Genomic DNA, 243,044 nt, shown 5'->3' with positions numbered 1-243,044 from the left:
TACTTTAAAAAGAAGTACAGAGTACGTGGGAGGGGCTTCTGAAATACTAGAAATGTTCTATTTCTTGACCTGAGTGATGTTTTATGGATGTTTCACTTTATGACAGTCCATTGAATTGTACACTTATGACTTGTGCCCTTTTCTGTATAAATGTTGTACTTCAGTATAAAAGTTAACAATTAAAAACCGATCTTAGAAACACAATACATCATGTGATTCTGTGAACATACTCTTGCAGATGCATGCCAAAAGCTAACTACTCTAGTGTGATGCAAATGGGACTTGTGACTTGGGATAAAGTTTCCAATGACTGCATCATCTCTAGATTCAAACTCTGCTGTGTCCTCTCCCATATCCTTCACATAGACTGAAGAGAAAGTCATCTGACATGGGAAAAGGTATAAGATGGATGAAAAAGTGACCTACTGTTGAGAAAGACACTGCTTTTTAGGGTGTATTTTAAGAGTAATGTTACTAATATTGTTTAGTAACTTCTATTATTTCATATGATATATGAATTTAAACATATGAAACATATATGAAGGTAAACATATAAAATTTAACCCATGATTGCTTCATCTTCATCTTGTGTACATTTACAGGCTGGTCAAAATCTTTCTAGATTTTCTCATTGGGAAAATAAACAATCTCCTTGGGTTTGGGTTGCCTTATATGGTAAATGTGACATGATAAGGGAAACTAAGGGAGTGAATGAGATTGCTCAGGGAGAGCAAGCACATTAGAAAAAGAAGAGAGTCTAGGACAGACCCTGAGACGTTCCAACACTAAAAGGTTGGGAAGAGGAGAAACAGCTCTAAAAGGAAAGTGAGACAGCATTGCCTGGAAGAGAGAGAAAAGACAGGGAGGTGAGTGGTACCAGGGAAGAAAGGCCTAAAAGAACCATGATGTAGGGAGTAGTCATCAGGGTTGACTGACACAGAAGAAGCAGGAGAGGTGAGAACTAAAAAGTATCCTCTGAATTTGTTCAGGGGCTTTGGGGGGTGGGGGCGCTGATGACCTTGGTGACAACAGGGTAGATACAGTGGTAGGGATGAAAGCTGGCCAGCACTCAGTAATAAAGGAGTGGGTGGGAAGAAAGGAGGTAAAGATTTGGAGCAGAACTTGTTCTTTAAGGACTTGACTCCAGGGAAGGAGAGAGACTTGTTGGGTACAGGGGACAGGGGTTTTAGGCATAAAAGAGTGTTTTTAAATAGGATAACCTACACGTATTTATTTTCTTGCATCTTTCATTTGTTGAAGACACATTCAGGTACCTACTGAATGTGTAGCTTTATACAAAGGACACATAGGTAATTAAGACAGGACTAAGGAGTTCACAGTAAGCTGGAAAGACAGACTTGAAAACTGGCACCAGAAATACAATAGAGGAAGTCATGAGGTTGTCGACATAGAAGGAAATCGTAATGCGAACCAGGGATGGGACATCATCAAATAGCATCACAAAGATAGTAGTGGAACTGGCTCTTGAAGGATGAGTAGAAGCAAAACAGAAGGGAGAAGTTGGAGAAAAGACTTTCAGGTGGAATAAACAGCACCATGTTCAAAATCACAGGGGCTGAAAGGAAATAGTTCTGCACATGTAGGCTGGTATAGAAGTAACAGTGGTGGTGGTCCTGTAATACTGAGGATGAAAGGAGACCAGATAGAAATGAGTTTCAATTGCACTACTTATAATGGAAATATAAACTATAAGATGGTGGTAGTAGGGTTAGAAAAGAGGAGTAAGATATGAGAGAAATTGCAGAGATAAAACTATGATACTTGGTGGCTGACTAGTAGTGAGAGGTGTGGCAAGGGAGGAGGATCCTGATTTAGCTCCCACAACCTGGGTTAGATATTAGTGATGTTACTTAGGTTGAGGGAAAAAAAGGAAGAGGAGGTTTGCGGGAAGAGGTAAGGTGATGGATTTGGTGTTGGATATGATGAACTTAAGATGTAGGTGAGATAGAAAAATGAAGTTTGAGTGGTAAAGTATAAAATTAGGAACTTAGAAAAGAGCTGAGAATAGATATTTTGGAGCCATCAGTATATAGGTGGTTCCTGAGTATGGCAGCACATGCCTATAATCACAGTGACATGGGAGGCTGAGGGAAGAGGATGATAAGTTCAAGGACAGACATGGTCACTTAGTGAGAACCTGATTTAAAAAAACCAAAAATAAGTAAGGACTAGTTATGTGTGCCCTGAGTTCAATCCCCAGTACCAAAAAAAAAAAAAAGGTATATAGGTGGTAAGTGGGTAAATGGAGCCCTGAGACCCAATGAGGTCACCTATAGAGAGTGCACAGTTTCTGGAGGGGTGGGTAACAAAAGAGCCATGAAGGAAATTGAGGAGAAACAGTAAATGAAGTAGGAAGAAAACAAGACAAGACAGTAGAGTCCAATGTGTTATCATAGATGCCAAGGAAAGAAAAAGCTACTAGAATAAGAGTTGTCATTGAGTAAAATTACTGACAGGTCCTTGTTAGATTTTAGCATCAGATATAGCTGATGATCTCACTGATGAAGGAGAGAAGGGAAAAGATACTAGACCACAGGGAGATAAGGATAGGAGTGGAGGTAAACCAGTGGTGTTTGTGTGTAAGAGTGAAAACTTAACTACATGTACAAGAAACTCAATTTGAATTAGTTTAGGAGAGAAGTCAACCATACATGAATGGAAACAGAAACTGAAATACCATCAAGACTTTCTCTGTGTCTCCAGTTCATGTTTTTCTTTTCATTTCACTTTGCTTATTAGGTTCATTTTCTCCTGTTGATTTTCTTAGAAAATTTATTTCAGAGTAATTTTAGATTTATAGAATAGTTACCAAGATAATACAAAGAGAATTCCCATATACCCTTCATCCAGCTTTCTCTAATTAACACGGGCTAACATTGGTACATTATGGTTAAATTACAGGCTCTGTTCTGATTTTACCAGCTTTTCCACTAATGGCCTTTTTTCTATCCCAGGATTCAATTTAAGATACCACATTGCATTTAGTCATCAGGCTTAGCTAGTTTCCTCTGGTCTGTGACACTTTCTCCATCTTTCCCTGCTTTTTTTAAAAAACATTTTTTTTAGTTATTGATGGACCTTTATTTTATTCATTTATTTATATGTGGTGCTGAGAATCAAACCCAGTACCTCACACATGTGAGGCAGGTGCTCTACCACTGAGCCACAACCCTTGCCCTTTCCTTGCTTTTTATGACCTTAATAGCATTGAAGTGTACTGGCTAGGCAATTTTGTAGAATTTTCTTCCATTTGGATTTTTTTTTTTAATGTTTTTCTTATGGTTAGACTAGGGAGAAAGATTCCCAGTGAGATGAAGTGCATTTCTTACCATGTAATATCAGGGAGTGCATAATATCACCCCCTGATATAATTTCTACCAGGGAAGCTATCCTTGGTCACTGGGTTAAGGTTGTATCTGGCAGGTCTCTCCACTGTAAAGCTACTTCCTTTTTCCTTTCCATAGTTTTTTTTTTTTTTTTTTGAGTTATTCACAAATGATGATATTTATTTTTTAAAAAATACTGTAATTTTTTCATATTTTTATTGGTATTTGATAGTTGTACATAATGGTGGTATTCATTGTTACATGTTTTTTCATGTATACAATATAACAATATAATTTGGCCAATATCATTCCCCAGTGTTTTCCCTTTCCCTCTTCCGTATTCTGTTCTTTGGAAGTGAGTCACTAAGTCCCATACTCAGGAAGGGACAGACTCCACCTCCTAAAGAGGGCACATATGATACATATTATAACAGTTATGCCATTAAGAATTCTTCTGTATGGAACATTTGTCTCTTTTCATGATTTTTAAAATTAGTTTTCAAATCAGTACTATAAATATACTTAACTTGAAAAAATGGTTCCTAGAATAAGTTTATAAATCCTAGGGAAAGACTGGGTGGCCTGAATTGGCTGTCCTGCCCATCCAGATCAATCTTGGGAACAGGTGTGAGGGTCACTTATAAGATGGCAGCTCCCATTCAGACTAATTATTAAAAATGCTGTGGCATACACTTCCCTTTTTGTTAAGCTCTGGTTCCTTCTAAGGGACATTTCATTTAACCTTCAGTTCTCAGCTGAGGTATCACTTCTTCACCGATGTCTTCCCTGATCTGTCTGACTGGATTGAATCTCCATGTTGTGGGCTCTCAGTTCCTGGTAGTTCTCCCTTATGACAGTTATCACAATTGCGAGATTACAAACTTTCAGGTGTGGGGATATTTGACCAAATGTATATAGACTTTGTTAAACCGTAAACCTGGTGTGTGCACTGTGTTTGCATATAGGCAATGTTCAGTCAGTATTTGTTAACTGCATGACTGGCCTAAGGGGGTTGTTGTTCCAGAAGAAAGAAAGGATATTAATGAGACCACAGGATCAAAGGCTAATCAGTGAGTATAGAAAGAGAAAGATAAAGGGGTGAGTGGGAGAGAGAATATAGGCAATGGGGTTGAGAGGAAAAGTGGAGAGGGGAGGGGCTAAGGAACATTGTTTGGAGAAAAGCCATAGGGGCATGTTTAATACCACAGGTAAGGAGCTAATGGATAGGTTGTGGCTAGTGGAACCAGGACCCATAGGAGAGAAAAAGAACTGAGGAATCAGATATGACAATAAGGAGAGGTTGTTTGTTTGATTGTTTTAAACAAGAGAAGTACCTGCTTCTTCAAGGCTGAAAGGGAAATGGTAAGGATACAAATAAGACCATGCATGAAGCTATGTGGCAGTTGGGGAGGGAATGAAGTGGGAATCTGAGGCCATCACACCTGATGATATCATTCTCTTTGGAGAGGAGTTGGGATTTTGTGTTAAATGGCATACAAGGTAGGCACTATATTTGAAATCTTGAGAAAAGTTTTCAAGAAACACTTAAGGTTTAGATATGTGGTATCCCTCAAAAGCTTATGTGTGAGACAATGTTAGGTTTAATTTTGGAAAGTTTAATGATTCAAGCTGGAAAAGCTTTAAAATGTTGTGAGTGGACCTTCATAGGCAATTCTGGTGGGAGTTTAGAAGACCAGAATGCCAATAAGACTGTGGACAGCAAAGACTGGAGTCATGAGGTTTCAGAGGAGAAGGGGAACTCTATTGGAACTTAGACATTGTGGCTAAGAAGTTGTCTACATTTTGCCCATGTCCTGAGACTTTCTGTGAGGATGAATTTAAAGATGATGGACTTCTTGGGGCTGGGGATATGGCTCAAGTGGTAGCACGCTCGCCTGGCATGCATGCGGCCCGGGTTCGATCCTCAGCACCACATACAAACAAAGATGTTGTGTCTGCCGAAAACTAAAAAATAAATATTAAAAATTCTCTCTCTCTCTCTCTCTCTCTCTCTCTCTCTCTCTCTCTCTCTCTTTCAAAAAAAAAAAATAAAGATGATGGACTTCTTAATCTATTGGAAGAAATTTCTAGGCAGCATAGCATTTAGGCAGTGTCATTGATATTGCTGGAAGCTTTTAGCCAAATTTATTGTGATAATCAGGAGCAGAAAGCAACTCAGAAAGATTTGAAAAACTTGTAGTTTGACCAAAAAACTGAGTAAAACTGGGGCTAAAGAAGATGTGGTTGTTAAAGGCATTGCAACCACTAAAAAAAAAAAAAAAAAAATGCTAAAGACATTGACCAGAGACAATAGGAAAGATGACTTGCAGGCATCTCAGGAATTGGCAAGACCACACCCATCTCAGACTGAAGGGTGTAAAAGTAAAAATTCCTTTGAGAAGAGACCAGTGGGGCACCCTGCTTACACATGGGTCCTAGAAAGTTGTTTTACCATGCTCAGCTACTTAGGCATTCAGAGGCTGCTGCAGCAGAGATAGGATAGGCTATGGAAAGTAGGAAAGGGATAGTAAAGGACAAAAAGAGGGCAAGTATGAGAATAGCCATCTTACCATGCCCGGTCATATTATGAAGCAGTTACTTACTATTTCTCAGGAAAGTATAAATTTCCAGCTTTCAGAAAGCAATGCATAATCCATAATCCAGCCTGCACCCACTGAGGGACAATTGAAATATCCAAAACCAATCAAGAGGAGCTTATCAACTTCTCCTTACATGTTTTTTAAAGAAGGAACCCTGGGGGCAGAGGATGTGGTTCAAGTGGTAGGGTGCTTGCCTAGAATTCCTGAGGCACTGGGTTCGATTCTCAGCACCACATAAAAATAAAGATATGTGTCCACCTAAAACTAAAAAATAAATATTAAAAAAAAAGAAGGAACCCTGTAAGACTTAAAGGGAACCCTTGCACCTCCCAGGTGTGTTACGCCACGAGTTCTGAGCCTTTCTCTCACTTTCCTCTTTAATAAAATTCCTGCTTGTTTGCTTGCTTGCTTGCTTACCTGGGAGTTCGTGGTATTCATTTTTTGATTCCATGAAACCTGAACCTGATCCCAACTCCTGCCGTAACATGGCCATTGTCCATGGGGGTATGTCTACTGCTTTAGATGGTGGCAGACCACATGGTGCTTGTTTTGCGGGATTTCAGGATTGCATGGAGGTTTCCACCAAGATTTTAAAGGAAGGCCTGGGAGGCCAGGCAAAGTGCAGCAGGATCAGAGTCCTTGTAGGCAGGCCCTGAGAGGGCAATGTGTGTGGATGTGAGGAGGAAGCCAATGCTGCAGTGGAGACTCCCCAATATTAAGAAATGCCAGTATTATGGAATACCTTACAAGAAAAGCCGCAGGACTTGATCAGACATAAGCCAAGAGAGGTGCCATGTGCTGCAACCAGCAAAGCCATAGAGGTGGAGCTACACAAGCCCTTTGGAGAGCACATCACCAGTGCCATGTGCTTCAGATGCTGGAAATAGAGCTACAGGACTGTTTGACCAGCTAGGATTTGGTCTTGCTTTGGTCCCAACCTTTCTTTCTATTCCCCTGTTTCTACTTTTTGGAATGGAAATGTTTATTCTGTGCCTTTATATATTGGATGTATATAATTTGCTTTTGATCTTTTCAGGAGCTCACACTGAGAATTTGCTTTGAGTCTCAAAAAAGACTTTGGACTTGGACTCTGGAACTGTTGAGACTATGGGGACTCTTGGAAATTGATTGAATGTATTTCTCATGAGTTTTGGGGGTCCAGGAGCAGCATGTTATGGTTTAGATATGTGGTCTCCTCCAAAAGCCATGTGTGAGACAACGCAAGAAGGTTAGAGCTGAAATGAGAACCTTAATCCAATCCTGATAGGGATTGTGTAACCATGATAACTGAAAGCAGATGTGGCTAGAAGAGGTGGCTAGAAGAGTGTGGCTAGAAGAGGTGGGTCCTTGCGGTTTATATTTTGTTGTGGTGAGATCCCCTATGCTTCCTGTTCTGAGCCACTTTCCTCTGTCACACCCTTCCACCATGATGTTTTGCCTCACCTTGAACCCTGAGGAATGGAGCCAGATGTCTATGGACTGATACCTCTGAAATCATGAGCCCCCAAATAAACTTTTCATTGTCTGTTTGTCCTTGTCAGGTCTGTTGATCACAGCAGTGCAAAAGCAGACTAAAACAGACACTATTACATGAGATTGGCTAATGCTCTTACAGGCCTAAAGGACCAAGGGATTAGTGAGAAAACAAAGCTAGTGAAGCTAGTGAGAAAACAAAGGATATAGACACATCTACATCTATATTGAAGTCCTTGATGACAAAGAAGGGTCATTTTATCACCACACTGAGTAGGTAGAAGTTTGTGTAATATCTCAAAGTTTGGGGTATGCAGATGGAGAAGCTATTGTCTCTAGTTGGGCCTTGGAGAGCCCGAAGAGTATAATATCTCATCTGCAGATAAGTGGAAGGAGGTGTAAAAGTGAAGGTCAGATCTCTCCCTATGAAGTGGAGGCTCAGGGGTGTAGAGACCACTGAGAATTTAAGGTTTTTCCATGGTGATATGGCAATTTCAGAACAGGGAGAACTGAGGGTCAGGTACACAATGGGATGGGCTAAATGTTAGGGAAGCAATGAGAGGGAAAAATATCCCAAGGGTAAGGTGTCAGGGGCTAGAAGGAAGTTCTCCTTCTAAGAATAGCCTGACCTTTACAAGAAACAGCCTGCGGCCATCTATCTTCCTGAAACATCTTGCAGTTATCTCGCCTTTGGCAGTTTCACAACCTACTCCCAGCAACTGCCAATAGGAGAGCTTCCCTATCCCCAGCTTATAAATACCTCTGTGTGAACAATAAAAATTTGTAGCTTGATCAGAACTCCTGTCTTGCTGTCATCCCTCGTGTCTCTTGTCCCTTCATTCCTCCCCGCCTAGGTTTGCCGCCCTCATTGATGTCCTGCCGGTCGGGACAGTAAGGAAAGGCAGATCAGTGTGGGAAATTCAAGTGTTGAATGAAAGATGACAAAAAGGCCTGCCTTGTGAATGATGATCCCAACAGACAGGATGGCAGGCAGAAAATTTATGGTGGCTCCCTTATTCCTTTGTTCCTTCTTAGTAAAAAAGGGGACACTAGGTAGCATCAGGGCTTGGTTTTAGACTGCTCGAAGTGTTAACCTCTCTGTTCAAAGTAGTCATGAGAAGTCGCATGTCATTAGAGCTCCTTGGTAGAGTCCAACTCTGGAGGAACAAAGCAAAAGCATTAAAAAATGGCCTGGACTCAGCACTGTTACATTTGGGATCTTTTAAGAGTAAGAATGTTTTCTAGGATCTGAAGGACTTCAAATTCCTATAGAGACTCTAGGAAAGAAAGGAAACTTCTGATTCTTTCCCAAGAGCAGAGAAGAGTCTGAGAAAGCAGGAGGTGGAATCTAGAAAAAGGGTGGAGAGATTAAATGTGAAGAGGAAGGATGCCTATCTTCTGGGAGGAGAAATAAGGAAAGCCAGTTTTCTGAATTTCAATTTATACAGTGATCAGTTTTTTTGGAGTTTACCAATTTTGTTGATTTACCAAAATTTTTGTTTCTTTCAATTATGTGTAAAGCTTGTAACAATCTGCATTTTAACTACTTCTGAAGATTTCTACAAAGTATTAGTTTACCAGTTTAAAGTTTAGCTTAGCTTTGTTTTAGTTTTAATTTATTTGCAGCTGTTTCACTGGAGTCATTTTGCCATGGTTGGCCAATTTCAGTGTATTCTAAGTTTTTCCTTACTTTGAAATTATGACTTTTGGGAATGGGATTTTCTTGTGCATTTTACTCTAAGTGTTTTGCAATGACTCAAATGTCAAAAATTTTATAAACAATCCTGGGGAGGGGGAGATTCTCTCTTCCAATGTATTTTCAATCCAATAATTTGCCTTTTTCTTTAACTTTATTTGTACATTTGAAATTTTAATAGATGGGTAAGTGTGGGCTAAAATATGGGTATAATATATTTACATGCTGGTTGGAAAACTGTCTAATAGTTAACTTCAATAAAGTATAGAATTAATTATAATAAATCCTGCTATAAACTTATTACTTCAAGACAAATTTTCTAATATATAAAGATGGCTATTGCTTAATGGGTCTTCTGTCATAGTGACATCTGAGAAACATTTGAAGAATATTTCTGCCAGTTCCTTTTACACAACAATAGGAAGATTATAATTTAGGAAGATCCCTGCTTATCCTTATTGTATATTATGTAGTTTCTACTACTTCAAAATAGTTTTTACTTTGGCTTTATTTTTTTAAGCAATAGCTTTTTTTACACACAACATATGCATCTTAAAATTAATTATTTAAAAGTCTACAATTCACAATGGTTTTTAGTAGATTTTACAGAGTTGTGCATCCATCACTACAAATTCTAGGATGGTTCATCACCCAAAAAGAAACCAATGCCCTCAAACTCACACCCAAAATGTTATTCCCATCAGCAGTTGTTCCACTCCCTCTTCTCCCCCATCCCCCTGGCATCAATAGTCTCCTTTCTGACTCTATGGATTTGCCTCTTCCAGACATTTTACATAAATTGAATCCTACAACATAGCACTTTTTGCACCTGGCTTCTTTTATTTCATGTTTCCAGTACTCATACATGTTGTAGCATGTATCAGTATGTAATTTCTTTTGTATGACTAAATGATATTCCATTGTATGGATATAATACATTTTCTTTATATATTTATGGACATTTCAATTTCCACTTTGGGGCATGTCCTGTTAAGGATTTTTGTATATAAATTTTTGTGTGGCCATATCTTTACAATTTTCTTAGGTGCAGAATTACTGGTATACCTGTTATAACTTAATGCTTAACTTTTTGAAGAAATATTTGAAGAAATTTGTCAAACTGTTACTAAAGCAGCTCCATTGTTTCACATTCCCACTGAAGTGTATGAGGGTTCCAATTTCTCCGTATCCTTATCAACACTTATAATTGGTCATATTTTGATTATAGTTATCCTAGTGGGTGTAAAGTGGTATTTCACCATCATTTCAATTTGCATTTCTCTAATGATTAATAACATTGAACTTTTTATATGCTTATTGGTCATTTGTATATCTTTTCTAACCTCTTTCAGGATTTTCTCTTTGTTTTTGTTTTTCTGTAGTTTAAATATGATATGCCGAAACATAGATTTTTTTTCCCCCAATATTTATCATGTTTGACATTCTCCAAGCTGTGAGGATTGGTGGTTTGGTTACTGTTATTAATTTCAGAAAACTCTCAGCCATTATTACATCATTTTTTTTCTTTCTTCTGTTCTGGTACTTCATTATACATATACATGACACCTTTTGTTATTGCTTCTCAGTTCTTGGATATCCCACTCAATTTTTAATAATTTTTTTCTCTTTGATTTTCAGTTTCAAAAGTTTCTACTGACAAAAGTTCACTTTTTCTTCCCTCAGTCAAGTCCAGTCTACTGATAAGCCCATCAAAAGTGTTATTTTCATTATAGGGTTTTATTTTCTAACATTGCCTTTTGATTGTCTACTTTTCCTTTTCTCTGTTTACATTATCCATCTCTTCTTAAATGCTGTCCACTCTTTTATTTGGGCACTTAGCATAAAATCATAGTTATCTTAAATTTTCAGCCTGATAATTCCAAATCTCTGTCACATCTAAGTCTGGTTCTGGTACTTGCTTTGCCTTTTCAGATTATATTTTTTGCCTTTTAACGTGACTTATAATATATTGTTGAAAGTTGATGTGATGTATCATGTAAAAGGAACTGAGAGAGATGGGCTTTGTGTTTAGTGGGTTAAGAGTCAAGCTAGGTTTACTGTTGGTTTTAGCTGAGTTTAAAATCTTCACCTTTTTGTCTTATGTGTTGTCTTTGGGTTTTCCTTGAGACTCCGTAAATAGTGTGTGAGACTTGCAGTTATCTTAACTATAGCCTGTTATTTAGCTGGAGCCCCATTAATGTGGTGAAAAGGTGTGAAGGATAAGGGAAGAATGCTATAGTGTTTTGATTAGATCTGAGTCTTTAATGAGCCTGTGTCCTTGGGCTCTGATCTTCAAAAGTACTTTTCAGCCATCCCACCTCCACAGGCACATATTAAAGAGATAGGAATACTAAATGGAACTGAAGATGGGCATTTCTCTTTCTTAATTTTGTTTAGCCTTTGGTAAAACCCAAATCAGTTAGGTTTTAGTAAAATTTTTTCCACTGAGGGCAGGCCTTATAAGAACAGAAAGCTGCCAGGCAAATGCCTGTAATCCCAGTGACTCAGAAGACTGAGACTGGAGGATCAAAAGTTCAGAGCCAGCCTCCGCAATTTAGCAAGGCCCTAAGCAACTTAATGAGGCCCTGTCTCAAAACAAAAAATAAAAAGGGCTGGGGATGTGGCTCAGTGGTTAAGTGCTCTGGTTCAATCCCTGGTACCCAAAAACCAAGACAGAAAACCTTGGGTATATTTTGAATTTGTTATTTTTTGTCCCCCTGCTGGAAACATGTGGAAATTTTCTCTACTCTTCAATGGGAAAACCTGTTGGGGCTCCCAGTTCTTGTCAAACCAGAAATTGGTTGTACATCTTCTTTGGAGATACACATCTTCTTTGTCTATTCAAATCCTTTGCCCATTTAAAACCTGAGTTACTTTATATTGTTGAGTTGTAAGAACTCTTATATTCTGGATATTAGTTTCTTATCAGATATGTGATTTGCAATGATTTTTTTTCCAATTCTGTGAATTGTCTTTTCATTTCTTGTTAGTGTGCATTGAAACACAACATTTTTTTAATATTGATTTTTTAGTTATAGGTTGACACAATATATTTATTTTATTTTTATGTGGTGCTTAGGATCGAACCCAGGGCCTCACACATGCTAGGGGAGTGCTCTACCTCTGAGTCACAACCCCCGCCCAAAACACAACATTTCTAATTTTGATGAATTTCAGTTTATCTAATTTTTTTCATGCTCTTGGTGTCATGTTTAAGAAATAGTTGTCTAAAGCAAGATCAAGAAGTTTCACTTCTATGTATTTTCAAAGTTTTAATAACTTTAACTCTTACAGAGTTAGGTCAGTAATCCATTTGAGTTACTGTTGTATGTGGTGTGAGGTCAAGGTCTGCCATGGTTGTGGTGAGTGTTTACCTATGTAAAGTGTTGGCTCTTATGGAAGTGGTAATCAGAGGTTCTGTGGACCTCAAAGAGGTGGAGCCTTGTGGGATGCCTTAGGGCTTGGGACATGCTCTCAAAAGTGATTGCAAGATACTACCTGCATTCCTTCTGTCTCTCTGCTCCAGTTAGAGATGTGAACATTTTTCTCCAACAAGTGCTCCCCATCATTTCCATCTGTGGTTTGAGGGGATGCAGTCAAGGGCAGCCCTAGCCAAGTCTGTGTTTTGCCATTTGAACTTTGAACCTCCAAAACTGTGCGCTCAATAAAGCTTTTCTAACTGCCTCAGGTATTTTGTTGTAGTAACATGAATCTGACTAATACAAGGCCTAAATTTGCTCTTTTGCTTATGGCTATCTAGTTGCCCCAGCATCATTTGTTGAAAAACACTTCTCTTTCTCTGTTTAATTTTCTTGTCATACTTGTCAAAAATCAATTGACCATAAATGTAGGAGTTTATTTCTGGACTGTAAATTCTATTTCATTGATTTATGTCTACCCTTATGTTAGTACCACACAGTCTTGATTACTTTATGTAAGTTTTGAAATTGGGAAGCATGAGTCTTCCAACTTTATTCTTATTTTTCAAGTTTATTTATTTATTTACTTATTTAGGTACCACAGATTGAACCCAGGGGTGCTTAACCCCTGAGCCACATCCCCAGTCCTTTTTAATATTTTACTTAGAGACAGGGTCTCCCTGAGTTGCTTAGGGCCTCTCTAAGTTGCTGAGTCTGGCTTTGAACCCACAATCCTCCTGCCTCAGCTTCTCAAACCATTGGGATTATAGGCCTGTGCCAGTGTACCAGGCCTCAAGTTTAGTTTGGAAATTCTGAGTCCCTTGAATTTCCATATACATGTCATAACTGGTTTTGCAATTTTTGGAAAAAAGTTAACTGTGATTTTGATAGGGAGACTGTGTTGAATCTATAAATCAATTTGGAGAGTAGTAGCATTTTAATAATGTTAAGTTTTCCAATCTATGGATATATGATAACTTTTCATTTATTTAGGCCTTTAAAGATTTCTCTCCAAAATGCTTTGTAGCCAAATGTGGTGATGCATACCTGTAATCCCACAGACTTGGGAGGCTGAGGCAGGAGGATCACAAATTCAAGCACTTTAGCAAGGCCCTAAGAAACTTAGTGAGAGCCTATCTCAAAAAAAAAAAAAAAAAAAAAAAAAAGAAAAGAAAAGAAAAATGGCTGGGGGTGTGGTTCAGTGATAAAGTGAACCTGGGTTTAATCTCCAGTACCAAAAAAAAAAAAAAAAAAAATTATAGTTTTTAGTGCATACAGTTTGTAGTGTCTTGCTAATTTTTTCCCAAGCATTGTATTGTTTGATGCTATTATAAGTTGAATTGTTTTAGTTGTTCCTTGCTACTAGGTAGAGAAAAAATTGATTTTTATCTACAATTGATTTTAGTATACCAATCTTGTACTCTTTAACCTTGCTGAACTCATTTTTCTCGTTTATTCATTTTAATAGCTTTTGAGGGGTGGATTCATTAGGATTTTCTATATACAAGATCATGTCATTTGTGACTAGGGATAGTTCTATTCCTTTCTTTCCAATATAAATTTATTTTATTTGTGTTTCTTATCTAATTGTCCTGATGGAAACTCTATTACAATATTGAACAAAAGTAGCAATAGTGAACATCCTGTTTTGTTCCTGATTTTAGGAGGAAAGTATCCTGTCTTTTAACATTAAGTGTGATATTAGTTTTTTTTTTTTTATCATACATACCTTTTAATAGGTTGGAACATTTCCTTTTATTCCTATTTTATTGAGTATTTTATAATGAGAGGGTGTCAGATTTTGTCAATTTTTTTTATGTACTGAAATGATTACATGCTGTTTTTTTTAAAAAAATTTTTTATAGTTGTAGTTGGACATAATGCCTTTATTTTTATTATTTATGTTTCACATGGTACTGAGGATTGAACTCAGTGCCTCACATGTGTTAGAAAAGTGCTCTACCACTGAAAAGTGCTCTATCTAGACTGATCACATGGTTTTATTCTTTATTATTTTGATATGATATGGTGTATTATATTAATTGATTTTAGTATAGCAAACCAACCTTGAATTCCTAGGATAAATCCCACTTGCGGTGGTGTGTAATTCCTTTTATATGCCCTAATATTTGGTTTACTAGTGTTTTGTTGAAGAATTTTGCTTGATTATTTCTAGGAGATGTTTTTATTTCCTTATGATGTCTTCATCTGGTTTTACTGTCAGGGTGATACTTGCCTTATAGAATGAGTTGGAAAATGTTCATTTTAACTATTTTTAATTTATAGGTTTATCAATTGTATCAAATAAGTAGTAACTATTTATTTTAGACATCTGAATCTTAAGAGTTTGAAACATATAGCCCACACAATGGAGTTTGACTTAAATCGTCTATGTAACAGATCTAATGAAAACACTTTGATAAAACTAAAATTGAACTGAGTCAAATTGAAACTAACTGAAAATCTCAAAGAAGAGAATAAAAACCTAATAAACATTTCAATGAAACATAATTTCTACAAACTATACAAATCACTGATAGAAACAAATAACAAATTTTTGGTAAATCGATCATTTCACCAAATTGGATTTTAGTGTCCAAAAGCAATTTTTTTTTGGGGGGGGGGTGAGGAGGTACCGGGGATTGAACTCAGGGGCACTTGACCACTGAACCACATCCCTAGCTCTATTTTGTGTTTTATTTAGAGACAGGGTCTCACTGAGTTGCTTAGCACCTTGCTTTCGCTGAGGCTGGCTTTGAACTTGTGATTCTCTTGTCTCAGCCTCCCTTAGTGGGGTAAGCCACTAAGATTATAGGTGTGTGCCTCCATGTCTGGCCAAAAGCAAATTTTAAAAAGTTGATAATTTTGAAAAATTTAGTGAGTTGGCCTTTGTTTAACTTGATCAGTAGATGAATTGTTTTAATAAATACATTTTCAATTAATTGCCTATTTCCTAAGTGCAGATAGGAGTCCAGAGGATAGCAAATTGAAAAGACTATGCCTCAAGCTTCCCATTTTTTCCTACTCTGAGACATAGCTGGTGAGGATAAGTGGAGTGGTGATAGAAAGAAGTTAAGGTCATATAAAGAGTCTAAGAAAAGTGGAGAAAGATTGCAGGAGTCAGTGAGGTGACAGCATTGAGTAACCCAGTCTTGTGCTCAGTATCTAGTGCTGTTGGTACCAGTTCCAGTACTTGTATCATGGGATTTTTGTTTGTTTATTAGTTTTTCTTATTGTTCCTTAGAGTGCTTGGCTATGAGAGCACAGGAATAGAGGAATCTGGTGATTAGTAAGTGGGTAGGAGAGAAAAACAAGGGATTGAATGGAGGCTGGCATGAGAATGTTGAAGTGCTGGATGATGATATCCATGTTGGGTTTAAAAGAAAAGAAGACCTGGTACATACAAGAAAAAAAAAAGAGATGGTCCAAAGAACTGAAGTCATAAGAGGTTAAAAATTGGATATTTACATGGAAAGGCAAGAGGAGCAAGAAGAGAGAGGCTGAGTTTCCACAGTGAGATTCTGGAGGGTTACAATTTGAGGACTAAATCAGATTTGGTCATGAAAGGGTCAGAGGCCTGGTAAAGAGGGGCTGATTAGTTACTGGAGGTTAGGATCATATGGAACTGTGGGACCAGAGTCTTAGATGGGGCATCTACATGTGTGGGGTAAGTACATGATGGAATGATAGCAGGTCTTGGGATGGTGAACAAGATTCTGGGCCTAAGACTACTGAATTTGTGAGTGATCAGAAGCCGTCTTCTCCCACTCCCAACACCCCCAGCTCTGCATGTGTGGTCCAGCCTTTTATTAAAAAGGGAAGGTATAATACTCAGTGTTTACCTCCAGAGAGGCCTTTAACCTTCTTGTGTTTGCTTCTATCTCTGCTAGCCCATGTTCACTTCTTTGTTGTGTGAGTCCATGATTGTCTGTCTGCTATAGCCTATCCTATTAGGTCTTTGATTAACTGAGTTTAGTGAGTCATTTTGTGACTATCTGCAGGTTACAAACTAGGTTAAGCTTGCCAACTGACATCCTGGGAGTTGGGCCAGAAGGGGCTGTAGATTCCTCCTTCCTAGGAACCTAAGGCCAATACCATCAGGAGGTGGTACCACAAATGTCTTGAGTCCTAAAAAAGAAGAGGCTTCACACAAAGCTGGAGTTGCTATAGAAGCTACAATGAGGAATGAGGAGAAAGCTCCCTCCTCCACCTTTGCCTTCAACCTAAGAATTTGAACTGTTCCCTGAACCTAACACACAAGCATAAGTGTCTGTCTGCACAATTAAGGCCTGGCAAAAGTATTCATTATAAATGAATACATTATTCTTACAAATACACTTTTTAAATGTACCTCCTTTTCAAGTTGCTGCTGCATTTATGTCCTGTCTTCCTTTTTCATTGTCGTCAGACTTCTTGAGTTGCCTTTATGGTTTCTGATTTTGCCTTTCTTTTTTTGGTACCAGGGATTGAACCCAAGGGTGTTCATCCACTGAGCCACATCCCCAGTCCTTAATTTATTTTGAAAAAGGGTTTCACTAGGTTGCTTACAGCCTCACTAAATTGCTGAAGCTAGCTTCTAACCAGTGATCCTCCTGCTTCAGCCTCTTGAATCTCTGGAATGACAGGCATGCACCACCACGCCCAGCTGATTTTGTCCTTTTTAAGAGGCTGCTCTATCAGAGGTCAACAGTTAATGTCCTAACTTCTTAAAAAAAAAAACAAAAAAAATAAAAAAACACAACTTTTTTTTTTTTTAGTTGTTAATGGACCATTTATTTTATTTATATGTGGTGCTGAAAATCAAACCTAGTGCCTCACACATGCTAGGCAAGTGCTGTACCACTGAGTTACAACCCCAGCCCTAATGTCCTAACTTTTAAGTCCAATGGCCAAAGAAATTCATTTAACTACTACTTCAGAGCCTGACCAACTTCCGGTTCTGAGAGTTTAAAAAACTTGTCTGCTCAAAGAACTCACAATCTACACAAATAGACATTTTGAACTCACCCTTCCCTTGGATTTGAGACATTGGTGTTCTAGTTGTAGACTTCTTTTTTCAGACTCCTAAGAGGGTTCTTTTTTCTTTTTGTTTGGCTGTTATATATTGGCTCTGTCCTATGTCTTCCTTTTTTCTTTCTCATTTACTTTTATACTGGGAAGTCTCATCTAGGCCAATTACTTCAATTTCCATGTATATGTGTGTGACTCTCAAATTTGAATTGCTAGCTTATGTATATCCTCTGAGCTCTGGAATAACTAGTGAAAGTTTATCACAGTAACTCCAGATCTGCATCTACTCTGCTATCCTCATTCTCTGTGAATAGAATTTCTCTTTCCAGCTGCATAAGCAGAAACTTGGTATCATCCTGAAATCTTAATTTATTTTTCCACCCCATTTAATCACATGCAATGTCTAAAGGATTCTACCTTTTCTATGGCTGTCTGATCACTTTCTCTCCACCTACCTGGCCTCTGGCCTAGTCTGGTTTTCAAACAATCCTGCTTAGATTCCTTAACTAGCCCTCCTACTTGGTGTCCTCACTTCTAGTCTTGTTCCTATAACCTATCTTCCAGTATAATGCAAGAATATTCTTTCTGAAATGTAAATATGATCCCTTTTCTCTATATTTAAAAAATGCCTCTGTGGCTTCCTCTAGTCTTTAGAATAAAAATCCAAATACTTTATCATGTCTTACAGGGTCCTTTGTAACCTGATCTTGCCTGACTTTTCCTTCTTCCTTTATTCCATTTTTTCCCCTTCAAATACTAATCCCAGCTGTACCAAATTACTTACTTGAAATTTCTCAACCACCCTATACTGTATCATTATTCAGGGCATTTATACCTGCAGATCTTGCTCTCTAGATAGCCTTCCAAACTGCTTCCTCTCCTCCATGCTTGATGAATTCCTCTACTCATTTTTCAAGAATCAGCTAGCATTGTTTCTTCTGAGAAATTCTGCACAATGACCTCCTCCTTTCTTGGTACTCCAGTATGCCTTATGTGAGACCACATTCATAGCTTCTGTCTTATTATGTTGTACTTATGTTCTGTCTCTCCAACTGGTCCTTTGGACCTCTGGGGTATTATTTCTATATTCTCTTCCCTACCACAGTGTTTTGAAGAGACAAGGAATATGCCAACTAAATTTATTTGATAATTATATTTTGATTGTCTCCCATGTACAAAGAGGACAGTGTGCTAGATACTATGATGAATTTTGTAAGTTCCCATTTCTTGATTAAAGACAATTTCTCAGTCTCCTTCACAGGCTCTGTATCTTATTTGTCTTCGAATGTCTGACCTCAGCCTTCTTTCCTTCTGCATGTACACTCTGAGTCACTCCATCCATTTCCTTAGCTTTAATTGCTGACAAATCCCAAATCTGTTCTCCTAGCAAAGACCTCATTCCCAAGTTCCAGATGGTCCCAGGCATCTCAAACTGAGCACGTACAAAACTGAACTATCTCCCTTGTCTTTTATTATTCATGGGATAAAAGGAGAAGATAATTGTAGGAAAGCTTCTACAACCATTTTAAGGAAAAACAGTTAGAAATTAAGCCAGGACAATGTCATTAAGCTTTCAATGACATCCCTAAATGAAGTGTTTGTATTTTCATCTTCTTGGAGTGAATAGCAATGAAACTCCTTTAATGCTGAACAAAATAGTGGTGTACCAAGGCATATGGGAAGCTACAGTGTAAATAAATCTTGACTCTCCATAACATCAATTTTGATAGATGGTTTTATATAGGTATAATGTACAATATTTAACTTAAAAGGACTAAATATATTATTTTTTATATTAAACAGCTATATTGTGGAGTGGAAGGCAAATGTCAGAAAAGTTGAAACTCTTTTCCTCAAAATATAAGCACACAATTTCTAATACTAGGTCATATAAGATTCAACTACCAAATTTATGCTTGAGAGTCAGAAGAGATATATACTATACCCATGCATTTAAAAGCATGGAAATGAATGCCTACAAGGTACAGGCATTATGGAGGCATGAAATGGGGAACTGGCTTTGTAGGAAGTTCTTTTTAAGATAGAGCAGAAGAAAACAGGAGAAGGAAAGTGTTATTGAGTACAAAATGCAGATCTAGGCTAAAGAAGTTGCTACAACACATTGATTAGTTGATAGACATTTATAGATGCCTCTTTGTCTCACATTCTTCACTGGGTTATGGGAGAGGTGAATTAGATGTGTTCTCTACCCTCGAGGATTTCACTATTTAATGATGGGTAGTGAATAGTATAATTATGTCATTGCTGTAATAAAGTCTATATGGTGTGAAAATCAGACCACTGGAAAAGAAAATACAGAAAATTCCAATTTACAATAGCATTAAAAGGAATAGAACACATAGGAATAGATATAAGGGAGGAGCTGAAAGATATTTGTACTGAAAACTATAAGACACTAGAGAAAGAACTGTAGAAGATATAAATAACTGGAAAGATGTCCTTTGATCATGGATAGGAAGAATATTGTTAAAATGTTCACACTACCCAAAGTGATCTAAAGATTCAGTGTAATCGCTATCAAAATTCTAGATGTGCTTTTTTTTTTAAAAAAAAAAAAATAGAATGCATAACATTAGAATGCAACCACAAAACACCCCCAGTAGCCAAGACAATTTTGTAAAGAACAAAGGTGGAAGTGTCTTCTTCCCTGACTTCAAACTATATTACAAGGCTAAAGTAATCAAAACAGTACAGTGTTGACATAAAAACACACACAGAGGCCAATGGAACAGGTTGGAGAGCCCACAAATAAATGAATGCATACATAGTCAATGGAGTTTTGATAGGAATGAAAAAGAACACATAATGGGTGAAAGGAAAGTCTCTTCATTAAATGGTGTTGTGAAAACTGGATTTTTCATGCAAAAGAATGAAACCGGAACTTTGTCTTACACTATCTATAAAGATTAAGTTGAAATGGATTAAAGATTCAAATGTTAGATGTGAAACCATAGAACTCCTAGAAGAAAACAGGGAAATTCTCCTCAACATTGACCTTTGCAATGATTTTTTGGGTATAACACCCAAAGCATAGCTGTACCCCAAAAGTAAAAATAACAGGTTGGAGTACATCCAACAAAAAAGGGTTCTAAACATCAAAGGAAATAATAAAATAAAAGATAATCTACAGAAGGGAGAAAATACTTGCAAACCATGTATTTGATAGGAGACTCATATCTAAAACATATAAGGAACTCACCAAAATCAATAAACAAACAAACAAAATAACATGTCTGAAAAATGAGCAAAAGAATCTGAATAGATATTTTCCCAAAGAAGACATACAAATAGAAGACATACAAAAAGAAGTATATGAAAAAGTGTTAAATATTCACTAATCATCAAAGAAATGCAAATCAAAACCATGAGATATCTCCTACCTATTAGAATGGCTATTATCAAAAAGACAAGAGATAACATGTTGATGAAGTATGGAGAAAGGGGTACTCTTGTACATTGTTGATGAGAATGTAGATAGCCATTATGGAAAACAGTATGGAAGTTCTTCAAAAAGTTAAAAATAGAACTACCATATATGATCCAGCAATCCCACTTTTGGGCATATATCTAAAGTAAAGAAACCAGCATTTTGTACTCCTATGTTCATTGCAACATTATTCACAATAGCCAAGATTAAAAAAAAAATGTCTCTCAACACATAAATGGATAAAGAGCAGGATGCACACACACACACTCATACACACACATACACGCACACACGTATGATATAATTTTATTCAGCCATAAAAAAGGAAATCTCATATATGACAAAATGGATGGACATGAAGGATATTATGCTGAGTGAAATAAGTAGACACAGAAAGACAAATACTTCTAAAAAGAAGCCAAACTCATAGAAACAAAATAGTACAGTAATTCAGGGGTTGAAGGGTGGGAAAAATAGGGCAAAGTCAATTAAAGCGTTCAAACTTTTATTTCCTTTTTGGTGCCAGGTCTTCACACATGCTAAGCACATGCTTTACCACTGTGCTAGACTACTCAACCCTGGGTCCAACTTTCAGTTATAACATGAACAAGTCTGGGGATCTAATGTACGGCATATATGTAAGTGTGGGCATTGATGCGTACGTTAAAAAAAAATTGGATCACTAGAATAAGGCTTAGCTTTGCCTGAAGAATTTAGTGAATACTTTAGAAAAAGAGGCATCATTTTAGCTTTTGGCTATTTTGGAAAATGTATAGGTGTTTTCTGCCTGTGTTTTAGTTAGAAATATTCCAGGAAATTGGAATATGAAATGTGTGGGGGATGAATTATACACATGCTTACATTTTTGACAATAATTATCAGCATTCAAATCCCTGAAGAGGAAGGAGATCATTTCTTTTGTCTTGGATATGCAGCAGTGTAGCTTAGCCCTGTCTCTGCACATAGTACTGTGTTTATTGTTTTGTAAGTTGCAGATAGAGTTGAATATGTTATAGTTTGGATCTGGAATGTCTCCCAAAAGCTCTTGTGTTGAAGACCTGGTCCTGGATGCAGTAACGCATAGAGGTGGGGTTTTTAGGAAATGATTGAATCATGAGGGTTCTAACCTCATCAGTGTATTAATCCATTTGAATGGAACTGGAAGGTGGTACGAAGTGTAAACAGATGAAACATGGGTAGAGTATGTCATTGGGGGCATGCCTTTGGGGACTATATCTTGTCCCTGGCCTCTTCTCCTCTCTCTGCTTCTTGCCTGCCATGAGATAAGCAGCTTTCCTCTGCCTCACCTCAGGCCCAAAGTACTGGAGCCAGCTGAACATGGACTTAATCTCTGAAACTGAGCCAAAATAAGCCTTCCCTCCTTTAAGTTGTTTATGTTAGGTATTTTGGTCAGAGTGATGAAAAACTAACACACATGGGTTATAGCTCATTCTTCATTTAATTAACATGTACTAAGAACCTACTGTGTATCAGTAATGTTGTCAAGAAAACGAGTTATAGTCCCTGACTTCAGAAGCTTGGTTGAATTAGGGAATCAGGCAAGTAGACAGGACACTGTAGTATAGTGTGCTGAGTGCTTTAATAGGTGTTTGGCCATAGGAAAATAACCGCACACCGGAGGGCACCTGCTCCCATTTGAGGTATGACACAAAGTCCTCCAGTTCTGAGAAGGCTTCAAAAAAATGACTTCTGAATGTAGATTTGAATGAGGTGTTGACTTCAAAGAAGGTAAATATTGTAGTACAGGGAATGTGACAAAATTATGAGATATTAAGTTTCCTTTGAAGGATGGTAGCAAATGGTAAAAAGAGGTTGAAAGTAGCTGGGGTGAGGCGATAGAGGGCCTTTGTATTATGAAAATTCTGGATTTTATCTAGTGAAGGTGATGCTTAGTTATTGAAATACTGATTAAGACCAGTAAGGCAAGTGATAAACCATTAGTGGGTTGTCAAATCAATTTAATGAATTGGGATCAGCATTTTAAAAAAGGGAACTAGAAAAAAAAAGAGAAAATATTAGTGTAGTTATTTATAAAGGTAAATATTTTGAGAAGCACATACAATTGTATCATTTATATATATTTGTAATTATTGTGTTCTGATGTAAAATGTTTTTTGGTCTGTGAGTCATAGTAAAACTTTTTCTGAGAACACTGAAGGTTCAGTGGTATACAAGTTGATGTATCAGATTCCTTTTGCTAGCAATTAACAGAAAATCAACAGAAACCCTGCACTTAAATGGCAACAATCACTAAAGATTATTTAAATATAACTAGGATTCCAGTTTGGGGATTTTTTTCATTTTCTTTCTTTTTTTGGTAGTGGGGATTGAACCTAGGGCCTTGCACATGCTAGGCAAGTGCTCAACCACTGAGCTACATTCCCAGCTTCTTTTAGTTTTTGCCATTCTCAGTGTCATCTTTAGCCTAATTCTAGTTCCTCCAATGGCACTCTTAACATGCCAACATATTCTCCCAGCAGAACAGAGCCTTGATTTTCACTGACTCAAATTTTAGTTAAGATCTGTTCATTCTGAACCCATAAACAGCAAGTGATGGAAGTATATGACTGCTTTAGACAAATTTGGGGTGGCTGTTTAGGACCAATCATTGTAGGACACTAATGCAATGTGATTTTGGTATATTACAGAAACAGTATAGACAGATCTAGTGTTTTGTTTTTGGTACCAGGGATTGAACCCAAGGGCACCTAAGCACTGAGCCACATCCAGCCCTTTTTATTTTTTAAGACAGGGTCTCACTAAGTTTCTTAGGGCCTCACTAAGTTGCTGAGGCTTGCTTTGAAGTTGGGATCCTCCTGCATCAGTCTCCCAAGTTGCTATAATTACAGGTATGTGCCACTCTGCCCAGTTGAGGCATCTAGTTTGACAAAGTAACAAAACTTAGGTTTGGGGAGGGGATGGTCAGAGGAACCACCCAAAATTCTGTGTACAGGTTAAGTAGGTAAAAGTTGGTGTGGTCTCTAGATGGTAAGTATTGCATGAACATCAAGAGTTGGATACAGGGTAACAACCAAAGTGAGGACTTCTATGCTTCTGTAGCATAAAATTAGAAGGTATATACCTGGAGTATTGAGCAGATGCCTAGTCATGGCGTATAGTCGTAGTAAGGAATCAGGACTCTGATCTGTAGGAAATGAGCCATTAGTGAGTACCAGGGAATTAAGATGATCAGGTTTTCATTGCAAAAGTTGCAGTGTGAAATGAATCAAGTTATTGTGGCAATCCAGGATAGGTATGTCGGAGATTTCTGAAGGGTATCTGCATATTTGAAAAATGACTTACTTCCTCTGAAGACAGATGTAAGAATAGTCCCTTTTCTAATTGTAAGTAATGGATTTGCTCTATTACCTGTTAAGGTTAATTTGTCTTTTGGGTAGTTGTAGGGCATTACTTTGTTACGTTATTGTAAAGAATGGGAGTACAAGACAAAGAACCTCTGAAAGTGGTGAGGGAATTCAGTTATTCTGGGCCTCTCTTGGGTTTGGAATTTATTAAAGCAGTGCCTAGTTGAACCTAGAACACATTCTACTGACCAAGGTAATTTAGAGGCCAGATTAGTAAAAACTGATACTGTATTTTCCTGGAGTTATCCTTGAGCAATGTTATAGGACTTGTGTACTTTTATTTGGGCCAAAATGTTAAAAGGGGTACAGTATCCCTTAAAGCCACTGTAGCAGTAGCCCTCTAGACTGTGAGCTACTTAATAGCAAAGATTGTTTCTTCTCATTTTATATTACTAGGATCTATTCCAGGGCTTGACTTAGAGCGGACATTTGATAAATATATCTCTAGTACTTAAAATGCTGTTGGGCATTGACATATGCTTAATAAGTACTCGTGGAACTGTTGAGAGCCCCAGAGATATATTTCTGGAAGCTAAGAGGAAAACTGTGGGAGTCCAGTGACAAATCACCAATGTAGTTTTTTTTTTAATTCTTCATATTCTTAATTATTTTCTAAATCACACACAGACGGATGACAATATAAACTCAGAAAGATATAAACATAGAAGATGTAGTTTTACGGGAAGTGCTTTCTAAGTGTCAAGGATAACTCTGAGATACCTAGTTGGGTCAATGATCATGCTAAGACAGAAAGAGGGAAAAAATTGGGAGGAGAAACATTCGAATTGTAGTTTTATTTGAAAAATGTTTTGCAGGTCTATTAAGGGCACTCAAAAGATAAGAACTTTTGGCACTACTGTGAAGGACAAGCAGAGTAGTGGGAAAGAGATGGAAAGCTCTGTTGAGTAGTTGTGACAAAATAGGAGTAGAACAGTACTGTCACTGAAGCTTAAGTCTAGTTGCTAAGCCAGTGACCCCTGCAACCTTATGTATACCATCTCAGAAAATGGAGGGGTTCAGTGGGCCAAATATACCCTGAAGCTACAGCCTAAAATAAAATCTCTTTTTCCCACTCTACTAGGGATGTTGTAACTACCAGGCCCTGTTATCAATCGTTCAGGCCAAGGGTGATAGCTTTTCAAGGCTCTCTACCAATCTAGTCCAGTCTGAGTCTAAGGAGGTGGCAGGCTGCTGGGCTATGCCTGACTTCACTGTAAATAGCGGACAAAATAAAGAAGTCCCTGTTTCTCACATATCCTGGCCATTCTGAAACCGGATTTCCCATCTCTTAGTTCTCACAGAGGCCCAGTTTTGACAACAATGAAAACTTCCAGGAAATTCCCAGCAGGTTTAACGTTCTAATGCTTCTCTCACTTAAACCTTCTCCTTTACCCCTTCCTACACCAAGAGGAAGGAGCTTATACTGATCTTCAACATTCTCTGTTGGATGTCTCTACCCCTTTTGTCAGGGTGGTACGATGTTGGCATTCTTTTAGGTCCTTCTCCAAAACCCATTTAGTGTTGAGGAGAAAACATGAGGCTATTGTGTGACCTGGCCTTGAAAAGTTCCCCTAAAAGTTCCTATGGTACTAGTTTTTTTTTTTTTTTTTTTAAAGAAATTTTACTTATAGGTGCTCATTCTACCTCATCCATCAGGAAGCAAACTTTCTCCGAGAAATCTGAAGTAGGTGAGGTGTGCGTAGGAAGGAGTGGCGGTGGTGGGTTTGGTCCCTGTGCTAGATGTTGAAACACAATCATCTCAGGAATCCAGCTTGGAAATACATGTCCCCATCTATATTAGTATTAAGAAAAACAAAACTGTACCAACCAACTACAATCCAGAAACATTATCCATGATTTATTATCCTAGATGATTGACCATTTTAGTTATTATTTTCTAGAAATCCTGGAGAAAGACAAAAAGATCAATTTACATATATTCATGTAAAGAATTTTATATACTGTGCAAAGAGAGGGCCATATGGCTCTCCAGAAGGTTCTGGGCCCCATTAAGACTGCCCATTTTACAATTCAAGTTTCAGTTCTTCTCAGACATTAAAAGAGCTCCAAAGGCCTGTGATCACAGGCCCTGAAAAGAGTCACAGACCTTCCTGCTCCAGTTAGATCCTTGGTGGTTGAGCTGTGTGGGAGCTACTGAGGCTTGCTTCCTGGTTCTGGTGGAGGTCCTGCCGCAGACCCTGCAGCAACTGGTTTAGGAGTGTAAGATTGCTGTCTCTGCGAGGCAAAGGCAGGGGTGGGAGGCAGTTCCCTTTATATTCTATCACTGCCATCTTGGCCCGATCCTGTTGACGGCTGTTTGGGATCCGCAGCATTCTTGTGTAGCCCCCATTCTGATCTTGGAACCGAGGGGCCAGTACTTGAAACAGCTTTGGAATCAAGTCCTTTTCCTAGAGAGAGTGAGTTTACCCAAAGACAGCAAAGTCAGGCATAACTGTAGAGACATTTAACTTTTCTACTATTCCTAAAGGTACTGGATAAATCTACGCACATAGATCTTCTCCACTCTCTGATCTAGTAAAGTCAGTTTTAAACCAGTTGTACAGATGCACGTATGCATGAAGTTCAGCTAACTTAAACACGGTTCTAAATTTAATTCACGTAACACTGTCCCATAAGTGACTGACTTAAACTTACACACACCCGGTCTTCCTTCTTGCAGTGATCCCTCCCCCACGGTGAGCAGAGTGAGAACTGGGCTGCCGACCAAGTGCACTCACCGTGAGCCAGAAGTCAGCCATGCGCATAGCTCGTTCGTTGGTGTCTCCCAGCTTTCCATAGTCGATGAGCTGTGAGGACAAAACATCATGCATCCAACCCGAGCAAGAAATGAGGGGCCCATCTTATTCTTCTCAAGCCGGACCTCGATCCATTTACTCCACTGACAAAGCAACTAATTGAAGCCGCTCTTAAATCCACAGCTCTCACCCATTTGAGGCGAGGAAGGACTGAGCTCGGCTCAGAGTACTAGGGGATCAGAGTTTGGGAAGGAATTGCCGGGAGTGGGGGTGGGATCCCACTCCCTTCCCAAACCCACTAGGACCTCTTCCCCTCGGGCCAGAACGCGCGGCGAACGGCGCTCCGTGCCTCACCTTCTCAGCGTAGCCCCTCATCTCGTCCACACGCGCCCATGACGCCTCGATTCGTTCGTGTCGCACTAGTCCCGTGAGCAAGTTCCGCAAAAGGTGGATGCGGGACTCTGGGCCGAGGCCCAGGCGGCGAAATACGCGGCCATGGGAGATAGCGGCCGATACAGACAGCCGCATTTTCACCCTTCTCCCCGCCCCTTGGAGGCCGGAACTGGTAACTCCCAAGGCGAAAGCAGGAGGAGGCAATTTCAGGCTACGCATGCGCTGTGGGTCGGAGCGTGGCGGACGTGTTTGCGCATGAGTATCAGCGCCTGCCTCGTTGGCAGTGTGAAGAGGGCGGAGAAGGAGAAGGGGTGGGAACCTTTTCCGGACCGGGTGAGCTGGGCGGGTTTCTGGCGCAGCTAGCGCTTCATAGAGGGCCAGGGAGCCAGCGCCCCCTAGCGAGGCTATTAGGCCATTGGGTCTCCAGAGCTGCGTCAGCCTCCTTGAGACGTTCCTAGCGATGCTGCTCAGCTCCCTGAGTATCTGCTGCGTTGGCGCCTGCGGGCTGCGGCCCGGGCGTCGTTTTTAAACACAATTTTCAGAAAATACACACATAATGAACATTTTTTTGTATTGACGTGGGTCAAAATCTCAGTTAAAGAAAAATAGACCTAAAAGGAAAAATAATGTATTAGTGCTTTTAAATGACGTCTTTTTTTTTTTTTTTTTTTTTAACAAAAAGCGGGAAGGTCATACTTTACATTTATGTGTTAAAGTAAAACAATAACAAAATAGGATATTTTTGAGACTTCTCGTTTGCACATTTACAATGATTGTCAAAATTGCCCCTTTTACGGATTGAATTATGTGTCCCCCCACTCCACCTCCATGTGTTAAGTTCTAACCTGCAGTTCCTCAGAATGTGACCTTAGTCGTTGCAGATAAAATCAGTTCAAATGAAGTCATGCTGGAATAGGGTGGGCATTTAATCCAAAATGATTAGTACTCTTATATAAAGAAATCTTCACTCAAGGTGAAGATGGCCAGGTAAGACAGACTTACAAGTGGCCTTGTGACCACAGAAGTGGAAATTATAATTATGCAGTTGCAACTCAATAAAGAAGTACCAAGCATTGCTGGGAAACAGCGGAAGCTAAGACAAAGACATAGAGCAGATTCTTCCCTAGATCCTTACAGAAAATAGGCCCCTCCTGATACATTGGTTTCTCCCTTCCAAACTTCCAGAGCTAAGAAACAATACATTTTTGTTGCTTTAAGTAAGCCTCACAGTTTGTGATACTTGTTATGGCAGCTCTAGGAAAGAACACACTCCTCTCACATGCGGTAGACAGTACTGAGTTAGATTTGTCACTCTTTCTTCACTTATAAGTGACCAAAAATCACTTCATGTACATAGAGAGAGGGGCGGGGGAAAGGTGGGGGCAGATCTCATGAAAACAGTAGAATAGAGGAAGGGGACTGGAAGAGGGGGGAGGGGAAAGGGGGGAAGGAAAGGTGGAGCACTGGGGGATGAAATTGGTCAAATTATATTATGTGCATGTACAAAGAGGTAACAATGAATCCCACTGTTATGTATGATTATAATGTACCAATAAAAATTTTAAAAAGAAAACTTATAATTTTAATTTTGATAAAAGTTTCATACAAAGAAAGAAATATACAAATAGGAAAAGTTGTATATATATGGGTGTATTGGCAGAGGTTTATACAAATCACAATCACTTGATAATAAATTCCAGAATTTAGAATACCATTCATAATCTTGTTTCTTTGAGAACAATTCTGTCAACTTTCAATTGTTTCCACAATTAAAAAATTTTACTAAGATCTTTTCATCAGAAAATGCATCATAAATTTCTTTGGTAAAAACTCGTGAACATTTTCTTCAAAAGTCAGACAATGAACATTGACACTTGAGTTATTTGGTTGTTTCTTTTCTTTCTTTTTTTCCTTTTTTTTGTGGGGGGGGGGAAAGGATGTAGTACTGGGGATAGATCCTAGTGTCACTTTACTATTGAGCTACATCCCCATCCCTTTTTATTTATTTTTTGAAAATTTGAGACGAGGGTCTTACTAAATTGCCCAGGCTGGCCTCAAACTTGTGATCTTCCTGTGTCAGCATGCATCACTGTGTTCAGCTTGATCCACAGTTTTAAAAGTTGTCTCCTCTTGGTGAAAACAACTGAAGCATCAGACATTGTCCTTTTGAGTTTTACTGGCAATTTAAGACCATAATTTCTTGCCTCTTCTGGTAATCTTCAAAATTTGATTCTTCTTTCTCTGTCATTGTCTTCATATTTCATTATTGCAGTTGCTTTCTCCACAGTTTTTGTGGGCTGATAGTCAACAATTTTCAACCTTAATATTTTATTGAATGTTGTTCAAGGCTTATTCTGGCTGTTTGCAGATATTTATTTATGTGTCTGATTAACCTCATCTGAAAAGTGATGTTAAATAATAATAAAAAAAAAAACATTGGAAAAGATAAATCCCATACAACTAAGCAACTAAGTTGTTTTAAGTCTACTGTTTTAAAAGCAGGAATCTGATATCATGAAATGCACCTCAGGTGAACTTGAAAAGTGATAAACTCTTCTGAATTTACTATCAAAAGTAACATTTATGGCAGTAAATTATCTATAAGTTATACAAAGGGCATTCTGTTCTTACCTTCCAACTCTTGTTACTTACTAGCAGTTTGTGCATCTAGGGAAGGTGCTCAGAATGGATGTAGATATTCCTGGCTGATCCAGGATTTCAGTAACTCATGAGAGTTGATGTTGAGCTTCTGGTAAAATGTTGGTTGTAACTTTAATGAATCTGGCAGAAATGACGAAAGTGGTTCCAAGCAGTGTTTTGGGAGGCAGCTGAAGATGATCCCACCTTTAGAAACACATTTTGTCCGTAGTCTCTGCTGGGAGAAGGAGGTTGGATGTATGCATAGCACTGCATAGCATCCCTAAATGCCTACATTCTATTCTGTGGCAGCCTTTGTAGTATCTGATGGAATAATGGTAATGTAGGACCAGTTAAAATGAGTTTTTTTTTTTTTTACTATTAGAATCACAAGGATATTGAGGATAACAGCAAGACAAAATACATCTCAAAAAGTGAAGCAGGAGGCATCACAATACCGGACTTTAAATTATATTACAGAACTATAGTAACAAAACAGCAAGGTATTGGCACAAAAACAGATACAAAGACCAATGGAAAAGAACAACAGTCAAAGAGATCAAAACACATAAATACAGTTTTATCTCATGCTAGGCAAAGACACCATAAACATATATTGGAGAAAAGGTAACCTCTTCAAAAAATGGTGCTACAAAACCTGGAAATCCATATGTAGTATAGTTATGTAGTATAGCTGTGTAGTATAGTTTTAGGTCTGGAGTACTAATGCCACCAGCTTCATTCTTCTTGCTAAGGATTGCTTTGGCTATTCTGAGCCTCTTATTTTTTCCAAATTAATTTAGATTGCTTTTTTTTATTTCTATAAGGAATGCCATTGGAATTTTTATTGGGATTGCATTGACTCTGTATAGTGCTTTTGGAGGTATGATCATTTTGACATTATTAATTCTGCCTATCCAAGAACAAGGTAGATCTTTCCATCTTCTAAGGTCTTCTTTAATTTCTTTCTTTAGCGTGTTGTAGTTTTAACTGTAGAGAACTTTCATCTCTTTCATTAAGTTGATTCCCAAGTATTTTATTTATTTATTTTTTGGGGGCTATTGTAAATGGGGAAGTTTTCCTAGTTTCACTTTTAGCAGATTTGTCAATGATGTACAGAAATGCCTTTGATTTATGGGTGTTGATTTTATATCCAATTACTTTGCTGAATTAATTTATTCCAGGAGATTTCTGGTGGAATGTCTTGGGTCTTCTAGGTATAGAATCATATCATCTGCAAATAGTGATAATTTGAGTTCTTCTTTTCCTATCCGTATCCCTTTAATTTCTTTCATCTGTCTTTTTGCTCTGGCTAGAGTTTCAAGAACTCTGTTAAATAGAAGTGGTAACAGAGGGCATCCCTTTCTTGTTCCAATTTTTAGAGGGAATGCTTTCAATTTTTCTCCATTTAGAATGTTGTTGGCCTGGGGCTTAGCATAGATTGCCTTTACAATGTTCAGGTATGTTCCTTTAATCCCTAGCTTTTCAAGCATTTTGAACATGAAGGGATGCTATATTTTATCAAATGCTTTCTCAGCATATATTGAGATGATCATATGATTTTTAACTGAGTCTATTGATGTGATGAATTACATTTATTGATTTCTCTATGTTGAACCAACCTTGCATTCCTGGGAGGGACCCTACTTGATAGTGATGCACTATATTTTTGATATGTTTTCATATTCAATTTACCAGGATTTTATTGAGAATTTTTGCATCTATATTCATTAGAGATATTGGTCTGAAGTTTTCTTTCTTTAATGTGTCTTTATCTGGTTTTGGAATCAGGGTGATATTGACCTCTCAATAATATCCCTAAATGTTAATGGCTTAAACTCAACAATCAAAAGACATATAGGCTTTTTGTATTTCATGAAATAGTTTGAGAGGTATTGGTGTTTGTTCTTCTTTAAAGGTCCTGTAGAACTCAGTTGTGTATCCATCCGGTCCTGGGCTTTTCTTGGTTGGTAGACTTCTGATGGCATCCTCTATTTCTTTGCTTGAAATTGATCTGTTTAAATTGTGTATATCATCCTGATTTAGTTTAGACATATCACATGCCTCTAGAAATTTGTTGATGTCTTTGATATTTTCTATTTTATTGGAGTACAAATTTTCAAAATAATTTCTAATTATCTTCTGTAGTATCCATCGTAATAGTTCCTTTTTCATCATGTGTATTTGTAATTTGAGTTTTCTCTCTCCTTTTCTTTGTTAGCAAGGCTAATGTTTTATTAATTTTATTTTTTTAAAAGAAGCAACTTTTTGTTTGGTCAATTTTTCATTTTTGTTGTTGTTGTTTCAATTTCATTGATTTCAGCTCTAATTTTAATTATTTCCTGTCTCCTACTGCTTTTGGAGTTGATTTGTTCTCTTTCTAGGGCTTTGAGATGTAATGTTAGGTCATTTATTTGTGACTTTTTTTCTTTGAAGGAATGAACTCCATTCAGTGAACTTTCCTCTTAGCACTGCCTTCATAGTGTCCCAGAGATTTTGATATGTTTTATTGGATATCTTATGAAATCCATTGTTCATTCAATAGCATATTATTTAGTCTCCAGGTGTTGGAGTAGCTTTTATTTCTTATTTTATCATTGATTCTAATTTCCTTCCATTGTGTTCTGGTAGAATGCAGGGTAGTATCTCTACTTTTCTGTATTTACTAAGATTTGTTTTGTGGCATAACATATGGTCTATTTTAGAGAAGGATTCATGTGCTGCTGAGAAGAAAGTCTATTCGCTTGTTGATGGATAATATACTCTATATATGTCAGTTAAGTCTAAGTTATTGATTGTATTATTGAGTTATGTAGTTTGTTTAGCTTTTGTTTGGTAGATCTATCTAGTGGTGAAAGAGGTGTGTTAAAGTCACCCAGAATTATTGTGTTGTGATCTATTTGACTCTTGAACTTGAGAGAGTTTGATTGATGAACATAGATGCTCCATTGTTTGGAGCATATATATTTATAACAGTTGTGTCTTGTTGAGTTTAGGTTACATTAAGCAGTATGAAATGTCCATGTTTTTCCTTTTTGATTAACTTTGGCTTGAAGTCTACTTTATTTGATATGAAGATGGAAACCCCTGCTTGCTTACATAGGCCATGTGATTGATATATTTTATCCCAACCTTTCATCTTCAGTCTGTGGGCATCTTTTCCTATGAGATGAATCTCTTGAAGGTGGCATATTGTTGGGTCTTTTTTTTCTAATACAATATACTAGCCTATGTCTTTTGATTGGTGAGTTTAAGCCATTAACATTTAGGGTTATTATTGAGATATGATTTGTATTACTGGTCATTTTTGTTATTTAGCTTGACTTGGTTTCTCCTTTGGTTGGATTTTCTTTTATTGTAGTTATTCCCTTTGTAGATTTTCATTGTTGTATTGCATTTCCTCCTTGTGGAATATTTTGCCAAGAATGTTCTGTAGTGCAGGTTTTCTTGCTGTAAATTCTTTTAGCTTTTGTTTATCATGGAAGGTTTTTATTTCATTGTCAAATTTGAAGCTTAATTTTGTTGGATATAAGATTTTTAGTTGGCATCCATTATCTTTTAGAGCTTGATATATGTTGTTCTAGGATCTCCCAGCTTTGAGAGTCTGGGTTGAAAAATCTGCTGAGATCCAAATTGGTCTTCCCTTATAGGTAATCTAATTTTTCTCTCTTGTGGCCTTTAAAATTCTATCCTTATTATGTGTTTCATTATAATGTGTCTTGGTGTAGATCTGTTGTAATTTTGTACATTTGTTATCCTGTAGGCCTCTTGTACTTGATTTTCCAATTTATTCTTCAAGCTTGGGAAATTTTCTGATATTATTTTATTGAAGAAATTGTGCATTCCTTTGGTTTAAATCTCTGAACCTTCCTCTATCCCAATAACTCTTAAATTTGGTCTTTTGATGGTATCCCATAATTCTTGGATGTTCTGTTCATGGTTTCTTATCAGCCTCACTGTGAGATCAACTTTATTTTCAAGATTGTATATTTTGTCTTTATTGCCTGAGGAGGTTCTTTCTGTCTTCCAAGTGGTCTAGTCTATTGGTGATGCTATCTATTGAGTTTTTTAATTGGCTTATTGTTTCTTTCATTTTGTGGATTTCTGTTGTTGTTTTTTTTTTCCAGTATCTCTTCCTTTTTCTTGAAGTAATCACCTGCAACCTGTATTTGCTTTCTTATCTCTTTGTTGGTGTGATTGATGGTCGCCTGAATTTGTTCTTTTATCTCTTTGTTGGAGTGATCGATTTTTGCCTGTATCTGCTCACTTACATCGTTCTTTAATTCCCAAATTATTTTAGTTATGTATAGTCTGAACTCCTTCTCTGACATTTAACCTACTTCACTATTTATGGATTCTATTGTTGTAGTGTCTTGGTTTGTTTGGGGCACTTTCCTCCCTTGTGTTTTTATGATGTCTGTTTTGGTGATGTCTTACCAGGTCCTTATTGTTGTCCCTAAAAGAAGCGGTGATATCCCAGTTTCATGGTGGTGGCAGCCTTAAGCCTATATGTTTCCTGTTGTTGGGCTGTGGAGCCAAGCTTTGGTGAATAAGGAACCCCAGAGAGGGTTCATTAGTTAAAAAATGACAAGTAAAAGTCTTCCTTTCTTGCAGTGTAGATCTGAGGTATTACAGCTTCTGCCCTATTGCCTTATAGAGTGCCTACAGGTTACCAATACCTTACTTTTAAGGGAGAGATCAATATTATAGCAGCCATATATCAGTTAGATTCAATTTTTACATTTACAGTTTTGTCACTATATACAGAAATGATAAGTTCCATTATCTTCAACCATATACTTCAGAGGTTTGTGTAATGGTTTACAGTTTCTGGTAGTGGAAGAGGGACTGGGGGCTGGCTGAGATGTTTATAAGGTAGGATGTGAGAATATGGAGGTATTATATTATATGACTAGTGAGAGGAAATCATGGGAAGTTGGCTGTTAGTAGGAGAAACAAGAGATAGGCAATCCTATGCAAGACTCTCTGTTACCTCAGCAATAGGATAACTGAGCACACCTAGTAGAGAAACCTCTGGTTCAGCCAGGCCACAGGGACCTTGGTGATGTCTTACCAGGTCCTTATTGTTGTCCCTAAAAGAAGCAGTGATATCCCAGTTTTGTGGCAGTGGCAGCCTTAAGCCTGTATGTTTCCTGTTGTTGGGCTATGAAGCCAAGCTTTGGTGAATAAGGAACTCCAGCACGGGTTCATTAGTTAAAGAATGACAAGTAAAAGTCTTCTAGCCAGAGTGAAAAATGAATATGTATTTATAATATCCAAACCTTGACCATAACTAATAAAAACATATGTAACAATAAATTCCACCATTGTATACAACTGTAAGGCACCAGGTAAAAAAAAATTAAAAATAATAATAAAATAAAATTAAAAAGCTAATGAAAGAACTTTATATTATGGAAATTTTATCTCAATAAAACTATTTTAAAGGGTAGGGCTAATGAAAGCATTTCTCCCAGGAACTGAATAAATGTTCATGATTAATTTACCTCCAATATATGTATAAGTTGTCTTTTTTCTTATATAAAACATTAAAATGGAAACAAACAAAATTTTCTTTTCCTAATTCCTGAAATCAATATGTAGCTGACATCTAAGTGAACGAAAATGTTTTTTCTCATTACAAAATGGATGAGACCTACACAGGTAGGCTTAGTGTTTGCAAGTATGGTTATCCAGCCCTAAGTAACAGAATTAAAGATTTCTCTATTCGACACAGAGGTCATACTAGTAAAAGGATTTTGCAAGATCAGATGACATTAAATTATTAAACTATATCTTAAGGGAAAGGACATCTGTAACCCTAAAAGTTAAATGTTGTGTTTACAGCCCTGACATTTCTGGCAATGTGACAAATATCCTTAAAGATTTACATGCTCAGATAGAAGCCATGTCCTCAGCAACTTTGTCATGGAAACAATATCTTATCTCCTAGTTCTTGGTACTTTCCTGGTGGAAAACATTGTTAGTCTTGGTCTTTGCCATCATACTCATTGGCATATTCCTGTGCTATGGCATTTATTGCTGCATCAATATGGTTCCAGTACTAATGAATTCTTGTTTCTCTTATAGACCACCTATCCCTCGAATGGCCCTCCAGCCTAATACTTCTCAATTGGACTTTTATCATGGACCACTCGATAGACCCGATTTTAAAGGGGGACTCCAAACTGCTTGCCCCACATTGTCCCTTTTCAGCCTGAAGAAGCCAGAAAGATCTTATTCGCCCCTCTTCCTTACAGCAGTAAGGAGTTCCCAACTTAGAGGGGGGAATGAAGCCAGATTTAAAGTTAGGTAGTCAGTGTAGTTAGGTAAATCGGGTCTAATACCGAGTGAAATCTAAAATGGAGGCCATGCTGGCAATGATTCCAGGAAACGCAGGACAACTCATGGAATGTTAATGAAGTCCCGAAAAGGCCCTAGGCCAAAGTCCACCTCAAAGAAATGTTAATGAACAGCCCCCAGCAAAAAGGTGCTGACTCAGAAGTCCTTCCTGACCAGATTACTTCTTTGGCCCACCTGTGTCCCACCCCTCGGGCCTTCCCACCTACATTCCATCACTGAAAGAACTATAAAAAGGGGAGACAACATCCCTTCCACGGATTCCACCTCTTGGGTCCCCTTCTTCCTCTGGGAGAAGTCTTTTCTGCTGTCCTTTAATAAACTTCTAATTTCCACTCTGAAAAAAAAAAAAAAAAAAAAAAAACCAAAATGGATGAGAATGAACAATAGGCACACAAGACAGAAGATTATATTTCCCAGCACGATTTTATACATCTTGAATATGCTAAGATACATTAGATAGAGATGAGAGTACATGATCTTGCCATGAACTTGTCATATGGATGGAAGTAGCATCACCTTCAATATTTCCTACTAATAATCTCCCTGATTTTCTTACCACTTTCCCTTAGGAATAGTGCATTTGTTGGTCTGTTTACAATTGTCAAACTAAAAAGAAATAAAGTCATTAAGCAAAAAGTATTCTTGTACTCCTTACAATGTATTCGATTTTAGTATATTCCATCATGAGGAAATATACCATTTCTAATGCTACATTTTATTTTATCAAAAATTTTTTTCCTTTTATTGATGGACCTTTATTCTATTCTATTTATTTATTTATTTCTATGTGGTGCTGAGGATTGAACCCAGTGCCTCACATATGCAAGGCAAGTACTCTACCATTGAGCCACAACCCCAGCCCCACATTTTATTCTGAACAACAATTATGTATGAGCAGGGAAAAGGAAGATTAACAGACACTGATATTTATTTTTACTTTTAAAATTTATTAGGGCATTATAGTTATACCTAATATTGGGGTTCATTTTGATATAATCATAAAATCATAGACTATAATTTGCTCAATTTCAGTAACCACTACTTCCCCTTTTCCCTCCCTCATTCTCTTTCCTCTACTTGTCTTCCTTCTATTTATTTACAATTTTTTAAAATTAATGCTTTAAAAATATATGACAATACTATGGTATATTCATACATATACACAGGATAATTTGGTCAATTTTATTCCACCATTCCTTCCTTTTCCTGTCTCTTATCCCTACTCATCCATCCTCCTTTCCCCAACTATCCTTTTCCGCTATTCTGCTGATCTCTCTTCTATCAGACACCAATATTTTTATTGTTTCTTGATTTGACCTCTGAATTTTTTACTCAGAATTTGTGTCACTGTAATCAAAAGACCAGATTTAAAAAAAACAAAAACAAAAACAACAACAAACAAACAAACAAAAACATAGAGGAGGAAAATTCATTTTGGTTCACAATTTCAGAGGTCAGGGCTGGGAGTGTAGCTCAGTGGTAGAGTGCTTGCCTAGCACATGTGAGGCATTGGGTTTGATCCTCAGCACTACATAAAAATAAATAAATAAAGGCATTGTGTCTATCAACAGCTAAAAAATTTTTTTAAAAAGATAATTTCAGAGTTCAGTCCATAAGACAGCCAATTCCATACCTCTGGGTCCAAGGTCAGGCAGAAAAGCATGGCTGAGAAGTATGGCAGAGGAAAGCACATCAGGTCATGGCAACAAGAAAACAGAGAGAACTCTGCTCACTAGGGACAAAATATAAGTCCCCAAGCCATACCCCCAGTGACCCACTTTAATCCACATCTGTAGATTAATCCACTGCTTAGGTTAAAGCTCCCGCAATCTGATCAGTTCATCACTAAGCATTCTTGCATTATCTCACACAGGGGCTTTGGGGGCACACTGCATATCCAAATAATAACACGTAAAATTCAAGATGGACAAGAAAAAGTTGTTTCTTTTTAAAAATAAGGATCAACCAATAGAAAATAAAATAAGGGTCAATGTGAAAGGGGATACAGGGAAGAAGGACAAAAAATGCTTCTACTATAAATATGTTCTTGGGCAAATCAATTTTGTAAAAGAGACATAGGGAACTTGAGGGCCTGGAAGTAATTATCATAAAAGCATATACAAATGTGTACCTACTAGAAAATCATTGTGTACTTTAGGGGGTTGGCATACCTCAGCTTAAATTAGATTTTAAAATTTTAGTGACTTCCTGCTTCTTTTTAAGACAAGTCCCCAAATCCCTGAAATGATTTATATGGCATGCACATTGTGGTTCATGCCTTACTCCAGGATTAATGTTTATGACTTTCTTTTCACTCTTCTCCAACTACAACGACCTTTTCTCCAGTATAGAAATGCTCTCATGTTCTTTTTCTTCTGGATCTTCAAATATGCTATTTCTTTCATTTAGAACACTCCTCTACTTTTTTGATCTGGATAACTCTTATTAACTTCAGTTCCCAGCTTAGACATCACTTATTTAGAGAATTCTTCCTTGACTTACTAGGCTAGTTTAAATTTCATCTATTATATATTTCTACAAAAGCCTATACTATCCCTTTCTAAGTATATAAAATGAACTCTACTTATCTGCTTAATGTTTAACTCCTCATTAGATTGTACACCTTATAAAGATAGTTTTCCAGTGAATTTCTAATGGCTAGTCCAGTGCTCAGCACATAATAAATTTCAATATATACTTACCAAATGAATGAAAGAAACAGATGGTAGGAGTGGAGGTGCAGACTTGATATTCATTACTCAGCTACAATGGAATTTAAATGCATTTGTTCTCTTTATGAACAGAATTTCTTTTCACTTTTTTCCACAGGGATCTCCCTCAGTTTCCTTAACTGCACAATAATTCAGGTGTTGTAACATGGATGTCACAGACACCCAAAGCGGTCAAAGAATAAAATTCAGAAGATCCATGAACTTGAATGAGAAAAAAAAAATGCTCCTATTATGGAAATGTGACATCTTCTTCAACTTGTATTTGGGCAGCAAACAACAACAGTAGTAGTAATTTTTCTCTACCAGTAGAAATTATAGTTATTTTTGTATCACATTATAGTTGGTATAAATACCTCAAAATATCATTAGTGTTTATCACTACTTTGAAAATTTATATTATTTAATAGACCCCCACCAGATCTTGTTATTAAATGTACTAATAAAACAGCACATATTATTGATGCACAAATTTGGAGATTTTAAAAGATATTTTTATATAAATATAATCAGTTTTTAAAAATTTTATTCAATGCATTTTAAAACATTATTTTCAGAATAGAATTTGTTAGTGTTGGTCAAAAGGCACCAAAAGATTAAGAACCCTTAGACTGGATGAGCAGCAAGGTTCCTTCCAAAAGGTTCTAATTTATATCTGTTATCTCCTCCAATGGTACCCCTTATCTGGTTCAAGTGTTCTAAAATAGTCAAGTAAGAGATTAAGGAAAGAACCAATTCTCACTGGTGAAGAAATACATCAGCTAGGGTGAAAGAAAGAACCCACAGCAAAAGCAAATCAAATGCTTTGCAAAGAATATCATTAGTGACACTTCTGAGTTCAGACTCAAAAGAAGTGAGCCATCGAGATTGTTTTTAATAACTTTGACCCAGTAGTGAAAGGTCACAGAGAAGGGAATGTACTATGCAGAAGTACAGGGGGCTGGGGTGTAGCTCCGTGGGCGATCCCCTGCCTAGCCTGTGGGAGGCACTGGGTTCGACGCTTAGCACCACATAAAAATAAATGAAATAAATGCGTTCTGTCCATCTACGACTACAAAAAAAAAAAAAAAAAAAAGAAGTACAATTAGTAAGATATTTTGTGTTGAGGAATGATAAAAGTTAGCTAACAAGCAATGCACCTAATCAAAAATAAATTCCCAATATGTATCTATCAAATAAAATAATAATTATTTTAAATAAACATGAAATTATTGAGAGACCCAGATGAAAGAAATCATTTTTTTTAAATTAAGCTTTGCTTCTATAAACTTGTATTGAAATATTTATAAATTCATATTGAAAGAGAAAACAGAACAGCAGAGTGCTAGCTTCAGGGTGGAGGCAAGGGAAAAGAAAATAAAATGCATGAGTCACAGTCCCTCTCTAACCCTGAAGGACCTTATAATTTGAGCAAGAGGCAATTCAGCTCACCAATAGTACAAGGAAATGAAGCAGGGATGGAAAAACATACCACATGAAGAGAGTAAACCAAATTGGAAACTGCTAGTCACCATTTCAAGAGTGAAACATCATCAGAGAGGGTTATGCTGATTCTACCAAACTGTGTCCCTCTAGAGCCCTGGATCACCTCAACTTAATTTTGCATATGAACAGGAGCTTATTTTTTTTTAAATTCAACTACTTAAAAATGTTTCTTATTATCTTTTGAGATTTGTTTTCTTTTTAAAATTTGTTCTTTTTAGATATACATGATAGTAGAGTATATTTTGACATTTTATACATACACAGAGTATAATTTATTTTAATTAGGATACCATTCTTGTGGTTGTACATGACGTGGAGTTTCACTGGCGGTGTATTCATATATGAACATAGGAAGGTTCTGTCCAATTCATTCTACTGTCTTTCCTATTCCCATCCCAACTCCTGCCCTTCATTCCCCTTTGTCAAATCCAACAAACTTCTCTTCTTCCCTCCCCCCATACCTTATTGTGTGTTAGCGTCCTCATATCAGAGAGAACATTTGGCCTTTGGTTTTTGGGAGAATGACTTATCTCACTTAGCATGATAATTGCCATTCTGACTGGAGCGAGACGAAATCTCAATGTAGTTTTATTTTGCATTTTTCTAATTGGTAAGGATGTTGAACATTCTTTCATATGTTCGTTGACCAATCATATTTCCTCTTCTGTGAAGTGCCTGTTCAGTTCCTTTGCCCATTTGTTGACTAGGTTATTTGTTTTTGGGGTATTAAGTTTTTTTGAGTTCTTTGTATATCCTGGAGATTAATGCTCTGAGGTTCAGGGGACAAAGATTTTCTCCCATTCTGTTGGCTCTCTCTTCACATTCTTCATTGCTTCTTTACTGTAAAGAAGCTTTTCAGATTGATACCATCCCATTTATTGATTCTTGATTTTACTTCTTGTGCCTTGAGAGTCTTGTTGAGGAATTTGTTTCCTATGCCGTCACAATGGAAATGTGGGCTTACATTTTCTTCTAGTAGGCACAGAGTCTCTGATCTAGTGCCTAGGTCCTTGATCCACTTTGAGTTGCTTTTTGTGCAGGGTGAGAGATAGGGGTTCAATTCATTCTGCTACATGTGGATTTCCAGTTTTCATAGCACCATTTGTTGAAGAAGCTATCTTTTCTCTAACGTATGTTTATGGTGCCTTTGCCTAGCATGAGATAACTGTAGTTATGTGTGTTTGTCTCTGTGACTTTTGTTCTGTTCCACTGGTCTTTGTAACTGTTTTTGTGCCAGTACCTTGCTGTTTTTGTTACTATAGCTCTGTAGTATAATTTAAAGTCTGGTATTGTGATGCCTCCTGCTTCACTCTTCTCAATAACAATTGCTTTGGCTATTCTGGGCCTCTTTTCCCAAGTGAATTTCATGACTGCTTCTTCTATGCCTATGAGCAGCATCATTGGATTTTAATAGGAATTGCATTAAATCTGTATAGCACTTTTGGTAGTATGGTCATTTTGACATTCCGCTTATATAGGAGCATGGGAGTTCTTTCCAGCTTCTAAGGTCTTCTTCAATTTCTTTCTTTAATGTTCTGTAGTTTTCATTGTAGAGGTCTTTCACCTCTTTTGTTAGATTGATTCCCAAGTATATTTTTTTGAGGCTGTTATGAATGAGATAGTTTTCCTAATTTCTCTTTTAGCTGATTCATTACTGATATATAGGAACATAATTGACTTATGGGTATTAATTTTATATCCTGCTACTTTACTGAATTAATTTATGAGAGTTTTCTGGTGGAGTTTTTTGGGTCTTCTAAATATAGAATCATATCATTAGTAAATAGGGATAATTTGAGTTCTTCTTTTCCTATACATGTCCCTTAAATTTCTCTCTTCTATCTAATTGCTCTCGCTAGAGTTTCTAGGACTATGTTGAATAGAAGTGGTGAAAGAGAGTATCCTTATCTTGTTCCAGTTTTTAGAGGGAATGCTTTCAGTTTTTCTCCATTTAGAATGATGGTGGCCTTGGGTTTAGCTTATATAGCTTTACAATTTTGAAGTATGTTCCTACTATCCCTAGTCTTTCTAGTGTTTTGAATATGAATGGATGCCTTTATTGTCAAATGTTTTTTCTGCATCTATTGAGATAATAATTTTATTGTTGTTGTTAAGTCTATTGATGTGATGAATTACATTTATTAATCTTCATATGCTGAACCAACTTTGCATCCATGGGATGAACCCCACTTGATCATAGTGAACTATCTTTTTAATATATTTTTATATGTAATTTGCCAAGATTTTATTAAGAATTTTGGAATCTATGTTCATCAGGTATATTGATCTGAAGTTTTCTTTTCTTGATGTGTTTTTGTCTGGTTTTGGTATCAGGGTGATACTAGTTTCATACAATGAGTTTGGAAGGGTTCCCTCCTTTTTATTTAATGGAATAATTTGAGGAGAATTGGTGTTATTTCTTCTTTGAAGGTCTGGTAGAACTCAGCTGAGAATCTGTCTGGCCCTGGGCTTTTCTTTGTTGGTAGACTCTTTTTTCCCCCCAAACATTGGAGTTTGTTTTATTGCATGACATTTGTATAATATAAAGTATGATTGAAAATTGTAAGGCATCATGCAATTATTGATAAGCTAATTATTAACTGTACACTTGAGAGGCAGACATATAATCTAAAATTTAAAAACTAGTTCCAAAAAAGTACATAAATAATTTAATATGATGAGCTTTTAAATATGGTTTAATTTGTAGATTTACATTGTTAAAAAGTGCTTCAAATGTACTGCTGCAAAGTTGCTCTTTATAAATGGTGCTGGGGGTAATGTCAGATTATAAACTTTAAATAGAAAGCAAACATTAGGATATTCAAACTTACTTGAATCAGTTCTCAATTCTCACTCAAATTACTAAGTTGATATAACATTAGTAATCTAAAAAAACATGTATTTTAAATCCAACCAAATTCTATTGAATTCAAGTTATGCATGTCAAGTGATCAAATCTCTGAGTAGACCTGAATGTCAAGACCTGGAGCTGAGGCAGGTTGATGTTGATGTTAATCAATGTACTGTACCATCCAGCGGAAGCCTTCTCCATAACCTTGTCTTTTGGGCACATTTCACATGAAAACTTCTAAATGTCCGGCATTCAGGTCTTTCAAAGATACACTGCCCTTTCCTATTGTCTGAGTATATAAACCAAACATTTCTTTTAACCTTTCTTCACTAATGGCTTCAGGTCTGTCAATCTTATTCCCAAGAATCAGTATAGGCACATTAACAATGGTGTCATCAGTCATTAGTGAATCAAATTCTTCTTTCGATTCTAACAGCCTTTCATGGGCTGTACAATCCTCAAGAAATACAATGCCTTTGACAGCAGGAAGGCAGTTTTTCCATACTCTTCAGGCTTGAACATGTCCACCCGGATCAAAAGTTGTAAAAATCATACACCAGCAATAGTCAATACTTCTGAAGTGGGATGTAATGTTGGGACATGTTGACCAAGTCTGTCATCTTTTAGCATGTTTTTTCCTCATTATCCACTCCAAGAAATACCAATTTACCAGTTTTTTAATATAATCCTAAGAACAGTATAGTACACTGCTGAACTCACTGTAGATCCAATAGAATATGAAGGACATATCCAAATCTTACAGGGTCTGAGACTGGAGTGAATGCAATTCCTTTCCCTACACTTTTTGAGGCTGAATTGCAAAGCACTCTGTTGGTAGGCTTTTGATGGTATCTTCAATTTCAGTGTTTGAAATTAATGTGTTTAAATTGTATATATCCTCCTGATTCAATTTGGGTAGTTCATATGTTTCTAGAAATTTGTTGATATCTTCAAGAATTTCTGTTTTATTGGAGTGTAAACTTTCAAAATAGTTTCTGATTATCAGCTGTATTTCAATAGTGTTTGTTGTGACATTTCCTTTTTCATCATGGATTTTAGTAACTAATTTTTCTCTCTTTATTTTCATTAGCTTGGTGAAGGGTTTATCAATGTTATTTATTTTTTCTAAGAACCAACTTTTTGTTTTGTTGATTTTTTTAAAAAATGTTTTTGTTTCATTTCATTGACTTCAGCTCTGATTTTAATTATTTCCTATCTGCTTTTGGTGTTGATTTGTTCTTCTTTTTCTGGGGCTTAAAGATGTAATATTAGGTTATTTATTTGGCAACTTGATATTCTTTTTTGAATGAGCTCAATGCAATGAACTTTTGTCTTAGAACTGTTTTCATAGAGTCCCAGAGATTTTGATATGTTGTGTTGCTATTCTCATTTACCTCTAAGTATTTTTTAAATTTCATACCTGATTTCTTCTGCTATACAGTCATCATTCAGTAGCATATTATTTAGTCTCCAAGTGTTAGATAGCCTCTATTTTTATTCTATCATTGATTTCTAATTTCATTCCATTATGATTTGATAAAATGCAAGGTATTATCTCTATTTTTTTGTGTGTGTTTTTTAAGAGTTGCTTTGTGGTCTAAGATGTGGTCTACTTAAGAGAAGGATTCATGTGCTATGGAGAAGAAAGTATATTGAATCATTGATGGTTGAAATGTTCTATATTTGTTAAATCTAAATTATTCATTGTATTTTTTTACATTTTTTTTTACAATTTTTACAAAGTTCTTCAGCTTTTTTTTTTTTTAAATATTTTTTAGCTGTAGATGGACACAGTACCTTTATTTAGTTAACTAATTAATTAATTTTTATGTGGTGCTGAGAATCAAACCCAGTGCTTCACATGTGCTAGGCAAGTACTCTACCATTGAGCTACAACCCCAGCCCATCTTTGGCTTCTTTATTTGGTTTTTGTTTGGAGGATCTATCCAGTGGTGAGATAAGTGTGTTAAAGTCAATGAGTATCATTGAGTTGTGCTCTATTTGATATTTTAAATTGAGAAGGTTTTTTTTTATGTAAGTAGATGCTCCATTGTTTTGGGCATACATATTTATGATTGTTATGTCTTATTGATGTATAATTCCCTTAAGCAGTATGAGATGTCCTTTTTTGTCCTTCTGATTAACTTTGGTTTGAAGTCCACTTTATCTGATATGAGAATAGACACTGCTTGTTTATGAGATCCACGTGAATGAAACATTTTTTCCATCCTTTCGCCTTTAGTCTGTAGATGTCTTTTCTTAGGAGGCGAGTCTCTTGGAGATAGCAGCATGTTGTTGGATCTTGTTTTTTAATCCAATCTTGTAGTCTATGTTTTTTATTTTTGGCGGGGTGGGGGGTACCACGGATTGAATTCAGGGACACTCGACCACAGAGCCATATCCCCAGCCCTATTTTTTTTTTTTTTGGTATTTTATTTAGAGACAGAGTCTCATTGAGTTCTTAGTGCCTCACAGTTGCTGAGGCTGACTTTAAACTCGTGATCCTCCTGACTCAGCCTCCCAAGCTGCTGGAATTACAGGTATGTGCCAATGTGCTCAGCTCAGTCTACATTTTTTTATTGATGAATTTAGGCCATTTATATTCAATGTTGTTAATAAGAAATGATTTTATTCCCTGTAATTTTGATTTATTTCTGGTTTTTAATTTTAATTAGTTTCTCCTTTGATTGACTATTCTTATAGTTTAGTTCCTCCCTTTAATGGTTTTCAGCTTTATTTTTTATTTCTTCTTCATAAAAATATTTGGTTGAGTATGTTTTGTAGTGTGGGTTTCTACTTGTGAATTATTTTAACTTTTGTTTATCATGGCAGGTTTTTATTTCATTGTTAATTCTGAAGCTTAATTTTGCAGGTATAGTATTCTTGGCTGGCTTCCATTTTTCTTTAGAGCTGTGTATATATTATTCCAAGACCTCCTAGCTCTGAGAGTCTGGGTTGAAATATCTGCTGAGATCCACATTGATTTTTCTCGAATTGTGATCTGCCATTTCTCTCTGGCAGCCTTTAAAATTCTATTCTTATTCTCTGTGTTCTCTGTGACTTGGTGTGGGCCTGCTGTATTTGGGGTTGTGTAAACCTTCTCTATTTGATTTTCCATTTCATTCTTTTTTTTTCTTTTGGGTATTGGGTATTGAATTCAGGGGGCACTCAACCACTGAACAATATCCTCAGTCCCATTTTATATTTTATTTAGAGACAGGTTCTCACTGGGTTGCTTAGTACTTTGCTTTTGCTGAGGCTGGCTTTAAACTCACGATCCTCCTGCTTCAGCTTACTGAGCCACTAGGATTACAGGTGTGTGCCATTGCACCTGACCCATTTCATTCCGTAGGGGAAATTTTCGAGATATTTCATTGAAAAGATTGTTCATTCCTTTGGTTTGTATTTCTGAGACTTCATATATCCTAACTAATAAATCTTAAATTTGATCTTTTCATATTATCCCATACTTCTTGGGAGTTCTGTTCATGGTCTCTTAACATATTTTCTCCATGATCAATTTTATTTTCTAGATTATATATTTTGTCTTTATTGCTTGAAACTCTATCTTCCAAGTAGCCCAGTCTGTTGGTGATGTTTCCATTGAATTTTTAACTTGGCATATTGATTCCTTCATTTTGAAGATTTCTGCTAATTTTTTTTTCAGAATCTCTATCTTTTTTGAAGTGATTATATTACATTAATTAAAATTGTATTAATTTAAAACTTGTCACTTAATGAGTTAACTAAGTGTGTAAAACATTGTGCTCCAGAGATCAGCAGATGATGTCCTACAACATAAAAAACTGTCAGTCAAAGAATATGTGGATGTTAGAGAAGGAAAAAAAGAGATAAGGAATTAAATATATTAAATATATCCTGGGAGTCTGAAGCAGGACAATCACATGTTCAAGACTAGCCTCAGCAACTTAACAAGGCCCTATACAACTCAGTAAGATCCTGTTTCAAAATAAAAAATAAAAGGGATTATTGATGTGGCTGAGTGGTCAAACATCCTTGGGTTCAATTCCCAGTACCATAAAATAAAGCATAAGAAGGTAGCCATCATGAAAATAGAAGGGAGACCAATAAAATAGAGGAAAGAGATTGAGAAGATGGTATTGTGTCCATATACCTGGAAGGATGATCATTAAAATGTTTACAGAGGTGGTAAAACTCGGCATTTTAAATATTTTCCCACACTTCTGAATTTTTTCAGTGGATACATTATTTTATTAGAAAAATAACAAAACTTTCAAAAAATCCACTCAAATTTGTTTTTCTTCTATTCAAAATTTGTTAGGTTTTCATTGCAAAGTGGCAATGAAAATATTTCAGGGGCATTTAACTATGTCTGGAGACATTTTTTGGTGGTTATGACTGCTGGAAGTGCTACCAGAATCCAGTGTGTAGAAGCCAGGCATGCTGTAAATATCCTATAATTCACAGGACAGCCCCCTGCTGCCCTCCCAACAAAGAATTATCTGGCCTGCAGTGTTAATAGTGCTAAGGTCGAGGTATCTTGGGACTGTTTATCTCAATAAGGTTTCTTACCACCTTTTGATGGTAAGAGGGGCTGGCAACTTCCATATAGCTTTAGTTAAAAGTCAGAAATAGGATGGGAAGCCATAGGAAGGTAGCTACAGCAAGAGTGGGAGAAAGAGAAGAGTAAAGAATATTCATAGTTGGCAGGGTCTGATATTTTTATTAAGATCAGTAGTTTCTCCTGAGGCTATGACTCTGTGTCTGTCAACCCTGCATTATAGTTCCCATTTTCCTTTCTCTTTGGGACTCCAGAAACTCAGAATAACAAGATGCTAAGGCAAGTCTTTGATAAACTTTATAGATTTAATTTGGTGGATGGAAGGAAAGAATTTTTCTTTGTACCTGTAGGTGTCACCCCAGTACATGGAATGAGGAAATTTTTCTTCTGCTAGGAATATTTCTAGTCTGGAGCACCTAGGACCTTATTTTGGCTCAGTTTAACTTTTACTTCTATGTCAGTATTCCTAAGGAATGCATTTTCAGGATTATCCCTGACCCCACCTTCCTACTCCAAATTCAAAGGCATGCGGAAGAATATCTGTTCTTTTTATGCTTATCAGTTTTACCCCTCTTTTTAAAAATCCACTCCATTTTTGTTTTTTGAATTATCACTGACTAATAAGCGGCTTATCATAGTAGCTATGTCTAATGCTTCTCTCCTCTTGAACTAGGCGGGAGTTCTGGAATGAGTGAAGACTATCAGGGCATCCTGTGTCAGGACAACATGGCTGGGCTTCTGTGTCTCACTCAGTCACTGGATCCACATACACCAGGAGGGCATGACCTTTGGTGAAGAGGCTCTTAGCAAGTGAGGCAGATGTAGAAGATGTGACAGCTGATGAGTGGCTGTTTTCTCTTCTCCTCTTAACTGGAGTTTTCCCCTCCTGCAAGTCCTTCTCTGAAGGAGGATCTGGGGGGCCCATTTCTGTCCTGCCACAGAGGAGCTAATGGGAATCACAGTGTAAACTACCAGATAAACATGATTGTTTTTATATTTCAAAAGGAAAGTACCAAAGATAATTAAGTTATTATGGAGGTTGTTCCCAGGAGAACGTTCTCTGGTTCATGTCTTTTTCAATTTAGAAAAAAAATGCAAAAAAAAAAAATGCAAACCCCCTGGATTTCACTAAAAATAATTAGGATTGTGGGACTATTAAATAGCTGCTGTCAAAGAAACGTAAGAAAGTTTTTATTCTGTCTTTCTTCCCCTCATCCCCCACTAGATTACGTGGTTTATTGTTTTAATTCTACTTACTTTTCAAATCCCATTTAGAGAAAATAAAATATAGGCAAAGAAAAAAAATGAGACAAACTTTTGTCACCACTACTTGGATCAAAATATAGAACTTGGACCTGCTTTTTTTTTTTTATAAATTTACAATTGAACATAGCATGTAAGCATAACCACATTTCAGTAATAATGTAAATAACTAATATAATTACTTCTATTAACATGACTTTGTTCCCTGGTGCTAGTACTACCTAACATGAGAACACATGCCATGTGACAGGCATATGTATTATTTCAAGTCTTCCTCACACTTCTGTGAGTTGAAAACATTTTATAGGTGAAAAGCATGAAGTAGAGACAGGTTGATTCATTCAAAGTCAGACAGCTAGTAAATGGTGCAGGCTGTACACCGCACAGCTAAACAATCTAATTTCCAAGTTTGTGCACATAACTACAATTCCAAGTTAGCATTCCCTAAGTCTAACTCTTGACTTATACTTTTCCATCTTAAATTTCTTATTCTTGATTCCTCTCTCCCTTATTCATTTTTACTGGAATAACTTCTTTAATGATTACTTTCATGCAAATCTATGTCTCAGGTTTGCTTCTGAGCAATCTAAGACATTTGTGGGAGTGACCTTGCTAAACCTTTGATTTGTCAGTGTTTAGAATAGCTGTAATTGCTAATAAAGTGCCAAAGAACTTTGATATTCTGAACTGCATCTTGGGCTATTAAGTTATAATCATATTTATTGAGGACTGTATTTTAAAATGTGATTTTTCCCAAGGAGTCCATGTTGAATATTACTTCCAATGAAACTCAGATGACATGATTTCAACCTATGAACATGGTTCTAATCAAATCTTATTCAAAATAAAAAGGTAAGGAACTTAGGAGAGGCAGTATAACAGAATAACTTATGGAATACTTAACTCTGTGTATGGATTATGCTTTAAATACAGCAATTCATTTATTCTTTCCAAAGGGATCATGAGAAACCTATCATTTTATGGTTAGGGCACTTGAGCACTCAATGGTTAAATTAGAAGCCCAAGGTTTCATGGCACTGTTACTATAATGATAGTAATCTTAGTAGTCATCATGACAATATGAGTGATAATATTTCATTTTTCCTTTGCTGCCTTGTCTACTTATGTACCACACCACTAAAATGGAGAGTTGAATAGTTTTTCAGACTTTTTTGAAGAGTTGGAATGGAAAGAATTATAGTTCTGAGGTAAGGGAAAAATGAAAATGGTATTTTTTATATGTCTTTCTCTAGAGACCAAAGGAAAAGCATTCTAAAACTTAAGGTGGTCAATTTTTAGACATATCTTATTTCCCTAGACTTTCTGGTATTCATATTCTGTCTTTAAGAAAAGAGACTTGCTTTAGAACTTCTCAGTGCATCTTCATTTAACTCACATTTTCATTTAAAATTCTGATTTTATTGACAAATATAATTGTACATATTTATGGGACACAATGTGATGCTTTGATGTATGTATGTATACATAGTAGAATAAGAAAATCAGGCTAATAAACATGTCCATTATTTCACTGACTTACTTTTTGTGGTGAGAATATTTAAAATTAACCTTAGCAATTTTGAAATGTACATTATTAACTAGTCATTTTGCTGTCAGTATATCACCAGAATTTATTCCTCTTGTTTAACTAAAACTTCACTCTTAAACTAAAATTCCCCCCTTTTCCCACTCTCCCCTCAGCCTCTGGTAACTACCATTCTACTGTCTACCTTTATGCCTTCTAACTTTTAGAGTCCATATATAAGTGAGTCATTCATATCTTATCCTATGAAATATGTTCAAGAATCCATTGCCCTCCTGACTACATCACTACAGGACTTGTGACTCCTTTCCCATTCTAATTGGAGTATAAACTGACTAGAGATCCCTAAATCTACTGATGTAGTGATTTCCAGTTCCTGTTTCTCGGCTACCCATTTCAGTGCTCTGAGACTCATTCTGTTTCCCTTGAGAACTCTATCCTCATTAATCTTATAACTCTTGCCACCTCTAATTTTATGACTTATACCTGAACCTAGTTTCTCTCCTCTTAATGATCTGATCTCCACTGACTTCTTTCCTCCTACTCCACTGTTCCTGAGGTCTCCTTCTCCAGTGATACCCAGCTCACTGACACAGTAATCCCCTTCAATTCTGACCTCACCTAGATTATTTTTTCTACTTCTATCATAGTAAATACCATTCATTCCTACATAGTAATCTCTCTATCCCAGTTAACTTTTTCCCCCAGTTTTTTGTTTTGATCTCTCAAAAAATAACCTCTGAATCTCATTTGGTAATCACACTGCTTAAATACATGAGGAATTATCAAAGACCTTTTTGATTTATACAGAATATTTTTGGCTTAAAAATTAGAAGTAACGTATGTCATATACTTTTTAGTTAAAGGTTTTTATGGATATGTTAAACAAATAGGAAAAGCATTGGGCAAATGTTAGTTGAACATTGAGCCTTTTCCCAGGATGCAGTGATGTGAGAGACAGGCACCCTGCTGTGCGGGGTTTCTGTGCCCATCACCATTTCAATTTTATCCTAGTAGGAGATGCTCCCAACTTTCACCAAGACTATTTTTCAGAGAACAAAGGGAAAAGCATACTGTTCAGGACACCTATATCCTTTATAATTTTTCTGTTTAAAAGACTTTGAAGACAGGAGTCATTTGACCTGAAGTGGACAATATGCTTTAAACACTTTGAAGGGACAAAAAGGACAGAGTCAGCATTTCTATCTTCTATTTCTGAAGATCTGAGTTGTTGGACTCCTGTTCCCTTGACTGTTTTCCCTGCCTATAGAAGGGTCAAGATTGTATCTGTAAATAGAAGCCAATGGATGCCTTTATGTCCAACATGAAGAAATTTTCTTTATATCAAGATTCCTGTAGATCATCAGTTTTGAGAACTGTGCATAAGTGGTAGATTTGCTGAAGGGTGATTTCCTTCTCCTCTTAAGCATTTGGTTGGTTTCAAAATTTTCTTAATTTTTATTCTGATCATACCCTTCAAACTCAAAGGTGCAAAGAGGCAAAATATGTTTGACTTGGAGATAAGTATTTCCTTTCATTTTTATATGTAAAATGAAAATTTCTGTTGAAATACTACAACACTTAAATTTAATTACTGGAAGATTTAAAAAACTATAGTATGTATATATTCACATGTACACACATATGTATGTGTATGCATACAATAATACACACATATATACATATATAAATATATATTTTTTGATACTTTTCCTTTAAGAAATATTTTTTTGTAATCATTAATGACTTAATCAATTTTGACTTTCTTCATAGACATAATGAAAATGTCCTATTTTACTTGATCATCATAAATTTTATTCCAGGAGTGTTGGGACCTTTTACCTCCCTTGGGACCACGGCCATTATTGGGTGTAGGCTGAGGTGGCCTCATGGGTTCTTTCAGAGCATTTCGGTATACGTGACCTGGCTGGATTGGTGTTCGCGGGCTTTTAGCCCGTGCGTGCGGGCTTTTGACTTTATCCCCGCCTAATGGTTTAATCTGAAATCTGCCTAGGCCCCTTAATGATAGTGACGTAACTGCCCCTTATTGGTTCTTGCTACTGTCTCTTCTTACTCCCTCCTTCTATCACTATATAACCTTGTCCCCGACACAATAAAGTTGAGATTGCTGCACCTCCATGGTTGACTCAACTCCCGACTCCATGTGATTCTTGGCCAGGCTGGGTGGCGGGCCGGGTTGCGACACTTACCCTCTCGCTCAGCCCCTCGGAGACGACAGGCTGGTCCTGCCTGTCTCCCACGTACCCTTGCAGGGAGCAACACAGGAGTAATTTGAAATCCTTTTATTTAAAAAAAAATCTTCAAAATTTTACACATTTCATTTTTAAAATGGAAATATTGAAATTTCTTATAAAAAGGAGGTGTTTTAGGATTATTTAGGAACTATTCTTTTTTTCTTTTCCCAAATGCTGGGGCTCTTTTGTGGTAATTGAGAATTACTGATTTTTCAAGTCATCAAGCACATCCTGCTTTGTGATTTTGGCCCATGCATCAGGGATTTTACCAGTATCTGTAAATTTTTTCTGATATTTTTCTTCTAATTTAGATCTGAAATGTGAGACAAACCATTTCCAATATGGCTGGGTGGATGAATCTGGGGTGATGCTCCATGTGGCATAGTCCCCTCCTGCCTGCCGATAGTTCTTATAAGGGATTTCCTGGTCATTTCCCAGATACATCAAACGATTACTTGCTACTGAACTAGTACAGCAGTCAATTACAAAATGGTCTGTTTTATGCTTATACCATCCATTCACAGCCTGGGGACGGTGAAATGGAACGCTATGATCTCCTTCATGTGTAGGAATTGTGTTTGTACAAATTGCATTGCATAGGGGACATTGTTTCCAGCAGCCACAGAGATGTTCAGAGAGGATTTTCTCAATTTCAGGGACCATTTCTTCTATAGGCATACTTGAACAATTCTGTTCTACTTTCTTCATTGCAGGATCCAAAGCTGCACTCATGGCTTCTTTCAGAAATTCAATATCTTTTATCTCCTGGTGCTCAATGCTTATCAGATCTCTTCGGGGGAAGAACAAATTGTTTCCCAGGTGATCACAGAACAAATCCAACCATTCAGACACAGTGCTGCTTTTATCCTTAGCTACCGCTGTGGATTCACGAATGGCAGAAAGGATGGCATTCTTGATGTTGTCTAAACTTATTTTGAAAAAAGTCTTTATTTTTTCACTTCCATTGTGTGAACAATATCTTTTGATATGGTTTTCAATGTAACTGCTAAAAAAAGATTTTGTATTATGAAGATATTGCCAATAATTATCAAAGTTTTCTTCTTCTGCCAGAGAAATAAGAATGTGTTTCTCCAGGTTAGCCCTGTTTCCATTGAACGCAGGGCAGGTTGCTTGCATGTCCCCAGCTATTTTAATGATCATTTTTTCCCATATAGTGGCAGAGACAGCAGGAGTTAGCTTGTGCCACAGAAAATCAACAAATGTTTTGATGGAAGTTGCACCCTGACAGGAGATCTTAAAGCTCATAAAGAAATCATCTTTCTTGCTTTCTAGATAGTTTACAGGATCATTTGCTCTTTTGAATGCTTTGTGCATTTCCTTAAAACTCTTTGATGCTTTTTGGAATAAACACAAAGATAATTCAGTGTTATATTTACTTGTAAATGTGTATCTTTTTTCAGTGAATGCAGATTTTACTTCCTCATCTATGATTCTTAGGATTTCATGGAAATAACTTGGATTGTAATCACATTGTTGCCTCTGAATGTTGTTAATAGTTTCATTAAATCTTGCAACAATGTGGTCAGTAATCATATTAATGGATTCTATATCACGGGGCTTTAGTGTCCTTGTCATAAAGTTATATTTTTTATTCATTTTGATATGTTCATCATAATTGATTTGAAACTTCTCTCCAGAATCTCTCTTTAGTATGTCTACCATGTCTGCCTCCTTTTGGAAATATTCCCAAAGGATGCTTTCAGAATCTACATCAATGTCAGGCTCTATAACTTGAGGGAGATCTGAAGACACATCATAGACCCATTTTTTCCACAGTTGGTTGAATTTCTCATATAACTCTTCCTCACTCAATTCTTTACCCTTTACAGTTAAAGCTAATTTTCTGCTCCTTTCCAATAATTCATTTTCATAACCTATCTTTTTCTTATCTAACCTTTCTTGATTTTTTTTAAAATGAATAAGTTCATTGGCTTTTCTTTTACTATCTGAAATAAGTGCCTCTTTAAGGATGAGTAGCTTATTTTCAAAATTTGCTTTCCATTGAACCAGTATTTCATTATCTGGGTCTTCATTAAAATATTTTTCAAGTTCTTGCTTGATAGCTATATATTTTTCTGTAACTGATGCCTCAAATATGCTAGCATTGAGTGTGTGGATCTTTCCATTCTGAATCTGGTTGATTAGTTGATTCTGCAAGTCCAGCACATGACTTCTGAGCTCCCAGGTCCAGTGGTTATACATGGTTTCTAGTTTGCTCATGGCCATGACCTCTCGTGTGTTTCTGAAACTGAAAATGAAATTCTCATTTACCAGGGCTCTCCACAAATCTTGAACTCTGAATTTTACATCTGATATCTTCATGATGTTACCCCTGGATTCATGTTTGGCAGTTAAAAGAATTCTACTTTTCAGTTCTTGGACATTGTGGCTATATCGAGGATTGGGAGGGGCCATAGGGGGATTGCCATCCCAGAGGTGAGCAAAGTAGTATACGTGAGTATTGACATCAAACTTTATAACGTCACTGAAGTGGGTTACATTTGAGCACTCTTCTTGTTCAGCAGCTGTTATTGCCATTTCGTCTAGCTTCTGTTCTAGGCACCTTCGTCCTTCCATAGTTTGGTCTTTAGCTGTAACTTCTCCCACATTCTGATGAACAAACAGGCAACTTGGGAAGATTTTCACTTTTTTCATCCTCAGAAAGGCTTGGACAGCTATTTGTAGGATGTCCTGCATCTCTGATGGATTCTCTCCAAAAATATTGATCAGAGTCAAGTTTCCAATTCCAATGACAAAGGTGGCTAACTCATTGTCCCAATTCTGGGACTTGTTGCTGAGTTCTGGGGCCCGAAGTCCTTCTGTGTCTACAACAAGCACAAAGTCAAAGCCAAGTTCCTCTCTGGATGACTCATCCACTTTCAGGAGCTGCATGTAGGCTCCCCTGGTACACCTGCCTGCACTTACAGTGAACTGCAGCCCAAAAAGAGCATTTAGTAGGGTGGACTTCCCTGAGCTCTGCAGGCCAAGGATAGAGAGAACAAAGAGCCGTTTGTCTCCAAGTTTCTCAGAGAGCTTGTCAAAAACAGCTGATACCCACTTTAGGGGCACATAGGAAGCATCTCCATCCATCAGCTCTATGGGGACACCAGATATCATCAGGTCTGCAGCAATTTGGGGAAGGGAGAGAAAAAGTATATCTCTTGTGGAGGAAGTTTCTTCCAGAGCTTCATAGATCTGGCCAACCTCTCTGAGTAATTGCTCAATTCCTAAGGTGCAGTCATTAATCTCAGTAGAGATGGATTCTATCTCATTTTGACAGAGTCTCAGGGAGTTGCTCTTTTGTGCCCTTTGCTTTTCTGTTTGTTCTATTGACCACAAATATCTTTGTTTCTCACGAAGTTTTTCCAAGTGTTCTGCAGTCAGGTTGTCCAAAAATATACCCAGCCACTGAAAGAAGTAGAGTTTGGTGTGAGTTTCTGAATGCTCTTGGAGAATTTGAAGGACAGATTGCATTAACTCATTAAGAGGAAAGGCTTTTCTCAACTGTTGATGTCGTATTCTTTGTTTATCTGTTTCAATCTCAGTCTTGTGTTGTTCAATGCTCCGATTTCCCTTTTCTCTCAGATGATAGAATTCTTTGTCCTTCTTACACCAAAGGTGCCATAGTTGTCCCTGAAGGGGTAGTAAGTTCTCTTTCACATGAGATAACTTTGTTTCCCCCAGGAGGGCCAATATAGTTTGTGCCTTTTCTTTGGCTTCCTTGCAATCTCTTTGGTGTTCATCAACCAGAAATCCTTGCTTAAGAGCAATCTGAGAACAGTCCTCTAGGCTGAGAGCTGTGTCAGAGAGCTCTAGCAAATGTCTGATGGTAGTTGTGAGCTCCTCTGTCAATTCTGCCTCATTTCTATTCCTGATGCCAATTCTCACTCTTCTACTACAATTATTGGCTTTGGATTTTTCTTTGTCATCAAGCAAGCAGATCAGAGGTCTTGATGACTGCCACAGGTCACGGACTACGCTTTGGTTGTCTTTATTGTCATCAGAAGCTGACATGAGGACCACGATGAGAGAAGAGATGTCCTGCAGGAAGGTAAGCTGCCTTTTATGTTCCTTTGCATCTCCATGAAGATTGGTGAAGGTCACACAATTGTCAAACCTGTCCTCCTCTTCCCCTCCAGGGCAGAACCAACAGATTTCTACCACACCCCCCATCAAGAGACAATCTTTGCTGCTTCCTCTGCAGTGTCGATGGAAAAACACATCATGTTTACGTTTACTGAGAAGACAGTTCATGATCTGAGATTTGGAAGCAGATAGGCCATTTCCAACTCGAATGAAGGACACAATGGGGGTGGAAACCTGGCACATACGAAGATTCTTGTAAGTGTTGTTCTTCCCTTGTGGTAATTTGCTTCCTTGCTGCCAACTTCTCCTAATTTGTCTGAGAGACCAGAGAGAGAATTCAATTTGAGAAGTGCAGGGATTTGGCACCAGAAGAGGGAGGGCAAATTGACAAATGGAAAGTTTGCCCAAAATATATTGTCTGGCAAAATCATCTGCACAGTGAAAAATTGCCATCTGAATATCCATTGGGTGAATATGGGGTCTGGGCTTAGAGACTAAAGGATCAGTAAGACTATCACTGTCTTCAACAAAGTCTTCATATGGATCTAAAACCTCATTTTCCTCACTTGAAGCACTTGGACAGACCTGATGATCTGTGTTTTCATCATCTTTGAAGATCAAGTGTCTCAGTCCATAATCCAGCATAAGTAATTTCTGAAGGAAATAGAAAGGAAGTTCCCATTCAGATTTGGGCTGGGTGTTGTACACAGAAATCTTGTAAATAAGATGGAAATTAGCTCTACTCATCCTTTTTGGGTAGTAATGTTCTAGGCCTAGACGCTGGAGTAAGTCTAGGAAGGCTCCATTTTTTATCACCTTCCATTTATTATTTTTATTATCATGTGGTTCCTGGGAATGTTTCTTTCCATGGAAAAGACTTTGCAATTGTTTTCTCACCTTGTCCATTTGCAATGAAGAGATGGTAGCTTCATAATCCCCATCAATGAGTAACTTCAAGTCTTTTTCTAGATTTTGCCAATCATAATCTGCACCAAGTTTGTTGAGGACTTGTAAAACTTCTTTAGACAGTGACTGTTCTATATGATGTCTCATAAATGCCATGCGCTGTATTTTGTCTTTTGTAGAAACAGCTGCAATTCCAGATGTGGCAGTCAGACCTGTGAGCATAAGGAATGCTTGAGCTCTATAGTTGCAAATATTTTTGAGCTCTTGGTATTTATTGTGAGCAGTTTGCATTTCATCCAGTAAGAAGTTTAACTCATTGCACCCTAGAAGATACTGAAAAGTATTGCTTACCACCTGATATCCTGCACCAGCTGCAATGGAAAGTAGCAAGAGCTGCTTGTCTGGCTGCTCTGTTGCTTGGAGGTGATTCAAGAAGCAGCTGAGAGCTAAGCAGACCTCATAGGTAGCCTTTCTTTGAGCTTCTTCTACCGTTTCTGGGGTCTCTGAATTGACATTCACTTCTAAAAGTTCATCCTGTGTTTCTTTTAAAATTTTAATGAACTCAGAAAATTGAGAGATGTTGAGTTGCTCTTGCTCTGACTCTGATTGGTTTATCCACTGCATGATGGAGTGAGCCTGAGGAAAGTTTGTCACTTTGTAGACGTGAGGATCGAGAAGGCTGTGAAACTGTGATTTAATAAATCTAGTTTTATGGATTGAAGAGCTTTTGCAAAAGTTGAAAATGTTTACTAGAAAATTCTGAAGATCCCAGTCCGTGAGGCATGTGTTAATCCAAGTGTCATAACCTTTTATTTTTTGACTCAACATTTGCATGAAATCTATCAGTTTTTGAAGCTGTTCTTCAGGATCAGATATCTCCCAGGATTTCACATCATCTAGGAAAATTCTAGCCTCCTGCATAGCACTCAATAATTCGTCTCCATCCTGGATCTGGGCAGTGAGGCCAGTCAGAGCAGCGTAGTTGTCTTTCAGGCAGTTAGCTACCTTAAGGGGATCCTTAAAATCACTTCTGTGGCTGGAGAGGATGATGTCCCAAATGGGCACTAGCTGAAGTCCCCGGTCAATGACACACCAAGTTTGATTGCTGGCAACAAGGCCAGCTTTCCACTGGACGAGGCCATCTGCTTCTTGTGGGCCACCTGTCTGAGTCACAGATAATTGGACTTTGTTTTGGAGATTTTGTAAAGTTTGGCTCTGAGAGGCTTTTTTGGAAAGAGCATCTGATACATTCATACCTGCAGCTACATTTACCCCAAAGCCACTGAAGCTGCCCTTTATGTAAATATTCAGAGCCTCTGCTATCTGCTGCTTTACATCAGCCAGCTGTTCACTTTGAAAACCCTCTGAAATTGCCTTCCACCAGTAGATTCCTCCCAGATGTAGAGGGCCTTGGTTAGCATGAGAACCAAACCTATGGAAGAAGTTCTCAGTCCTGTGCCTCAGCAAAGGGAATATGTCTGGATCTGCAGTCTGATCCAGGAGATTTTCAATGCATTTCAATTCCTGAAGAGCAGGCTTGGAGAACTGGAGTTGATCAATGGGAAAGTGGCAAGAGGCCAGGGGGACGTAGCTAAATTTAATTGAGCAGAAATAAGAATGTTTAGAATGAGATTGTTCAGTTTCCTTGGATTCTGAATGTTTGCTTTTATCCACTCCAGCTTCCAGACTATATTTCCAGCCTTCACCTTTGGCAGAGGCAGTGATACTGAAGCCCACCTTCTCTATAGTCTGGGTGAACATGGATTCTTCTTGAAAAGATGTAAAGTCCTTTGTTTCCATCCATGTGCCCTGCTGAGGGCCAAAAAGTGAGAAATCCTTGGGGACACTGAGTAGCTCCTCTCTCTTCTGTATCAGGTCAGTTTGGTGACTGGTTTTGTAAATTCCCTGCAAGGCCAGCCCTCCAGATGCCCATCTTATTAGATCTCTGTCTGGGAGGTTTTTCATGTGGGACAGTGTCTGCTCCAAGAGACTGAGTTGTCTCTGCATGATTTCCGTGACATCCCTGAGGGGCTTTTCAGGCACTGGCCAGTACTCTTCAGGGATCTCCATGGCTTGCCTCAGCTCTGCTTCTTTTTTCCTCACTTCCTCTTCCTGTCTCTGCCTCCCTTCTGACAGCAAACTTCTTAGCTCCTGCAGTGCTTGTTCTGCCTGCTTCTGCTTTTTCCTTATCGTCTCCAACAGTGATTCCTGTAACCCTGGAAAACCATTTGAGTGTGACTGTTCAATCAGCTTCTCTAGGGCCCTTTTCTCCCATGGATGTTGTACCTGGGATTTCAGCTTCTGAAGGTCTTTTTCTTTTAAATATTGTAGTGCCTGGGCACAGGTCACACCAAGGTCTTCCTTCAGCTTGGGCAACCAGTACTCAACATCCAGTCCTGCTTCTCTCAGCATCTCTTGGAGATCTTGCCTCCTTTTGCCTCTGAGCAGAGGTTCATCAGGGGTGCACTCTGCTGTGGCCATGGCTGTGTGAAAAACAGACAGTTAGTCTTGACTGTGTCTTGACCTTAGGAAGTATCAGCCACATGATCAAATAGAAGAGTGTACTAATGATGCATGTCTTCAAGTTCTTTCCATCCCTTCCATTAATTGCTCCACCATATAGTTTTTTGGTTAACAACAATTTTTTGTGTGTGTATAGGGTATCAGTGTGTGTGTTCTCAATATGGATTCCTTTTTTATTTGCTAGGGTGAATTGCAGCTTAGCCTGATTTTTGCATTTCCTTTTATACAGAATTAGTTGCATAGAAAAGCTGAAGGATAGAGTAAACTGCGGGATGGAATTTGAAAATATGCATGAGTAGATAGCTTAATGTTCAGTTTTTTGTTTTTTTTTTTTTTGGTACCAGGGATTGAACCCAGGGGTTCAATTAACCACTGAGCCACATCCCCGGACTTTTTATTTGTTTTTTTATTTTGAGGCATGGTCTCACTAAGTTATCTAGGACCCTGCTAAGTTGCTGAGGCTGGTTTTGAACTTTTTATCCTCCTGCTTCAGCCTCTTGAGCTGCTGAGATGACAGGTGTGCACCACTGCACCTGGTTTGATGTATAGTTTTTTAAAACAATTTTATTTATTTATTTTTATGTGGTGCTGAGGATCAAACCCAGGGCCTCACACGTGCTATATGAGTGCTCTACTACTGAGCCACAACCCCAGACCTGATGTATAGTTTTTTAAAACTAGTGATAACACCAATTGATTATATTTTTTGTATTAGTTTCTGTGAAATCTATATCGACTGGTTCCATTCTTTCCTGTCACTTCTTTGTAAGTAATTTAATGATATTTATTTGCTCTCTTGCTGTTTGAATTTATTACTGACCTGGTTTGCATCGCTCAGTTCTTATTCCTCATCTTCATGTAGTTAATATTATCTTTACATCATATCACACAAATAACTGTCTATATGCTGATTTTATTCATAATTGTGTATAGACTCAAATGCTCATTAATGTATATTGATGAAACATTGAATACAGGACAGTATCTCCTTCTCTCTGCCCTGCCCTAAGAACAGCAAATAAGGTTTCATGCTTCAATTTCTTACCTTATTCAAGTTTTTTTTTTGTGTGTGTATGTCTCTGTGTGTGCATTATTGGTTTCCTACTATCACACTCCTATTTCTTTCTTTTCCTCCTTACACAAATTTAGTAGACCATGTCTTTGCAATTTACCTTCTTAAATCTCTCTTCAATCTCACCTCATTTTATCCTCTCCTACTTCTTAGATTTCACCTTTATCACATCTTTCTTCATTTGCTATAATAGGAATGGCATTTACTAAGGTTTGAGGATTTGTCCTCTGCAAAACTCAAGTTTAAATTTAGTTGCTATTATAACAATATTAATATCTGAGACATTTGAGAGATGATTAGGCTATAAAGTCTGTGTCCTCATGGGTGAGATTAAAGCTGTTATAAAAGGGCTGAACTTTCAATCCTGTTTTGCTTCTTTGCCTGCTGATGCTGGCATCTTGGCCTTTCCAGCCTGAAGACCAGTTTTAGGTATTTTGCTATGACAATCCAAAATATACTAAGGCAGTAATTGGTGCCAGAGAAGTGGGGTGTTGCTGTAACAAAAACTTAGAAAGGTAGAGGCGGCCTTGCAACTGGGTAATGGATAGAAACTAGAAGAATTTGGAGGTATAGGCAAGGAAAACTTGAAGTGCCATGAATGAAGCATTTAGGGAAATTCTGATTTGTACTCAGAAGAAGATAAGAACTGCAGGGAAAGTCTGAAACTGCTTAGAGATTACTTAAGTGTCTTTATAATAATGATAAAAAATGTGGATAAATAAGGTAATTATGATAAATTCTTAGAAAAAAGGAACAAGGTTTTGGAAACCAGAAGAAAGGACATTCTTGTTATAAAGCTGCAAAAGACTTGGCTGAATTAAATCTATGGCTTAGGGCTCTATGAAAGGCAGAATTTTGAGAGTGATAAACTAGGGTATTTTTTGGAAGAAATATCTAAGCAGCAATTCATCCAGAATGCTTCATGGCTCTTCTTAATTGCATATTGTAATGTTAGAAGAAAAAAAATAATTTAAAGATACAACTTTTATTAAAAAAGAAGCAAAATATAAAGATATGAAAAATTCTTAGCCTGCTTATGTAAAGAATAAAGAAGTATGTTAGGAGAAATAGCCAACGATGTCTTCAAGCAGCCATTTGATAAGGAGATTAGTACAACAGAAGGAAGCCAGGTGCTATTCTTCACAACAGTGGAAGAATGATTCTGAAGGCATTTCAGAGATCTTTGAGGCTCAGAATGCTAGTGCCTTTAGGGCAGAAATTTTTTTTTATAGAGGGGCGTAGGGAAACCATGGGACCTCGGTATTTATTCCCCTGTACTCCCTGAAGTGCTGGTTCATCACATTCTTGTGCAATGCTCCTAGACTGCCCTTGTCGGGGCTTAAACAGGCTTAGATTTGGCTCTAGTTGCTTATCTGGAAGGTGTAAGCCATATATCTTAATGACAGCCAAGTGGTGCTAATTCTGCAGGTCTGCAGAGTGATTGAGCCACAGAGGCACAGCTGCCTTCATCTGAATTCAAAAGGAAGTTGCAGAAACCTGCTTCAGGGGTAGAGCTACCAAGGAGAATCCCTATTAGTTCTAATGGAGCCTGGAGGCTTAAATGCACGGAGACCTCAGAATTGTAGAGCTGTAAGTACGCAATGCCAGTCTGGGAGAGCTACAGACATCACTTCCAACCCAATAGAGCTGCTGTGTGAATTGAACCTAGAAAAATCATGTGGATGTACATTCTTGAGGCCTTAGGGGGTTCAACCCCTACCTCAGTATGCCTAAAAGGTGGGTCATGGAGTCAAAGGACATTATTCTCAAGCCTTAGGATTTAGTGTTATTCAGCTCTTGAATAATACTATCCAGTAGGGCTTACTAGGGACTTTTTTTTAACCCCTTTTTCTTTCCTGATGCTTCCTTTAGGAAAGATAACGTCTATCCAGACCTGTCTTACCATTATATTTTGAAAGTGAATTATTTGTTTTCACAAATTTAAAGCTGGAGGGAAATTTTCTTTAGGATGAATTGTGGCTGAACCTCTCCCATATCTGATGTAGATGAGACTCTGGACTTGGGTTTTTGAATTGATGCTTTAATGAGTTTAGACTTTTGAGGTTATTGGGGTGAAATGAATGTATTTTATATGTGAGAAGGACGTGAGCTTTTTTAAGGGGTGGTTTTGATGTCCCCTCCAAAATTCATGTTGAAATTTACTTTCAATTGTTACAGTATTAAGAGGGGGTACCTTTGACAGGTGCAGATGTGAGGGCTGTACCCTCATGGATGGGATTATTGACAATATATAAGGGAGAAATCAGTCCCCCTTTGCCTTTTTGCCCTTTCAACTTCTACCATATGATAATGCAGCAAGAAAGTCATCACCAGATGCCAGTGCATTGATCTTAGAATTCCCAACTTCCAGAAACGTGAGCCAATATATTTATATTCATTACAAATTACCCAGTCGTAGGTATTCTGTTATAGCAACACAAAAAGGACTAGGACACCATTGTTTTCATTTTCATCTAGGGGTTTCTATGTTCTTCAGGTCATTGAAATTGAATTAAGACTTTAATGGTGGAATCAACCTTTCATACCAACTTTTTAAATAAAAAATACCTAAAGTATATAGATAAAATTTTTAAATAAAGTCTTTAAAACCTCAAAGAGTTTATTAGGCAGTGAAGAATATCTGAGGGAATAGGTAAAAAACTTGAACCAATAGTGACTAAAATATTTTCATCACATATTAGAGATAAAATTTAAGATATTGGCAAAAATCAACCAAGAAAAATAACAGACATTTATGCCCAAACATGACAAAATGAAATTACAGAAAAACAGAACAACAAAAACAAAGTATTCAGAGGAAGACAGAGTTTACCTTATAAAGCCTAGCAGAGAACTGGTTTCTCAATAGTTCTAGGAGAAGGCTGAAGACAAGGATGGAATATTTATTCCAATTGAAAGGAAATAGCTGACAGATAAAAATTCTGTGCATCCTATGATATATCCTAAGAAATTATGATGGAAAAGGGACATTTAAATAAAAAAATTGAGGGAGAATATGCACTAGGCAGGAGCATCAGAAGAACTACTAATGAGTCAGGCAGTGGCATGTAATCTCAGAGACACGGGAAGCTGAGGCAGGAGGATCACAATTTCAAGACCACCTTCAGCAATTTATCAAGACCCTTAGCAACTTAGACCCTCTTTCAAAATCAAGAAAAGGACTGAGGATGTAGCTCAGTGGCAGAATGCCCTAGGTTTAATCCCCAGTTAAAAAATAAAAAACAAACAAAACCCCCAGAACTAGTAATGAGGGTTTTTCAGGAGAAAGAGCATGTCATCAGTGCAAATTCAGATGTGCAAGAAGAAATTATGAGGGGCTGGGGATGTGGCTCAAGCGGTAGCGCGCTCGCCTGGTGTGCGTGCGGCCCGGGTTCGATCCTCAGCACCACATACAAACAAAGATGTTGTGTCCGCCGAAAACTAAAAAATAAATATTAAAATTCTCAAAAAAAAAAAAAAAGAAATTATGAGCTATAAAAGAGATACACATATAGATAAATCTAGACGAATGCATAAAAGCAGGGCTTAAAATATTGATAACAATCGCATACTAATTGGAGGGACAGGACAATTTGATTTAAAGTGTCCCTGAGTCCTTGCACTATTTTGGAAGAGAGTCAAATTAAGTTAACTGATTAATTTTGTTAGTTCAAGAATGTTTATTGCAAATTCTAGTGTAATTTCCAAACAGAATAGAATAATGTAACTGCCAAAGTGAGGAAAAATGAAATAATAAAAGTACTTGATATGCAACTGTTTTAGTCCATTTGTGTTCCTTTAACAAAATATCTCTATCTGGGTAATTCATAAATTGTAGACATTTTTCATAGTTCTGGAGGAACTGTGAGAAAAATACAAGATCATGGTACTAGTGTGTTCAGTTTCTTGTGAAGGACTGATCTTTGCTTCGAAGATGGTACTTTGTTGCTGTTGTTGCTGCATACTCACATGGTGGATGGTGGAAGGACAAAAGGGGTGGGAAAGACCTAGTGTGTTTCTCTAGGCTTTTAATAAGGAGGCACTGATCTATTCATGAGGGTGGTACTCTAATGGCTTAATCACTTTACAAAAAGACCAACCTCATAATACCCTCACAATGTAGATTAAATTTCAATGCATAAATTTTGTGGAACTGTCAGACCTCAACAGCAACTTATTTTGGAATACAGTGCAAACAGCATTTAGAGAGAAATTTATAGCAATGAATGTATATGTTAAAAATGAAAAAAACCCTGAAATAAGTAATCTAAACCTCCACATTAGAAAATAAAGAGAAAATTAAATCCAAAGAAGCAGCAGAAAATAAAAATAAAAACTAGAATCAATGACATTGGAATAGGAAATCAACAGAGAAAAACCAATTAAACCAAAATCTTGTTCTTTGAAAAGAAGAACTCTTTTTTTTCATATAGAAGATTCAAATTACTAATATTAAGAATAAAACAGGGGCTACACTACTAATCTCATTGATATCAAAAGGAGAATAAAGGAATGTTATAAACAATGCTGCATCCTCAAACTTGATAACCTAGATGAAATGGACCAATTACTTGAAAGACAAAGCGTATAACAAGAAGAAATAGATAATTTGAATAGGCCTTGTGTTCGCTTTCTGTCACTATGACAAAACACCTAGGATAACTTAGAAGAAGGAAACGGTTATTTAGTTTCAGAGACTTGGTCCTATTGATTTGGGCCAATGTCAGCACAGTGCTTCATGGCAGGAGTATATGACAGAGGAGGCCTGTTTACCTCAGAGTGACTGGGAAACAAAGAAAGAGGAAGAAGAGGGTTTAGTGTCCTCATATCCCCTTCAAGGCCATGTCCCCAATGACCCACCTTCCTTCTACTAAACCCTATTTCCTAAAGGTTCCACCATGTCTCATTCACACCATAGGCTAGGGATCAAGCTTTCAACAGGGGGACATTCAAGATCCAAACTATAGCAGGACAATATTTATTAAATTGAATAAAAAATGAATAATCTTTCAAATTAGAAACTACTAGGCCCAGTTTAGTTCACTGGTGAATTCTATCAAGTATTTAAGAAGAAATTATATCAATTCTCTATAACCTATTCCAGAAACTAGAAACATAAAGAATATTCCCTAACTCATTCTGTGAGGGCAGCATTACCTTAATATTAAAATCAGATGCAGATACTACAAGAAAGGAAGACTAAAACTAATATCTCTCATGAACAAAATATAGTTGTCCCTTGGAAGGCAGCCATGTTCAGCACTACATTACCAATGCACATTCAGTACTTCTTTGGTATTCAAGAGGGAATTATTTTCAGGATCCTCCACAGATCTAAAAATCTATGGATACTTAAGTCTCATATAAAATGGCATAGTATATGCATGTAATCTATATATGTACACCTTCCCATATACTTTAAATCATTTCCAGATGACCTATAATAAAGTGCTATGTAAATAGTATTTATACTCTATCATTTAGAGAAAAAATCTGTACAGTTACAGTTTAGACACAACAATTGTAAGCTCAACTACATAGAACATGATCTACATTTAGTTGAATATGTGGAAGCAGAATCTGTGGGTTTGGAGGGCCTATGTATTAACAAATAAAATCCAATAATATATAAAAGAATTTTATATTACAAAATGATATTTATTCTAGTTATGAAATACTGTTTCAACATTTGAAGATCAATTAACATAATACATTGTATAAACAGAATAAAGAAGAAGAATCATATGATCACATCAATAGATGCCAAAAAGCCATTGACAAACCCAGCACCCATGATAAAAACTCTCAGAAACCTCGGAATACAGAAAATTCTTCAACTTGATAAATCAGAACATTACAAAAACCTATAAAGAGCATCATACTTAATAGTGAGAGACTAGATGTTTTTCTACGAAGATCACGAACAAGGAAGGCTAGGATGTACTTATCATTATCAATATTTAACATTCTACTAAAGTTCTAAGTAATGCAAAAAGACAAGGCAAGGAAATAAAAGGTATATAGATTGGAGGAATAAATAAAAAATATCTTTGCTTACAAATGATGATTATGAAGACAATCCTAAAGAAACAAAACTCCTCAAAATAATAAATGGATAAAACAAGGTTATAAGATATAAGATTAGTACAAAAATAAACTGATTTCTGGCAATAAGCAAGTGGAATTTGAAATTAAAAACACAATAATACCATTTGTATTAGTGTTTGTGCACACACGCACACAAAATACTTAAACCTGAGTATGTAGAAGATCTACATAAGGGTAACTACAAAACTCTGATGGAAGAAATTAAAGAATAAATAAATGGAGAACTATTTCATGTTTAATGTTGTTAATATGTCACTTCTTCCCAATGTGATCAATGCAATTCCAATAAAAATATTAGGAAGTTATTTTGTGGATATCAACAAATTGATGCTAAAGTATATATGGAAAAGCAGAACTAACACAATATTGAAGGAGCAGAATAAAGTTAAAGTGCTGATAATCCCAGATTTCCAGTCTTATTATAAAGCTACAGTAATCATGACAGTGTTTTTATTTTGATGCTCTTTTTTAAAATTTTAATTAGTTACACATAACAGTACAATGACCTTGACATGACAGTGTTGTTTTTGATGAAAGGATAGAAAAACCAATGGAACAGAACAGAGCCCAGAAAACATCCACATAAATATAGTCAATTATCTTTGATAATGAAACAAAAGTAATACAGAAAAGATAGTCTTTTCAAAAAATGGCCCTGAAACAACTACATGGCAGCATGCAATGAAATAAACAGTGAATCTAGACATAGGCATTGTACAATTCACAAAAACTAACTCCGAATAAAACATAGCCTTAAATGAAAAACAAAACTCTATAAACTCCTAGGAAACAACATAGGAGAAAACCTAGATGTCCATGGGTATGATGTTTGATTTTAGATACAAACAAAAGGCATGATCCATGAAAAAAAGAACTGATAATCTGGATGTTATTAAAAGTGAAACTTGGGGCTAGGGTTGTAGCTCAGTGCGTGCGTAGCTCAGTGCGTGCCCAGCCGTGCGAGGCACTGGGTTCAATCCTCAGCACCACATAAAAATAAGTAAATAAAATAAAGGCATTGTGTCCATCTCAACTAAAAATTATTAAAATTCCTTGAGAATGAGAATTAGGTCTCCCTTTCAAACCAGGGACCAGGATTCTGCACTGGGAATGCAGGCTATCTTTAAGGTCCCTCTTGAGAAGGGAATGAAAATGAGCCAAGGGCAAGTAAAAATGCTACAACATTCTCCCGCTTATAAGTTGCCTTTTCTTGATTCATTATTTATGTGGTTCTTATAAACCTTTTAGTATTTTCCAGAGCTCTGACAAAGATGACTCTGATGACTTCCACTTGTTTGTACATTGTTTCAGAGTTCTTCATGCCTGGAATTGAGAAAAGCCCATGCATTCCCACAGTAGAAACTACCCGAGAATATCCTAAGTTTTCACATCTAACTGATCTGTAGGCTCAGCAAATACAGAAAGTAAAGACTAAGAGAATAATAAAGGACCTGACTAAGCATTGAAGGAATTCTTAAATACTTTCCCATGCAAAGATGAGAAGAATTTGTTTTTTTTGCTCCCTCAAGGTATAAAAAAACCCTCTATCAACATTTTAACTGACTTAGTTAAAGGAACAGAGACTTCAGAGACCACAGATGACAAATAACAGTTTTTACACAAAAAAGTTTTGGAAAGTCTCTTAACAAACAATTGTAACCCACGGCAACCACCACCAACAAAAAACCCTGAGTATGAAGAAGAATCTGATTTCTAGAGTATCACATTATAATTTTAAAATGTCCAATTTTCACAAAAAATTAAAAATCACGGAAATACATAAGCAAGTATGATCCATTCACAGAAAAATTAACGGAAACTGTCTTTGATGAAATGTCAATAATTTACTGGGAAAGACTTTAAATCAGCTGGCTCAAAGAGCTAAAGGAAATCATAGACAAAGAGCTATAATGTTTCCTAAAATAGTGGGTACAAATAAAGAGATACAAAATGATAAAAATGAATAAAACTCAGATTCTGAAGCTCAAAATTGTAGTAACTGAAATGAAGGATGCATTAAGAGTTTAATAGGAGGGTTGAACATGGAGAAAGAAGAATCAGATAACTTTAATATAGGTCAGTTGTTCACGTTCAGTTTTAGGAGCACAAAGACAAGGGAATGAAGAAAAACAATGAGAGATTAGGAGACCTGTGGAACACCACCAATTGCACCAACTTACACATAATGGCAGATCCAGGAAAGGAAAGGAATTGGGAAAGGAGAGAAGGAAGGTGGAGGATGGTGGGGCAGAGGAGAAAAGGAAGGTGGGGGATGGGTAGGAAGGATAAAGGAATTTTGAAGAAACAATGACCCCTAATTTGGTGGAGCAAAAGATCAATGGAATAAAATTCTTTGGTAATAATTTCCCCACAGAAGCATCAACTTGTATAGCTATTCATACATAAAACCACCCTTACTACAGAGAGGTAGTAAGGCCAGAGATCACAGTACCTGGCTTTAGCATAATAATGATCAGACAACATTGAAGGAAACAGGAAGGAAAGAGTTGCCTGCATTATCTCTCCCCATTTCTAAATATAGCATGGAGAGAGACAATTCCCACTTGTGGGACGAAAGCGGAATTAAGTACAGGTCTTATACTAGGACAAAGTACCAGGCCACCACTGTGAAACAGTACTAGACAGATCCCCACAGCCTCTTCTCCCAGACCCTGGTCTGAGCCTCTGGACCCATTGTTACCCTGAGGGCCAAAGGACTGCCTCCAGCAGTTCTCTCCTAATTTAAGGCAGCACAGCAATAGAAAAAGAATCCATTCTCTTGGGGGGGAGGTTAGGATGGGGAAGTAAGCATAGGACTTTGTCTTGGAACTCAGTGCCAGGATGTAAAACATAACACTGGATGGTTCCCAATGGCCCCTGTCCCCAGACCAGTGCCCATGATGGAGGTTCTGGACCTGCTCTGATACCATGCAGAGACTGCAGCCCCAGCTTGACAGACTAGTATTTGGATATCATCATCTGTGGCTGGCTGCAGTGATCTCGGGCTATGAGTACACTACAAGCTGCAGAAAGGGCATAGCAACATGGGCTTTGGTTCTGCCCCTGTGCTGTGTGTTTTGGTGGGCTATGACTGATATACCTAGCCTAGTTCTCTCATTAGATCAGAAGCCAGCTTGTCACAAGTTATGAAGGATTCATTTCTGTTTTCTGTAAAAATATTAGGATGTCTGTATGGCCTGGCCATTAGTTGATGTTGTAAAGCTGACTGGAATGCCTGCCCGTGCCCTGAACTCACCCATGTCCGGTTTTCCCTGACCAGATAACAACCCTTTCCTAAACCTTAGTGACGCCTCATAAATTCTGGCCTTCCCTGGCTGGATAACGACCCTCTCTGAGTCTCTAAGATCTCCATAAATTCTGATGCCGGGGCCAGCAAAAATGTAAACTTGTGTTATGCTCCTCAGAGTGTTGTTATCTGTAACCCCCCTTTGTGTAACTTTTTGGGCTATGAAACTGGGCCGCAAAGAAGCCTCTCGGCTGTCCTTGGCTCCCATGATTTCGATGGGCAAGGCAGCCCAGCCGGTCGAAATTATAAGCTTGCTTTAATTTGATTTTAATTGGAGTCAGTGGTCTTTTCTTGGGTTGTGGTCTAACAATGACTCCAGGTTTCAGGTGCAGATCAACATTATGAGGAATAAAAGAGTGCTCAAATAAAATCAGAGTCAAAAATAGAAAGGCTTGTTAGAAACTTAAGAGTAACTATTCACCATTGATTTTGATAATCTAGAAGAAATAGAAAATATGAACAGATCAGTAATGAATATTATCAAGGTTGAATCAATAATAAAAAGTCTCTCATCAAAGAAAAGCCCAGGAACAGATGATTTCACTGGGGAATTCTACCAAGGACTTAGAGAATCTGTCACTAATTTCTAAATTATTCCAAAAAATTGAAGAGGAAGAAATTCTTCCAGAGTCATTCTATAAGGCCAGTATTACCCTAGTGCCCAACCCAGACAAGGATATGAGGAAAAAGAATGCTCCCCTGTGTACATAGATGCAAATCCTCAACCAAACACTTAGAAAGATTATTCTAACAACACATTAGAAAGATTATTCTCCATGATCAAATGGGATTCATCCCAGAAATTTAAGGATGATGCAACATACACTAATCAATAAATGTGATATATACATCATCAGGATGAAGTAGAAAAACAATATGATTATCTCAGTAGATGCAGAAAAAGTGGTTGATAAAATTTGACATCCCTTTATGATAAAACCTTCCTATTGGTTTCCATAGTGATTGTAGTAATTTTCAATCCCACTAATAGTGTCAGTGTAAAAACATTCCTTTATGCTTCACATCTTGTCCAGCATTTATGATTATTTGTATTCTTGATAACTGCCATTCTGACTGGTGTGAAAGGAAAACTCAGTGTAATCTTGATTTGCATTTCTCTAATTGCTAATTATGTTGAACATTTTTTATTCATCTGTTTGTTGGCTGTTTGCATTTCTTCTTTTGAGAAGTGTCTATTTAATTCATTTTCCCATTTATTAATTGGGTTATTTGGTTTGTTTTTGGTGTAAAGTTTTTTTGAGTTCTTTATGTATTCTAGATGTTAATTCTCTCTCAGAACTCCACCTTCAATAACATATACAATTAGAGGGAAGATTACTAAGGAAATGGAGAACTAAAAAAACAAGACCTGACATATATATATATATATATATATATATATATATATATATATATATATATATATACATACACACACACACACACAGAGTATTCCATCCAAGGACAACAAAATACTCATTCTTCTAAGGAAACATGGTACATTCCAAATTAATAAAGGAACAAGTAAAACTATTCTGAATAATTTTTATGTAATGTAAAAATTATGAACAGTCTGTAATTAAAATTGGTGCTTATTTAAAATAGTAGATAATGTTGTATAGATGAGGACAGTGTTTGTGGTAGTGGTGGTGAGAGCGAATATGTGCAAAATCAGTAGAAAATTACTGTTTAATGTGTCAGGTAATGGAGGGTAATCATGACATACATAAAACAGGATAATTATAACCTAAATAATGGGATGATAAAATGAAAGAAATCTCAATCAATATCACAAAGATGCAAAAGAAAAATATCCAAACAAAACAAGAAATCATGGACACACATAAAATGAAATGCCAGAAACAAGTCAAGAATTCCATTTCTAGCTATGTGCCAATATGTGCACACATACCTCAAGACACATCCATGATAATATTTATGGAAGCATTATTCACAAAAGTTTCAAGATGCAAACAACCTAAATATCCATCCACAACCAAATGGGTGAATAAACTGTGGCACATTCATACAATGAAATGCTAATTCAACAATGAAAATAAACATCACAGCTATGTACAACAATGTGGATTAATCTCAGAACATTAAGTGGTGAGAAGAAAGCAAAATACAAAAGAACGCACACTGTATGCTTCCACGTAAATATCTGGCAAAAATAACTTATAATATCCCCATCTTCTCAGTGTCTCCAGGCCCCAAAGACAATCATCTTTCACTTTTCTCTTTCCTTCACTGCCTACAATCAGACATCACATACTCATAATTTTACATCTAAAAATATTTGCACACATTTATCAATCTCTTCCTAAGTGATTTTGTTAGACAATGAGGTTGGAGAAATAAATAAGAAAAGATCTAAGAGGTTTGCTTGAAACTACAGTTTAGCAACATAGAGAGGATGTTATAGTTGCAGGAAAAAATCATATCAAACTAACATTAGTTGAGGCTCCTCTCACCTTTGACAACCTCATTTTATACTTCTAGAGAGTATATAGATCATCTGGTCAGGAATTTCTTTCCTTTCAATATTCTGACCTTCATATTTAAGAATATCATTGATATTCATCATTGTGTCTTCTTTCTGGTCCCTAAGGATGAAATGTCCTTAACCTCTTGGCAAAGCTAACTCTGTGTCCTCTAAATCCTGTTCCTACTTCCTTTTGGGTATTATTTTCTATATCTGGAGTTTAAGATACCTCGAATGCCTTGCTTTCTGTTGCTGCACTTTGGACCATAAAACATGCTCAAGTTTTCCAATTTTATTTAAAAGCAGATTGGTTCTTAACTATAAGTTTTTTTTAACCTTATTTATATATCCTTTATTGCTAAATTTTTCAAAGAATTTTAGAAATAAACATATCTGTCTCAATGTTGTTGACAGAATGAATTGATGAATGTACACAGTCCACTTTTCATTATTTAGTCTCACTTTGGCCCTTATCTTTTTCTAGAAAAAGTTCCCTAATAAACCTGATGCACACATCCAAATGGTTAAGTCAGGATATCTCTCCAAAGTCATTGTAGGGAACTTTCTTTGTTTACTATCTCTCCTTTCTCAGTGTCCATCAGGATAGTGTGACTTTCCAGCAAAGCTGATCACATAAGTAATGAAGATTAGAGATTTGGCAAAGAGATGCTAAAAGTTCCAGAATCTATTCTACACATGTTTATTGAGGGATTTCAGTATTCCGGGAAAGGTTCTATGTGCTGTGTGTTGACTGATGAATAAGACATACAAGATTCCTACCTTAGGGAGTTTACATTTTCATAGGGGAAACAGACCATGAGTAAACACATGAATAAGTAACATAATTTCAGAATATTTTAAGTGTTAAGAAAGGAATAAGCACATAATGGACTATGAAGTAGGTGAACACTGCTTTAGATTGTGTGATACAGGAATACAGCTTTGAAGAGTTGTTACTCTGCTGCTAATAATCATGGGATACTTTGGGATCTTCTTGCTTTTACTAGTTTCTACCAAATTTTAATTTGCCTCTGTCTCCTGAGATCTTACCATTTGTTTTGGATTTGAAACTGCTTCATGTACTTAAATTAATAATAAAGAACAATTTATTTGGTTTGAAACATATCCTAAATTCCTGGCCCTAGCCATTGGCTAATTTTTTTCTAGAAAAATATTTGATGGGGGAATCCATCAAAAGATCTTTAAAAAATATTTACTTATTTATTTGTATTGAAGACTAAACCCAGGGATGCTCAACCTGTGGGCTACAGTCTCAGCCCTTTTTTATTTTTTGATCATTGCTAAGTTGCCAAGGCTGTCCTTTAACTTGCAATCATCCTACCTCAGCCTCCCATGAACTACTACACCCAGAAATCCAACCAGTTTTGATGGGAAAATGGCGAAGTGGCAACTTTTATGTCTTGAGAATGATTTTCCTAGTTCTTCCACTATAACTATGCTCCCTATTGAATATCTATTGTATAATGGATCGTACTCTATACAAGTATCCCTTAACCTATTTTCTCTCTCCTTTTTGTAGTTCATATTTCACATGGCATCCTGAAAATAATATTTAAATCTTTTTTTTACAAAAAATTGAAAATAGTAAGCATAGGGTAATGATAAAATCCAAATTACTTGGCCCTCATATTCAAGATCCCTTATAAACTAGCAGCAACTAACCTCTATAATTCTTTTTACAACCATTCTCTTTCCTTTTCTTACCATCTAGTTCATTCTCTGAGACCTTCGGAAGACATCCTTAGCTATTTTCCCACCATTTCTAGGTGTTTCTTGACTCTGCATATTATATTTGCTGAGCCCTTCCCCACCTTCTTTGCCTGGGGCTCTGTACTCCTAGTTCAGTTCAAGTTTCTTTATATTTGTGAAGACTTTCATAAATCTTCTAGGTCAAGTTGATGGTTTCCCTTCAGTGATTGTAGTAATCACACTTGCTAATCATGAGTCACACTAACCATGTTATGCTTTACCTGAGCCCTTTGTTCCTAGAAAACAATGATGATTGAAAAAACCCATTTATCCTTTTATTTTTTAAAAAGGACTTACTGAAGTGAGTCTCATAAGGCTTAGATAAGACTCATGTCTTCTCTTTTTGGACAGAGCAGACATAGATACTTTAAATTCTCATTCTTTGTCTCATGAAAGATTAACTGAAGTTTATCCACTTATCAGTAGAAATTAAGCACTTGTTAACTTGACCACATGTTAGTTAAGCTCCTCTTCCTCTGTTCTTATGAAGTTTGACCTACCATCCCCTTTTCTCAGTACACAGCATCCTCCTATATCCTATACAGAATTAATGGGTAAATGAACCCTCACAAAAATATGCTGACCTCAGGGAAACACTCCTTCATTAGTCCACTATATTCATACTAGGCCTTTTCTAGCCTTGTTGACCCTTCCCCATAAAATAAAGTACCTTTCTGCTTGGCCTTTGAGATGTTTGTAGCTTTTATGTTTGGATCATTTGCCCTATTGTAATATTCCCCACCCCTTGTTGCAATCATCCTGTCAAATTAAGTCTCTCTTAATTCTGGGGTTGTTTTTATTTGATAATACAGATTATCAACTTGTTTCTCGACTATTGAGAGTATGTACTCCCTCTTCTCCCAGATGTTCTAGGCATGTTATAATATTTTTTCTTTGGCTGTTCCCTATGACTATTTTCATCAATTTCTGTTTCCTTTTTAGTCTTTGTTGTATCTCTGTCTATCCCATTTCCCACCTTCTTCTTTACCTACTTGTCTCCTTGAAGCCAAGTTCCTTCTTCAGATTGCTCCAGAGAGACCCATATGGAGAGTAGGTTCCTTCTCCAAGGATGCTAGGCTGCAGATTCACAGCTTCAGCTCAGCCTTTGTCTCCTTTTGTGAGAGAGGGGTGTGAATTTATTCTCAGAGCAGGAAATAAAAGACTAGTTTCACATTTATGAAAAGTCTTATCATGATATTTTGTATTATAATGGTTCCTGGGTTTAAAATTTACTCAAGAATTACACTCTTAACAAGACCCTCCATAAACCTAACCGACCAAAATCAAACAACTCAAAGTTCAGGCAATAAAGATAGCTTAACGGTATTTGGATCCAATTGGTCATAATCTTTATTTAGTGTGCAGCTAAAGACAATGGTTCCCTATAAAATGGCCTGATTTTGAGTTATAAGTTTGTGTTGTTATCCTAGCAACATAAATCATAGTAACCTGGAGATCCATTAAAAGAAATATAAATATTGGAAAATTGTGGAATGGTCAAGTTTGTTATCTATTATTCAGGATACCTGCAAACCACCTGTAAGCTGTTTTTATAAATATATCATGAGTTCCTTCCTCCTGAGAATTTTCCTTAATGTATTTGGGTCATTGTCTAGAGAAACAGCATTACCAGCCATGTTTTAAATTAAGTTTTCTATAGTGATCAAAATCAGAGGCAAGAGAAGTGCAACATTTTTTTCTTCAACAATACACACAAGCCACCCAAATGGGCAAAGAGGATATCTAAAGCTAAATTGTGTGACATTCGATTGGATATTTTTCTACTTTCATCCACCATTCATAGAGTGGCTTCTACTTGAGCGAACCCTTGGGAGGTCTGACTAACTATAAAACCCAAGATTTTTCTCAATTTACAGATTAACTTCAAATTCCATAAAACTTGCTCCCCACTACTGGCAAGAATGAAAACTCAGAAATCCTTTCTCCAAAATTTTCTTATCTATTTTGAATTTGGCAATAATATCACTTGTTGAACACTTTGACTTTGATTATCAAGTATTATGGGAACTTTCAGAGAAAATTATTCTGAAGTCAGGAGTGAGCCAGACCCAAACAGCAAGATTGGAACCCAGGAGGCAGAATAAAGAAATTCTCCACAGACCCAATATAGTGGCTGGGAAATAGGGCCACCTAGTGGCAGGTGAGCAGAGTTCATTTAAATTTGTTCATCCCTAAGTCCTGTTTAGCTTCTGAACAAGATTCAGTGGGAAACTGACTTTTTTGTGGACTCTTTATAGCATGATGTAAGGGTGCTAAATCACATTGATGGAAACAGATATTTCTGGATTTAATACAGTAACATTATACTTACACCCACATAGATAGTCCCACAGAATGACTGGAAGCACAAAATAACTTTTGCAGACATCATTAGTATAGTTATATACTTGGTAATGATTAAGTCGTTTCAAAATCAAATTAAAATATATTAAAAAGTTTATTTTATTTTTTCTTTAAATAGACACATAAAATATGTATCTCTGTGAGGTCTCATGTGATGTTTCATACATATCTATGTTGTGTAATGTTCAAATCTGCATAAACATTTATCACTTTTTCTAGTGAAAACATCCAAAATACTTTCTTCTAGAGTTTTTGAAATATACAGCATACTATCATTCTATAGTTACCCTACTGTGTAATAGCACACAGAATTTGTCACTCCTACCTAAGTGTAATTTAGTACCTGTTGACCAACCTTTCCTCATCCCTCTCTCACCCCCTACATTCCCTAGATTCTGGTAACCACTATTCTACTCTCAACTTCTATGAGGTCAAATTTTTAAGAGTCCACCCGTGAGTATTTGTCTTTCTGTGCCTGGCTTATGTTACTTAACACAAGATCTTGTAGCTGTCACGAATGGCATCCATGTTGTCACAAATGACAGGATTTCCTCCTTTTTTTATGGCTTGAGTATTCCATTTTGGACCAGCCTAGGTGCCCTTCAAATGAATGGATAAAGAAAATGTGGTACATATACACAATGGAATACTACTCAACTATAAACAAGAATGAAATTATGGCATTGGCTGTAAATGGATGAAACTGAAGATCATCATGCTAAGTGAAATAAGCCAATCCTCAAAAAACAAAGGCTGAAAGTTCTCTCTAATAAGTGGATGCTAACACAAATAAGGTGGGTGGGAGGGAAGAATAGAAGTTCAGTGATTAGACAAAGGGAAATAAAGAGAAGGAAGGGCGGATGGGAATAGGAAAAACAGTAGAATGAATCTGACATAACTTTCTTATGTTCATTTATGAATACATAACCAGTGTAATTTCACATCATAAGTGGGAAGTTATACTCCATATATGTATGTATGTATGTACGTATGTATATATATAAATATAATATGTCAAAATATAATCTACTGTCATGTATATCCAAAAAGAACTAATAAAAAAGTATTCCATTTTGTATATATATATCACATTTTATTTTTTTAAAACATTTTTTTTATATACACTCATCTCTGATGGACCTTTAGTTGATTCTGCTTCTTGGCTCTTATGAATACTGTTGTAATAAACATTAAAATGCAGATGTCTTTTCACATACCAATTTAATTTCTTTTGGATATATACCAATTAGTGGGACTGCTGATCATATGGTAGTTCTATTTATAATATTTTGAGGAAACTACATACTGTTTGCTAGAATGGCTATAGTTTTCATTCCTGCCAACTGTATATAAGAGGTCATCTTCTCCATATTCTAGCCAACATTTGTTATTTTTTTGGTCTTAATAATAGTCTTTATTAGTGGAGTAAGGTGATATCTTGTGCTTTTGATTTGCATTCACCTGCTGATTGGTGACATTTTTTCATATAACTGTTGGCCATTTGTATGTCTTTTGGGAAATGTTTACTTAGGTCTATTGCCTATTTTTTATTTATATTTTTGCTTGAGTTTTTTGAATTCCTTAAATATTCTAAATACTAGTGCCTTGTCAAATATATAGTTTGCAGGCATTTTCTCCATGCTCCATGTGATCTCTGCACTTCATTAATTAATTTTTTTTTTTGCAGAAGCTTTGTAATTTAATATAATTCCACTTGTCTATTTTCACTTTGTTTCCTATGTTTTAGGCTCTTATGCAAAAAATCCTTACCCATTCCAATGTCCTGAAGCATTTACCCTGTTTTCTTATAATAATGTTATAGTTTTAGATCTTACTTTTGAGTCTGACCCATTTTGAGTTGAATTATTATTATTATTTTTGTATACTTGGGATTGAACCCAGGGCCTTGTACATAAGAGGCAAGTACTCTACCAACTGAGCTATATTTCCAGCCCCCTTGAGTTGAACTTTTAATATAATGAGATATAAGGGTCTAGTTTTATTCTTTTACATGTGTATATCCAATTTTCCCAGTACCATTTATTAAACAGACTGTCTTTCCCCCCAATGCATGTTCTTAACACATTTGTTGAAGGTCAGTTGGTTATAGACATGTGGGTTCACTTCTAGGTTTTCTATTCTGTTCCATTGATCTTTATGTCTGTTTTAATGCCAACATCATGTTGTTTTGGTTACTATAGAATGGTAGTATCTTGTGAAGTTAGGTAGTGTGATACCTCCAGCTTTTTTCTTTTGTTCGAATTTCTTTGGCTATTCAGGGTCTCTTGTGGTTCCATATGAATTTTAGGATTTTTTTCCCCATTTCTTTGAAGAATGCCATTAGAATTTTGATAGGGATTGCATTGGACCTATGGAAAATTTTGGGTAGGATGATGTTTAATTCAGCTTTTTCAGTGATGACCAAAAGACCTGATAAGAACAATTTTAGAGGAGGAGAAATTTATTTGTCTCTCACAGTTTCAGAGATCTCAGTTCGTAGATTGCCAACTCCATTCATTGAGGCCCACAGTGAGGCAGAACATCATGCCAGAAGGGTATGGTGGAGGAAAGTGGTTTAGGACATGATCAGGAAGCACAGAGAGTTGTGCTAAACAAAGATAAAATATGCACCCCCCCAAAACTCCCCCAATAACCCTTGTCTTCCAGCCACACCCCACTTACTTACAGTTACCACCCAATTAATCCCTATCAGGGGATTAATGCACTGATTAGATTAAAACTTTAATAACTCAATCATTTCTCCTTTAAACTTTCTTGTGTTATACATGAGCTTTTGGGAGACACATCATATTTAAACCATAACATATGTCCTTTTTGGTGAAATTACTTATTTATTTTCTTTCATTAGTGCATTATAGTTATACATAATTGTGAGTTCATTTTGACAAAATCATACATTCATGAAAGTCAATTTACTCCATTTTAGTCCTTGGTGCCCCACCCTTACCCACCTACTTCCTCATCCTATTCTTCTTCCTCTATTCTATTGGTCTTCCTTTCACTCACTTATTTATTGATTTTTAATTGGTGCTTTATAGATACACATAAAGGTGGAATTCACTGAGTATATTTATACATGTATATAGTGTGATTTTGTTAAATTAATTCCTCATTTTCTCCCCCTTTCCATCCCTCTCCCTCCTTTCAATATTCTTTTTTCTGCTCCACTGATATCTTTATGATAATGGATTAACCTTATCTTCCCCACTTTTTCCCTTATTTTTCTCTAAATTCTACATTTGAGAAAAATTTGACCCTTGATTTTCTAAGTCTGGCTTATTTCATTTAGCATGATGTTTTCTTTCCATTATTTCATTCTTTATGGATGAGTAAAACTCCATTGCTCAAAAAAAGAGACACAAATGGTCAATAAATATATTAAAAATGTTTAACATCCCTAGCAATCAGATCAGGAAAATGCAAATAAAAAATACACTAAGTTTCCTTTTCACTCCATACAGAATGGCAGTTATCAAGAGTATAGATAATAAATGCTGGTGATGATGTGGGGAAAAAGGTACACTCATGTATTTTTGGTGAGACTACAAATTACTACAACTATTCTGGAAAGCAGTATGGAAATTCCTCAAAAAACTTGGAATGAAATCACCATATGACCCAGCTATCCAACTCCTTGATATTTATTCAAAAGAACTAAAATCAGCATGCTATAGTGATACAGCCACCTCAATGTTTATAGTAGCACAATTCACAATAGCCAAATTATGGAACTGGCCCAAAGGGTGGTATATGTACATAATAGAATTTTACTCTACACGGCATATTAATTTCAAATCATAGACATGGGTGTCTTTCCATATTTCCTGTGTCCTTCCTCTTCAATTTCTTTCATTAATGGTTTATATGTATTTTTTAATCATAGAGGTCTTTTACTTTCTTGGTTAAATTTATTTTTTAGGATTTCTTTTTCAGTATCTTATTGGTATACAAAAATCCCACTGAATTTTGTTTCCTTAGAGGAAATGCTCTGCTTTCCCCCATTCAGTATGATGATTGTTGTTTGTGTTTGTTACATACAGGCTTTATTATTTTGTAGTATGTTCCTTCTAAAATTTTTAGCTCAGAATTTTTCTCAAGAGGGGTGCTGAATTTTATCAACTGCTTTTTCTGTATTTATTGAGATAATCATATGATTTTGTCCTCATTTTGTTGATGTGATACATTTAATGATTTGTTCATGTTATACCATCTTTACATTTTTGGGATAAATCCAAGTTGATCTTTTTGACATGTTTTCATATTTGATGCTTTTTTTGCATCTACATTCATTATAGATATTGGTTTATAGTTTTATCTCTCTCTTTCTTTCCTTTTTTCTTTCTCCTTATTTGGTTTTGGTATCAGGGTAATGCTAACCTCATAGAATGATACTGAAAATATTCTCTCCCTTTTTTTGGGAATAGTTTGAGAAGAAAGGATAAAAGTTTTTGTAGAATTTAATAGTGAAGACATGTTATTCTGGAATTTTCTTTGTTGGGAGACTTTATATTACTGATTCTATCTTATGAGTTATTTTTGGTTTGTTGAAGTTTTCTGTGTGTTCATGGTTCAATATTGGTATTTTATATTTACTCATTTCTCCTAGGTTTTCCAATTTTTGTGTGTATACTAGTTTAAAATAGTCTCTAGTGATCTTTTATATATAGTTTTTGGATATCATTTTTAAGTGTATAATTTTATTTATTTAGGCTTTCTGTCTTTTTTTTAGTTAAAGGTTTATTATTTTTTTGAAGGAAGCAATATTTCATTTCATTGATCTCTAATATTTTTCATCTCTATTTCATTTATTTCTGCTCTGATATTTTTTTCTGTCTTTCCTTCTACTATTTTTTTCTTTTTCTTTTTTTTTATAGTGCTGGGGATTAAACCCAGGAATTTATGCATACTAGGCAAGTACACTACAACTGAGCTATATATTCAGACCTTTCCTTTTACTAATTCTGGGGTGAGTTTTCTCTTGATTTTCTTGGTCTTTGGGGCACATCATTAGGTAATTTACTTGAAATCCACTATTTTGATGTAGGCATTTATTGCTATAAACTTCCCTGTTATTACTGCTTTTATCGGGTTCCATAGTTTTTGGTATCTTGTATTTCCATTTTTCATTTGTTTCAAGAAAAATTTTTATTTCCCTTTTGATTTCTGCAATGACCCATGAATTTGCATAAAACCAATGTGTTGCCAATTCTATATAAGGTCTTTGGTCCAGAGACATGGATCAGACTCGAACCTGACCTCTATCCTAGTTATCCCACACCCAAGGGCTAACAGATTCCTTAGAGAGAGCCCTGGGCTCTGCTCTCATTCATTAGGAAATAGGGAGGCTCATCTTTGTCTCTTTATGGAGTAGGAGTCCACTCTCCCTTTCTGACTGTCTCTCTTTTCTTTTTCTTAATGGCTGGAACCTCTTGTATTTTAGCATTTATTCCTATAACTGCATGAGGATGGCATTAGGTTGCTTATCTATTTTTCTGAATTCACTTCTGCTGCTACTAAATCTACCCACATCTCTTTACAGGAGATTTGAAGAGGTCTTTTCAGTTTGGCCTGGGTTTTATAAACTCCTGTTTTCTGCTGCAATCATTCTGTTTCCTCTAGATCTGCTATCAGTCATGCTGATTTCTGGAGGGACTTCCATACTAATTGGGTATAATATTGATACCAGGTCATCATAAATGGATGTAGGTGCTCATATAACACTGCATCCCTCATCTTGGCAGAAATAGTTATACTCTTTGGTCCTGGGAAAGGCTGCACATAAAAAGCATGTTTCATTGCCAGTTTCTGCAAATAGTTCTGTAGTGCTTTCATAGAGCCCCAGGTTTTTCTGGACATAGGTATATCTCCTGAATTTGGCCACATATTATAAGTGGCAAGAAGCAGCCAAACTAGTAATGACTCCATACTTTCATTAGTGACATTAGTATAAAGCCCTTGACATAAAGCAGGGAGAATAAAGGAAGTTTTTCTTTGATGTTACTTCCATAAGACCTAATCTTTGGATTCTGGATCATGAAAGGTCTAGTTGACATCACTTGGTGGGTCATAAAGATCTCATTTTACCTGGAAAAAGTACCTTCATCACAATGATAAAATGCATTAAAGTCTTTCATTGTTGAGTCCTGTCAGAATTTATAAGATTGGGAGATACTTGAGGTTCTACTATTAGGGAAATGGACCTTCCATTAACTATTTCATAAAGGGTTAATCTATGTTTTCCAATGGAGTGGACCTGGTAGCCATCGATTAGTAATTTCTTTGACTAAGACAAACTAGTTGATTTCAGTTAGTTTTGCCTAATGCTGTTGTATTTGTAATACCTCATTTAATTGTTTTGCAACTTGTTTGGTTAAATGAGTGCCTTTATCATTGGAAATTTCTAAAGGAAAACCCCATAAGGGAAACATTTTAAAATAACCTTTTAGATACTTTATAACACCAATCTTCCTGCATGGGAAAATTTTTATACAACCATAAAAACATGAATTGAAGATGAAAATGGAATAAAATCCATCTGTAAGTGTTCAACTGATCCAGCAGTTGCCATAAATATATTCCCTGAAGTTTTTATTGTCTTAACAGAATTATGGGTTTGACAAAGCATAGATTTGGTTATAAAACCACATTAAAACAAAGATTGGTTCTAAACCACGTTAGCAATTTTAGAATAGTCACCCCACAAATACATTTCATAATTTGGATCATTTAATTTCTTCCACAATAAGTCATGCAATGCAGAAATTTTTAATAATAGAAACGTTAAATACTTAGAAGCGACTATGTGATGTCTACGCTTTCCAGGAGTCCACAGTTAATATTGGATTTATGTCCTCTTAAATACAAATTTTGTTCTCCAATTCAGGTGCCTAATACTGTTTATTCAATTTAACTTGGATCAATCTTTTGGTGTTTGTTCAAATTGTGTATCTCAAAAACTTCAGTACTAGCTAACTAAGCATGAGAATTTGCCAAATAATTTCCTTGATGTTCAGTTAATTCTTATTAGCTTGATGTTGGGTTAATAGTTTCATGGACCAGTTTCTTTATTAGAGTTCTGGGAATTCTTATCCAGTTCAATGGTGTGATCTTAAAGTTATTAGAAACCTCTACTTGTCAGGATTCTTTTCATGAATCCCTTTGAAGATGAAACACTTTGGGATTATAGTTTCTCAGTAGAATAATTGAGCAAGCTGTGAATGCAAAATTTAAAATGATCATAGTAAAGAGCTGATTGCAATAATGACACAAATGAAAGGAAGTTTAGTTATTTTAGTTATTTTATAGAACTAAGTAGAATCATGACTGATAGCATTATACCAGGAATATTTGGTTTCTGTAACTTTCTTATGATTTCTGAAACCTATATTAATAACACACACACACACACATATATATATATATATATATATATATATATATATATATATATATATCCCAAAGAAGGTTTGGTATTACTTATTATTTGCTATTCCCCCTCTAATTTAAAATAACAAATGATCCCTATTAGTTTAATATCTGCCTTTAAAAAATAAATAAATATATCCTTTTGAAATGTTCCAAGAGCTCATCTGGAAGATCCCAAAATTAATTTGCTGTAAAGAAAATAATTTAATTTAGAATTTGGTTTTAAGATGTTTGTCAAAATATCAATGTTTAAAACACTTGATCAAGACAGTATTGTAGGTAACTGTTAAATAATAGTCTTCATTAATCAGAATGATATTCAGATGCTTTAAAGGAAAATATAGACAGTTGCTTAGTTGCAGAAAAACATTGGCTTTTCTTTTCTTAGTTTTTTTTTCTTGGATAGGACTCAGTTTTCTAAGTAATCAAAACCCTAAACCTAATAAAGACAACATGAAGCCTAGAAAACTATTTTGGCGAAACACAGAATCTTTGTTTTCTAGGCCAATTACCTAAAGGTAAAGAAAAACCTTACAATATTTTCTACTGGGAGCAGACCAATGATCCAAGAAAAACTTACTGTTTTAACAGAGAAGACCATATTCTCTCCCTCTACCTCCACATAGTAGGTGTTTATACAAACATCTCACAACTACTCAAAGGAAATACTTTTACTTTAGGAAACTTTAAAATAAGAACAATTCATTTGAAATTATTTAATTAATTGACATTGATAATGTTATTTGAAATTCTTCACATTATTTAAAAATTGGAAATCTATTTTTAAAAAGGTATGTACCATCAGCCTCCTGAATAACTGGGATTACAGGTGTATACTACTGTTTTGATTTGCATTTCCCTGATACCAATGATATTGAAGATTTATCATATATTTGAGGCCATTTATATGTCTTTTGAGAAATGTCTATTCAGATCCTTAGCCCACTTAAAATTAGGTTATTTGCTTTCTGGCTATTGATTTGTTTTGAGTTGCTGATATATTTGGATATTAACCCCTTCTTAGATTCATAGTTTGTAAATATGTTCTTGGATTCTGTGGGTTGTCTCTTTGCTCTTCTGATTGTTTCTCTTGTTGCATGGAAGCTTTTTAGTTTGATGCCGTCCCATTCATAAATTTTTATTTTTGTCGCCTGTGTGTTTGGGGTCATATGCAAAATATCATTGCCTAAACCAACATTCTGAAGCATTTCCCTTATTTTATTTTAGTGATTTCATAGTTTAGGTTTATATGGAAGTTTGATCTATTTTGAGTTTGTATTTGTAACCTATGAGAGACAGTGTTCTACTTTCATTTTTCTGCATGTGAATATCCAGCTTTCCTAAAATCATTTATTGAAAAAGATAATTTTTCCCCTCATGTATCATTATCTTTTTGTCAAAAATCAATTGGCTGTAAATACATGGGGTTATTTCTAGGTTCTCTATTCTGAGAAGAATGACATTGGTATTTTGATAAGGATTACACTGAATCTGTGGGGTTCTTTGGGTAAAATGGACACTTTCATATTAATTCTTTTAATTCATGATTAATCGTATCCTTTTAAACTTCTTTCATCAGTATTTTATTGTAGAAATCTTTTAATTTTTTCCATGAAGTTATCCCTAGGTATTTAGTTTTTAAGCTTTTGTAAATGGGATTTTTTTTCCAGATAGATTGCTAATTAGCATATAGAAAAACTGCAGATTTTTGAGCACTGATTTTTTTATGCTGCAAGCTTACTCAATTTACTCCGGAGCTTTTTAGTGGAGACTTTATAAACCTATACACAAGATAATAAAGAAAACTAAATTTTAGTTTTGCATCAGTGTACTTTTGGTTAAAACACATAAAATTTAATTATCACACATAAAATTCCTTTCATAAGATTCATATTTCACAAACCTTTTACAACATTCCTATCTACCTTTCTTATTTATTTATTTATTTACTTTTATCGATTTTTAAAATATATGAGAGCAGAATGCATTACAATTCATTATACACATAGAGCACAATTTTTCATATCTCTGGTTGTATATAAAGTATATTCACACCAATTCGTGTCTTCATACATGTACTTTGGATAATGATTTCCATCTTATTCCACTTTTATCATTGCTAATCCCCTGCTTTTTTTCCCCCCTCCACCCCCGCCCTATCTAGAGTTCATCTATTCTTCCCATCCTCCCTCTCCCTACCCCACTATGAATCAGCCTCCTTATATCAGAGAAAACATTTGGCATTTGTTTTTTTTGGAATTGGCTAACTTCATTTAGCATTATTTTTCTCTAACTCCATTCATTTACCTGTAAATGCCATGATTTTATTCTCTTTTATTGCTGAGTAATATTCCATTGTGTATATATGCCACATTTTTTAACATTTATTTTTTAGTTTTAGATGGACACGTATCTTTATTTTACATTTATGTGGTGCTGAGAATCGAACCTAGTACCTCGTGTATGCCAGACAAGTACTCTACCACTGAGCCACAACTCCAGCCCATGCCACATTTTTTTTAATCCATTCATCTATTGAAGGACATCTAGTTTGATTCCACAGTTTGGCTATTGTGAATTGTGCTGTTATAAATATTGATGTGGCTGTGTCCCTGAAGTATGCTGTTTTTAAGTCCTTTGGGTATAGACCGAGGAGAGGGATAGCTGAGTCAAATGGTGGTTCCATTCCCAATTTTCCAAGAAATCTCCATACTGCTTTCCATATTGGCTGCACCAATTTGCAGTCCCACCAGCAATGTTATGAGTATAAATTTTTCCCCACATCCTCGCCAATATTTATTGTTGTTTGTATTCATAAAAGCTGCCACTCTGACTGGAGTGAGGTGAAATCTTAGAGTAGTTTTGATTTGCATTTCTCTAATTGCTAGAGATGATGAAAATTTTTTTCATATACTTGTTGATTGATTGTATATCATCTTCTGAGAAGTGTCTGTTCAGGTCTTTAGCTCATTTATTGATTGTTTTTTTGTGTGTGTGTGTTTAGCTTTTTGAGTTCTTTATATACTCTAGAGATTAGTGCTCTATCTTATGTGTGAGGGTAAAATCAACACCCATAAAACAAAAGCATTTCTGTATATCAGGGACAAATCCTCTGAAAGGGAAATGAGGAAAACTACCCCATTTACAATAGCCTAAAAAAAAAAAGTTGGAATCAACTTATTGAAAGGTGTCAAAGATCTATACAGTGAAAACTACAAAACCCTAAATAAAGAAATCAAAAAAGACCTTAGAAGATGGAAAGGTCTACCTTGCTCTTGGATAGACAGAATTAATATTATCAAATGACCATACTACCAAAAGCACTATACAGATTTAATGCAATTCTGATCAAAATCCCAATGGCATTACTCATAGAAATAGAAAAAGCAATCATAAAATTTATCTGGAAAAATAAGAGACCCAGAATAGCTAAAGCAATCCTTAGCAGGAAGCACCACTTAGTAGGTGGCATCACTATACCAGACCTTAAACCATACTACAGAGCAATAGTAACAAAAACAGCATGGTATTGGCACCAAACAGACTGGTAGACCATTGGTACAGAAGAGAGGACACAGAGTCTACTTTGCTTTTTGTCCTTTCTCATTTTGAAACCATCAGTCATTCTACTTTAGGATAAAAATTTACTCTCCTTTTCCTGTAACTCAATATCCTTATACCTTGGAGTTTCTACTTACCAAAAGCACATCTTATTTTTCTTGTATATGGTTTTAAATAATCAGTTACATATGTAAATTATGATTCTTAACTCTTAGTGACGTAGGTTTATAATGAATAGTAGGAAGCAAGAAATTGTGAAATGTCACACCAGAAATCTGCATATCGATATATTTTTGAATCATAAGTTCTAGAAGCTTTTGTCTTCTCATTGTAGTTTGTTATTGTGGCACAGAACATGTTTACTAACAGTCTTAAATAATATTTTTAGTGTCTCCATAATAAAAAATTGTCAGAGGCAAAATTTTATCTCTATCCTTTTTTTTTACTCCCTTTATTTTGCTTTTGTTTTTGCTTATTTGCTTGCTGGGTTTGAGCATAAAATGGTTGATATAAACTTCTCTCAGTCTCAACTTTAGTTGTTAATGACAAGAATGTTTAAATCTTCTGGTATAGGGAAAACATGTTTTACATAGGAATTTTACCTTCAATTTAACTGATTAATTTTTAAAAATTTTTGCTTAGAGACTGTGGATATAGCTCAGTTGGTAGAGTGCTTGCTTTGCATTCACAAGGCCCTGAGTTCAATCCCCAGCACCACACACACACACACAAAATATGCTTTGATTGCTCATGAAGATGAGACGATAACCAATGAACCACCATCTCAAGTTATTTTGCTTGCTGACTATCATTTTTTTATTAGAATGTTATACATCAGTAGTTGGGTTCATCCTAATAAAAATAACACATGCAGGGAATTTGGTTTCAGTTCACATTCTCTCGTTTTCTCTCCCTTCCTCCTTCCTCTCACCAGTTTCCTTCTTCTACTCTACTGATCTTCATTTTGTTTATTTATTTATTTGGTTGTTTGTACTTCTACATGAAGGTGAGATTCCTTGTGGTATATTTATATAGACATATAGCATATTTAAAAAAAATTCGTTTATCATTTCCTCCCCTTTCCTGTCAGCACTGACCCTCTCAATCTCCTTATACTCTACTGATCTTCCTTAAGTATTTATAATATCTGATCCTCCTCTCCTTTCCCCCATTATTTTGATCTAGTTTCCACATATGAGAGCTTGTTTGGAGGTTACAGGGGAGGCACCTATTCCTATATCCTATCCTCCTCTATCTGGGAAGGTCATCCTTTTCTACCAAGCATGCAGCTTCTGGAGGGAGGAACATGAAGCAATGAGGGAGGAAGGGGACACCTACCTAGCCAGCTGGATCAGCTGAATCAACCCTGGTGAGCAGTGGGGTGACAGATATTGCAGTTGAATGGCCCTCACATCCATAGCTTCCACATATTAAGAGAAAACATTTGACCCCTGATTTTCTGAGACTGTCTTATCTCACTTGGGATGATGTTCTTCAGTTCTATTCATTTACTGACAAATGCCAAATTTCCTTTTCTTTTGGCTAAGTAGAGGGCACCTGAGTTGAAACCATAATTTGGCTATTTTTAATCATGCTGCTATAAACATTGAGGGGGCTGTATTACTATAGTATGCTGATTTTAGTTCTTTTGGCAAAATACCAAGGAGTGGGATAGCTGGGTTATGGTCATTTCATTCCTAGGTTTTTTGAGGAATCTCCATATTGCTTTCCAGAGTGATTATACTAATTTGCAGTTCCAACTACAATGGATGATTGTAGCTTCCCCCGCTACATTTTGCCAGCATTTATTAGTTTTGTATTCTTGAAAATTGCTCTTTGACTGGAGTGAGATGAAATCTTAGTGTAGTTTTGATTTGCATTTCCCTGATTGTTAGAGATGTTGAACATCTTTTCATATATTTGTTGGCCATTTGTTTTTCTTCTTTTGAGATGTGTCTGCTCTCTTACCCATTTGTTGATTAGATTTTTTTTTGGTATTAACATTTTTGAGTTCTTTATATATTCTAGACATTAATCCCTTGGGAGAGGAGCAGTTGGCAAAGATTTTCTCCAAATCTGTAGGTTCTCTCTTCGTGCTCTTAATCATTTACTTTGCTGTGCAGAAACTTTTTAATTTGATGGTATCCCAAATATTGATTCTTGGTTTTATTTTGTGAGCTGTAGGGGTCTTATTAAGAGACTAAGTACCAATATGATAATGTGTTCATCCTATGTTTTTGTCTAGCAGTTGTCAATTTTCTTGTCTAATTCCTATGTCTTTGATCCATTTTGATTTGACTTTTGTGCAGGGTGGGAGTTGGGAATCTGGTTTCCTTCTTGTCCAGGAATATATTCAGTTTCCCCAGTAACATTTGTTAAAAAGATTGTCTTTTCTCCAACATGTATTTTTGGCACCTTTATTAAGCATCAAATAGCTATAAGTATGTGAGTCTGTCTGTGTGTTTTCCATTTTGTTTCATTGGTTCTTATGTCTATTTTAATTCCAGTGTCACGCTGTTTTTGTCACTATAGCTTTGCAGTATAATTTCAGACCAGTTATTGTGATGAGTCCTGTACCACTCTTTTTGGTTAGTTTTACTTTGGCTATCCTGGATCTCTTATTATTCCAAATGAATTTAATTTCTAATTTTGTGAAGAATGTCATTGTTATTTTGATGGAGATTGCATTGAACTTATATATTTCTTTTGGTGATAGGACCATTTTTATAGTATTAATTATGGCTACCCAAGAACATGGGTATTTTTACATCTTCTAAGGTCTTCAGTTTCTTTCTTCAGTGTTTTATAATTTTTGTTGTAGAGCTTTTTTATGTCCTTGGTTAGATTTAATCTCAAGAATTTAATTTTTTTTTTTTTGAGATTATTGTGAAAGGGATGGTTTTCCTGACTTGTTTCTTAGAAAAATCACTGTTGGAGTATAGAAAAACTATTGATTTATGGGTGTTGATCTTATATCCTGCTGTTTTGCTGAATTTATCAGCTTTAGAAGTCTTCTGGCAGAAATTTTTGGTCTTTTACACATTGGGTCATATCATCAGCAAACAATTTGACTTCTCTTCCTATTTGTACAACTCTATTTAGTATGGTATTGGCTTTGGCTTTGCTACAGATAGCCTTTATAATGTTGAGGTAAGTTCCTTTTATCCTAGTTTCTACAGATTTTTTTTATGTGAATGGATGCTAGATTTTATTAAAGATATTATCTGCATTTATTGAGATTATCACATGATTCTTGCCCTTAATTCTTAATTATCTTTTTTAAATTTGTGTATGTTGAACCAAATTTGCATCCCTGGGATAAAATCCACTTGATCCTGGTATATTATCTTCCTGATGTGTTTTTGAATGCAACTTGCCCATATTTTATTAAGAATTTCAGCATCTATGTTCATCAGGGATATTGGTCTATAGTTTTCTTTCCTTGATGTGTCTTTTTCTAGTTTTAGTATGAAAATGGATTCATAGAATATATTTGAGAGTTTTCCTTTCCTTTTCACTTCATGGGATAATTTGAGAAATATTGATGTTATTTCTTCTTTAAAAAATGTCTGGTAAAACTCAGCTGAGAATCCATCTGGTCCTAGGCTTTTCTTTGTTGGAAGACTCTTAATTGCTGTTTCAATTTTATTACTTGATATTGGTCTCTTTAATGTTTTTTGTATCTTTCTGGTTCAATTTAGTTAGGTCACATATGTCTAGAAACTTGTCATTGTCATCTAGATTTTCCAGTTTATTGGCGTATAAAGTTGCAAAAACATTTTCTAATAATCCTATGGATTTCAGAACTGTCTGTGGTGCTATCTCTATTTTTCATCTCCAAGTTTATTTATTTGGGTCTTCTCTTTCTTTTGGATAGTTTGGTTAAGCATTTACCAATTTTATTTATCTTTCAAAGAACCAACTCTTCATTGTCTTGTTAATGAATATTGTTTTCTATACTCAATTTTATGTCTGATCTTTATTATTTCCTGTCTTCTACTAATTTTGGAATTAGTTTATTCTTCCTTTTCTAAGGCCTTGAAGTGGAACATGAGCTTATTTATTTGAGAATATATTTTTTAATGTAGGTACTCAATGCTATAAATTTTCCTTTTAGAACTCCCCACAGATTTTGATATGTCATAACTTTGTTCTCATTTATTTCTAAGAATTTCTTGGTTTCTTATCTCATTTCTTCTTTGATCCATTCTTTATTTAAAAAAGTTTTGGTCAATTTCCATGTGTTTATATAGTTTCCATTATTTTTCTTGCTGTTGATTCCTAGTCTCTTTCCATTATGATCCGATAAAATGCACAAGATTATTTTGACTTTTTTGGATTTTCTAAGATTTACATTGTGACCTAGAACATAATCTATTTTGGAAAAGTTTCCATGAATTGCTAAGAAGAGAAATCCAACTGTTTGGGGGGGGGGGCGTAAAATATTCTGTGATGTCTCTTAAGTCCATTTGATTTATAGTATTATTTAATTTGGAAATATCTTTATCAATCTTATATTTTGATGATCTATTAGTGATAAGTGTGTGTTGAAATCACCCATTATTATTGTATTAGAATCTATCTGATATATTTTTTTGAAAAATATTTATTTATTTATTTTTAAGGTGTAGATGGACACAACACAATGCCTTTATTTTTATGTGGTGCTGAGGATCGAACCCGGGTCCTGCCCATGCTAGGTGAGCGCCCTACCACTGAGCCACAATCCCAGCCCCTGATATATATATTTTTTTAAATATAGGTTTTTTTTTTGTTGTTTGTCAGAGTACAGCTCCAGCTGGACGAATGGATGGTGAGGAGTCTGCGAAAGGCAGCGGAGAAACAACACAGACACTAGAGTGAAGGTGCTGATTCTGATTCTTGTGAAGTTAATCATATATACTTTTCATTTTGGCAGGCTAACAGTATTTTGTGGTTACAAAACAAGAAACATTATTCAAGGAAACAAAATTTTACGTAGCTACAATTAGATAAGAAGAATGTATCTTGGCTTATGCATAAGCAAGCATTTTTTACTTTCAGTTCGCGTTTTGCTTTGAGCTGTTTCTGCTTAGTTAGCTTTTAATAATAGTTAGAAATGTCCCAAACTATTGACCTATCCCTTGACTATTCTTTCTTGACTTACTGACTAGAACCAGCGCCACGAATATGGCAAGTGGTTAACTTGAAAAGAGAGGCTACTAATTTTAATCAATCAAGAGGAAGAGCATCAAACCATTGTGCACAAGAACAAGAACAAGTTGCCCAGTACTAAGCACTAATCTGTCTTCTTAACATTAATTTTTCTTCTCTAGATTTTAATTTAATTTCTCAAAAATTTCCTTGACAAGGGAGAGAAATGAATTACAGTAGATGGGGTAGAGAGAGAAGATGGGAAGGGAGGGGAGGGGGGATAGTAGAGGATAGGAAAGGTAGCAGAATACAACAGTCACTAGAATGGCAATATGTAAAAACGTGGATGTGTAACCGATGTGATTCTGCAATCTGTATACGGGGTACAAATGGGAGTTCATAACCCACTTGAATCAAATATATGAAATATGATATGTCAAGAGCTTTGTAATGTTTTGAACAAACAATAATAAAAAAAAATTTTCCTTGACTATTTTTTTCTACAGGAGGTTTCTCATTAAACATTAACAATTTATGTTCCACAGCTGAATCATTGCATTTATAGCAAACAGATCTATTCATGTTTTTTCCTTCATGCTTAATGGTCATATGAGAAGTCAAAACTATACTTATTAACAGGAATACAAAAACAAACCAGCCCATTCCCAGAAACATGCTGCGCTCCTCCAGAGGATGGACACCTTGTGCCATCCACCTCAGTAGGGCCTTGCCTTTGCCTGAGTCAGGGGAAGGGAGCAACAGTTGTTGTTGTTTTTTAATATTTATTTTTTAGGTGTAGATGGACACAACACAATGCCTTTATTTTTATGTGGTGCTGGGGATCGAACCTGGGTCCCACCCATGCTAGGGGAGCGCTCTACCGCTGAGCCACAACCCCAGCCGTCTATCTGATATTTAATGTCAAGAGGTATTTGTATTTATGTAATTGGGGGTACTGACATTTGGGGTATATATTTGCCATGTTTATATCTTCTTGTTGGATTATTCTCTTTTAAGGCTCACTTCTGACGTCTTAACTCAGATTCTAAAATCAAAGAAGGCCAGAAATGAGATATTCCAAGCTCTAAAATAAAGCAATTGTCATTTTTTTTTTTTTGCTTGAAATCTGCATCATCAGATATAAGAAAGTTACTTCAGCTTGTTTTTGGACTGCATTTGCATGGAACATTTTTTTCATCTTTTTACCTTTAGCCTTCCAGTGTCTTTGTCTATGAGATGAATCTCTTGCAAATAGCTTATAGTTGCATCTTGTTTTTTGATCCATTCTACTAATCTCTGTCTTTTAATTGGAAAGTTGAGACAATTCATATTCAATGTTTGTGATTTCCTGTCATTTTGATTTTTTTGATATATTTAATATTTAATCATATCTTGATTCTCATTTGGTTGATTATTCTTCTATTGATCTTTCTCTACTTAGGAGTTTTGGGATTTCTTTTGGTTTTGATTTTCTCCCTCTGCAGTTTATCTTTAAGTATTCTTTTTAGTCCTGGCAGGTTGTTCATGAATCTTTTTAGTTTGTCTTTGTAAAGAAAATATTTTATCCCCACTGAATTTGAAAGAGAGCTTTGCTGGATATAGAAATCTTGATTGGCAATTGTTTTCTTTTAGAGCTTAGAACATCTCTTATTCTTGGCCTTCTTTGGTTTTTGGGTTTGAGTTGAGAAGTCAGAAGTGAGCTTTGTTGGTTTGCCTCTAAATGTGACGATGTTTCTCTTTTGCAGCTTTTAATATTATTTTCTTATTTTCTGCATTCGTCATTTTGATTATGATATGTCTTGGTGAGCTTCTTTTCTGATTTGGTCTATTTGGGATCCTGTACCTTTCCTATATGTGGATGTCTTTCTCATTTCTGATATGGCAAAAGTTTTCTGTTACTATCACAATGAAAGTATTCTGAATACTTTTAGCCTGTATCTCTGTATTCTCCTCTATCCCAATGATTCTCTGGTTTGGTCTCTTGATGTTATCCCAGAGTTCTTCTAAATTCTGATAATGTTCTATCATTTTTCATCCTTTATTGCATACTGTGTACTCAAGTGAATTTTCAACAAATCAAAGTGGAAGGTAAAAAAATGCCTGAAATATTTTGAAAACTTTATCAGAGGTGAGGCAGAAGATAGCAGATGTAAACTGTAAAGAAGAAATAGAAAATTAATTGAAATAATGAAACAATAAAGAGAGAAAGAAGGAATAGAAAAATTTGTGTGTTAGTGGGGGAATAGAGTAAAGAAGGAGAGATAGGAGGGAAAAGAAGCTAATCATGAACAAATGAGCAAGTGTAGGATCCAAATAACTTGAATCCTTGTATAATTATACTCCACCTAAGTCAATTCAAGTCTAAATAATTATAAAATGCAGAAGAAAATTATCAGTGTAAAAGTAAAACTATATGATATATATGACATAATTTTTCAACCCATCTACAAAAAAAGAACTCTCTCTCTCTCTCTCTCTCTCTCTCTCTCTCTCTCTCTCTCTCTCACACACACACACACACACACACACACACAAAATCATGCATATGGAAAAAAGTAAAAATAATACAATACAATGCAATGATATTTGAAGAAATTTGGAAAGTTAAAATTTTAAAAATGAATAAAAAATAAATAAAGGGAATACAGAGAAAACAAGAAATACGCAAAAATGAAAAAAAGAAGAAAAGACTCTTAAAAATATATATATTTTTAAGTTGTAGATGAACACAATACCTTTTATTTTATTTATTTATTTTTATGTGGTGTTGAGGCTTGAACTCAGTGCCTCACATGTGCTAGGCAAGCATTATGCCAATGAATTACAATCCCAGCCCCAGAAAGGAATATTTTTTAAAAAAAAATTTTCTATTTGTTCTTTTTAATTATATACAACAGTAGAATGCATTTTGAGATATCATTCATACATGGAGTATAACTTCCCATTTTTGTACTTGTATATCATATGGAATGAAACTGCTTATGCATACATATATGAACATAGGAATGTTATGTCCAATTTAATTCTTGTCTTTCCCATTCCTATCCCTTCTCTACTCCCCTCTGTCCAATTTGGTGAACCTCCACCCCACTTCCCCCATTGTGAGTCAGTATTTGTATATTAGAGAGAACATTTGGCCTTTGTTTTCTGGGGATTGACTTATTTCGCTTAGCATAATAGTCTCCAATTCCATCCATTTACTGACAAATGCTATAATTTCATTCTTCTTTATGGCTGAGTAGTATTCCATTGTGTATATGTATCACATTTTCTTTATTCATTCCCTAAGTTGGTTTCATAGCTTAGCTGTTGTGAATTTGAGCTGCTATGAACATTGATGTGGCTGTGTCACTGTACTATGCCAATTTTAAGTCCTTTGTATACAGACTGAGGAGTGGGATAACTGGGCTAAATGGTGGTTCCATTCCAAGTTTTCTGAGGAATCTCCTACTTCTTTCCAGAATGGTTGTGCCAATTTGCAGTCTAACCAGCAGGGTATGAATGTACCTTTGTCCCCACATCCTCGTCAGTATTTATTATTACTTGTATTCTTGATAATTGTCATTCTAACTGGAGTGACATGAAATATCAGTGTAGTTTTAGTTTGCATTTCAGAAAAGACTCTTAATAACATATTTTTTTCTTTTTTTTTTATAGAGTTTTCACTCATTTTGTTCCACTTCCAAGGAATGTTTTTGTGGGAGTCATCATCGATCAACATAGTACTTCTTAATAATATGTTTCTGGCTGTGTGTCTTTAGAGTTCCTTTTATAGTCCAGTATTAAATTTCAGTGAATTCCCTTTGTTACTCACCTCTCTGAGGAGCAGTCTGTCACTGTAAATATGGTGTTCAGAGACTGCTGGGATTGTACCCTTCCTTGAATCTGCCATCTGCTGTCCTCTCACTAACTGTAATGTTTACTGCTTGGTTGTGCTATGGCAGTGTGATAGGCTGCCAAGAGACAAATAAGGACACTTGGAGGTGGGATATGAAATGTAAGTTTCATTGAGAAATGCTTATGTGGAAGATCTAGTGGCAACAGCTAGATATATATTTCATCAGACAGTGGGCCAACAATTTGTACTTCTGCTCCATGTTGTACCTCCAGTACCTTGCCAGAAAGCCCAATAGCAATGCACTAGACAGGTGTGTCTCTGGTATTTTTCCAGAAAGTCCAGGGAGACCACCTGGATGAGCACTTCCCTTTCTATGGTATTCTGATCCACCCCAGTTACAGCAGGAAGGGGAGTTTTATAAGTTAGGCTATAGAAGTAGTGACAATAATTTGCTTAGTTTCCTTTGTTCCTTGTATGACTAGTATCCCAAGGAGCAGCTGCCCTGGTGTACATGTAAGAAAGTAGCTTTCTGTAGATAAGACTAACCTGCTCTTATTTCCAGAATATATGAGAGAAAGCCAGAGTCCTTCCATGTGTATCCAGACATTGTGGCTCACACCCACTTTCATTGTGCACTTAACTTGGTTAGTTTGTTTTGGGAATGGAAAGGGCATTCAGGGATATGGTGTTTTGTTTTTAACTTTTCTTTAGGGGCAACACACTGATAAGTTTTGTAATATAGAACTAACAAAAGCTCATTATACTAGTAAACATGTGGGAAAATCATGTGTCTGTATTTTATTTAATGCTAAAAATGCTTTAGACATGCCTGATTTACTCAAACCAATAATATTCTTATTTTCCCAAAGATTACTCAAGTCATGTGAATTTGAATAGCATTTGGGTTATGTATTAGTGAACTATTCGTCATAACGAAGCATTGGATACAGTTAACTTTACAAGAGGTTTATTTAAGTTTACTTTTGGCGGTTCAAGGACATGGTATTTCCATTAGCTTAGTTCTGGTGGGAGCTGTCACATCATGTCAGAGAGGAATAGTGGGAGTATATATGAGAGTGTGGTCACATCTTGAGTCAGGAAGTAGAGAGAGCTGAGTGGGGTCCAACTTGCTCCTTTCATAACCACGCTTTTTGCAAGTGTTACTTAAGAAGTCACATTAGAAAATATCTCATGGATCCAGTGATTGAAGGACATGGTACTAGACCCCCCCCCCCATTTCTTAAAGATTCTACCACTTCCTAATACCATCACTCTGGGAACCAAGCCTCTAATTACATGAACCTTTGTGGAGACACAATTAAACCATATCAAAACCATAGCAGGTTCAGTTCTTAATTTTCTGAAAGAATGCTTTATTTGTATAAGCACTGTTTTCCTTTAGTTCAATAAAATAGCACTCTTTCACAATTTATTTTTGACAATTTTGTAAGGAGGTAGGAAAATATCACACATACATATCATACATCTAGATATACAGAAGCATATAATCAGAAACAGATCTTATTACTTTCATTTAAAATTTTTAGTCATATGTCAGGTACAATAACACAAAACTCATTAATTTGTCAAAGTATGTCTGATCCAAATTGGGTTTTTTTGATCAAATGAATAGGATTTCCTTCCCAGATGGCTAAAGCTTTTGAATATTTGTTAAAAAAAAGTTTTTAAGATTTTAAAAAATAATTTTCCTCCTGTAAGTATTTTTTTTCAAAGATGAAACCTTTGTTTCATTTACTCTTTTAGATGCCTTTTTGTATCAAATAAAGAATGCATCTCATTGATTTTATGGCATTTTAGATCCTGTTTGTCTTTTGTTAAATTACTTTATTGTCATATGATAATTATGGTGGAATAAAGATCATTAAAATTTAACAAAAAAATAAATAAAACATAAAACTATTCTAAAATGGTGGTGCAGTTGTAATTATACACATACATTGTATCTGCACTAAAACGTTGTATAATAGCATTCTTTGGCTTTATCTTAAGTAATAAAGTTTGGCACTTTGATATGACAAGTACGTAGTTTAAATAATCAGGTAGAAAAATTTAAGTTACAAAATATTTGAGTGTTTAAACTATACAAGGAATTTTCTGAATGTTGTTGTGGTAAGATGTGAGGCAAAGATAATATGTTTATGGGTAAATAAGATCCCCAAACTGAAAACTGTCCATTGAAGGGCATACAGGCAAATGGGTTCATTTCAATGGTCTGTAGTTTGAGTTAGATAAGAAATTTTAAGAGGCAGTTGTTTTGCCACAGCAGGAAGAATATGCTTATCTTTTCTTTTAAATTATCAGCAATTCGTTGTATGTGAATGTTGTGCTCAAAGGTCAAGGTAGATTTTTCCTACACATGTGATGTTTTCCCCACCTTTGGCTGTTATTACAGAGTACCCCCAGATTCAATGTATCTTTTATCAGCTTATGTTCTAATAATGTAACAAAGTTGGCCATTTGTAATGTTTTTAAAAGTGTTCTGCTAAAAGAAGATGAAACACGTTTGAGAGAAATGTAGACATATTGTTTTTCCATGGACAGACCTCAGGAAATACAATTATGGAAAAGTCTGTCTTGTTTTTCAAACTGAGGATGATGCAAAATTCTTGAAGCCAATTCATTTGAAATACAGCCTCAATTCAGAAATTGGAGACAAGTATCTACATGCTTGTACTTTCTAAGGTCAAGGTGCAAGTCTTCCTTATATGTAAATGTTCTTTTTATATTTCTTTTGGTTAGTCTTGAAAAGTATTAACTTATGTCCACAAAATTTGCATGTTCCCATCCATTTAGTTATGTGTGTATCTCTCTTTCCTGACATCTTTATTTTCTTCTTCTATTTCCATGAGCTTCTCATCCTTTGGTTCCAGAGACACACATGAACCAATAACTTCATCATATTTCACAACACAAAAATCATATATTATTGAAAAATGATTACCATTGTTAATTACTTTGAATACAGAAAAACGTGCATTTATTTAAACTGCTTTGACGATTTTCTTCCAAATTGATATATTTTTAATGATAATTCATACAGTGACAAAAATGAATTAATTCCCTTCTATCTTTCAACTTGTAATTTCTTGTGACTTGCCCAATACTGTCAATGAAAATGCCATCTGACCAGGATTCAAGACTTAAAATCATGTACTGTTTTTTCTCCCTCACTTTTTGTTTTGTTCAGATTCCAGTAGAACTAAAATAAGCCATTCAAACTTGAATTTATCCCATGCATTTGCTATTATCTGTTGATATCATTTAGAAATACTCCCAAGTAGAAATATTCCCTTATGTTGATGGCTCTCTAGTCCTCATCTACATTGTGCCTTCTCACTTTATTACCTTTCTTTTAGAGACAGCCTTTCCAGCTAAATAAACTATTACAATGTCCAATTTAATTTTTGTTATAGTTTAACATTAAGATTCTCTCCGGCTCAATAGTTCTATTCTTATTTCCTATTTACAACACTCTTTAAACTGACTTTCCTGCTTCTAGACTTGAACTCCTCCAGACTAGTATTCACATGCATCCAGAAGCTTAAATTTATTCATAGCACTCTACCACTTAAGGTCTGGCTCAAATTCCCCACTTCTACAGGATATATTTCAGATTCTTCAGGACGGCCTTCAGAGCCCACCATGATCTGACTTTTACTTCCTTTCTAGTCCTCACTAAACTTGAGTACCTTTTCTTCCTGCCTCACTTTGCATCGTACACTCCAGACATGATCATTTACTTCTAGAGAGCCCAGACAGCTTCACTAATTTCCTTTTCTTTTCCTGCAATATTATTCTGTTTATCTTGCAAATGTAAACTCAAATTCCAGTTTCTTTGAAATGTTTCCTAGTCTACCTTCCTACTTGAAGGCTGGACTTCTTTCAAAGGACCTGTAACACATTAAAGCATTAGCAGGTGTATTAAAAGTTCATGTGGCAGAAATTACACACTAACTCCCTCAGTCTTCACATACTTTCTGACCTGTCTTGTTAAAGACATTGGAAACAAGAAACTGCGTTAGATGCTTTAGATGTGTAAAAGTCTCCACCAACTAGACTATCTTATGAGAACTCAGAAGTCAAATGTTTTCTTTTTCCTTTCCTTTCCCTGTCCTTACCCTTCTTCCCTATCTTCCTCTTTAAAAAAAACTATTTTGCTAATAGCATGCAGGGTGTGGGATGTGAGTATTTAGATTCAATGACCAGCCTCAACATTCTACCTTAAGGAAGCCATCCTCATGCGTAACTGGAGACAATGTAGCAGTGCATCAGTAGAGTGCTGCCCTCTGTCCTACAGCTTCATGATGTGAGCCTGAATTCAATAGTCGGGTGATGGGCCACTAATTTTGGCTCTTCAATGCCTCCCAGAGTTTTTAGAGATGCCTATTTCCCTGTGGTACATATCTTGTGTCTGACATGCCTGAGATGGTTTAGGTTTCCTACCCTGAAGTCTGATTCAGTTTGCTTCATTTAAACTGTAACTGCTTTGAAAATAGGAATAAGGTTTTTTTAAAATTATAGGGTTGATAAACTATAGTTGTATGTATTTATGGGGTACAAAAGGTATTTTTGAACACAATGTGGAATGATTAAATCAAACTAATTAACATATCACATTTAACTTTTTTGTGATGAGAACATTTGAAACTAAACTCAGTGATGTTGAAATATAGAGTATTGTGTTATTTGTATTCATCATGTTGTGCAATTGATCCAAAAAAATCATATGTATTCGTCTAACAGGCTTTGTACACTTATTTATTATCTCTATCCACCCTCCTCCCAACATGTATAAACCATAATTTTTATTCTCTGGTTCTATGAGCACGATTGTTTTAGATTCCATATATAAATGATAACATATGGTATTTATCTTTCCGTTCTTGGTTTATTTCATTTATCATAATGGACTATGATTTCATTCAAGTCTTTGCAAATGATGTAACTTCTTTTTAAAAGTGCTATTCCATGAGGGATTCAAGGTAAGAGATTAGAGGAAGGCTGCATTTCCAGTTGCTCTGTGGCTCAGGATATAAGCAGTGGGAGTACTGCCTCTCACCGAGCATCTCAGCGAGGTAGGTGAAATTCAGTATCAGATGGTCAGAGTCTCTTAGAGACTTAAAAATTTAGGTGCATTGAACAATGAAAAAGAAAAGGTACATTGGGGCCAAGTTGGTTGCACACAGTGGCAGCAGCACTGGTTCTATTCAGAGGGGTGTGATAACATAGAGAACTATAGCAGACAATTTGGCATGGTAAAAACTGTAGAACAGAAAAGCAACCTGAATTTATGTGATCCAGAGGCTGGACAGTGAACTAGTGTTTGAAAAGTACTCTCTCAACTGGCAAGCAGAGAGCTGAGGCAAGGAGCCATCTTGAGGAGTCCACATGCAGCTTGCTACTGTGGGAGCCTGGGTGATCACAGCAAATATTGCCATAGTGTCCCCCCACCTACTGGGTGGCCTAGGATGTACTTAGCAGAACATGAGCAAAACAGGCACAGAGAAGATTGTATCCAGGGGCATTTAAGTTGGAGAAATGGAGGGGAGTACAACTTGCTTTCCGTTCGATTCTGGTGGTTCATATGACCTGATGAAGGGAATCTGAATGGGCAGCATGATCAGACTTAGGAACTAAACCTGGGAAGACTGTATTCATGGGCAGTAGAGTGTGTGGGACCTATGGAAGGTTGGCTTTCATGCCTCGTGAGTAGAATTCTCAGGAGACTCCTGAGATCCAGACTCCCAGCAGAGATCAGCATCTATCTGGCCCTTGGGGTGTGTTGATTTAATCTCTCCAGAACAGATATACCCAACAAAATTGCTAAGGTCTGATTAGAGCTAAGTACCATTGCTGGGACTCCCCACTTAAAACTCTACAGGAGCACCACACTGGGAGTGCATCAATCTGGTATTTCCAGACAAAACTCCAATTGAGAGTAAGTACTTCCCATATTCTGTCCTTAATTGGTGAGAAAGGAAATTGAATGGTATTTTTACCAACTTCAGTTTTTGGCTACTCAAACTGATAGCTCAGTGAGCAACATACAAAAATGAGGGGATTAATAACCACTAGCCTTTTTTTTCTCTCTTTCCATCTCCCTCTCTCTTTCTTTATCTCAGTACATAGCCCAAGAAGAAACAAAAAGAAGGATAGTTGGGCATAGGTACTAATCATCCATCCTCACTAAGAGTTTTGACCACTTCAGTGGAGATTATTCTTTCATTTTTCATTAAGAATCTTTTTTATAGCCATCACTTGCTACATCTATTTTGCTTTCTCTCTGTTCATATTTTGAACATTCTAAACTTTCTTGTCACATTTTATTTTCTCTTAGTAAACTGTATTTGCCATCATTTAGAAATATTTATTTATATAATTTCTTCCTACACCATTCATGTTTTCATGATTTTGCTGTTATCATTATTGTGGGTGGTATAGTTGACAGCTGTTGTTTACTGTAATGCCAGATCTACTTCATAGATATTTATTGTTTTCCTTTTGGCAATTTCTGGCCCACTTTTCTTGTTTTTTTTTTTTTTTTTGGTGTGTGTGTATGTTAATTAGTGCTATAAATGTCATAGTAGGCATATGTTTTAATGCTGGATATTGTTTGCTCCTGTTGTTGCTATTGTTTGTTTAACCATTTTCTGTGAGGGACTGGGAATATCCTGGGACACTACAAATTTGCAGTGTAGAGTGTCAATGCTCACTTAAACCCAGCCAAGAGATAGCTAGCTCACCTTTATCCACACACAAACCATTCAAGCTTATGTTAGTTAGCTTGTAGTGGTTGTTACCAAAAGACCTGATAAAAACAATTTTAGAGGAGGAAAAGTTTATTTGACACTCATGGCTTCAGAGGTCTTAGTCCATAGATAGCTGGCTCCATTACTCAGGGCTCAAGGTAAGACAGAACATCATAGCAGAAGGATGTGATGGAGGAAAGCAGATCAGGGGGGAGAGAGAGAGAGAGAAGGGGGGGGGAGGGAGGAGAGAGACTTGGAAATATGTTGAAAAGTTCACAACACTTGATATCCCAAAACACTTTAGAAAGAGAATGTGGTGCCCTAAAAGGCCCACACATAAGAGGATCTGAACCGTAACAAAACTCAAACTTCAATGATATTTTAATACAAAGAATATAAGACACAAAACCCCACTAACAACCAGGCTCCAAGTAGAAATGGCTGGGGGATGTGTACCAATAGTCCCACTCATGGACATCTATTCCTACAGCAAAATTGGAGAAAATTAGCACAAAGGCTATGGAGAACACACCTGTAAGGGGTCTCAATCTAGATCTGTACAATACTCCTTTAGAATATACTGAGTTGTTAAGTGAAGAAGAGAATCAAGAGAGTGTACACCACATATCCTGCTGTTCACAACACAATTGCCAAATCCACAAGGAAGATGCTACTCTTTTGAGACCTACAGGAAAATTAGAATCCTCAAGCTTTGAAAAATATGCAGTGTATCAAAATTCAATAATTTTTAGTCAGCTTTTTTGTTTGCTGTGACTAAAAGATCTGACCAGAACAATTTTAGGAGAGAAAAAGTTTATTTGAGGGCTCATGGTTTCAGAGGTCTCAATTCATAGACAACAGGTTCCATTCCATGGGGCTCGAGGTAAGGCAGAACATCATGGTGGAAGAGTGTGGCAGAGGGAAACAGCTCACATAGTGAACTGGAAGCAGACAGAGAGGTCTCCACTTGCCAGATACAAATATATACCCCAAAGCCATGCCCCCAATTCCCATCTCCTCGAGCCAAACTTTACCACTGCAGTTACCACCCAGTTAATCCCTATCAGAGGATTAATTCATTGGATTAAGACTCTCACAACCCATTCATTTCTCCTCTGAACCTTCTTGCATTGTCTCACATGTTAGCTTTTAGGGGACACCTCACATCCAAACCATACACTAATCATTATCAGAGAAGTAGCAGGAAAACTATCCTACAAAGCCCACTTGGAAATATGTTGAAAAGTTCCCAACACTTGATATCCCAAAATACTTTGGAAAGAGAAAGTGGCGCCCTAAAAGGCCCACACATAAGAGGATGCATAAACCCCAACATAGTAATACAAGAAATATGAAAAGCTAGGTAACATGATGCCTCCTGAAGCTCATAATACACCAGTAACCAACAACAAAGATACTGAAATGGATGAAATACCAGATAAAGAATTCAAAAGCATGATTATAAAAATGATCAATAAATCCCAAGAGATTTAACATGTAAATCAATAAATGTAAAGGTCAAAGGCTGTTTATTCATCTCAATAGACACAGAGAAAGCCTTTGACCAAATTCAGCACTCATTCATGATAAAAACATTGAATAAACCAGGGACTTATCTCAATATCATAAAGGATATATATATATATATATATATATATATATATATATATATATATATATATATATATATATATATATATATATAAAATGCAAAGCCAACATCATAGTGAATGGGTAAAAATGGAAAGCATTTCTTTTAAACTTTGTTACAAGGCAATGATGCCCATTCTCACCACTTCTATTAAATATAGTGCTAAAAATTCTAGCCAAATTCTAGACAGGAGAAGGAAATACAAAGGTTAAAAATAGAAAAGGAAGAAATCAAATTATCACTGTTTGCAGATGATATGATCTTATGCTTAGAAGTCCCCCGCCCCCCCCCCCCCAAAAAAAATATCCATCAGAAGACTGCTTGAGCTAATAAATAAGTTTATCATAGTAGCAGGTGGCAAAATCAACACACATAAAATCAATACATTTTTCTATATATCAACAATGAATATGCCAAAAAAGAAATTAGAAAAATTTATCCCAGTGCGGGAGCCATGGCGGCCTCGGAGGCTGCAGCGGCCGCTCCTCCCATCCCGGAGGCCGCGTGGGAAGCCGCCGCCGCCGCCGCAGCCGCCGCCCGCGGCCCTTGTGCAGCCACCCGGGCGCGAGCTGCTCCAGCCTCGAGCTGTAGCGGGCGATGCAGACCAACATCCTGTGCACCGTGAGCGGCTGCGGCAAGATCCTGCACAACAGCCGGGCGCTCAACATGCACCTGGTCAAGAGCCACCGCCTCCAGGATGGCATAGTAAATCCAACAATAAGAAAAGATTTCAAAACCATACAAAATTCTACTGTTGTCCAATTGAAGGATGCCCAAGAGGTCCCGACAGACCATTTTCTCAGTTTTCTCTCGTAAAACAGCACTTTATGAAAATGCATGCCGAGGAGAAGCATAAATGCAGCAAGTGCAGCAATTCCTGTGGTAACAAGTGGGACTTGAAAAGGCACGCGGAGGACTGTGGCAAGACCTTCCAGTGCACATGTGGCTGTCCATATGCCAGCAGAACGGCATTACAGTCTCACATCTACCGAACTGGTCATGAGATCCCTGCAGAACACAGGGAAAGATCCACCTAGTAAAAAAAGGAAAACGGAAAACTACCTACAAAACCAGAAGTTATCTAATAAGACTATTGAACCATTGAGCACCCAACCCCCTCCTCGGCCAGATCCTCAAGAACTAGAAACTTCAGAAAGAAAATTAGTAACTTCTTTTGCAGATTCTTGCAGCTGTAATGCCAGAAAACAGAGTGTGACACACCTCCGAGATATCCTCAGAGTTTGCTTCTACTAAAGCCCAGAGTGGCTCTGGTTAAACTTCCGGTCAAGCAGTTCTCTCCTGTGCCTGTATTTGTGCCTACCACCCGACTCTTCCACCCAGCCTGTGGTGTTAGGTGTGGATCCCGGCTCCACCGCAGGTGCTGTGCACTTAGTGCCCTTGTCAGTCGGAACCCTGATCCTTGGCCTAGAGTCAGAGGCTTGTTCTCTTAAGGAGAGCATACCTCTTTCAAAAATTATAAATCCTGTTGTTGAGCCAGTTAGTACTGGTGTTCATGTGAACTTGGGTAAAAATCTGTCTAATCCTTTAAAAGAACTAGGAAACACCAGTCAGAAGAACAGCATTTCTTCAATCAATGTACAGATGGATCTGTCTTATGCCTCACAAAACTTCCTACCTTCTGCACAGTGGGTTGGCCCTGACTCCTCTGTGTCATCTTGTTCTCAGACTGATCTGTCATTTGATTCTCAAGTGTCCCTTCCCATTAGTGTTCACACCCAGACGCTTCTGCCCAGCTCTAAGGTTAACTTCATCTATAGCCTCTCAGACTGATGCATTTATGGACACTTGTTATCAGCCAGGTGGGATCTCCAGAGAAACCCAAACCAGAGGGATGCAAAGTCCCACACATGGCCAAGTACAGATGGAGCAAGATGGAATGTGCGGAAACATTTTTGAGAGTGTCCATTCATCATACAGTGTTCCTGCAGACAATATTATAAGCAGCACCTTAGTAGCAGAGACAGTAACTCGTGGTTTGTTACCTCAGAATGACCCTAAGACTTTAAATCAAGATATTGAGAAATCTGCACCCATTTTGAGCTTCAGTGTACAGAATAGTATGCTTCCTTCACAGAACATGACAGATAATCAGATCCAAACCATAGACTTATTAAGTGGTTTAGAAAACATCTTGTCAAGTAATCTTCCCAATCAGACATTGGATAACCATAGTCTTTAGTCTGACACAAACCCTGGGCCTTACACCCAGCTGCCATCTGGCTCAACCCAGAATCCTGGAATAGATTTTGATATTGAAGAGTTCTTCTCAGCTTCAAATATCCACACTCAAACTGAAGAGAGTGAACTTAGCACCATGAACACTGGAGTCTTGGAATCCCTGGACATAGAGACCCAAACTGACTTCTTACTTGCAGACACATCTGTCCAGCCCTACAGGTATAGGGAAAGTTCTCACTTCCTAGGCTTTGAGATGTTTGACACGCAAACGCAGACAGACTTAAACTTCTTTTTGGACAGTAGCCCTCATCTGCCTTTTGGTAGCATCCTGAAACACTCCAGCTTTTCCATGAGCACTGATTCATCACACACAGAGACCCAAACTGAAGGAATCTCTGCTGCTAAAAACCTATCTGCCCTAGAGAGCAAAGTTCAGTTGAACAGTACAGAAACACAGACCATGAGTTCAGGTTTTGAAACCTTGGGGAGCTTGTTCTTTACCAGCAATGAAACTTGGATAGCAATGGATGACTTTCTTCTAGCCGATTTGGCCTAGAACACGATGGAATCTCAGTTCAGCTCTGTGGAAACTCAGACATGAGCAGAGTTGCACTTAGTCTCCAACTTCTAAAGGTGAAGTCCAGGTTGGATGGTGTTTATTATTTCCTTCTAGATTTAGATAATGGGAGCAGGGACAACAGTATTAGCTCTGTTGAATATAGCTGATGATGCAGTGGCTTAGATTCTTTGCAGTTCTTTGACTTTTGTACTTGTAAACACAAATTTGTGTATAAATGTGAGTGTATTATAAAGTGTAAGATGTTGATCTAAAAATGATTGTTCTTGTGTTGCATACATTTGCCCTTTTATAGCTAGTCTTTCCATCTTTAAAACTGTATCTTGTTTCTATAAAACCAATACAGGCATTTAGCTGAAGCCAAGCTTGCCAGGTAGTAGAATGCAAACTAACAAATCTCCAAAATGTTTTAGCAAAGTGTAACATACTTAAATTGCATCTAAAATGTCTTCTAGACAATGCTTCTGTGGTTGGAGACTCCTGCAGCTTCATCTGCTTTGCCATCTCTCTTCTGATTTGAAGACACCAAGGGAATTTACAGCTGTCTTCAGCTTTTGCAAGTTTCCAGGTGGTCACTGTCATCCCTCCTCTCATGAGCTATTACTGGTGCTAACATGCGTGAACAGTCCTTTCCTCACAAGAGGTTTGTTGCTGTGAAATTATTACTGCCTAGAGAAAGGGCAGCAGGCACTTAGTATAAATAGTGATCCTTCTGAGTACTACATCCAGACTACAGAGACACGGTTGTTAAGTCATGCCTGTTAGTTCATCCTGGGGTGTGTGGTCCTGTGCTCTCATACCACCATCAATCCAGAAGCCTTCTATGCCTAGATGTATGGGAGTTTTCTCCATGTACCAGCAAGCAGCTCTGCAGCAGATGCCACTTGGGTGTCCTCTAATGCTCTTCAATTCTGACACTATCTGGAATCCAGGCCTCCAGAGTGTCTAACTCTGCACTTATAAATCACCACAGAATGTTGCCACAGTCTCTTCCCTGGGTTCAATTTATTCATGAGTGACTGGCAGAACTTAGGGAACATGTTTACTGGTTATCGCAAAGGATACAAATGAATAAATGCTCAGGGTGAGGTATATGGGAAGGAACTGGCTTCCAAGACCTCGCTAGGAGAGCCGTCTTCCAGGAATCCACGTTTGACTATCTGGAAACTCACTGAACCCAGTCCTTTTGGGCCTTTATTGAAACTTCAAGGGCATGATTGATGAAATCACTGGCCATGATCAACTTAACTTTCAGCCTCTCTCCCCTCCCAGAAGGTAGAGGGGTAAGGCAGGGTGAGGCTGAAGATAATCCCACCCCCCTAATCATGTCTTTGCTTGTGATGAGTCTTCATCGTAAAGCTACCTAGGGGCTGCCAGCTACCAATGATCTCATTAGCATGTAAAAATATTTCTGGAAATAACAAGGGTTTTAGGAGTTGTCTACTACCAGGGAGGAAGACAAAATATGTTTTTAACATTACCACATCTATAAACACCCTTCCTGCACTCCACAGCAGACCAAAGTGGGGCACCAGAACTCATTCCCACTGTGCACCTACAGGCTGGCATCTTACTTTTGTCCTCAGTGTTAAAGTAGGGAAAGAGAACACCACCCCTCAACCCCAGATTTCAAAACTTAATACATCTGAGTTTGATAGGGCAAGAATGCAATCTGCAATTATTTTAAAGTTACTTTTCCTTCCATCCACCACCCATCTTTTCCTTGAATAAAGAAACACAGGTCTAATAAATATATCATTTGTGTCTTGAGGCTAGAAATTACATAATAAATACATCTAAACTATCAAACTTGCTTCAGTAATCAAGAATATTTTCTATTTTGAGATAAGGACAGCATCAAGTATGTTTTCGGGGTTCTCTAGTTAGTAGATCCTGGTTTTTTGTTTGTTTGATTTTTTTCTTGGTACTGATGATTAGACCCAGGGGCACTAAACCACTGTGTGACATCCCCAGTCCTTTTTATTTTTTCTTAAAGCCTCACTATGTTGCTGAGGCTGGCTTTGAACTTGAGATTTTCCTGCCTCAGCCTCCCAAACTGCTGGGATTGCAGGTGTGTGCCACTGTGCCCAGCCTGAATTCTTAATTGTTTCCCAACTCTCAGGCAAGTGCAGCCTGTGTGTTTTCAGAGTTTACCCCAAAATGCTCTGTTCTTTCTATGACACATGCTTGTGCTGCTGAAAGCTAACTCCTCAAAATAGAACTTAAGAAGGAAACTAATGATTCATTAAAGTAAATAGATGGTGTTGGTGATAATTCTTATCCCATATGTCTGAAAGAGAATTGGTAATGGATTAATAACATATCCAAGCAGATGAACTAATATCTAGAAGATAAGTTTGCTTTGGTCACAGTTACCTATGAATATGAGTTTTCAAAATGAACATAAAGCCTTAACTTAGATTTTCATTGTTTTAGAATCATCACTGCCTTAATGTTCAAACATCTATTTAAGTTGTCCTGATAAAGAAGAAATGCATGTTTGTTTATGGCTTTTTGTAAATACATATGCAGTGATCTATGGCTTTACTTCTGTTTGTGATGATGTTTGTTAATCCAGCCAATAGTTATTTACAAAAAGTGGAGCATGTGATTTTTCTTCATGTATATGAACTTTTCCCCTGCAAAACCTTAGTTACCTGAATTGTCCTAAGATCATTTGTAAAAACTGAAATTCAATGATTAAAAGGAAGCTAGAATTAAAAAAAAACAACTATCCCATTCACAATAACCTCAAATAAAATAAAATAAAATTCTTAGGAATAAATCTAACCAAATAGGTGAAAGAACTTTACAGTGAATATTATAAAGCACTGAAGAAAGAAATTGAAGAAGACCTTAGAAGATGGAAAGACCTCCCATATTCTTGGATAATTAATTAATGTTATCAAAATGGCCATACTATCAAAAGTGTTATACAGATTCAATGCAATCCTCATCAAAATACTAATGACATTCTTCACAGAACTAGAAAAATAGTCCTAAAATTCATTTGGAAGAATAAAAAACCCAGAACAGCCAAACAATTCTATGCTAAAAAAGCAATGCTGGAGGCATCATAATACCTGACTTCAAATTATACTACACAGGGATAGTAATAAAAACTATATGGTGCTGGTATAAAAATAGACACATAAGTGAATGGAACAGAAGACACAGAGACAAACCCACACAGATACAGGAATCTGATCTTTGACAAAGGTGCCAAAAACACACATTGGAGAAAAGATAGCTTTTTAAACGAATGATGCTGGGAAAACTGATTATCCAGATGTAGAAGACTAGTTTTGTTTTTTTTTAATCTCTCACCCTGCACAAAAGTCAACTCAAAATGAATCAAAGACCTAGGATTAGGCCAGAAACTATTCAACTCCTGAAGCAAACCCAGGGTCAGCACACCAAATATAGGCACAGGAATGACTTTCTCAATAGGACCCCTAAAGCTCAGGAAATAATATCGAGAATTAATAAATTCAATGGCTTCAAATTAAAAAGCTTCTGCACAGCAAAGGAAACAATTAAGAATGTAAAGAGAACCTTCAGAATGGGAGAAAAATCTTTGCTAGCTGCTTTCTGACAGAGGATAGATATTCAAAATATATAAAGAACTCAGAAAGCTTAATACCCCTCCCCAAATAACCCAATTAATAAATGGGCAAGAGAACTAAACAAATATTTCCCAAAAAAGAAATACAAATAGCCATCAAGTATACAAAAAATGTTCAACATCTTTAGAAGTTGGGGAAATTCTGATCAAAATCATCTCACTCTAGTCACAATGCCAGCCATTAAGAATACAAACAATGGATCTGGAGTTGTAGCTCAGTGGTGGAGTGCTTGCCTTGCATGTGTGGGGCACTGGGTTTGATCCTCAGTGCCACATAAAAATAAACCAATAAAATGAAGATATTGTGTCTATCTACAGATATATATATATATATATATATATTTTAAAGAATACAAGCAATAATAAATACTGGAATGGATGTGAGGATAAAGGAACACTTTTACATTGTTGGTGGGATTGTAAATTAGTACAAATTATTGCAGCCTATTATGGTTTAGATACTAGGTGTCCCCAAAAGCTCATGTGTAAGACAATGCAATAAAGCTTAGAGGTGAAATGATTGGGCTATAAGAGTCTTAACCAAGTCAGCGTGTTAATCAAATGGTAAGGATTAACTGGATGGTAACTATAGACAGGTAGGGTGTGGCTTGAGGCAGTGGGTCCCTGGGGGTGTGCCTCTGGGGTATATATTTAGTCCTTGTTGAGCAGAGCTTTCTCTCTTTCTCTGCTTCCTGGTGTGATGTCTCACCTTGGTCCCTGAGTAATGGAGCCATCTGTCTATGGGCCAACTTCTTCAACTATGAGCCCCCAAATAAACTTTTCCGCCTCTAATATTGTTCTTGTCAGGTCTTTTGGTTGCAGCAACAAAAAAGCTGACTAAAACATTTTTCTTCCCTGTTGGAATGATGATCTGTCATAACCTAGAATATATGGATATTTCAGATGTCAAAACATTTTATGTTCATTCACAATAGAAGAAGATAAAGCCCAGTAAAAGGGTAATAATCCCTTCAAGTGGTGAAATATCTCAAATACTTTAGTTTTCTAATTCACATCCTAGTGGTTGGCCCTGGATGAAGTCATAGGCTTTTGCCAAAGTCTACAATTAGCATGGTGGCATCTAGCCAAAATTTACAGGATCATTAAAGCATAGAGTCCGTAATGATGCGAAGAATCCAACTGGCCTTGGTTATTGAAGCTCCAAAAGGGGCTGGGGTACCTTAAAGCTCCACTCAAATTCAGCTTGTTTCCTGGTAACTTTGGGATTAAGATTTAACATATTTCTAGGTAATTTCTCCATAAACCACACTTGATGAATTTTGTGCATCTTGTTTTAAGAACTGACAAAGACAATTATTTATTTTTAGTTCTCTGAAAGATGTCTTTAGTGATCCTAATCCATGAGAATTTCACCATTTTCACTGGTCCCTGTATCTCAATTGGGTTAATCAGCCATTCTCTGTTGGTCATATCATGAATACACATTTGTAATACAGTGATGGTTTTGTCTTCATAGTGATATATTGGCATTATATATCAGTGCTTTTAATTGGATCAATCTAAGTCTTTTTTCACCAAGTTGCACTTGGTGAAATAGGAGAATTTAAGTAACCTTGTGGGAACATAGTAAAGATCTATTGGTGTCAATCTCACATGAATGGAAATTGTTTTATTTTTGAAAAATAGAAACACAAAAGAATCATTAGCTAAATAGATCAAACCAATCTTCTTGAGCATATTGTTCAACTTAAATTATTCATATCTATGGAAGCATGGCTGATGTTTGTTTCTTGGGTACTAGATTATTAAATTTCATGAATCTCTTACTTCTTTTTAAAGTGAATTTTTAATACTGATGCCCCTGTATTGAACATATTGAAATTTAAAGTTCTTGAAGTTTCTTCTACTCTAGAGTCCTGTATTGTTTTTAAATTAACCACATGTCTAGGATTAGGTAATTTTAAAGTTTCCTATCTAGCATGCTCAATTAAAATGGAAGAGAGAGAATATTTGTACAATTATCTGTTTCTCCAGTGGTTTGTGAAAGGAGTGTCTCCCATTCAGACATTACACCCATTTTGATATTAGAGAGTCTAGGTCCATATACAACATTTTTATATACAATCTTACTCTGAGTCCTACTTTTATCTTTAAACTTTCTACAGTTGAATCATGGTATCACCCTCATTTAATCATATTTCCCTTTATCTTTTCCTTGGTATCACAGTATGTGCGCACTATTATTCAGCAATCCTGACATAGTTTTTTCACCATGTCCAGGCTAGTTGCCCATATTAATACAAAGATATCCAGTTCTCTGCTGGGACTTCTGCCAAGAGACCTTTGCCTTCTCACCACCTGAAACACACTTCTCTCATTTACCTTGCACCATTTTAATTTGTTTTTGCTCTGAAGGGTTTCAAAACATTTTTAGTTCTTAAATTTTCCTTTTTCACTTCTATAATTTTGCATTATTATGTTGGTTAACCAAAAAGTGATTTTCATGTTTTGTGTTATTTCTAACAAATATTCAACTTAAACTTTTGGTAAAATAGCAGTTCTAGAGGTTAATTACTAAATGGAAATTAGAATAATATAATAATTTTAAAACTTCCAGAATAGATCCAAACTATGTGTTTAATTAGTTAGGTTTAATTATCTGTGTTACAAAAGTGCTCATCACAGAAGGAAATGCAACAGAAAAGACAGATGAGGAACTAATAAGATTTTTGAGTATTTATCCTAATTTATAAGGCAGTAGAAATCTTTGTACCAGAAAAAAAATCAATCAATGCTTTGACAGTGTTTGTAGGACAACTTGAAATTAGTAAAAGATTCTTCTTTTTTGCTCTCCAGATACAGAACAGGGTTGTTTGCCATCTTGAATGCAGTGCACATCTTTTTAAAACTGTTTGCTGCCTGTTGGAATAGCTCTAGGGCAAGTTCTAATTTATATCTGTTGGTTAGCAAGTATGTGATTCCTTGAGATGCAGCCTCAGTCTCAGTTTGGATCATTTGTAGAATTTCATGGAAATAACTAGAACTGTATCCTTCATTTCGTTGTTCTCTCATGTGCATTATTTCTTTAACCACATTCATAATTTGAGTTGTTCTCTTTAGAATGTCTTTTTCAAATTCTTCCACAGGAGACCCATATGCTTGGGACTTTTGAGAAGTGAAAACATGTTTAGAATAATTGATAGAAAATGCTTTCTTTGTTTTACGGTACCTAATTTTGTTGACAATATTAGGATGCTGTTTAAAATGCTCTAGCAGAATGTTCTCTAGATCAATTTCAATATCAGGATCCTCAACAGATGGGGATAAGGGAGGTAGTAGAATGGAGATGTTCTCTGACCAGATCTTGTTGAACACATCCCTCAGTTCCTTATCATCTAACTCCATGCTCTTGGAGGACACAACCATTCCCCTGATTTTTTCTAAGAACATATGTTCAAATTTTACTTTTTGCTCATTCCAAAGATCTTGTATTTTCTTTCCACTAGTCATAACCTCACATTTTTTCATTAGTTCTACTATAAGCTCCTCTTTAAGAGTCTTCAAATTGTTTTCAAATTTACCTTTCCACTGAGCTAATATATCTCTGTCTGTGTCTTCTCGAAAATACTTTTCAAATTTTTGCTTAATGGTTTCATGTTTTTCCACCACTTGTTTCTCTACTGAGCTTCTCTTGATCTCTTCCACTTCTCCATTCTGAATTTGGTTGGTTAGCTGTTTCTGCAATTCTAGCACATGACTTCTCAGCTCCCAGGTCCAGCTGTTGTACAAGGTCTCTAGTTTATTCATGACAATAACCTCCTTGGTGTTCCTGAACCTGAAGATGAAGTTCTCATTCATTAAAGTCTTCCATAAATCCCGTATCCGGACTTTAAGTTCTGATAACTTTAAAATATTTCCCCTGGATTCTTCTTTGGCAAGGTTAAGAATCCGGCTTTTCAGCTCCTGGACATTTTGGCTATAAGAAGGGTTGGGAGGGGCCATTGGAGGATAACCTTCCCAGAGACAAGCAAAGTAATGGATGTGGGTCTTGACATCAAACTTAATGATATCATTGAACTGGCATACATCTGAGCACTGTTCATATCTGGAAGCAGCAAGGGCCATTCCATCTAATTTCTCTTGCAGCCATCTTCGCCTTGCCATATTTTGATTTGTATCTATAACTTCTTCTATATTTTGATGAACAAATAGGCATCTTGGGGAGATAGTCAGTTGTTTCATCCTGAGAAAGGCATGGACAGCTATTTGCAGAATATCTTGCATTTCTGAAAGATTCTTTCCAAAAACATTGATCAGAGTTAAGTTTCCAAGTCCAATGACAAAGGTTGCCAACTCATTTTTCTTAACCTGTGCTTCATTGATGAGCTGTGGAACCTTAAGTCCTTCTGAGTCCACAACAAGCACAAAATCAAAACCCAGCTGTTCTCTGAGCATCTCTTCCACCTTCAGAAGCTGCATGTAGGCCCCCCGGGTACACCTCCCAGCACTGAGACTAAACTGTAGGCCAAACATTGCATTCAGCAATGTGGACTTCCCTGAGCCCTGCAAGCCAAGGACAGAAAGAACAAACACCCGTTTTTCTCCAAGTTTCTCAGAGACCTTGTCAAAAACAGCTGCCACCCACTTCAAGGGCACATATGAAGCATCTCCATCCATCAATTCAATGGGAGCCCCAGATACCATCAGATCAGCAGCCATTTGGGGAAGGGAGAGAAATAGTGTATTTGTTTGGGAGGAAGCTTCTTCCAGAGCTTCATAGATCTGGCCCACCTCTCTCAGGAAGTGCTCAATTCCTAGGGTGGAGTCACTGATCTCTTTGGAAACATCTGCTAATTCAGCCTCCCAGAGTCTGAGAGAGTCAGTCTTTGACTGCTTCTGCTTCTCTGTTTGCACTTGAGCCAACAAGAAACTGTGCCTCTGGTGGAGTGTTTCTAAGTCTTTCTTGCTTAGTTGTTCCATGAACATACTTAGCCTTTGCAGAAAATAGAGCTCCATGTGAGTCTCTGGGTGTGATTGAAGACCATCAAGAAGGGAATTCATTAGGTTATTAAGGTCAATAACTTTGTGATATTGTTCACAGCGTATTTTTTGCTTTTCCTTCTCAATCTCATTTTTGTATTGTTCAATGCTCCGGTTCCCTTTTTTTCTCATTTGATAGAATTCCTTATCCTTCTTGCACCAATCATACCATAGCTGTCCCTGAAGGGGAAGCAATTTTTCTTTTCTCTGAGATAATTTCACTTTCCCCAGGAGATCCATGATGATGTCAGCTTTTTTCCCTGCTTCTTGACAATCTCTTTGATCCTCATCAATTATAAATTCATACTTCCTAGCAATGTTGGCACAGTTATTCAAACTGCAAGGAGATGTACAATCCTTCAGCAACTTTTTTAATGTAGCTGTAATTTTGTCAGCTAATTCTACCTTATTTAGATTCTTGATACCAATTTTTACTTTGTGAGGATCACACTTCTCATCCACAATATTTTCTACATTTTCAAACAAACAGATGAGTGGTTTGAGTGATTTAAAAAATTCAGGTAGAATGGAACTCTTCATTTTTTCAATGTCAGAAGTTGATAGGAGGAGTATAGTAACTGAGGAGACCTCAAGCAAGAACTTCACTTGCTTCTCATGCATTTCACCATTTCCATGGAGACTGGTGAAGGCAATACAGTTTTCAAATCTGTCCTCAGCTCTTCCACTTGGGCAGAACCAGCATATTTCCACAACCCCTTCCATCAAAAGACAGCTGTTATTGTCTTTCTTAGAATGATGGTGAAAAAAATTGTCATGTTTGCCCTTACTCAGGAGTGAATTCAGAATCTGTGACTTGGAAGTGGAGACAGAATTTCCAACTCTTATGAAAGATACAATGGGGGTAGGTTGCCAGCAAATCAGTTGATTATCATAATTCCTATTTTTTTTCTCCCAACCTATTTTTTCCACCTCTTTCCAGCTTCTCCTGACTTGCCTAAGAGACCAAAGAGGGAATTCAATTTGGTGATTACAAGGATTGGGAACCAAAAATGGGAGAGCAAATTGACAAATGGAAAGTTTGGTCACCATATACTGTCTTGTAAAATCATCTGCACAGTGAAAAATTGCCATTTGTATGTCCATTGGGTGAATGCAATTTGGTATTATGGTTGAATGCGCTTCTTTGATAGTGAAAAAGTCTTCAAATGTTGGCAATTTCCTCTCTGATTCTGTAGTTTTCAGTGTCTGGGATACATTAGAAGTTGTTTCTATCTTACCTCTGTAAACTAGGTACCTTGAATGGTAATCTAATACCAAGAGTTTCTCTAAAAAACAATGTGGTAGTTCCCCCTCAGCTCTTGGTTGACTGCCAAGGAAGGAGGTCTTATTTATCAAAAGATAATTGACTTTAGACATCTTCTTGGGATAATAGCACTCTAGATTAAGCCTCCTGATCAAGTCATGAAAGCGTTGATTTTTAATTGTTACTTCTTTATCATTGCATTGTTGAATATCTCTGGGAAGAGGAGTAAATCCGCTGGATGGTTTCTTTGGGTTAAAGAATTTTTTAAGTTTCTAGAAAGGAACACAAACAATGATAATGGCTATTGACACTCTACAATAAAGAGACTTAGTTAAACTTATAATTTATTCATGCATGAATATATTCTCTAGCTTTCCAAAAATAAATTGAGTCCTTCTATGTGCTAGGTAATGGGCTGACCAAGGGATGAAGTATAATTCAGAATCCAACCTTGAAAGGCTTAAAACTTAATAATGAGAGTTTTAAACAAGCATGTAGTCAATCATACTTCACTGTTATGCAAGTTAAAACACAAGTGCACTGGAAACACATTTGAAAAAGTGACTAGATTTTCTTGGTAGATAAAAGTGAGAAGACTACTCGACTTTTGTAGCAGATCATCATGAAAGTTGATAGGAAGAAAAGAGAGTCTAAGAAGAAATAGGAAGGAACCTACCATAAGAAAGATGCTTGTGCGAGTTTTATTATGGAATGAAATGGATTTTTCTCAGGCAGAAGAGTGGTAGGTGGGGGCATCTTAGATAAAGAGAACAGAAAAGTCAAGGCAAAGATGTGTGAAAGTTGGGCATATTAAGGTAACAGAAAGAAATTTTGAATATGTGAGCAGAAAAAAAATGTAACTAGTGAGGAAAACTGAAAGGAAAATAAATTGAACTTTATTCAGTAACTTTTGACTTTGATAATCTCACATTATTATTATTATTATTCTAATTTTGGAGAGAAATGATTCATAAAAATAAAGAAATGTGTTCATAGTAATACAGAAATGAAGAGGGAGATGGACCTCTTTGGGACCTTGCTCTTCTCTAGGAAAACTTGGAGGCATGTTGGTGCCAACTTGGAAAGACTATGGTACACAGTAGACTACTAGAGTTAGTAAGTCTCCAAGATGTAGACCATCCTTATGACCTAGGCACTCCACTCCATTCTAGGGCAAGCATATGTGCCCCAGGGTTGATTACAAACCTTAGAAACGGTTAGATTCTGCTTTTCCTCATTTGGTCCTGCTTCATTCTCTTGTTTCCTCTTGTTTGGCTTTTTGTCACACTTTCCAGTGGAAGATCCAGCTTTGAAGGGAAGATAATGTTAATTAATCTCTCAATTAAGAAAGCATGAAGAGGCTTTTTCCTCATCTACAACCACTAGTTTGGAACCAACAGTTTGACATAAATAATTGTGATGTCAGATATAAAAATGGCACAAAAACAACAATAATCATTTCAGAGTAATTGGGGCATTGCTGATAGAGTGTTCTCCCTCCCTATTATAAGATTTTTTTTTCATTAGGATTCTTATATTGAACACTTGGAGCATGTATTTTAATAAGATGTATTTAATCTTATTCATTTCAATATATTTTTTGAAGCTTTAATTCCTTGTCTTGAATGCATTTTTAGGCAGTCCTTATAACTACTCCATTAATATTTAAATAAAAAAGATATCCAATAAATCCTATTCAAACTTCAAATTTCAGTATTTCATTTAAAGCTGAGGATGCCATTCTGACTGAAGTGAGGTGGAGTCTTACCGTAGTTTTGATTTGCATTTTCCTAATTGCTAGAGATGTTGAAATATTTCATGTATTTATTGGCCATTTGTATTTCTTCTTTGAGAAATGTCTGTTTAGTTCTTCTGCGAATTTATTGATTGGGTTATTTGTATTTTTGGAAATCACACACACTTAATGTAGACATCTTAACCCAAGACTGTAAAACTCATTGAAGAAAACACAAGTGGAAAACTTCTTGACATTGGTCTTGGCAGTTACTTCTTAGATGTGACAGCAACAGTATAGGCAATGAAAACAAAAAAAGAGCAAAAGAGCCAGGCGCAGTGGCCCACACCTGTAATACCAGTGGTATGGGAGGCTGGGGCAGGAGGATTTCCAGTTATAGTGAATGAAAGTTTAACAGGAAGATGAATGTTTATGCTTGATGGAGATACATCTAACTAAAAAGCTCCTGCACAGCAAAGGAAGAAAATAACAGAGTGAAAAGACTACATATGGGATGGGGGAAACTATTTACAAACTATCTGATAAGGTGTTAATGTCTAAAATATATGAGAATCTCCTACAACTCAGTAGCAACAAACAAACAACGCCCCCACAAGAAGCCCCCCACCCCCCAACAAACTGATTTAAAAAAAGAGCAAAAGAGCCAGGTGCAGTGGCCTACACCTGTAATAGCAGCAGCTCCAGAGGTTGGGGCAGGAGGATTGCCAGTTCAAAGCCAGCCTTGGCAAAAGTGAGGTGCTTGGCTGGGGTTGTGGCTCAGAGGTAGAGCGCTCACCTAGCATGTGTGAGGTCCTGGGTTCAATCCTTAGCACCACATAAAAATGAAATAAAGGTGTTGTGTTTACTTACAACTAAAATAAATAAATAAATATTGAAAAAAAAGCGAGGTGTTAAACAACTCAGTGAGACCCTGTCTCTAAATAAAATAGAAAATAGAGATGAGGATGTGGCTCAGTGGTCGAGTGCCGCTAAGTTCAATCCCTGGTAATTTCCCCTCCAAAAAAATTGAGCAAAAAAATTAAATAGAAATTTCTCTAAAGAAGACATAAAAATGGCCATTAAACACATTAGAGAATGCTCTACATCAACAGTTATTAGGGAAATTCAAATCAAAACCACATTTAGGTGCTACTTAAACTCATTAGGATGCATGAAATCAAATAAATGTAAAATAACAGGTGCTGGAGAGGAGGTAATGAATTAGGAAATTTGTACATTGTTGGAGATAATGCAAAACAGTTCAGATACTATGGAAAACACTTTGGTGTTTCCTCAAACATTAACTATAAAATTATCATATAACTCAGCAACTCTACTCCCAAGTATACACCCCAAAACATTGAAAATAAGTACTCAAACAAGTTATTTGTATGTATATATTGCCATAATAGCACTATTTTCCTTAGCCAAAAGGTAGAAACAGATCAAATGGAAAACAAAATGTGGCAAATACTTAAAATGGAATACTATCTACACATAAAAGGAATAAAGTTCTGATACATGTCACAATGTAAATGAAGCTCAAAAACATACTAAAGTGAAAGTATCTAGGCACAAAATTCACACTGTATGATATCATTCATATGAAATATCCAGAATATATAAATACATATAAATATACAGAACACAGATTTATGGTTTCCAGGGTCTGGGAGGAGTAGGGAGGGTAAAGGGAGGAAACTGTTTAATGGGTAAGGGGCTTAACTTTAGAGTAAAGGACATTTTTTGGAACTGGACAGGTGATATTTACACAACATTGTGAATGTACTAAATGCCATTGAATTGTTCTCTTTAAAATAAACAAATAAAACAAAGGTATTGTGTCCATCTACTATATATATAAAGTAATATATGTATATATTATATATATGTAATTTTATTTTATGTGCATTTGAGTTCAGTAAATTATTTTTTTAATAAAGCAGCATGAAACATAGCTCCTTTTATAAATGATGCTGTCATGTCTATGTGGAATTAATTACAATGAAGATTTCAGGGAAAGTCCTGAATCATGTCCGGCAAACGAAGGGGTGGATTAGTTTTAGACTTACATTCTTCTATGAATTTGCTGATCTTCTCTGCCAGGCTGCGCTGGTTTATGGCTTTCAGGACCTCGTGGGTCACAGTCTTCGAGTATTCTTCCCCATAATATTGGATCAATAGGTCGGCAAGTGTGAGTGCGTTTGCTTGCTGCAGAGTGCCCCTACGAATGTGGTCATATCCTGCAGCAAGAGGTATGCTTGTCAGTTGGAATTTGAACTTTGACAATTCCTCCTCGATGAGGTCCTCAAGGATGGTAAGAAGGAATGCCTTTGATGTGCTTTCCATTCTGCACAGTTGAATCCTGAGGAAATGATGTCCTTGAAGTTACTGACCTGAAATGAATTATCACATGAATGATGGGAATTACATGAGGCAAGTGCTTGAAGAGAAGACAGAAAAAGAGAAGTAGAGGGGAGATCAGTAATGTTTTGCTGAAAAACAAAAACAAACCCTGATCCTCAGAAGATGTGCCTATGGTATATATTCCTTACATAGAGGATATTTGTCAAAGATTCAGAACAACTTACCTGTCTTCCCTTTTCCCCACAATCTTGCTGTATCCCTAGAATTCCCAAGATTATCTATTAGATGATATCTGTTTGTGGAGAATGGAATGAGATGGGATCCTATGGAGTGGGATGTATGTTATTTCCTAGTAGACACTTATTTCCTAATAAAGAAGTAAGTGAATTATAAGCAGTTACAATGAATGAAAGTTTAACAGAAAGATGAAGATACTCATGCTTGTATTTCTTGTGTGTCTTGGGTGGGCAGGCAGTTTTTTTTAGGAGATTTTATTTGCATATGAAAATTGGGACAAACAATAGGAATAGCAAAAATTAGTTCTCTGATTTCTTGGTATTCAATAGAATCTTTACCCTTCTCCTGTGATTCCTACTCTCATTTTCTTCTACTTTGTCCCAAGCTGAAAAATAACTTTTCTAGGTGTGTAAGTATTTGAAATTAAAGCCATTATCACCATCTTTTATCAGTAATATTGCTGTCTTCTCCAACCCACCCCATCTTCCCCATTAAAACCCTGAGTATTCTTGAAGCTACAATAAAACATCTCTTTTCTAATGTTTCTTTTGATTTTCCCACAAAGATGTGATGTTATCTAATTTTCAACTCTCATAATTCTTATGACACTTGTTATAATTTTCTGTGTCTTTCAATTATTTCCCTCTGCTAGGTAGCAAGGACTCTTATCTAAATAAGCAATATACTGAGCATCAATTACATCCTGACTACTATGATAGATGTGCAACATAATTATCTTATTTATTTGTAACAGAAAATAAATAGGTATTATCCTATTTTATAGATTTAAAAACTCTAAAGCTAAGTACAGTAAGATAAGTTTGTGAGTAGAAGAATACATACAAGTCTTTCCAGTTCAAGAAACACCATTTCCCCAATACACCATTTTCCCAATACACCAATGGATATTACTCATTATTATGTATACTTCAGTTTATATAAAACGCTTTTACTTAATGGTTACAAAAATCAAAAGATTTTTTTTTTTTTTTTTTTTTTTTTTTGGAGGCACAATGTCCACATCTGGTGATGACTTCTTTTTTTTTTTTTTTTATTGTTGGCTGTTCAAAACATTACATAGTTCTTGATATATCATCTTTCACACTTTGCTTCAAGTGAGTTATGAACTCCCATTTTTACCCCATATACAGATTGCAGAATCACATCAGTTACACATCCATTGATTTACATATTGCCATATTAGTGTCTGTTGTGTTCTGCTGCCTTTCCTATCCTCTACTATCCCCCCTCCTCCCTCCCCTCCCCTCCCCACCCTTCTTCTCTCTCTACCCCCCCTATTGACCTTCATTTCTCCCCCTTGTATTATTTTTCCCTTTCCCCTCATTCCCTCTTGTATGTTCTTTTGTATAACCCTGAGGGTCTCCTTCCATTTCCATGCAATTTCCCTTTTCTCTCCCTTTCCCTCCCACCTCTCATCTCTGTTTAATGTTAATCTTCTTCTCATGCTCTTCGTCCCTACTCTGTTCTTAGTTACTCTCCTTATATCAAAGGAGACATTAGGCATTTGCTTTTTAGGGATTGGCTAGCTTCACTTAGCATAATCTGCTCTAGTGCCAACCATTTCCCTGCAAATTCTATGATTTTGTCATTTTTTAATGCAGAGTAATACTCCATTGTGTATAAATGCCACAATTTTTTAATCCATTCGTCTATTGAAGGGCATCTGGGTTGGTTCCAAAGTCTTGCTATTGTGAATTGAGCTGCTATGAACATCGATGTAGCAGTGTCCCTGTAGCATGCTCTTTTTAGGTCTTTAGGGAATAGACCAAGAAGGGGAATAGCTGGGTCAAATGGTGGCTCCATTCCCAGCTTTCCAAGAAATCTCCATACTGCTTTCCAAATTGGCTGCACCAATTTGCAGTCCCACCAGCAATGTACAAGTGTACCCTTTTCCCCACATCCTCGCCAGCACTTGTTGTTGTTTGACTTCATGATGGCTGCCAATCTTACTGGAGTGAGATGGTATCTTAGGGTGGTTTTGATTTGCATTTCTCTGACTGCTAGAGATGGTGAGCATTTTTTCATGTACTTGTTGATTGATTGTATGTCCTCCTCTGAGAAGTGTCTGCTCAGGTCCTTGGCCCATTTGTTGATTGGGTTGTTTGTTCTCTTATTGTCTAATTTTTGGAGTTCTTTGTATACTCTGGATATTAGGGCTCTGTCTGAAGTGTGAGGAGTAAAGATTTGTTCCCAGGATGTAGGCTCTCTATTTACCTCTCTTATTGTTTCTTTAGCTGAGAAAAAACTTTTTAGTTTGAGTAAGTCCCATTTGTTGATTCTAGTTATTAACTTTTGTGCTATGGGTGTCCTATTGAGGAATTTGGAGCCAGACCCCACAGTATGTAGATCGTAGCCAACTTTTTCTTCTATCAGACGGCGTGTCTCTGATTTGATATCAAGCTCCTTGATCCATTTTGAATTCACTTTTGTGCATGGCGAGAGAAAGGGATTCAGTTTCATTTTGTTGCATATGGATTTCCAGTTTTCCCAGCACCATTTGTTGAAGATGCTATCCTTCCTCCATTGCATGCTTTTAGCCCCTTTATCAAATATAAGATAGTTGTAGTTTTGTGGATTGGTTTCTGTGTCCTCTATTCTGTACCATTGGTCCACCCGCCTGTTTTGGTACCAGTACCATGCTGTTTTTGTTACTATTGCTCTGTAGTATAGTTTGAAGTCTGGTATCGCTATACCGCCTGATTCACACTTCCTGCTTAGCATTGTTTTTGCTATTCTAGGTCTTTTATTTTTCCATATGAATTTCATGATTGCTTTCTCTATTTCTACAAGAAATGCCTTTGGGATTTTGATTGGCATTGCATTAAACCTATAGAGAACTTTTGGTAATATCGCCATTTTGATGATGTTAGTTCTGCCTATCCATGAACAGGGTATATTTTTCCATCTTCTAAGATCTTCTTCTATTTCTCTCTTTAGGGTTCTGTAGTTTTCATTGTATAAGTCTTTCACCTCTTTTGTTAGGTTGATTCCCAAGTATTTTATTTTTTTTGAAGATATTTTGAATGGAGTGGTTGTCCTCACTTCCATTTCAGAGGATTTGTCGCTGATATACAGGAATGCCTTTGATTTATGCGTGTTGATTTTATATCCTGCCACTTTGCTGAATTCATTTATTAGCTCTAATAGTTTCTTTGTAGAGCCTTTTGGGTCTGCTAGGTATAGAATCATATCATCTGCAAATAGTGATAATTTAAGTTCTTCTTTTCCTATTTTTATGCCTTTAATTTCTTTCGTCTGTCTAATTGCTGTGGCCAGTGTTTCGAGAACTATGTTGAACAGAAGTGGTGAGAGAGGGCATCCCTGTCTTGTTCCAGATTTTAGAGGGAATGCCTTCAATTTTTCTCCATTCAGAGTGATGCTAGCCTGAGGCTTAGCATAGATTGCTTTTACAATATTGAGGTATGTTCCTGTTATCCCTAGTTTTTCTAGAGTTTTGAACATAAAGGGATGCTGTACTTTGTCGAATGCTTTTTCCGCATCTATCGAGATGATCATATGGTTCTTATTTTTAAGTCTATTGATGTGGTGAATAACATTTATTGATTTCCGTATATTGAACCAGCCTTGCATCCCAGGGATGAATCCTACTTGATCATGGTGCACAATTTTTTTGATATGTTTTTGTATCCGATTCGCCAGAATTTTATTGAGGATTTTTGCATCTAGGTTCATTAGAGATATTGGTCTGAAGTTTTCTTTCTTTGAAGTGTCTTTGTCTGGTTTAGGTATCAGGGTGATGTTGGCCTCGTAGAATGAATTTGGAAGTTCTCCCTCTTTTTCTATTTCCTGAAGTAGCTTGAAAAGTATTGGTATTAGTTCCTCTTTAAAGGTTTTGTAAAATTCTGCTGTATACCCATCCGGTCCTGGGCTTTTCTTAGTTGGTAGTCTTTTGATGGTTTCTTCTATTTCCTTGATTGATATTGGTCTGTTTAGGTTGTCTATATCCTCCTGACTCAATCTGGGCAGATCATATGACTTCAGAAATTTATCGATGCCTTCACTATCTTCTAATTTATTGGAGTATAAGGATTCAAAATAATTTTTGATTATCTTCTGTATTTCTGAAGTGTCTGTTGTGATATTGCCTTTTTCATCCCGTATGCTAGTAATTTGAGTTCTCTCTCTTCTTCTCTTCGCTAGCATCGCTAAGGGTCTGTCGATTTTGTTTATTTTTTCAAAGAACCAACTTTTAGTTTTGTCAATTTTTTCAATTGTTTCTTTTGTTTCGATTTCATTAATTTCAGCTCTGATTTTAATTATTTCTTGCCTTCTACTTCTTTTGCTGTTGTTTTGCTCTTCTTTTTCTAGGATTTTGAGATGAAGCATGAGATCATTTATTTGTTGGTTTTTTCTTTTTTTAAGGAATGAACTCCAAGCAATGAATTTTCCTCTTAGAACTGCTTTCAATGTGTCCCACAGATTCCGATATGTTGTGTCTGTGTTTTCATTAATCTCTAAGAATTTTTTAATTTCCTCCTTGATGTCTTCTATAACCCATTGATCATTCAGTAACCTATTGTTCATTCTCCAAGTGATGTATGCTTTTTCCTTCCTTCTTTTATCGTTGATTTTCAGTTTCATTCCATTATGATCAGATAGGATGCATGGTATTATCTCTACTCCTTTATATTGTCTAAGCGTTGCCCTGTGACATAATATATGATCTATTTTTGAGAAGGATCCATGTGCTGCTGAGAAAAAAGTGTAACTGCTTGATGTTGGGTGGTATATTCTATATATGTCAATTAAGTCTAGGTTATTAATTGTGTTATTGAGTTCTATAGTTTCCTTATTCAACTTTTGTTTGGAAGATCTGTCCAGTGGCGAGAGAGGTGTGTTGAAGTCTCCCATGATTATTGTATGGTGGTCTATTAGACTCTTGAACTTGAGAAGAGTTTGTTTGATGAACATAGCTGCGCCATTGTTTGGGGCATATATATTTATGATTGTTATGTCTTGTTGGTGTATGGTTCCCTTAAGCAGTATGTAGTGTCCCTCTTTATCCCTTTTGATTAACTTTGGCTTGAAATCTATTTTATTTGATATGAGTATGGACACTCCTGCTTTTTTCCGAAGTCCATATGAGTGATATGATTTTTCCCAACCTTTCACCTTCAGCCTATGTATGTCTTTTCCTATCAAATGCGTCTCCTGTAGGCAGCATATTGTTGGGTCTTGTTTTGAGATCCATTCTACTAGCCTGTGTCTCTTAATTGGTGAGTTTAAGCCATTAACATTTAGGGTTATTATTGAGATATGGGTTGTTGTTCCAGCCATATTTGTTTATTTATGTTACTAAACATGGTTTGTTTTCCTCTTTGATTATTCCCCCCCCTTTACTGTCCTACCTCCCACTGTTGGTTTTCATTGTTATTTTCCATTTCCTCTTCCTGTAATGTTTTGCTGAGGATGTTTTGAAGAGATGGTTTTCTAGCTGCATATTCTTTTAACTTTTGTTTGTCGTGGAAGGTTTTAATTTCATCTTCCATCCTGAAGCTTAATTTCGCTGGATACACAATTCTTGGTTGGAACCCATTTTCTTTCAGTGTTTGAAATATGTTATTCCAGGATCTTCTAGCTTTCAGAGTCTGTGTTGAAAGATCAGCTGTTATCCTGATTGGCTTGCCCCTAAATGTAATCTGCTTCCTTTCTCTTGTAGCTTTTAAAATTCTCTCCTTATTCTGTATGTTGGGCATCTTCATTATAATGTGTCTAGGTGTGGATCTCTTATAATTTTGCACATTCGGCGTCCTGTAGGCTTCTAGAATTTGGGATTCTGTCTCATTCTTCAAGTCTGGGAAGTTTTCTCGTATTATTTCATTAAATAAATTGCTCATTCCTTTGGTATGGAGTTCTATACCTTCCTGTATCCCAATGACTCTTAAGTTTGGTCTCTTAATGTTATCCCATATTTCTTGGATGTTCTGCTCATGGTTTCTTAACAGTCTTGCTGAGCTGTCTATGTTCTTTTCAAGTTGAAATACTTTGTCTTCATTGTCTGATGTTCTATCTTCTAAGTGTTCTACTCTGCTGGTAGTACTCTCAATTGAGTTTTTAAGTTGGTTTATTGCTTCCTGCATTTCTAGGATTTCTGTTTGTTTGTTTTTTATAACCTCTATCTCCCTGTATAGTTGATCCTTTGCTTCCTGGATTTGTTTGTGTAATTCCTTGTCGAAGTGATCTTTCATTGTCTGATTTTGCTGTCTAATTTCTTCCTTGATACTCCAGATCATCTGAAGCATATATATCCTGAATTCTTTATCTGACATTCCATCTGCTGCAGCTGTTACCTCTTCTAAAGTTGAGCTGACCTGCATTGCTTGTAATCCTTTCTTTCCTTGTCTTTTCATACTGCTTGCGTTTCTTTCTTCTTGGTGAAACTGTTGTGTTTTTGAAATTTTTCCCCCCCCTATATATTTATGTTGCTCTTGTATAGTTGAAAATTCTCCCTTGCAGGTGCGGGCAGGGGCTCTGCTCTGCCCCTCCTCCAATTGGTGTGAGGTGTCTACCACGCCCGCGGACCCCTGGGCCTGATCCGCTGTTCTGTCGCAGGTCTGCCTACCTTGCAGGTGGGGGCGAAGGCTCTGCCCTGCCCCTCCTACCACGCCCGGGGACCGCTAGGCCTGATCTGCAGGTTGGTCGCAGGTCTGCCCACCTTGTGGGCAAGGGTGTCAGTTCCGCTCCGCCCCCACTCCAATTGGGGTCACTTGACCACCACACAGGCGAGCCGCTGGGCCTGATCTGGGCGCGGGCTAAGGCTCTGCTCTGCCCCTACTCCAGTTGGGGTGGAGTGTGTACCACGCTGGCAGGCCGCTGGGCCTGATCCACAGGTCTGTCGCAGGTCTGCTTACCTTGCCAGCGCGGGCGGTGGCTCTGCCCTGCCCCTCTTACCACGCCTGCAGACCGCTGGGCCTGATCTGCAGGTTGGTCGCAGGTCTTCCTACCTTGCGGGAGTGGGCGGCGGCCCCTCTCCTCGCCTCTGGCTCAACGACAAAGCGAGAGAGACTCGGGTATCTGTGACTCACCCTCCCTACCAGGGGACCAACTGTTTCCGTCGCCGCTGGCACCGATGAAGTTTTCTCCTCGGCCGCTCTCCGATGACATCAGATCTCTGCCATGCTGGCATCCCCTGCTCTATGGCTGAATCCCATTTTCTTCTCTTCCAATAGGCGGAGCTGTGCCCTCTGAGCTGAGCTTCTGCCCTCTATGTGCTGACAGAAATCCCTGTACGGTGGCTCCTGGGAGTCTCTCAATCCTGTTAGTCCAGAGCCCTTTCACTTATCCGGCCCCTCCCCCTGTTCCTCCTCCCAGCCAGCCAGCCAGGTCCTGTTCACCAGAGGCGGTTCCCCCAAGGATCTGATTACACTTGCAGCCCCACCGCGTGTCCTATATCCCGAACGATGAACACCCTCTCTGTCATTCAATTAAGCCCCAGTGCTGTGGTGGGGTGATCTGGGAACCAACAGTTAAATTTTTCAGGACCCCTTTGGTGGGCACGCCCCCAGAAACTGGCGGCTAAGATCTTGGGTGTCGCCGCTGGAGTTAAGGGGAGGTGGGGATCTGGAGTCCCCTCTGCATCCCTACAGACACGCCCCCGGTGGTTTCCTGGCTGCTTGTATCTGGAGGGGGTGGGAGTCACACACCTGCTAATGTGGATTCCGCTGGGAAGGAATTCTGTCGGCGGAACTCTGGTGATGTCACCACTCTGCTATGGCAGGCCCCAGGCTCCTTGCCAGAGTGTCCGAAGGGAGGGGTGGGACTGGTCTGTCTCTGGTTGGTTTCAGCTCCCGGTTTGCTATTTCATGAAGGCTTGGCGAGAGACCTCTTCCTAGAGTCCCTGCACCACTCCTGCTGCGCTGCGCCTCGGAGGCTATCCGCCCTGACGCAGGGGCGGCGTGCAGGCAGCCGACAGTCGCCGAGTCGCGCGGGCAGCGGCTGGCGGGTCTGGACCTCTGCGCTGCGTGGCGGGGAGGCTATCCGCCCTGACGCAGGGGCGGCGTGCAGGCAGCCGACAGTCGCCGAGTCGCGCGGGCAGCGGTTGGCGGGTCTGGACCTCTGCGCTGCGTGGCGGAGATTCACTCGTCTAGCGCAGACTGTCACCTCCAAAAATCCTTCCAATTCCCGGCCGGTCTCTCTTTAGTGGAATTTTGCTAGGAGTTTCTCAGCAGGTCATATCTAAGCGTATCCATGCGTCTCTCTGACCCCTTTGTTGAGGAGGTACTGAAAGCGCTGCCTCCCCTCTCGCCGCCATGTTGGATCCCCTCAAAAGATCTTTAACTTTGCTTCTTTTGCCCCACCTTCTCACCACCAAATCACCAATTATATATTTAAACTTTTTGCTTTCATTGCCAAATTAACATTAAGCAATATTTTAACACAGTGCAACAAGAAATGATCCATGTGATGGATTCTCAATTATAAAAATAGAGACAAGATTTCTTCCCACAGAATACTTTCATATCAGGTCAGGGTAGGATGTTGAAGGAAATGTGAGAAAAACAGTAGAAAAACAATAGAAATATTAGTATGATTATGTCTGATTATTCAGACGATGGAATAGGATGATGTGGTGAAATACTACCATGGAATGGAGGATAGGGACTCTTGGGAAAAGACTACTCTGATGATGTGATAGTTAACATTAAACCTGAAAGGAGATAAGAAGGCTGATATGTGAAGAACTGAGAGAAGAACCATCTAAGAATAAGGAAGAGACAAGGCAAATGCCTAAAACAGAATCAAATTTTGTGTTTTGTGTACTAGAATAAAGGCCAGTGTGGTTGGAACAAAACTGCAAAACAGATGATCGTCAGAAAGCTATGATTCATATAGCATCTTTTTAGGTCATGTAAGGATTTAGGGTTTGGTTCTATGTAATGGGAAGCAATCAAAGAACACTGAAATATGGAAAGAATACTGGTAAACATTAAGAAAGCATTGTAAAGGTCCAAAAATAATGGCAAATTGGACTGAGAGTATAGTAAGGAAATAATGAACAATGGTCATATTTAGGTTTTACATTGTAAGCATTACCAGCCAGAATTATTGATGGTTTGGTTATGGGATATAAAGGAAAGTGCAAATTAAAGAATAATGTAGTAGACAGGAGTCTAAGATGTTCCCCAGGATTCTCACCCCCTGGTATACATACTGTGTATCATCTTTTTCTCTTTAATGTGAGCAGAATCCATAAATATGACCAGACATCACTTCTGTGATTATGTTACCTTTGATGACAAAGGGAAAGTTTTACTGGGAGGCTTTACTTAATAAGCTATGCTCTTAAAAGAGATAAGAAGCAGCAGCAGGTGGACTTCTGTTTATGTAGAAGGAAGCATGTTGTAAACTGCCTGCATGGGTCACATGTTAAGGAACTTCAGGCAGCCTCTGGGGAGTGAGACTGACCTGAGGCTAACAGCCAGTAAGAAAATAAGGATCTCAGTCCTATAGGTACAAAAAACCGAATTATTATAATAATTTAAATGATTTTGGAAGATGACCTTGAACTTGAGTTGAGAACTGCAGCATTTTGATACTTATATTGCAGCCTCTTATAATCTTGAATAGAAGATCCAGGCCACCCATATTTAGACTCCTGACCCAACTAAAATAGTTAATTAGTATTTTTTAAAATAGTTTACATAATTTATTTAATAACTTTGCATCATTCATGAAATTTAATTAGAAAGGTGATTAATGATGATGATGATAGCAATATATTCAATTCTTACAATGAATTAGGCAATATTTAGTATGTTAAGGTACTAAATTGATAATTTTTTATGTAGTGATTGAAAACAAATACAGAGAATTCTGGCACAAGCAAATAGATTAATGATGGTGCCATGATTTTAGATGGTCAAGATTTATTACATGAACAGATTGGGGTCTTACTTAGGTTACAATATATAGTAGAAAGTTAAGTGAAAATGGTGATTAGACTCATATGGGGTGTATATTTTAAGGGATAGGTCCAATTTGGAGATACTAATTAGAGAGCCATCAGTATTTGAAGGCATGGGACTTGTAAGGTCTCTTGGGAAGAAGGTATGGGAGAGAAGAAAAAGTGCCCTGGCACTAAGTAACATTCCAACATTTAAAGAAGCAGTAAAGGGGACTAAACAGAAGGATCCAAAGAGGAAAAGTTAGGGAATGAGACAAAAGTGGGATCCTTGAAGACTGTGTCTTGGTTCCTTGAGTTTCCAAGGAATCTATTTTTGTTTTCTTTATATATTTTCAGTATTTTTTAATACATTTGTAGAAGATTACCACAAAGGTTAATATTTTGATACTAGTAGGAAGTAATGACTGTCAAAGATGGGACTGATTAGATATAAAAATAAAACTATTTAAAGGATTAAAATAGCAGGACTTTTAAATTATTTGTGGAAATAGAAGTATAGGAGGCTTTAAAGGTGATTCCTATATGAAAAATTGTGATATATATGTGTATTAAGAATTGTAATGCAAAAACAAAACAAAACAAAAACAAAGTACATGTATAAAGACATAAATTGTCATGAACATACTTTATATACAGATATGAAAAATTGTGCTCTATATGTGTAATAAGAATTGTAATGCATTCCACTGCTATCTTGTATTTAAAAAATAATATCAATAAAAGATAAAAAAATTAAAGCAACATTTGAATAAAAAAAGGTGATTCCTAAGTTTGTGCATAATTGAGTAATTTATTGAGAAGGAGGACTACAGGGTTTGGGCATAGAGGAAGACAATCGATTCAGTTATCATACATTGAGTTTAATATAATGGTTAACATGTATGCTTTGTAATTTCTTTTAAGTGCTTTACATGTATTATTTATTACTTACAAAATATTAGTAATATCATATGTGTAATTTATACATGATAAATCAGGTCTATCTTGTCCATGGCTCTGTAACAACTTGGTTCTAGAACCAATGCTTTTTTTTTTTTTTTTTTTTGTGGTGTTGAGGATTGAACCCAGGGCCTTGTGCATGCAAAGCAGGCATTCTACAAAGTGAGCTGTAACCCCAGCCCTAGAACCAATGCTTTTAACTCCCATATCAACATCATAGTGGAGAAACCAACTCTTAAACTGGTTACATAGTTGTGCTCTGGAGGCCTCTTTGAGCTAAAGATTTAGGTTAGGGAATCATCATAATGATAAGAGCCACTACCATAAAAAATAAATGCAATCACATAGAGGAAATGTGATAAGAGAGATCAGTAAACTAAGGGCTCTTTATATGCAGAGCTGATATTCATTAGGCTGCAGGATGATCTTATCAATTGTTAAATATTGAAATACAGTGCTTTCATACTGTGATAAATAGATTCTTTTACTTCCAGATTCCCCCCTTCTCCAGCTTCTCAGGTTCCAATGAGTCCTGGATTGTTTCTGTCAAGGAGTAATATTCTCTATTTTATTTTGTTTATTTGTTCTACTACTTAATTTTTAAAAAATAATTTATTGAATATATTATATGGTGCTATAGTAGATGATGGAGAATCAAAGATAAATTGAGTACTTTCCTGCCCTTAAGAAATTTATGAAAAATGACAGACCTAAGTACAGCATGAATGTGATTAAGCTTGAATGCAATTACTTCAGCGTGTGGTACAGGAATTTAGAGGATGAAGCAGTTATTGTTATGCATTCACTGAATTCATTAATTCTAAAAGTATAAAAAGCCACTTTTCAGAGGCTGGGGCCATAACGCAGTGGCAGAGTGCTTGTGTGAAGCAATGGGTTTAATCCTCAACACCACATAAAAATAAACAAATAAAATAAAGGCATGCTGTCCATCTACAACTACAAAATAATAAAAAGAAAAAATAAAAAAAATTTTCAGCATCCTAGTATGAGCCAAAATTCACAAACGAGGTTAAAATAAAAGCAAAGCAGCTTTATTTGGGTGCAGAATAGATTTGCAAATCAGAATACAGAAGTTCAGGTTGGAAACTGAGTGGATGGTCCCATGAAAAGAGGCAGGACTGAGATTTTTATAACAAAAATGAAGAGGAATATCAGAATTTATTTCCCCATCAGCATTCTTTGGAGATAAGCAAAGATTGAGCAATGGTGAGAAACTAATGTGAATCAGGTTGGTTACAAATTTTTCAAGTCCTTTGAAATATCTATACCAAGAACAGAATGCTCACTCTGGCATCCTTTCAGATCTTCAGCACACTGATAAAGTACCAAAAATTGTTTATGTTCAGTTCTTGACACAATGTCTGTGTAGCAACTTGTCCCTGTCAGCAAGCCTCTAAAGCTGACAAAAGGATTTTTGTTTTGTCTTTGGCCATTCTGCAGCCATTCTGACTTTTAATCTATCATTTTCCCCTTTTCATCTAGTGTCTAAAGATGTTTAACCAGGCAGATTGCTCCACCAACAAAGCAATCTTCACTGGATGAAGACCATATTAAAGAATGTAGTTCAGGAGTCAGTGTTCCCCATTGTTCAGGGGAAATTTGATGGTGCTGGGAAAGTTCATTTCCAGGAAGTTGTGTCCAGTGATCCTAAGAGGCATGCAGGAAAAGGTATTTGAAAGACAGGGCCAAATTGGAGCAACGCTTTTTGGTTTGAACAGTTCTAGGGATGCCAACAGATACACAAATGGCATAAGTACAAACACAGCAATTAAGTTTCATTTTTTTTTTTTTGGTCTGGAGAACTGCAAGGAGTCAATATGAATCATTGGGCAAACATACTGGCAGAGGTTTTGTTCCCCTCTTACAGAAGTTGGAAAGACAAGTACAACATTTGTAGACAACAAAATTTAGAAGCATATGAAGTAAAATCATCAGGCATAGTTGGTGGTGGAAACTAGGACCTATCTGATCATCTTGAAACCTCCAAATTTGGTTCTTGTTTAGTTAAAACAAACCTTGGCAAATGCTTTTGCTCTGATCTGTTTGGTGGGGGCCCAAGAATTTCACTCTAGTGGCATAATAAGAATGTTCTCCATCCCACTCTGCAATCCCTCTCAATAATGGCCTCAGTTCCAAAATCAGCAAAATAGAACAGCAAGGGCATCAAGGACATTTTATTGCTCAGTCTCAGATGGCTGGATGCCATTTGTCCCTGTAAGAAGTTAGAGGACGCAGTCTGCTTGTGGGGGTTGCATAAGTAGTTAACATGCTAGAGTCTCAATTGTTATGGGAGTTAACCAGGTAGATTGCTCCATCAACTAAGAAGGTCCATGTATCATCATCCATGGAATTGAGAAAGGGCTATCAATCTGTTAATCCTTCCAATGTCTGGGCAGGGTTTCTAACCTGAAATCTCAGTTTTTATGTTTGTTCTGCACCAGAAGAAAACTATCTCTGTGATTTTTAATTTTTTTTGTACTGGAGATTGAACCCAGAGGTGTTTTAACAATAAGCCATATGCTCAGCCCCCTTTTCTTTGGCTTTTATTTTAAGACAGGGTCTCACTAAATTGCTTAGGGTCTTGCTAAATTGCTGAGGCTGGCCTTCAATTTGTGAACCTTCTGCTTCAGCCTCTCAAGTTGCTGGGATTTCAGGCATGCCCCATTGTGCCTGGCTTGTTTGTGATTTTTGTTTCACATTACATCTGTCAGGGGCTATATACTAGGGATTCAAAAGTTAATATTAAAAGTGTTCAGTGTCTTGTGGGGGACATGGGCACAGAATCTGACTCATGAACTTTAGGATGAAGATGGATATAGGTAAAGGGCACAGTGGAATGTGGTGAGAGTAAACTAGGACAGAAGGTATCAGGATAGGTAGAAAGAAAGCATGCAGGACTAAACAAGACTAGCCAAGATTTAAAGTCCATTTTTATATGGATTATATTTCCAGATATAAAGGTCACTTTCACCTACCTTGATCACGAACAACACTATTTAGGCAATTATTAGACCTTATCCATAAGGACACCAATGTAGTACTGTTTAAATTCACAAAGCATAGCCTTTAAAAACCAAAAAAGAAAAGAAAATTATCACCATTCCATTGGTGGTCAATGAGTCAGTTACCAATCCAAAGGGGCACTAAAAAACCCCTCTTTGATCATATCCCTGTACTATAGATTTACATGCCTAAACATGCCTGAGATATAGCTAGCACATTCCTTTCCAACACCTGCATTCTACTGTGTCTCTTAGAGTATGTACTTCTTACTGTCTCTCAATAAAAATCAATCTGCATCTTACTTTGCTCTGTCCTTAAATTCCTTTCTGCAATGATATCAAGGGTCCTCACAGCTCAAGTTGAGGTCCATCTCCCTTTTAGGGGATTTCCTTAGGACTTGCATCCTGATGACAGGAGCAGTAATTTTTTTTTCATTTTGTTTTTGGTTCCAGTAACAGTGACCACCTAAAGTGGGATAAGGCTCCAGCAAATTGGCAGGCAGATGAGATTTTACATTCTTTAGGAGATTTTGACTGATGGGAAATTACCTTACAGATTGCATAGTCCAGCCTCCATTTTAGAGATTAGAAATCTAGGAGCAGGCTGTGACCAGCCTGTTTTGCACATACTAGCAGCTGAACCAGGACTTAGATCTAGTTTTTGAGCCTATCCAGAGACCCCTCGTTTAATTCACATTGACTAATCCACCATGAGTTTAGGCTGACCCAAGCTGCAGGTGCACTTTGGTCTTTGTGTCCTCCCCACACCATTCATATCACCAGGAATAGGCCAGCCTTGGTGCCCTTGATGAGGATTCTCTCAAAGCTTCCTAAATTTGAACAAATAACTCTAAACCATATGTTTAAAGCAGGATCTTACTTAAAAGACAAAGAAGACAGAAAGAAAGGCACAGTGACACAAGAAAGGCAGAGGAAGAGCAATAAAGCAATGGAGAATGATGAGGAGATACAAAAGGGGAGACAGAAGGTGGGGCTGGGTAGGAGAGACAAAGAAGAGAAAGAAGAAACTGAAATAGAAAAGGAAAGCAAAGACCAGGAACAAGAAGACTTTCTGGCATACTATAGGAGAAAAAGAAGGTCTCTCTAGGCACCCGTGTTCCCTTCTCATATGGATAAGAGGGGACTCTAACCTCACTGTGGCCCCCTGTGGGAAGGGGATACTCACCAGAATGAATCCTGGGTCTTCTTTCAGTTCAGTCACACCAGGGGAGGGAAGGTTGTTCTTGCAGGTAGAAATTTCCCTCTTTATGGAGGCAGTTTGTAAACTGAGAAAACCAGTTTGCTTTAAAAAAAAAATGTGACTGAAAAATGAGATATGTGGAGATATCAGCTCCACAGGTGTTACCAGCCCACGCCTAGTTACTTACTATCTACAGGAAGGTGGGGAATGGGTATAGTTAGAGGTGTTATCCTTATTTTAAAACTTTGTCAATTACACTTCTTTACATATTAAATCAAGTCCAATGTTGGGATTTAAGATTTTTCCCATCTAGCTAGTGGGTAAGAGCAGGAATTGGATTCATACTGATCCATACTTAAATTCCAATGAGATCACTTGCTAGTTCAGTTAGATTACTGAAACTATCAGTCTCTGTCTTCTTGTTTTTGAAATGAGAATAATAATACTGAACTCCTACGGCTGACTAAAAATTAAATGAAATAACTAGGTAAACCACTTAACATACTGATGTTCTCTTAATCAGTATTCAACAAAGGTTAGCTTTTATTTTTCTTGTAGTGGGAAGCTTTACAGAAGGGATTCTTTTAAAAATGTCTTCCTTAACTGAATAGATAGCCTACATCTTGGGAGCAAATCTTTACCCCTCACACATCAGACAGAGCACTAATCACTAGGATATATAAAGAACTCAAAAAGCTAAATACCAAAACAAACAAACAAACAAACAAACAAAACAAATAACCCAATCAATAAATGGGCCAAAGACCTGAAGAGACACTTCTCAGAAGATGATGTACAATCAATTAACAAATACATGAAAAAATGTTCATCATCACTAGCAATTAGAGAAATGCAAATTAAAACCACTCTAAGATTTCATCTCACTCCAGTCAGAATGGCAGCTATTATGCATACAAACAACAATAAGTGTTAGCGAGGATGTGGGGAAAAAGGTACACTCATCCACTGCTGGTAGGACTGCAAATTGGTATAGCCAATATGGAAATTGGTATGAAGATTTCTTGGAAAATTGGGAATGGAACCCCCATTTGACCCAGTTATCCCTCTCTTTGGTCTATACCCAAAGGACTTAAAAACAGCATGCTACAGGGACAGCCACATCAATGTTTATAACAGCACAATTCATAATAGCTAAACTGTGGAACCAACCTAGATGCCCCTCAATAGATGAATGGATAAAAAAATGTGGCATATATACACAATGGAATTTTATGCAGCAATAAAAGAGAATAAAATCATGGCATTTGCAGGCAAATGGATAACGTTGGAGAAGATAATGCTAAGTGAAGTTAGCCAATCCCCAAAAAACAAATGCTGAATGTTTTCTTTGATGTAAGGAGGCTGATTCATAGTGGGATAGGGAGCAGAGCATGGAAGGAATAGAAGAACTCTAGATGGGGCAGATGGGTGGGAGGGACAGGGAGGGGTCAGGGGGTTAATAATGATGGTGGAATGAAATGGACATCATTATCCAAAGTACATGTATGAAGACACGAATTGATATGAATATACTATGTATACAACCACAGATATGAAAAATTGTGCTCTATATATGTAATAAGAATTATAATGCATTCTACTGTCATATATAAATAAAAAAAATTACATAAAAAATGTCTTCCTTAGGGAGAGAGATGTCGGAAGGTTCCTTGGTATTGTTGATTTGGACCTTTTGTATAAGGTAGTTATCAGGAAGAAGCACCAATTCAGGGTAAAAATATCTAAAAAACCAAAGGTTGAATGTTTTCTCTGATATGTGGAAGCTAACCCACAATAAGTGGAGGGGGAAGAATACAAAAAAGAATAGAAGTTCAGTGGAGTAGACAAAGGGGAGGATTGGAAAAGGAAAGACAGTGGAATTCAGGAATGAATCTGACATAATTTTCCTATGTAAAAAAAATACATGAATATACCACAGTGAATCTCACCATTGTGTACATCCACAAGAAATTAATTAAAAAAATAACTATGGGTAAGTGGCAGAAAGATCAATAAAGAGAAGAGAACAGCGTGTGGGGGGAGAGAAGGGGAAGGAGAGGTACTTGGGACTGAATTAGAATAAGATACATTCCATGCTTATATAATTATGTCAAAATGGATTTTACTGTCATGTATAACTACAAAGAACTAATAAAGTAAAAAAAAAAAGAGAGAGAAAATATTCCCCATTCTTTACCTGAGGGCTTAAAAAAAATCCTAGTATTATCCCTTAGACAGTGTTGATGTTTCTGGGTCTCTGAGGTCCCTGGGGTAGTAGACACCAGAAACACACCTGGCCCAACTACCCTGAGCAGTGGCTGTGTAGATTAACTAACATAGGCCATCACTAAAAGTGAGAAACCTGACTTTTTTTTTTTTAAACCTGTCTTTGGACTAGATGTCATGACACACCTGCTAAGTAATATACTGTCCCACCCACCTGCTCTGAAAGGGTTCTGTCCTAGCAGCTGCTGCTTTCACCTGCCCAGCAAGGAGGGTCTCACTGTCCTGGCAAGTGTTCCATCTCCCTGGAGACTGAGACTCCACTGCTGCCCTGGCCTGGAGGAGTCCTCTGCTTCCTGGTGTGTTCTGCATTCTTTTTGTACTCCTTGATTCAGGATTCAGTTCCCAGCAGCACTGGGTGGCTATGGCCAAATCTCCCCCAAACATCAGGGTATTTAAGGAGTGTTAATTAGGCAGGCCCTGGCCTGTTTTCCTTGCAGCCCTTCCTCTGAGCATGTGATTTGATAACAGTTTGAGATATTAACTTAGGTTATCTAGCATTTCACCCAGTCCATTTCTTACCTACATTCAAATATCTTGTTGCATCTGTGAATAACAGCCTTGGGGAGAGCATAAAACAGGACATTTTAACGTAAGTTTAGCACATGGGCTACCATAGAATAAATTGTGTTGAAGAAACAGGAATTATATTTCCAAGACCAAAGAAAGATTCACCCATAGGGAAAGCAGAGGGAGAGGGAGGTAAAAAGAGATGTGACAGTTCCACCAAAGTGAATTATGTACCCCCCCTTTTTTCTCTTTATGTACCCTGTTTTTTTTGTAATGCTGGCTGTAAGACTCAGAAGAGAAAAGGCTATGCGATGCCTCTGGTCATGGTGTCACAGGGAGGTGGAGAGATGCAGCTCCAAGCCTCAGTTCTTGTGTTCTTATGAAAGAAAATTACAAAAATTCAAGCAAGAAAACTTTATTGTAAGTGAAAATAAAGTATGGCTCAAGCAAAAAGCACTCTCACAAAGAGAGAGTGGGTCATCTCTGAGTAGAGAACTACAAAGGAAACAATGCCACTTCCTGATTGCTGTTTGACGTTTCACCTTCTGCAGTCCTCTCCAATCAGGGGTTCAATTTCTTTACGTTGGGTAGGGGAAGTTTTGACCTCAGCTTTGTCTGAAATTTTCATGGTGGCCATCTTATTCAGGGGGGCTTCATCTACAAGTTAATCCTCTTAATGTGGATATTGGGGTCAGCAGCCAGACAAAATTTACCTTAGTGAACCTGGGCTACTAAAAAAATTTCTCTTCTAAAATATATCGAGAAACAAAGCCATAAATCCTGACTTTATAATGACCTTGGTAGATCCTGTCAAGGGTTAGTCCTATTGATCTTGCTTTCTTGATGTATTTTTTTTCTTTCTTTTTTTTTTTGTTTTAATATTCTGGTGGGTTTTATTTCCCTTGTACTTTTCCATATTGCTTACATTGGGGATGACGAGGGTTGATTACTTTCCACAAAACAAATACTCTTTTCTAAATCAACTTCATGAAGGCATTTCTTTTTTTTTAATATTTATTTTTTCAGTTATAGGTGGACACAATATCTTTATTTCATTTTTTATGTGGTGCTGAGCATTGAACCCAGTGCCTCATGAATTCGAGATGAAAGCTCTCCCTCCGAGTTACAATCCCAGCCCCAAGGTATTTCTTTTCTACAATAAATGCACCAATTTTAAGTGTACATCTCTATGAATTTTGACAAATTACACCCATGGAACTACCATCAGATGTAGACCCTTTTATCACCCTGAAAAGTCCTCTCCCAGTTAACTCCCCACCCCAGCCCAACTAACAACTGATCTACTTTCTGTAACAGTGTATTAGATTTGCCTTTCTTGTGTTTCATGTAAATGAACTAATATGCTATGTACTCTTTGGCACCTGGCTTCTTGTCTCACCATGTTTTTGAGATTTATAATTCCATTGCATGTATCAGTAGTTTTTCTTTTTATTGCTTAAAAAATCTATTTTATGGAGATTCTGAAATTGCTTTATCTACTCACCTGTTGATAAACATTTAGGTTATTCCCTGTTTGCGATATTATAAATAAAGCTGCTATGACTGGTATAGAAGTAGAAATTCTGGATCCTAGAGTAAGTTTATGTTTATACGAAATTTCCAACCTGTTTTTCAAAGTAGTTGTACAATTTTACATCATCACCATAATCTATAAAAGTTTCAGTTGCTCCACATTTCTCCAAAGCTGAAAGGTTGTCAGTCTATTTCATTTTAATGGTACTGGAGGGTATGTAGTGGTCTCAAGTTCTGGTATTTTGATTAATTTTTTTTATTTGTTTTAATTAGTTATATATGACAGTAGAATGCATTTATGCACTTTGATATGTCATGCATAGATGGGATATTTCTTAATTGACTCCCATTGTTTCCACCTGCTTATTCTCAGGGTTAGTATATCAATTGTTTTCTACAGGTTGTTTGTACACTAAAGACAATTTCAAAGAAACTCGGTGACCCTGCTATATAATTGGTTCCCATTTCACTGCTTGTTCCTAACAATAGGGACCAAAAACAGTCCTGCAAAAGACTTCTTCCACCATCCAAATGTGTTATAAAGCATCTCAGAGATGAATGTCCCTGGCAATTTGGAACTTTCTCTTTGAATACCTGTGGAACTGATGCTGGAGTCATACTTTTCCTATTTTCTGATGTATGATCATTGTGTAAATCAAAATTAAATTTGTTTTTCTAGTTCTTCAGACTTAAGGCTTGAATTCAGAACTTACATTGTGTGTAGAAAAGTAACTTAACTTTGATTTAGAACCAGAGAGTGGAAGCACCCATTCCTATTATTAAACTGTTATATTATCCATAGAAACTTCACCTTTATTTCTCAGAGAGATTTCTAAAATGAAAATTTCCATGCTAGCTGGATGCAGTAGCTCACACTTGTAACCCAGTAGCTCGGATGGCTGAGACAGGAGGATCACAAGTTCAAAGCAGCCTAAAGAATTTAGCAAGGCCTTAAACAACTTAGAAAGACCCTATCTCAAACAAAACAAAACAAACAAACAACCAAAATAAAACAACAACAAAATGGGCTGGGACATGGTTAAACACCCTTGGGTTCAATCCCCCAGTACAAAAAAAACAAAACAAAAAACAAACAAAAAACCCAACAACAACAAAAAAACAAACCCTGCTAAAACCCTTCAATTATTTTCTATTATCTCTATAGTAAAGTTCTTCATACAAGACCCTTCATGATCTGTCTACTGCTCCCATGTCTTACCATTCCCATCTTCATTCCACCAATCATGTGCACATTCCTACAGTTCTTTAGTTTGTGTTTTATAACTCCATATTTTTTATTTGCATCATTTTTTACTTTCTTTTCTCTTTTCTGAATTGTTTTTTCCTTTTCTTTACATTGCTAATTCTTACTCATTTAGAACTCAGCCAAGCAACACCTCTCTGGGATATATTCTCCCACTCCATTCCCAGTGTGTTGGGTATTTCTGTTATCTGCCAAAGTGCACAGAGCTTGCCAACAGAGCACAGTATAGTGATTGGTCATGATGTGTCTGTTGCCTCTCCTAGATTCTGATTTCTTCAAGGATAATAATTGTATCTAATTATGGTAGTATTTCTAGTACATCAGTATCTTATACTTAACAGACCCTTAATATATACGTAATAATTAAATCACCATAGGATTTTATTTGAAATATTTTGTCTATTTTAGATTATGCCTCAAGCAATAAGTAGCATATTTAAAATTAAGGGGCAAGGCCACCATATAAGATCTGCAAAGAAGGTGGGAAAAAAAAAAGCCAACTGGACCTGTGATTGCTAATGAATAAATAACCCTTAGTTCACACCAAAGATATAAAATGGTCAGAAGTTGGAAGTCAGAAAAGGATACTTTAGAGAAAGTTGTCAATAAACTTTGCATATTCTCCCTACCTCATCTGTACATGTGGAGGGATAGGGAATTGAATTTGTTTCTCATCTGATGGCTATAGAAAAAGGCTTATTTCAGAACAACTACTCAAAGAGCTTTGTAATTGTATCATCTATGGCCTATTTGGGTTAGACATGACATAGGTTGCCAAGAGATAAAAGCAGATACCAAAAGATGGGATGCGAAGCATAATGTTAATATTGAAAATGCTTATCGGGAAGATGTAGTACCGGTGGGTTAGAAAGATGATTCATCATAAATTTTGATGATGACCAACTGGACAAGTGCTTTGCCAGAAAGTGCAGTGGCAAAAGGCTGAAGAGGTGCATCTCTATTTCACATGGTACCTCTAATCCTTCACCAGGAAATAGAGCCTCCATCCCCTCCCCCATGTCCAGTGATGAACACCTCCCTGTCCATGATGCTTTGTTCTGCACCAGTTACCACAGAGAGGTGGGGTTTATAGCTTTGATTCCTAAGTTACAAAACCAGTGACATCATTTGCTTAGCTTTCTTTGTCCCATTGTATGAATAACAACCCAAGGAACTTGGTGTGCATGCAAAAGAAGAGGTTTTTTTTTTTTTTTTTTTTTTTTTTTTTTTAAGATAAAATGAACTTTTTCTAACTCCCAGCAAACGTGAGAAAAAGTCAGTGCCCTTCAAAATAAAGTTTATCTAAATATTCTGGCCCATACTTGCTCCCCTTCCCCCTTAACTTGGTTAGGTTCTTGGGAATGGTAAGGGGCATTTCAGGGACATGGTGTTTCACTATCCTCCTTTTCTCCAAGGTTGATGCAATAATACTTATGTGGAGGTTGGCAGAGAAAAACTGATAAAATAGATTGAAAAAGTCAACCATTCCTGATGAGTTCCCATCATAGCTAGCAAACCTATGGCAGATCTGATTTAAGGAATACTGTGAGAAGTATTAACTTAGAAAATACTTGGATAATTTAAAAAATTTAATTGGGATAGACAACTATGGAAATAACATTATTTTTGACTTAAGGATGATAGTATTGTATACATTTTAATATGCAGTAGATATCTAACAATTCATGTCCATATACAGTGGATTTGAATGGGCTGGGAAAGCCATTTTTTTCCTTATTATTATCCACAATAAGTCTTATTTATTGTATTATAGAAAAAACAAGGAAAAGTCAACAAAGTTCCACAATATAGTCAAATCATAGCGATCTTCTTATACTACTTTATTCTGAATTCATAAATAAGAATCCATTTTAGCTTGTGCTCCCTGTTCTTTTGTGAATGAGGCTTACCAGTACCCATGAAACACCTCCTATGAAGCCTTCCCATGGAAACTCTGCCAAGGTTTCTCATTTTCCCAAGCCTAATGTGGCTCCTGTTCAGAAGGTCAGAGAGCCTGAGTGTTGCAGTTCATAGAGGTCAGCTTCCAATAGCTTAGAGAACAGAAGAGACAGACTGAGAGTAGATATGGAGGGACAGAGTAAAGCCCGAATAACTGAGATACTTCTGTCCACATTAGGGAGTGAAGGGAGCAGCACCTCATTGCTATGCAGAGTGAGAACAAACCAGCCTGAAGTAGAACAGAATATTACAGAGATATCTGTGATCAGCCAGCACAGTTTCGGCTTCTAAGGTGAGGTAACCCATCCAAGAAATATAGAGAAAGATAAGGTTTGAAGGAACATGTAAAATGACTCAACAGGGAGACACAAGTACATCATGAAAAGGATAGATCTTACCTGTTTTTTTCTTCTGAGATCTTGAGTTTAAAGTAGCTTCAGTGAAGCTCTTGTGATCAACAATTTGTGCTGACATAGCAAGGCATACAGAGAAAAAAAAATCCTATTTCATCCCTGAACATGCTGCTTATACTTCTTCATTTCATAACAAAAAAGAGATACCAGGCACTTAAGAAGAAACAATTGCAAGATTATTCACAGAACAGTGTGCTGTTCAGATGACATGGGGATCAGAAGTCAAATTCCAAATATCTAATATCCATTTATATGTTTACTTCTTTGTCTGCTTTTATAAATGGTATGCTTTCTTGCAGGTAAATTTAAAGAAATTTTAAAGAGAACTTTTTCTATAAGACCCCATTAATTATATGTAGAGAATAAAGGAAAAAACAAAAATAAAAACCAAAAACCAAAATCCAGGCACAGGGGAAAGTATTGCTTCAATTATTTACTGCAGCATAGCAAACCAACCCAAAATAAAAGTCCATATCTATTTTTTTAATATTTATTTTTTAGGTGTAGATGAACACAACACACTGTCTTTATTTTTATGTGGTGCTGAGAATCGAACCCAGGTCCCGCCCGTGCTAGGAGAGCACTCTACTGCTGAGCCACAATCCCAGCCCCAAAGTCCATATCTATTTGACTCATACATCTGTAGTTTGTGTAAGGATGATGCCATGATGCTTAAGGCCATAGATAAGATGACCTGGATGGCATGGAAACTCAAATATGGGCATATCCCTTTCCTTCCATGAAGTTTGTCAATATGGGCTCATGTGGGTGGCAGTTTAGCCTGATAATCTCTGGTGGTTGAACTTTTTCCATGGAATCTCAGGGTCAAGATGGAATGTTTTGTAAAACACCAGAGTGATAGTTATAGGCCTTTTATGACCTAGTCGTGGAAGTCATACACTGTCACTTCTCCCAGTTCTATTTTTGATGCAAGGCCAATCCTACTACAGTGTGGATATGACTACACAAATACTGGGGAACATGGATCATGGAAGGGGCATACTATAAAGTAGATACTTCAAGTAGTTTCACAAATGGGCTAATAAGACATGAAATAATGGCATGTCTATCTCCTCTGAGTGGAATACGAACTTGTTTTAAATAATGATAATAATTATAATGTGCTAATAGCCATTCAATCAGGTGATGCCTCAGTGTTTTTTTTAATTTAATGGAGGATTAGTCATTTATTTGAATTTATTATTGTTATAAATATTAATTCATATCCATTGTGGTTTTGATTTGCATTTCCCCGATGATTAGTGATGTTGAGCATTTTTAAAATAGACCCGTTAGCCATTTGTAGGTCTTCTTTTGAGAAATGTTTATTCAGGCCAATTGCCTATTTTTAATAAAGTATTTTTTTTTTTGCCACTGAAAAAAAATAATAATAATTATAATGTAATACTAGTTATCATTTGCTAATAGATTTTCTGTGTTGAAGTCTATTCTAAGGGCATTATATAGGTAATTCATTTTATTTTCACAGTGTTCCTCAGAGATAGATGCTATAAATATCCTCAGTTTGGAATGAGAAAGCAAAGGCATAAGGCTTAAGTAATTTTACTAAATCCAAAGGTCAGGATATGGTAGAATTGGGATTAGTACTCAGGGAATCTGGCTCCCGACTCCAAGTTCTTAATCACTAATTTTTCTAGAAGTCAGAGAAAAATGGGAAAAGCTTACTATTTAGTATCCTTGAAATCTTTAAAACTTCTCAGGAGAGTCACAATAATTGCAGTACCAGGACCAGTAAGTTAATTGTATAGCAAGTAACAACAATGTTGCGGCTGACATCTGGAGAGTTTTGAGGTTCTTATTTCACATGTGAATGTAAGCAAGAATATTTTAAAGTCCTGGGAAGAGTAAATGGAGTATGTTTCCTTTCAACAAGCCTCCAAGAATATTTTTTCTTTGACATGAATATTTGATAATTTGAATTATAAAAATTTCCAAATTTCTGACCCTGGAATACAGTACCTTGACTGCTAGTTTAAATAGACATCTCTGAAGAGACTAATGACCTGTGGGGCATTAACTATTATATTCAGATTGAATACCTCCCTTGTCTGTGTTCCAACCTTTGCTGATTTTGGAAAGGAATAAAGGAATATCTTGTTGTTGTTTTTTTTTTTCTGTGACTTCTCTCCCTGCATCAAGCTTCTTTATATTAAACATGAAACTAAGGGTTTTTATACATAAGCAAACACAATAGAAGACATAGTTCCAGTTGAAAGTGTTGTATATCTGCAGGCTTCCCTGAACTTCCCAGACTCAATTCCACTTCTTCCATCTCTTCCCCGGCTAGCTGTGATGTGCGTGCTTGAACTATCTCAATTTGGTCCATGTTCATGCAAGTTGCAGCTGTTCTTTAGCATCAGGGATTTCCAAGGAAAGTTTCTTCACACTTGCCAAAACTTGCTTGGGCATCAAGACTGTGAGATGTGCTCACTCTGATAATTTGCTTCAAAACCTCTGGCACCTTAAGAATTCAGGTAGGGCTTGTTCTTTCTTGTTCACATACAGCCACCTCCACTATTTTTTGTTTCATTCCTCACCCCCCCCCCTACCCCCGCCAAAGGAATAGGAGTCAAAGACCTTGATTTTCCTTGGCCCGAGCTCGGTCTGGGTGGGCTGGATCCAGTTCTTAACTGCTTCCTTTGCACAATTTTGCTTCATTGCAAAATTCTGCATCTTCAGAATTATTGCATCATCATTGTTCCTGAAAGGCTCAGTTCTGGAATCAGGGCTTTGGAGGTTTGAGCAAACCCAACACATACAATTGGGTGGAAGTCCACAGATGAGCCTGTGAGAATTTTTATTTCTTGCTCATAGTACAAGCTCATTTCACAGAGAAGGTCTTTTTTTCCCCCTGAGGATTATTGTATTATTAGAGAGACCCTTCTTATTGCCTCCTGATTTTCTTCTACTCCTTTTTTGTCCTACGTCTCCTTTTCTGGCATTTAGAGTTTCCTTTTGCTTTCTTTGTTCTCCCTTTTATTGTCATGTTTTTCAAAGATCAATTAGCCATACATGTAAGAGTTTATTTCTAGACTTTCAGTTCTATTCCATTGCTGTTATGTATCTGTATACAGGTAACTCACAATCTTGATTACTTTGAGTAAACTTTGAAATTGGAAATTGTGAGTCTTAACTTTATTCTTCTCTTTCAAGAGCCTTTTGGCTCTTTAGAGTCCATTGAATTCTAATATGATTTTCACAGTTGGTTTTGCAAGTTTTGCAAAAAAATAGGCAGCTGGGATTTTGTTAGAGAGACTGTGTTGAATCTGCAAATCAATTCGGGAAATATGGCATTTTAATAATGTTCAATCTTCCAATTCATAGATATGTAACAACTTTCCATTTATTTAGGCCTTTTAAAATTTTTCTCAAAAATTTTGTAGTTTTCAGTATAAATCTTGTACTTATTGTGTTAAATTTATTTCTAAGCATTTTATTACCTTTTGCAATTGTAAGTAGAATTGCTTTAATTTCCTTTTTGAGTTGTTCCTTGTTCCTAGGTAGAAAAACAATTGACTTTCATATACAATTTATTTCAGAATACCAATATTGTATCCTGTAACTTCCTGAACTGATTTTATTATTATTATTATTATTATTATTATTATTATTATTATTATTATTATTATATTGAACCCAAGGTCACTTAATCACTAAGCCATAGCCCTTTTTATTTTTGAGACAGGGTCTTACTAAGTAGGCCCTTGCTAAATTGCTGAGGCTGACTTTGAACTTGTGATTCTCCCACCTGAGCCTGCTGAGTGCTGGAATTATAGATGTGTTCCACCATGCCTGATTTATGAATTTTAATATATTTTTTTGTGAATTCCTTAGGATTTTCTATATATAAGATTATGTCATCTATGACTAGGGATACTTTTACTTCTTACTTTTCAATATAGATTTAAATTTTTTTCTTGTCTAATTACCCTAGTGAAATCTCAAATATGTGGCAAGAATGAGCAACCTTCTTTTTCTGATTTTAAGGAGTAAGCATCCATACTTTTAACATTAAGTATGATGTGAGGTGTGTTGTATGTGTGTGTGTGTTTTCAGACATGACTTTAATAGGTTGGGAAATTTATCTTTATTCCTAGCTTATGGCATGTTTTTTAATGAAAAGGTGTTGGATTTTGTCAAATGATTTTTATTTGTGATGTTATATAGTTTAATTTTTGATATAGCATAGTTTGATTCTTTTGATATGATATGAAGTATTATATTAATTTCAGGATAGTAGGCCAAACTTCCATTCATAGGTAAACCTCATGGCACTTGGCATAGTGTACTCTTCTTTTTATATGCTGTTGGATTTGTGTTTTGCCAGTATTTTATTGAAGAATTTTGCCTGTGTATTGACATGTTTTTGTTTCCTTGTGATCTTTTTCTTGTTTTAGTATCAGTTTAATACTTGCTTTATAGAAAGAATTAGAAAATGCTAATTTTAAACATTTAAATTCATATATTTGTTTATCAGCTGTATCAAATAAGTTTTAACTATTTGTTTTAAGCATCTGAATCTGGCACACATGACATACATAACACACACAAAGATGATATTCAAAGGATTTCAACTTCAATATTCTGCATAACAGACATAATGAAAGAACACTGGTAAAACTACAAATAATTACAGTCATACTGAAACTAATTGAAACCTTAAAGAAGAAAGCCTACCAAACTATTGAGCCTTTCCATGTAACATGATTGCTATAACCTTTATAAATCACTAACAGAAGCAAATTATTGGTGAGTTAATAGTTTGAACAAATTGGATTTTGTTGTCAAAAAGCAATTTTAATAAGTTGATAATTTTGGAAAATTTGGTGAATTGTCCTTTGGGTAGCTTGATGACTGAGCATCTTTAATAAATACATTTCAACTAATTGCCTTGTTCCTAGGTTAGATAAAGCCAAGAGGATAGGAACAGAAAGACTATGCCTATCTATTGTCTCTTTTTTTTTTTTTCTTTTTAAATTTTTTATTGTGGGTTGTTCAAAACATTACAAATTTCTTGACATATCATATTCCACACTTTGATTCAAGTGGGTTATGAACTCCCACCTTCACCCCATACACAGATTGCAGAATCACATCAGTTACACATCCATTGATTTACAAATTGCCATACTAGTGTCTGTTGTGCTTCGCTGCCTTTCACATCCTCCCCCCTCCCCCCTCCCCACCTCTCCCCTCCCCTCCCCTCCTCTCTCTCTACCTCCTCCACTGTATAACCCTGAGGGTCTCCTTCCATTACCATGCAATTTCCCTTCTCTCTCCCTTTCCCTCCCACCTCTCATCCCTGTTAAATGTTAATCTTCTTCTCATGCTCTTCGTCCCTACTCTGTTCTTAGTTACTCTCTTTATATCAAAGAAGACATTTGGCATTTGTTTTTTAGGGATTGGCTAGCTTCACTTAGCATAATCTGCTCTAATGCCATCCATTTCCCTGTAAATTCTATGATTTTGTCATTTTTTAATGCAGAGTAATACTCCATTGTGTATAAATGCCACATTTTTTTTATCCATTCGTCTATTGAAGGGCATCTAGGTTGGTTCCACAGTCTTGCTATTGTGAACTGTGCTGCTATGAACATCGATGTAGCAGTGTCCCTGTAGCATGCTCTTTTTAGGTCTTTAGGGAATAGACCAAGAAGGGGAATAGCTGGGTCAAATGGTGGCTCCATTCCCAGCTTTCCAAGAAATCTCCATACTGCTTTCCAAATTGGCTGCACCAATCTGCAGTCCCACCAGCAATGTACAAGTGTACCCTTTTCCCCACATCCTCGCCAGCACTTGTTGTTGTTTGACTTCCTAATGGCTGCCAATCTTACTGGAGTGAGATGGTATCTTAGGGTGGTTTTGATTTGCATTTCTCTGACAGCTAGAGATGTTGAGCATTTTTTCATGTACTTGTTGATTGACTGTATGTCCTCCTCTGAGAAGTGTCTGTTCAGGTCCTTGGCCCATTTGTTGATTGGGTTGTTTGTTCTCTTATTGTCTAATTTTTTGAGTTCTTTGTATACTCTGGATATTAGGGCTCTATCTGAAGTGTGAGGAGTAAAGATTTGTTCCCAGGGTGTAGGCTCCCTATTTACCTCTCTTATTGTTTCTTTTGCTGAGAAAAAACTTTTTAGTTTGAGTAAGTCCCATTTGTTGATTCTAGTTATTAACTTTTGTGCTATGGGTGTCCTATTGAGGAATTTGGAGCCCGACCCCACCGACTGTAGATCGTAGCCAACTTTTTCTTCTATCAGACGGCGCGTCTCTGATTTGATATCGAGCTCCTTGATCCATTTTGAATTCACTTTTGTGCATGGCGAGAGAAAGGGATTCAGTTTCATTTTGTTGCATATGGATTTCCAGTTTTCCCAGCACCATTTGTTGAAGATGCTATCCTTCCTCCATTGCATGCTTTTAGCCCCTTTATCAAATATAAGATAGTTGTAGTTTTGTGGATCGGTTTCTGTGTCCTCTATTCTGTACCATTGGTCCACCCGCCTGTTTTGGTACCAGTACCATGCTGTTTTTGTTACTATTGCTCTGTAGTATAGTTTGAAGTCTGGTATCGCTATACCGCCTGATTCACACTTCTTGCTTAGCATTGTTTTTGCTATTCTGGGTCTTTTATTTTTCCATATGAATTTCATGATTGCTTTCTCTATTTCTACAAGAAATGCTGTTGGGATTTTGATTGGCATTGCATTAAACCTATAGAGAACTTTTGGTAATATCGCCATTTTGATGATGTTAGTTCTGCCTATCCATGAACAGGGTATATTTTTCCATCTTCTAAGATCTTCTTCTATTTCTCTCTTGAGGGTTCTGTAGTTTTCATTGTATAAGTCTTTCACCTCTTTTGTTAGGTTGATTCCCAAGTATTTTATTTTTTTTGAAGATATTTTGAATGGAGTGGTTGTCCTCATTTCCATTTCAGAGGATTTGTCGCTGATATACAGGAATGCCTTTGATTTATGCGTGTTGATTTTAAATCCTGCCACTTTGCTGAATTCATTTATTAGCTCTAATAGTTTCTTTGTAGAGCCTTTTGGGTCTGCTAGGTATAGAATCATATCATCTGCAAATAGTGATAATTTAAGTTCTTCTTTTCCTATTTTGATTCCTTTAATTTCTTTCGTCTGTCTAATTGCTCTGGCCAGTGTTTCGAGAACTGTGTTGAAGAGAAGTGGAGAGAGAGGGCATCCCTGTCTTGTTCCAGATTTTAGAGGGAATGCCTTCAGTTTTTCTCCATTCAGAATGATGCTAGCCTGAGGCTTAGCATAGATTGCTTTTACAATATTGAGGTATGTTCCTGTTATCCCTAGTTTTTCTAGAGTTTTGAACATAAAGGGATGCTGTACTTTGTCGAATGCTTTTTCCGCATCTATTGAGATGATCATATGGTTCTTATTTTTAAGTCTATTGATGTGGTGAATAACATTTATTGATTTCCGTACATTGAACCAGCCTTGCATCCCAGGGATGAATCCTACTTGATCATGGTGTACAATTTTTTTGATATGTTTTTGTATCCGATTCGCCAGAATTTTATTGAGGATTTTTGCATCTAGGTTCATTAGAGATATTGGTCTGTAGTTTTCTTTCTTTGAAGTGTCTTTGTCTGGTTTAGGTATCAGGGTGATGTTGGCCTCATAGAATGAATTTGGAAGTTCTCCCTCCTTTTCTATTTCCTGAAGTAGCTTGAAAAGTATTGGTATTAGTTCTTCTTTAAAGGTTTTGTAAAATTCTGCTGTATACCCATCCGGACCTGGGCTTTTCTTAGTTGGTAGTCTTTTTATGGTTTCTTCTATTTCCTCAATTGATATTGGTCTGTTTAGGTTTTCTATATCCTCCTGACTCAATCTGGGCAGATCATATGACTTAAGAAATTTATCTATGCCTTCACTATCTTCTAATTTATTGGAGTATAAGGATTCAAAATAGTTTTTGATTATCTTCTGTATTTCTGAAGTGTCTGTTGTGATATTGCCTTTTTCATCCCGTATGCTAGTAATTTGAGTTCTCTCTCTTCTTCTCTTCGCTAGCATGGCTAAGGGTCTGTCGATTTTGTTTATTTTTTCAAAGAACCAACTTTTAGTTTTGTCAATTTTTTCAATTGTTTCTTTTGTTTCGATTTCATTAATTTCAGCTCTGATTTTAATTATTTCTTGCCTTCTACTTCTTTTGCTGTTGTTTTGCTCTTCTTTTTCAAGGATTTTGAGATGGAGTATGAGATCATTTATTTGTTGGTTTTTTCTTTTTTTAAGGAATGAACTCCAAGCAATGAATTTTCCTCTTAGAACTGCTTTCAATGTGTCCCATAGATTCCGATATGTTGTGTCTGTGTTTTCATTTATCTCTAAGAATTTTTTAATTTCCTTCTTGATGTCTTCTATAACCCATTGATCATTCAGTAACCTATTGTTCATTCTCCAAGTGATGTATGCTTTTTCCTTCCTTCTTTTATCATTGATTTTCAGTTTCATTCCATTATGATCAGATAAGATGCATGGTATTATCTCTACTCCTTTATATTGTCTAAGAGTTGCCCTGTGACATAATATATGATCTATTTTTGAGAAGGATCCATGTGCTGCTGAGAAAAAAGTGTAACTGCTTGATGTTGGGTGGTATACTCTATATATGTCAATTAGGTCTAGGTTATTAATAGTGTTATTGAGTTCTATAGTTTCCTTATTCAACTTTTGTTTGGAAGATCTGTCCAGTGGCGAGAGAGGTGTGTTGAAGTCTCCCATGATTATGGTGTGGTGGTCTATTAGAGTCTTGAACTTGAGAAGAGTTTGTTTGACGAACATAGCTGCACCATTGTTTGGGGCATAAATATTTATGATTGTTATGTCTTGTTGGTGTATGGTTCCCTTAAGCAGTATGTAGTGTCCCTCTTTATCTCTTTTGATTAACTTTGGCTTGAAATCTATTTTATTTGATATGAGTATGGACACGCCTGCTTGTTTCCGAAGTCCATATGAGTGATATGATTTTTCCCAACCTTTCACCTTCAGCCTATGTATGTCTTTTCCTATCAAATGCGTCTCCTGTAGGCAGCATATTGTTGGGTCTTGTTTTGTGATCCATTCTACTAGCCTGTGTCTCTTAATTGGTGAGTTTAAGCCATTAACATTTAGGGTTATTATTGAGATATGGGTTGTTCTTCCAGCCATATTTGTTTATTTCTGTTACTAAACATGGTTTGTTTTCCTCTTTGATTATTTCCCCCCCGCTCTTTACTGTCCTACCTCCCACTGTTGGTTTTCATTGTTATTTTCCATTTCCTCTTCCTGTAATGCTTTGGCGAGGATATTTTGAAGAGATGGTTTTCTAGCTGCGAATTCTTTAAACTTTTGTTTATCGTGGAAGGTTTTAATTTCATCCTCCATCCTGAAGCTTAATTTTGCTGGATACACAATTCTTGGTTGGAACCCATTTTCTTTCAGTGTTTGAAATATGTTATTCCAGGATCTTCTAGCTTTCAGAGTCTGTGTTGAAAGATCAGCTGTTATCCTGATTGGCTTACCCCTAAATGTAATCTGCTTCCTTTCTCTTGTAGCTTTTAAAATTCTCTCCTTATTCTGTATGTTGGGCATCTTCATTATAATGTGTCTAGGTGTGGATCTCTTATGATTTTGCACATTCGGCGTCCTGTAGGCTTCTAGGATTTGGGATTCTGTCTCATTCTTCAAGTCTGGGAAGTTTTCTTGTATTATTTCATTGAATAGACTGCTCATTCCTTTGGTTTGGAGCTCTGTACCTTCCTGTATCCCAATGACTCTTAAGTTTGGTCTCTTAATGTTATCCCATATTTCTTGGATGTTCTGCTCATGGTTTCTTAACAGTCTTGCTGAGCTGTCTATGTTCTTTTCCAGTTGAAATACTTTGTCTTCATTGTCTGATGTTCTATCTTCTAAGTGTTCTACTCTGCTGGTAGTATTCTCCATTGAGTTTTTAAGTTGGTTTATTGCTTCCTGCATTTCTAGGATTTCTGATTGCTTGTTTTTTATAACCTCTATCTCCCTGTATAGTTGATCCTTTGCTTCCTGGATTTGTTTGTGTAATTCGTTGTCGAAGTGATCTTTCATTGTCTGATTTTGCTGTTTAATGTCTTCCTTGATACTCCAGATCATCTGAAGCATGTATATCCTGAATTCTTTATCTGACATTCCATCTGCTGCAGCTGTTATCTCTTCTAAAGTTGCGTTGACCTGCATTGCTTGTGGTCCTTTCTTTCCTTGTCTTTTCATACTGCTTGCGTATCTTTCCTGCAGGTGCGGGCGGCGGCTCTGCTCTCTCCTTATTCCAATTGGGGTGTCGTGGCTACCACGCCGGCAGGTCACTGGGCCTGTTCTGGGAGCTGGCAGTGGCTCTGTTCTGCCCCTACTCCAATTGGGGTGACGAGTGTACCACGCCGGCAGGCCACCGGGCCTGATCCGCCGGTCGATTGCAGGTTTGCCTACCCTGCAGGCGCAGGCGGCGGCTCTACTCTGCCCCTACTCCAAATGGGGTGACGTGTCTGTCGTACCGGCAGGCCACTGGGCCTGTCCCGCTGGTCGGTCGCAGATCTGCCCACCTTTCGGGCACGGGTGGAGGCTCTGCTCTGCCCCTACTCCAATTGGGGTGTCGTGACTACCCCGCCTGCAGGACGCTGGGCCTCTTCCTGGCATGGGAGGCGACTCTGCTCTGTCACTACTCCAATTAGGGTGGTGTTTGTACCACGCCGGCAGGCTCCTGGGCCTGATCCGCCGGTCTGTTGTAGGACTGCCTACCTTGGAGGCGCGGGCGGCGGATCTGCCCTGCCCCTCCTACCACGCCTGCGGACCCCTGGGCCTGATCTGCAGGTTGGTCACAGGTCTGCTCACCCTGCGGGCACGGGTGGCGGTTCCGCTCCGCCCCCACTCCAATTGGGGTCACGTGACCACCACACCGGCAGGGCCTGATCCGGGCGTGGGAGAAGGATCTGCTCTGCCCCTACTCCAGTTGGGGTGACGTGTGTACCACACTGGCAGGCCACTGGGCCTGACCCGCCAGGCTGTCACAGGTCTGTTTACCTTGTAAGCGCGAACAGCGGCTCTGCCCTGTCCCTCCTACCACGCCCATGTACCACTGGGTCGCGGGTCTGCCCACCTTGTGGGTGTGGGTGGTGGCTCCGCTCCGCCCCCTCTCCAATTGGGGTCACGTGGTCACCACGCTGGCGAGCCGCTGGGCCTGCTCCGGGCGCTGGCGGCGGCCCGGCTCCTCCCCTCTGGCTCGAGGACAAATTGAGGAGACTCGGGTGACTGTGCTTCACCCCCCCACCAGGAGACCAACTGCTTATGTCACCGCTGGTATTGATGAAGATCTCTCCTCCGCCGCTTTCTGATGACATCAGATCTCTGCCATGTTGGTATCCTATGCGAATGGCAGCATTTCGTTCCCCTTGCCAGGCAACCAGAGCAACGGGTGAGTCCTGACCGGCCCTCAGCAGGACCCGGACCGAGACGCAGTTTCCGCGGGCTCCTAGCCCCGGTCCAGGGAAGTTCCCGGAACCGGAACTCGGCCGCTCCGTGCTCGGTGTAAGCTCCTATAAGTGTAAGCTCCAAGAAGCAGTCCCCGTGGGCTCAGTTCCGGGAGCCGGAATTCGGCGGCTTAGTGCTTGGTGTATGCTCTGATAGGAGCAGGGTCCAAGAAGCAGCCTCCGCAGGCTCCGCAGCCCTGAGCCAGGGCGGTTCCGGGACGGTTCCGGGAGCCGGAACTCGGCCGCCCCGCGCTCGGTGTTTGCTTCGATAAGATCAGATTCTAAGCAGCACCCAGGCGCTGAACCCTAGCAATCTGTCTGCAAGCCGCAGGCGAACTGCAGCCTGAAATTACCTGTTCTATGGCTGAATGAGCTGCGGTCAGTCAAAAACAGGGAAGGTGACGTCAGTTTACCAACATGGTGGCTGCTGGCCTCCTCTGTGGTCTGACCGGTGTGGAGAACCGAGATGGACCGCTTCCTTCCCCCGTCTCGAACCCAGAATTCAGCCCTGAGTACGGTGCTTGCGCGGCTGGCAGAAACTGCAGTGCTGTAACCCTGCGTCTCTATCCCAGCGCGCGCTGCAGACTCTAGCGGCGGGGCGATTTGCTGAATAAGCAGTTACCCTCCGTGCGACAAACCTCTCGCGTTTGAGTCCCCGTAGCCGATCCTCGTGCGATGGAAATCCTTCCTCCAGGTTCCGGAGCACCCCACTATTGCTGGAAATTCCTAACAAGATATCCTTTAGCCGTCCTGACTTGTCATACTCCCACACAGTGAAGCAGCACACGGGGGTAATGCACTCCCCTCGCCGCCATCTTCTTTCCTCCCTATTGTCTCTTTTTGGTGTGTGTGGGTGAGACACAGATTTTGAGGCTAAGGATTCATTGTAAGAAGTTAAGGTGATACAAAGAGTTTTAAAAACATGGAGAAAGATTTCAGGAGTTAATGGAGGTGACAGGATTGAGCAACCCAGGCTTCTTGTGTTCAAGGCCTAGCTCTGTTGGTTCCAAATTTAGTGGTCGTGTGGTACTTCTCTTGTTGTTGTTTGTTTGTTGTTATTCCTAGGAGTTCTCAGCTATGAGAGCATAGCAGTAGAGAAATCTGGTGATTCGTAGGTGGGTGGGAGAGAAAGACAAAGGATTAAATTGAGCTGGCTGAGAATGGTGAAATGATGACATCCAGGCTGGGTTGAAAAGGCAAAAAGAACATATTATATGTAATGGAATATAATATATATAATATTCCATTTTATATATGATAGTCCATTTTATGTATAATATATTTACATATTTTATTTACATAAAATATATTTATATATAATATATGTAAATATATATAATTTATATAATGTATATAGTTTACATATATATTATATAAAAAATAGAGTATTACTCAGCCATAAAGAAGAAGGACTTTATGACTTTTGCTGGTAAATGAATGGATCTGGAGATTGTTCTGCTAAGTGACGTAAGTCATTCCCCAAAAGCCAAAGGTCAAATGTTTTCTCTGATATGTGCATGCTAGCACACAGGGTGTGGGAGGGGAAGAATAGAAGTTCAGTGAATTAGACAAAGGGGAATAAATGGAAGAGAGGGGTATAGGAATAGGAAAGACAGTGGAATGAATCTGACATAACTTTCCTATGAATATATATGAATACACCACAGTGAATCTCAACATTGTGTACATCCACAAGACTGGGATCTTAATTCGAATAAGATATACTCCATGTATTATATAATATGTCAAAATATACTCTATTGTCATGTATATCTAAAAAGAGCCACAACAAAAAACACTTGGTATATACAAGGAAAAAAGAGTGAAACCAAAGAACTGAAGTTGTAAGAGTTTAAAATTTGGATATCTACATGGAAAGGGATGAGGGGACCAGAGAAAAGAAGCTTGGTTTCCATAGTGAGATTCTGGAGGGTAAAATTTGAGGAGTAAATCAGGTCTGGTCATGAAAGGGTCAGAGGCCTGGTAAAGAGGGGCTGACTAGTTACTAGAGGTAAGGATCATATGTAACGGTGGGACCAGAGTGTTAGTTGGGGCATCTACATGTATGGGGTAAGTATATGATGGAATGATAGCATACCCAAGGGATGGTAAACAAGATTCTGGGCCTAAAACTACTGAATTTGTGAGTGACCAAGAGCCATCTTCTCCCACTCCCAACACCCCCAGCCCAGCATGAGTCGTCCAGCTTCTTATTAAAAAGGGAAGATATGGTATTCAGTTTTACCTCCAGAGAGGCCTTTAACCTTCTTGTGTTTGCTTCTGTCTCTGATAAGCCCATGTTCACTTCTCTATTGTGTTTCGAGTCCATGATTGTCTGTCTGTTGTAGTCCATCCTGTTAGGTCTTTCATTAACTGAGTTTAATAAGCCATTTTGTGACTCTTGGTGGGCTATAAACTATGCATGATTTCTACTCAAAGGTAGATATACTCAAACTGACTTCCTGGAAGATGGGCCAGCCAGGGCTGTAGACTCCTCATTCCTTAGCCTCTCAGAACAAGACCATCAGGATTCCTAAAAGAAAAGAAATTAGGTATGGGATGTTCAGAGGAGCCACCCAAAAGTTTTTGAAAATGAGAAGGGTTTCAGGGTAGTAGGGACTGCAGGAATAAAAAGTAGTAAAGGGAGCTGCACACAGGGAAACAACCAAAATAAGGACTTCTATGCTTCTGGAACATAAAATTGTAGGCAAGGGAAGTAGCTGGAAGCAGAGTATGGTTGGTCATGAAAGGGAGACAGGGCAATCTGGACTCTTTACATTGGAAATGAGCCACTAGAGATAACAAGAAATTAAGATGATCAGCTTATGTGCAGTGTGGAGGGAGGAGGGAGGAGGAGGCTGTTGTGGTAATGGAGGATAGAGATTTGTAGGATTTCACATTAGGGAGCAAGGGATCGGGTCTGAGTAATATGGAAATAAAATCAATGTGACTTAATTTGACAAAAATGAATATAAGGAGACAGTCTCTGGCTTTTCTAACTATGTCTCCTCTGTATATTTGGCTTACACAGTGTTATCTATTAATGTTAGAATAAAATTGTCATTTTGGTATTTTGGGCAGTGGTAAGAGCATTACTTTGTCAACCTTAATGCAATGCACTACAACCCCAAATGAAGAACCTTTTAAAATGGAGAAGGAGTTCTCAGTTTATCTGGATCTCTCTTATGTTTGGAATTCATTAAAGCAGTGTCTAGATGAAGTTGAAGGTGCATTCACAAACTGAGGTGAAGTTTTTAATAGGACAGTTTAGCAAAATTCTCAATACAATGTATCTTCCTTGTGTAGTCCTTGAGCCTTTAGCAAGTGTTCTAGGATTCTATGTACTAATATTTGGGTCCAAATATTAGAGGAGATACAACTGTCCCTTGAGGCCACTTTGACAGTGGCAGTGGTACATTATACTGTGAGATCCTTCATGGAAGAGTTTCTTCTCATCTCTATGTTGCTAGTCAATATCTCAGGCAACTATTTGACTAATGACAAACTTTTGATATATATGACATCTCTAGTGTCTAAAATGATTCTGGGGATTGACAGATGCTTAATAAGCACTTAGGGAACTGTTGAGAGCCTCAAAGAGAAAATATTTCTAGAGGCTAAGAGGAAAAGCTATGGGAGGCCAGCCACAGTTCACCTGTTCCCAAGACTTAAAGATGTGGTTTTAACTTTAAGGCAAGTGCTTTCTCTAGGTGTAAGGAATGACTACCAGATATCTAACTGGGGTAAAAGTTCATGATAAGACAGAAAGGGAGGTGATAGTTTTTTTTGGGAGAAACATCAAGAGTTATAGTTTTATTTGAAAAAAGTTTTAATATCACTTGTAAAGTAACAAAGCTTTCTGGCAACTACCATGAAGGACACATTGGAATAGGGGGAAAGAGAGAGCTCTGTTAATAGCAGATATGTCTTAGACAAAGGGCGTTGTGGCAAAATAACACCAGAATGATTCTGTCATGAAAGCTCTCATCTTTCTGCTAGACCAGTGACCCCATCCAACCTCACCTCTATCCCCTTAGACAATGAACGGGTTCAGTGGGCCAAGTATATTTGGGAGGTACACCCTATAATAATATCTTTTTCCCCACTCTCCTGGGGGATATGGTAACCATCAGGCCCTACTGTCAAGGGTGACAGTTTTAAGTCTTTCCATGACACCACTCTAGTCAAGCCTTTGTGTCTAAGGCAGTGGCAGCCTGGCTGGGTTGTAACCACAGTAATTAATGGATATAAAAGACTTCCCTGCTTTTCACATACCATGGTTATTCTGAAATCATCTTTCTTTCCCCCTAAATTTTCCTAGAGGCCCAATTTTGACTACATTGAAAATGTCTAGGAAATTCCCAGCAGGTTAATTTTCTAAGGCTCCTCTTAATTCAGCCGTCTCTTTCATTCCCTTTCAAATATAAGAGGAAGAGTCTCCCAATCTAATCTTCAGATCTCACACTTTTCAGGCCAAAGGCCAGGAAGTGAAGGGAACAGAGTATAGACTTTGTACTCTTCAGACATGACAAACTGAGGATGAGGGTGTAGATAAAAATGGTATGATTAGGACCTCTCTTTAGTCCATCTGAGATAAGATGGGAGATAAGAATTTTTTACAAAAGAAAAGTAGAAAAATTAGTTTTTTGGCATCCAAAATGGATTTTCCATGGATCAACTTTAGGATTCAGTCACAGAAATGTAGCAGAACATGCTTAGTTATAGGTGATGTTACAAAGTTGCTCTTTCTTCTTTCTTCTTATTTTAGACTCTGGGAATTGGACCCAGAGCCTCAGACATGCTAGGCAAGCAATCTACCACTAAGACATATCCTCAGCCCTGCCCTTCCCTGAAGTTTTTTTTTTTTTTTTCCAGTGGTTGCATATAATTTTATTTTGTAGATTAATCACCAGATACTTACCTTCCCCAGGTATAAAAATGTAGGTTATTTTTCAAGTGCTGCTATTATTAAAGGAAACTAAATTTAATATCTTTATGCACCTTAATGCTCCCAATTATTAATTATTTCTCAGTATAACTAGTTGTAAAATTTCTATGACAGATACAGAAACATTTTAAAGTGAACACATGTTGCTAAATTCTGTATAAAAGAATATCACACTTAACACTTTCTTTTTTTGTTCTAATTAGTTATACATGACAGTAGAATACACTTTGACACATTATACATAAATAGAATATAAATTCACATTCTTTGAATGTACATAATACAGAATCATGTCAGTCATGTAGTCATATATGTACAAAGGGTAGTAATGTCTGATTCATTCTACTATTCTTCATATTCCCATACTCCCTCTCCTCCCTTCACTCTGCCCTGCCTAAAGCAAAGTATTTCTATTTTTCCTTAGCCCCTCACCTTATTGTAAATTAGCATCTGCATATAGATATTGGATTGAAACCCAGGGAGTTGCCCTGTCTTATCATAGAAGAGTGACTTTACTCAGCCATAAGGTAATATGGACTGCTATACCAATTTATAGGATGGAAAATGTGACAATGAACTCATTGTTCTTCAGCCATCAGAATCCTTGGTACAGCGAGAAACTCAGATACATTGTCCCTGCCAAAGGTATAGATCCCATGTTAACTATGCAATTGCAGAATGTTCACTGGGTACACGAGAACTATACTTTGACACCAGCAGATGGTGCAGCTACACCATAAAAAAGCCAGCAGACAGCTAGAGCACCCTTCTGGATGACAAGAGATTATATAAACCACACTCTTTGCCTCAAACACTAGGGAAAGAAGCAGGCACAGGAGAGGCTCTTTAAGTGATCAAGCATTGTTTTATCCAATAGGGACATAATACTTCTTAAAGGTATATTTTGTTATTATTATTATTATTATTTTATTTTGCAATATTTTTATTTTGCAGAATAGAATTACATCAGTAGTGATTTATATATTTTTAGCCAGGAACTATTTTTAAAACCTATTGCACTGTGATACTGCATGCATGAATTTTGTTTTGATCATATCCAGTTTCCTTCTACTCTTCCTCTCCTACCCCAGGCCCAGCATTACCTTTCCCTAATAGTCTCTCGTCTACTTTCAGGTAATTTAAATATTTTTTTTTATCATTTGAAAGAAAACATACAATACTAGTCATTTTGTCTGGTGTATTTCACTTAACACAATGTCCTCCAGTTCCATCCCTTTTCCTGAAAATGATATGATTTCATTATTCTTCATGGCTGAATTGTATATATGTTCCATATTTCCTTTATCCATTCATCTGTTGATGGACATCTAGGCTGATTCCATGTCTTGGGTGTTGTGAAGAGTGCTGCAGGAAGCACAGGTAGTCAAATGTCTCTTTTTTGATGCTGACTTCATTTTCTTTGTGTATATCCTAGGATTGTTATATCTGCATCATACAGTAGTTTTATTTTTAGTTTTTGAGGTGTCTCCATATTGTTTTCCACAGTGGCTGTATTAATTTTCATTCCCATCAACAGTGTATAAGCATTCCTTTTCCTCCACATCCTTGCCAGCATTTGTTATTTTTCTGGATTTTTAAAAATAACTAGTCATTCTGACTGGGATAATGTAAAAATCTTGATGATTTTTTTCTAAAAGTATATTTAGAATAAGTTCAAGCTAGATTGAAATTTTAGTTAATTTTTTTCTTAAGCCAACCAATGGATTGGGGATTTGGGAGGGATATCAGACTATGGAGTAACATAAAGAGAGTAATATATTTCTATACATAATCTGAATTATGGCATGAGCTTTAGAATTCACTCTGATTGCCCTTCTGCAAAGCCATTGAAATTCTGGATTATGAATGTATTGCCAATAATTATCAAATTTTCTTCTTCTGCTAGAGAGATGAGAATGTGTTTCTCCAGGCTGCCCCTGTTTCCACTGAATGTAGAGCAGGTAACTCAGATCTCCCCCACAATGTCCTCTGCTGGTGGCAGAGACAGCAGGAGTGAGCTTTGCCATAGAAAATAAACAAAAGACATGATAGAGTTTGCATCTTGGGAGGAGATTTTGAAACTCATGAAAATTTCATTTTTCTTGAAATCTAGATAGTTTATAAAATCATTTGCTATCTTGAAAGCCTTGTGTATTTTCTTAAAATGCTTTGTTGCTCTTTGGAATAAACACAAAGATAATTCATATAATGTTTGCTTATAAATACATATCTTTTTTTTTAGTGTGTGCAGATTTTACTTAATCTATTATTCTGAAGATTTCATGGAAGTCATTTTGATCATAGTCACATTGTTGACTCAAAATGCTATTAGTAGATTCATGAAATCTTGAAAAAAAATGCAGTTAATAATGAAATCTCTATCACAGGCCTCTAACTTCTTTTTGAAAGGAATATTATTCTTAATCACTTGGACATGCTCATCATAATTGATTTTAAACTTAACACCATAATTTCCCTTGAGTCTGTCAACCAGGTTTGTCTCCTTTTTGAAATACTCCCAGAGGATGTTTTCTGAATCCACATCAATATTAGGCTCTGTGACTTGAGGGACAGTAGAGGATAATTCATAGACCCATTTTTTTCCCAAAGTTGATTGAATTTCTCTAGCATATGACTCCTGAGCTCCCAGGTCCACTGGTTGTACATGGTTTCTAGTTTGCTCATGGCCATGACCTCTCAGGTGTTCCTGAAACTGAAAACTTTGGAGGGGTCATGTTGCCTTGTTTTTTCATGTTTCTTCAATTTTTATGTTGAGATATTCACATCTTTTGGGTTGTAGGTTTTTCACATTTATATGAGGGACTTCTTAGGACATCATTCTCTCCTCCAGATGTACGCAGAGGAATTGGATTGTTGTGCACAGTTGAATTTAATTCCAAATAGACTTAACAGTGTAGTTTCCTAGTGGCTTCTCTGGCTAAGAGGGGTGGGTTTTAACACAGTGCATACTGTGTCAGAGCATTTTAAGGGTCCCACTTCCTCTGTGGGTCTGTCAGAGCCTCTGACAAGCAATTGATATGAAAGAACTGGTCCTCAGTATGAACTGACACTATCATTAAGGAGAAAAACCATATAAGGACAGTAATCTGCCCTACCTTTCTGTGGGTTGCATTATAGAAGACATCCATTAGGGGAAGGTGGTCAGATTACTCAGAACTATAAACAGAATCACCAACATTCCTCTTATTCCTCAAAAGGTGCTCTACCAACTGTTAATTCCTAGAATAACAGGCACTTAACATGACCCTAAGCTCCTACATTGGCCCATGAACTGCTCAGAAACTCAGTTGGTGGCTATATGACTTTCTGCCTGTGGTGTTAGGCCAGAAATGGCCAAATGACCCAAATGAGCAGTGTATGCCCTCATTTTAACATTGTATATGTGGTGTGTGTGTGTGTGTGTGTGTGTGTGTGTGTACGTACATGAGACTTCTCACAAGAGGGCAGCAGCTGTGCACATGCCAGGCCCTAAAAGGCATGACTATCCATGGACTCAGGCTACATGCTACTCCAAGTTCCCACTCGCGGTTCTAACAAAACCTAAAGTCCATCCAAAACATGTATATTTTTCATTTCTCTTGCCTTTGTTCCCATTTTGCAACAAACCTGCTCTGAATGGCTATCTCTGCCTCATTGTTTTCTGGGTCCAGGTAGCATCCTGATTTTATAGCCCTTCACTTAAGGCCCCAGGGCAATCGAACCACTGTGTAAACTTCCAGTTTTACTTTAATTTTTCCCATATCCAGTTTAGAGAAGACTCTAGACTTTGGACTTATGAATTGATGTTGGAATAAGTTAAGACTTTTGGAGGTATTGGGATGAAATAAACATATTTTGTATGTAAAAGAACATGAATTTGAAGAGGTCAGGGTGTAATGCTGTGGTTTGACTGTTTGTATGCTCTAGTTCTGGAGGCTCAAATGTCCAAGAGTAAGGTGTTGACACCTGATAAAGACCTTCTTTTTGTTTCATCACATGGCTGAAATCAGAAGAGAAGGAGGCAAAAGAGGAATAAGGTCCCTCTTTTCTAATGACATTAATCCCTCACATGAGGATACAACAATAGCATTTGAACATTACAAGTAGGCAATACAAGCCTGAGGGAATTTCAGGCATGAAACTCCAATCAATGAGTGCTGCTCTTTGGGCTGAGCCCATCAAAGAAAGATGACCAGGACTGCCTGAAGACTTGGGGATCTACCTTCTACTCCATAATGGCCAGAGTCAAGGGAGATTTTCTTCAAGTCTCATAGAATAAGTAGCTAGATTGATATGAGCACAGAAGTGGGGAAAGGAAATTTAGACTCTGCCCCTGGGTGGTACACAAGTGGCCATGATACCATATAGGGAAAGCCTTAGTATGAGCAGATAGCTCCCTGTCAACCTGGAGAAAAATAATAGAGACTCTGTTGGAAAAAATCTAACATGTTAACACTAAAGCAGGTGCACTGAGCCATGGTGGGAAATCATAGTGTTATGGTCTGAGATTAATCAATATAGATTATAGGTTATAAATTATAGATTATAAGTCATGAAATGTTAATAAGTAGGATACTAGGATTTGTGATAAGTTTTATAGAATAAATAATGTTAAGCTTCTCTAGTTATAAATTAGAAGAAGTAATATTAATCATGTAACTTAAGTTATAAGTTGTGAGAAATAAGATATAAAACAGTCTAGGGTGATAAGTATAAGCCCACAGATTAATATAGTTACAGATAAGTATATCTGAATGGAACAATAGTTAAGTACAAGATATAGCAATAGGTAAGTGTAAGTAAATATAGCCATAGTGACTCCACTTTTATGACTCCTGTGTGAAACATTAATATAAGCTGTTTCTAAGATGTTAAAAAATTGTTTTTCTGTACTTCATATACCCACAAATGTGCTCGAACCCAGGATGTGGTTGTCTGTTTTTGCTCTGCTAATTGCTTTCTCAGCCTCTGTATCCTGCTTACTTGCCTGCACCTACATTTTCAAGATGTGTTTTTTTTCTCTTATAAACCCCATAGAACTTGGACCCAATGCTGTTCCTGGCAGAGACAATTTGGGTCCTGCAAGGATCAGTCGCCAGCTGGCTAAATAAAACCTTTCTGATTTGGATAAAATTCATAGCCCCAAAAATGGCTATGTAGAGGGAATTCTTGAAAACATTTAGAGGCAAATGAGTAATAATCCACTATTGTCTGTGGGAAGAGATTATGAAGGAAATCAGAAACTGAAAACCTAAGAGGAAAGATTGGTAAGAGAAATTTTGTAGGGAATTAGCAAGTTGAAACATCCCCGTATATGGAAATTTGAAAAGCTACATGCCTTTCCAGAGCAGGATATATCCCCAGAAAGAGCCTGGTAAGACCCAAGGTTATAGCTCTCATTGATCCTTGGGCTCAGTATAATCAGGAAGTAAAGAGTAAGGCAGAATGATAAGCGGCCTGGTTAAGCATTGAAGGAATTACATTAAGCTAAGTAAAGACTGGATGAGAGTTTTGTTTTTTTCCTGCAAGAACTATAAAAGTGTTTATTAATACATGTTTGAACATATACTATGCTAAAGGGAAAGACACATTTAAGACCATATATTCAGATTCTGTTTTTCCAAAAAAAGGTTTCAAAAATTCCCTTAGACAATTACAACTCACACCAGCCAGAAAAATCAAACAATCAAAAAAAAAAAAAAAAAATCATGAGCATGAGGAATAAACTGATTTGCAGTGTTAACTACATTAGAGTTTCGAAATGTCTAGATTTCTACCGAAAATTAAAAAGCATGTAATAAATTAGAAAGTCTGATGTAGTCACAAAAAATTAACAGATTCTTTGGGTGATAGAGAGTCATCGGAATCACTTGGCAAAGAATTGAAGTCAATTGGCTTAAATATACTCAGAGGTACAAAGGAAATCATGGACAAGATCTTGGTTAGTTCTGTCTAATGGGTTCTTATAAAAAGAGCATTACTGGGCCTGGGATGTGGCTCAAGCGGTAGCGTGCTCGCCTGGCATGTGTGCGGCCTGGGTTCGATCCTCAGCACCACATACAAATAAAGATGTTGTGTCCGCCAAAAACTAAAAAATAAATACTAAAATTCTAAAAAAAAAAAAAGAGCATTACTGGCCCCTCCCTTTCTCTCCGGTTCCTGTTTCAATATACAACTCGTGCTCTTATATGTGGTCCTACAATGATGTGATGTCATTCATTATTTGCCAAACTAGACCAAGGGGACCATGTGATTATGACTTTTGAGCCACCCACACTGTGCTCTAAGTAAACCTATTGTCTTTATAAGTATCTTGCCTCAGCTATTTTATTTGAATGACGACAAGTGAACAAATACAGTAATTATGAAAAACAATAGCCCCCAAATTCAAAATTTGACAAAAGACATAAATCTACACACTGAAGAAGGTCAAGAAACTCTGAGAAGGACAAGCCTGAGAGATCCACTCTGACATGTATTTAACCACTTTTAAAAGAAAATTATAACAAAGCAAGAGTCTTGGAGGCAGCCAGACAGAAGTGATTTGTATAAAGGATTTTGAATAAAAATAACATGATTTCTTAGCAGAAATCAAAAAGTCTTGAAGCCAGTGGGTTGGCATTTAATATGTGGAAAGAAAGATGGTCAATCAATAGTCTTACAAGTGGAAAAACTATTTTTTAATGAATTATAGAGAAATTCAGACTTTTACAAATAAAGAAACATCAAGGGCATTCATTATTAGTAATCCTAGCCCTACAGGAAATGTTAAATTGAGTTCTTTAGGTGGCAATGAAAAAAACTAGACAAGTAAATCAAATTTACTGGAAGGAATATAAAACACAGGTAAACTACTTAGGAAAATACAAACTTCATGCTATTGTATTTCTTGCCTGTAACTGTCTTTCACATCTGAATATAATTAAAAGATAAATGTATAAAATGTTAAATACAAATTTTGGTTAACTTGCATAAAATGCAAAGGGACATATTTGTGACAACATCAACATAAATAGGGTGGATAGAACAGTACAGACTTAAGTTTTTGTATACCTGTGGAAGCTAATATGGTATGAATTAAAAATATGTATTTAAGAGGTTAATTGTAGGCAGTAGGGAAATGAATGTGAAAATATATATTTTTAAACATAGAATAAATTAGAAAGGAATTGAAATCATATGCTAAAACAATGCAAAAAAAATTAGTAGTGACTAGGCGTGATGGTACACATCTGTAATCCCAGTGACCTGGGAGACTGAGGCAGGAGGACTGTAAGTTCAAGGCCAGTCTCAGAAACTTAACAAGACTCTCAGCAACTTACTGAAATCCAGTCTCAAAATAAAAGGACTGGCATAGAGCTCAGTAGTAAAGCATTCCTATCAATTTTATATTCTGGGAATTGATCCCAGGGTCTCAGACGTGCTAAGCATGCAATCTACCACTATGACACATTCCCAGCCCTGCTCTGCCCTGAGCTTTTATGTGTTATTGATATTAAATTCAAACCCAGTGAGCTGCCCTATCTTATAGCAGAGTGACTTCATTTAACCATAAGGTAGTATGAAGTGCTGTATCAATTTGTAGGATGAAAAATGTGGCAATGAACTTAGGGTTGTCTAGCCATTAGAATCCTTGGTACAGTGAGAAAAGCTCAAAAACGTTATTCCTGCAAATGGTAGAGTTCCCATGCTAACTACTCAGTTCAGAGCTTTGTCATAAATGTTCACTGGGTACACATAGAACTGTACTCCAGAGACCAGCAGATGGCGCAGCGACAACATAAAATGCTAGCAGGCAGCTAGCGCACCTTCTCAGTGTCAGGAGGTTGTATAAACCACACACTTTGCCTGGAACACTAGGGAAAGAAGCAGACAGAAGAGTGGTTTTCCAACTGACCAAGCATTGTTTTATCCAATAGTAACTTAAATATTCCTAAAGGCATCTGTTTATTATTATTTTGAAAAACTACTTCACTGCAATATTTCATACAATGCATGAATTGTGCTTTGATCTTATCCATCTTCCTTCTAATCTACCCCACCCCCCACCCCCAGGCCCAGCCTTACCTTTCCATAATAGTCTCTTTTCTACTCTCAGATAATTTTTAAAAAAATCTCATTTGAGGGGAAAAAATGCAATACTAGTAGTTTTGTCTTATTTTACTTAAAACCATGTCATCCTGTTCCATCTGTTTTACTGAAAATGACACAATTTCACTATTCTTCATGACTGAATAATAGTACATTTTATATATAGTCCATATTTGCATTATCCATTCTTCTGTTGATGGACACTTAGGCTAATTTCATGACTTGGCTGTTGTGCAAAGTATAGTAATCATGAGTATGAAAGTATCTCTTTTTTATGCTGACTTCATTCCTTTTATGTGTAGACATAGGAATGTAATAGCTAGGTCATATTGTAGCTTTATTTTTAGTTTTTTAAGGAGTCACCATAGTGTTTTCTACAATGGCTTACATTCCTATCAACAGTGTATAAGCATTGTTTTTTTTTTTTTCCATATCCTTGCCAGCGTTTGTTGTTTATCTGGATTGTATTTTATATATATATATATATATAAAACAAACACTGGCAAGGATATGGAAAAAAAAACAATGCTTATACACTGTTGATGGGAATGTAATATATATATATTACATTATATACATATATATAATTAGTATATTATATTATATTATATACATATATATAATTAGTCATTCTGACTGGGATATAGTAAAATCTTAATGATTTTTTTTCTAAAAGTTTATTTATATGGTTAGATTGAAATAAGCTAGCTTGAAATTTTAGTTAATTTTTTTCCTTATGCCAAATAATGGATGGGGATTTTGGAGGAATATCAGATTAAAAGGCAAAATAAAGAGAAACTTAGCAAGACTGTTTCTGAACATCATCTGAATTGTGGCATAAGCCTTAGAATTCATCCCTGATTGCTCCGTTACAAAGTCAGTGATATTTCTCCTTGAATAGGTTTCAGAAGAGGAAAGAGAATCAGCCGCATATAAACTGAACTTTCTCTTTTCTCTCCCTCTTTTCTGATCTGTCTTTGAGTTTGGAAAGTTGGAGGGAATTCAAACATAGCCCTCTTGCTCCTGTCATTCTTGTTTCTCATTCCTTGAGAGAATGCTATCCAGTCAGGAAGGTTCTGAAAAATACCTCGATTAAGGGGGAAGCTCACTGAAGGTTTATTAAGTGTAAGGCCCTAATGATCATCCCAGGTATAGGACATATAAGGAAGAAAAAGCTGGCCGTGGCCTGCATGTAAGGAGCAAGGCATAGGAGAAATAGGCATTCAAACACACGATTGTTATAAGTACCATCCTTGAAGAAGAAGTTGAGACCTCTACACTGCTGCCTTCTAGACTCATGTCTGTGGAGACAGCCCTGACCCCCAAGCAGTTATCGCTTCATCTTTTGCCAACACTTATACCTTGTGTTTCAAGGTGACTAATCACATTTTATTCTGTCTGTGTTCATATTCTTTCCATCAGTTTGTGTACATCTTTGAAGAAGAGCTATGTCTCAATCATACTATAAAACTGTGTCCTGTCAAAATTATAGATATGTAGGCCACATTGCCTGTGAATTGCTCTTTTATGGTAGTAAAAATCGGGAAACTTCCCTTGCCCACCTTTAAGAACCTAGTTAATTTCTATTAATATATGATATAGGCATTAAAATTAATTTTTAAATAGATCAATAATTGTTGGCCTAGAAATATGACCATAATAGATTTTTAGAGGAAAAGGGATTATAGGAGAGTGTGTATGCTATGCCTTGCTAAACTGTGTGCTTTTATCCTTGAGTCCATGTGCCTGGGAGGATGGCCATTGAAATGTTTCGAGAAGGTGGGATATTTAATATTTTTCCACATTTAAAATGTTTTTAACAAAATGCATGTTCTTTATTCAAAAAATGACAAAATAATTAAACATCATCAAAATTTATTTATTTTATTTTCATTAGGGTCTCACTGAATGATGGTTCTCAATTGGGGCAATACAAATGTTTCAGGAATATTTGGCAATGGCTATAGACATTTTTGGTTGTCATGTCTGCTGGGAGTGCTCCCTGCATCTAATGATAGAGTCTAGGGATGCTTCTAAGCATTCTATAATGCACAGGACAGTCCCCCACAACAATGTTGTCTGGCCCTAAATGTTGACAGTACTGAGATCAAGGTATCTTGGAATCTAATAAGGCTTGTTACCACCTGCTGGTAAGAGAAGGCCTGCGACTTCATGAAACTTTAACCAGAAGCTAGATGACAAAGCCCTTAGTAATAAGATGGGAGGCCATAGGAGGTGGTTGTAGGGTTGAAGGTAGGAAAAGAGCAAGGAAAATTCATGTTTTCAGGATGCTCTTACTAAGACCAGTAATTGCTCCCAAGGATAACATTTTGTGCCAGCAGAACCTATAACAATTACTATTTTCCAGTCTAATTGGGTCTCTAGAGACCCAGAAAACTATGTGCTGGTGCAAGAAAGTCTTTGGGTAAACTTTATAGATTTAATTTGGCAGCTGGAAGTTCAAAATCTCTAATTTCCCCTATAGGTGTCTCCTTAGTACATAGGATGATGAAGCTTTTGCTCTGCCAGGAAAATTTCTAGGCTGAAGCATGTTGGATCGAGGCAAGTAAATCTTCTTGTTTTGGCTCAATTTACCTCCCTCTCATTCCTAAGGAATTCGTTTGATGGAACTAGGTTCCTTTTCTTGACTACCCCACCCCATTTCAAATACTGGGGAGAAATGTTTATTTTAGTTCTAGCCCATCAGTTTTACCTCTTTTTTGAAAACCACCAGTTTTCTGGTTACCGTTGACTAATGAGTTGCCCACAGGGCTACTACATCTCATGCTCCTCTGGAATGCTTTCAACAGGGCTGAGGTCCTGTTTTGGTTTGGACACCAGGTATCCCCTAAAACTTCCTGTGTTAGTGCAGGAATAGTCAGAGGTGAATAGAAGCAGTAACCTACTCAGTCCATCCAAGTTTGAATGGACTAATTGTGTGTAATTGTAGGCTGGTGGGGCTTGTCTGGAGGAGGTGGGTCACTGGGGTGTGCTTTGGCAGGGTTCATCATCCATGCAGCCCCTCTCCCTTTCTCTTTCTACTCTCTGGTTGCCTTAAGCAGAGCCGTGTTCCTCCACCACAACATTCTGCCTTGGTGTTCTGCCTTACCTTGGTCCCAGGGCATTGAAGCTGGCCCACCATGGACTAAATCATTGAACCTGTGATCTAAAACAAACTTTTCCTCCTCTAAATTGTGCTTGTCAAGTATTTTTGTCACGGTAATGTAAAGGTGACTATCTCACTTTCCTCCCTGCTAGTCATTTCTGGAAGACTTGCATTTTCTCATCCCTTGAAAAGATGATGCTCCATTTCTACAGATGGTGGAAAGAGAATATTATGTAGCCTTTATTTTCTTCTTGTGCTGCATCTTTATTATGCTCAACCATTGTTCAAATCCACCTGGACATGACAATCTTTACCAAGACCTATAGGAATGTCAATGACCAATTTTTCCAGAAGCAGATTCTGAAAAAGTATGCAAGATATTTCTTAGGGATCAATACCTATGAAAGAAAGGGGCAGAAATAGGATATGTCAGAGGTAGAAAGTGAACTGTGGTGCAGACCTCAGAAACCTTCTTGAAACAGGCTAGAACACTGGAGTGAGGGGGCCTATCAGAGAGAGTATCCTGTGTTCGGCCAACATGGCAGGGACTCTGTGTCTCAATCACTGAATAAAAGTTGTCCAGGAGAGCATGAACTCAGGCAAAGAGGCTTTCTGCAAGTGAGGTAGATGTGAAAGGTGTAACAACCGATGAATGGCTGCTTCCTTCACTCCCCTCAGCTGAGCAGCAGTCCTTCCTTGAAGGAGGATCTGGGTGGCGCACTGCTCTTCTACCCTAGAGGAGCTGACAGGACTCAGAGTGTAAGGAATGATTGTTTTTCTAGTTCAATGGGAAAGAAAGAAAGATAATTAAACTATGGGGGTGGGGTGTTGTTCCCAGGAGAAAATGGCCTGGTTCCCATCTTCCCCAATTTATGCTATTACCTCTGATTGCACACAAAATATAAAAATAACTATGATATTGGGCAACATTAGATAGTTGTTGTTAAAGCAACCTTATATTGCTCTTTTTTTTCTGCCTTAATTCCTTGTGTTTCTCACCCTCATTTTTAGATTTACTGTTTTCATTCTACTTTATTTAAAAATAATATTTAGAGAAAATAAAATACAGATAGGGAAAATAGCAACAAACTTTTGTAACTACTAGTTGGGTTAAAATACAGAACTTGGACTTTACTCTTCATAAATGTAAAACTGATGATTTTAAACTGTACTACAAAGTTATAGTAACAAAAATGACATGGAATTGACACCAAAATAGAAATGTAGATCAATGGTACAGAATAGAAGACACAAGAGACAAACCCACATTAATACAGTTATCTCATAATTGACAAGGCACCTGCCAAAAACATACATTGGAAAAAAGATAGCCTCTTCAACAAATGGTGCTGGGAGATCTGGAAACTCATATGCAGCAAAATAAAACTAAACCCCCATCTCTCACCATAAACAAAACTCAACTCAAAGTGGATCAAGGACCTAAGAATTAGACTAGAGACCCTGCACCTAATAGAGGAAAAAGTAGGCCCAAATCTTTATCACATTGGGTTAGGCCCCAATTTCCTTAAAAGGGCTCCTAAAGTGCAAGAAATAAAATCAAGAATGAATAAATGGGATGGATTCAAACTAAAAAGCTTTTTCTCAGTAAAAGAAACAATCAATGAGGTGAAGAGAAAGCCTGCATTTTGGGACCAAATTTTTGCCACCCACATGTCAGATAAAGCATTAATCTCTAGGATATATAAATAAATCAAAAAACTTAACACCAGAAGAACCAAACAACTCAATCAATAAATGGACTAAGGAGCTGAACAGACACTTCTCAGAAGAAGAAATACAATTGATCAACAAATGTATGAAAAAATGTTCAACATCTCTAGTAATTAGAGAAAAGCAAATTAAAACTACTCTATAATTTCATCTCAGTCAGAATGGCAGTTATCAAGATACAAACAACAATAAGTGTTGGCGATGGTGTGGGGGGAAAGGCACACTCATACATTGTTGGTGGGACTGCAAATTAGTGCAACCAATTTGGAAAGCAGAATGGAGATTCTTAAGAAACCTTGTAAAGGAACCACCATTTGACCCAGATATCCTACTCCTTGGTCTATACCTTAAGGACTTAAAATCAGCATAATGTAGTAACACAGCCACAAGAGTGTTTATAGCAGCTCAATTCACAATAGCTAAACTGTGGAAGCAACCTAGATGCCTTCAATAGATGAATGGACAAAGAAACTGTGGTATATATACACAATGGAATATTACTCAGCATTCAAAGAGAATAGAATTATGGCATTTGCAGGTAAATGGATGGAGTTGGAGAATATCATGCTAAGCAAAGTAAGCCAATCCCCAAACACCAAAGCTTGAATGTTCTCTCTGATAAGTGGGTGCTGATCCATAATGGGGGAGGATGGGAAAAATGGAAGAACTTTGGGCAAAGGGAGGGAGGGGAAGGGAGGGGGTATGGAAGCAGGAAAGATGGTGGAATGAGACAGACAATATTATTCTAGGTACATGTATGACTGCACATATGGAGTGAGGCTACATTGTATACAACCTGAGAAATGAAAAGTTGTGGTGAAATTGTATACAATGAATCAAAATGCATTCTGCTGTCATATATACCTAATTAGAATCAGTGAATAAATTATTTTTTTTAAAAAGAGGCAGTTTTTGCTGCTTTGTCTGCAGTGTTGTGGAAAAATAGATCATATTGATGTTTACTAAGAAGATGGTTCATGTTCTGAGACTTGGAAGCACACAGGCCATTGTCAACTCTAATGAAGGACACAATGGGCATGGAGACATAACACATCTGCTGACTCTTGTTACTGTGCTTCCCTTGTGGTGATTTTTTCTTGCTTGCTGCCAACTTCTCCTAATTTGTCTGAGAGACCAGAGAGTGAATTCAATTTGAGAAGTGCAGGAATTTTGCACCAGGAGGCACAGGACAAATTGACACGTGGATAGTTTGCCCCAAATATATTGTCTGGCAAAATCATCTGCACAGTGAAAAGTGGCCATTTGAATATCCATGGGGTGAATGTGGGGTCTGGGATTAATGGGAAAAGTATTAGTGAGAATATCTCCATCTTCAAAAAAGGATCTTCACAAGGATCAAAAGCCTCATTTTCCTGATTAGGATCAAAAGCCTCATTTTCCTTATTAGATGCACTTGGAGAGACCTGATGTTCTATGTTTTCATCATCTTTGAAGACCAGGAATCTAAGTCAATAATCCAGCATTAGTAGCTTCTGAAGGAAATAGATGAGAAGTTTCTCTTCTAATTTTGGCCTGATGTTGTACACAGAATTCTTGAAGACCAGATGGAAGTTAGCTCTACTCATCCTTTTTGAGTAGTAATGTTCTAGGTTTAGATGCTGTAGTGAGTTTAGAATGGCTTCATTTTCTATCACCTCCCATTTGTTATTTTCATTATCATTTGTTTCCTGGAACTATTTCTTTTCATGGAAGAGAATTTCCAATTCTTTTCTTAACTTGCCCATTTGCAAAGAAGAGATGGTGGCTTCATAATTGCCATCAATGAGTAACCTCAAGTCTCTCTCTAGGTTTTCCCAATCATGATCTGCTCCAAGTTTAATGAGGACATGTGCAACTTCTTTAGATGATAATTTCCCCATGTGTTGACTCCTAAGTGTCATGCATTGCATCTTCTCTTCTGGAGAAGAACTCTGACTCCAGCTGTGCCTGTTGGACTTGTGAGCACCAGGAATGTGTGGGCCCTGGAGCTGGAAATATCTTTGATCTCTTGGTATTTATTGTAAGCAGTTTGCATTAAATCCAGCAGGAAGTTCAACTTATCACACCCCAGAAGATGATGAAAAATATGCTTATCACAGGATATCCTGCACCAGCTGCACTGGAAAGTAGCAAGACCTGTGTGTCTGGCTGCCCTGCTGCTTGGAGGTGATTTAAGAAACTGCTGAGAGCTAAGTTGACCTCATATGTGGCCTTTCTTTGAGCTTCTTCCACTGTTTCTTGCACTTCACATTTTTAAGGAGTTTTTTTTTTAAAGATGGACACATATTTTTACTTTATTTATTTTATTTATTTTTATGTGGTGCTGAGGATCGAACCCAATGCCTCACACTTGTGAGGCAAGCGCTATACTGCTGAGCTATAACCCCAGCCACACCTTGCATTTCACATTTAACATTCACCTCGAAGAGTTCATTCTGGGTTTCCTTTATAATGTTAATGAACTCAGAAAATGGGAGATTTTGAGTTGTTCTTTCTGTGACTCCGACTGGTAGATCCATTGCATGATGGAGTGAACCAGAGGAAAGTGTGTCACTTTGTAGACCTGGGGATCCAGAAGGCTGCACAACTGTGATTTAATAAATGTAATTTTATGTCTGAAATAATTTTTGCTAAAATTGACAGTGCTTACTAGGAAATTCTGCAGATCCCAGTCTGTCAGGCATATATTAATACAAGTGCCATAATGATTTATTTTTTGACTCAGTGTTTGCATGAATTTGATCAGGTTTTGAAGTTGCTCCCGAGGATCAGATATTTGCCAGAATTTCACATCATCCTAGAAAACTCTTGGCTCCTTCCCAGCACTAAATAATTCAGTTCCCTCCTGAATCTGTGTAGTAAGGTTAGTCAAAGCAGTATAGTTGTCTTTCAGGCAGTTAGCTACCTTAAGGGGATCTTTAAAATCACTCCTGTGGTTGGAGAGATTGAAGTCCCAAATGGGCACCACCTGAAGTCCCACACCAAGTTTGATTACTGACAACAAGGCCAGCTTTCCACTGGATGAGGCCATCTGCTTCTTGTGGACACCTGTCTGGACCTTGGTTTTGAGATTTTGTAAATTTTGGCTTTTAGAAGCTCATACCTGTAGCAACTCCCACTCCAAAGCCACTGTAGCTGTCCCATATGTAATATTCAGGACAACTGCTACCTGCTGCTTCACATCAGCCAGCTGGTCACTTTGCAAACCCTTTGAAACAACCTTCCACCTGTAGATTCCTCCCAGGTGCAGAGAGCCTTGGTTAGCATGAGAACCAAACCTGTGGAATTAGTTCTCAGTCCTCTGCTTCAGGAAGGTGAATCTGTCTGTGTCTACAGTCTGATCTAAGAGGCCTTTGTTGTATTCACATTCTTGGAGAGCAGGCTTGGAGAATTGATGCTCACTAATGGGAGAGTGGCAAGAGGCCAGGGGGACACAACTGAATTTAGTCGAGCATAAAGAAGTGTGCTCAGAACTTGCTTGTTGGGTTTCCTTGGATTCTCAATGCTTGCTTTTATTCATTCCAGTCTCTAGTTGAATCCCCCAGCCTCTAGCCTTGGTGGAAGCACTTACATTTTTATACAATCTGGTGAACATGGATTCTTCTTGAAAAGATATAAATTGTTTTGTTTCCATTTTTGTGCTTTGTTGAGGGCTAAAGAGGGAAAAATTACTGGGGACACTGAGTAGCTCCTCTCTCTTTTGTATCAGGTCCTTTTGGTTGCATGATTGGCAAATTCCTTGCAGGGCCAGCCCTCCTGATGCCCATCTTGTAGATCTCTATCTGGGAGGTTTGCCTGTGGGTCAGTGTCTGCTTTATGGGACTGAGTTGTCTCTGCATGATTTCCATGACCGCCCGTAAGGGCCTTTCAGGCACTGGCCAGTACCCTTCAGGGATCTCCATGGCTTGCCTCAGCTCTGCTTCTTTTCTCTTTACTGTCTCTTCCTGTCTCTGCCTCCCTTCTGGGAGCAAGTTCCTCAGCTCCTGCAGTGCTTGTTCTGCCTGCTTCTGCTTTCTCTTTATCCTCTCCATTGGTGACTTCTAGAACTCTGGAACACTATTTGAATGGGATAGGTCAAGCAGTCTCTCCAGGGCCGTTTTCTCCCATAGATGTTGTACCTGGGATCAGCTTCTGGAAGTTTTTTCCTGTTAAATATTGTAAGGCTTGGGCACAGGTCACACCCAGGTATTCCTGTAGTTTGTGCAATCAGTACTTCACATCCACTCCTACTTCTCTTGGCATCTCTTGGAGATCTTGACTCCTTTTGTCTCGGAGCAGAGCTTCATCTGAGGTGTACTCTGTTGTGGCCATGGCTTTGTGAAAACACTCAGTTACTCTTGACTCTGTCCTGACCTTAGGAAGTATCTGCCACATAATCAAAATTGTGAGTGTATTAGTGATGCAAGTCCAAGTCCTTCTTGTCCCCTGTTTAACTGTTGATATTTACATATATTTGTGTATATATTTAAAAACCATTTTTTTTGTGGGGGTGGTAGACATCATTGTGTTCTCAATATAGATTGGCTTTTTATTTTCCATGGTGAGTTGCAACTTAACAGCCTGATTTTGGCCCTTTCTATCACACACAATCAACTACTTGGAAAGCTCGAGACTGAGGGTTGGAGCATGAGAACATGCTTAGGTTTGATAGCTTGATGGTTTATTTTTGAAACAAGAGCAATGCCCTTGAACTATATTGACTGGTTTCATTCCTATCTCTGTTTGACCTCTTAGGTTATTTAATATTTTTTGTCCTGTATTTTGATGGCATTTCTACCCTAGTTTATGATTGTCACTGACTTCCTGTTTTTCATCTTCCCCTTTTAATATCATCTTTCTATTACATGGACAACTTTATATACCAAGTCCTCTGTATATGTCAATACAAGGAATCTCCTATAATCAATGTTGCAATGGAGCAGCATAATGTGCATGGGGTGGTGTTATGCTGACTACCTCACTCACTCTTTTTGGACAACAAATGAGATGAGATTTCACATGTTCCTGTAGTATTTTCCCATTCAATGTCAGTACCATACTTAGCTAATTGGTATTCTACCCACATGTCTTCCTATTAATGTAAATTTAGTACACCATGTCTTTTCGATTTATTCTCTTAAATTTGTCTTTAATCTCATCCTAACTCTTCTGTAACAGGGAATCAGAAAGCTGACTTTGCTAAAAGCAATGAGTCTTCTCCTAGGTGTAAAGTTGCCCCATTGGTAACAAGAAGCAGAATAAAGCTGGATATCTGTGCTTTCATTTTGTATCTGACTTCTTGTTACCTTAAGCTTTGGTCAGGTCTCTGCTCAGCTCTGCATGGAGTTATGTTAATGATTTAAGGAGTGTTTATCTAAAAACTAGTTATACAAGGTTATTTAGGCCTATATAAAATATGTCTCAGCACCTTTCAATACTGTGGTCAGACACATTTGCAGGGAGATTTGTAGCAGCCTGTTTCAGACACCTGGAATGGTGCCTGGAGGACTTCAATCATCACTTGCTTCCAGGAACACATGCTTGGGAGACAAACATACTGAGCATCAAGTGCAGATTGCTCCCTCAATTGATAAGGGCATTTCTGGAGCTGCCTCCTCAAAGAATCATTAATGAGAGAATAATCAACCAGACCTCAATTCTTTCCCTATTTAAACCTGAAGCTCATGTTAGCAAGTTGAAAGAAGGGTTGAGACTGGATCTCACCTTGCCTTCCCAATATGGCTATTGATTAAAGGTTTCTTTCCTGTTTTTTTTTTAACCATTACATTTTCTGCTTGGTATTTGGGGCAAGTGGCTGGACCTGGATTGTTGGGGCCCCTGGAGTCAGTCCTATTGCCGAGGAAGCTGGCAACACTACCAGGTGTCCCTTAGTTTTGTCTTCATGTCTTTATTAGATGGATATAATAGTCATTCCATCTGCTGGGTGCTTTGAACATTTGTCCCCTCCAAAACTTAGGCTGACATTCAATTTTGATTTCACAGAATTAAAAAATTGTGCCTTTGAGAGGGTATTATGTCATGAAGACTGAACCCTCATGGGCAGGATTAATGCCATTGTCAAATCAAGAGCTTGACACTCTTTTGCCTTTTTGCCCTTCTCCCTTCTATGTGTGATGATATAACAAGAAGCTTCTTTCCAGAGTCTTATCCCTGGATCTTTTACTTTCGAGCCTCCACAGCTGTTGAAATAGGAATTTGGGAGTACAGAATACCCAGTAAGATCTACTGAGTAGCAAAAAGAAAGTAACCAAGAACCCTTGGAATATAGGAAACATCCATGAACCTTTGAAATGGAAAACAAGCAACAATAAGCCATCCAGTCCATGACCTTAGCTCTAGTCCTTGGTCAGCCTCATTGCCTGCTAAAAGTAACATGATGGGTAGGCACCATGAAAGCTGGTGTCAAATTGTGTTAGCTCCACCCTATATCTACCTCTTTTTCTGCCTTTAGCTACTGTCCCCTCTAAATATCAACATACCTACCCAAGGGGTTGGTGTCTCTCCCTCTGGAAATGGCCCATGTTCTCTCTTGAGTGTATATTCCTTTCTTTAGTACAAAAGTTTTTCCACAGCCAATATTCTCCCGTGAATAATTATCTGTTTTCCTAAATAAATTTCTGTGTCTCAGACTGGTGTGTACTGAAATTCTTTTCCATGTGTGTCAAGGACACCACTTGCTCTGACTGGAGTCCTACACTCTAGGAATTCCTCTGGTGATAGGGAAGTTCACAAATATCTGTTCAGAATTAACTGCTCAATCTGAAGTGTTCAGTTACAGCAACACAGAATAGACCAATACAGAAATTGGTATAGAGGAATAAAATGTTACTATGACAAATACTTAAAAATGTGGCTTAGGAACTGAATAATGAACAGAAGGTGGAAGAACTTGGAGGCAGAGGCTAGAGAAAGCCTGCATTTCCATGAATGGAGTATTAAGGCCTTTCTGGTGAGGGCAGATGAAGAGAAGAATTGTAGAGGAAGACTGAAACTTTTTAGAGATGACTCAATTGGTCCTGATGAGAATGTTGGTAGAAATATGGATGATAAAGGCAATTCTGTGAAGTCTCAGGTGGAAATGTGGAACAAGGTATTGGGCACCAGAGGAAAGGCCAAAGAACTTTGCTGAATTGTATCCACACCTGAGGGCTTTATAGAAGGCAGAGTTTAGGATTTATTTAGTAGAATACATCCAACTAGCAAAGCTAACAGGTTTTTCAGTTAGTAGCAACTTCAGAGAGAAAAATGTAACATTTACATTTGGGAGGTGATAGCATCTTGAGGGCTAGTTTGGCATTCTTTTGCCTGTTTGCTCTTCTGTCTCCCATTGATACTGCTGGTTACCGGTGACAAGTTCTGCTCCCTCACATGTTGAAGTATAACATTAGAAAAGCACTCTGAAGCAAGCATATAAAGCCAGGGTTTATTTAAAAAGGGGTAACATAGACTTCTCCAGGAGGGAGAAGGGGGCCATAGCTGGTATCCTGGCCTCCCGAGAAGTGAGAGCATCCTGTCTGTTTCATATGTCCTAAGCTTCCTGTGTTCTTCTGCTCTCTTCCCCATATGGCCTTCCTGGGTAAGTGACTAGGTCCAGGAGATGCTTGGTGGGATGGCCAAAAGGTGTGAAGCAGATGAGGGGGCCAAGGTGGTGTGATCTGGGGAGGAACAGGGCATTATTTACAACTCCCTGTAGGGAGGGACAATCCCTGGGACAGGTTACCTTAGCAATAAGTTGGAGCAGGAGCAGGTTATCTTGATAAGGGTGGAGGAAAGCCTCTGAAGGCATTAGCATTTCAATCCATCTCCAACTTCCTGGACTCACTCAAATTGGCCTCCTTGATACGATCTGATTTGATTTACTCATCTATACTGACTGCCTGTCTTATTCTGGCTTCACCACTATTTGAAGACATGAGAGGAACAATCGAGAAGGTCCTCACCAAATGCCAGCGACTTGTTCTTGTCTTCCCAGTTTCCAGAGTGGTGAAAAAATTAATTTCTGTTCTTCAAAATTTATCCACTTTTAAGTGTTATGGTATGGTTTATGTTATTGTGTTACGGTAGTACAAATGGTCTAAAATAACTGTGGAAAAAATTCATTTCAACCTCCTAGGGTTGGTGGCAGAATTCCTCTCCTTTTGGTTATAGAATGGCAGTTTCTGTTTTCTTGTTGGCAGTTTTCTAGAGACCACTCATAACTCCTAGAATCTTCCCATAGTTCCTCATCACAAGACCCCCCCCCCCACAGGAGCTTCTTTCAGTATGTATGGTAACTTTCTTCTTCAAATCCAGCGTAGAAGAATTTCCTTCTCCTATCTGTTAAAATGGAAGCTCAGACAATGTAATCTAAGTACAGGTGATATATCCCTTCAGCTGTGCCATGTTCTTTGTCTAGAAGGAAGTCCTAGTACCCACCTACATTTAAGCATGAGATTCCTCTAAGTTGTGGACCCAAAGAGTGGAAAATCATTGACAGACACCTTGAGGTTTGCCTCTCACAGTGTTCTCTGGTTCCTAAGAGTTCATGTGCCTCCCAAACAAGAAATAATTTCATCTGTCTCAAATTCTAAGAGTATCATCTCAGTATTCACAAACTTGAACTCCAGAATATCCTGTATATCCGGACCAAGTATGGATTAACCTTCTTGTAATTTGTTAACTGTCAGTCCTGGGGCACTGTTATCCCCCACATATGGACTTATGAAACTAAAGATATATGCCATCAGAGTCCAAAAAACCTAACATACAATGATGGGAAAGGTATAGGATAACAGCTGTTGGCATTCTGATAAAAAACATGGGTGTAGGAGGAATGGAATGAAAAAGAATGATTTATCCATGACAGTTCTGAAATCTAGCTGGGAAAATTTCAATCGGAGTTTCTCAATTAGGCTTCCCAGTCTGAGGGTAAAACTCAGTGATTTATGGTTGTGCTCCTTGGGCTTTGGACACTTGGACACTGCTTTATGCGTCATTCCTACTTTTCCATGAAAGGTAGCAAAGGTCCACAGATAAGCAGTTCTATTTGTGTAACTGGGGCAGATTTCATGCTTTGATATTAACCATTGCTGTTCTACCACTATGGCTTACTTTAAAATCAACATGGTTTTTACTTCCCCTTTCTCTTCTCCCTCTCTACTCCCTAACTTTGGAGGAAGCAGAATTACCCTTCTTCCTATCCTAGGCTAAGTTATCTGTCCTTAAGCACACACACACCAAGAATGAAGTAGTTGAGATGTTAGGGGATAGTGCCAAAAGACCTAAGAAACAGCTACCTACAAGTGAATTATGACCCTGACAGGGAACACCTGTAAAGTAGTCTTTGAATCATCTTTTAAAACGTTGTTCCCACTGATGATCAGAATCACAGCCTCTGGGACACAAGTCCCCGTTTTCCATTGTGAGAGGAGCAATAATACTTCTTTTTCCTCTTCACCAAAATTGAGTCTTCATTATTGAATTAGCACTGGGGACAAGGACAGATCTTTTGGTAACATTATTTTGCTTCCTGCCAGTAGAATTTTTTATGTGTGTGTGGAGGGACATAACAGCTTCCTGTCATTTTGTACTTTGTCTCTTTTAATTCAAACTAGCAGTGTTTATGCTGAACTCATTTTCTGAAGACATTGTGGGTCTTCTGTGTATTTCTTTCTTTCTTTCTTTTTTTAGTTATAAATGGACACAATACCTTTATTTATTTATTTATTTATTTGTGGCGCTGAGGATTGAACCCAGTGCCTCACACATGCTAGGGGAACGCCCCACAACTGAGCCACAACCCCAGCCCTCTTCTGTGTATTTCATTGGGTGTTAACTCTTGGACACAAGTCATATCTATACTTAATTTTCAGAGAAGCCCTCTCATACACTGTTCTCCTGCAGGGGTTTTTAATGAACAGTGTCCTACAGGTCCCTCCAGGATTTCTGGTTTGATTGTTATCACGGTGCCAAACTCTTATTCCCTTGACAATATTCTTTGTGTACCCGATTACTCTGACTTTTGATATTTCCAAGGCTTTAGCAAAAGATTGCATCATCATACCCAGCAGAGATTTGCCACGTTTCTGTTCTCTTGACTAAAAGGCTCAGGGTTCACTCCAGGTAAACTGAGCTAACTGGGCTGCACAAAATAACCACACAAGAGACACAAGTACCTTTTTCTTTGGGGTCACTGTGATGGCTCCTCTGATCTTAAGGGTCCGCAGGAAGAGAGAGAGAGAGAGAGAGAGAGAGAGAGAGAGAGAGTGAGCGCACTCTCTGACCCCTTTTATTGAGGGGAAGCTATTCAAATGAGGCAAGTGGTCAGGTTTCAGGGGGCTGAGTCTATCTTCATGATGTCCACTGTCAGCAGGTTGACTGACACTGGGGTAGGCCACACCCAAGGGCACAGTAAGAGAAGGGGACACACACAAGGCACTTCAATGGAAGATTCTACCCTAAACAGGGCAAGGGGTTATATTACAAAGGAACAGGTGAGCGTAGCTCCACACATGGGGCTGTAGCAAGACAAGCCTGGGCAGGAAGACATAAGTCACTGGAACCCTAGAAGAGCAGGGCAGTCTAGCAGCATGGGTGCCTGAGGCCACATCACCCAGCAGGGGAGTTAACTTAGTCACATATGAGGTTGGTCTCCCACAGAGATTCATGATTGAATCTCTTAAATCTAATGTGTTTATCCTTTTAGACAGGCTGAGAAATTCAACATTATGTAGTCTTTCTTTTAGTATATAAATTCTTTTCTGGATTTATCTTTCTCCTCTCATATTTTATTATAATCAATAATAATCAATAATCAAAAATCAGCAGCCATCTTTTACATTTTACCTGGAAGTGCCTCAACTGCTTAACCAGCACGACAAGGATCCTCTTCCTCCTATTTCTTTTTTGCAGGGGGTGTACCAGGGATTGAACTCAGGGGTACTCGACCACTGAGCTACATCCCCAGCTATATTTTGTATTTTATTTAGCGATCGGATCTCTCTGAGTAACCTCACTTTTGCTGAGACTGGCTTTGAACTAACCATCCTCCTGCTGGAGCCTCTCAAGCTGCTGAGATTACAGATGTACCACAGTGCCTGGCTATTCCTCCTGTTTTAGTAACATGTTTCTTACTTTCTTCTATGCCCTCACTGTGCATCCTTAAGTGATTTCAACTTATAGTGTATTCAAGGTAGTTTAAACTTTATCATGCTTCTCAAAGTTCTTCTAGCCTCCACCCACTTGATTCGAAGCTGTTTCCAATTTTTTAGGTATGTGTTATAGAAGCTTCAAACATCTCAGTGCCAAAAATAGGTATTATTTTTCATATTACTATGTAACAAATTAGCAAAAACTCCTGAGCCATTATTGGGGACCTGGAAGATCAAAACCAGATAACTTGTAAGGAATAGATGTTCAAATTGGGTTTCGGAGAATTTTTCAGTGGCACAAGTTATAATACAGACAGGAAAAAGAGAACAGCCCTAGGGAGTTAATCCCATTAAAATAGTACAGTATGGCTGTCATTTGAGAATATATATAACTTCTAAGTTACCCATTATCACACACAATTTCATGTTTAGTTGGTAGAAGGAACTTGGAGCTTAAGGAGAGTCAGGAGTTTAGCTGGACTTTCAGCACATGCAATTCATTAGGTGCCTCCTTGTCTTTTCAGGTGTGAAGGCAAATTTGCTGATGTTTCTGGCTAAGATGGGCCTAGGAATCAAAGCACCTAGGAAGCTGACAAATGAATCAAGAAAAACAACATGAAAAGACACCAGAGGCTTGAATGGGATGAGCAAGGTCTAAGAAGAAGGGGTTCTAATAGGACTGGAATGAAAACACAGGGAAAAGAGAAGCTCTCTGTCATCTCCAGGGTACCATGAAGATTAAAAGTGGAATTGCAAGGCTGAGCCTCGTAGTCAAGTGTTTGTATTCATGGGCAGGTAAACTACTGGCGGTGTTTAGGATTATAAAGTCCTCACTTCTATGCCTGATTTAACTAGTGCATTTGTGTATAAAACAGACTTGGTTTTAAGCCAATGTAGAGCTAAAAGTCTGAGCTAATAGTTCAAAGCTGTGATTCTCAATCTTTATTTGGGGTTGAATCACAAGGAGATTAGTTTGTAAAATGTGGGTCCTTCTGGGCATGGTGGCACAGACCTGTAATCCCAACTACTCAGGAGGCCAAGGCAGGAGGATCACAAGTTTCAGGTCAGCCTGAGCATCTTAGTAACATCCTGTCTCAAAATTTTTAAGAATTTTAAAATTGCTGGTATAACACTTGCCTAGCACATGAGAGAGTGGCAACTTAAACTCTAGTACTAGGAAACAAACAAACAAACAAACAACAACAAAAAAAAACCTCATACACACACAAACAAAAACAAAGAAACAAAAAACATCTCAAAAAAATCCAAAAAGCAGATTCCTATTTTTACAGAGATTCTGACAAGGAAAGTCTAGATATTGTTTAGGAATTTATTTTTCATGAATACCTAAAATTTTTTTCATTTGATAAATGCTATTAAGTGATCAATTACATTTTGGGAAAATGCTGTCCTAAACAGCTATTTTCAGTGGAGAAAATATGGTAGTGTAAAAATACATATATTTGCAGGACATGAAAACCACTGATCTGAGATTATTTGCATCCTAGTTTCATTGAAGTATTCTTTCTGGAGAGTATTTGCATACCAGAAGCTTCAATTACTATGCTAAAATGTTCAATGGAGGGGTGTTCTGAAGTTTAGACTCAAGGATAAAGAAATGAAAAATGAGAACTATAAAGAAACATCCAGCATAGATCCAGCAATGCTGCCAACTCTGAGTGACTCTGCTATGATTCTGAGGAGAGATTAGTATGAAAACGGGAGAAAAAAAATCATGTTAACCGTATAAGAACATTTTCCAGAGCAATATGGTCTGATTCTTCATGTTGAAAGTATACATCAAACATTCATCACAAAAAATAACAACAATAATTTTATTATTTTGTTTATATGTCCAGATAGAAATTACCTACTCCTAGAATAAAGAGAAAAGTCTCAAGTGGAGCCAGGCATGGTGGCCCACACTTGTAATCCCAGTGGCTCTGGAGGCTAACACAGAAGGATCACAAGTTTAAAGTCAGCCTCAGAAACTTAGTAAGGTCCTCAGCAATTTAGCAAGACTCTGTATCTAAATAAAATATAAAAAAGTGCTGGGAATGTGGCTTAGTTGTTTTGTGCCCCAGGTTTAATATGGCATCCAAAAAACAAAACAAATAAACAAACAACAACAAAAGTTTAGTGGATACATCAAAGAGCACATTGTTATTTCCAGAGTAGTTAAAATCAGACTGATATGGGGATGTCAGCACCAGCACTGATACTCTATGATAATACAGAACCATTTTTAATATTTTTAATGAATATGAGTTGAAACCTAAGATTATATAGATAAAAAATTTGTAAAAGAACAAGGAAAACTATTAGTATAAATAATTATTGTTGTATAATGTGGAAATTAAAAATGGTTAGTAAAATCCCAGCTAGTTTAATGCAGGAAATGGTGTTGCATGAATGAGGATAAAGTTGTGTGTGTGTGTGTGTGTGCACGCGCGCGCACATTTGTACATGTGGTGAGAGTGAACATGTGTGAATTTGATAGAGAATGAATTTAATGTATTGAAAGTCAATGGAGAGTACTCGTGACACATTCAAAACAAAGTGAGACATCCTGACTTAATGGAATAATAAAATGAAATAAATCTCAGTAAGTACCACAAAGGTAGGTAAGAAAAAAAATACAAAAGGATCGAGAAATCATGGATATACATAAAATGAAATGGTGGGAAATAGCCGAGGTTTCCACATCTAGGTATATGCCAATATATGCACATATGCATCAAGACACATCCATGAAAAAGTCCATGGCAGCACTATTCATAAAAATCACACAAAACAACCCAAGTGTATATCCACATCCAGATGAATATGTAAATTGTGACACATTTATACAATAAAATGTTAATACAACAATGAAAACCAATATCATGGCTACACATAACAATATGGCTTAATCTCACAACATTGAGTTGTGAGAAAGAAGTCAATACAAAAAAAAATGTATGCTTGTCAATACTATATGCTTTCCATAAAGAAAGAAAAATAACTGACAAAAATAACTTGTAATAGCTCCATCTTCCCAGTCTTTTGGACTCTTTGACTTGACATTTTCCCCTAATCTGTACCATTAAACTTCATATACTTATAATTGAATATCTAACTTATGGAGTTATTGAATTCTAAGTGCTGGCCCTTTTCCTACTCAATGGAGCTGGAGAGAGAGATTAGAAAAGGTCTAGAAGGGTAAACATTTCCCTTAACCTACAATCCAGGAGCCTGGAAGGAAGCCAGGGGCACAGGAAGAGCTACACTAGATAAAGTATTGCTTGAGTTTCTTCTTGCCTTTGGTTACTTCATTTTGTAATTCTAGGTAATGTGGAAGCCATCTGGACACACCTTTCCCACCTTAGAATTTAACACTACCTCAATCTATTTTTATGTTTTTCTCTCTGGTTTCTCAAAAAGTTAAGGTAGGAGATCTCAAAATATGCTGAGTAGGTATATTGATTATTTCAAATCACCTGAAAACAGTGACTTCAAAAAGAGCCACCTGGACTGTCTTTTCCTACATTCAGCAAGCCATAGCAATTATCTTCAGAGAAGTGTCCTCACCATGCTAAGGTCAGGACTGGTAGTTAGGGTGGTAATGAACCTGATAAAGAAACTCTTTGGGGTAACTCTTATCTTCCGTTAGCTTTTCCGCTCTCCCCTGCCATAAAGCTTCATGACATCTCTAGAATTTATTATGCTAGTTTAGAGATCCATTTGTCCTGGCATCCCTTCCAAATGTATTTTCTTTTCTCTGAAGGGTATGAAAAGCATTGGTCATTTCATTGGCCTTCACTCCCTGTGAAGAACCCCATGCCCTCATAAATTTAATGAAACTTCCTGCTTTTCTCTTTTCAATCTGCCTTTTATTAATTTGTTTCTTAGATCTAGTCAAAGAATCCACATAACAAGTAAAGGTTTTATATAGGGGATTTCTCCCTCTCCTACATCGCCAAGGGAGTGTTCCTAACCTCTTTGCATTATCAACTGTCTGCCCTCTAAATCCTGTTCCTATTCTCCTACTTACCTCCATTCAGTCTTGTTTTATATATATATTGAGCTTCTTAATTTCATGGTTGCTTCACTTTGCACAAGAAATCTTACTCAAAAAAATATTGAAACCAGTATATCTGGCTCAACAAATGATCGCTGATGAAATGAAATGATGATGGCATTCCATGATAGTTCTTATTATTTAGTCTCACTTTTGCACTTTTCTTTTCCTAAAATGAATTATCTATAAATCTAATATCTTGATATTTTAAATTGGGATTTCTCACCAACATTTTCATTGTGTTCATTCTCAGGAATTTGTCAGTTATCTTTCCCTTTTTGTATCCATCATGATAATGGGTCTTTAAGCAATTCTGATCACACAGCTAATAAGGACTAGAGATTTAGCAAAGAGATTATAAAAATCCTAGAATTTTTAGATCATTATTTTGCCTGTTACATATTGGACATTAGTTTGACCTGTTTGACTACTGTGTAGCAATAACTCTTGCATCTACTTTTGGCTTTTGTTTTTTATGGTCCCTCTTTCACACTAAATTAAAAAAAGCATATTTAAATCACTTATTACTTGGTTATAAAATTTGGAAAACTTTGTGTTCTATTAAGGTACAATAAAACTACTTGGACATGACATTAAAGACCCTTTTAATGTGGCAATAATCAATCTTTCAAATACAGCATCTCTTTACTTAAATCTGGATTTGTTTTTATTTGATAAAACAAATCACCAAATTGTTTCTTGTCTGTTATCCCAGATTTGTAGCTCTTTTTTGGAACAATGAAGATGCCAAATTCATATTTGTATCCTTACCATGTCATAATTTCTGTTTCACTGACAGTTTCTGATGACTATTGCTATCAATTTCTATTCACATTTCAGTCTTTGAGTCTGCCCTTGTATCTCTTTGTTTATTGTATTTCTTACCTTCTGTTCACCTGCTTGTATCCTTGATGTTAAGTGTCTGTGTTCAGGTTGCTTCAGAGAGAAGTGCACCAAGAATAGGTTCCTTCCCCAGGTCTGGTATGCAGTTGACTCACTGCTGTAGCTCAGGCTTTGGCTACTTACAGGTGAGAAGAAGCTGAATTAATACTGAGAACAGGACATCTCCCAGTTCTCCTTTTATGTGGTGGGAGGTTCTCTCTTATTCATGTTTATTTCATATCCCATTATTTTTTGGCATGCTGACCAACTTAATGTAATGGGAGAAGCTCTCTCTGGAATTCCCCTTATCTGCATTAAGACCAGACTGCAAAAGAAAGGATGCCTTCTACTCCATCCTCAAATTCCATTATTTATCTCAAAAACAAAACAAAACAAAATAAAAATAAATCTGAGAATGTAACTCTACCTGTGTAGACTTATCTTACAAAATTCTGTCCCCTGGGCTCATTCAAAGTTTAAAGTGATCATCCCTGAGACCCTTCTTTCACCTCATAATAATTTATAAGCCATCAAAATTTTCTCTGCTTCTTTGTTCTCCTCTATAAAAAAGGGAATATGTGATTTAAATGTTTATGAATAATGTTAAACATGCTCCTGTGATTGTTCTTTTCCTATTTTGCATGAAAATAAATCTGTATGCCATTTCTCCTATTTATTCTTTCTCTCCTTGATTCCTGTGAGTGATCCTTGGGAGGTTAGAGGGGAATCTTTCTCTACACAGCTCTTGGGAGGATTGTCTTGTCCTCTTGTGCTGAAGCTTGTACTGATGCCCTTTTTTTCCATTGCTAAGTCCATAGGTGATAGACTATCTGATCCCCCTGAGATTTCTTCAGAGTAAGAACACACTGCCTGTGCATGGTTTGATCTCAGTAAGTCTTGTCTTAATTGAAATGGGTGAAGCCCTTCATTCCACAGTTTGGCTGTGTCATGCAATGCTGGACCACCCCCAATACTAAAAACAGACTTTCAGTCTCATTTCCTAGTCTCATTCTCTATTCCCAGAAATGCTATTTGTAATATGAGTGATGACAGGCATGTTTGTTGGTTAATGAAGGTTGTTTGTCACCTGTCTTCTCTGAGTGTTCCTGTGTCTTATTTTTTTTTTCTTGTCAGTTTCCTAACTTAAATTTGATTTGAAAAATTCTAGCCTTATTATGATACACAATGGGGGATTCTCCTTGATTCTCCCAGGGGATCTTAGAGAGATCCCAGTCACCAAGGGACCACCTAAGGGAAGGTCTAGTAAGAGGAAAGAGAGACACCTGAGAGTGGTTCAATATTGTACTCTAGTTGCCTCACTCTATTTCTACTCCTAGCTCAGCTTTGACTGCAAGCTTTGTGAATGGGACTTCCAGATCCCAAATGCATTGTTTAAAGAAGGAAAGGCAGACAAAATTGCAGGTTCTCTTTTTCTGGGATTTTACCCTAATTTATCCTTAAAGCAGGCTCAAAATTTGTCTAAGATGAATTTTTCCTTAAGGGACTCTATTAATCTCTTCTGAAATCTAGAGAGATCTTTGCCATCAAGGAAAGAAAGGAGAAGAGGAATAAAAATCAGACAACCCAGGGAAAGACACAGAGGCCTCAGTTCTAGCCTGCTAAGGACTTTTCTCCTTACCTTTCAGGGATGTTCCAGCTGCAATGGGTAAGACTCTGCTTGCCAGAAGAGGGCAAAAGGAAGAGTGTCCCCCATTCTTTTGTGAATATTTCCTGCTTCAGCTCTTTGCATTGCCTATAACTCCCATACTGCTCAGTTAGTCCCAAGGATTTTCACAGGGAGGAATTCCCATCTCCATTACCTGGTGACTGACAAGAGACAGAAGACAAGGGGAACCACCATGTCTTGCAGATGGGATATATTAAAGGCACATGTTTGGCTCCATCCTGACTTAGGGTGGCTTTGGTAGTTGTGCTGAACTTGTGGAATGTTGTCTCCAACACTCAAAAATAAGGAATTGCTGGAGATGGAGAATCAGAGACCCAGAGTTTGTTAGAATCTCGATTTCTCTATTTCCCAGAAAATTCAGTATCCAGTCATTTGTTGCTTTAAGGATAGACCTTTGTTGCATGAGATCTGGAAGGCAATGTTTTAAATCAGAAGCCCTGAGGCAATAATAGCTTTTCTGGGTTACCCAGAGACTCCAGGAGACATGACCAAGGTCTTGTTTAATAATCCAATTGGTCAATCTGTGTCTTTACATTAGAGATTAAAATCATTCACATTCAGGTTAGTATGATAAATCCTATCATTTTGGTTTTTTCTTCAAATGATGTTTTCATTATTTTTTCCTTTATTCATCTTAGAGTTTTGAAAGCTTACTGAATTGATACTATTTGATCATTTCTGATCCTCATTGATACTTTACTATTCAATTGAGATTAGTTCTTTCTTGTACTCTTGTGATTGAATTTATCTTGCCTCATCTTCTGTATGTAGGATTACTTTGAGTAGTTTCTGTAATACTGATTCAGTGGTCAATAAATCCTTTATTTTATGCCTATTTTGGAAGGTCTTTATTTCTGCTTTGATTCTGAAGGATGAGTTTGCTGAGTATAGTAATCTAGGCTAGTAGTTGTTTTCTTTCTGGTTTTGAAATATATCGTTCCATGCCCTCCCGTCCTTTAGAGATTCTACTAAGAAATCTGCTATTATTCTTATGGGTCTGCCTTCATTATTGACATGGTATTTCTCACTTGCAGCTTCACTATTCATTCCTCATTCTGTACTTTTGGAAATTTAAATATAATGCACCATAGAGAGGTTCTTCTTTTGTTATGTCTATTTTGAGTTCTAAATCACTCCTATACATGAATGTCCATATCATTCTCAAAATTTTGGAAAATTTTTGCTATTATTTCATAGAACAGTTTTCATAATTTTAGCTTGTACCTCATCTCCCTTCATCTTTACCTATGATTCTCATGTTTTGTTTAATCATGTGTCATAATTTTGTATGTTCTGTTTATGCTTATTTTTTCTTATTTCTGAATGTAACATTTCATCAACCTTTTCTACAAACCCTGCTATTATTTTTTCAGCTTGATCTCGTCTATCATGAGCCTTTCAAGTGGTTTTTATTTGATATATTAAACTTTGCATTTCCAGTACTTCAGTTTTTATTATTATAGAATCCTGCTCTATTAAATTGCTCTTTCACATGCTACCTTGTTTTCCTTAATTCGACTGTTCATTTTGAAGTTATTTGAATTTGTTAACTATTTAAAATCTTATACTTTTGAAGCCCTTTTCCAGCATTACATGCAATTTAGTAACTTTGGAGTTAGTTACTAGTCAGTTATAAAAATTTGGAGGATTACTGATGCCTTTTTTCCCCCATATTTCTTGAGTTTCTATGTTGAGATGTTCATATCTGTTGGGTTGTGTATGCTTTCCACTTTTATATGAGGGTCTTCTTAGGGCACCATCTTCTCTTCATAATGTTCTTTAAACCATTGGTTTGTTGTGCACAGTTGAATTTAGTTCCAAATAGAATTAATAGTGTAGTTTCCCTGAGGCTTCTTTGGCTAAGATGGGTGAGTTTTGACACAGAACTGTGTCAGAGTCTGAGGGTTTCACTTCCTCTGTGGGTCTCCCAAGAGTGGGATCTCTCTGGTAGATTAGGTAGATGTGTTGAAGACAGCAGAGTATATGGGATGCAGTGTTTGAGGTTACTCCTCTATATTTGTCAACAGTGTGCTGTCTGCAGGGTGGTCTGCTGTAGCTGTGGGGGAGATTATGCAGGAGCTAGTCTCCATAACTACCCCCTCCAGCCATACCTACTTGGGGTCAAGTAATTACATAGGGGCTTATTTCCTCTCCTGTTCATTAAGTTGAAGTATCTATCACGGTTTGAATAGGACTGGGTCCTGGGTGGAGTAAGGTGCAATTCCCTGTAGCTGATCAGTGAGGTGCAGTTTTTTTAAGCTGATTTGTGCGTATAATTCAGTGGCAGAGCATATACCCAGTGTATTTGAAGTGTCAGGTTCTATTCCCACATGACATAGGATGAAGAAAACAGCTAGGGAAAAACAATGACAAACAAGGGTCAATTAGATATAGAAATGGAGTAAAACCCACAAATGTCACACCACCACCACTAGGAATGGCAGGGGCAAAGATAATATAGAATGAACTTAAGGGTTAAAAAATGATTACAAAAAAATGAGCACCAGAGAAAAAAGAAAAGGCACACAACATAAACACTAGAAAATACAGAAAGAAGAAAAGAAAGAAAGCAGGTAGAGATAGAAAAGCAAAGCCACAACTTAAGAAAAGAAGAAGGAAAGAAAAACATTTGAGTCTTACAAGGAAAATTGAGTAAAAGAAGAGAAAAATGAGTGTGTGTATATATATGTTTATATATAGAAGTTTTATACAAAACATATATGCCACAGTCTGGCTGGGCACAAATGCCGCAGTCTGGCTGGGCACACAATCACGAGCCACCACACAGCTTGTAGATTCAAACAGCAGCTCTTTATTCCCGAACTCACACCAGCCGTCTACAAACACGTTCTGGGGAAATCCACGTTCTCTGCCCAAATCCACCTCCACTGGGCTTCTATCTCCAAAATATACTGTCTGAATCCCGTGAGAACTCAAGGGGAACTCAGGCAGCAAGATACGCCCTATTCCCAGCAGGAATAATCTTAAACCTTAAACCTGGAACCTAAACCAGGAACGCCCTAATCCGCCTTGGTCCTTGAGCAAGGTCACCTACATTCAATGTCACTGCAACATGGGGTACGCTGGCAAGGAAATTGTCATACCTACTTGGCTAATGGCTCCCAGCATATATATATATATATATATATATATATATATATATATGTATATGTATATATATATGTATATATATACATATATATGTGTGTGTGTGTACACACACACACACTTATGTGTATATATTTGTGTATGTATGTATATACCAAACAACAAAGTGTCTAGTATTGGCTCTGCTGAGGGGTTGAACCCTGCACATAAAGTGGATGTTGGCTCCCTGTAAGGATTGGCATTTCCTTCCTTGTCTTATGCAATCCTTGGAGATAGCAGAGGATGGGGATTATTCACCTCTTTTTCCTAACTTTTGTTTTACTTTCCAGATAACAAACAAGATTGGATTGAAACTGCAGCCAGTTGGAATAGCTCTCATCTGCCCTATTCACCAGTAAGAGCTAGCATGCACTGTGATGTGCAAGGGCAGAAACCTTCTCTGAAATAATTAGTCCAATGTACTTCAAAGACTGGGCTGATGCCCAGCACTGTGGCCAGTCTGGGTCTCTGGTGTCCTTTGGGATGCCTAGTGGGTGAGTGTGGTAACAATCTGCAAAGGGAGGCTCTAGGTCCCACACAATCCACACTTAGGACTCTGGCCTTCCAAGCCCAGGTTCCTGGTGTCATCATGTGTGTGTCTGTTCAGACTCCTGAGCCTCTTCAGCTGGCTGCCTGACCTGAGTCTTAAAGGGGAAGCAGCTTCTTCTGTGTTCACATCACCAACTGATTTCCCACTGGAAAGAGATTTTAGTGAGTTTGTTTCAGTGGTGCTCCCTTCCCTGGGGCCAAGCCAAGCCTCAAGAGATGTATTCACTGAGCAAGCACTTTTGTTTTGCAGAATCAGCAAGCTTAGATCAAGCCATCTGAAGATGTTTTCTCATTAGAGCACCAATAGTATACCAAAAGTGCAGAGAAAGGGTCCAGTGCCAGCCTGCTCTGCAGGTTGCAGATCATCTGGGTTTGGAATGTCCTTCTGCAGTGTTTCAATTTCTGTTCTGGTTCCATCCACTGTGTCTCTCCCTTCCTCTCTGTTACTCCTGACCTAGAGTTGCTGCTGCATCCCCCATGCTGATATGTACTTCCTGCAGGGCACATTTTCTGTTCCACTTTCTAGAGTGCCTGGGCTTCTCCAAGTCTCTGTCCACTGAGCATCTTCTCAGTCACCCACCTTGATGAGGATCTGCTCTCTTTCTGTTTTCATTCCAACTCACAGAGAAGCAGGTGAGTGTTGGCTGCCTTGAATCAATTGTTCCTGTGTTCACAATAAAAATCAACTATCAAACTAAGAAAAATATTTTCTGTTTTACTTTGTTGGATGTTGGTTAGGATAAAATTGGTTTTGATTTGAATGTTTGGTCAATTTAAGAGCATGAAATTTTTAAAATACAGATTTCAAAGAATTTTAGTCTCTAACAAAAGAAATTTAAAAAAGAACATGCAGAATAGAGGAAAAAAAGCAATGCATAGCAGAGCAAAATAGGAGAGGAAAAGGGGAAGTATTGGGGAATAATATTAGCCATTTATATTGCTATGTTGTGCATATATACAAATGTGAAATTATGAATCTCAACATTATGTACCTCTATAATGATCTAATAAAAATATAGAAAAAAATAGAATCTGAGTCATCTGGAACATTATAAACCTCTATTATATACAACCCTTTGGATAGTATTTCTTGAACCCTATGCAGTTGCTGGCTTTATAATAATTACCATTAAGTGTCTTTCATTTTTTTTTGACACTCAATATCAAATTATTTCCCCATTTAAACATCTGCCTGATCCTGTGCTTCCTAATTGTAAACACCTGTGGCATTCTCTAACTGAATTTTCTGCCTTAGTCTCAATTTTGACATGAAAAAAAGTGGCCATCACTTTTTTAAGTAAAGCCTGCTCATCTCCTGTAATTTCTATCTTTATTACCAGCAAAGTCATTGTTCTTTTCATGTGACCATAAGTAAGAGTGCACTATCTGCTGCTTCTTTTTCAACATCATTGTTCTGTCTTCTGGTATATTTCCATGGCTTCTCTGAAATCCTCTTTCTCATTTTAAGTTCCTATGGTCATTTTCAATAAGAAGTTGAATGGTTCATGGGGCTAATGTTTAAAAACTCTTTCTAGTCTAAATCATCATTCATGATATCAGCTTCAAAAACTAATCAAAAAAATCTTCTGAGTTCCTACTATGTGACATCATTGAACTGAATGTTGTACTTGACAGAGATGTTTCTACTTTCATAAAGTTTAACAATCACTGGGAGAGGCATGCAAGCAATGAATCTTTGAATCACCTAATTGATCAATAAGCAAGTGAATAAATACTTATAATGACAACAGATGTTGGTAAGTGACATGAAAGTGGTCATGGATAGCCTTTGTGAGAGGGTAGATAGTAAACTGAGCAGCAAGAAAAATTAAACAAAAATAAGGAGACAGCCAAATCAAGAGCTTTAGGAAGCTCTTGAACTTGAGAATATAGAAGAGGGTCAGTGTGGTTGTAGTTCAAAGAAAGGAAAGAGCTGCAAATAAGGCAGGAGAGGTTACAAAGGGCTACATCATGTTGGGTCTTATTTTTAGAGAAAGGAGTTGGTATTTTATTACAAATATTATAGCAGGCCATTGAAGTGCTCCAGGGAAGGAAACAGAATCTCCTTTATGTTTAAGATTATTCAGCCTGATGTTCGAGTGTGTAGACTAGTGTAGAGGTCAAAATGTGTGGCAGATGAATCAAACCAGTCAATGTTTCAAATCATCTGTGCTCTTTAGTGTGCCTGCCTGAAACACTCAATATTCCTTCTGTGTCTAACATTCATAAGACCATCCATAAAAATTACCTAACTACGACTGTAATTTAAAATTCACCTTTGTTTATGTTGTAAGCATAGTAACTCTAGCCTTCCACTTAAATATTCATGTTTATATTTTAAACTGTTTTAGATTTTCTCTCCTTCTTTACCTTTTTCCCTGCTTTCTCTCCTTCTTTCATTATCCTTTGTTCCTCTTTCTCTTTCTCATTTTTTTTCAACATCTCAATGCTATGGGCACTGTACAAGTGCAAGATCCTTCTCTATGAGTTATGATTAGATAGGGGCAAGAAGCAATGTATGATTGCATAGTATGGTGAATATAGACAGCAATAACATTCAAAGCATTTCAAAAAAATAGAAGAATTATTAAATTTTTCACCATAAATGATAATAGTTCAAGGAAATAAATATGTTTAACCTGATTTAAAAATTGTGCAATAAACACATAATTCAAATATTACATGGTATTCCATTGACATGTATAATTTTTATGTTTTTAAAATGTATCACTTAAAGAATCAATTGAAAAAAGACCCCTCTCTGATTTTAATCCCCATGTCAACTAACAGTGGTCCATACAGTGTAGGTAATAGCAACTTCTACTTTAATGGGCTAATGAAAATCATTAAAGTCTATTGCTTGCGCTTATCATAAAAATTAAACAATATTTTCCAGCTTAAAAATATTAAAAACACCAAAATAATGTTGTCAATTCAATATTGTAAAATTGATATTTCAATATAATTCTCATTACAAATTTCATTTAATTTTGTTCCGGGGTAAGTGATCCCTGCCTATGGTTAAAAAATATAGACAATAGAGAAATATGTTTTAAAGGTAACTTTAATTCTATAATAGTAATCTCATTTTCCTTTCACAATTTATTCTGGTTTTACATATATATGTAAAATATGTATATTATATGTATTTTACATACATATATATACATAGGTATATACTGTTGGGAATTGTGCACAATTGGGAATATACTAAGAAGTCATTTTTTTGCTGTTTCATTGATGTTGTACCTTGAGAAATTTTCTGGAACTTTAATTGTAATAGCCATACAATTTTCATCAGGTAAATATCTCATAACTTATTTAATTTCTTTCATTTGTTTGGTTTTTTAAGTTCATGCCCAGATTTCCCAATTTAAAATAATTCCACAAGGAAATATATTGCTATGAAAATCCTATCTCTATGTCTTTGATTTTTCTCAGAAATGCAAAAGAGTGATAGCAGTGGGACATATGTTCATATCACCTTGGCAATGGGGTCGCAGATGGCCCTCCCACTCTCCAGTGACATGGGTTGCAGTGCCTTGGAAAGACTGAACACTCTGCATGATTGATTATTATGTTTTCTCTTTTCTTTTAAAAAAAGATGGAGAATAAAGTACACATTTTCTACAGTGTCCTGAAAAAATGGCATACAAAGTCCATAACCTTCCTTCTATGATCCCAACTTATGCATTGTGCCTTTTGTTCTTCCTAATTTGGTCTTCAACCATATTATTGTTGATATCTAAAATGAAAAACATTCAGGTGCATGGTAGGTGCTCTAGTCCCAGGGACTTAGTACCACATAGTAGCCTTGAAATTAAACATCTCATTCTCAAATCGAAGCTTTCTTTCTACCCAAGTCACTTTTCTTTCCTTTTTTCTTGTAATGTCTTGGTATGTCATATCAATTTTCAAAACAACTTATCAAATTCAACACACACACAAGATACCTGCTGTGATTTTGATCAGATTTTTATTACTACATATCAGTTTTAGGAATTGTTATTTCCATGATAATATGTGAAAATGGTTTGGTTCTCCATTGATTTCTATCCTAACATTTTTTTCAATGATATTTATAATTATTTACAAAATATTTTATAAATTTCTTAATTGAAATATCCAATGATTAGAAATAAATGGTCAAAATTATATTATTCCAACAGAAAAATATTTGAAATTTATAGATAAATTAATGCATTAAAAAGCTAAGCAATAACTTTGACAAAAATAACAGTATACAAAGAAATTACATTGATATTGAACAGGAAAACTTAGAAATTTAATTTTGAATGGCATTAAAAATATAACTTCCCTAGTATCTTCACTTGGATTCTACCAAAAGTAGAGCCCAAAACATAAATTTATTCTTTTCTTGGTTTATTTTGTGGCACGATATTTTTATGATGTGACATTCCTGACCTTGGCCACTCTTCAAATTATTTTTGTTTTCCAAGTTTTTATTGGTGCATTGTGATTTTACATAATAGTGGGATTTCTTGCACATTCATACATGCACACAATGTAACAGTAGAATTTGGCCTATATCATTCCCCAATATTTCTCCTCTCCCTCCTTGCTTTCCTTCCCCTGAACCCTTTCCTTTACTCTATTGATCTTTCTTTAATTTTCATGAGACTCACTTCACACTTTCTTTTCCTTTTTCCTCTCTAATTTCTACATCTGACCTTTACCCATCTGAGTTTGACTTATTTCACTTAACACAATGTTCTCAAGTTCCATTCATTTTCCTACAAATGACATAATTTCATATTTATTTTTGGCTGAATAAAGTTCTATTGTGTACGTATACCACATTTTCTTATAAACTCATCTAATGATGGACAGTGAGTCTGGTTCTGAAATGCCAGATTCATGGGACCCCAATATTACTCTAGGAGCCAGATCTGATGCAATCACACAAGAGTCTTTATTGCAAGCTGGAGCCTGGACTCACAACTGTTTCCAACGTAGAGAGAGGTCCTGAGGAGTGAGTCCTGACCCTTGGTATTTCAGGTTATCTTCCCTGTCTCTGATTGGTTGTTGCTATGGTCCAAAATTAGGCCTCAGGCATTCTTTTGGTCTTTATGGACAAATGACTCAGCAAGGTAGCTATGTGCCTAGGAACAGTTTTCCAAGGATAAGGGTCAACCCCCACCTTTGGACCAACCCTGCTTTGAGATACTGGCTGGTTTTTCCAAAAGGGAGTCACATCAGTTTCTCAGTTCCATAGTTTAGTTATTGTGAAATGTGCTACTACAATCAGGAGTATACTTGTGTCACTATAATTTGCTGACTATTATTCTTTAGGATAAATACCGAGGAGTGGTAAGCTGGTCATATGGTGGTTCCATGCCTAGTCTTTTGAGGAATCGCCATACTGATTTCCATAGTTGTTGTACTGATTTACAAATCCACCAATAGTGTAATAGTTTCCCTTTTTCTCCACATACTCTTCAGCATGTATTATTGTTTGTATTCTTTTTTTTTTGTATTCTTGATGACTGCCATTCTAACTGGAGTGATATGAAATCAGTGTAACAGTGGTCCACTTTATGCTTTGAACTTTATGCTTTGAATAAGCCCTTGCTTTCTCTGTCACTGCAACTTATTTTTAAAATGGACATGTTTCTCTTCCTCTCTCCCTGCTCCTCCCTATCTCAGGGGGAATAGGATTACCTTTCTTTCCCATTTTAGACAGACTTATCTGTCCTTGAGTACACACCCATCATAGGAATTAATTAATCCATATTTAGGGGATGATACCAGAAAATATCAGTAATGACTATCTCCCAAATTAACAAGTGAATTACAACTCTAACAGAGAGCACAACACTTGAAATATAGCCTTTGAATTCCCTCTTTAAAAGAAATTCATTTGGAAAAGTAAAAGACCCAGTATAGCCAAAGTAAGAAAAGTGAAGCAGGAAGCATCAGAATACCAGACCTTAAACTATAATACACAGCAATAGTAACAAAAATGGCATAATATTGGCACAAAATAGTCACATAGACCAATGGTACAAAATAGAAGACACAGAGAAAAACTCATATAAATATGGTTATCTCATACTAGACAAAGGTGCCAAAAACATACATTGAAAAAAAAGATAGCCTCTTTAACACCTGGTGCTAGAAAAACTGGAAATCCATATGTAGCAAAATGAAATTAAACCTCTATCTCTGCACAAAAATCAACTCAAAGTGGATCAAATACTTAGGCACTAGAACAGAGACCCTGTGCCTAATAGAAGAAAAAGTAGGCCCAAATATCCAGGATATATAAAGAATTCAAAAAACTTGACACTCCCAAATCCCAAATAACCCAATCAATAAATGGGCTAAGGAACTGAACAGACACTTCACAGAAGAAGAAATACAGTCAACAAACATGAAAAAAATGTTCATAATCTCTAGCAATTAGAGAAATGAAAGTCAAAACTACTCTAAGATTTCATCTCACTTCAGTCAGAATGGCAATTATCAAGAATGCAAGCCTAATAAGTGTTGGCAACGATGTAGGGGGAAAAGGTATAATTATACATTGCTGGTGGGTTGGTAACTTGGTTGGAAAGCAGTATGGAGATGCCTTAGAAAACTTGGAATGGACCCACCATTTGACTTAGCGATTCCACTCTTTGCTTTATACCTAAAAGACTTAAAATCAGCATACTACAAATCAGCATACTACAGTGAAACCTCCACATATTTATCACAGCTCAATTCACAATAGTTAAACTATGGAACCAAACTAGATGCTCTTCAACAAATAAATGGATAAAGAAAATGTGGTAGGTATACACAATGGAATATTACTCAGCCTTAAAGAAAAATGAAATCATGGCATTTGCAGGTGAATGGATGGAACTAGAGAACATCCTGCTAAGTGAAATAAGCCAGTCCCCCCAAAACCAAAGGCCAACTGTTTTCTCTGATAAGCAGATGCTGATTCATAGTGGGGGTGTGGTAGGGAAGAATGAAGGAACTTTGGATTGTGCAGTGGGGAGTGAGGGAAGGGGTGGGGCTGTGGGGATGAGAAGGACAGTAGAATGTGACAGACATTATTACCCTATATACACATATGATTACACTACTGGTGTGACTCTGCACCATGTATAGCCAGAGGAATGAGAAGTTTTGCTCCATTTCTATACAATGTGTCAACATGCACTCTACTGTCATGTATAACCAATTAGAACAAATTAAAAAATAAATAGAAGGGAGACCAGTAAGTAGACAAAAGGGATCATGGAGAGGGAGGGGAGGGAAAGGGGAAATACTGGGGAATAAAATTGTTCAAATTATACTGTTTTATTGTGTGCACATATGAACATATTGTAATGAATCCCACTGTTATGTATAATTATAATGTGCCAATACAAAGGGAAAAACATTAGATTGTATAGCTTTAATTGGGTGAATTGTATGATATGTGAATTCTATCTTAATAAAGCTATTTTTAAAAGATTTAAAAAAAAAGAGTTAGTAAATTTTCTTCATAAATTGAAACAGTGAAAAATATTCACTCAAGGAGTTAAAGTCCATTAGTAGTTTCCAGTCAAGACCTGTATATTTGTTCAACTGCCATGCAGTTACTCTATAGGAATTTGTAGAATCATGCAATGGCTTTTAATTTCTTGTGTAATGATGAGTTTCTTTGAGATAGATTTTTTAAAAATTCAGAATAATATTTCAAAGCATGACATAGGTATTTTAAGTACATTTTATTTTATTTTGTCATATGATCCTATTTTAGTAAATTTTTTTTCTCATCCAGATGGAATTGAGGCAGAGAAAAATAAAGTCATTTTATAGACACTCAAACTCCCCAAATGTTAAGCATCCATTTTTACATACTTTATTCACAAAGTTGACTATTCAAAGTTCTAGTTATAAGGAGGATGTGTTTTAAGATTGGTTATGTACTCTGATTTTTGTTCAGATGCTAATATTCTTATGTGTTCATTGGGGATTATTGCTTTTTCAACTCATCAAGCACATACTGCTTTGTGATTTTTGCCCATTCATCAGGGATTTGACCTCTATTTGCAAATTTTAGCTGATATTTTTCTTCCAGCTTTGTTCTGAAGTGACAGACAAACCATTTCCAGTATGGCTGGGTGGATGAATCTGGGGTGATGTTCCATGTGGCAAAATTCCTTCCAGCCTTCCGATAGTTCTTATAAGGAATATTACAATCATCTGTCAAAGCAAACAAACGATCACTTGCAACTAAACTAGAACAGCAATCAATGACAAAGTGGTCTGTTCTATACCAGTTAGATCCATTGACAGCCCGAGGACGATGGAATGGAACACTGTGGTCTCCATCATGTTTAGGAATTGTGTTTGTACATATTACTTTACAGAAGGGACACTGTTTCCAGCAGCCACAGAGATGTTTAGAGAGGATTTTCCCAATTTCAGGAAACATTTCATCTATATTCCTACTTGAAAAATTTTGTTCTACTTTTTTCATTGTAGGATCCAAAGCTGTACTCATGGCTTCTTTGAGAAACTCCATATCTTTTATCTCCTGGTGTTCAATGCTTATCAAGTCTCTTCGTGGGAAGATCAACTTGTTCCCCAGGTAGTCACAGAACAAATCCAGCCACTCAGATGCAGTGCTGCTTGTATCTTTAGCTACTGCTGTGGATTCATGAGTAGCAGAGAGAATGGCATTCTTGATGTCATCTAAACAGATTTTGAAAAAAGTTTTTATTTTTTCACCACCTTTGCCTGAACAGTACATTTTAATATGCTTTTCAGTGTAAGTCCTAAAGAATGATTCTGGATCATGCATGTACTGCCAATAATTGTCAAAATTTTCTTCTTCTGCTAGAGAGATTAGAATGTGTTTCTCCAGGTTAGCCCTGTTTCCATTGAATGCAGGGCAGGTAACTCTCATGTCCCCAGTTATTTTAATGATCATTTTTTCCCATATGGTGTCAGAGACAGCAGGAGTGAGCTTGTGCCACAGAAAATCAACAAAAGACGTGATAGAGGTTGCACCTTGGCAGGATATCTTGAAACTCATGAAAAAATCATTTTTCTTGCTTTCTAGATAGTTTACAGGATCATTTACTGTCTTAAATGCCCTATGCATTTCCTTAAAATGTTTTGACGCTCTACGAAATAAACACCAACATAATTTGATTTTGTATTCACTGGTAAATATATATCTGTCTTTAGTGAGTACAGAATTCAATTCATTTTCTATTACTCTCAGGATTTTATGGAAGTCACTTTGATCATAATCACGTTGTTGACTCCAAATGCTGTTAATCGTTTCATCAAATCTTGAAAAAACATGTTCAGTAGTCATATTAATGGACACTTTATCACAGGCCTCTAAGTTCTTTGAGAAAGCACAATATTCTTTATACATCTTGACATGTTTTCCAAAATCTGTATGAAAATCTTCTTCAGTATTTCTCTTTAGTTTTTCCACTATGTTTTTCTCCTTTTTGAAATAATCCAAAAGGATGTTTTCAGCATCCACATCAATGTTAGGCTCCATGGCTTGAGGGACATTTGAGGACACTTCACAGACCCATTTTCCCCAAAGTTGGTTGAATTTCTCAAGTAAATCTTCTTCACTCAATTCTTTACCTTTTACACTTAAAGCCAATTTTTGGCTCCTCTCAAATAATTCATTTTGATATACCTTCTTTTTCTGTTCCAACCGTTCTTGACTTTCTTTGAGACTGATCAGTTCATTGGCTTTTCTTTTAGTGTCCGAAATAAGTGAGTCTTTAAGGACTAGTAGCTTATTTTCAAAATGGGCTTTCCACTGGATGAGTATATAACTCTCTGTGTCTTCAGTAAAATATTTTTCAAATTCTTGCTTGATGGTTTCATATATCTTTACAACTGAATCCTCAATCATGCTTGCTGTAAGTGTCAGAATTTTTCTATTCTGAATCTGATTGTGAAGCTGGTTCTGCAAGTCCAACATATGACTCCTGAGTTCCCAGGTCCAGTGGTTATACATGGTTTCCAGTTTGCTCATGGCCATGACCTCCTGGGTGTTCCTGAAACTGAAAATGAAGTTCTCACTTACCAGGGCTCTCCACAAATCTTGGACTCTGAATTTTACGTCTAATATTTTCATGATACTTCCTCTGGATTCCTGTTTGGCAGTCAAAAGGATTCTACTTTTCAGTTCCTGGACATTGTGGCTATAGCGAGGATTGGGAGGGGCCATGGGGGGATTGCCATCCCAAAGGTGAGCAAAGTAGTACACGTGAGTATTGACATCAAACTTGATGACGTCACTGAAGCAGGTTACATCTGAGCATTCTTCTTGTTTAGCAGCCAGTGCTGCCATTTCATCTAGCCTCTGCTCTAACCGCCTTCGTCCTTCTGTAGTTCGGTCTTTAGCTGTCATTTCTCCTACATTCTGATGCACAAATATGCAAGTTGGGGAGATTTTCACTTGTTTCATCCTCAGAAAGGCTTGGACAGCTATCTGTAGGATATCTTGCATTTCTGATGGATTCTCCCCAAATATATTGATCAGAGTCAAGTTTGCAAGCCCAATGACAAAGGTGGCTAACTCATTGTCCCAATTCTGGGACTTGTTGCTGAGTTCTGGGGCCCGAAGTCCTTCTGTGTCTACAACCAGCAAAAAATCAAAGCCAAGTTCCTCTCTGGATGACTCATCCACCTTTAGGAGCTGCATGTAGGCCCCCTTGGTACACCTGCCTGCACTTACAGTGAACTGCAGCCCAAAAAGAGCATTCATCAGAGTGGACTTTCCAGAGCTCTGCAGGCCAAGGACAGAGAGAACAAAGAGACGTTTGTCTCCAAGTTTCTCAGAGAGCTTGTCAAGAATAGCTGCCACCCACTTTAGGGGCACATAGGAAGCATCTCCATCCATCAGCTCTATGGGGACACCAGATATCATCAGGTCTGCAGCAATTTGGGGAAGGGAGAGAAAAATTGTCTCTCTTTTGGCAGAAGTTTCTTCCAGAGCTTCATAGATCTGGCCAACTTCTCTGAGAAATTGCTCAATCCCCAAGGTACAGTCAGTAATCTCAGTAGATATGGCTTCTATTTTATTTTGCCAGAGTTTTAAGTTGCTGGTTTGGGATTTTTGCTTTTCTGTTTGTTCATTTGACCACAAATGAATTAGTTTTTCATGCAAGTTTTCCAAATGCTCTGCAGTCAGGCTATCCAAAAACACACTCATCCATTGCAAGAAGTAGAATATAGTGTGAGTTTCTGAATATTCATGGAGAATTTGAAGGACAAATCCCATTATATCTTTAAGAGGAAAGGCTCTTGTCAACTGCTGATGTCGTATTATTTGTTTATCTGTCTCAACATCACTCTTGTGTTGTTCAATGCTTCTATTCCCCTTTTCTCTCAAATGATATAGTTCTTTGTCCTTCTTACACCAAAGATGCCATAGTTGTCCCTGAAGGGGTAGAAAATTTTCCTTCATCTGAGACAACTCTGTTTCTTTTAGGAGGTCCATGATGGTCTCAGCCTTTTGTTTGGCTTCCTTGCAATTTTTCTGGTCTTCATCAATAAGAAATCCTTGCTGGCGAGCAATTGGAGAGCAGTGCTCCATGCTGAGAGCAGTGTCACAGAGCTGTAGCAAACGTCTGATGGTAGTTATGAGCTCCTCTGTCAATTCTGCCTCATTTCTATTCCTCAGGCCAATTTTCACTCTTTTACCACCATTATTGGCTTTGGATTTTTCTTTGTCATCAAGTAAGCAGATCAGAGGTCTTGATGATTGCCACAGGTCACAGACTATTTTTTTGTTTTCTTTAGTTTCATCAGAAGCAGACATGAGAACCACAATGAGAGAAGAGACGTCCTGCAGGAAGGTGAGTTGCCTCTTATGTTCCTTTGCATCTCCATGAAGGTTCATGAAGGTCACACAGTTGTCAAACCTGTCCTCTTCCCCTCCAGGGCAGAACCAGCAGATTTCCACCACACCCCCCATCAAGAGGCAATTCTTGCTGCTTTCTCTGCAGTGTCGGTGGAAAAACACATCATGTTTATGTTCACTGAGAAGACAGTTCATGATCTGAGATTTGGAAGCAGACAGGCCACTGCCTACTCTAATGAAAGACACAATGGGAGTGGAGACACGACACATATGAAGATTCTTGTGACTGTTCTTCCCTTGTGGTGATTTCTTTCCTTCCTGCCAACTTCTCCTAATTTGTCTGAGAGACCAGAGAGAGAATTCAATTTGAGACGTACAGGGATTTGGCACCAGGAGAGGCAGGGCAAATTGACAGATGGATAATTTGGTCAAAATATATTGTCTGGCAAAATCATCTGCACAGTGAAAAATGGCCATCTGAATATCCATGGGGTGAATATGGGGCCTGGACTCTGTTCTCAAAGGATTAGTAAGACTATCACCATCTTCAAAAAAGTCTTCATAAGGATCAATAGCCTCATTTTCCTGTTTGGAGGCACTTAAAGAGACCTGATGTTCTATGTTTTCATCATCTTTGAAGACCTGGTACCTCAGTCCATAATCCAGCATCAGTAGCTTCTGAAGGAAATAGAAGGGAAATTCCTGTTCAGATTTGGGCTGGGTGTTGCACACAGAAGCCTTATAGATCAAATGGAAGTCAGCTCTACTCAACCTTTTTGGGTAGTAATGTTCTAGGCCAAGACGCTGGAGTAAATCTAGAAAGGCTCTGTTTTCTATTATTTCACTTGTGTTAATTGCATTAATATCTGATTCACAGGGCTGTTTTTTTTCATGGAGAAGATTTTGTAGCTGTCTTTTGACCTCATCCATTTTCAAAGAAGAGATGGTGGCTCCATAATCCCCATCAATGAGCAACCTCAAGTCTCTTTCTAGGTTTTCCCAATCATGATCTGCCCCAAGTTTAGAGAGGACATGTACAACTTCTTTAGAAATAAATTGACCCATATGTTTTCTCATAAACTCCATGCGTTGTATCTTCTCTTCTGGAGAAACAGCTACTACTCCAGCTTTGGCTGTCAGACCTGTGAGCACTAAGAATGCATGAGCTCTGTAGGTGGAAATATTTTTAAGCTCCTGGTATTTATTGAAGGCAGTTTGCATTTCATCCAGTAGGAAGTTTAGCTCATCATGGCCCAGGAGATACCAAAAAATATTGCTTACCACCTGATATCCTGCACCAGCTGCAATGGAAAGTATCAAGAGGTATGTGTCTGTCTGCTCTGTTGCTTGGAGGTGATTCAGGAAGCTGCTGAGAGCTAAGCTGACCTTATAGGTGAACTTTCTTTGAGCTTCTTTCTCTGTTTCTTGGTTTTCACACTTGACATTCACTTCAAAGAGTTCATTCTGGGTTTCCTTTAAGATTTCAATAAACTGAGAAAATTGGGAGATGTTGAGCTGCTCTTGCTCTGACTCTGACTTACAGTAGATCCATTGCATGATGGAGCGAGCCTGAGGAAAGTTTGTCACTTTGTAGACGTGGGGATCCAGAAGAGTGCGCAACTGTGATTTAATGAAAGTAATTTTATGTCTGGAAGAATTTTTGCTAAAATTTACAGTGTTTACTAGAAAATTCTGTAGGTCCCAGTCTGTGAGACATTGGTTAATCCAAGTGTCATAATCATTTATTTTTTGACTCAGTGTTTGCATGAATGCTATCAGTTTTTGAAGCTGCACTTCAGGATCAGTTACCTCCCAGGATTTTACCTCCTCTAGGAAAACTCTTGCCTCCTTCACAGCACTCAACAATCCACTTCCCTCCTGGATCTGTGCACTGAGGCCAGTCAGAGCAGTGTAGTTGTCTTTCAGGCAGTTAGCTATCTTAAGGGGATCTTTAAAGTCACTTCTGTGACTAGAGAGGATGATGTCCCAAACGGGCACCAGCTGAAGTCCCCGGTCAATGACACACCAGGTTTGATTGCTGGAACTAAGGCCAGCTTTCCACTGGACAAGGCTATCTGCTTCTGTTGGGCCACCTATCTGGGCTACAGATAGTTGGATTTTGGTTTGAAGATTTTGTAAAATTTGGCTTTGGGAAACTGTTTTGCAATGTGAGTCTGACACACTTATATCCCCAGCAACTTTTATTGGATAGCCACTGTAGCTTCCCCTTATGTAAATATCCAGGACCTCTGCTGCCTGCTGCTTCACATCAGCCAGCTGGTCACTTTGGAATCCCTCTGAAATTGCCTTCCATCCATAGATTCCTCCCAGGTGCATAGGACCTTGGTTTACATGAGAGCCAAACCTGTGGAAGAAAATTTCAGTCCTCTGCTTCAGTAAGGAGACGTTATCTGTGTCTGCCCTCTGATCCAAGACTACTTCCATGTATTTCAATTCCTGAAGGGCAGGCTTGGATAGCTGAAGCTCATTCATGTGAAAGTAGCAAGAGGCCAGCGGGACATAGCAGAACTTGGTTGAGCAGAAATATGTACACTCAGAACTTGCTTGTTGTGTTTCCTTGGATTCTGAATGCTTGATTTTATTCATTCCAGTCTCTATTGGAATTCCCCAGCCTCCACCATAGGCAGAGGCACTTACACTGAAGCCCATCTTTTCTATTGTCTGGGTGAACATGGATTCTTCTTGAAAAGATGTAAATTGTTTTGTTTCCATTCTTGTGCTTTGCTGAGGGCCAAAGAGGGAGAAATCACTGGGGACACTGATTAGCTCCTCCCTCTTCTGTATCAGGTCCATTTGGTTGCATGTTTGGTAAACCCCTTGCAGAGCTAGCCCTCCAGATGCCCATCTTATTAGATCTCTATCCAGGAGGTTTTGCCTGTGAGACAATGTCTTCTCCTTGGGACTGAGTTGTCTCTGCATGATTTCCATGACTTCCCTGAGGGGCTTTTCAGGCACTGGCCAGTACTCTTCAGGGATCTCCATGGCTTGCCTCAGCTCTGCTTCTTTTTTCCTCACTGCCTCTTCCTGTCTCTGCCTCCCTTCTAATAAGAAGTTTCCCAGCTCCTGCAGCAAATGTTCTACCTGCTTCTGCTTTTTTATTATCATCCCCACTGGTGACTCCTGAAACTCTGGAAGACTATTTGAATGTGACAGGGCAACCAGCTTCTCCAGGGCCCTTTTCTCCCATGGATGTTGTACCTGGGATTTCAGTTTCTGGAGGTCTTTTTCTGTTAAGTATTCTATGACTTGAGGACAGGTCAAGCCCAGACCTTGCTGCAGCTTGGGCAACCAGTACTCAATATCCAGTCCTACTTGCCTCAGCATCTCTTGGAGATCTTGCCTCCTTTTGCCTTTGAGCAGAGGCTCATCAGAAGTGTGTTCTGTTGTGTCCATACCTGTGTGTAAAACACACATCCAGTTAGATTTAATGGTATTGTAACTTTAGGAAATGTTTGCCACGTGATCAAAAGAATGACTGTCTTAGTGTGACTTTCTCTTCCCTGCTTTACTTATACTAAAATATATTTTTCATCAAAACCTTTTTGTGTTTCTGCTTGGTATCATTGTGGGTGTTGTCACATAGATTGCTTTTTTATTTGCCATGGTAAATTACAACTTAATAGCCTGATTTGGGCACTTACTACACAAGCTCAATTGCATGAAAAGTATGAGGCTTAGGAATGAAGGTTGAGAATATCTATGAGTTTCTAAGCTCAGTGATCATTGTTAAAACTAGAGCAATATCACCATTTGGATTTTTTTTTTGTCTATATTTTTTTCTTTTGAATTGTTTCATTCCTATCTCTCTGTTACTTCTTCCTAGGTTATTTAATACTCATTTGGTCTTTTAAAATGAACTTCTAACCTGATTTATGCTTGGTAACTCATTTCTTACATTTCATCCATACCTAGTTAATATCATGTTTCCATTACATGAAGAATTATCTATATATGGATGTCATCCAAGTGCATGTATATAGATCCCCATATTCTCCTTAATCCAGGGTTCCTTTCATGTTTTGCACCATTTCATCTTCAGTGAATACCCTTAGATGAAAGATAAGATGTGGTATCATTTATTCCAATTTTATATATTATTCAAGTTTTTCTTCCTCCTATAATTCCTGTCCCATTCAACGGCACTAGCATACTTGCTCAATGTCTATCTTATACACCTATGTTCCTACAAATATATTACACCATGTCTGTTTTTTTAGAGAGAGAGAGAGAGAGAGAGAGAGAGAGAGAGAATTTTTTAATTTTTTTTTTTAGTTTTCGGCAGACACAACATCTTTGTATGTGGTGCTGAGGATCGAACCCGGGCCGCACACATGCTAGGCGAGCGTGCTACCGCTTGAGCCACACCCCAGCCCAGACACCATGTCTTTTTATTTTACCCTTTTTTAAAAATATAGATGTATTGTTTATTTTTATAATAAGTATAATTCTGCATATCACAAAATTCACCAATTAACAGTGTACAATCCAAAATTTTGTCATATATTAACAATCACTGGCACTATATAATTCCAGAACATTTGCATCACCCCCAAATCAAACCCCTTACTCATTAGCAGTCACTCCCCATTCTTCCCTCCTCACCTCAGCCTTTGGAAATCCTTAATCTATTCTCTGTCTCTATGAATTTTCCTCTTTTGGACATTTCATATAAATGGATTGATACAATACTTGGTCTTTTGTGATTAGTTTATTTCACTCATGACAATGTTTTCAAGGTTCATCCATATTGCAGCACCTATCTTTTATTTTTTGGGGGGTACTGGGGATTGAAATCAGGGATCCTCAGCCACTGAGCCACATCCCAGACCTATTTTGTATTTTATTTAGAGACAGGGTCTCACTGAGTTGCTTAGTACCTCACTGTTGCTGAGGCTGGCTTTGAACTCTTGAGCCTCCTGCCTCAGCCTTCCGAGCCACTGGGATTGTGGTGTGTGCCACCACACCTGGCTACCATCTATCTTATATATCTTTTTTAGTTAACTTTTTTGATTTAAAAATTTTATTGTCACATTATATTTATGCATAATAGCGGGATTCATTCTGCACATTCAAACATGCACATAACATAATTTGGTCAATCTCATTCTGTGATACCTTTTTTGTTCCCATCACTCCTCTACTGATCCACTTGCTCTACTCTACTAATCTCCCTTCTATTATTATTATGATTGCTGTTATTATAATTTTAATTACTAGAATATATAAAATTGGGATTCTTTGTGGAATAGTCATATCCAGTTGCAGCATACTTTGATAGATTTTGCTCTCCAGTACTTCCCAATACCATCCCCTCTTCCCTTTCTCTTGATCCCCTTTATCTACCCTATTATTCTCCTTCCTATTTTCATGAGATACTTTTTAAAAAATTTTTCCATTTTTTTCTCTCTAGCTTTCTCCAGTGAGAGAAACATTCAACCTTTGTTTTTCTTTATTACACTTAGCATGAACACTAGTTCCGTCTACTTTTCAGCAAATGATATAATTTTGTTGTTCTTTATGGCTGAGTAAAACTCATGATGTATATGTATATATATATGTCATATTTTCTTTACCCATTTGTCTGTTGACAGATACCTACCCTGATGCAATAACTTGTTTATCATGAATACCACTGCTATAAACATTGGGATGCTTGTACCTAATATGCTGATTTTAGCCATTTGGGATAAATAGAAAGTTGTAGTATAGTGCAGTCATGTAATTGTTCCATTGTTAGTCTTTGTAGGACTCTTCATACTGCTTTCTAAAGTAGATATAACAATTTGTAGTACCAACAAGTACATATAAGTTTAATTTTCTTTTCCTTCACATTCTCACTTGCAATTATTGTTATTTGTACTCTTGATGTTAAAACTCTCTTTATTCTTATTTCTCTTCACCCCCTACACACTGTCTTTTAGATTTTTCCTTCACTTGTCTTCAGTGGATTAGCCACTATGGTTTGAATGTTCATATCATCTAATACTCTTATTGAAATTTGTAATTTAGTAGTATTAGGCATTGGTACCCTTGAGAGGTGATTTTGGCACGAAGCCTGCACCTTCATGGATGGGAATAACTCCATTATAAATGGATTATTTCAAACCCCTTTTGTCTTTTTGTACTTTTGCTTTCTGTTTGTGCTAACAGAGCAAGAAGGCTCTGTTTGTATATATGTGCCTCAATTTTGGACATCCCAGCCTCTAGAACTGTCAGTCAATATATGCAGGGTTCATTTCAAGTCACTAGGTCCAATTTATGCATTGAATACAAATCTTATTGTTTGACCACTAGTGGCTTATTTTAAAAATAACATGTTCTTCTTCTTCCTCTCCTTACCAACTGTGGGGGAAGCAGGATTAACAATATTTTTGTAATAAGCCAAATTATCAGCCACTCATTGTCCATAAGAATAAAGAAACTGTACTTGAAACTGGAACAAGAGATCTTTTAGGGATATAATTTATTAGATATACTGAAAATAATACTTAGAAATCAACCCTGGTGTGCCTTCCTTTTCAACCTCTCTTTATCCCCTGGGAGTTAGAATGGTTGCCTTTGTGATGTGAGTCTCTTGCATTTATCTTTTGCTAACAAATTAAAATTTTTTTCTTTTTTCTCAAAACTTGGTCTTCATTATTGGATCTGCATCAAGGATAAGGATTGAGTTTTGGTATCAAATTTTGCAACTCAGGTGTGACCTGAGAACAGCCTCTGCACCTTGTGCAGGTGTGGCACTTCAAGTGTGAGCTGGTTGAGAACACCACTAGAGAAATGGGAGATAAATAAATTTGCCTCCGGGAAGACTAAAGTAGCTGTTCCCATAAGTAAAAGGGAGCAACTGAGGGACCATCCTAGCAGCTACCAAGGCTTCTTTGGCTTCAGGGAGCATGTACTTTCTTTCCCTGAACAGTATGGTACAATTTGCCATCTAGTCTATTTGATAAAAAGAAATTCAGTGGGATATATTTGCAACACCTTGGTCATCTGGTAATTCCTGTGGTTTATATGCCAAGACTCTCATTTCTATCCATCTAGTTATTTTTTATGGGAAAATCTGATCCCTCTTTGTGGCAACCTCTGTGGGTTCACTGGTGTAGAAACCATGGTTGAGTGAGATTAGGGAACCTATGGGATTTGTCCCAATTTAGTCATATGTTTTTAAAGGTTTCCAATCTTCTGTTCCTGGTTTTGTGATCCTCTCTGTTATGGTTAGATATAAGGTGTCCCCCAAAAGTCAGCATAATTTGGTGATACAGCCACAGCAGTGTTTATAGCAGCACAATTCACAATAGCCATGTTATGTCACCATCCCAGGTGCCCATGAGTAGATGAATGGATAAAGACATTGCATATATGTGGTATATATACACAATGAAGTTTTAATCACCATAAAGAAGAGTGAAATTATATCATTTGCTGGTAAATGTATGGAACTGGAGACCATTATGCTGAGTGAAATAAGCTAGACTCAGAATATCAAAGGTTGAATATATATTCTCTCATATGTAGAAGCTAGACAAAATAAGGGGGAAAATGGGGGGAATCTCATGGAAATGAGAAGGAATATCAGTGGAGCACAGAACTGTGACTGAGGAGGAGTGAGGAGGGAAGAGCACAGTGAAGAAATATGGAATTAAATCGACCAAAATATACTATGTATATACATCAATATACCACAGTAAATTTCACCTTTAAAATTATAAAGCACTAATTTTTAAAAAATTAAAAATAAATATAAGAAAGACCTATAGAGGAAGGGAAATGGGGAGGGAGTATTGGAAGGAAAGGGGAAGTACTGGTGACGGACATGGAGCAAATTATATTTCATGCTTTATAATTATCTCAAAATGAACCTCAATATTAGGTATAACTATAATGCACTAATAGAAAAGAAAATTTTAAAGTATAACTTACGTAGAAATTAGAAAATACTTTGAGATAATTGGAAATTAAAATGTAACATGCTGAAACTTATAAGATACCATGAAACTAACACTTGTAAATTTCTAAATTATAAAAGATCTTAAATCAGTAAAACAAATCCAGCCCTTAAGAAAATAGAAACAGAAGAGTAAAATTAACACAAATAATGCAGAAGGAAGAAAATAATAAAGATTAGAATGGAGATGAATTGAATGGAGAATAGAAAGACCGTAGAGAAAATCAACACAACTAAAATATAGCTTTATGAAAAAAACCCAAACAGACAAGAATTGTGGGGACTCAGATGACCAAAGTGAGATATGAAACTGTGGACATACTACCAACTTTTTAGAGATAAAATTAAAAGGAGTTTAGAAGGACATTGTGAAAATATGTAACTCAACAAATTACATATGACCAGATGTCTTTACTAAAAATTAACACCCCTATAGCCAACATTAGCTTGATACCAAAATCAGACAGAGATGTCACCCAATGGCATTTTTTTTTGCAGAAATTAGAAACATGATAAATTCATGTGGAATAGCAGAGGACCTCAACTAACTTAAACAATACTGAAAATGAAGAGCATAGTTAATGGATTCATACGGATTCATATTTCTTAATTTCAAAACACAACAAAACCACAGATATCATAACAGTGTGGTACCATCATGAGAATAGACATGTAGATCAGTGAAATGGAATGAAGAGATCAGAAAATAAATCATACATGTAGAGCCAAGTAGTTTTGACAAGGGTACCAGAATAAGTCAATGGGGAAAAAAGTCTCCTTTATAATGATATTAAGACAACTGGATATCCACATGCAAACAAATGAAGTCAGAACCCTAACTCACATAATATATGAAAATTAACTCCAAATGGATTAAAGACATAAATTTAAGAGGTAAAATACTTTAAAAGGGTAAACCTTCATCACCTGAGTGTGATGAACATTGAAAGCATCATGCTAAGTGAGAGGAACCATACAGGAAATATGAAATATTATGTCATTCCTTTATAAGAAATATTCAAAAGAAGTAAATCTATAGAGACTGAAGGCAGATTGATGGTTGCTGAGGTCTAGGGAAGGTTGGAAGGGGGAGTGATTGCTTAATGAACATGGGGCTGTCTTTTGTGATAATAAAATTAGTTTGAAACTTGATGGAGGTACTTGATATATAACATTGTGAATGTACTAAATGATAGTGACCTGTATAATTTAAAATGGTTCATTTGGTATTATGTGATTTTTACCTTATTAAAAAATAAATCATGTATATTTCCAATTAAATGAAGTATATGGAAACCAAAAGCAATTTGAACTGAAAAAAGGATAATATTCTAAATTATTGTATTATATTGTACTATTATTTATGCTATAAAGTCCACTTTTGTCTCTCTCTATGTATAGAGGACATACTTCATAATGATGTGTTACTATGCATCTCTTCCCAATTTTTAGTTGGCATCAGTCACTTAAAATTGGCCACAGAGGATGTATTATGTAATGGAAAATTCTATGAATCGGAAATATTTTTATTTACTTATTTATTTATTGAGCCAGAAATTTTGGGCTGGGAATATAACTCAGTAGTAGTGTATTTACCTATCATGTACAAGGTCCTGGGTTTGATTCCCAGCAATAGCAAAATTCCAAACCAGGAGCTTTCTTTTCCTGAGAGTTAAACATTTACTACACATCATCGATTGGAACTTTCATGGTCCTGTATACTTCCCTTAGACCACTGACATTATAATACCAGACCTTAAATTATACTACAGAACTATAGTAACAAAAACAGCATGATATTGGCATAAAAACAAACACAAAGAAGTTGTGTTGTGTGTGTGTGTATACATTTTTATTTTATTTTTTTCCCCTGGGAGAAGAACAAGAACCAATGATCTAGGAAGCCCTCCCCAGCTTGGACTAAATGGCGTTTGGAACTGTGCTGTAGAGAGGTAATGTTAGATAGCAGCTGTGATGATTGTTCTCTTCCTCTGGAGGTTCTTTTAGATTTTCCCTTAAGCTGTGGAGAAATATTTCTTTCTAGGAAAGCAGTTAACCTCTGCTAAAAACCACCTTTCTTTCTGAGCTATAAAAGAAAAAAACTATAAAATATATTTCATGGAGCAAAGTGTGAAAGATGATATATCAAGAACTATGTAATGTTTAGAACAACCAACAATAAAAAAAATAAAATAAAAAAAAATATATATATATTTCATGGACCATTAAAAAATGGGTGTTAATTTTATATCCTGTTACTTTGCTATATTCATTTATGAGTTCTGTAAGATTTCTGGTGGAGTTTTGGGGACCTTCAAACATAGAACCATGACCTTGGTAAATAGCGATAGTTTGAGCCCTTCTTTTTCTATTCATATCATTTAATTTCTTTGTTTGGCCTAATTGCCCTGGCTAGAGTTTCAAAAACCATGTTGAATAGAAGTGGTGAACGAGGGCATCTCTGTCTTGTTTTAGGTTTTAGAGGGACTGCTTCCAAGTTTTCTCCATTTATAATAATGTGGGCCTTAGGTTTAACAAATATAGTTTTTGCAATGTTGAGGTATGTTCCTACTATCCCTAGTTTTTCTAATGTTTTGAACATGAATGGATGCTGTACTTTGTCAAATGCTTTTTCTGCATGTATTGAGATAACATATGAGTCTTATCTATATAAGTCTATTGATGTGTTAAATTACTCTTGTTGATTACCATATGTTGAACCAACCTTGCATCCCTGGGATAAACCCCACTTGATCATGGTGCACTAACTTTTTAATATGTTTTTGTATATTATTTTTCAGCATTTTATTAAAAATTTTGCATCTATGTTCATCAGAGATTTTGGTCTGAAGTTCTTTCCTTGATGTGTCTTTGTCTGATTTTGTTGATTGGACTGCAAATTGGTGCAACCACCATGGAAAGCAGTACAGAAATTATTTAGAAAACTTGGAATGGAAGGACCATTTGACCTAGTTATCCTACTCCTTGGCATATTCCCAAAGGACTTAAAATCAGCATACTACAGTGATGTAGCCACATCAATGTTTATAGCATCTTAATTTACAATAGGTAAGCTATGGAACCAATCTAGGTGCCCTTCAACAGATGAATGGATTAAGAAACTGGTGTATATATACACATTGGTATCTTACTCAACCACAAAAAAAGAATGATTTTTTGACTTTTGCCAGTAAATGGATGGATCTTGAGACTCTCATTCTAAGTGAAATAAGCCAAACACCCAAAACCAAAGATTGAATGATGCTAACACAAGACAAAGGGAGTGGGAGGAATATAAATTCATTGGATTTGACAGAGGGCAATGAAAGGAAGGGAGAGAAATGGAAATAGAAAAGATAGTAGAGTAAATCAAATATAACTTTCCTATGTTCATATATGAATACACCACCTGTGAAACTTCACATCATGTAAACCACAAGAATGGGATACTAATTAGAGTAAGTTATACTCCGTGTATGTATACACCAAACTACATTCTACTGTCATGTAGCTTTAAAAAGAACAAATTTTAAAAATCTGTAAGTATACATAAGGCCTGATTTATTTTATGTTGTTTAATAAAAAAAATGCCAGGGTTGTGTTAAAAAATGTGTCTTAATGAAAACTCCCTGGATATGAACCCATAGAAAGATGGAGATTTTGCCTTCCCCTATACTTACAGGGAAATTTCTAACTAGAAATAGGACAAGAATCGTAATAATGAATATCATTCTTATTTCTATTATCCAATATGTGAATATTTATAAGTATTAATTTTTTCTGGTCTCTGTTAATATAAATTATAAGGCAAGAAATCTGGCAATATTGGAAATATGAAGAAGGGAAGACTTGATCATATTGACTTGAATTTAAACAGAATGGGAAGACTTGAGCATATTTTCTTGTTCAAAGTAAAACAACCAGTAAAGTCAGTTGCTCAAAATACTGGAAACAAAACCCAAGGGGAAATAAGGAAGAACAGGATTTAGAGCAGAGTTTTTGTTGCAAAGAGGTTTGGGACAGTTTTTATTCAGGAATGTAATAACAGGGAGAAATCCCTTCTACTAAGAGAGAAAATTTTGGCTTTTTTTTTTCTATTGGTCAACATTTATTCCCAAATACTGTTACTCAGTCTAACCATATTTATACAGAGAATCAATACATTGAAATCAGCAAGAAATACAGTAGAGTGTACATTCAATTATGTAGTTATTGAATTATCCCCAAAAGGGTTAATATTTCTGCCTAGCTTTTCTTATGAAAATTTTTTTAATTTATTTTTTTATTGGTTGTTCAAAACATTATAAAGCTCTTGACATATCATATTTCATACATTAGATTCGAGTTGGTTATGAACTCCCATTTTTACCCCAAATACAGATTGCAGAATCACATCGGTTACACATCCACATTTTTACATAATGCCCTATTAGTAACTGTTGTATTCTGCTACCTTTCCTATCCTCTACTATCCCCCCTCCCTCCCCTCCCATCTTCTCTCTCTACCCCATCTACTGTAATTCATTTCTCTCTCTTGTTTATTTTCCCATTCCCCTCACAACCTCTTATATGTAATTTTGTATAACAATGAGGGTCTCCCTCCATTACCATGCAATTTCCCTTTTCTCTCCCTTTCCCTCCCACCTCATGTCTCTGTTTAATTTTAATCTTTTCTTCCTGCTCTTCCTCCCTGCTCTGTTCTTAGTTGCTCTCATTATATCAAAGAAGACATTTGGTATTTGTTTTTTAGGGATTGGCTAGCTTCACTAAGCATAATCTGCTCTAGTGCCATCCATTTCCCTGCAAATTCCATGATTTTGTCATTTTTAGTGCTGCGTAATACTCCATGGTGTATAAATGTCACATTTTTTTAATCCATTCATCTATTGAAGGGCATCTGGGTTGGTTCCACAGTCTAGCAATTGTGAATTGTGCTGCTATGAACATCGATGTAGCAGTATCCCTGTAGTACGCTCTTTTAAGGTCTTCAGGGAATAGTCCAAGAAGGGCAATAGCTGGGTCAAATGGTGGTTCCATTCCCAGCTTTCCCAGGAATCTCCATACTGCTTTCCAGATTGGCCGCACCAGTTTGCAGTCCCACCAGCAATGTACAAGAGTACCCTTTTCCCCACATCCTCTCCAGCACTTGTTGTTTGACTTCATAATGGCTGCCAATCTTACTGGAGTGAGATGGTATCTTAGGGTGGTTTTGATTTGCATTTCTCTGACTGCTAGAGATGGTGAGCATTTTTTCATGTACTTGTTGATTGATTGTATGTCCTCCTCTGAGAAGTGTCTGTTCAGGTCTTTGGCCCATTTGTTGATTGGGTTATTTGTTTTCTTATTGTTTAATTTTTTGAGTTCTTTGTACACTCTGGATATTAGGGCTCTATCTGAAGTGTGAGGAGTAAAAATTTGTTCCCATGATGTAGGCTCCCTATTTACCTCTTTTATTGTTTCTCTTGCTGAGAGAAAACTTTTCAGTTTAAGTAAGTCCCATTTGTTGATTCTTGTTATCAAATTTTGGCTTTTTTGTGGGTTCTTGGCTACATCTAGGAACCAAAATCACACAAGACTGAATAACTAAAAAGCCTGCAAGTTTTATTAAGTTTACGTGGGCATAGGTATCCTCACAAGAGAGAAATCTGAAGAAATGAACAAAGCAAGATGCTTTTATATTTTTTAGAAAAAGAATAAATTTGTGAAGAAATGATAGGAAACTGGATTTCTGGAATAGAGTAGTAAATTCTAGGGATGTCACAAAGTACTGTGGGAGTGGAATATAAAAGCTAGTGGAAGATAGATGTTAAACTAAAGAATTTCTTTATCAGGTTTCCTATAAGAAAATTTGGGCAAATGGCTAGAGGTGGAGTAGAGCAATTTTGTAATGGAACAAGCCATTCTATATATTAATTCCACATGTCCAGATAGAAACTCAAATCCAAAGAAATATCTAGGAAATGATGAAGAAACTAAGTGAATGGGAACCTCAGTCTCACAACAACAAAAAATTGAATTGTGCCAACAGTTAAACCTGTAGGAAAGAACAAGCTTAGTTCTCTCTTGTATTACAGCCTTGTGAGACCCTGAGTAGAAGACTCAGTTAAGCAGTGTCTTGGTGGAGTAATTTAAGTCTCAAAGCCTGTGGAATCTCTGTACATGTCTAAGGGTTAAAGTCCTCTGAGCTCTTGGCATGCCAGAGATCAAGAACAACACACTGTTCTCAGGACACACTCTGCTGACAAGGTCAGACTTGCCACAAGTTCCTCTTGAGACTGCATTTCCCTGTGGCTAAACTTATTTTGAGAATATTCTTGTTGATTGGTTCCCCTTGGATTGTGCTTAATCAGTGGGCTTAGATCTAAGACAGAGATTAAGGAAGTGGCTTATGAACATTGCATTATTTTAGTGTTATTCTTACTATCTTGCTTATGTTAACCTCAAAGAACTTGCTGAACCATAAGGATAACGCAAGGGATATATAATGGCTGGGTTGCTTAAAATAAAAATCCTTAGCTTTCCACAGTTCTGAGTCCCCTGTGTCCTGTTTCTCATCTTGCTCAGTTCCTCAGCACCTATCTTCAACAGTTGTCTGTACTCCTGAATGAAATTATGATTGATAAATATATAGATACACAATTATTGTGTTAAGATATTAAGTTGTGATAACTTGTAACAAAGCATTATAAAATACATACTTTTAGCAACAAGCAGTTGGGTACTGCTGAACAAATACCTTGAAACATGGCAACATATTTGGAGTCAGGTGAATGCCTGGAGACTAGAAGAATTTGGAAGAGCATGAAAATTGAAATTACCTTGAATAGACTATAAATAGAAACCTAGATTCTAAAGTTGCTATAGAGAGGAACTATAGAAAAAAGGAAGAACTTGGAAAAAAAAGGGAGGAACGTGGCAGTGCAACCAGAAGAAAGGAGATTCTTGTTTTATGTAGTAGAAAGCCTGGAAAAATTATGTCCTGGGGTTATGTATACAGCAGAATTGATAAGCGATAAAATTGATTATGTAGGTAAGGATCCTCTAAGGCAAAATTTTGAAGAGGTCTCCTGATTTCTTCTTGCTGGTTTTAATAAAATGTGAATGGAGAGAGATAAATTAAGAAAGGAGTTATTAAACTAAAAGACAACAGGACTGCATAATGTTGAATTTCTGATTTTCTCTAAAAGACAAAAAACATTAGAATTAAGATATTTGGTCTTGAACTTCTGCTGGGTATGAAGCAGTGGTCTTCTTCATGCTTTGAACATAACCCTTAGTTCTCTACCAGTGCAGCTTATTTTTAAATTCTCTTTCTTTCTCTTCTCCTCTCCCTTCCTGACTTTGGGGAAGCAAGATTACCCTTCCTTCCATCCTAAGCAGAGTTATCTGTCCTTCATCACACACACCACAGGAATGAAGAAACAGAAGACCTAAGAAATGGCTATATTTCAAGGCCAAAGTGAATTATGACCACTGACAAGGAACACCTAAAATGAAGCCTTTGAATCACCTCTTTAAAAAGCCCTCTGTTACCCCTGAAGGGAAGAGTCACAGACTCTAGGATAGAAACCTCTGCCTTTCTCCTTTGCCTGCAAAGCAAAGAAAAATTCTTTTTCCTTTTTCTCAAAACCATGACTTCATTGTTTGATTGGTATGAGGAAAAAGGACTAAGCTTTTCAAAACATGTATGATTTTACAATATTTTGCTAAAACCTCAAAAATATCAAAAGGTTGGTGTAATCAGGTATATAAAGAATTCTTTCAAGAGAATAAGAATTTAACGCAGTACTATTAATCAAACCAGAAGCCTCAGAGGAAGCCTTAGGGATACCATCCTTTAAAAATCTAGCATAAGACCAATGAATAGGAGAGTTTATTTGAAAGTCACCTATGGATGTGGCTTTAGTCTGATGGAGTGGGGACCCAATGGAATATATCATAAGTTCTTGAGAATATTAGCAATAAGGGGACAGATAGATGAGAATTCTATAATATGGGCCCATGGTGCTGATCCTCCCACCACACATGCTTTCTTTGGCAAAAAGCAATCTGCCTAGTGCTTTACCTGGCCGGAATGAATAGCCTATGTCACATTCTTCAGTAAACTGAGGCATGGGGCAAAGGTCAGGCAGTCAGTGTAGGTAAGGAATGATGGTGGTCCAGAGGATGAGGACTGGCTATTACACAGAGGACAATGGGTTGTTAACCTCTATGATCATGCTTCTGGGCACACTGGGTTGCTAATAACTAACCCCCACCTCCCTGGTCCCAGGCACTTACATGGAGAAGAAAGAGAAAGGGAATTTGGGGGTCTAAATAAGAACAAGACACACTCCCTCCCATGGATACTCAGCTCCGGGGCCATGTCTCTTAGGAGAAATCTGTCTCTATCACTTTCTTAAATAAAATTTGCTTTCTAGGCTTGCCTTGGCAGTGCTCGGGTATTTAATCTTTAACACCAGGGAAACTCCAAGACCCATATCATTAGTACAACAGAGAGCCTGCCAGCTTGAACCCAAAGAGACACAGTGAGAACAAAATAAAAGGAGGCTATATATCCCTTTCACCCACCCCCAAATTGTACTGGCAGGAAGCAAGCTGACAAAACTGCTCAACTGTGAGAATTTATTACTTTCCATGAAAAAGGAGGGATGACTCAGAGGGCAGAACCAAGTGCCCAGGGAGCCAAAAGCAGAAGCCATCATTGCCCTCAAATCTGGAAACCCAATCCAAGAACTCTAACTACAGTTTCCTATCTGGATTTCAGAACCATCATGGCCTGTTGCTATGTCTCTCTGTCTACCCCAATTCTTAACTTCTTGTTCACCTACTTGTCTTTTTAAGTCCAAGAGCCTGTCTTCAGGTTGCTCCAGAGAAAAGTGCACCACCAAGAGCAGGTTCCTTGTCCAAGTGTGGGAGGCAGAGATTTCACAGCTGCAGTCAGTTCTGGGTTCTTTAGTGAGATAAGGGACTGAACTTTACCTCAGAGCAGGGCAATTCCCAGTTTTCCTTCCTCTAGTGGGAGTTTCTATCTTACTCATGTTTATTTCTTTAGTTCCAGACAAAGAACATTAAATATGTGGATGTTCAAGCAATGTGTGATGACTGAATAAGGAAACTAGTGTATCTGAGCTGCTTTCCTAAGGTGTCTTTGGGGGATGATAATGGCTATTTCAAGAATTGACTCGAGGAGCACAGGGGGTATAAGGCTGTTGACCCAGTTTCTTACCAGAAGGCTGATCTTTTCTCTGAAGGAGAGCAAAGGCATTTTTTAATGAGCAAGAGTTTTATTAGTCAAAGTCTGAGCCCAGGATTCAACAGTTACTATTGAGGGAGAACAAAATATCTGACTCAAAATACATATTGATTTTGCATAGTCTGAGTTGGTTATTCAGAGAGACTATAAATCTCTTAGACAAAGGCAGGACTCTGGAAAGCTTTCCTTTAGTAAAACAAAATCTATATCCAACTGCACTAGTAAAGTACACTCTGGATGCAGGTAGATGCTTTTGTATCTGATATCCCCTTCCTACCTCTGAAAGATCTTTTCACAGAAATAAGCGATTGGGAGTCTGGTACCAGGCCCAGACAGAGATTACCCCTGGGAAACTTCACATACATAACAAATTGACAGGCTCACTGTGCTCCTCCTTCCAGTCCTTCCAGCATGAATGTTACCCTCCCTTCCAGAAGTCCAGGCCTCCATTCCTTTGTTTAGCTTTGCATAAAGTTCATCCATCTTGCCCTCTTTGAGTCTCATACTTTGATATGGATTCCATGCTTAAGCATATTAATAACTTGTATGCATTTTTTCTCACAGTATGTATGTTACTCAATTATTAAAACCTTTGGAGGAAAAAGAATAAATTTAAAGCTTCCTTACACTACCTGTATATAGGAAGAAGGCAACCTAAGTAATAAGAAGCAGCTAGATGGTGTATGAATTTGTAGTGGCAGAGTATTATCTACATCAATAATAGTGGTGAGGACAAAATGAGATGACGTAGGTGACTCTCACCTAGTGCTTGGCCTGAAGCACATGCTCAAAATATGAATTCTTTTCTCCCCAGCACAGAATTGGCTTTGAAGATCAAATGTGTCACAAGAGGAGGTACTGGGAAGAATCATTCCAGCTACAATATTCTAAGAGTTTAATTTGAGAGATTCTCTGTGACTGCCAGAATCCTTTGGTTGTTGGGGCTCAGAGAATGACATTCCTGAAAAATGGCATTTTGGGCATGCTGAGCAACTTGATGTAGAGGGAGAAGCCCTCTCTGGAATTCTTTTTATCTGCATTAAGACCAGACTGCAAAAGGGAACGATTCCTTTTTATAGCCACCTTGAATTCCCATTATCTATCTCAAAGAGGACTGAGAAATATAACCACGTTTGCATGAAATTTCCTTACAAGATTTTGACTCATGAGCTCACTCAAAATTCAAAGACATGGTCCTGAGAGTACTTTCAAGACTAATAATAATTTATAAGCTCTCAAAATTATCTACCTGTCCCAACCTCTCCTTCCCTCATAGAAAATGGGATATGTAAGTTTGTGTGTAATGTTAAACAGGTGGATAATCATACTCCTATTATTGTCCCTCATGCTGTGATTTTCCCATTTTGCATGAAAATAAGTTCATATGCCTTTTCTCCTGTAATCTTTGTCTGTTTCATTCCAGTGATCGTCATGAGGGCGGAGGGGAAATTTCCCATTGCCTCTATACAGGTCTTGGGAGAATTGTCTTGTCCTCTTGTGCTGAGATGTGTACTAGTTCCTGTGTTCTCTGTTGCTATGCTGGAGTCCATGCATGATAGTCTGTGTCTGATTCCCCTGAGATTTCTTCAGAGTGAGAGCACACTGTATGTACATGGGAGGATTCTGTTAAGTGTTGTATCAAGTAATGAAGTTGGTAAAGCCCTGCCACAGTTTGACAATGTCCTCTAAGGCTGGCTCACCCCCAACACTGAAAACAAACTTTCAGTTTGATTTACAACTCTCATCTGAATTCCAGGAAATGCTTATTTAAAAATAAGGGTGAGTTTTGACACAGATGTGTTTAAGCTGTTTTCTCTAGGTGTTTTTGTTACTTGTTTTTCTCTTTCCTTCTTGTCATTTGCTAACTTTTTAGTTTCACTTGAACAATTCTGGTCTTTTTATGATACCTTGAAGGAAAGGGAATTCACGTAGACCTCCCCAGGGAAACTTGAGAGAGTCCTATGACCCAGGACCATAAAGGGGAGGACTAGGGTTGGGTAAGAGAGGCACCTGGGGGGACAAGGGAACCTGGTAGCATTTGCTCAACTTTGTACTCCTTTACAATAGAGTACAAATAGGGTACCTCACTTTTCTCACCCTATTTCCAGCCCTCTCCTGGCTCTGACTGAAAGCTTTGTGGATTGGCCAGTACATTTCCAGTCCATTGGTTAAAAAGTGAGGGACAGCTAAGAGTGCTAGTTCTTTTTTGCCCGAGATTTACCACTAGTCTTTTCCTTAAAGCTGGCTTACATGTTGTTTAAGAGGTTATTCTTTAAGGGACTCTGTTAACCTCTTGAAATCCAGAATGCAATGTTTGACAACAAAGAAAAAAAGGGAGAAGAGGAATGAAAATAAGATAATCCAAGGAAAGACGGAGAGAAATCATTTCCTACCTTCTGTGGGCTTCTCTCCCCACCTCTCAGGGCAGAGCCATCTGCAGTCTTTAGATTCTGCTTGCCAGAGTAAGTGTAGAGGAATTATATCCCCCATACTATGTACATTTGGAATGTTATCTATTTCAGCTGTCCAATAATATACCCACCCTGCTCAATTTAGAAAGCATGAAATTCTGAACAAATTCTTAAGTGGTGCCATTCTCACGAATGGGGCTCCTCTCTTATACTCTGCAAGGTTGAGTGGAAGGTGTGTGTTTCAATATATTTTAGCTACCTTCAAGTTCCAGAAAAACAACTTAGGCAACTAGTATCAGTTTGACCTACAAGACAGAGGTGTTATCTACAGTAAACCTAATTTTTATTTTTCTTTATAACTGAATAAAAATTCTACTGTGACTATCTATACCACATTTTCTTTATTCATTTATTCATTGATGAATACTTAGGCTAGTTCCATAATTTAGCTATTGTGAATTGTGCTGCTATAAATATGGGTATGCATGCATCACTGTAGTATGATGAGTTTCATTCCTTGTGATAAATACTGAAGAGTGGTGTAGCTGAGTCCTATGGTTGTACCATGCCTAGTATATGGAGGAACCTCCATATTGGGTTTCCATAGTGGTTGTACTAATTTATAATCCCATTAACTGAGTTAGTGTAAAAATGTTCAATAATTCTCCACATCCTCTCCAGCATTTATTATTATTTGTATTCTTGATAACTGCCATTCTGACTGGTGTGAAATGAAAACTCGGTATAGGTTTGATTTGTATTTCTCTAATTGCTAAAGATGTTGAACATGTTTTCATCTACTTGTTGGCTGTTTGCATTTCTTCTTTTGAGAAGCATCTGTTTAATTCATTTGCCCATTTATTAATTTGGTAATTTGGTTTGTTTTTGGTGTAAAGTTTTTGAGTTCTTTATGCATTCTAGAGATTAATCCTCTGCCAGAACCCCACTTTCAATAACTCATACAATTAGATAGAAGATTAATAAGGAAATAGAGGACTTAAATAGCACTGAAACCAAGACTTGACAAATATGCATACACACACACACACACACACACACAGCACTCCAACCAAGGACAACAAGATACAAATTCTTCTATGGAACACATGGAACATTCCAAATTAATAAAGAACAAGTAAAACTATTCTGAATAATTTTATGTAATGTAAAATTTATGAACAGTCTGTAATTAAAATTGGAGCTGATTTAATATAGTAGATAGTGTTGTATGAATAAGGACAGTGTTTGTGGTAGTTGTGGTGACAGCAAATATGTGCAAAATCAGTAGAAAATTATTGTTTAATGTGTCAGATAACAATGGAAGGTAACTATGATACATAAAACAGGATAATTATAAACTCAATAATGGGATGATAAAATGAAAGAAACCTCAATCAATACCACAAAGGTGGGAAAGAAAAAAATCCAAACGAAACAAGAAATCATGGATACACATAAAATGAAATGCCAGAAATAAGTCAAGAATTCCATTTCTAGCTATGTGCCAATATGTGCACACATACCTCAAGACACATCCTTGAGAATGTCCATGGAAGCATTATTCACAAACGTTTCAAGTTGCAAACAACCTAAATATCCATCCACAACCAAATGAGTGAATAAATTGTGGCATATTCATACAATAAAATGCTAATGCATGCATGAAAACAAACATCACAGCTATGTACAACAATGTGGATTAATATCAGAACATTAGTTGTGAGAAGAAAGACAAATACAAAAGAATATACATTGTATGGTTCCACATAAAAGAGGTATTAACATCTGGCAAAAATAATTTATAATATTCTCATCTTCTCACTGTCTCAGGACCCAAAGATAATCATCTTTGACTCTTCTATTTCCTTCAATCCCTACAACCATACACCACATATTCATAATTTTACATCTAAAAATATTTGCACATATTTATTGATCTCTTCCTAATTGATTTTGTTAGACAATGAGGTTGGAGAAATAAATAAGAAAAGATCTGAGAGGTTTGCTTGAAACTACAGTTTAGCAGCATAGAAAGGGTGTTATAATTGCAGGAAGATAATTGCATCAAACTAATATTAGATGAGGCTCCTCTCACCTCATTTTATAATTCTAGAGAGTAGGACCATCTGGTCAGGTGTTTATCTCCTTTTATATTTTGAGTTTCACATTTAAGACTTATTAATAATCATCATTGTGTCTTCCTTCTGGTCCCTAACCTCTTGACAAAACTAACTCTGTGTCCTCTAAATCCTGTTATTACTTACCTTTAGGTATTATTTTCTGTATCTAAAGTTTAAGATATCTCCAATGCCTTGTTTTCTGTTGTTGTACTTTGGACAAGAAAACATGATCCAGTCTTCCCATCCTATTTAAATGAAGATTGGATCATAACTATAAGGTTATAAATTTTTCAAAGTATTTGAAATGAACATATCTGTCTCAATGTTTGTTGATAGAATGAGTTGATGAATGTATATGGTCCACTTCTAATTGTTTAGTTTTGCCTCTGTCCTCATCCTTTTCTAGAAAATATTCCCTAGTAAACATGATACACACATCCAATTTACCAAGTCAGGATGTCTCTCCAAACTCATGGTAGGGAACTTTCTTTGTTCATTCTCTCTCCTTTCTCAGTGTCCTTCAGAATAGTGTGACTTTCAAGCAAAGCTGATCACATAGTAATATGGATTAGAGATTAGCAAAGAGGTTTTAAAAGTTCCAGATCTATTCTACACATATTTATTGAGGGATTTCAGTGTGCTAGGAAATGTTCTATGAGTTGTATGTTGAGGGATGAATAAGACATGCAAGATTCCAATCCTTAGGGAGTTTACATTTTCATAGGGGAAGCAGACCATGAGTAAACACATGAATAAGTAACATACTTTCAGAATATTTTAAGTGTTAAGAGAGGAATAAGCACATAATGGGCTATGAAGTAGCTGAAGACTGCTTTAGATTGTGTGATACAGGAATATAGCTTTGAGGAGTTGTGATTCTGCTGCTAATAATCATGGGATGCTTTAGGCTCCTCTTGCTTTTTCTAGGTTCTATCAAAGTTTAATTTGTCTCTGTCTCTATCTCCTGAGATCTTACTATTTATTTGGATTTGGAGCTGCTCTGTGGACTTAAATTAATTATATAAATCAGTTAATTTAGTTTGCAACATACCCTGAATTCCTGACCCTAGTTACATTTTTCTAGGAAAATTTTTGATGGGAAATCCATCAAAGGTTATTTATTTATTTATTTGTATTGGAGACTGAACCCCGGGATATTCAATATCTGAGCCATAGTCCCAGCCCTTTTATTTTTGGAGCCTTGCTCAGTTTTCAAGGTTGTCCCTTAACTTGCAGTCCTCCTGCCTCAACCTCCCAAATAGCTGGGATTACAGGCATGGACCACCACACCCAGAAATTCAACCAGTTTTGATGGAGAAATGTTGTAGTAGTCAACTTTTAAGTCTTGAGACAGTGATTTTCCTAGTTCTTCCATTATAACTCTATTTCATTATATAATGCATTGTACTCTATACAAATAGTCCTTGAGTCTATTTTCTCTCTCCCTTTTGTAGTTCATATTTCACATGGCATCCTGAAAATAACATTTAAATAATTTTTTAACAAAAAATTGAAAATATTAAACATAGGTTTGTGATAAAATCCAAATTACTTGGCCTTCATATTCAAGGCCAAGCTATTCCTTCATATTCAAGATCCCTCATAAACTAGCAGCAACTAACCTCTATAATTCTTTTTACAACCATTTTTTCCTTTTCTTACCATCTAGTTCATTCTCTGAAACCTTTGGAAGACATCCTCAGCTATTTTCCCACCATTTCTAGGTGTTCCTTGACTCTGCATATTATGTTTGCTGAGCCCTTCCCCACCTTCTCTGCCTGGGGCTCTGTACTCCTAGTTCAGTTCAAGTTTCTTTATATTTGTGAAGACTTTCATAAATCTTCTAGGTCAAGTTGATGGTTTCCCTTCAGTGATTGTAATAATCACACTTGCTAATCATGAGTCACACTAACCAGGTTATGCTTTACCCGAGCCCTTTGTTCCTAGAAGACAATGATGATTGAAAAAACCCATTTATCCTTTTATTTTTTAAAAAGGACTTACTGAAGTGAGTCTCATAAGGCTTAGATAAGACTCATGTCTTCTTTTTTTTTGGACAGAGCAGACATAGAGACTTTAAAACTCATTCTTTGTCGCATGAAAGATTAACTGAAATTTATCCACATATAGGTAGAAAATAAGCACATGTTAACTAGACCTCACATTAGGTAAGCTTCTCTTCCTCTGATCTTATGAAGGTTGACTTAGCCTCCCCTTTTCTCAATACACCGCATCCTCCTATGTCCTATACAGAATTAATGGGTAAATGAACCCTCACAAAAATATGCTGACCTCAGGGAAACATTCCTTCATTATTCCACTATATTCATAGCAGAACTTTCTAGCCTTGTTGACCCTTCCCCATAAAATAAAATACCTTTCTACTAGGCCTTTGAGATGTTTGTAGCTCTTATGTTTGGATTGTTCTCCCTATTGCATTATTCCCTTTGTTACAATAATCCTGTCAAATTAAGTCTCTCTTAATTCTGGGGTTGTTGTTGTTTTTTTTTATTTGATAATACAGATTATCAACTTGTTTCTCGACTATTGAGACTATGTACTCCCTCTTTTCTGAGATGCTCTTGGCATGTTTTAATCTTCTTTTTTATTTGGCTGTTCCCTATGACTATTTCCATCAATTTCTGTTTCCTTTTTAGTCTTTATTGTATCTCGATCTATCCCACCTTCTTCTTCACCCACTTGTCTCCTTGAGGCCAAGTTCCTGTCTTCAGGTTGCTCCAGAGAGACCTACATGGAGAGTAGGTTCCTTCCCCTACAGCTCAGGCTTTGACTTCTTATGTGAGAGAGAGATATGAATTCATTCTCATAGCAGGAAATAAAAGACTAATTTCACATTTCTGAAAAGTCTTATCATGATATTTTGTATTATTATGGTTCCTGGGTTTAAAAATTACTCAAGAAGTACACTCTTGACAAGACCCTCCATAAACCTAACCGACCAAAATCAAACAACTCAAAGTTCAGGCAATAAAGATATCTTAACAGTATTTGGGTCCAATTAGTCATAATCTTTGTTTAATGTGAAGTTCAAGACAGTAGTTTCCTATAAAAATGGTCTGATTTTGAGGCATAAGTTTGTGTTGTTATCCTAGCAACAAATCATAGAAACCTGGAGACCCATTAAAAGAAATATAAACATTAGAAAATCTTGGGATGGTCAAGTTTGTCATCTAGTATTCAGGATACCTGCAAACACCTGTTAATTGTTCCTATAAATATATCTTGAGTTCCTTCCCCCTAAGAATTTTCTTAATGTATTTGAGTCAGTGTCTAGAGAAACAACATTACCAGCTGTGTTTTAAATTAAGTTTTCTGTAGTGGTCAAAACCAGAGGCAAGAGAATTGCCACACTGCTTTCTTCAACACTGCACACAAGCCCCCAAAATGGGTAAAGAGGAGATCTAAAGCTAAGTTGTGTGACATTTGATTGAATGTTTTTCTGTTCTCATCCACCATTCATAGAGTGGCTTCTACTTGTGTGAACCCTTGTGAGGTCCGATTAGCTATGAAATTCAATATTTTTCTCAATTTACTGATGAACTTCAAATTCCATACAACTTGCACCCCACTACTGACAAGAGTAAACACTCTTGCAATTCCTTTCTCTGTGGAAATTTTCTTATCTTTTCGAATTTGGTATTAATATCAGTTGTTGAATACTCTGGCTTTGATTATGAGAAGTATTATGGGAACTTTCAGAGAAAGCTATTCCAAAGTCAGGAGTGAGCCAGGCTCAAATAGAAAGATTGGAAACCCAGGAGGCAGAACAAAGTAATTCTCTACAAACCCAATATAGTGGCTGGGAAACAGGGCCACCTAGTGGCAGTTGAGCAGAGTTCATTTAAATTTATTCACCTCTAAGTCTTGTTTAGCTTCTGAACAAGGTTCAGTGGGAAACTGACTTTTTTTCTGACTTTGATGTAAGGGTGATAAATCACATTTATGGAAAAAGATATTTCTGGATTTAGTATAGTAACATCATACTTAGACCCACATAGATATCCCACAGGATGACTGGAAGCACAATATACCTTTTGCTGGAATCTTGTATCCAGCAAAATTAAGCTTCAGATTTGAAGATGAAATAAAAATCTTCCATGATAAACAAAAGTTAAAAGAATTCATAGCTAGAAAACTGGCACTACAAAATATCCTTTGCAAAATATTTCATGAAGAGAAAATGAAAAACAACAATGAAAACCAGCAGAGGGAGGTAGTACACTAAAGGAAAAACTAATCAAAGAGGAAAACCAAGTCAAGTTAAATAACAAAAATAAAGAAATATGGCTAGAAATACAAACCATGTCTCAATAGTAACCCTACATGTTAATGGCTTAAACTGACCAATCAAAAGACATAGGCTAGCAGATTGGATTAAAAAAGGATCCAACAATATGCTGCCTCCAGGAGACTCATCTGATAGGAAAAGACATACACTGTGTAAAGATGAAATGTTGGGAAAAATCATACCATTCATATGGACTGCGAAGCAAACAGGGGTTTCCATATGCATGTCAAATAAAGTAGACTTCAAGCCAACTTTAATCAAAAGGGATAAAGATGGACATTACAAACTGCTCAAGGGAACCATACACCAACAAGACATAACAATCATACATATATATGTCCCAAACAATGGTGCAGCTATGTTTATTAAAAAAAACGCTTCTCAAATTCAAGAGTCAAATTGACCACAACACAATAATTTTGGGGGAATTTAACACACCTCTCTCACCACTGGATAGATCTTCCAAACAAAAGTTGAATAAAGAAACTATAGAACTCAATAACAAAATCAATAACTTAGACTTAACTGACATTTATGGAATACTTTAACTGGCATCAAGTGGATACACTTTATTCTCAGCAGCACATGGATCTTTCTCTAAAATAGACCATATAGTATGCTACAAAGCAACTCTTAGCAAATAAAAAAAAGTAGAGATACTACCATGCATATTATCAGATCATAATAGAATGAAATTGGAGATCAACGACAAAATAAAAAATAAAAATTCCTGCATCACATGGAGACTAAACAATATGCTACTGAATGAACAATGGGTTACAGAAAACATCAAGGAGGAGATTAAAAAATTCTTAGTGGTAAATGAGAACATAGACACAACATATTGAAATCTCTGGGACACTATGAAAGCAGTACTAAGAGGAAGATTCATTGCATGGAGTTCATTCCTTAAAAGAAGAAAAAGTCAACAAATAAATGACCTCACACTACATCTCAAAGCCCTAGAAAAAGAAGAACAAAACAGCAGCAAAAGCAGTAGAAGGCAAGAAATAATTAAAATCAGAGATGAAATCAATGAAATAGAAACAAAAGAAACAATTGAAAAAATGACAAAACAAAATGTTGATTCTTTGAAAAAAATAAATAAAATTGACAGACCCTTAGCCACGCTAACAAAGAGAAGGGGAGAGAGAACTCAAATTACCAGCGTATGTGATGAAAAAGGCAATATCATCACAGACACTAGAGAAATACAGAGGAAAATTAGAAATTATTTTGAAACCTTATACTCCAATAAAATAGAAGATATTGAAGGCATCGACAAATTTCTGAAGTCATACTATCTGCCCAGATTGAGTCAGGAAGATATGCATATCTTAAACAGACCAATATTAAGTGAGGAAATAGAAGAAGCCATCTAAAGATTACCAATAAAGAAAAGCCCAGGATTGGATGGATACACAGCCAAGTTCTACAAGACTTTTAAAGAAGAATAATACCAATACTCTTCAATTTATTTCAGGAAACAGAAAAACAGGGACCACTTCCAAACTCATTCTATGAAGCCAATATCACCCCGATTTCAAAACCAGACAAAGACACATCAAAGAAAGAAAACTTCAGACCAATATCTCTAATGAACATAGATGCAGAAATTCTCAATAAAATGCTGGCAAGTCGAGTACAAAAACATATCATTGTGCACCATGATGAAGTGGGATTCATCCCAGGGATGCAAGATTGGTTCACCATATGGAAATCAATAAATGTAATTCCTCACACATCAATAGACTTAAAGATAAGAATTATATGATCATCTCAATAGATGCAGAAAAAGCATTTGACAAAATACCACACCCCTTTATGTTCAAAACTCTAGAGAAACTAGGGATAACAGGAACATATCTTAACATCGTAAAGGCTATCTATGATAAGCCTCAGGCCAACATCATTCTAAACAGAGAAAAATTGAAGGCATTTCCTCTAAAAACTGGAACAAGTCAGGGATGCCCTCTTTCACCACTTCTATTCAACATAGTTCTTGAAACACTGGCCAGAGCAATTATTCAGATGAAAGACATCAAAGGGATATGTATAGGAAAAGAAGAACTTAAATTATCATTATTTGCTGACAATATGATTCTATACCTAGAAGTCCCAAGAAGCTCCACCAGAAAACTTCTAGAACCAGTAAATCAATTCAGGAAAGTAGCAGGATATAAAATCAACATCCATAAATCAAAGGCATTTCTATGTAACAGTGACAAAGCCTCTGAGAAGGAAATGAGGAAAACTACCCCACTCACAATAACCTCAAAAAAAAAAGATACTTGGGAATCAACTTAACAAAAGAGGTGAAAGATCTATACAATGAAAACTACAGAACCTTAATGAAAGAAATCAAAGAAGACCTTAGAAGATGGAAAAATCTACTTTGTTCTTGAATAGGCAGAATTAATATTATCAAAATGACCATACTACCAAAAGCACTATACAGATTTAATGCAATTCAGATTAAAATCCCAATGACATTCCTCATAGAAATAGAAAAAGCAATCATGAAATTCATCTGAAAAAATAAAAGACCCAGAATAGCTAAAACAATCCATAGCAGGAAGAGTGAAGCAGGTGGCATCACTATACCAGATCTTAAAGTATACCACAGAGCAATAGTAACAAAAAACAGTAGGGTATCAGCACCAAAACAGACTGGTAGACCAATGGTATGGAATAGAGGACACAGAGACTAATCCACAAAATTACAATTATCTTATATTAGACAAAGTTGCCAAAAACATGCACTGGAGAGAAGATAGCACCTTTAACAAATGTTGCTGGGAAAACTGGAAATTCATATGCAACAAAATGAAATTAAACCCCCATCTCTCACCATGCACAATACTCAACTCAGTGGATCAAGGGTCTAGGAATTAAACCAGAGACTGCATCTAATAGAAGAAAAAGTAGACCCTAATCATGTGGGATTAGGCCCTAACTTCCTTAATAAGACTCCTATAGCACAAGAATTAAAACCAAGAATCAATAAATGGGATGGAATCAAACTAATTAAAAAGTCTCTTCTCAGCAAAAGAAACAATCTGTGAGGTGAACAGAGAACCCACATCCTGGGAGCAAATTTTTACCCCTCACACATCAGATAGAGCACTAATCTCTAGGGTATATAAAGAACTCAAAAAGCTAAGCACCAAAAAACCAAATAACTCAATCAACAAATGGGCCAAGGACCTGAACAGACACTTCTCAGAAGACGATATACAATCAACAAATATATGAAAAAATGTTCATCATGTCTAGCTATTAGAGAAATGCAAATCAAAACTACTCTAAGATATCATCTCACTCCAGTCAGAATGGCAGCTATTATGAAGACAAACAACAACAAGTGTTGGCAAGGATGTGGGGAAAAAGTTACACTCATACGCTGCTGGTGGGACTGCAAATTGGTGCAGCCAATGTGGAAAGCAGTATGGAGATTCCTTGGAAATCTGGGAATGGAACCACCATTTGATCCAGCTATCTCTCTCCTCAGACTATACCCAAAGAACTTAAAAATAGCATACTACAGGAACACAGCCACATCAACGTTTATAGCAGCACAATTCAAAATAGCTAAACTCTGGAGCCAACCTAGATGTCCTTCAATGGATGAATAGATAAAAAAAAATGTGGCATATATACACAATGGAATTTTACTCAGCATTAAAAGAGGAATAAAATTGTGGCATTTGCAGGTAAATGGATGGCGTTGGAGAAGATAATGCTAAGTAAAGTTAGCCAATCCCCAAAAAACAAATGCCGAATGTTTTCTATAAGGAAGCTGATTCATAGTAGGGTAGGGAGCAGGAGCATGGAAGAATTAGATGAATTCTAGATAGGGAAGAGGGGTGGGAGGGAAAGGGAGGAGAAAAAGGATTAGCAAGGGCAGTAGAATGTGATGGACATCATTATCCAAAGTACATGTACAAGACTTGAATTAGGTGTCAACATACTTTATATATAAACAGATATGAAAAAAATTGTGGTATGTATGTGTAATAAGAATTGTAATGCAAAAAACAAAAACAAAGTACATGTATAAAGGCAAGAATTGTTGTGAACATACTCTATATACAAAGATATGAAAAATTGTACTTTATATGTGTAATAAGAATTGTAATGCATTCCACTGTCATGTATTTAAAAAAAATAAAATCAATAAAACTAAAAAATTTTAAAAAATAAAAAAAAAAAAATCTTGGGATTCCACCTCTTGGGTCCCCTTCTTCCTCCGGGAGAAGTCTTTTCTGCTGTCCTTTAATAAACTTCTAATTTCTACTCTGACCTTGCCTCGGCGTGCTTCTTTGGTGTTATTCTTCAACATTGGGGAAGCAAGGACTCGTCACCGGTCAACAGCGGTAACATATTGGAGGTCCCAGACCGAGATTCTACACCGAGGTAAGTGCATGCACCCCATGTCTGTTTGAGGTGCATCTTTCTCTCTATTTCTTTCTGGAGGGTAAGGTGGGCACCCGACCGCTACTTAAACGCAATTAGTGCAGCCGCCACTCTTCAAGACTCGGGTGAGAGGTTTCCCGGCCTAGGCAGCTCTCAATCACCTGTTCAATACAGAGCAGGCATGTTGGGTTCTGCCAAAGCCGCTTCCAACTTTTCTGTCTGGGCCTGGAGAGCAATTGACATGAGTACACAGTGTCCCGAATCCCGATCTGCCTCGGATGCGTGGAGGTGGAGGAAGGAGTTTGGAACAACTGCGGAATTCCCGTCTGGGCTACACTCAGAGGATTCCTAAGGTTCCTTTCTCTTGAGCCCCCTCCCGACAGCCCTCAGGGGTATCTAGGGTGATCGGTAGATGAATGGCACTGAGGGAAAGCCCCAATCACATTTGCCTCCGTATGGGCCATGCAACACTCCCAACCTCGCATCCATTCCTCCTGGATGCTCCCCTTCCTTCGCAGGTCAGAAATGTTAGCAATTCAGGTTGTAGGACTGAGAAAGGCATGAGATAATTAGTAAAATCTGCCCAGGTTCTCTAAGATGCATAGGTAAATTTCACTAGTCTGTTTTACTCCCCCAATGTTTAAAATGAGCTGTGTTCTCTTTAAGCTACTAGAGAGGCATTTTTAGAATCAACTCCTCCGGTAATCTGCTACCTTACAACCAGTAGATATCCCTTAACACTTAGGCGGCTCCTTCAGTCTACAGAGCAAAGGCAACAAAAGAGCACGTTTCTCTTTTGCAATGGGTTTTTAGTGGCCGGGAGGATAAGCAGTAATGCCCTTAAGTCTGAATCCTCCCAGGGTCTCTGGCACAGGGCAAACTGAGACCCTAGCACTTTGCTAAAGGGGACCAGAAACCCCTTGGCAAAGCAAGGTGAGAGACGGGTTTTCTGGACCATTTAGGAAGCTCAAACTTAGGGAGGCGTCCCTAATGAGAACAGTTTTCTCTGGCGCGGCGTGGGTTAATGAGAACAGTTTTCTCTGGCGCGGCGTGGGTGCCTGAGTCCTGTTTTCTTCTCACTCAGACGGGAGCTTCTCTCTCTCCAATACTCCAGGTGCACCACTAGCCTGCGTATTGAAAAATTGGGATAAATTTGAACCTCAGACGCTCAAGAAAAAGCGCCTCATTTTCTTGGCCTGGCCTCAATACAAACTCTCTGATGAAGAAACCTGGCCACCAGAGGGAAATATCAATTTTAATACAATTTTACAGTTTGATAAAATTTACAAAAAAGGAAATGGTGTGAGGTGCTGTATGTTCAGATTTTCTTTGCTCTAAGGGAAAATCCTAAATTATGCCAACAGTGTAAAGTAGACTTAGCTATGATATCTGCCATGAAGAGAAAAAATCTTGGACTCACTGAGGAAAAAGAATCGGGAGAAAAATTTGGGCCGATCAAAGTACATACCCCCTTCCCCCTTCAAGACCTAAGGCAGATAAAAACTGACTCTACTGGAAAGTTAAGAGATATGCCAGATTGCCTGGGATTGGATCTATCCAAAGGAGCTAATCCTGTAAGTAAAAGGGAAACTGAGGATTCCCAGCAGCTGCCAGAGCCATTTTCGCTTTGGGGAATTTCCTCATTCTTCCCTGCACTGTAAGGATTGCTCCATCTCTGTCCACTTAAAAAGAAGGGACACTGAATGCAGTAAAGTCAGTCACACTGAGACCCTTGATTTTACACCTCTGTGAAAACATCTGGTCCACTCATGGGAAATCTATGGTGCCACTGATAGGAGTCATAATTAAATGGAAGTTCAAAACCTGGAGAGATTTTTTTCTTATCTGGTCTGTTTTAAAGGTTATTATAGATTGTTTCTTGGGGATAATCTAGGCTAAATGTGTGTCTAAAAGATGTTTCATTGTAACATCTGGTACCTAAATGAGTTTGAAGCATTGCATAATCTTGCAGTTAAAAGTTGGGGTTAGGTAATTGTTTAGTTTGTGATTTCAGATAATTCATGCCAGAGAACTTAAATACTTAGGATAAAAAAGTTAAAAAAGAATTCTACTTCCAAGTTGGCAAGTAACTCCCAATCATTTAGTTTTATTTTGAACTGGGTAGCCTGAGAAGATTTCACTAGGTGTACCAGTGCATTAACTTGGGCAAGGATAGTAAATTATGATATGGTATCTTTCCCCTCAGTGTGTAAGATTTAGGAAAAAATGTTGGTCTGGCTTATTGAAATAACATTGAATAGCAACAGTCTTAAATTTTTAAAGCTTAATTTTGGATATACATGGTAGTGTGTGGTTCTCTTTTAAGATTTTTTTTTCAGGTGATTTAATGTAACTTAATAGTACTTTAGAAACTTCAGAACAAAGGAAGTAGCTTAATGATCCTGAAGGAATTTCTTCTGATGGTGGCTTTTATATTATCAAGAAAGATCCTATTTTCAGTTTTGTGTGAGCAAGTTTTTTCTAGTGTAGGAAAATGTAAAGGTATGAAATTTTGCACTCAGCAGGAGACAGATTTCAGGCCCAAGGAAAAAAAAAAGAGTTAAAGTATCTTTTTACCTGAACTCAAACTAGACCCCAACCAAAAAGTAAATTATATGGTATTTACTAATTACTGGCCAGTCATCTTTTTTTAGGACTCTTGCTTTTTCTTAGATTCTGTATTTTTTTGAGCTCATGATTTTGATCCTACAGACAAGTTAATGTTTTTCTGATAAGTTATATTTTTGATCACCTGGAGTTTTTTTTTTTTTTTTAACATTGCAATGAGATTTCACCTGAGAAAGCTACAAGGCCTTTACTATTGTGTTGTGTTACACTTGTGTTACGTGTTGTATGTCGGTATGTCTGTATGTGTGTATGTCCATATATCATGCAGTGATATGACAATTGACAGATGAGGAGTGCTCATAAAAAATTAAAAAATGGATCCAAATATCTTTGATTCACGTGATTCAAATGGTTCAATTTAAATTGGGTAAACAGATGAAAGTAAAGATGTCTTTAAAATTAAGCTTATAAGTTTTTCTAGATGTTCAAAAAGGCCCTAATAAAATGTTAAATCTGCTGAAATTCAAAAATTTACAAGTATTGTTTCAAAATGTGAACAGAAAGAGGTTAACAGATAAAAAAGAGAAACTAGAAGGTTCTAGATATGGATTTAATAGAGGAAAAATGTGTTTCTGGATAAGAGTCTATACGATTAAGAGGGCTTAAGTAAATGATATAAAAAAGGTCTGTGTAAGTTGCTTATAAGTGTAAGTTTTTGAGCAAGTAATCTTAAAGAAATTAAACAGCTGGTTATACAAGTGCTGTTGTTTTAGAGAATTGTGCTGTGTTATTTCTTTAAAAGCTAAACTTGGTTAATATAAAAACATCAATGTAATTGTGGTGCTATTAATGTGTTCATATCTTCCAGGTAGACAAGTCTGTAAGGTAGAAGCTTCAAAAGAGCATTATATCAAGCTGGTGTTCTAAAGTTGTATGGTAATTTTAGGCTTAAAAAAGAAAAACATGTTGGAGATTTATT

General features: G+C 37.1%; 4 protein-coding genes, 1 non-coding gene and 3 pseudogenes across 8 annotated transcripts; 1 reads left to right on the top strand and 7 right to left on the bottom strand.

Annotated features, from left to right (window-relative positions):
* Positions 1-26,211: 26,211 nt before the first annotated feature.
* Mrpl17 (mitochondrial ribosomal protein L17) lies at positions 26,212-27,712 on the bottom strand. The gene is made up of 3 exons (XM_046438359.2): positions 27,490-27,712; positions 27,118-27,186; positions 26,212-26,787 (listed from the first exon to the last, which is right to left on the bottom strand). Exons 1-3 carry the CDS (start codon positions 27,661-27,663, stop codon positions 26,500-26,502), a joined length of 531 nt encoding a protein of 176 aa, XP_046294315.1. The 5' UTR covers positions 27,664-27,712; the 3' UTR covers positions 26,212-26,499.
* A 16,041-nt stretch (positions 27,713-43,753) lies between these two features.
* LOC124088421 (GTP-binding protein SAR1b-like) lies at positions 43,754-44,341 on the bottom strand (annotated as a pseudogene).
* A 9,057-nt stretch (positions 44,342-53,398) lies between these two features.
* Positions 53,399-60,691, bottom strand: LOC124088423 (interferon-induced very large GTPase 1-like). Its single transcript, XM_046437962.1, has one exon. The coding sequence runs from the start codon at positions 60,689-60,691 to the stop codon at positions 53,399-53,401; it is 7,293 nt and encodes a 2,430-aa protein (XP_046293918.1).
* A 36,913-nt stretch (positions 60,692-97,604) lies between these two features.
* LOC124088660 (small nucleolar RNA SNORD116) lies at positions 97,605-97,696 on the bottom strand. The gene has a single exon (XR_006850418.1). It is a non-coding gene; the product is annotated as a small nucleolar RNA SNORD116 (small nucleolar RNA).
* Positions 97,697-106,820: 9,124 nt separating this feature from the next.
* Positions 106,821-109,068, top strand: LOC124088592 (ATM interactor-like; annotated as a pseudogene).
* Positions 109,069-115,219: 6,151 nt separating this feature from the next.
* On the bottom strand, positions 115,220-191,961 carry LOC124088640 (interferon-induced very large GTPase 1). Of its 4 annotated transcripts, XM_058576909.1 has the most exons (6): positions 140,793-140,978; positions 138,338-138,454; positions 137,125-137,213; positions 122,712-123,035; positions 120,111-120,211; positions 115,220-119,176 (listed from the first exon to the last, which is right to left on the bottom strand). In XM_058576909.1, the coding sequence occupies exons 4-6, from the start codon at positions 122,986-122,988 to the stop codon at positions 115,385-115,387; spliced, it is 4,170 nt and encodes a 1,389-aa protein (XP_058432892.1). In that variant the 5' UTR covers positions 122,989-123,035; positions 137,125-137,213; positions 138,338-138,454; positions 140,793-140,978; the 3' UTR covers positions 115,220-115,384. The 4 variants fall into 4 exon arrangements, with proteins under 4 accessions (XP_058432892.1, XP_046294330.1, XP_058432891.1 ...); XM_046438374.2 differs by lacking the exons at positions 137,125-137,213; positions 140,793-140,978 and adding an exon at positions 191,795-191,961; XM_058576908.1 differs by lacking the exon at positions 137,125-137,213.
* LOC124088414 (interferon-induced very large GTPase 1-like) lies at positions 176,442-178,239 on the bottom strand (annotated as a pseudogene).
* A 9,170-nt stretch (positions 191,962-201,131) lies between the features above and the next one.
* LOC124088586 (interferon-induced very large GTPase 1-like) lies at positions 201,132-230,406 on the bottom strand. The gene is made up of 2 exons (XM_046438287.2): positions 225,817-230,406; positions 201,132-212,438 (listed from the first exon to the last, which is right to left on the bottom strand). Exon 2 carries the CDS (start codon positions 212,434-212,436, stop codon positions 205,150-205,152), a length of 7,287 nt encoding a protein of 2,428 aa, XP_046294243.1. The 5' UTR covers positions 212,437-212,438; positions 225,817-230,406; the 3' UTR covers positions 201,132-205,149.
* Positions 230,407-243,044: the final 12,638 nt, after the last annotated feature.

The sequence above is a fragment of the Marmota monax genome, unplaced genomic scaffold (genome assembly GCF_021218885.2).
Source record: "Marmota monax isolate L192 unplaced genomic scaffold, Marmota_monax_Labrador192_F-V1.1 WCK01_AAM20220418_F8-fsc00061, whole genome shotgun sequence".
In the NCBI taxonomy this organism is placed as follows: Eukaryota; Metazoa; Chordata; class Mammalia; order Rodentia; family Sciuridae; genus Marmota; species Marmota monax.
The sequence above is the reverse complement of the archived record's forward strand: the minus strand, read 5'-3'. Positions and strand labels throughout refer to the sequence as shown.

Bases quoted from the DNA above. Each gene is read 5' to 3' on its own strand.
- LOC124088423 (XM_046437962.1), bottom strand. From the start codon at position 60,691: ATGGCCACAGCAGAGTGCACCCCTGATGAACCTCTGCTCAGAGGCAAA.
- LOC124088640 (XM_046438374.2), bottom strand. From the start codon at position 122,988: ATGGAAAGCACATCAAAGGCATTCCTTCTTACCATCCTTGAGGACCTC. The intron at 120,212-122,711 runs GTAAGTCTAAAA...TTCCCTTCAAAG, and splicing joins CAGCAAATTCATAGAAGAAT to CTGGATCTTCCACTGGAAAG. The intron at 119,177-120,110 runs GTTTGTAATCAA...GTTCCTTTCTAG, and splicing joins AGAATCTAACCGTTTCTAAG to AAACTTAAAAAATTCTTTAA.
- Mrpl17 (XM_046438359.2), bottom strand. From the start codon at position 27,663: ATGCGGCTGTCTGTATCGGCCGCTATCTCCCATGGCCGCGTATTTCGC. The intron at 27,187-27,489 runs GTGAGGCACGGA...TTGTCCTCACAG, and splicing joins TGAGGGGCTACGCTGAGAAG to CTCATCGACTATGGAAAGCT. The intron at 26,788-27,117 runs GTGAGTGCACTT...CACTCTCTCTAG, and splicing joins TGGCTGACTTCTGGCTCACG to GAAAAGGACTTGATTCCAAA.
- LOC124088586 (XM_046438287.2), bottom strand. From the start codon at position 212,436: ATGGACACAACAGAACACACTTCTGATGAGCCTCTGCTCAAAGGCAAA.